The 224171-nt window shown below is 40.9% G+C and overlaps 8 protein-coding genes and 2 non-coding genes across 18 annotated transcripts; 2 read left to right on the top strand and 8 right to left on the bottom strand.

Moving 5' to 3' along the window:
* Nucleotides 1-4980: 4980 nt before the first annotated feature.
* On the bottom strand, nucleotides 4981-24884 carry LOC104015056 (solute carrier family 68 member 1). The gene is made up of 7 exons (XM_087733106.1): nucleotides 24817-24884; nucleotides 21018-21196; nucleotides 19539-20273; nucleotides 16420-16574; nucleotides 14855-14938; nucleotides 13718-13861; nucleotides 4981-6140 (listed from the first exon to the last, which is right to left on the bottom strand). Exons 2-7 carry the CDS (start codon nucleotides 21168-21170, stop codon nucleotides 6011-6013), a joined length of 1401 nt encoding a protein of 466 aa, XP_087589232.1. The 5' UTR covers nucleotides 21171-21196; nucleotides 24817-24884; the 3' UTR covers nucleotides 4981-6010.
* A 118-nt stretch (nucleotides 24885-25002) lies between these two features.
* CDR2 (cerebellar degeneration related protein 2) lies at nucleotides 25003-39751 on the top strand. The gene is made up of 5 exons (XM_087732158.1): nucleotides 25003-25331; nucleotides 30751-30863; nucleotides 35540-35688; nucleotides 35960-36124; nucleotides 37337-39751. The coding sequence occupies exons 1-5, from the start codon at nucleotides 25253-25255 to the stop codon at nucleotides 38202-38204; spliced, it is 1374 nt and encodes a 457-aa protein (XP_087588284.1). The 5' UTR covers nucleotides 25003-25252; the 3' UTR covers nucleotides 38205-39751.
* A 143-nt stretch (nucleotides 39752-39894) lies between these two features.
* POLR3E (RNA polymerase III subunit E) lies at nucleotides 39895-71834 on the bottom strand. 3 transcript variants are annotated; one of them, XM_087732155.1, is made up of 21 exons: nucleotides 71710-71834; nucleotides 67108-67188; nucleotides 65909-65959; nucleotides 64515-64592; nucleotides 62878-62993; nucleotides 62472-62554; nucleotides 61630-61737; nucleotides 61102-61151; nucleotides 60684-60803; nucleotides 60027-60112; nucleotides 58937-58981; nucleotides 58761-58852; nucleotides 57858-57978; nucleotides 56201-56282; nucleotides 53694-53753; nucleotides 52527-52684; nucleotides 52175-52239; nucleotides 50128-50624; nucleotides 45279-45356; nucleotides 44244-44369; nucleotides 39895-42105 (listed from the first exon to the last, which is right to left on the bottom strand). In XM_087732155.1, the coding sequence occupies exons 2-21, from the start codon at nucleotides 67141-67143 to the stop codon at nucleotides 42049-42051; spliced, it is 2109 nt and encodes a 702-aa protein (XP_087588281.1). In that variant the 5' UTR covers nucleotides 67144-67188; nucleotides 71710-71834; the 3' UTR covers nucleotides 39895-42048. The 3 variants fall into 3 exon arrangements, with proteins under 3 accessions (XP_087588281.1, XP_087588282.1, XP_087588283.1); XM_087732156.1 differs by lacking the exon at nucleotides 58937-58981; XM_087732157.1 differs by lacking the exon at nucleotides 39895-42105 and having other exon boundaries at nucleotides 45279-45370.
* An 89-nt stretch (nucleotides 71835-71923) lies between these two features.
* TRNAL-AAG (transfer RNA leucine (anticodon AAG)) lies at nucleotides 71924-72005 on the bottom strand. Its single transcript has one exon. It is a non-coding gene; the product is annotated as a tRNA-Leu (tRNA).
* Nucleotides 72006-75014: 3009 nt separating this feature from the next.
* Nucleotides 75015-110860, bottom strand: EEF2K (eukaryotic elongation factor 2 kinase). Of its 4 annotated transcripts, none has more exons than XM_087733407.1 (19): nucleotides 110764-110860; nucleotides 100497-100821; nucleotides 98674-98724; nucleotides 96796-96896; nucleotides 95166-95226; nucleotides 94265-94302; nucleotides 91226-91397; nucleotides 89241-89390; nucleotides 87598-87730; nucleotides 86751-86878; nucleotides 85945-86146; nucleotides 85600-85667; nucleotides 84749-84826; nucleotides 83846-83908; nucleotides 82414-82548; nucleotides 81002-81190; nucleotides 80444-80568; nucleotides 78823-79001; nucleotides 75015-78144 (listed from the first exon to the last, which is right to left on the bottom strand). In XM_087733407.1, the coding sequence occupies exons 2-19, from the start codon at nucleotides 100740-100742 to the stop codon at nucleotides 78035-78037; spliced, it is 2229 nt and encodes a 742-aa protein (XP_087589533.1). In that variant the 5' UTR covers nucleotides 100743-100821; nucleotides 110764-110860; the 3' UTR covers nucleotides 75015-78034. The 4 variants fall into 4 exon arrangements, with proteins under 4 accessions (XP_087589533.1, XP_087589532.1, XP_087589534.1 ...); XM_087733406.1 differs by lacking the exon at nucleotides 110764-110860 and adding an exon at nucleotides 107923-108060; XM_087733408.1 differs by lacking the exons at nucleotides 98674-98724; nucleotides 110764-110860 and adding an exon at nucleotides 107923-108060.
* Nucleotides 110861-111831: 971 nt separating this feature from the next.
* Nucleotides 111832-111913, top strand: TRNAL-UAG (transfer RNA leucine (anticodon UAG)). The gene has a single exon. It is a non-coding gene; the product is annotated as a tRNA-Leu (tRNA).
* Nucleotides 111914-113536: 1623 nt separating this feature from the next.
* LOC104015053 (putative short-chain dehydrogenase/reductase family 42E member 2) lies at nucleotides 113537-124172 on the bottom strand. Its single transcript, XM_009467748.2, is given in 12 exon segments — nucleotides 113537-113785; nucleotides 114401-114474; nucleotides 115585-115648; nucleotides 116327-116392; nucleotides 117409-117546; nucleotides 118786-118868; nucleotides 120331-120406; nucleotides 121382-121500; nucleotides 122160-122217; nucleotides 123218-123313; nucleotides 123833-124082; nucleotides 124084-124172. Coding segments are annotated over 12 exon segments (1362 nt in total).
* Nucleotides 124173-128703: 4531 nt separating this feature from the next.
* LOC104015052 (putative short-chain dehydrogenase/reductase family 42E member 2) lies at nucleotides 128704-142727 on the bottom strand. Its single transcript, XM_009467747.2, has 11 exons — nucleotides 142497-142727; nucleotides 139755-139850; nucleotides 138906-138966; nucleotides 136953-137071; nucleotides 135344-135419; nucleotides 134028-134110; nucleotides 133357-133494; nucleotides 132211-132276; nucleotides 131326-131389; nucleotides 130890-130963; nucleotides 128704-129671 (listed from the first exon to the last, which is right to left on the bottom strand). The coding sequence occupies exons 1-11, from the start codon at nucleotides 142725-142727 to the stop codon at nucleotides 129468-129470; spliced, it is 1212 nt and encodes a 403-aa protein (XP_009466022.1). The 3' UTR covers nucleotides 128704-129467.
* Nucleotides 142728-152207: 9480 nt separating this feature from the next.
* On the bottom strand, nucleotides 152208-187885 carry VWA3A (von Willebrand factor A domain containing 3A). Of its 2 annotated transcripts, XM_087734063.1 has the most exons (34): nucleotides 187807-187885; nucleotides 187147-187229; nucleotides 186788-186908; nucleotides 186034-186158; nucleotides 185881-185955; nucleotides 184567-184621; nucleotides 183711-183809; nucleotides 182539-182645; nucleotides 182125-182250; nucleotides 180718-180826; nucleotides 179474-179539; nucleotides 178877-178999; nucleotides 176949-177087; nucleotides 176756-176859; nucleotides 176449-176529; nucleotides 172117-172211; nucleotides 171380-171499; nucleotides 170422-170496; nucleotides 169546-169690; nucleotides 168383-168581; nucleotides 167868-167938; nucleotides 166689-166844; nucleotides 165117-165207; nucleotides 163897-164007; nucleotides 163229-163326; nucleotides 162947-163099; nucleotides 162121-162229; nucleotides 161217-161361; nucleotides 160520-160664; nucleotides 159315-159466; nucleotides 156825-156951; nucleotides 156116-156213; nucleotides 154493-154556; nucleotides 152208-153253 (listed from the first exon to the last, which is right to left on the bottom strand). In XM_087734063.1, exons 2-34 carry the CDS (start codon nucleotides 187209-187211, stop codon nucleotides 153248-153250), a joined length of 3555 nt encoding a protein of 1184 aa, XP_087590189.1. In that variant the 5' UTR covers nucleotides 187212-187229; nucleotides 187807-187885; the 3' UTR covers nucleotides 152208-153247. The 2 variants fall into 2 exon arrangements, with proteins under 2 accessions (XP_087590189.1, XP_087590190.1); XM_087734064.1 differs by lacking the exon at nucleotides 162947-163099.
* Nucleotides 187886-188266: 381 nt separating this feature from the next.
* MOSMO (modulator of smoothened) lies at nucleotides 188267-220999 on the bottom strand. 3 transcript variants are annotated; one of them, XM_087732032.1, is made up of 4 exons: nucleotides 220681-220999; nucleotides 200227-200439; nucleotides 192599-192697; nucleotides 188267-192218 (listed from the first exon to the last, which is right to left on the bottom strand). In XM_087732032.1, exons 1-4 carry the CDS (start codon nucleotides 220784-220786, stop codon nucleotides 192034-192036), a joined length of 603 nt encoding a protein of 200 aa, XP_087588158.1. In that variant the 5' UTR covers nucleotides 220787-220999; the 3' UTR covers nucleotides 188267-192033. The 3 variants fall into 3 exon arrangements, 2 of the variants coding, with proteins under 2 accessions (XP_087588158.1, XP_087588159.1); XR_015698812.1 differs by lacking the exon at nucleotides 192599-192697 and adding an exon at nucleotides 199244-199350 and having other exon boundaries at nucleotides 192088-192218; XM_087732033.1 differs by lacking the exon at nucleotides 192599-192697.
* Nucleotides 221000-224171: the final 3172 nt, after the last annotated feature.

Genomic DNA, 224171 nt, shown 5'->3' with positions numbered 1-224171 from the left:
TGAATGCTGAAAGTTTGACGTGGTGCTTCACGTACAGCTCTGTTCGGTTTCCATTACCTTCAGGTTTTACGCAGAAATTTGAGGTCAATAGATACAGAGGTGATGAGATCCGTAAAAAAAACAAAGCCACAAGCACGTAAAGATAAATTGGGTCATTACAGGGTTTGCTCTTCGAAAGGGTCTTCTGCCTGCAGATGAAAGGCTACAACTGTTTGAAATACAAAATTTGGCTTCAAGTCCTCAGACATTGCAATTTTTCTTGTAAGTAACTATTTTGCAATGGCTCAGAGTAAACCTTACCACTGGTGTGGAATTTCTGCAACGTTTTGTTTTATAAAGGCTTCTTTACAAAACTTACAGCCTCGGCTCTGCGGCAGGAGCACAGGCCACTGCACGGCAGGATCTAAGGTCCTCAATCCAGGATTTGTTCTGAAGCTTCAAGCACAGGAATAAGTCATTGTGTAGGCAGGAAAAGAAGAACTTCAGAGTCAGGCTCCTGCATCCTATTTCTGTGCACGGGGATGCAGTGGGGCGTAGGGGAGACCAGTGGATAAAAATGTATCCTTAACGCAACTAACACCCTACTGAGGAAGGCTAGCCTAGGACAGACAGTGCTTTTCGGAACATTTTAATCTGGGACAGGTCAAGCTGGACAAAAATCTTCTGGTTTTTCATACAGCAGTATGTGCTTTTGCTAGAACAAAAGCCATAGTTACTGTGGGTTTGGGTTAGGCACCACTGCTCTCACTTATGCTCTAATAAACCTAGGTTATTTGTGGCAATAGCATAGAAAGTGAGGAATACTGTATACAATTGAAATGGAAAGAAAATCTAGACAAAGCCTATCTCATTAATCAAATTCCAGCCGAGTATGGCATCAGGGCTATCATCTCTAATCTCAGAAAAATGTTTCTTAACAACCACAAGCAATCGGTATCTTTCCTTTTGATGAGATTTGAAAGGCTGGAGTCTAGCCCCTTAATTTCCTGGTAAGGATGACACTGGAAGTCAAACCACCGTGGGATCCTGGCTTCTACCTGGAAGATCCTCTGATCAAGCACTAATCACATCCAACCTTGCTTATCCTGGGAAATCAGCAAAACCAGAGCAACAACAAAATATTGCCAGAGGATTTTTCTGTTCAGTTCATTTTCACTGATGTTTAACCTCCTTGAGGAAAGTTTTTGACATGAGAGCTTTAGACAGTTTTCCACATGAAGATTTTTTTCCGTCCAATAGCTAGAAGGGCTAAGATGCCTTTTTGGTCTATTTCTTTTTATTTGGTTTGGGATTAGGACTCTCCTTTCTATCTGCGTTCTTGTTTGTAAGGACAGATTAGCTTATTTTTTCCCTCCAGGAATAAAATAATTTTATAATAAAAATCCAAAATGACAAAAGCTAAATTTGCTGCTTTTTAAACAGACATCTGCTCACAATGTGTAAACCAATAAATAAAATTGCTTCAGGTTAGTTACATGTTGTTCACAGAGAAACATATCTTAATTTCATCACATGTGAAATACCGATAACGAATTGCATACCAAATAAATTAAGAAATACGCTAGGTTTTGTCTTTGCATTGTTAGTATACAACCTGGGTATGTTTTAATGAGATTTTTCAAAGTTCCTACCCAGTGTTACATTTGTCATTAATATTCTGCTGCAGTAGTCGTATACTAAGCATATTTTTCTCTTGACAGGCTGTACAGAACACACTACTCATGCATATTTAGGTAATAATTTTGATGTATTGTCATTTGCAGATAGGCTGGTGGGATTGTAACCAATTGCTGGACAATCTCAGGAAACTATTTGTTGTGTGAGTGTATGCATACGTCGGTCAAAGCGACCAGTGTGCTGGGAGAGGACTTCCAGAAAAAATTGAATCTCCTCAACTATTTAGGCAGCGTTTCTTCTTTCTCTTAGTGGAAAATGTCTATAATCAATTGAATACCTAGGGTCCAAAAGGTCCAAGAGATACCCAAAGGGTTCGAACAGCTACCTAGGAAGGAGTATTTTTAACGCAGTCTGCATTTGCTTTGTGGTGATCGCAAGGAGCCTGGTCTTCTGGAGCAGCACTCGCAGTGACGGGGCTGGCTGCACAGCCTCACCTATTCTAGGATGTAAATCTGCAATTTTCCCAATCAAGTACAGCGATAAAACAACTTTCCCTTCTATTATTTAAACAATAGTGAGAAAGCGATTACCAGGAAGAGGTCTTTAAGATAAACAAGCACAGGTATCTATGGAAAATCCTCTCTCCCAAAGGTAACCCAGGAAGCCCACTTGTGGGTTTGTCCAGCTCTCTAAGACAACTCCCCCCACTCTCGGTTGTGTGTTCCTTTACAAAGCCAGCTAGAATTCTTTTGACTGCATGTATTACTGAGCTTTTTCCTGAGCTGGCTTAATTCTGTAAGAAAGAGCTCAGAAGTATTTGTGGAGATGGAGTTTATCTTAACTGTTCCTTCCCCTTCCTGCTTGTCTTTCCTGACAGCACCCATTAAGCTGCGCGACCGTATTCAAATGTAAACATCCTACTCGCCATGTCAACTCAGTATATTCATGAATTACTGAGCAGTTCCAAAATCAGCACAGCGGGAGACTGGGAAGGTCATTTAGTACAAGATGAGAACAGAGGCAGGCCTGTAAGCTCCACAAAACATAAATCTAACTTTTTCCTACTTAAAATTAAATAAGCTTTGTTGTAATTTATTCAATGTTTTCACTCTCTCGCTAACCATGTATTATACTACTACTATATTAGGCTAACATTCTTTCATGTCTATTAGATAACATCCTTTTAAATCTAGTAGACACTTTTACCCATTGATTTTCAATAAATAAAATTCATTCAGTGTATTAAGATCCAAATTCTCAGAATTTATAGAGACACTCTAAGAATGGGATTCAAGCATCAAACCTCTCATTCCCTGAAGTTATCACAGCATTTCATATTTTATATTATACACACTTAAATCCTCTTTATCAGTTATGAGACTATTTTAGAGACACTTACATTATCAAGATTGAATTGGGGCATTTTTCCAGCAGCAGGACTTCAAGCTCAGATACTGTAAGCTAATAAGGAGAGAAAGTAGACAAACCAGCTGTTACAAGACACTGAACTTTTGCCTTTGATCATCCTTTATTTGATTCAGGGCCAAAACCAATCATGTAGGTTTAGCAGAGGATAACAAAGTTTAGCGGGTGACAGAGAAATGGAGAATAAGCGATGTCAATCATAACATACCACCAACCTTCTCTCACTACCACCTGAATTTAAAGCGGTTTTCCAGTCCTCTTTTGGATTGACTATTGGTGTGATGGAAGACACTTTTTTCCTGCCCTTATAGCAAGAGAAAGAGGACAGACAAATGGGAGAATAATAAATTCTAGTAATTTGCAAAATCATTAATATCTTACATATTAAATCATTAGTATTGTACTTCTTGGATTTGTTTTCTAAACTAGTTTATTCTACACAGTTAATCTCTCATATCTTAAGGCTGTCTTGCTTAGAAATCTTTGACTATTTACTTTTCCTATCTTAATTCTAAAGATGCAGCAATTTATAGAGGCTGTTCAAACTGTGCCTTCAGTCCTATCATCTCTTACTCATAGAATCATAGAATCGTTAAGGTTGGAAAAGACCCTTAAAGTCATCGAGTCCAACCGTTAACCTAGCACTGCCAAGTCCATCACTATACCATGTCCTTCCTTACTTCGGCAAATAAAATGGTATCTTTACCAAACATTTTCCAGAAAAAAAAATTCTGATAATTTCAAAGAATTAAAATAATTTTGACTCTTAAAACCACTTATCAGTTTTCCTGCTGTATAGCACGGTACTCTCCCAGTTGTACACTATGTTCTAATAACTTCATATTAGAACTAGGTAATAAACACAGTCACCTAAGAAACCCTATTTGTGGAACAATAACATTTTCACTGACCAAAATATATATTCTATGAGGATAGGATGAACCTATGAAATTTAGGAAACATAGAAACAGTAAAGAAAAATAAAACTGTTTTAAGTTATTTATAACCATTTTAAAGGAGAAAACAGTTTCATATGATGAATCAAAGATTACATTAACTTAAATTCCTTCAGATTTTTGTCCTTTGGCTTTTTCCCCTTCTGCCTTTCAGGCAGAAAATTCATACATACAATGCAGTAAATCTTTTAAAATTCAGAATCTAAACACACAGTCCCTATCTGCTCTGGTATTTGTGTAAATATTCTTTGGATATGTAAATACAAGTGACACCAGTATGTGTACATAATGCTATTAGCATGTACAATGCAAATGAATAATGGTATCTCTGACAAGACAGAGATAAAAACCAGATAATGCAACTTAAAACTTCATCGCACTTCTGGCTTCTTACATTTTAACATAAATCTTCATATTCCTATCAAAGGGTTCATTTGGATTTCTAAATATTTAACAATGCCAACCCACTTTTTCACTCATCACTTTCAAAGCACTTTGCACTTCAAAAAAGGCAAGGAAAAAATGTTTCAACTCTGCAAATGTAAAAACTGGGGCACAAAAGACTATTTTTTTCACCGCTGGTATTTCAAATCAAAAACCTCTTCATTAAATTATGCTATTGTCCACCAAAACGCCGGGCAACTTCTTACACTCCTTTCTTTTCCAAGTTACCGAGCACGATAAATGTAGAGCCTTAGAAATGAGCTGGCTCAGCACTTTAAAATCGGGATACGTACAGTGCATCTTCTTGTACTTTCAAGTGACTGGCACTCCATAAGAAAGGTGCTTCTAAAATTACGTTTGCCCAGGCAAAACAAAGTGATTCTATTGTACTTAAGCTATCTATCATTACACAATTACACGCTGGATATAATGGAGGAAAAAGAGTATTTATTAAACAGGACTACTGTAAACATGCTAATGTATCTTATCATTATAACGTGTGAAATAAAGAGAGGATTCAATGTTTCTGAAATTTTGTTAAAAAAAACTTTATTTTATAAAAATCACAGGATCCATTTAAAAGATTAACTGAAAAGATTTGGTAAGAATTAATCAGAAATTAACTAACTTCAACTTGATGATTAATCAGAAATTAACTTTAACTGTCAGCACATCAGATGAGTTTGCCAGTGTAACACCACTAAGCAGGCAGAGTTTGATTCAATACGTGTGTGCTTCGATTTGTCCAACTAACTGGATACTGCTACGTCCATACGCTAATGTTTTCCTTAGCACAATGACATTTTGTATGAAGTACTAACACTATGGTACCTTCAAAATAATTTTCCCATTTAAAGCCAGAAAACTGCATCTACCTACCACCAACTACAGACATTCGGAAAGCCAGTGAGGAAGTATGGAGCTTTTTCCATATCCAGCAACACTTTACCAAACAGCATTTTAATCTTTTTCTTCTTTAGCCTTACACAGACTTTTACAGGGTAGTTAACTACTCTTGGCTCTTCCTGTGGTAGCTGTCAGATTTATCTTGATGTTGGTCAGCTGGACACCATCTAAATTTTTCTCTTCAGCTCCCTGCCATCCATGAGTGATGTCCACCAGGCTCTTCCAGATTAACTTCTGAGATCTGCCATTTTATTAGTACGGCAGAATTAATCCCCCATATTTCAGCAGGCTTAAGAAAATACAGTTCCCTTGAATTCCAGGTGCTGGGTTGGGATTCCTTTACCTGATCTGTCATATCCATTCTTCAAAGGAGTTAACAGTGACCAGTGCGTACCAGAAAGGGCTTTATTTAGTGATTAAGGATAAAGCCCATTAAAGGCAAACAACTGAACTAGAAAAAACTCTGTGTAGGCTCAGCATTAAGGCTGAATGTGATCTGTGTTATAGTCTATACAGACTGAAGAACATGACTTTATTGAAATGGCTCAAACTGTTTTTGGTCTAATAGTCCATTTAATGCAGTTTTGCTTTTTCACATTTAAAACACACTAACTCTTTTGGGGTACGGTCAGCCGAAGATTTACTGACCAAGTGTTACGTATTTAGCGTACAGCTGTCACATGACTATTCTGGATCGAAAAGGGAGTCCATGTCAGGATCTGTATGACTGCAATGCAAAGTGGAACCAGACCGATCAAATAGAACATGGCATCATGAAGACCTAAAAACAAACTGGTGAAGAAGATGAAAACACAGCTATCAAGATGAAGAAGATTACCTTTCACGATCAATTCACAACAAATTATCTTTAAAGCATTCACATTATATACACATATGCAGCATATACATGTTACTGTGTACAATCAATTCAAAATAAAAGAAATATAAATATCTCAGATATCAAATGTACTTCAATTATATTTCTAATCCTACATAAAAATATGTATTTTATGTTGTTTGCTCCTTTCATAATAGCTGGGAGGAAATCAGATAATTAGCACACAAAGAGTTGATTTTAATACACTGTAGGCAACCTAAGAAATCCTGTTCGCTACTTCAGTACGCACCTGGATTATGTAATATAGAAATCAATTTAAGCAATATAATCCAATTATAGAATAGAGCATCTGAAAAGGTTTAGTAAGACTGAAAAATCTAGAAGAGACAGAAAAGCAGAAAATGGAAGCAAACCTTTTAATATAAAATTATTTTACTTAAGTTAAAATCGGTGCTACTAGCTGTCCACAGAGTGTGTTGTTATAGTTGCTGAGCGCTAGATGGAAGTCATGATTAACGCACAAAATTCAGTTATGGTGTAAAGGGCTGTTTGAAATATCAAGCCTTATTTAATTTTGTTTTAAAATAAATTATTACAAGATAATATAAACCATAAAAAGAATACATGTGAAATTAACACTCATTCTCATTTATTCTCCTGGATTCATGGTATTTCCTCATCTAAATCTTCTCTGAGGAATAAGAGATAAAAGCACCAGCAAATATGAATCAAAAAAGAAAATATAGGAGTTAAATGAGTTCCTTTTTATGAACAGTATGGTTTCTGACAGCTCAAAGCATACAGTTAGGCATTCATCTAGTAGCCAGAATCATTATCTACTGGCATTCTCTTAATTATTGGATTCTAATTACTTAAATATCAGGAAAGTCAACTCAAGCTGAGAAACAGCCCCTAAATGAACTTTCTCTCCATGAGGCAGTTTACAGTATTGTCTATTTTTTTTCCTTAGCATTCAGGGATGAGATAGGAGACTCACAGAACAGCTATGGACATGACCCAAAAAACCTGAAATCTGTGAAAAACCCCTCTCATTAACTTGAGCGGGCTTTTGAATAAAACCTAAGAGTTTCTCCGAATCATAAAAGAATCAACTCACGTCTCACTGCATTTAACAGAAAAAATGCTTGCAACCTACAACATAGCCATATTATTCCTGAGTACATATACACACTCCTACAATGATCACCTTTTATCTCAAGTCATGTACATGCTAATGCTACATAAGAAACAAAACACCACAGGCTTACAAGTGGATTACTTAATCACTTGGACAATTGCATTTAAGACTGGAAGTGTTCACTAGCAGGTCACTGGTCCATAGCCAGTGTTTACAGGCAGTGAAAATAATTTACCATTTGGACACTGTTTACCTGCCTGTATTGAATTGCATTTTCAGTCCACCTACAAGTAAACGAGGGCCCCCATCGTGCACACCACCATCACAACTGCCAGTCGTTACTTGTATGAGCAGTGTCGGCAGGGAGGCCACAGAGAAATTACTTACCTATCTAAAGATGAAAACAGGACTAAGACACAGTTAACAGGGTGTCGGGGCTTGTACTTTGCCTGTTCTGCGCACTAAAGAGCAAAAATTATTCCATCTTTATACATGGACCTCAGGAAGGACAAAAAAAGAAAGAACATCTGCCAAATCACTCACACTGGTGCAATCCTGATTTGGTTTCACTGGAACAATATTGGTTTAAGAAAATAATATTACTTATTGTACTGTAAAACCGTAAGTTACTGCAGGAATTATGAAAAATATCTACAGTACACAGAAAAAGGAATGGGAAAATATTTCATTAAGGGACTGGGATAAATCAAGAGTAGAGCTCGGATTTCATCATAACAACAGCTGAACCAGTAAATTCAGAAATTTCCATGTCTACATTTTTTGCACACGCAGGAATAAAACATACAATCTTTCACTAAACAGCCCTAATATCACTCTGTGATAGAATGTGATGTAGTCCAGTAATTCAATATGAAAGCATCAACAGTTTAAAATGCCGCCAACAAATAATGAAGAGTTGCTGTCAAATAACTTCATTCTGAAGAACGAATTTGAAAAGCACACTTTTAAGAGAAGTTAGCTGTAGTTGCAGTGGCTCTCCAGAAGGGGGAGTTTTTAAACTAGGTATCTCTTCCATAGCAAAAAAAAACCCGAACTCAAAAAACCCAACCCAATCCAACCAAACTAAACCAAAAAAAAACAATCCATATGGGGCAGGTAATGCTTTGCTGTGATGATGGACCAAAGGGAAAAAAGAACCAAACCAGGACCACTCCATTCTGCAAGCGATTGCTCAAATTTTAAGTATTTTAAGAAATACTTCTTAAGCTATCTTCCACTACAAAATGCTTAACTGATGTGTAGTAACCACATTCCCTAAGAATGTGGTATAATGTGTATATTAATGTATACAGAATCATGTGTAACACATATGGAATGGTGTACAATATATAGGCCAACCTCATGTGTGAAATAGGTTACACAAAAAAGCAAGACGACTTCTGGAAGAGGGAAACACTCTTCATAGCAGAAGTCACACTTCAGAGTTATGATACCAGCGGCAAACCCAAGAGATACTGGATTACTCCTAAGGAAGAAGACATCACTGTGACTAAGCAGATACTACCACTGAGGCAGAAGTAAATTCTAGTACTGGTAAGTAAAAAGTCAGTGATGTTAATGGTCATTTCAAAGGCTTCAGTACAGAGGAAGAGAAAGACAGTCTAGGTCTTTGGAATGCCGGTCTAATACAGTACTGGCATCACTGTTCAGTGGTAAGCATGTTCTCATTTTTGAAGAATCTTATGATACCTCACAGATGAAAGAAAAAGGGACTGAATTTTCCTTTCTTCTAGACTTTTACTCTCTGTATAAAACCTCTTCACTGTCTTGCCAGCTTGGGTGCCCTGCAACAGTAACAGAAGCCATGAAGATGATGATGAACTATTGTCTCAAAAGGTCTTCTGGGATAAGAATTTCACTCGTAACATGCCAGCTGTCCTAATAAGCTGCTCAGGAATGTGGTCTTTACTAAAGGCAGGGAACATATGTGTGCATTGCTCAACAACATGACGGCAACAAAAGACAGGCAAAGCTTAAAAACCAGCAACTTATAGTTGGTTGGTACTCTTAACAGAGTTTTGGTACTCTAATGAAGCAACAATGAAACATCCTGGTCATGGAGGGTGTCAAGGAGTCATAATATCACATAGCTGAAGAACCACAATGTAATCACTGGAATGATGAGGAGGTGTAGGTGAGGTAGCATCACCTTACAGACTTTTTGCTGGAGGCATAAGAATCAGAAGATACATGATTTGTCCCAGCAGATAGCTTTTGATAGATGGATTTTTTTTGATGCAGTGTAAGATGAGCACCAAAGACAGAATATTTATGAAAGCCACCTCTGAAGGCAGTATGCTATTGTTAAAATGCTATCAAATGTATAAGATAAATGAAGTAGGGGAGAAAAAGACACACCCTTCCCCTGTAAGCTATGACCTTTTTTTTTTATATGCAAGTTGAAGTCATCCAGAAAGTTTGTGATCTCCAGCATTCCATGTGGTCTTGAGTAAGCAATATATCAAGAAATGAGGAATGAGGAAATGAAATGACAATATTACACAAAAATCAGTGTGAACAAGAAAAGCTTATGTCCATAATTTTCAACTGTAAACTCATTGCTGGAAAATGTGTTTTACTACAGCAAAAGCCTGGAAAATTGCTGAGAATACAAAAATCAATATTCAAACTTTTGATGCTGGAGGGAAAGATAAGGGAGACATCTGGACATTACTGAAGGAGACCACTGATGGTCTGCTAGTACTTTTCTCCATTCACTCCACAGAACATTAACATCCAAAACATACAAAAAAAAACCCCAAAACTAAACACAGATAATACAATATATCTTATTAAGATTCTTTTGCTTTGTTAGAGGATCTGTGAAATAACTATGGAAGAAAACTAATGCGACAGACAGTATCTGTACATAAGAAGCAACTGCCTGCCGATAACTGTAACATACCCATATTGTCACTATCATTAAATACTGGAACTTTTTCACAAAATCAGAATCACGGAATCGTTGAGGTTGGAAGGGACCTCTGGAGGTCATCTGCTCCAAACCCCCGCTCAAGCAGGGCCACATAAAGCCAGCTGCCCAGGGCTGTGTCTAGATGGCTTTTGAATATTTCTAAGGATGGAGAGTCCACAGCCTCCCTGAGCAACCTGTTCCACTGCTCATTCACCCTCACAGTAAAAAAGGGTTTCCTGATGTTCAGAGGGAACCTCCTGTGTTTCAGTTTATGCCCATTGCCTCTGGTCCTGTCACTGGGCACCACTGGAAAGAGCCTGAATCCATCGTCTTTGTACCCTTCCTTAAGGTATTTATACACATTAAGAAGATTCCCCCTGAGCCTTCTCTTCGCCAGGCTGAACAGTCCCAATTCTCTCAGCGTTTCCTCATAGGAGAGATGCTCCAGTCCCTTAATAACCTTTGTGGTCTTTTGCTGGGTTCTCTCCAGCATGCCCACGTTTCTCTTGTACTGAGGAGCCCAGAACTGGACACAGCACTCCAGGTGTGGCCTCACCAGTGGTGAGCAGAGGGGAAGGATCACCTCCTTTGACCTGCTGGCAATACTTTGTCTAATGCAGCCCTGGATACCATTTGCCTTCTTTGCCACAAGAGCACGTTACTGGCTCATGTTCAGTTAGGTGTCCACCAGGACCCCCAGGTCCTTTTCTGCCAAGCTGCTTTCCACCTGGGTGGCCCCCAGCATATACTGGTGCATGGGGCTGTTCCTTCCCAAGTGCAGGACTTTCCACTTCTCCTTGTTGAACGAGGTTCCTGTCAGCCGGTTTCTGCAGCCTGTCGAGATCCCTCTGGATGGCAGCATGACCCTCTGATGTACCAGCCACACCTCCCAGTTTTGTGTCATCACCAAACTTCCTGAGGGTACATCCTGCCCTATCATCCAGATCGTTAATGAAGATGTTAAACAGGACTGGACCCAGTATAGACCCCCAGGGTACACTACTAGTTACCGGCCTCCAACTAGACTTCATGCCACTGATCACCACCTTCTGGGCCTGGCCATTCAGCCAGTTTTCAACCCATCTTACTGAAGTCCACTGCTGTTCCCTTGTCTACCAGGTCAGTCATTTCATTGTAGCAGTTTATCAAGTTGGTCAAGCATGACTTCCCCTTGGTGAAGCCATGCTGACTACTACTGATGATTTTATTGTCCTTAATGTGCCTGGAAATGGCTTCCAGGATGAGCTGCTCCATCATTGTTGCTATGGTTTAACTTTCAGTTCAAGAAAAAAAAAAATAATTTAGAATTCAGCAAATAGTTTATGGTTTTGGACTGCATCTCCTCTCTTCCCCCAGTAAAGAACATTGCTGGAAACTCTTTAAGATGTATTTATTCAGGGCCCAAACATTTTATTAATGCAGAATAAGGATCCTCCGTGCTATCTTCACAATTCACTACCACTACACCTAATAAAGTAAATTCTTTCCAGAACACTTAATAGATATTGCCAGTTTTGGAGAAGGAGGAAGGACGCAGCTGAGATTGTACTGGCACGGGTCACAACACTTCATTATCTGTAATTCACAGTTGTGAAATTCTTTTTTTTTCCAAACAGTTTGAGCATATTTTAAGCCATCTCCTGTATTCAGTTTCTGTTTGTCCCCAAACAACTTTGTCCTGAGGCAAGTGTATTTTAGTTCTCTGCCTATGGCTGAAATCTGAGATCAGCTGATAGGGTTTTAATATGTATAAGTAATTTTAGCTCAGTCAATGGTCTGAGTACCTTGCCATGGGCAAACTGACTCCCTAGAAACAATCTTGAGTAGTCTGGTCTTTGTGGACTGTATGTCCACACTGTAGTCCTTTGGCAAAGTGAAGGACATGCGCGTTCACACAGGCAGACTACTTCATATTTAAAAAATTGTTTTTGAAGGGATGGGCAAGAGAAATATAGAGTATATTTCAGGTGCTCTTTGATTAACTGATCTCAGCTTTGTACCTTTATGCTGTTCCTTGCCCTAGTGAAATAAATCAAATTTCAGCATGACTCAAGTGTAAATATAGGTTTTAGAGACTGAGCATTCAAAGTATTTCAACTCTATATACAAGAAATTTATTGTTGCTGTAGTCCAGAGGCTACTTACTGGGGGGGAAAAAGATTTATAGCTACTGTGATTTAAAATCCATCCACAAAGGGATCATTTCTCTGATTGAAAGGGATCAGAACTGCAGCATGTATGTTTCAAATCTGAATTTCTCTGAATCATCAAGATGAATATATTCAGCCCTCTCATATCCACATCCAGTTCAACCTACTGCTCTTCTGCAAAAATCACTCATCTTATTTGACATTATAATGAGGTTCATGTCCTCTTCACATCATCTCAGTGGCTGGCTAGCTACAGAATGCATTAAAATAAAATTAACTGTTCTCACACATAGCCTCAAAATTAAGCTGCCTTTTCTTGCATCAGGATGTTTTTCTGAAGACCACCTGTTGTCCTTTTACATCATGCTTTTCCTCATAATTTTTTTAGAAAATTCCTGAAATACGAAACATTCTCCAAGCCTTGGGTGACACATAACCAGTCATTTCTCCTTCAAGAGCTATCTCCACAAAAAGTCATATACAATTGTCTTCTACGTATTTTTAAGGTTTCTACTCAAAATTTAGGAGAGCTATGTAGTTCTCAGGATGTTCATGTTCTCTCAAGCAAATCTTAATCAGGGCTGATTTTTGCGTTTTAGTCTTGACTTCAGTTATTCCTTATGTTGCCACTTCAGCTTGTTGGTCATAAATAAACAGCCTATGACCCTTTCAATGTACTGACTCCCTGGTAATTTGTTTTTATAAAAGCCCATGCATTTCCAGTGTGCTAACTAGCAACCACAGCTTTATGCTGGGTATTAAGGTCTCCAGGGACTGCAATGAAATCATTAGCATTAGAATGGTAAGTAGTATTGAAGCCAAAATTATACTCCTACTTGAGGCAAATTCCCTCCCTCCAGTGATTATACTGCTTTCTCTCAAACAAAAATGTATCTTAAATGCAACCCTATTATGATTACACATTTGAGGAAGTAGGTTTACAAGATAAACAAAACACAGAAGCCAGGACAACATGTATCTTAATAAGAGGTATTAGGTGATCTCAAAAAATTTTTTCTTCTTTTTTTGCAACAGAACAGGAGATGGTCAACTACTGAAATGTATCCTTTGTTTTTCAAAATTAGGTAGATATCCTCATGTATATTGTTTAATAAATGATGTATTCTTAAAAAAAAAAGAAAACATTTGTATTTCTATACAGATAAAAACCAACTGGAAAGTATTTTTAAAGAGCTTATACTTTTGAAGTGCAGTTGATGCAAACTAATTGCAGATTAATTTGCTTTTCACATAACAGCATTATTTCATGTTAATTTCTATGATTTAAAGTATCCCTTTTGAACTCACCTTGGATCAGGTTGAGCAACTCCATTATTCAGGTTCTCATATCCAAATTGATTTAGTATTGTAACCACAAGCATTGGAGCCAAAGACTGGGCAGGCTTGGTAAATAAAGCATTGGTACCAAAAACCATAGAGGAAAGCGGTGATCTAAAATATTTAGGGAAAAAAACAGATGAATGCACAACACAAACTTATTAGTATATTAATTACAATAGTGACTTTTAAAAATCCTGGTAATATGCAAATGCTAAGTATCATGATATTTAGCTTTATAGTTCACACATGATAGCAAACAGATCAGCTATCATAATGAAATTTAATTTTCTTTGGAAATGAAAGGTAATAAACCTCTGGACTATCTATACAGCTTGGCCCCAGTTCTGAAATGACTTGCAGTCAAGTTCAACTTTGTACACATTGAGTAGTTATTGAAGTTGTTAGACCAAGCACTGCATGTAGAATTAATTGCAACTTAAGACTTTACATGCATGAGGCCAGAAAAGAAGGCATTTTTCTTCTTCATGAAAGCAATAGCTCTCACATTTGAGGGGCGCAAGCCCTTTAACACAGTGACCAGGATTGAATCTGCAGTTATATAAACATTGATGGAACCAACGGGAAGTTATCTGCACTTTGATAAAAATCCAAAAGATCCATGAGTTGTAATATGCTACGTCACAGCAGGTTTCATCAATTTTTATTTCAGAGAGATAACAGCAACCAGTTAGACTTTGAAATTTGCACTTTAAGTAGCATAGGCAAAGCTTTCTAAACACTTTTGCCATGTTAGAAAGGCCTTATTCAGAAAATTTGTATGTGACAATAGATATATATGGTTACGAAATAATTCAATTGAAGCTAACAGAAATAAACACACAAAAAACTAGAGGACTTGGCTTTTACTATAGTATAATTAAAACTAGAAATAACATAATAATCTGTTTTAATTATTCTGCTGAAGTAACTGCAGGAAACTTTATTCAAGTTCTTATCTTTACTTATGCTAGGTTGCTCTTACAAAAAGTACTTCTGTGTCAAGGATCCAAGATCACTTACTGTCTTTGACATAATCTAACTTACGGAAGAGTAACATGGCAAATAGATAGTATATTTAAAGAAAAACAGTTACAACTGACATACCTCCGCTTGTGCTTTATTAAATCTGCATCAACAATATCTGCCAAAGGCAAATTGAACAAACTAAATGAAGCTTGTACAATTACCCTAAAGAAAGACAAAATATTTAAGATGTTCATAGTTCTTATATACACTTTCACAATGAAATTGTAACTGACATTCTAACATATACAGCCCAACACTGACATTTCCACAAACACACAAAGCTGAGACACTTTAAAACATGGGGATTTATCTGTTTAAACAGCAACTCTGAAAGCATTATTAGATCTGTTCTTAATTGAGAATTAGAAATCAATATGCAAAACTAAAAGGTGGCGTTTTTTTCTTTTTTTCCTAGACACTGGTGCAAAAGGTCGTAAATACTTGCTTGAGATTATCAGTAAACGTCATTTAAAATTACATGGAGAAAAGAAACACCTTAGAAGAAAGAGAAACTGAAAATGTCCTCTTGAAATCTGAAAATGACATGAGCATTACTGGAAAGACTACATGGAAGACAAACTTCAAAGTGGGAGAATTAGAATAGTAAAAAGATTTTATATGCGTTCCTAGATATGTATTTACATTTTATATATATGCATTTAAACACACACACACAAAGCCGACTCTTAACAAACTGCTAACTGAAACCATAAACTCACATATTAGGATTTCTATATCTTATTAAACTTTATGTGTGATTAGCTTTTAGTATGAGAGACCTTGAACAATTAGCACTTTAAACATACAGTCTTTAGGTACCTTAGAAGTTTTTCCTGAGGAAATCAAAATATATCTTCATCATTTAAAGTACGCAGATAATGAAATGCAATGTATTGTTCACATGATTCAGTGTTACAGCAGCCCATGACTTAAATACTGAAAATAAGAATGAAAACAGGGGACGAAAAAGAAGATGAAGCAAAGGAGGGTAGGAAAGAACATGTAGAAAGAAAGCAATGAAATAGAAAATGAAGAAATAAAACCTAACTGCTGTAACAATATTCTGATACAAACAGGTCTTTATTTTTAAATAAGGTTTTCCATGTATCGTAATATACTTCTGTGAAAATACTACTTCTTGGCATCATACTTACCCAGTACCACTGAAAATGTGACTCTATATTGGTTACCTAACAGATACCTGACATATTGATACTTGTTTTGCAGTGCAACACACAAGTGTTCATGCAGTACAAAATGAGGTCTCAGCTTTCCTAGCAAACAGTCTCTGAAGAGTTCCTCTACTGAGATCTTCTGTGTCTATGTGGATGAGAAGAGGTTCTGCTTCCCTTGAATCTCATGCTAAAGCAGATATGTGACTGGAGCCATGTGGCTGCAAACCTTAATTACCGTTCATTTTTCAAGCTTTTTTGGTTTTCTTAAGCGGAAATTAAAAGCTGAAGCAGAATAAAATGAAAGCTGAAAAAAGCTGTAACTGGAGTTTCAACTTTTCTGACAAGTGAAACAGAACAGAAAGAAAACAACAAAAGCAGTGCCAAAATCTGCATGCTATTAAAAGCAAGTGTCCATTCTGTTAGAATTAATTAAGCCGTATCTATGAATAGGGAAGTGTAGTTACTTACATGTTTGTTGTGAGATAAAATGCCAACAAATAATAGTGTTCTGGCCCTAGAACAAACATGACAGCAGCAGCTATTCCTTCAAAGTAAAAGGAAAACAAGATGATTCTGTAATAACCAAACTTCTTCAACGAAGCATGACTGAGAAGAACAAGGCACTGAAAAGATAATACATATGCATATATGATGAAAAGATATAGTACAATATCTCAGAATTGAGAGCTATAAAGTACAGACCAGACATAAAATATTACTACACATTAAAGGAAAAAAAAACCAAACAACCCTTTCTAAAAAGTTCAATCCAGATAAAAAAATAGGACTTGAACAGAGAACTATCTGCTGGCTCATTCTATGCTATCTCTACCAGATCAGAATGGTCTCCTTTCACTCAAAACTAGCCAGCTGAGAACTACTATATCCTGAGGAAAATACTGTTTCCCTAACTAGTATTTAATGCTCGTTATCTTTATGTTTGATATCCCTTAAAAAATTAACTTTGCAGTATGTTAACTGTAAACCAAGCATCTTGCCATTTGAATTTTAACTGTTGATGAAAAATATTTTCAATAATTTTTTCATTAATATTACTATTTTCACTGACATTTATAAAATTAAGCATGACTTTTAAGTTGATAAAGCAAGCTCACCAAGACAGCTGATCTAAGCAAGTTAGAGACTTTACTAGCACGTAGAGAAAGGCAAGTATTAGTGGACAACATGTATGGCTGCATTTTAATTCTGCCAATCTTAGCAAGCAGTAAACCATGTGAGAAGCTAGTGACAAGCAAACTCACAAAAATGATATTAAATGCTGATTATAGTATGAACAAAATGTAAGCTCTTCTCTATTGTTCCTCACTTCTCACTTTAAATAGGACATTTTGTAATGCATTATGTTCTTTTTATTTTATGAGCCTATGTGGAACCGCTATGTGGACCACACCTGCGTGTGGTCCTCATCACTGTCACAAAAAATACTCACAAACTCTATAAAGATACACATTTTCTCCTTCCTTCTGTGTTACAGAGATGAACAGTGTAATATTCAGGTGAAGAACAGGAAAGAATTCTCCTTGTATGTTTGTTCCCACATTTAAATGCTTTAACATAGTGAATAAACCCAGGATGCTACAGTCAGACAAGGATTACTGTGGCAAATGCTATTTTAAAGAAGCTCAAGTTTTCTACTTAAACCAATGATCAGGGAGGTAAAACAAATCTGGAAAGTTGGTATAAGAAAAAAATCTGGTTGTAAGAAACTTAAACATACTCCTCCCCCTGGCTGTTTACAGGCATTTTGCAGAAAAGTGCTTACATTAGAAATAGCAAGGCATTATGTCATGCATGTTATTGTAAAAACTGTGACCTTGTCTCCCTATAATTGAGACACAACCCTGTCTCAGGAAGTACTTATGATTTAGAAAATTCCTTATTACCTGCATGTTTCTAAGACTGCATATTTCTAAGAAAAAAACTAACTTAATGATGCAAATTTAAATTTGCTTGCCTATGTTTCAGCAACGAGGCTTCCCTTGTAGGCAGGTTTTATTCTTCACACCTAGTACTAAAGGAAACCTAAGACAGAAGCTGAATTCTAGTTTAGTACAGGCCACTGAAGCACAGTTCAGAAGAAGGAGCTTTATTTTACATGGGCTGCGTGCTTTTCCAGTAAGTGAAGTTCAGGACATTGCCACCAGAGAATTCTCTTATTATATCTTGAGCTCAAAGGGACAAAACCTGAGAAAAATAAGGTCACGGCAAACTCTCTATGGTTCAGTGACCTTCTAGACAAAGAGTCTCTGGGGAGCAGAGAGAGATGCATTTTCTGAAAGATTGTTCGTTTCACACTGTCACATGGATGTTAGCAACAGTAGTGATTGCTACATATTGAGTGTAAAATTATTTAAGCTTTCCTAACTTCTGCAGTTTCTGATTTATTTCCAAAGTTCATCAGCTAACTGTTTGAGTTACAGAAAAAAGCTATTAAACCTGTGGTAAGGATAAAAGTTGAAATTATAGATATTTAGGAGTTACGGAACAGAGAAGGTATGCTTAGGATTTGTATGTTATATATACAAAAGCCAAAATGGCAACTGAAATTGAGCTGTGAATTCCAGTTGCACTTTCACGTATCTTCTTGAAGATTTTACTTACTGAAAACATTACAACTTAATGAACATAACAGCCTGATTTTCAGAAATTCTGAACATCATCAGCATCTATGATGAAAGTCAGGATACTCGGTTTTTGAGCAATCCAACAAGTAAACACAATGAAAGTTTTAAAAGATCCAGTGAAAGAAGTTAGAAGGGAGTGAACAGGAGAGTGTTTTTATTCACTGTAGACGAGTATGTTTACATTCTGTGTGACATATTTTTGCTGCTTTTCTTGTTCTCACACATTACTTGTTTGGTTTCTCTTTCTCTTTTCTTTTCCAGTTAATTACTCCTCCGCCCATCCCTGATTGGGGTCTTGAAAGTACCTCTCTCTCTCCCCAGTAAACGTAGCTGACTAAGACAGCGAACGAGAAAATAAATGGGAACGTATTCTTCTCCAAAAGCAGCTATTTAGAGTTTTGTTTGGTTCCCATGACTGATACACCACATATTTCAACAATGCTTTTAATACCTAATAATTTTTCTGGTGTTTTGTGCAGTTTATCTCAGAAACTTCCTGAAGAAGAGATTATTCTTTCATCACGTATTACAAATCAAAACCAAAGAGAAAAGAATTCAGAATTCTATAGACTTTGCTTTTAGAAACTTTTTATCTTGCCCATGTTTTTCATTCCTTTATACTTAGGTATTATAAACCCTGTAGGATACAAAACATTTACTCCTTGCATACTCGTATCTCACATTCTTGTAAACAGATATTCTACCAGCCTGCCTGCTTGTCCTGCCTCCCTACCCTACTCTTACATTTGGTTAGCCTGTATATGGAGGTACTTTCTTCTTTCAGAGCACTGGTGACCTAGATTTGTTTCTCAGCACGGCCAATGGCTTATGCCGAATACAGCATTTTTTTCAACAAACAGTGTAAATGGATACCTTAAACTAATAAAAACTAGTAAAACACCATGTTTTCGTATTTTGAAATAAAAAAGTGTAACTGCCTACCTGAGGACAAATAAAGCCTGCTCCATACATGATACTTCTTATTGAGGAAGAAAGGACATCCTTAGGAATAAGATTATCCGCAAAGATCATCATAAAATTGTTGCAGAAGGCTAGGTGGAAGACTTGGAAGAAGTTCATCGTTACAAAAAATAAAAAGTTTTTCTCTGTCATAATCTGTTTGGTCAATGAAATTACAGAGGACCAGGAGAGAGCTCCATCACTGTTTTCCAGATTAGCGTTCTCCGTACAAACTTCTCTCTGCTCATATTGACTAGTACTGTATTTGCCTGTGTAACACATACAAGCTGTTGCTAATGCTGCGACTAAAACAGCGAAAGCCTGAAAATACGCAAAATTTTCCATATTATCTGATATGAGACCGCAAAAGAGAATGCTCGTGGATCCGATTAATGTTGCTACTTGGTTATATTTAATAAGCTGAAGCCTACTTTCATGTCTTGTTGAAATTTCTGCGAAGAGCGCACACTGCGCTAGAAGCACAAATGTAAGCAAACCATCAAAAGCACATAACGCAACAATGAGGTGAAGACCACTTAGCCAGTCACCTTCTTCATAATGTTTCCAAGGAAACCAAGGAAGCAAAAAGGCTAACGCATATAAAGGAGCTCCATATAAAATTGAAAACTGGCGTCTTGAGCAGCATGCGAATTTGGAGTTATCTTGAATATATCCAAAGAGAGGATCATTAATAGCATTCCATATCATAAATACAACCTGTGACAAGTAAGAAACACAACAGAATTTATCATTAGTGTGATTCTTCTGCAGAGGTTATACAAGCACCATATTTATTTAAAGTAAATCTTTATTCAAAGAATAAATAAAGATGAAAGCTTCTCAGGTCAAAACAGACTCCAGACCAAATTCTTAAAGGTATTTAGAGGTTTATAGTAATTTTGAAAAACAACATGAATAAGTAGGCAGGTGCCCAACTACATGTGAAATAAAGCCCTGTCTGTAAGACTTCACTCCTTCAAAAGCTTATATATCTGGGCTTTCATCTTGCAAAGCCCAGATATTACTCTCACAGCAACTAATTCAAAACATGAGCTGGCCCATTACTTTCAGGAGACTATTTATGACAAGAGTTGCTCATGTGGCTAATGACTTGCAGAATAAAGGCAGTATTTAAGGACTTAAACAGTGCATAGGAAAGCACTAATGTCAAACATATCTATGAAGCTGAGGTGCAAGATCAGTTCAGAACATTACTTCAAGCTATCAAAGGTAAAAATCTTTTCAGCAATTGAAGTCCGGAGATTTTTAGTCTAAAGATTGTAAACAATGTGCTTTATGTGTACCTTCAATCGCTTATGGACTAACTAAATTTAAAATATTTACTGTATAACTATCTGCAATGCATCCAAAATTAATTCATAAGTAAAAAAAAATTACTTTGTTGTGATAACACAGACACATAGAACAACACAATAATCAAAATATTCCATTGTACAATACCTGTGCTTGATGAAATGCTACTTCTGAAATTTTGTATCGGTTTAGGAAAAGCTTAACGTAGTAGAAATTAAAGATGCTGTTCATCATTCCAGCACCTAACGTAGTCATGGAATATGCCAGTGCATTAGGATGAATTCCCAAAACAAACTTCATCTTCCACAAGTATAACTCTCTTCTTCCTCAAGTTACAAAAAAGAATTACAACAGTTATTGGTAGAATAATTTTCCAAATTAAAATGACATGGGAGATTTCCTTGTTTCAGAGGTGTAGAAATGGATTCTTAGAGGAAAATTTCCCCATTCTCACTTCCTTTTTTTTAAATGAGAAACACATTTTACTGAGTTATAAGACACTGAGCCCAAAACTGAATAGATGCAAAATATTAAGAAGTCAATGACATTTCTAAGTATAATCAGTGCTTAAAAATCAATGGAACAAGTAGACAAAAACTTAAAAGAATCCCTGCCTGGTGCACAAACTCAATATAAAAATCTGCTATTGCAAACACTAATCTTGGTGTAAAGTTCAAAGTAATTGCATACGTTTTAGATCTTTCTTGCTTGCTACGTAGTTTTAAAATTATGGACTGTGTAGCAATGAAGTGACTCAATTCATATCCTTATTTATTCCATTGCTATGAATGTCAAATGCAGCATGCACTTAGATGAATATTTCTTTCAAAACAAATACCAAGTTTTGTCCTCGTATTTTTAAATGTTAATTGTTAACAAGCCATGGAAGCAATACTTTCACCTAATAAACTAATAAACCATAAAATAATCAAAACACCTTTAATAGTTTAAACATTTTCATCATATAAAAGACTGCATGTAAATAAAATCTAGCAAGTAACACATGTACAGCATTTTAAGTACATCCAAATAACAGACATTCAGCCCAATAATATAGAGTTCTTTAATATATCAAACAGATCTTCGGCCAACAATTTTTTAAGATGCTGACCTTTTCCATCTATCTAGCAATTAACTGAAGTATGCCTGGTATAAACTATGCCATGAAAATAGCTAGCTCCAGGGAACCTCTACCTTTTAAAGCAGAGTAATGACTACCTTTATGGTCCTTGACCAGATTTGATTCTATAAGCCCAATACTAAAATACTTCTCCCAGATATCTCTTTTTAACTGAGGCTTTATTTCTCTTTACATCTATTTGAAGGAAGCTGTCTACCATTAATTTGGAGGTACTTCAGGATCAAATTTCAGCCTTACTATGCACACTAACTCCAGAGCTTTACAACCTGCTTTTTGTCAACAGTCCACACTTCGTGCCTCTGCGTATTAACAATTTTATCCTAAATGCAATTTTAAAATATCCATCAGAACACTTAGCTTGAATATCTGCTTGTTCAGCTTGATAAGCAGATCTATAAGCAGCTCCCTGAACTCCTCATAAAAATGACCATGGAAGAAACAAAATGAAAACCAAGGCTGTTTCCAGCCTTCCTGTGGTTTACAAAGTGGCTGAAGACGGGCTGCTGCAAGGGAAGACGGTAACTTCCCAATCACCAGGTAACAGCCAGGCAAAAGCCACAGATCAGGTAGAGACTGGAGAAGTGTCTATTCTGGCTCAGGCAGAGGATGGAAGAGCAGTTTTTCCACCCCACAACACAGAAAATGAACTCCTGAAGAGCAAATAAAATGTGGATGCATTTTTGCGTATATATTTAAGATGCTCTAATATGAAACAAGATGCAAAGAGTAGATAACTTCACTTTACAGAGAAGAAAAAAAAAAAAATCAAGCTGACAAACAACCTGAACAATGTTTTTCTTTTTTTTTTTCTAGAGCCAATTAATTCGTGAGACTATGACTCAATTTTTAGATACTTGAGGATGATTGTGATGTATATTTTCAAGTTTATTTTTCACAGAGCTGTAGAGATACTTCCATTTTCAGGTGATGAAATTTTGCATTTTTGTAACAAGTTTGGTTTCACAAACTTTTACTGAGAAACTTAAAATGAAGAATAAGGTTATTGACAAGATGCCCATTTGAAATGTTTATTTTTAAAAATAAGTTTGACATTACTAACTGTGAAAGTAATTACAGTAAGTATGTTATTGACAAGTGTCACATTTTTTTGAAAGAAGTGCATGTTCAAGCCTTCACAAATAACTTAATGGAATGATTTATGTGGTAGATATTAGGACTTTTGGAAAACTAGACATTTCATCTCTATTTCTCCCTGTAGCCCCTTGCACGGGTCTTCAAATGGAGAACTCGGAGACTCTCCTTTCCCTCAAATTCCATGAACCCCAAGAATAAATGTGCTTTACACTAATATCACCAGCAGACTAACAGTCATTTCTCAAATCATATTTGATTTAAATTCTTCCTACACACAAACAAAAAAAGGTCTCCTTAGCTTCAGAAAATTTGAAAGTAAGACATTTGAAATTTCTTCAACAAAATCCTTCTAACAATGCACAAACAGGCCTCCAGTGCCATGACTAATTATAATACACAGGATCTGACACAACTCTTTAGACTAATTGGTACATCTGGTCCTGTACCTTGTTTATGAAATAGGTTCAATTAGAAGTTGAGGTACCACACTTCCTTTCCCAGAAGATGTGCTCTTTAATTGTACTACAATGAAATCATGCATGAGCATCCCCTCCCTCTTCTTAGTAGTCAGCCTTTACATTGAATAGGTTAAAGCACAGGTGTTGACATTTTGTGACTCACAGAAGGCAAATCAGTTTCAGAGATTTCTAGTGGTTACAACTGTGTTAATACAGATGAGCCAAAAGAACAGGCTGTTTAAGCCAGCAAGACGCAGTATGACATTACTTGCATTTCTCCCGGAGCTGGATGACAATCACTAGAAGAAACTAGAGCACGGGTCTAAAGAAGTGGATTCCCAAAGCAGTAATAAATTTTGACTGAAGCATGCTAGCTGACATCATGCTCTGCTGTACTGGGTCCCAAATGGCAGCGCAACGCTCACAGTCCTGACAAACTGGTTGGACACAAGTATCTTCCTCATCTTTCTTCCATGACCTGAACCGCATTAAGACAGAACTAACAATAAACGCTTTCCTAGTCCCGAGGGGTAATGCTAAGGGGAAATGCTGCTGAAGCAGAGGGGAGATGCAAACAGAAAGCACTTGGAGCAGGAGGGCAAGTAAAACTCGTTGAGTGCCGCCACTCTTTCAAGCCCGCGATGCTACGGCTGCCCAAGCGCTGTAAAGCTGTGACTCCGGGAAGGCGGGGGGCTCTGGAAACTTGCAGGACTGGAAGTCTGGAGGTGCTCGTCTGATACAACTGGGCGAACCAAGCTACTTTTTCCTCAGCGGCTGCCCAGACGCGGGACGCGGCTCCCGCGTCCTCGTAAGGGGAGGAGGCGAGCGCGAGCGGTGACCGCCCGGCCGGCGCGAGGGGACGGAGCCGGCCCTCGCCAGGCGCGACCGCAGCTGCCACGGCTGCACGCTCCAGCGGGGCCGCTCTCCCCTCCCCTTCCGCACGCCGGCGCCGAGGCTCCCCCGGGAGGCGGCGGGAACGCGGCCCGCACCTGGGCGCGACGCCGGTGAGAGGACGCGGCTCGGGGGCCGAGCTCCTCCTCACGGGCTCTTCCCCCAGCGAACCCTGGGGGCTCCCAACACGGGGCGACTAGGAGCCACGGCTTTCCCTACGCCTCGTCGCCGCTGCCCCACCCTGGGCTGTGCCAGCTCTGCTCCGCCGCAGACCCACCGGAATACCCCCAGCAGCCGCTCCCCGCCATTAACCCTTCCGCACCCCTGCAACCACCGCCCCCTTCCACCGGCACCAACCCACCTCCTCTGACTGGAGGCTGCGCAGCTGGCTGCTGGGGCGGGGTGTAATTAGCCCGGGCCAACCTTCTCTGCGTTCTCATTGGCGGCTTGACACGGATTTGCTTTGTGATTGGTGCAGACTCCTTTCGATCTGTCCGGCGGGCGGCTTCCCATTGGCTGCCCGCAGGGGAGGTGAGTGTGGTGCGTTTGAATCGCGGGGAGGCGGTGGGCGGGCGGCTGTAGCTTGCCACGTTGCCGCCGGCAGCTTCGCGCAGCCCGGCCAGAAGGGGGAGAGGTTCGGCAAAGTCCGGAAACGCTCGGCAATGGCCGGAGGCGGCTTTTAAGGAGAGGAGCGGCTGCCGGCTTGCCCTGCCCCGCCGTCGCTCGGCGCCGGGGGAGTCCTCGGTGTGAGCACTGCCGCCCCGTCCTCCCGCCGCGCCGTGAGGGGAAGGGGCGCGATGCTGGCCGACAGTCTGGTGGAGGAGTTCGAGATCCGGGAGGATGAGCCCTGGTACGACCAGCAGGACCTGCAGCAAGGTGAGCCGGGGCGGGGGAGAGGGAGCGGGAGCGGCGGCGGACGCTCCGCGGGGGGCGTGTGAGGGAAGGGGCCGTGGCGAGGAGGGCGTGGGAGGGCAGGGGCCGAGGGGAGCCGCCGCGGGGGGCGTGGGAGGGCAGGGGCTGCGGCGAGGAGGGCGTGTGGGGAAGGGGCCGCGGGGAGCGTGTGAGGGAAGCAGGCGGCGGGCGGGCGCGGGGCACCGCCACAACGGCGGTGCGGAGCCCGGAGAAGCACCGGGCGCTCGGGCGGGGCGGCGGGAAGGGCGTGAGGGGGCCGAAGCCGCCGGCGAGGGCGGCGGCGGCGGGAGCGGGGCTTGTGCCGCTCCCCGACCGTCGCAGCCGGGAGCCCGGGCTCCTCTCAGGGCCGCGCTTCCCGCCGCCTCGGGCGCGTAGGCAGAGGGATCGCTGTGATCGACGAAGATTGCCGCCGTCTTTGTTTGACGGAAGGGGCTGCTGCAGCCGAGCCGAATTGTGCCTGGGTCCCTCTCCGCCCGGCGCGGAGGGAGGGAGGGAGGGAGGGAGGCGGCTCTCCGAAAAGTTGCACCTTGACAGGACGTCAGGCAGCCATTCGGGGTGGGCGCTGCAAGCATCGGGGTGGGTCGCTGTATCGCGCCCTGCTGAGCCTTTTTGTAAGGGTGAAGTTGTAAACGTAGCTGTGCTCGATCCGTTGCAGGTCCATTATTAAAAACTTTATAAGTTTTCTTCTTAAAATATAAGAATAACTCCACTATGCATCAGAATTATACGTATCTAGCTCCTGTATGTCATTCTGTCAATAGGTCTTAAACGCTACATGCAAGGGGTAAATGTTATTCTCATTTCACAGATGAGGAAGGAGTCACAGGAATACACAAAGTATAATTGGACTAAAAAAATCTTCTACAGACATGATATGGAAAGAATGTGCCATTTCCTTAAGAGCTTAGTGGCATTTATGGCTGGTATTTACTTAGTTCTACTTTTTGTTATTAATCCTGAGTTCGTTTTAAAAGGCCAGCTCAAAGCTGTGAAGTGGCTTCCTGCAGACCTGCTCCAGCCTTATGCTTTTGGCTTTTACGTTGAAGTACGTTAATTCCTGGGATTGGTAGGTGCTGCTCTACTATAAACCATAAAGAAAGATACTTCGGAAGCTCTTCCTAGCTAAGCAGTTTTCATACTGAGATCAGGCATCTGACAGCAGAAACTTTTTTTGATACAGGAATAGGTCTCTCTAATTGTATGCTTTGACTATAAAATAGCTAACTGTGTAAAAACTGTACTTAGGTACTCTTTGCTCAAAATAGATGTTTTCATGGCTCTAGGATATAAACCAATCAATTTAAATAAGATCCTGAAACTGTAGTTTGCTGTCAAAGGGAAGGGAGTTGAAAAGTTGGAAGACGTGATTTAGACGTGATTTTTTACTATGTCAGTGTTTATGGGGTAGAAGACCTACAAAGAGACTTCAGAATGTATAGCAACTGACTTCTTGCCTTATGGATGTTTCTTTAATTTCATTTTTTTAATTCAAATGAATGAAATAATCACCATTTGGCTCAGTGCTGTGAGCTTTTAAGAAACAGTATTCCATTCTAGAGGTTCGTGCTTTTTGAGGGTTGGTTAATGCTCTCTCAACATTTGAACAATCTTTTTCTGGGGATTATCTCTTTACAAGCCTAAACGGAAGTGACTGATAGCCTTGCCAAAAGGGAAAGGAGGAAAATAAACTGATGGGCAAGTTGAAATGCAAAGGAGAAATTCCTTACAGGAATGTTTTTTTTAAATGTTCTGTTACACTTTATTCCTGGAGTCTGAAAGATACTCTTCCTTCTACTAAGACTAAGCAATACCAATGTATGTAAACAGAGTAGTAAGACTGCTTATCAAGATCTCTTGAAACTTTTCACTACCCAAACAATCAGTGCACATTTAAAGAGGAGTAGGTTTATGGGAAAGCCTAGGTTGTAAAACACTAGCAAGCACCCTGAAACAAGCTTGTAGTCCTTGTCAGCTGGTCTTTGAAACTTAGAATTAGGGTAGGGTTTTGGAAAAACTTTTGACAGTCTTTGTACCCACCAAAAGCTTTTGCCTTGACAGTGGAGGTGGGCTTTCCTGGCATGCTGCTCATGAAAACAGAATGCTCATGGAATTCTTTTCAGGATGGGAACCGGCATCCTTCTTGTGCAACATCCACGTTGTGCTGCACTATGTTGACCTTTGAAAAAGAATTTTTATATGACTGCTCTTTTTACATCTTGCTGTTACTCACTTTAACAGAACAGAGGGTAATCTTAACATGGAGTAGGAAAGATAAAGCTAAGTAAAAAAATTAAGGGTTTAATTTTACAGTTAAGTAAACTTCAACCAGGCTTCCTTATATATCTTGCACTACTAATGCCTTTTGCTGTTGAAAAGAACAGGCTGATTTTTAGATTGAAAATTCTCTGAATCATTTTGTTACATGGGTTATGAAAAACTAGAAAAGGATTTTGGTACTGTTTTTATCTTTTTTTCAATTCTAGTAATGCTGTCAGAAGAGACTGTGGAAAAGTGCTGGTAAATGAGGGCTGTTTAACATCACAGAAGACTTATCCTTGAAGTCCTGTGTTGGTTTAGAGATTTCTGATGGAGCTGTTAAACACTAGTACAACTGCTCAGATTTGCTAAAACGAAGATCTTAAGATCTGCGCGTATGCAGTTTGCATTATTAAAAACCTCTTTGCTTACATCTTCATGGTGAAAAGGAAAAATGCATGTCTGTGGCAGAACTTAGCTGTTACTTTACATAAATTTACAACAGAAAACGCAGTGTGCTTCTAGTATTGTACAGTAACTCTCTAAGAGAAATGTAAATTAACTTTTTATCTGGAGAACACATGCATACTGCACATCTCACTCTTAAAATTTGCTCTTTATAGTGCTTATAGATACTTAACAATGCAGAAAAATGGATCAAAGCAAATTCTTAATTTTAGAAGAGATGACATTGTTTCAGTTCTTGCTTTCTCTACAGGTAGGAGTTAGGGTTTTGTTGCATGTTCCTGAGCTCCTCCACTTGTCTTCTCCCCCTCAGAAGCAAATTGCCTTAATTACAAAATAGCATGCTTCTCCCATAGTAGCTCATTTGTGCTTCTGCCATTCTAATGAACAGAATGAGTGTGTAAGTTTAATGACATGAATTCTATTACTCACATTGTATTCAAAGTACTGTGTGGTATGTGTTACTTGATTTAGTAGATGAGGGGGCATTTAGGAATGAAACTATCAACTCCTAAATGTACTTAAACATCAAAACAAACTTTCACTTTGGGAAGGGAAATGGCAGCAAGTAATGCCATTATGCATTACGTCTTTAAGATAATCCTAAATCCTCTCTAAAGCTCTTATTCTACTCTATTAAAATAAAAGAATGGACTATTTAGTCTTTGCCTTGAGTGATGCCAGTATTGTTTACTGTAGCTTTAAAGATTGTGGCTCCTAGTAAAGATTAGTGTAGTATGAGAACTTGTGGATTGGGACTCCATTTTATATATGATGATAAATTCACTGGATTTGAAGATTACAGTATTCCATAATGTGATAGAACAAACAGCTTGATGTTTGACTGGGACTTATTCTGTCCATGGGTAAACAATGTACAGTCTCTGTTTAAAAATGGCAAAAACTTAAGCAGGACGCCTTAAGGTTTCCTTATCCAAATATTTTAAACCCCAGCTCTAGAATAGGCTGTATTTCTTAACAAGTGGTGTTACAATGAAAAAGCTATGTGAGGATAAACTCCTAAGTATAGATGAGTGTGTCATGTGGCTCCTAGTCATAGATCTTTTGAAACTGTGAAGAACTCCCATGCAGTGTGATTTGTTCTAATTTTTGTGGCATTTATTCTAAGAATCTGACCTTAAGGTAGGAAACAATGCACTGCAGCTGTAAAGAATGTGTAAAGAATACCACAGCTGTTGTTTTGCCAGAATTGGACATCCAGAACTTAATAGACAGATGCTCCTACTCACTTGTCCTTGTAAATCTGAATTTGGTCTTTGGCTTATGTATGTAGATGGAGTAAACATTTTGGACAGGCTGCCGAACTGAAGGTTAGCACAAAACAGTTTTGGAACAGTGTTCTATCTATTACAATGACTAGCTGATAAGATAATTGGGAAAGGGCAGGAAAGAGGTAAGATAACATGTTAAAACAAGGGCATCTTAATCAAATGAAAATGGAATGTGTTTTCTCCTCTAGCTACAGCTACTGATGATGCAATACACGTCTCTTGTATATTAAGTCCTCTTGAAGTGAATCTAAGTTTTTCTTGACTTTTCTTCTGTTGCTTTCCGATTAGTGATGCTAGTTTTATGTGAAACCTAACAAGATTGTATTGCATGCATGCAGGAGACAACCTGGTCATGGTCCAGGTGATGGGAAGGAGGAGGAGAATTAGAGATTTTTAGAAATCTGTCGGATTCTTAACATGTAATACCCCACACAGACTAATTACAATTTTAGCAATAACACAAAGATGTATTTCTTTGTCGCATTATGTTAGCTTTTAAATTACATGTGTCTTTAAACATAATAATATAGAATACCTAGCACTACTGATGCTGTTGAACAAATATCAAGCTTCCCTCTAGAAAGGAACTGAGTGTTCAGATGACTTATTTCTTAATTTGAAACAACTACAGTCACTGCACCCTGGAGGTGATTGAAGATGACTGAAGTGAAATTGAGATTAAGTGCCTGAGAACAAATGACATTTAACATGATGTTTTGGAGCACATAAACCAATTCTTGTCTCCTAGGTTTATGAACTCGAAAGGCAGAATAACTGCATTTCCTTATGAGTTTTTATGTCTTTTTGATATTATTGTTTCACCATAAAAAGCATCTGAAACTTTCATTTAGCACTTTGATCCTGTATGACCTGAGCTCCTCGGTGAAGGGGTAATACAGAAGAACAGCAAAGTAAATTAAGAGTGCAGTCAGCTTTGGCCTGGGTCTAGCCTGATGAACGTTTACAGGCTCTTTTATGCTTATTCTTCTAAAATATGAGTGCTGTAAACACGGTGAAGCGTAGCTAACGGACACCTTGGGTAGAGATGTTGGTGCAGTAGTAGGCAGATGGCGGGAAGTGAAGATGGCTGGATGCGTCTGACCTATGTCTGAACGACCAAAGAAGGAACTAAGGAAGCTTCATGAAATAAGAGTATCTTCTAGGTTTCAGGACTGACTTAGACCTGCATTATAGATAGTGTATGAATGTTCTACTTAAATATAAGCTAACTTTCTTTTTGGGTACTGGAAATAACTTAGAGCAGTTATAACAGCAATAAAAAACCACCTCAAGTATTTGATTAAAATGCTTTAATGTTAGATTATAGTATTGGCTCTAACTTATGTGCAAATATGATTTCTTTTGTTTAGATCTTCACCTTGCTGCTGAGCTTGGGAAGACACTGCTGGACCGTAACACTGAACTAGAAGAATCTTTACAGCAAATGTATGCAACAAATCAAGAGCAACTGCAGGAGATAGAGGTAAATATTTAAGAGATCTAAGTGTTAAAGCATCTAGACCTTCAACATAATAGCATGTAAGTTGAGATCTGAATTTCTTGTCATCTGATGGACGCTTTAAAGAAAAATACTGAACAATCTTTAACCACTTCTGCTACTTCGAGAATTTGAGAACCTGTATAGGCTTCATTGCAGTTAGAACTGTTTGATTACCAGAAGCTTTGTGCCATTAAACTTCATGTTGGATTTGGCTTGTTTAATGACAAATGACTGGTATTTTTCTTTTTGTAGAGAAAAGCTACTTCAGTTATTTTATCGCTAAACTTTGCTGATCTTGCCAGGTAAAATGACATGAAATTATATGATGAATTAATTAATAATTTAAATTATTATATGAAAATGTTAAATGCTGATAAGTGCAGGAGAGAGATTTAAGTAAAATCTGAAGGTATGTACTTCCACTAAACTGAGCTGTGGTAAAGGGAGCTAAAGTCTATTTCAATTTAAAAGAAAACAAACAAAAAAAAACCAAACCAGCAAAAACAAACACTTAAATAGTATCTAAATACAGGATGTAGTGGATGTATTGTTCTGTATTTTCTGGGGGCGGGGGGGGGAAATCATAACCACCCTTTCAAAACTGCTCATCTTTGTATCACTTGGTGGAAAAACCTGGCCATTTTGGCAATTTCTTCTTTTTTTTTTTTTTTAATATTGCTTGTGTTCTTGCAGACCTAGCATTTGTCAGCATAATGATTTTTTTTTCAGCTATTAGAGGGCAATGCATGGTCTCTAATAATGAAATTATTAAATATTCAGTACTTTGCTGACTGACAACACATTGGAAACATAGTCAGCATTTCAGTTTGGTTTTGGTACAAGTTACAGGGAACAGGCTGTGACTGTTATACACTACATTTTTACAAAATCTGAGTTCCTTTGTGCAAGCAGTACTTCTCAGTTAGGGACAGTCTGTGGATTTTGTACAGCTGCAACTTAAGACTTAAACCACTTATCATTGCAGTGGTAACAGGTAACTTAAAGAATCCTAAGCTTAATACATACAGATATGTAGGTGTCTTTAAAGTAGTCGTGTTAACACAAATGCAGCATTTTTATTAGGTGATGCACAATTTCTCCGTGCAGTTTTTTCTTTGTAAGATACTTCTGTTTTATACCTCATAGTTTGGCTCTTTCCTCCGTTATGTGCTAAACGTCATCTTTGTTATCCTATTCATTCTGTGATACAATGGTTGGAATGGCTGATATTTATATTAGTGCCACAGCATTACAAAAAATGTATTTACTTATGCAGAGACTTAAAATAACTCATTGCCATGAATAGTTTTTTATAAAAAGATTAATTCTTAAGATCTAGAGAGAACAAACACTTCAAGGTGCCTTACAAATACTGTTCTACTTAAGGTTCAACATCTGTGTGAACAACCACGTCGAAGGAAGTGTTTCACACAGTTACAACATACCTTTTGAAATAACACAGCATAACTGCAATAGATAACTAACCTGGCTTGTTGAGTGTAGCTACTTAATAAGCAGCTGAATTTTAATACTATCTTGAAATATGGAAAATATATCATTGCTAAGCTGCATTCATTTATAGAAATAGTCTAGTGCCATTAAGGATGGAATATCGTGTTGGTTTAAGCCAGTTTATTTGCTTAAGCTTTTCTGGTGGGTTAGTGTTTATTGACTACACAGGAGAGCTTCAGCACCGGGAGGTGGTCAGAAGTGTCCTTCCTGCAGGGACCTAGAGTTGGGGTGTTGCAGGGTCAAGTACCTGTACATTCAGACAACCTCAATCAGTGACAGACTAATTTATTCTCTCAATATCTTGCTTTGCTTAGCCAATCAAAAAACCAAACCAAGACTTGTGCAATACTGCTTTTTGAAGGCTTTATCTGATACCTCTTTCTTCTCTTTCTTCATCTCCCCCAGCATGGGTAGGAGTGTGTATTGGGTTGTCCTCTTAGTGCCCTCCAAGAGGAGGGGGATAGAGGTCAGAGAACAGTTTTTGTGATGCTTCCGACATAGAAGTTGTGCCTGTACCTTTTTTTGCCCGATTTACTGTGTTGAGTCAAAGACCCTGTAGACTGTATTCATATCTGCCGTAATAACATGCTGTCTTCTCCGTTCCACCACCTGTCTTACACTTTTAAACTGCACTGGGAAAAGACAGAAGATTATTAGCAACTCAAAACATTTTTTTTCTCCAAAGAAGTCTCTTTTGCGTCTGGATTTCTGGTAGAAGGGGGAAAATCAAATGAACCCCTTCTTCAAATACTCAGAGAGAACCTCAAGATGGAGGAACTGAATATATTAGCTTACTGGCACAAGGGATTGTTACAGGAATTCACTGAAACAGAGGGGAATAAAGTTAGCATATGCAAGGTGCAGTACTTCTTAGCTTGTAAAAGCAGTCAGTGTTGTTTTCATACCCATATTTCTGTCTTTTGTGGGAGTGCACGATACCCCACTGCACAGGATAAATGTGCAAGTGGCATATCCAGTCTCTATGCTTAATTTTTTTCCTAATTTTCAAGCGCTTGTCTCTGTAACCTAAAGGTGATCTTTCAGTGTTCCTGTAGCTACTCTGCTGCATTTCTGACTAGCTTTTCCAGTGCAGTGTATCAGTATAAATCTTTGGGGTTTTTTTCCTATTAATTCACATCTTATGGGTAGCAAAGTCTAGAACTAGCTAAGAAATCATTCTGAAATATGGTACTATCTTGTCTGCATGGAAAAGGAAGGGTCAAAGGCTTTGGGATGCTTAAGATTACATCTAACGTATTAAATGCTAACATATTAAGCGTTTTACAGCCTTGGATCATTATATCTGACCTCTGTGCTGACACGTGTGCCATTAACTAATCATTGTAAATGTAATAAATGCTGGATTGAAAGGGCAACTTTATTCCTATCTGAATCTGTTCTTAGCACTCAGGCTTCAGAAATACTACCACATAATAAAAGGAGAGAGGCAGAATGTAGGAAGTCTCAACTCCTGCTTCAGGTTAGGTGCTCAGTTGCAGGGGAGGTGGAATAAATGTGAACTTCTAAAGTATTTATTACCACATCTATACTTTGTTTTGGTGGCCTGGTTACACCAGGCCAACTTGACCCCAGCGCTGAAGATACTGGAGATGCAAGGTGGAGAAAATGATGCTTCACCTCTTCCATTCATCTAAAATTTCTGCAAAATCCCACTGTAGTAAGTGGTAACATCAAATTCTGGCACCAAAGCCTTGGTTTCTGTGCTTAGCCACGCTTGTATTGCTGAAGAAAATCTGAAGATCTCCAGCTCCTTCTGAGAATAACCAATAGGGAAAGTTAATCTGAAATGAGTCACGCTGCGATTCTGCTGCTAATCCATGTACTATTTTTGCGTAAATCCTCTGTCATGTGCGCACAGGCTACAAAAGGATCTAGCCAACTGCTATCACGTTGATCTTCTAGAAGTCTGTATGTAGCAGTTATTAGTCCTAGATTAACTTATTATCTGTGCTTAAATTGCCTAAAATGTAAACCCATCAATCTTTTAATGAGGTAAAAGGTCAAGTAGAATATCAGAAGTTTTGAGTATGTAATAGGCCTATGTAAAGAGAAGTAATTCTCCCTAGAAGTCTGCTGGATGTTCCTACTTGAAGCTTACTTTTCAGTAAGTAGCACATAGTAATACAGAATACATTGCAAGAAATAAATTCTATGTAAGAACAAAGTGTTTACAGTTTAAAGGGTTAGTTTTTTTTGTTCAAGTCTGCAAACTCTCGTGTGCATTTTTAGAATTGGATTGGTCCTGTCCTGGTTGGGACAATATAAGACACTTAGTATTAAGAGCCTTAGGTGATTGTTAACTGCTCTTAGACTGAGAATTCCAAGCTTTCTGACCTTATTCAAGAAACTTAACAGTCTATGTTGTTAATTGTAAAACTAAAGAGGATTAAAATGAGAATATTTCATGTGGAGTTTTGTTTTTTAAAAAAGGCAGGAGACCTTTCTTTGGGATTACAGTAACTGGAATAGCTCCCTGTGGGTAATTAAAGATTGAATTCAATAATTTGATTATACTTCCTGACACATAGTAGCCCACGTACCGTCTTAAGCGTGACCACAACCTAAATTCTGTTCCGCTGAACCTAATGCTGCTTCAGACTGGAAAAACTTAGGTCAGCTGAAAATAAATTTAATTATGGATGGTGCCACCCAGTGTTTCAGTTTTAATGGTAAGAAAATTGTTGGGTCAACGCTGCCAGCAAATTTCTGTTGGAGCCCACCGCAACTTTTAGAAGGACTCGATGGATAGTTAAGGGCTCTGTTGAAGTCTGGATTCATGGCTGTATTAGTGACGACTGCAGTACAGACAAACCCAGTCCACAAGGCTTGTGTACTGGCAAAAGCCTCACTGCAGCAAGGACAGATGAACACAGCTTGGACAACCAAACCCAGCTCCTCTGGGTAAAAGGCTGGTTGATCAGCCAGGGTTGACCTCCACGGCAAAGGCAAGCTGCCTAGCTGGGTTCCTGATACCGCCTTTTCAACTGAACGCTTACCCAAGCAACCACTGGAATCTACATTTCTGAAACTCTGTAGTTTCTCTATGAATGTGAATAAAAATGCAGAATAGTAGTCCTATCTTTGTGTTTCAAGTATAAACTAGTAACAGCAATACTGTCTTGCAGTACCTCACAAAGCAAGTGGAGCTCTTGCGTCAGATGAATGATCAGCATGCAAAAGTGTATGAACAGCTGGATGTGACAGCAAGAGAACTGGAAGACACTAACCAAAAACTAGTTGCGGAGAGTAGAGCTTCACAACAAAAGATATTAAGGTAACAAACTTATACGTCATCCCCTTTCCCCCCTACCTCAGTTGATAATATAAGAAAGAGCCGTCCAGGTGTTTTTGTGTAGTTATTGGGTGGCTGTCTCTGTCTAGTGTTGTTCTACAATACTGTTAAATTGAAAGGATAGTTTTATTTAAGGGTCTTTGGCAGCCAAAGAGCAGCCTTCAGAGAAGAAACTACAGTATGAGGGGATGGGAAATTCCCATGCCCTTGACTAAACACCCAAATGTTTTAACAGCAGTCCTTCACCTTTTAGCTTGACAGAGACTATTGAAAACCTACAGACACACATAGATGACCTGCAACGACAAGTAGAAGAACTGAAAAAGTCTGGACGAGGCCGGATGAACCACGAGAGATCTGACCAGCCAAGATCAATGCATAGTTTCTCATGTTTGAAGGAGCTGTATGACCTTCGCCAGTAAGACTCTTTACCTTGCATAGTAAAGAAAATACTGAAATTATTTTAAGCAAAACTTTAAAAACTAAGACCCAAGCACAGATGTCAAACAAGCCAGCAGAAAGTCATCCAGTGTTCACAACGAGCAAAATATCCTCACAGTCCTGCACTGTGTAGTGTTGCCACTGCTTCGGGCATACTTCTAGACTGCACTAGTCTTTGTGCAGGAGGAACTGCAGGTTCTACTTTCTGTCTTGAAAGGTTCTCTCCCAAAGTCTCCATCCATATCAAATTGCAGCCTAGAAAGCTTACAGTGATTTGCACCCCACTTTTTTCAGTCAAATAAAAGCACGCACACAGATAATCGGAAAAACAAACATGCTAAATGCAAAATATTTTCTGTAACTTACCCTTTCCGTGGATGTCTGTGGATATCTTCTTCTCAAGGAAGGCAGGATTCCTGCAATAGCCTTCCTGAACTTAAGCTGGTTAAAATGATGCTTAAGCTGGTAAAATGGTGCCTGGAGCTCTGGGCTGCTTTTTTAATTTAGAGTAGTGTTACCCAGCTGAACTGCATTAGTATGCCTGTCAGGACAATCACCTGGGGTAAAAGCTCAGTCCTAGAAGGGAATTTCATAAGTGAAGCACCTCCACAGACAGGCAGAGCAGGTTTTTGTGCCTGGGCTTCGGCACTACATGGAGGTAGGACTGCAGAACGAACCCATACATCCAAAAAGAAGTTATTTCTTGACAATTCAAAAGAGAAGTGGATTCCTTCAAACTGCCAAAGGCTTGTGGAAATACCAGCCTACAGAACCGCCTTGTCAATTTTGAAGCTTGTTTCCACAATCAGTAGTGACAAAAGTTACAGGAGTGGAATGCTGTGGAAAAAATCTGAGTGTCAGAAAGTATTGTGTGATACATGGAGGCAATGTTTATTTAAACTGAAATTGTAGGTCTAGTTATTGGATAAGCTGTTCTGTAACTTGAAACTGTTAATGAGCTGCTATTCTGCTTAAGCTGGGAGGCTTGATTTGAGGGCATGTAAGTATTTACAAACTCTGTTTGATTATTAAATGGACTGACAGGTTAGTAAAATGACCGCTATGTATACTTTGAGGTGCATTAGCGCACAGTTTACATCCATCATTAGTTACACAGGAGAGCAAAACTTTAGGGGGTGTGGTCAGCTGTACTTCCTACATTTGATAATACTTATTTTTGTTTCTGCAGGTATTTTGTTTATGATCATGTGTTTGCAGAAAAGATTACTTCAATGGATAGTCAGCTAAGTCCTCTAGAAGAAGAAAATGAGAACTTAAAAAAGGCAGTTACGGTTCTGCAAGCCCAACTTAACCTAGAGAAAGAGAAGAGGGTAACAATGGAAGAGGAATACAGTCTTATGGTAAAAGAAAACTGTGACCTTGAACAGAGGCTTGTCGATATAGACTTATATCGGGCTCGTGCAGAGGAGCTGGAAGTGGAAGTAGCTGAAATGCGACAAATACTGCAGTCTGAGAACGCATTCCATAATGCAGAGAAATTGGTGCCAGAATCCTTTTTCATTTCGTTCAAGGAATCTTTAGAAAGGGAGCTTGGTCAGAGCCCGGCAGATGATGGACTTCTGACTGTATCGGAGCTTGAGAAGAAGGCACTGAAACGGAGCAGCAGCGAAACTTTCCTAAGCAGTGCTGCAGGGGGAGACATTCTAAGGGGCCATGAAGAAACATGTATTAGGAGAGCTGAAGCTGTGAAGCAGCGAGGAATCTCTGTGCTGAATGAAGTTGATGCTCAGTATAACGCTCTGAAAGTGAAGTATGAGGAACTTCTGAAGAAGTGTCAGATGGATGAAGATTCTTTGAAACACAAGGCTGTCCAAACGCTGAAGCAGTATTCCAAAGACCTAAATGTGGGGAATACCCAGTATGATCTTTCAGCTAGCAATCAAGAATGTGCAAATGTGGAGCTAAGTGACTCTCCCACAAATGCTCTTCCTGAATATAAAGCACTCTTCAAGGAAATTTTTAGCTGTATCAGAAAAACAAAGGAAGAAATAGATGAACACAGAGCTAAGTACAAGTCCCTCTCCTCTCAGCCGTAACATTGGGCGTGCTGATGACCCACTTGCTGTTGGTGACTGTTAGTCAGGAAGGGGAAAAACTTCATGCAAATGCCCGAAGACCCCTTATACTGATGTATTTCTTGAGCACTCAAACTGAATGTTTTGAATTGGCTTGTAGACCTGTAGTTGACAAGCTAGTTAGTTAACAGCTAGTCTCCCTGTACCTGTGTAGCAATAGAGTTAATGTTGTTTAGCACTGTCACACAAACTAGTGGTTGTAAAGCAAACAAACATCATAGCTTAGTACTACACTACTACTTCATACTACACTGAATCTCTGGCCAGAGCAGTAACTGACACTCGTTTCCTTAGTCCACCTCAAAAATAAGAGAGCTAAGAAATCTGTACTGTATTTCTCACAAGGAACCAGACTAAGGCTTTCCTTTGGCTGGCAGGTGATGATGTAGCCCTGTAACTACGTCTGTGTAGAAAATTAACAAAACCAAAGCCCCTGAGCAGGATCACGGGCAGCCTCTCCTCGGCTCTTGAGGATGAAGTTAGCAGTCTAGCTGAGCTTGCTTTGGCAGGCAGGTGGAGAGCTGGCACGGCAGCCTGCACTGTGCTCGGTTTAAGCCAATACCAGGTTTTCACATGCGCTAAGCTCTCCCATAGATCAGTATAGATGTCCTCCTACCCAGAAAGGATTTGATGTAAAGTTTGCGTGGCTTTTTAGGTATGGTTTCTTACGTAGGGCACTTTGTCTTAAGGCAAGATACTGTGAATTGATGATGTATGTTATTTGGGACCTACTGTTCTTTGGTGGAATGACTGCAAAGTACATTTTTATGTGTATTTGGTAAGATAGAAAGTTGCAATTTAGCTATTTAACTTTAGTAGTAGCATTGACGTAGTGAGATAGCTTTTAATCTTGCATACCACAAACTCCAAGTGCTTGAAGGAGACGGGCCAGGTAAAACCTTATCATATTGTTTTGTCTATCGCTTCCAGTGCCAGCATCTGTAGACCTAGCCCATGCTGCCTGGGGGGTGGGAGGACGGACACCACGCTGCCAGAACATACCCTGCTGAGAACTGGGGCCACGCTCTTGTTCTTCCTCTCCTTCTCCGCTCCCTAATAATAATAATTCATACGTACTCAAATTCTGAAAAACAAAAACCACGGAGAAGTACGTTCTTTAAAACTGCTTCAAAGTGTGAAGAAAACAAAGGCTAAGAGATGAAGGGGGGGAAAGGCACAGTGAAAGGTGACATCCTTTTCCTTACAAAGGGTCTCATAGCTCAATTTGGTCAGCTGTTCTTGGGAATCGCCTTCCTGCCTGTCTGAGTTGCTGCGATAATACCCAAGAGTTGGCGGTTTCTCAGCTTTCGTTGACTGCTGCTGCAGCTCCGTCTGCCTTACGTTGTACCCTGTTAAGCTTGTCTATAGCTGTCTTTCAGTTGCAGTATTAAGACTTCGTATTGTGGGAGTTTCTCTAAAACATGTATTGCATTCTGAAAATTATTTAAAAATGGGAATCTGAAGCTTGTGAGTATTTTTCTAAGCGAATAAATAATCCAGTCAAGCTACATGTGTAACTAGTAATTATGCCCATCTGTGCCAATCGGGAAACAGTAACCTCGGCGCACATGGCACCTGCGTTATCTCGTCTTGCCATCTTTCCTATGCAGCTCAGATGGAGTTCCCATTAAATTTGTATTTTAAAAAGGTTACACTATGTGGAAAAGGATAGGCCTGTCTGGGAAAGAAATCCAGAAGGAACTAAGTAGTTTCTCCTTATTGTTGTGGTTTTTGTCAGTGCTGTTCAAAAAGGGGGGGGGGGGGAAGGCAGAAAAGCTGCTGTTCTGCCATCAGGTTAACTGCATTGTCACTGCTTCCCTAACACTGGGGTCCTCGTCACCCGGAGGCCTGCCCCAATTCAGACACTGGAAAGCGGAAACCTTAAATGAGAAAGGCACGACACTGTTAGTCACAAATGATGTACTACTAATACTCCTCACCCCTTTAGGAGAAGGGGGATCCACGCCTGCTGGACCAGAAGACATGTAAAAGCCGTTCAGACTTTTTGGGTAAATAGGTGCTCTTCAGTGGTTTATTACTGTTGGCTAATTTAGAGCACTTTCATATGTACAATTTTTATGCTTTAAAAATATCAAAAATGTTCTCAGATTTCCACAGAAATACTTGATTCTTCTGTAACGTAACTTCCCCGGGGCTCCCTGTGCCATTGCCAGGCTCTGGCTGTGCCGCCCTTCAAGGCGTAACCCTGCATCCCGTGCAGTAAGCAGCTCCCAGGCTGGGCTCTCCTTTCCTGACTCCTCGCAGGCTGCGGCTTTCCCAGCGAGAAGCCTTACAGAAGCCACCGCAGGTAACGCTGCGGCAACAGGGCTGCCCTAGGGCAGTGTCAGCCGTGGGTGCGTGCAACAGACGAAGGCAAAGGCTCCAAAAGCTGCCTGAACGTGAACCACCCCCCAGTACGTTGATGTAGGTAATAAACTACACTGGGGTATTAATTAAGGTAGAGTTTTAGCAGTTCAGAAATAGATCTCTTCCACAGAAATGTGAAACGCTGTAAGTATGGTAACAATATTCTTAGCCAATCTTATCTGGATTAACTACCATAATCTGCTTATTTTAGTCAACAACTCAACTCGGCCTTTTCTGAGTGTAAGTAGATGAAATTAATAGAATCTCCTTGAGCTTCTCATGTGATGGAAGTTACAGCAAAGGACACGAACAGCAGAGTAACCACGGCCTGCAGTGCCTACAGTAGGATATTCCGTATCTTGCTGCAGTTCGGCTTCAGGGATAAACCTGTAACAAAAAGATCGGTTCGTGTGCCTTGTGCAGCAGGCCCTCAGCCTGGCAGCCACCTCTCTGCCCCCCACGGAACGTGATGCGAGCAGAATGACATAAGCAGTTTCAGAGGCAGTTTACTATCCGCCCCTAACCTCTGCGAAAACATGCCTGACCTTTCCTTCCTCCGTAAGCCTTCGGGCTATGAAAGGAGCGGGTGCAGCTTCCGTTTCTTCTTGGACAAATACAAGGCGGGGTAGAACTGACCTTCGAGATAAAATTTTATTTTAAAAAATTACACAAAATAGAGGTTTTTACATTGTTGCTGTGTGATAACTACAGCCGGATGCCTTCCGAAGGGTGCACTCGGTTACCTGCCTCGCTGTATTTGCATCCAGTAATGCAAAAAATCCCTCGAACAAAGCCCACACCAATAAAAGAAATCCAGTAGCTGTCCACATCTGTCTCAAACGTAGGTACTTTTCCAAATAACTCATTCGCAGACCACAGGTGAGAACAATTGCTATGTAGTACAGAGTTCAAAGACAGTGATTTTGTTCCCCCCTCCCTGGCCTGACGTTTCCATGAACATGACTATCTTCTCTTTATAAAAAGAGGGCTGCAAGGGCTATTACAGTGCTCAGACTGAAGTATGAGCATGTGGGTATTTAACAAAACCTGGGATGTTTGTAAACAAATTTAATTTATTGGCATTACTTACAAAATAAAGTATTAGACCATGATTTTCCATCATGTCTGTGTCAGTATACGGTTTTATTTTTTATAACGAAACAGAACGAGAATCGAAATACATCAGAAATCCCAGATTAATCAAGCTGCAGACAGGGTCCCACGTTGTCCTCCTAGTTGCTCTTGCGCCTAGGCGGCCATGCAAGCACACGTGGGAGCGCGTTGGGATGTCGGTGTCTGTCTGTCTGCAATGCCCACGTCCCCCGGGGTAGGTCAGGCCCTGCCCCACACTCCCGAGGCCACGGCATTGCGCTCTGTGCCGCCTGCTGCAGGTTTCCTCTTTTGTCCCGGAGATCACTTGAAACCGCTACCACCGCTGTCAAGACTGCACCGTCCCCTTAAGATACCACATCCCGCCGTAGCTCACGCAGCAGTCCTGGGGAGAAGGGGAAAGTCCGTAAGGTCTTGGGGACCATTGTCTGGCTTTGGGACAATCAATGGGATCGGTAACAGAAGTCTCTCCGGAGCAGAAGAGAGCAGGAATCCGGAGCAGCAGGCTATCCCCAGCCTGAAGACCATATAGCTTAAATGAAGATGACAAACGCAAGAAGGGGAAAGTCGAGAGGCCCCAGGGAGGATAAACAACGCGATGGCAGCAAGAAACCGGGCTTTTTGGGGGAGAGGACGGGGATCGTGCGGAAGCCAGCTTAGGGCAGGTTGCGGGGAGGGGCGAGGACAAGGGGAACCGAGGGATAAACACAGGCTGAAGCTCAGGTGGAGGCTGAAGGGAGCGGTGGGAGCGGGCTGGAGTGCGAAAGCCGTCACCGGGTCTGAAGCCTTTTCAGAAACAACCCTGTGCGATAATGACCTGTCAAACCTCAGAGCCGCGCTTTGCTATTCTGACCACACGGCCGCTGCGCTTGCAGCGGGCAAGCACCACAGCAAAGCCGTTCTTCTCGTGGCTCCCTTTCTTACTGCTATTAGATGAGCACCAAGTCTCTCGAGTTCTGAGCTAATGGCTTCTCTTTCTTTCGCTCCCACCCTCCCGCGTAGGTAATTCAAGACGGGCTTAAGTACTGCTACAGAACTGACGCCGTGGAGCTTCAAGGGAAAAAAGTACCTTTTTTTTCTGAAGTCTTGGGACTCGCACATTGCAAAAGCAAGTAAGAAATTAAGCGTGGAGGCTAGAAAAAGGGTTTGCAGACTTGATCTGCGGATGCAAAAATACAAACCCTGTCAGTCTGTTCCTCTGCGTATAGAAAAGGAGCACAGGCAGATGGGGAAATAGGAGTCAACAAATCCAATTTCATTCAAAGAGGAATCCAATCTCTTGTGGCTTAAAGAAGCCAGAGAATCTTCCTATTTCATTAAATCATACTTCCAAATGTTATTTCAGAAACAAAGATAATTCACGTACTTCTGTGACAAATGTATTCCAGGCCAGGAAGCTTGAGACAACACAAGGCTGGTCACGCGATGACTTAGTGACTTACATAAAACCAGTACCCAGTTTTTTAGGGGAAGGTATTTTTCCTAGAAATAGGTTATCTGTTAAACAGCAACAGCATCATGAAAAACTAATGCCAGTAGATTGTCTAGATGTTCCAGGAGAGCTGACGCTTGAGCTCACCCAGTCGCCTGACAGACCTCCCAGCACAGGCGAGCCACATGAAATACTGTCTAGCAGGCAGAAACGTCTGAGCTCATTTTAATGCTAAGACGACCGGGTTCTTTCAAGCAAGACCAGTTTGCTTATTATCACAGCAACAGATCTGTCATTTTTCAAAAACGCTATTATTCCGTTTGCAGATCGCAATGTAATAAAGTACTTAAGCGCTTGTCTTACTGAAGTGGGTGACAGTGAGCAAAGGCCCAGCACCAACGATTACAGTACTACATTAGCTGGCAACTTGCTACTTAGCCATCCTGCATCGCTTTTAAAGCCTGTCAATCACGGCCTGTGTGGTCCGTACTTTATACCTTAAACGTCTTTAGCGAGTAAATGGTGCACCTTCAAAGACAGAGATGAAAGGATTCAAATAAACATTCACAATGAAATGCGGTAACTCCTACTTTGCCTGCTTGTTTTGGCGAGGGTTTTGCTCCGTACGCTGTTGCACGTCCTGCTACGAACGAAACGCGTTTCCTTCTGAACATGTGGCACTTGTGCTCTTCAGCATGAACCGACGGCAGCCCGCTGGTGAACTCAGCACGCTGCAGAACCCTCCCACCTCCTTCGTGTTTAACTCCGCATTATTTAAAAATAACTCTGAAGTATCACATTTACTACACTCTATTCTCTGCTGCTCCAAGATGACAAATAAAGATTTGTTGCAATAATACAAAATAACTGAGAGTCAAAATCACTGCTCCTTGGAGGGAAAGAAGGTAGAATGAGACAAGCGGATTTTTACAAAAACAAGCTGAAAAACAGGCTTTGTCCACATGCCAACAACAATTGTTCTAGCATCCTTATCATTTGTCAATTCAAGGTAAAATATGTTCCTTTACTCAAACCAAGCATTAAAACTCATGTATTAATTGGACCAAACCCACAACAGAACAGAAACTTACCTTTAACACTCTATCCACCTCCTGCTTGTTTAGATCTTCTCCACATTCTTGACTCAACTGATTCTGGATGACATTCCTGCGCACTCGATAATTTTTCGAAAAGAGTTCAAGCAAAACTTGGCGATGCTTTAAAAGAAAATGTATCATCAATACAAAGAGAAGAACAACTATTCCTATCTTACTTTATATCAAAACTGCATGTGCCTTAGCCTGTGCAACACTGAACTTCACTAGAGGATTCTTGCTTCATAATCCTGAAACCAGCCCACAAACATCTCTCTAGCAGTGCCCCAGCCTCTGAGGGCCCTGCAGGGATCTCTCCACACCCCGTGGCTACACCCGCACCTCTCCTGCGACCTGGGGCACCTCCAAGGTACAAGCACATGCTGAAGATGGGGCTGCAACACATTCCTCTCAAGTGCTTCCACAGGAGTTCGTGTGGTCCACTCCAGCCAGGAGGCTGGATACTGCTTGGGTCTTTCCTATAAAAATTTATTTATATCATGGACACAGGAGTTACATTGTCCATCCACGTTTTGTTAGGCAACTTCCCTTTCACTTCATTTACTCTGGTAGCCATTAAAATTCAGGGGATGCTCACATATGCTGTAATCATTTCCTATTCTAAGTGTAAACAGATACATCAGGTAACAACATCAGTTCACCTCTGGTTAATGGTGCACTACCATCAAAAGAGAAAAAAAATTGGACTGGATCCTGGTCTGAGGCCTGCATTGGAGAACTCTTTCCCCTCACAGGTTCCAAATTATTTGTATTCCGCCGAGCTAGTTACTGACATGTATTACTGACATATTACGTTGTTTCTGTGCACACTGCCTTGTCTTGCCACAGCAATGACCACCCGGTGCGCTAAGAGCTTCCTCTCAGCTGGAAATAGGTTGGTATTGAAAACCGGACACTTCAACAGGGAAAGAGGAAAACTACCTGCTGTACCACTTCCATAAACACAAATTCAAACAATGCCAAATGCTCAATAAAAATATATTTGGGAATGTCACTTATTTTTATCTTTACCTGATCGTAAGTGTCACCAGCTTCCCAAAGTGCATAGACCTTTAGTTCATCTGGTGAAGCAGCAGTCTGTGGAGGAAACTGAGAACAAGAGGCTGTTAAAAATAGCCATCTATTTAATGAGTTCTGCTTAATGATTCTATGATCCAGTATCCCTGGACACCTATTACTGAATCAAAAACGCCGTTGCCATGTCATGAGAACTGCTGCAACAACACAAGCTCCTCTCCCACTCCGCACTGGAAGGGGTAACTTTGGTCTGGCAGCCCCGTGCCTGCTCAGGCCCGTGCTGTCCCGCAGCCACGGGGCAGGCACCTTCTCGCAGGCCCGATGACTTCAACAGAAACACGATCTGTATCAAACCCGTCCTGCTGGGTGATCCTGTGCACACCGACCTCGAATTAACGAGGGGCTAACTACGGCCTAGGGAACGTGACGAGCACCATGGCACCCCGATGTGTGCCTTGATAGGCCCAAGCTATGTTTGACTGATGCTTCTGGCCACGGTGGGGTAATCCACACCAGTACCACGGGCCCTGTCTGGCACACCACCAACCATTTCAGAGCTTTAAAAGGGAACTGCTGGGCATACTGGAATCCTGTGAATTTTGCATGGGGACAGTTTCCCACCGGTGGAGGGTCAACCGCCATGTACCAGAACAATCCCAGGGCTTGGACCTTAGCCGGTATTTCACGGCAAGATGTCTAGATCTTTCCTGTCAGCAGCGTTGGCTTCCAGACCATCCAAAGCAGTATTCAGCTGAGCACCAAGTGCACTGCAGGGTCTTTCTGAAGGTTTTTACATTTACAGTGGCAGGTTTTAGAGATTCAGACTCTATCCTGTGTTTATCTGCTTCACTAAGCCCAAGTCAGCGTTACTGACAAGCACTGTGCTTCTGCTGTATTTGTCATCTTTGTTTTGGGGCAGACTACAGGACTCCAGAAGACTGAACGCTGATGGACAGTGAACCAGACACTTGCTCATCTCAGGCTCCAAAAATGAAGTTGTTTTGGTTTGTGGTTTTTTTTCCCCCCCCCCATGTGCCAAGCTAGATAAATAAATTTGTTTTTTCTGAGGCAGAGGCCTCACACCCCTGCACACAGGAAAGAACACAACGGCCTCCCCTCCATGCCCCAAACTCCTAAAAAAGTAAAATACCATCCATTTGCCTGAACATCTCGCCTTGGAGCAGTGGCTAACGAGCAATGCTGGAATATGCCTTCGCTCCTGACATGTCTCTTTCTGTCTGTCACTAACAATTTATTCCGTGCTAACCACCCAGACGCCTAAATCGATCATCTATGAAAAGCTAACAAGCCAGCCCTGATTGTTCCAGTATCCCTCAATCCTGGCTGCTGGTACAAACCAAACCTTTCTTCCCAGCCTCCCCCACACCATGCCAAAAGACTTGTGCATCTCAGAGCGAAAGATCAGGCTTTCCTTTCATGCTTTGCCTCTGATCTTATTGCAAAGAGGAAGAGTTTTGTCCAGCAGGGGCTGCCTGGTGGGATTAGCAGCTTTGGCCCTCGCGTTGGTCCAAGTGGCTGGAATATAACAAGGTTTTACACTTGGTTTAGAGCCAGGATTCAGGTTTATTAGGCTCGCAACACCTGACATAGTTCTCTTCTTGTAAGGACACTTGCTTTTGAGGAATAATATCTCTTGTATGCTTTCAGCGCAGATAAAATCAAATACTTCAGCTTCCCTCCAGAAAAAAGGGAGCAGGAAAGGCAAAAGGCAGGGCACCGGGAACACCCAGCCACAAGCTCCCTTGCTCTGAGAACATCACTCAACACAGACCTGGAGTGCAAACTGCTCTCGCCTCAGCCACGGGTCTGAAATGCAGCTGTGTTCATCTGCCCATTCCATGAGGAAACGGCTTCCAAACCAACACAATACTTATTTGGGAGGAAAAACCCACGGAATCCCCTCTCTCATCCAGCCTTACTCTGCAAACTGTTGCAAAGACTGCTGCCAACAGCACCCCGTTCTTACAGCCTGTCCACAGGAGCGGGAAATGCCATCAGCGACTTCAGAGACACATGCTGCTCTGTCCAAACAGCTTTTCTGTCTTGCCATCCGCTGTCTCTTTGCCATTTTACGTTCGTTATCTTAATCTCTCCAGCCTCACCTTGAAACAGCTCTCCACTACCTTAAAATCCTTCTTTAAAATACTTGCCCTCTGCCCCTTCCTGCCCTAAGCCCCCAGAGCTAGTGCAGGGCTTGTAGGGCGAAGAACTGCTGCCGCGGGTCCCCAGGGCTGCCACGTTAAAACGGAAGCTCTCGGGGAGGAGCCCTTGGCTTTGGGACGTGTCTCACTCAAGCAGTGAGCACGCCCTGAAAATAGCCCCTGCCAGGCAGGCTGGCGTTATAGCTAAACCAGGCTGAAAGGGGCCGAGTCTGCCAGAAAAAACTGATCAGCTGGAATAATCCTAGAGGTAAACTGTTAAGCTTACCTCTCCAGGAGCCTGGCGTCGACACTAGCCCAAAAGGCCCACCGTGAGCACAGGGCTGCATTCCTCTCCTGTTACCCTAGCCAGGCAGGATGCCGGCAACGGTTACATCGTTTCCTGATGTCTCAAAAATATCCTCAAGATTTGGGCAGAACCTTGCCACTCCACGGACCATGGGAAGGGAGGCGGCAGGAGCCAGCCACCCCCATGCACCCCCACCAGTCTGCAGGGCATGGGTGCAGACACTGGGGAGCCAGATTCCTGCGCAAACCTTTCCCGCGGGGCTGGATGCAGGCTCAGCCTGCGCTAGCTCCGGACACGCGCACAGCCCCAGCGTCTGCCCAGGATGCCTCTACTCGCCCTCTCTCCGATGGCAGCAGCAGCCCGCTGCGCTTGGGTGCATTTGCCCAGGATTCGCTATTTCTGTGCGTGTGCTTTTTCCCTCCAGCTTGAGGATGCTACAAAGCACAGGCAAGCACAGAACCCTGCAGGCACCCCCACGACCTCATTTGCAGCTGCACTGGCATCTCTTCTGGCTCCCCACAAACACTATTTATCTCATACCCTGGGTGCAGTCGGTCAGCTTTATAATAAATTGTGCATTCCCCTGGTAAGGTTTCAATTACCATTTTCAGTAACATGTTGTCTATAATAGGGCAGCATGCAAGCCAAGAGTGTCTTCACCCGCCACAGAACATCATTTTAATTACTTCAGATCATTGATTTTTATCACCAAAGTACTTTCAATTACAGAAAACTAATGAGCAACTATGAAATCCCACGCTAAACAACCCTCCAGGCTTTCCCTAAGCTCAGGCGCCCTCGTCAGATTCTGACAAAATTGTCCAGGGGAACAATCAAGAAATACCAAAGTGTATGAGCCCATGCAAAGAGTAAAACCAGCCCCGGCACCTGTGCCATCTGCACAGAAAAACAGGGGGAGGCTTGAGGGTAACGATTTACATTGCTGATAACAGTACAGGCTTATACAGGCTCCTGTACAAGATCTCAAGTTTTGCAGTAAATTCTGGGTCAGCGGAACTAAAACTTACAGCAGACCTCCCACAAGAGACGTTCCAGTGACCACTTCTACACCTCTGCAGGTCTCCTGTGACAGGGTTTTCCAGACAGAAGGAAGTTCCCAACCATGTCTCTTCAGGAAGATTTTATTTTGGTTGTTTTTTGGAAAAAGAAACTATCCCACTTTCACTCCTCACAGCCTTTAAGCACAGAGTGGATGGAATCATTTCCAAAAGCCTCAAATTTCCAAAGCAAGTAAGTCCAGTCCCAAGTAACAGAGCAGCAATGACCTCAGCTATTCACTATCAGCATGGCAAATGCGTACATTACACCGTGTAGAAAGGAGAGCCTAGCCAGCACTAAGAGGCAGTTCCAGGCAAACATTACCCCAGGACTTGGAAGCTGTCAAGAGAAAGCAGAAAGTACCGAAATTGGTGGTCTCCCTGGTGGCATTTCAAGTCTGTTACTCAATTCCCAGGTGCAACAACATGTACTTTGCACATGGCTGAACATGTTATTTCTGCCCCCCCGTAGCAACGCTTATTCCTTAGCTGGGTTTCAGCTCCCATGCTCCAGGCTCGCTCTCGTCAGCCTGCCTGCTTCCTCCTCCTTCCGCCTTGCCTGCTCTTTCGAGCAGTTCACACGTCTCTTTTCCTCTCTCCCCAAAGGCAGCCGACTCCCAAGCTCTTTCTGGTTGCAACCCAATCAGCACTGCCAGATGTCTTGTAAAATTAATTTCCTTTTAGGCTCTTTCCCATGATGCCAAATTCCTTTTCCTTTCCTAAGCAACCTACTGTCACACAAACCTGGCTCTGTCTCACGCAATCACACATGTCATTTCCATAAAGACAAAGAAACAAAGACACCTCTGCAGAGCCTAGGAGGAAAAGGACTGACCAAAGAAACCTGCTGCAGATATGGTTTGTCGCTTCCCAGAGGGCTCTGCTGGGTGTGCCCTGCCGCTCCCAGGCAGTCAAAGCCACCTTTCCTCCCCCAACTCTGTCCCTGAGAGAAGGAACTTGTGCAACTCCAGGAGAGCTGATGGGAATCTGGGACTGCCTTAGATCACGTTACCAGGAGCAAGGTGGGACCGTGAGTCACTGCAGCCCAACAGCTTGGACGTGGAAACAGAGCTCCAAAGACAACTAAGCTACACAGCATACCACTGAGCAAAGAAAGCAGAGTGCAGGGCCTGCCAGAAACAGGACGGCAGACAGACCTCCAGCAGCTTCAACATAGCCAATATTGGACAGCTACTCAGAGCACATCTGTTCTTCCAGTCCACCAGCACAGGACACAAACATTTCACAGCTCAGACGTTTAACTGCCCCCTCCAATCCCTCCTCCCCTAAGTACACCAAGGGAAAAACATACTTACAGGCACCAAAATCTGTTTGCAGCCAGTGTCCAGCACCATGTCCTGTAACATTTTGTCCGAAATGCCACTGAACAACGTATGTCCTGGAGGCAGACTGGCTAAGTGAAGGTTAAATAACCGTTTAAGCTCACTCAGGGTGAGTACAAATTGTTTCTTAAATGTTGACGACACAAATGCCTTCAGTTCTTGGGCTACCCGGTCAATGCAGCCTCCAGGCAAGTGTCCGTTTAAAGAGTCCGTGGAGTCCTCCTCCGCGTGGAGGCCATTGACAATGCCGTTGTTCATGCCCTCATAAGCCGAGGTATCCATCGGCTCCTCGTCACTCACAGGCTCCTCTTTAATGCGGATATTGGAAACATCCATCTTGGCTGAGGTGTCACTTGATTTCATCTCTGCCTTTTGCTTCTGGAACTCCTTCTCCAGCTGCCCATAGTTCTGCTTGACTTTTGCTTTAGCCATGTTGACCCTTTGCTCCCCAGAAACCAGCAACGGATGAGCTAGCAAAAAACAAAAGATACTATAAATCTCACCATAACCAGGGCTCCAGTCTTGCAGAATGCTTCTTGAAGGGCTCATAGTGAAATAAATCCAGGAAACATCACCTGTTTGTGAAATCTAAGGCATAAACCCAGTTTATTGATTAGATTTTACTTTGGGGTTTTTTTTTTGTGGTTTTTGGGGAGCATGTTTTTTGTTTTCTTTCAAGATAAACATGTTGACAATTGTAAGCCAGATGCTTGGGAAAGGGTGTTCTAGGCAAGGAACCTGAAGCAAAGACAAAGTGCACTTGTTCAATCACTAGGGCCTTTTATGCAAATCAGGAAACCAGGATACAGACTGCTTACACATCTTTACTGGTGCCCCAAATGCTTTGCCCAACAACTTTTTTTTTTTTTTTTTTTTTTTTTAAGAGTATCTAGTGGCTGGTGGGGTCTGCTGCAGCAACTGCCAGAGCCAGCACAAGGATGTCCTATAGGTACAGCGAGGAGATTGAAGGGGTTAACAGTGAACCTGCACACCCTTTCAGCATGAGGTGCACAGTATGACAGCCTGAGACCCTCTTCTTAGCATTATTACCCAGTGATGGAGAGAAAGGGAGCCCTTTCCCATGCGATCCTGCACCTCTTCCCATGTCCTCTCCACACCCAGCTATCTGAAGGTGCAAGGAAGGGGCAGCAGAGGAATCCAGTTTCAATGCCAAAGGAAGGAGTGCTGTGTTTAAGGCAAAAGCATGCACAGCACACAGGCTGTTATCTTCTCTGCTGTTAGGCTCGCTAATCCTCTCCAAATAACCCAACACCTAATCCTTCCAAGCAGATCAGACACAGGGTACTGAAATGGATTCATATGCTCGTTTGTCAGTTCTGCTTATACTCTTCATTGGCTTCAGTGTCTGGCAATGAGCCAAATGCCTCATTAAAACTCACTGGAATCTCAAGTTTTCACAATCTTTTAGGATTATGGAGCAGCTACTTTAATATTCTCACTGGCATCCATGGCAGAGAAGGATGTCAAAAAGAGACAGCTTCACACCTCCTTACAGTCCCCCGCTAAACACATTCTTCATTAATTGCTCAGCCCTCAACCACACCACAGAGAGCCCAGTGCAAATCAGGGGAAATAAAAAAATCACCCCATGCACATTAGCTTGCAAACTGAGAGGTGAGAATTACTTGTGCCCTGGCCCTGTCCTCTCTTCAGAAGCTGCTTACACCCTTACACCGGACAAGCTGCCTTAAATGAAGAAGTGGATAACAGAACCAGCTGATTTTACACTATCAAATAGTGAGTCCCCAGTGCCAAGGAATCCTTCCTGTTCTGCTACAAGGATGCTAGAGTAAGCTTGTGTCACCCCAACATCAGTGATGTTAGTAAAGACCAAGATCTGTCTCAAATAACCCAGAGGAAACCGCGAGAAAGGAAAACTATCAAACAAAACAAGACCAGTCCCCACCACGTTCAAAACCAGAGAGGAACTCCAAAATATCGCCCAGGAATATGGAGGGATGCATGTGCTTCAAGATGATCCAAGCGCAATTCCATTTACCTGATTGTGCCTCTTGTTTCTTTGGTGTCAAGTGCTCCTTTAAGAGATTATAGACCTTTTCTAATCTGAAAGACAAAGATAAAATATACCAGGACAGTTTCAGTTGTTATGCCTGCATGCAGCCATGCCAGCTTTAGCCATTAGCTAGAACACTCAGTTTCTCCAGGGAGCCAAGCAGCAGGAATGACTTGAACGATGCAGTGACGGCTCCCACCACACCACTGCCTGGTGACTGTGAGGGGGAAACCTTCAAGGCAATACAGACCAAATTACCTATCAACGTCTACAGAAACTTTGAACTAGATAGTTCTCTTTTTTTAGCTTATTCCCCAAAATAAAACAAGTCATTTACTTGGCCTGAATGCCCATCCACAGCATATGTTGCCTCTGAACTATATCTGGATGCTTCTTAACAAAGTCTTCATCATAAGGGAGCATGAACTCCCAACCTTTGTTTATTCTTGCCACAGACATGTGCTCTAGGAAGTCTTTCACATCTTCTGGGCAAAGCTAAAAGAAAAAGAAAAAGCATAACTAATATGGAAGTCAATTTACATAGGACATATGCAGCCATGCAGCAATGGGCATCGTTCCATGAGACAGGAAGAGCTGGGCTGATTTGGTATATACGGAGCACCGCCAGGAATACACACCCAGCTAAGTCAGAGATACTCATCCTTCTCTGCAGCACCAACACTTTCACACGATCTTAAAAGCACAGGACTTCAGAGAACAGTGGTGATTAATCATCCGAGAGTCAAATAGCTCATGGCATGTTTTGTGAAGAAAAGGGAGTTTCCAAACTGAGATGAAAAGACTGTATTGTGAAGAGAAGCATACTCTACAATGTTAATCTTATTTTAGAGCTGCAGGTCAGACATGCTGCACCTACACATGCACAGCTTTTAAGCAGCACTGGATCTTACATTCAAAAAATAGAGGGTCTGTGCATGAATTGACTCGTGTTTTATCATTTTACTGTATTTTAAGGAAATTATTTTTTGTTCTCTTTACTTAATGTTTCTCATTCATTTGCCAGTTTTAACAGAATATTCAGGTGCCTAAGTTCTTTTAAAGCTTTTATTCAATATTGACAACTGGCAAATGCCAACAGAAGAGTTGCTCTTCTGTAACACACCCAAAGTAGAGTAGCTAGTGTGGGCTGCACAAGCACTCATCTGCTTTGGTGCACAATCAGTCAGCTTAATTCAAACTGTGTCTGGCTTTCCAGTGAAACAGATGAGAGGACAAGATGCATTCCAGTGGCTCAGGTACAAGGACAGTCATATCCTGTGGAGTCGTGGTAACTGTGGGAGCTGCTCAAAACATTTCTAAAAAGAGTATCTATCTATACCTGTTCCAAAGTGAAGGCCGGCCTGGTGAGCAACACTGCAAGCCAGCAGTAACACAGACACCATGAACCTGAGAAAAGGCTTGCAGCAGCACCCACTGCCAACCTATAGACGATGCCCAACAGGTATCACCAACTTCTGATTTAGGAAGAAAAAAAATCACTCACTTTTGTAACTGCTGCCACTTCCTTTCTCACAACCCAGCGGTCCTGCGTGAACTTCCACATCTACGAAGGGAACAAAGGAGAAAAACCTAGTAACTGAATTTAGCAGTTGCTTTACTGAAGTTCTAGTAATGACCCTGTTCAATGATGTTACCAGAGAAATGGAAACCCCATTCCTTTCAAGAATGTGGAAGTAGCTGATTCTCGGCCAGGTAGTGAGAAAACACCTTCTGGCCACTTCTGTCCTCAAATGGCCATGAACACAGTATCAAAAACTTCGAGAGTGCATGGTTTGCCTTGGTGAACCTGTGACTACAAAAGCTCTGAAGAATCTCTTGAACTCAAACTCCATTTAGCTTCCAAAAAAAAAAAAGATCTACTGCAGTGATGCTGGGACTCCAGAAGTCACACCTGAGGCTCAGCTTCTCATATCCCTAATCATCAACCTAAAGAAACTCTTCATCCACTTCTGTTAATGTAGGGGCCCGTAGAGGCTGACAACTGTTGCCCTTCTGCAGCACACAGCCTCCAAGAAAGTGCCTGTTCCCTTCTTCAGTGCACATCACAGTCACTTATAGTTATGATGAGGTGCCCTGTCACTCTCGTACTTGTGCCCAGTTAACGGAAAAGCTAGGTGCTGTGCAGAGCAGCTCCTAAGGTCCAACATCCTGAGAGGCAGCTGCTGAGAGTGGGCTAACAGGATACATGAGGACGTGGGCAGAACACTGTCTGAACATGACCTTTGATTTCTTCCTGCCTCCATTTAAGTAGACTACAACCTCTTTTACTCTGTGTGTATTAATAATGTTGTGAGGAATTCAAAATCTCATTACCGCCAATTTCTTACTGCCCTACGACATCATCTATGCATCCTTCTCTCTGATTCAGCTTCTCTGCCCATAAACACACAAAACCACCACGCTCACTTTAGGGCACAGGGCATTTCTGTTTTAAAGCACAAGAAGCTGCTGCCCAAAGGAAGCATCTATCAGCTCTACTTGCACACAACTCTGAGGCAGCCATTTCTCATTAGGCACTTTACCCTTGACTAGAGCCAATGGTACTCACGTCCTCTGAATTTATTATGTGAGAATCTGGGGAAGAAACAGAAGCTTTCAGAAAAGATACAAATTACTTTTCCTCCTCCCCGAAGTACAGCATGGAACAGGAGGACACTAAAAGTCACTATTTGCCATAAATATTTTTTAACCTTATTAATTACTTTACACAAATATACACAGGGAAATAAAATTAACTTTTTAAGCTAGAACACATTTTCTCCACAGATGCAATACAGCATTACATACTATTTCTGAGCCTTATGACCAGACATTTCACTTTGAAAGCCAGAAATATGGATGCTTTCTATTTGCTAACATTTTAACTTTTCCCCTGTTGTAGAGCTAATCAGCAAATTACTTGCCTTTAAGATCAACACAGATCCATTTCTCATGCAAGGTATATTTGGCATAATTCAAATTAAAATAACTTATCTTTACATCTTACGCACTAAAACACTACCGCTTACTTAACTGAGCATAATAATTTCTGGTCCCTAGAACTTTACGCATGACATGCCACCTAATCTGCTGTGTCCTAAAGACTTATGTCACTGGGTCACACCCGAATCCAGGTCTCCATATGGCAGTGTCATGGGCAGCCATCAAGACACAATAAAAAGTCCGTTTCAATCACCATCAGCTTTATCTTACACTAGTACTGTAAGATCCTTAAAGTCTCTTGCACAGCATGCTCCTATGCAGAGCTAAATCTCATAAACAAACTTTGCAAACATGGCGAACAGGCAGGTCTAACTGAAAAAAATGAGAGCAATGCACTCGTCAGCTTCTCTTTGATGGGGCGGAAGCCATAAACTGAATATGAACTTAGGAACCATTTAGGAACTTAATTCTTTCCATGGTTAGCGAAAATAAACACAATGCAGAGGTTGTTCCTTTTTGCTGTGGTTATGTGTGTGTTTACAAGACCTGTATTCATTTCAATTTCCATGTGCAGCTACTGCTCACAAAAGGTGCCTGGGAACAAAGTCCTTTCACTGATTAGCAGCTCTGGAGAATAAAGTCCTTTTCAAAGATCAACAGTGCATGCTCAGGGAGCACAAGGCTTACCCACACTGCCCTCCTGAGACCTCACGGTCCTGAGCCCACGAAAATGTATCTGGAGAAACAAGCACTTTATTATCCAGTCCTGGCTTTTCTGTAAGCCCCGCATTGTGGGGGCTATGTGATAATGGCTCTACAGCATGTATTAGAAAGTGACGAATACTGTTAATGACAGATGATCTGAACCTGCCAGCCAGGCACAACGTCAATCTGCACCAACGCTCCCATGACAGACTTGTAACAACACCTTCAGGATTAAAGTACAAATAATTTCCTTGGAGGAAACACCTTATTGCAGTAGAGCAGCAGAGTTTTGCAATGCCGTGACATCTCAGGCAAACTTCACCTGCGTTTTCCTTTAAAAACAACAAACACTTTTATACTTACAACAAAGTCTCTCCCTCTACAGAGCACTTCTGCAGGGACTCCACTATGTGGACTAGAAGTATCTTTTGGGTAGAGGACATCGCTGTTAATTAAAAAGGAAGATGGATTAGTTACTAGGTACTCCAGAAAAATGGCATTGGTGAAGATTAACAGAACAAACATGTCCTCCCTGTTCTGCAGTTAAATTATACCTTTATCCAAAGCATGGTTTTCATTAAAAGAATTAATATTGGTGTAATTACACCACTGCAATTACACTAGTGCAAAAAGGCTTACACCAGCAAAGCATAGCCTTGTGGCTAGCAGATGCGTGCAACACAGGTGCAAGCTCTGCTTTGTTCTTGCAAAGCCTATCCTCCCTTGGATCGGTGTAAACAAGACCAGAACGATCCTAAGAAATGCTTAGGCTAACCTGGTACGCAGTCTTGAAGGCAGCATTTAGCCAAAATGCTGATGTATGGGCATAAGGGTTTTTTATTTCCCTCCCAGCAATCAAGGGCTTAAGAGAACAATGCTAGAAAATGTCATGCTCGAACCAAACAGCCCTGAGACCAACACCACCCTGTGTCCTTGCCTGCTTGCAAGATCAACTGGATGACATTTGTTAGCATGGTCTCCAAAACCTCAGTCAACCCAGGTTCATGATCTTGATCCTACCCAGACCACAGAAATGGGTCCCCTCTCCATTTAAAGCTCTGATGTGTGTATGTGCTGCTCTGCGCCCAAACATACCATAGGTACTAGAGATAGACACATCTGCCTCGGACTAGTACCAAAGAATCAGTTACAACATAAAAACAATCTGAATGCTAATAAACTGTCTTTTAACTTGCTTCCAGCTTCCTTCTGGAATGGCTAGAGGGACAGCATGGAATGCTGTAAAAACTGTTCACATTGCTAATACAGGCCTGTATCGCAGCAGCTGAAACGCATCCTGCTAACAGATTTGGACTGGTAGCTGGTGCCACTCCTCTTAACACAAAGAGCTGTTCCAGAGACTGTAATTCTCCGCATGCAGTGCTCCACCCAGGTGAAAAAAAAATCATACTGCACTTTAGACTTCAATTCCCAGTGGGATGCTTTATCCTAATAAACAGGAGGATGACACAGAATCCATTTCATGGGGTACACTCAGTACCACATGCTTGATTTATTAAGCGGGTAATGCCTTCCAGAGGGTAGCTTTCAGCTGACAAGAGCAGCATCCACTGATGAACAGCAAGGTTCAGCATGCACAAAGACCTTTCTTTGACTGAATTTAGCTAAGAAATAATACAACTGACATTGGTTTCGTTTTCTGTGTTTATATTTGACACTAATCTCTGAAGAATTCAGGATAGTCCTCTCACAAAAGAACATGAGTGAAGACAACATCAAAAACCGGACATAACTCAAATGCAAATACAGATTACATCACTGCTCAGCCATAATTTTAGCTGGGGTAGGTACTAAGGTATTATCCTTTAATATCAGCCCTTTGAATTTTGAATATCCGACTGCACTAAAAAGCGCGAAATAGTAAATCAAGATTTTACAGTACTGTGAGTTAAGAACATGGCTACTTTGGGACACAAGGAAGATGAGTATATAAAATCCATTGTTCTGATCGTCTCCTTAAAGCAGAAAACCATGTCCCAGTAACAAAGACGAGCCATACCTCTTCACCACCCAGTTTCCCTGGACCAGCATTGCCACCTGCTGTATACAGCGGAGAACTGCCGTAGAGTCCGTCCCAGAGCCCAGCAAACTCATCAGATTTGCAAACGGCATGACTTTCACTGAAAGGCAAAATGCACACCAGATTAAGGGTTTCTTCAGTGCACATGATACAGACATAGATTTATAAATCGAGGATACTATGATTTATGTTGAAGTTCATGGTCAAACCTATATCTTGGAAAAGACCCAAAACCTAAGTTCTACGAAGTCCCCCCCCTGCACTATACTCATCATCTGTTCTAAAAATATCTGCTAGCGTTGCATCAAAGTTGATTAGCTTAACTGGTCCTAGATTAATGCATTAATAAAATAAAAAAAAATCTATGCCTTTGGCAATATTTGGCAACAGAGATACCTGAAAAGACAGGAAGCTCCTGAGGCAAAGTCCTCAGGATTTGCTCCCATCAGACAGTAACTCTGAAGAGACAAAATAAAATTCCTAGATGACACTCATGAAGCACGTATTACTGAAAACTGCCCAGAAAATGCCAAAGTGCAGCTTGTTGCATTAACCTTCAACTTATGATCCACACTCAGACCCCACGTTCCAGGAGATACCTGCTGAAATAGATGTATCCAGAAAACTACCATCAGATTAGAAATCACTCTAAGGGTAAATTGACTACAAACATACAGATCAACAGTCAGATCTGCTGTTACTGCTCTTCTCTGCACAGCAGGTCTTCTTAAGGAAAGGCTCGGGATTTGGATTCTTCCCAGAATCAGAGAGCCAGACAGACTCTGTTCGGGTGACAGAACTGGTACTACTAGGAAAGGTACCTTATCTGAGGCAATTAGAAGTCACAAAGTAACATGCAAATGTATTACAAAAGCTACAAACCATTCTTCATCAGGATCTTAATCTGATCAGCAAGGGGTAGAGTTCTCAGCTGGGCCATCGAAAGCACATTGCTTGGAGCCATTGGTTTGTCACTGCAGATAAACAAGCAGATTTGCAGCCCATGAAAAACAGCATCCAGCCAATATGGACTTTGAACATTCTGTACAAACACTTACTTCTCTTCCTCTACACTTGGAGGCATCAGCATCATTAAATATTCACTAGAGAAAAGAAAACACATCCTTAAAATGCTTGTCTTGGGAATTCCGAGGTTTAAGTACAGTTATTTCTTGCTTAGAGCAATCCTACTTGTGTGAATCTACAAAACAAACATTAGCCTGAGAGAGCTCTCCCCTTTCCTCTCCCATCTTCCTCTGTAAATTCAGTACTAGTAAAAGCTATTGACATTCATCTGCCCAAAGAGCAGGTATGAATTAAATCAGAGTCAGAATCCCAGCTCTTCTATAGAGAAGAGGTGTCCAAACAGAGGAACTGTAAGAGTAAACACATTAAACACAGGTGCTCTGACACAGCAGTAAGAGGGGCCATGTGAAGTCCTGTAGGCAGAGAGAATCAGGCCAGCAACAAGCAAAAAGTCTTTTCCACCCATGTAATTACCAATGTCTGTGAGGAAAGAATCAGATCCAAAAGACGTCTCAGAACACCTAGCACTGTTCCATTGAGATGTTACATGTTAAGAAAAACACACCCACACCATTAAAGAGAGAGAAAGTCTGACACTTTCCTATTACTTGGGCCATGATTATATCAGATAACAGTGAAGCGTTAGTATTGACTGCATCATGGAAAGATTCCTGTATAGCTGCAGTCACCAAGAAACAAAGCTGAACAAGTTTCAAGTAGTTGCAGGTGTCTCTCACAAATCACAAAATAAAGTTTTATAAGATTTGCTAACAACAGAAGTTATTGGCTTCAGAGATTTAATTTATTTTAACCAGAAGGAGCTTTTGTTTTACTTTTCCTTTACAGTATTTGCAGTCCCAATAATGCAGAGTTGTGATAACGTACAAGAGGCTACAATCCCAAGTGAAAACAACTAGTTTTAATCTCAGAGTACAGGGAAACAAAGAAAGCAACCTGAGTAAGTTGAAGGCTAGTTTGTTTCTGTATTTTTTTTAAACGATTCCATTTTTATCGTGGATAGAATTATCAAATATCACACTTTTAAAGAATATATCTGCTAATTACCTGAAAACAATCCCAACAAATTACTGCAATTTCTGTAGGAAACCATCAAACCATTACCTGGGAGATTTAATTAATTCTGTGTTTTCAGCAAGGCCATGACCTTGACTAAATAAATACTGGCGCTCGTGTTCAGAACGGCTATCCTGGAGATATGGAAAAAAAACAAGAGTCACTACCACATACTGAAAACATACAAAATACCAGTGAGCTGGATTCCTCATTCCAAACTGTGACCACCTTGTCATTACTGCACCATTCAAGCATTCTGCCTCACTAACTGATGTTCTGCTTTCACTTTCTTGAACAATGTTCATGTCATGTAGAAACATTTCTGTTGCTATGACTTTGAAATCTCCTGACAGACATGCATGTGGGTCAGACTAAGAGGATTTCTGACACTCAACTGACTGGGTTCCCCAAGTCTTCCACAAAGTCCAGTTCATAATCCAAGACCTTAGTGATTCTTGTACTCAGACCCCCCTTTGTGTTTGTCCAACTCTCAGTTTTAAACCTTTTCCAGAGTGGAGACCCCAAAGCATTATCCAGCGGAGGAGGTACAGAGCACTGCAGGGTCTGTTCAAGCCTGCCGACCTACTTTTCTTCATTATCTTTTGATGATTCCTTGATTCCCATGGACCCAGATTTAAAAACAATTCTAGACTTGGCTGAGCCTTCAGGCCCAGGCAGTCTCCTCAGCAGCCAGCACACACCCACCTTCAAGCCATAATAATGTAGATGAACCCAGTGCTCTTCTGCTTGTCTCTTCTGCAGGAACTCATAGGACTGAACACGTCGTTGACGAGCTTGTTCGGTCTCTGGGCGGGAGAATCGTACCTAGAAGATTTGAGCATCATTAAATACAGCCCCAAAATCCTCGAAACAAACCACCTCCATTATTTATTTCGTACATAAGTAACAGAAGCTAGGGGCCCCAGCTCAAATGAATCAACCCTTGCTGTCAGTGCCATCTTTATGCTTGTGCAACAAGGGCAAGTCCATCTTGCTTCCTCCCTCCCAAGCCCAGCGTCACCAGGACTAGCTGAGGTTTCCTGTCCTTTTATTTGGGTGCGAATTGTCATGCTTTCTTGTGAATTGTTGACTGAGCTATCGTAAAAAGGAAATTTGGACATACAGTAATTTGCTTAACATCATCTTCAGCTTCATCCTGGGATGAATCACCACCTGCCAAAAAACACAAGAGAATAAACACACCACTGCAGTAAAAGAGCCAAAGCTAATTTGTAACTGTTTGAGGGCCCATGCAGGAAGAAAGCAGTACTAGGAACTACATAACCACGGGTTCAATCCCACCTTGGCAAACTATGCAATGTATGACAGCACCACACAGCTCCTATGATAGGAGATACTGCTCCTATGAGCTCTGCAGTCCAGCTTTTCAGTGGCGGTGGTGACACACTCCTACTGCTGCCTTTTGACACTACCCACCACCTCCCATCCCTCTGCCAGTCCCCAACACTGTGCCCACAAAAGCATTTATACAGCTACACTGAAAGTAAGATCAGCGAAACAATCTGAGAAATGGCCTTATAATCAGTACGTTGTTATAATAAACACCTTCAGAATGACTCTTATCAGTAAAATTATAGAGAGAACTTGTATCTCAGCTCCCAAAAGAAAACACAACTCATGAAGCATTTACCTTCATTAGCAGCTTCTCTTTCTCGGTGTTTTGCATCAGCCTTGTCCAAGTAGGTGAAGCTTGGCCTCAGCTGAAGAATTCCATGTAGTGGAGTCAGGTGAAGTTCACCTGAAAAAGAGAATTAATGTTGGTTAAAATTGGGTTTTTTCTACTGCACAAGGACAGCACTTTTCATTATCTTCCTATCTCTGTAAAAGCACAGCTTCAATTTAACATAAATATTTAATACAGTAAAATGTAAAAAGGGATTGAAGTGAAAAAATTCATCCAGTGCTCAGGATTTCAAAGGAGTATGGAAGACCAAGACCTATTTCTGTTGCTTTCCTTTTTATGTTGAAACCAGATCTTGTAGAGAGCCACATTCTGGCTCAGACCTGACCTATTATAGTCCAGGAGACTAACAGTAAAATAGTCATCACTGAAGACAATCTACGTATTTTCATCTCAAATGATCCTCATATCAAAACTCTGTGATGGCATTACGAGACAAGAGAGGGGCAAAAAGTGTTGAACAGGAAAATGAGACAGACACATTAAATGGAGATAGTAATGTAAATAACAATGACGAATTTATGCTACAAATGTGTATTATTTCAGGCCATCACGTACTGTTAAGATCCTGGAGGCATCTACAAAGCCACAGTGTTCTGACATAATATTTACAATTTTGCTAGACTTTCTCAAGGACTTTGGGGGCATTGATAAGGAAAAATTTTCCTTTCTTTAAAGACGCATCAGTCAATTAAAACCTAGGCTGGAAAGAAAAAAGACCAAACAGATCTTATTTTAACCCTGGAATGAGCATGTTTCACTGATGTGAGAGGTAAGCAAAAGAAACTTACCTTTTTTATAAACAGCAGCTGCATAGCGGGAAACATTACTCGCAGCTTGCGAAGAGCAGAAAGTTTGCTTGTCCATCAGCTTCCTGCAGACAGATGAATGCTGTGAGATTGTATGCTACAGGCAATGTGGCATACAGATGTTAAAGGTCTGAAATCACCAATTCTCAAAATGGAATATCAACAACTGCAGCAAATATATATACTCATCTTTCTGTTAGCAATTCAGAATGCATGAAGGATACCAAAAAACATAGGTTACTTCCAAGAATTCTTGCTATATAACAGTGTCCAAAGCACCCCCCGAGACTGTACAGCCACTTGTTCTCACCCTTCCCTGAAGCCCTGGTGGACATACATGTATCTATGCTCATCACAAAAAGGAAATGAAGGCAAAGAGGACACCTACGAGGAATAGGTACTTGTTTCATCGGTACACGTGCCATCTACATTGAGAGCAATCTGTTCTCCTTTGCTGCGACAGTAGTTAGGATTCAAAGTATCAATGGCCATTTCAAGTTCAACCTACATAATATGAAAGGAAAGACAGGTAATTACCACGGCAGAACCCCAAACATATCAATTAAAATTCAGTCCCACACTTGCTAACATTTCCACAGGTATACAGCAAATTTAAATACATTGGCAGCATCATTCAAATCCACAGGGCAAATCTCATGCATAAAGTTGACCATATATACGGGTTTTTGTAGGACGGGGACATTTTAGCAATAGGCTAGAGATATATTAACTCCAATGCAAATGAATGGGAGCAGAGAAATGAGAGTTCTTTAGGCAGCCCTGAAAAACACCTTCACTTTGTTGGATACCTTCCACTACATTATCAGTCTAGTTTACTTATCAGTACAGATGAAGCGCGCAAGCAATATCCTTCAGGCCTCCCCATCGCTGAGGATCCATTCAGAATCTCTCAAACTTAAAGTACGTTTCCTTCTAGTTTGGGTACCAAGCAGTATAAAGTAACTACATCCTCTTTAGAGGCAAAGGCCTTGATGCTGGTAAGTTGGAGACTACAGCACTTACCACTGACTTCATAGTTATTCCTGATTTACACTGGTCAAAGTACAGAAACAAGCTCCAAGCTTTTAGTTACAAGGAGAACTATTCCCCCCCTCAAACTTTAAACTTCAGACAAATGTTTAAAAATAAGCATTTTCCTGCATAGCATTTCTCTTTATATACTCTAACAATACGGTATACATTCTTCCTCAGGGTGTGCCAAAGCCCTTATAAATTCATACATCACAGCTATCACCTCATTTTTTCTTCCCCTTTATGTTACTCGTAAACTGAACTAGTTACAAGTCCCTGGATGAGATGCCAGATTTACAAGTCTGCACAGGGCTTACAAGGCAAATGTCTGCTAATTTTAATAGAAGACTTCCTCAACATAACATGCATCCTAACTCCAAAGTTCACACGAGCACTCTCCTTAACCACTTCCCAGAACAAAATCCAAATATCACAGACATCTATTTCTGTGGTTTTTACATAAGGTATTTTAAAATCATAGTCACAGTTTTGGGATACATTTGCAAGTAAGTGCAATCATTCTGGCCTTGGCTATAGTTTCACTACCTGTACAACCCCACTGATTTCAAAATGACTGCTGATGATTTGCAGCCAGGCAAGAGAGAAATCAAGACCCGCACTGACAATGAAAGACAGAGCATGCCTCCGAAGCTCAACCCTTTTCTGAATATTGTAAAGACCTTTTAAATCAAGCTGTATTAGCACAAGCACCTACAGACTGAATTGGCATTAGTAACTACGTTTCCCTGAGTGACTCTATTTTATATTAAAAGAATGGCTTTTCCATCATGACTTTAATTCCTCTCTTTATAAACTACCCTTATTCTAAACTCTACTTTACAGACACAATGAAAGACTCCCCCATACCTCCAAGCACAGGTCCTGCAGGTAGCTGCATAGTTATAACAGCTTAATAGCACAACGTGCTTTTCTTAAGTACATTCTGCACAACATAAAGCAACTTTTACAGACTGGACTCAAACAATGACCAACCTTTTGCTGCTTTGGTTTTATCTTCGCTGATAAATGTGTAACATCATCATACGTCATGGAAGCTGGACGAATAGGATACTGGAAAACAAATCCATTTCATAAGACTCTCTTCATTTAAAGATCAAAGAACTTCACAGAAATTAACTCAATCTTCCCTGTCCTCTCACATGTAGATCCATGTGCCAGATGGATACAAGACATCAAGAAAAGAAATTACCTGACTGATTTGTGAGTCATGAGGGGATTTGGGTGTATGACCTAGAAAGCCTGTCGCTTTCCCCCCAGTCCTCTGCTTTCATCACTACACAACCCCCTTCCTGCCCCTCACATGCCACAATAAGCTGTAACGCAGGGAAATGGTAGCACACATTAGTTCAGCGGAAAAAGAAAGTGTTAGAAGCAACTAAAAACCCATCCCTCAGCATTAACTCTCTAACAGTAAAATATGTGTGGGTTTACACAACTAGTGTTAGCTTACAGGACATGGGCCACATGTAGCTAGTCAGGACACCAGACCCAGGTTTAGCCACATGGGTCTCTCTTCTGAACCATTTGGGAATGCCGAGAGGACAGTGTGGTATCCAAATGAAATATTCCAGCCACAGCAGCATCCTGCCCAGAGCTGCCATTTCTCCAGAACACCCACAGGCCCCATCACTAACCAATGCTCACTCCTGACATGGAACAACTGTGGGTATCCCAGAGGCAAGGCTGCATGGCCTGGTCCAACATGTCTGGCTGTCTCCAGCCATGCTCTGCTGGCACATGCCGTGCAGAGGATTTGTACAGGAGACAGTGGGCTTGCCAGTGGGCATCACTGGTTTATAATGAACATTTCATCCAATGGCCTCAAAAGACTTGCCATTTTGCAGACGGGAAAAGTGAATCACAAGGATAAAATGATTGAGAGAAATTCAGTGGCAGAATGGAAAACAGACCTCTACCTTCCTAACATATTTCCACCTTCAATCACTAGTTAGTTTTATTTCCACAACATACGGGGGCTCTTCTGATGACTCGCACTAATTTATGAGCACTGATGACATTTTAAATAGGGCCAGTCCTAAAGAAATGTTTGTTTAGTAAAGATGGCAGAAATCAGCGATGACAGAAGATGGCTAAGAGATGCAGATTTATCCAAACCACAATAAAAAGACATCATCTACTAAAAGCACTCCCTTAGGGTGGTTAAATGGAGTGATTTAATGACAAGTCTGTGCCACAAATGACCATCCTCTCTTAACAATGATTTATTATTAAATATTTCAACTGACTGAGACCCAAACAGGCTTGCCTATATCCAAGATCTTGGCAGGCTGAAGCAGTAAGGAAAGTTACTGCTCTTAGAATTTATTTTAAACAAACTACCACTGCATAAAAGTTAACTGAAATACCTGAAACAGATACAGCTTCTCCAGTAGACTTCTGGCCAGGAACACATCAATCTAAAAAGCAAAACAAACAATTTTCATCAGATGCCAGCTGTAATTGATGGAGCCTCAGATAAAAGTACAATCCCTAGAGCTCAAATACTGACAGTTTTAGCTTTTCATTACAAACTCTAACATAAAACACATTCATGACTCTTTCTGTCAAAAGTCTCCTCTCTGCTGATTTTGACATGAAATTCTGCAGTTGGCCTTTAAAAAACAAACAAACAAACAAACAAACAAAAAAAACCCCACTATGATGAGGCAGCAGACAGTGGCTCTAGCTGTGTTTTTTCTCTCTAAGGAAACTTGGCAAACAAATCTGAAATGAAAGAGGAATTTTTTTTCCGAGGAGTCAAAGTGAATCTGTTATCACAATTATAGAAAGAGGAGGAAGTTCTCTCTTTGGCCGTATGACTGAAAGGTAACTTCATTACTAGTATTTTGTCATAAAATCTTTCTGAATTAGACAAGAGACACCCACATCCCAAATCTGATTCAATATTAGTATTTTCCCACCAGCACCAAAAATCCACAGATGTTTCATGAATATCACATATGGAAGCTGCCATTTTAGATATCTTTAGATATACTCCTGACAATTCCCACTCATTTTCTCATGGCTTTTCTCCTTGCCCTTCCTTGTACTTCTGGTGTGTAAATTCAGACATAAAGTGAACAGGACACTGTGGCTACTCTTTGGGACATAGCAGTCCTTTAAAGAAGTCCAGAATCAGAACACAACTGCTTATTTTTGCAGAAGGCATGAAACATTTTAGCTTCATATTCAACAGATATTAACTCATCAAAGTCATCCCAATTTTTTACAGCTCTCAGAGACATGCAACAGAGTCACTGGAAACACACAGTGGTAGAAGTTAAGTTCCCCACCTGTGTTCCTCTTCTGACATGGAAAGATTACAAAGGGTGAAAAACCTGAGCTGGATCTGCCAACACGGACACCGCTATTTTGGCAAAATAGATACCATGAGCCATATATTTGGCCCAAACAACATATTTCCTTGCACAGAGCAAACCATTGGTTATAAGACAACCACTGATGTTGATGACACATTTTTCAGCAATGTAAGAACACTGGGAACTATAAAAATAATAAAAAAAAAGCCTCATGTACAATCACTGCTGCCATAATACACTTTTACCTCTTGTATAATTGGATCATCTTCTTCATTTGCCATGCTAGGATACAAAAAGCTTTTTCTTGGCTTATTCCTTGGCACAACCTGAAACAAAACAGAAATGTCATATGAGTCATTACATCTGCGCCACGTACCACATGTAGCCTGAAGTATTTGTTCAAGTTAACTTGGTTCCTTTCAGTGGTAATCCGTTTAGTCTGTTTTTCAAAGGACTGTATGATTCCATGATCAGATCCTTAATACTCCACAATCTTGACCGACTGTCACCAAATTTAAGAGACAAGCAAATGTCTCAAAATAGGTAAGTTCTTCTAACTCTTCTGAAAGCCAGCAGTTATGTAAGAAAGAGAACACTAAATCAGTGCTCTACGGAGGGGAAGACAGGCCTTTTGTACTTGCATAAAGTCCATCTTTTGTACACCGCGTAACTATAATGCACAGGTAGCAGCTGGTTTTCCAGCCAGCACATCTACAGTGCACTGGCTGGTCAGTCAGCAGGTGTGAGCTCTGAAACTGCCACTGCAGTCGTCACTGTCACTAAGGACAGTGCCATATGGTTCACTAGCCTCCCTTCTCAGAAAAATTCCTTGAAAGCAGATAATGGAGAAAGCTCCCAGCTAAAGAGCAGGGAGAAGAAAGAAGCCTGTGTAAACCCTGCGCTTGGGACCAGACAATATTCCCATCTGTGAATGTGCTGAACTCGATTTCATCTGACATGTTGCAGCCTTGTCTCCTGACCTACCACTCTTCAGACTGTATTGCTAAATGAGAGCTCCAAAATACACTCCTCGGCCTCTCTCGGAGTCCTTTGAAATCATCAGAACAACGGATTTTACTTCATAACTACACCAAATCCAAAGAAAATAAGACTCTGATATTAACTGGTGCTCTAGAACAAAGAGTTACCATGTTAAATCAAATGCTGAAGTCAGTGTCATGCCTGGTTCAGACCTTTGAATAAAAAATGGTCCCTCAGCTAAAGCAACAATAGTTTTCCCCTGCTGAAATCAAACAAAAGGATTTACAAATTATTTGGGATGCCATTGCAACAATGTTTATTAGTCCAGATCACCGAAGACACCCTTCATCAGACAGTACTGGTCAAGATAGGCATAAAAAATAAGACCTCTCACAAACTGACCAAGGAAAGTTTTAACGACAAAGATGAACAGCAAAGAAATAAGATCTATGATCAGGAACTCTCCCTCACTGTCTTCTACTCCTCAGTGCCAGCTTGCTTCTTTGCTGGACCTCCTATGGAGGAAGAGAAAGAGAAAGAGGCAGCATCCAGGATCAGCTGGCAATAGAGAGGTTGTGAGAGAAGGAAGCCAGCATCCATGTTATATCCAAGACGGTGGCATTTTTTTTCAAATACACAAGCCTCCACACAATTTAAGCGGCTCAGTATATTTCAACAGATGTGCAGGCTTCTCAAAACATCACGTTAATAGACATGCACTTATCTAAGAAACCTTTCAGAGAGGCTGGATAGGCATTCTGGATACGAGCGTTATTAACATCACCACACGGGCAAGCTTCCATTCAGGCAATATCTCTGGTTTATTTACAGTGTTTCTGCCACTCCACCTCAAAATATGATTCCATATTTTTCACTTACAGGTTCTCCACTACCAAAAAAGTGCCCCTCCCGGTACTGAACTGGAATCTTCCGTTTATTTATGCACCAGGATATCCCCGGCTCTTCCCACCATACATCTGTATTTGAAAATTTACCACTTAATAATATTTCAGATTCATATTTGAAATAATTTTGTAGAAATGCAAAACCTTCACAGCAAAAAGCCAGTATCTTAACTACAGGCTGGGGCTGTTACTGCACAACCGTGAGTATGTGATATCTGATTGATCTCAGGGTATTTCCTGCCATCGGGCACTCAGTTCTTCCCAGAAATACATGCATTAATACATTGTTTTAAAGAAATGAGATTTGCCAGTTCCAGTTTTGCTTTCCCTGCTCATGTCCGCTGGGTGGCCCGATACAGCAGGCTCACGTAAAGCCAGCCTGATAGCTCTGCACAAAATGGAACAACTGCAGTTTTCATTCAGAACAGAGCTGATGACGGGAGGATGCCAAAGATGTGTGAGAACATATGATAACTCCCAGGAGGTGGGAGACTTGGGTCCAAACCCTCCTTCCTCACCCCCGTGACAGGACTGGGAACCACCCTGCCCTTCTTGACAGCCTGAGTACCAAGTATGTGCTAACTTGTTCTCTCTCTCCCGAGAAAGTTATTCCACTTTCCAGAAGAGAAATTAAGATTCCCTGGGCTAAGGAGAGAAAGAGAAACTTAGCCTGAAGGACCTGGTCTCTGGTCCCTCATCTAATGGTGCTTACACAATTATACATGAAATCTCTTTGTGAATCCAGCTGTCAGTACTCAAGGAAAATGTTGTGTTACAGAGATTACATTTTTTCTTATTCATTTAAGGATAAAGAATGACTACAGTTCCTTTTATTGGAGTAGGAGAATGACAGGTCTATAAATAGGAAGCAGTGTGTCCCAGCACAATTTATAATACTCATGCAACTTGAAGGAATCTTCTGAATCAGAATAAAGCTTTCGCTGAAGGCATGCAGACGCAATTCTATGTCTACAGTATATGTGTGTGTATATATTTATGGCGGTGTTCATTTCTATGTTTGTCATATATATATATATATATATGAGACACACAAGAGTTACAGAATGGAATTAAACAGTAGGAGATAGCAAACATGGTCAGCAGTTTCAAATTTCCTCTTGGCAGAACTGTTTTCTTTTAAAAGGGACTTTCCTTCAAGGTGCAAAGTAAAATATAATGCAAGTTATTAGTATGAATCATTAAACTTTAGAACAGCTTGCAGGAGGGCAAGAGATATAAATCTTCTAATTTCTCCTGCAATGTGACCAACACTAGGACCAATGAAACCATCATCAGTTGCCCGTAACATCATCAATTTAGAACCAATGAAGAAAAATATTGTTGTTAAAGAACTGTAAAAATCAGTGATGAAGTAACTGAATCCTACCTTTACGTTTGAGCTTAGAAGGGTATTTGGGTACTAGAGCTATCTTTTTCTATTTTTGTTACCAGACTTTAATATAAGTCTAAGAAGGAAAATTGCAAATCTGCATGTCATCTGACACACACAGACTTTTAGCCAGGCCTGTAAGAAATGCTCCAGTATTTCATTGATACCTAAATTTGTCAGTAATAATGGACCCCTGAAGTGCCAACACTGAAACTTGAAATATTCTCCATATGTAAGTATGCAGTGCAGGAAAGGCCAGGAACACCTGCCACATCAGTGCCTTAAAGTATAGATAACGAACCAGCGAAGTGGGAAGAGTGCCATCTCCTGAATCACTACCATAATTTCCTCTGGCACCTAGACCTTCTTCTGGAGGGGGTCTCTCAGTCCAGCCCTAGCAGCACATCCTCTAGCTCAGGGTGGCTCATGGCATACAGTAAAATGGAAGCTGCAAAAAAAGCTGAAGCACCTTCCAAACATTTACGATAATTACAATTTTGACCTAATTATTTGCCTAATTTTCTCCTTGCTGTGCTCGCCTGCAAGCAGCTTTGCACAGTCATCTTCTGGCAGCGAACCCAAAGAGGGCTCCTCTGCACCAGGACCTCTCTTTGGAGGTGGCGTCGCTGAAGCACATCTTCAGGATTTAAGAGATTATGCATTAAGCATGAACCTTTCTTTAACACCTTAACATTTATGTAGCGAAGTGCTAGGCCTGTTCTGCCAGGCGCAGGGATTACGCTGCTCGCTGCTGTGCGGTAACTCTCACAGGGGCAGCCCCGGACGGCGGCAGGTCGCGGTGCCAAGCCCCATCTTCCACGCAGGCAGCGCTCCACCTCGCAGAGGCTCGGCCGCGGGCCCTGCGCGCCCCAGCGCTCCCCGCTGACAACGGCTCCTTCATTTCTGGCAGCTTCCGAGCCTGCTTTCTCCTGACACAGCAGCCTGGCAGCAGAGGGGGAGCGCCGGGAAGGAGGACCTGAGGAGGGAGGCCAGGGCCAGCCGCCCAAACCCGCACGTACCGCGGGGATGAAGCAAACGCACCCCGGAGCAGGGGGGACCGGGCGCCTCGTCCCCCGGCGCGGCAGGGCTCTGCTACCGTCCCCTCGGGGCCGGTGCTCAGGCAGGGGCAGCCGGCTGCATTTTCTGGCGTGTGAGCTGCGCCCTTCCAGGGCGGGAGGCGCAGAGCTGCCAGCCCTGGGCGGAGGGATCCCGGGCCGGCCGGTGCCGCCGCTTTACAGCCCCGGGAGGACGGGCCGGCACCCCCCGGCCCGCCGGCGAGGGGAGCCGAGGGGCCGCGGCCTGTGACCGGACCCCCACCCCCTCCCCTCAAGGGCCCCGCCAGGGCGGCCCCGACCCGCGCCGGTTCCTGTCAGGGCGCCGGCCGGCCGGCTGCGGCCCCGGTACTCGCCGCGGTGTCAAGTCCTCAGAGAGTCTCGTCTCCATCGCCCTCCCCGGACAGGCAAAGCCCACCTCAACCCAGGCCGCGCTCCTCCCCTCCCCCCCACCGCCCGCGGGGTCCCCGCCGCCCAGGCGGCCCCGCGAGGAGCAAAAGCGGCGCAGCCACCGCCTACCTGGCGGAAAGCCGGCGCGGGCAGCGGGGCCGCCGGCTCCCCGGTGGCGGTGCGCGGCGCGGCGGGCGGCGCTCAGGCAGCGGCCATGTTGGTGTCACTCCGGCCGGCACGTGGGGACGCGGCCCTCCTCCTACCCACAATGCCCTCCCGGGCAGCGGGCGCCGCGGCCGCCAGGGGGCGCTGCAGCGGCAGCCCTCAGCAGAAAAAGAGCCGCTGGCAGCGGTGGGATTCGAACCCACGCCCCCGAAGAGACTGGAGCCTTAATCCAGCGCCTTAGACCGCTCGGCCACGCTACCGCCCTCTCCCCGCTCCCTTCCCGCCGGCTTTACTGCAGACCAGCCTTTTCCCAGCTTTACCCCTCAGCAGCGCCTCCGTCCCCAAGCCCCGTCCCCAGCAACCGCTCTCCCCGCACGCCCCTGCCACCTTAAAAACAAAATACTGCGGGGTTTTTTAATCCCCGTCTCCAAGCAGGTCGCAGTTGCAGCCGCGCGATGCAGCCAGGGACGGAACGGGGGGAAGCAGCGCCCCGCGCGTCCCCACGCCGCGGGGGACGCGGGGACACGGCGCGGCAGCGGGCAGGGCCGGGCTGCGAGGAGCCCTCCGCGCCGCCCCGCTGCCACGTGGGTGCCACGGCGCAGCCGAGGGCCTGGGCACCCCCTCGGAAAGCCTAAACCGAAGATCTAAACCCGATGCACTTCAATCTTCTGCTGCAAAGCTACGACTCACGGAATTTGCAAAGTGAAAAGCCAGCGGACGTTACGGCTGGGGGGCCGTTTTTTTGCTTGCAGCACAGGGACCAGTGTGGCAGTCTGTAGTAGCAGCAGTAATCAGTACAACACCTGTGAAAAGGGGTAGCAGCACACCTTGGCTGCCTGGTGCCCCGCGAAGGTGCCCTTGGGAGTCTCTGTCCACATTTTGCCTGAAATTCTGCTAAGTTTTCTTGGGGAATTAATGTTATTCTCACCCCTTAATTAGAGCTGAATGGTTGTGTTTGAGAAAAATTCCAGCTTCTCCAGGGTAAGGCCACAAAGTCTTAACACAGCTTGATTTAATTCTGTAGTTGTGGCAGTCCATTTAAGCAGGATGGAGAAAATAAAACCTGCTGGAGCCCTGCTGACAGCCTCGGTTCACCCACCTCCGCTGTCAGCTCCCACAGCCCGCCTGTCCCTGCAGCACCCCGCGGCGCCAGCTCTTTGCGGGGAGCTGCTGAGCGTGATTCTGCCAAGAGGCTGCAGCTTTGCACAGTCCTGCTAAAAATTTCATTCACTGCCTGCAAGTACTGAGGAATAACAGCACACACGGGTAAGCGTGAATGGGATCCTTCTCCTTCGTCACTGGCGCAGTGTCACACCCCCAGTTCAGTGCCTCCTCAGAAGGATGCGGGGTTTTTTGAGAACAGCAGGAGCTGACGTGCCACCCACAGCCCTGGCTTTGCAGAAAAGCAGGAGAGGTTCAGGGAGGAGAGAAGGTAGGCAGGCCTGAATTGGCTTCACACAGCAAATCACCCGTAATCTGTTGAGGCAGGAAAGTTTAGAGAAGGAGTCCGATTTAGCAGTCTCCAAGCACTTGTCCACGCAGCAGTGGACGCAGGGTACCGTCCACAGCACAGCACCTTCGGTCTGTGCAGGGGGGAAGATGTGGTGCGTGAGAGGCTGCACGGAGTGTATCTTACAAGTGGTTTTCTCATGGCAAGGGCTGCTCAGCCCCACAGGTCCTTTTACCCAGGCAGCGAGAGGTACCAACAGCCTCCCACAGACATGCTGTTTTGCCCTGCTGTGGGTGAGCTCAGCCTCTGTCCCCAAAACGTTTGTGTGCCTGGCCACAGAGACGCTTCTGAACACTGACGGAAGCCCGCGTACCCAAGATTATTCACGTAAGCCACGTGTGACACTTACAGGGGTAAGAGCACAGGTCACCCCTCAGGGCTGGCAGTTGGGTCACCAGATTACCTCACAGTGGTAAAATGAGAAAAGATGATGGTTATGGGACTTTTTCCAAATTAAAAAAAATGAACTTACAGGAGAACTCAAGATATAACACAAGCTACCAGCCTCATTATATTGCATTCCTGGCACAGGAGTTAGCCAGAGAAGAGCAAGGACCCAACCCTTGTATCAGTTCTGTCCAGACTAAGGACCAGGCCTGATGGTTACAAGCCCATGAGCTGTCCCCATGGAGTGTTCAGGTCCCCAGCAGCAGGAGGCACATGACAGATGCCCCTGAACTTAAACCTGAAAACACCCGGACACCACCAGAAGCACTGGCCCTGAATCCAACCTGAGGTTCAAGCGGAATCCTCCCTTTTAAAATTCAGATGAGAAGTCCTGATTTGGCCCACCTAAACTACACCTGTGTCCATCAGCAGTCATTCTACTCTCAGAAGTTAAATGATAACCTGTGGAGAAAAGAGTGAGATTCAAATCAGTCCCACAGACCAGTAACTAAGAAACAGGCAATATTCTTATTTACGCTTTGGAAGTGTTGGCTGTCTCCATGCTTTCTGATGGATGCTGTCCCCACCTCCTTTGTTACACTTGCCAAACACTCCAGCTCTTGGTGACAGCAGCTATAGCTAAAGACAAGACTTGCGGTGCCAAATTTCACCATTTTTCATCTTAGTGACACTACGGTGGAGTGAAGAGGCCCTGCTGGGGCTATTTTTTTTAGGAGATTCTGCTATTTCAAAGTGCCTTACCTAGAGAACAATTTCACATTGTTTAAACTATACAGGTATAATAAATTATACCTGTCTAACTAAAGCAATAACAAAGCAACAGTAAGAGCTCCGTTTTTAACAGTATAAAAGGGCTAGTATCAGACACTTTCATCTTGAACAGAATGGGGAATAAATCATACTGAAGATGACAGTGCATCATTAGATACTGTAGCCATTACAAAAAAACCTCTCCCACGTCAAATCATAGAGGCCAAGTATTTTCATTTTCTCAGGATTAAGCAAACACCGAAGGCGTGAGGATGCCTCTGTAGCAGTCCTGCAAATGAGCACTTCAGTCCTTACATCTTATCTCATCTTAGTTACAGACATTGCATGTGTAATTGAATGCAAATAAAACAGCACATCAGCCATTTAGTTTTCTTGAGGAAAACAAATTTTGTACACATCTAGTCATTATCTCCCAGTTAGTTACTTCTGACTGTTGAAAGTGAATGAAATCAGGGGTGGAAAAATAAAAAAAAAACCACACAGGATTTCTGGAAGCTTGCAATAGTAGGATTGAACTTTGGCAAATTATAAAGAAAAACCCAAAAGCAAACACCCATATGCAATGACTAAAACTGCTGAGAAAAGTGACAAAAAGAACAACTTTATTGACCAGCCAGAATGAAACCAAAGTGAATGAGAGGAGTAAGTGATGCAGGCAATCAGTATTTACATGTCTGACATACAAACAAAGGCTTCCATCTCACCGTCCTTACCCAAGCAATATTCCCACTGAGATCTGGAAACGCTGAAACTGGGTAAGCTCTGGCAGGCTGAGCCTCAGAGATATTTTCACATTTTTTAAAAATACAGATTTTTATTTATTCATTGTGAATAGATTAAAAATACAGCATATAGCAATATCATTCCAAAAGTCTGTCAAATATATAGTTTTTCTCTTCAAAAGAATGTCATAGAATAAGTTGTGCATATTTCTGTAAACAAATTCCATTTGCAAATTATTGACAGTCCTGTTCATTGTATAGCTAAATAATAGGATACCAACTCAGGAGAAAAGGTAGTCTACATCACTAAAAAAAGTAGTATTTGCAAACAAAGAATTAATCGTAATAATTTTTTCACTGAGCTGTGTGCACATTTACATACCAGATCTACAGAAAACTGTCAGCAACTTTAGCAACTACTGAATTTAGCACATTAAACTACACCAAAAAGTGTCAATAATTACACCCTACATCCTTTACATACACATTTTGGATGAGCACATTCAATCCCCTCTCCTCCCTACATGGTTGGTGGTGGTGTTACACATGCTTCCTTCTCAAAGAAAATCTCAGACTTGGCATCAACACTTTATGAGGAAAACAAATCCTTTTGACTGAATTTGTTACAGCGCCTACGCTGTATCAGTTCTGCACAAAACACCGACTATTCAATTCAGCTGTTTTCAGAGGTGAATGGCACATTTACCTCTCATTGAGAGCTGATATTTTAATGCTATGAACTGAAAGAGCAAAAAGGCCACATCCAAAAGAGGCTCTAGGCACCTAAAGCAGAACTTTGGATGGGCACTTAACACATCCATCTGGCTTGCAATCCTACAAACTCCGGTTCTATTTCAGCATATTGGGTCCAAAAAATATTAGGTCCAAAAATGTGGTTATTTTAGCACCTAGCTTAATACCTACCTAAGCCCAACTGAGATCTACAAATGAGACATTCCTCCATTAACAGGTGAAGAGCTTCACCTTCGCTCTCAAAACAAAAGAAGAAACGAAATAAAAAGGCCATGAGCACTACTTCCCCTCCCCCCCCGCATTATACAGCAAGAAGACGTGGCCATGTGTTGCAAGGCTACTCATGGCTACAATTGCCTGGCAGTTACAGCACCCACCCAGAAGTATGATATCCAAGGATAACTTTTCCTTCCCTCCTAGAAAGTATTCAAATCTTCCCATCTGACTTCCTTAACCACCAGGATATCACCTCTTTCAGACAGTGCCAGTTGTTACTAACATCATGCTTGGATACTGTTTAAACAGTAATTCAAGATCTACTTGCCAGAAAGGGAGCAAATGGGGAGCACAACTTTGGAGCCCAGTGATCGGTACTCACACAGGAAAGGAAGAACTGATTTCTGTTCTTTGAACGGTTTCTACGTTTTACGAGAAATTAATATTACTTGGCTATGCATGCAAGAAGTCCTAATGAAATCAACTGCATCATCTAGCAGCCTGCTTAGTTTTAAGCATTCTTTTAAAAGCCTGGCTAAAGTGAGGCTGGTGAACATTATAGGTCATTCAGTGCTTCACAGGGGCTGCCCCTTATTCATACCAGTTTACACCCTCAGGAGACTGTAAGGCCAAGAAAAAGCTTCCATCTCAGCCTCCCGCAAAATGACTGTTAACCATGACCAAGAAATAGGAATGGCTTCTGTACTATCCATATAGATGGCACAGCAGCTCTGGAATAAAGTAATGGATTTGGAAGAAACTTATCTCTATGCAATGATAATTCAACCACCACCATATATGCGTCCTCCCATTACTGCTTAGGATTATGCAACCAGGACACAGAAATACAAGTGTTTGGGGATAATATGGTTTTCTCTTTTTAACCAGCAATTTTCTCTAACTGGTGTTTGAAACCATTTGCAGATAAAACACTATTTTAAAAGCTATTTAAACCAGATAAATTATTTTCTATACATAGAAATAGGTGAATCAACATCCCCTAACCTTTTCAAAGGAAATGGTGGAAAGCATATTCTCATTTTAAGTGAGATGATCGAGCTTCACTGAAAATTGAGATGTCACCGTAAAAAAACCTTCAAATTACCCATACATTATAGATCTTGCTACTGTATATCATTGGACAAATATCATATAAGATCAGTAGAATTTTATACAACTAGGTTATTATATGGTGCAAAATGTGAAAATGAGAGAGGTAGCTTGATGCCTCACCTCATCGGGAACATCAGTGATTTTCTGATGGTAAAATATGCAGTGTTGGCAATGAATAAAACATGTTCCACCCTGAATATCCTCACTGCCAGTCTGAAGCATCTTCCCCACCCCTCCCCAAACTGCAAGGATTCTACCTGGAATTCATTTGAGAAAAATAACAGAAGTGCCCAACGACACCAGCGTAACAGAACAGGACTACTTATTAAAATGAGTAGCTGCATGCTTAAATTGAAAATTTACATTCACATGCAAATTTGGTGAGGTACAACGAAAATGATGAAGAAATGCTGAGAATTTAGAAAAATGTTTTTCTGTACGTGGGGAGGAGAAGAAAAATGTAAACACACTGATCATTTGCTGCATAAAAAAACAGGACAGGTGAAACCTACACAAACATTAGCTTCATTTTTGTCAAAAACCCCAGGCCTCTCAGTTCTAACAGTTAAAAAAATACAAAAGGTCAAGTGTGTCTGTATTACAGCTTTAAAACACTAGCAGAAGTACACTATGGCACCCTACATATCACTTACATTTGGATTTCTCCCCTCAAAAAAATTAGAAAACCAAAATACAAAAAAAGAAACTGGTAACGCCACATTAAAATATATCTTTTAGCTGCAAATGCAGCAAGTCTATAAAAAAATGTATATACAAGAACTGCTTAATTGTGGTGTCATTCTTCCATCATTGCCCAAGCCTCTTCTGCTTTCTGGTAGTACTGATTTGCCAGTCTGCCTTTCATGGCTTCCATTGCTGCTTCTGCTGCTTCTGTGTACAGCTCACCTAGAGGAGGAAATAGTATCAGTTATGTTGACAGGATAACGAAAAAACATCTCTTTATCTTGAAGCAATTAAAAGACAAAAAGAGAAATTGAGGTCAAACTACAGGGCTGGATGTATGTGTGTGTTTTAATAGTGTCAGCAGAGTTTCATCAGCTGGGAATCTGGCTTCTGCTCTTCAAAGTGGAAGTTATAGGACTGGCTGCTGGTGGCTCTTCCATGTATTTGCAAGGATTGGAAATATGACCAGCCCGTAGGAGCCCCCAAGACGACTGTAAGACTTAGACACCTGACATGTAGATTACACAACAACTAAGACAATGTTGTGTAGGGCCTGGGAGTCATGGGTGTAACTCAAAATACAAGCAGCAACCTGCAATTCAGAGGCCTCACAGGGAATGAAGGTTGCTTGCTAGTGACTCAGTGTGTCACAGGATTGGACCTGGCACCACCCACTACCCCTGTCATCAGCAAGATCTCACTGTTTCCAACAAGGAAGATTTCACTGTTTTCAGCCTTATATCACCCAGCATCATTACAGCTTCATCCACAAATCTGAATGTACTGACCCTCTGTATGTTTTTTAACAGCTGAAGCATGTGTTTTTGGAGTAGATAGATATTCGGGGAAAACGGAAGGAAAAGCAGGATTACTGATTACAGAAACAAAACGAAGCCTCACCTGATCTCTGTGGATCCTTATTCAGGTGGAACCCTCCTGTCATTAACATCTCTGCTTCCCTGGCCAGGAGCAGATACCGGGGCTCATCCTGAGTGCCATCATATTCACCTCCCTCATCATAGTCGGTCATGTTCAGTGCAGCATTGTACCAGTACAGTGCCTCCTTCCAATCCTGTACTCTGAAGTTAAAAATAATTTTTGAAGATGGTTACCTTAGGAAACAAATGTGCTTTGCATTGGAGATTCAGAATTCAATTTTGCACTAGCTTCTCAGAGCCTTGATGCTCTCCAAGAAAGCAAGTGTTCTCATGGAAGCTCACTAACTCTGCACTGCAGCATCAGGTCACTGTATCAAATGAAGCTGGGGTCACTTCATGCAGTAATTACAGAGGAGAAGGTATCAGACTGAAGTGTCTTGCTGAACTCCAGAGTCTGAGCTTTCATTACTAGTTGTATGGTTTTGGGCTAGCATTCATATTTGTGAAGACAACTGATTTAGAAACAATCGGAAGTTGCGAAGAGTCTTGTTTCATAAATACTTTAAAACCAGCCATTTTCATACTGAGAATGCTCAGTGCACTTCAATTAGAAGCTTAGTGTTATTTTAAATTTCACCATTGCCAAGTGTTTCACTGTTGGGCAAAACAGAAAACTCATGTAAATAACAAAAGACATGCTACAATGCAAAAGCAGAAAAATCACTATCACCACTTGTTATATTTGGTACTTAAGGATAATGTTTGTCCACTTTTAAGAACTCATCTAAAATGCTAAAAAAAAAAATCAAACCAATATACTGTGTAGCCTTTTGGCAAATCACAATCTATTTCTTAGTCACAATGCTGATCCTATCCCTCCTATCAAGATAGGAGTGCTGGCCAAATTAAGAGAGACATACTGAGGTAAAAGCATTTTTAAACTTCTTAAAAACCTTAAAATCATCCTTAATTAAAAGTAACATCCTCAGCATTAAGACTATGTTCCTGTGAAATTTCCATTCCTACTTTTATTATGAGAAGCAGTGAAAGACTACAACTGTGACAAATACTTTGTTCATCTGACTGCATCTTGTTTATACTCACTTTACAACTTCACCTATTTCTCCTGTTCTACAGCTTCTTTCACAGCTTAATTAGAAACCCCCCTCCACCTTTTTAAAAAACTGTGCTTTCAAAAAATGACTAAGGAGGAGACATGGCAGTTGTAAATACTTTTCACTTATTTTTAGGGTACTACAACTCTTGTGTTCATTTTCTCCCACTGATCCCACGATTTTCAAGTATGCAATTCCCAGTGACGTCAAGGGGAGTTTTACCACCAACTTCAGAGCAACAAAACTTGGCTATCATAGGGCAACCTCGGTACGAGGGCTAAACTCAAACATACAGGTGGGTCCAACACACATGCAGGTCTCCAACAGCAGAAATGATCTCTGATTTTCTTTCTGTGTTGATATATCATGGCCTAAACCCTGCTTTTATTCACACCTGGGTAAGTTTGAAGTAACTCCAAAACGCTACTTCATAGTAGCTCTTTATGTGAATGAAAGACATGCAGCAAGTGCTTCTCCACTCCCGCCCTGCCATGAAGTACCACCAAGTTACTCAGTCATGCACAGTACCTGTCTGAACCAAGATTTACACCTGTATCATACGCTCTTGCTACCAGAATCATGGAAGGCCGGTCTCCAGCTTCTGCTGCTCTCAGCAAGTAATCAAATCCTTTATTTCTGTTCTCCTTTGTGTCCTAGTAAAACAAACAAAACCTTTAAAATGGGTGTTTCTAAGTAAAACCATCCCTTCCTTCCTCTAACACTAAATGCAGTTTCTCCAAGTCAGTAATGGCTGCAAGTGTTTAGTATGCCTGAGAAACAGGCCCAGCCACAAGAAACTAAGAAGCTGAATAGTAAAGATCACTTCCCAAAGGTATGCAGTAATTTGCTGGCAAAACCAGGAACAGGTAGTATTTTTTGCTGCTTTGTCCAAGTCCTTAATTACAAAGTTATCTATTTTCTCTTAAGAGGCTACAGAACACCTAAAGTTATCTATTTTCTCTTAAGAGGCTACAGAACACCTAACTATGGTTATTGTTTTGTCTCCATTTCCTGCTATTCTTATGTTATTTTTAGAATGGACCACAATTCTGCATTTTGGCATTTTTTTTTGGTCTTTCTGTTTACCTCCAGAGTGACCTCAGAAAGAATGTGATGTGGCAGCTGAGAGCACATGAGCCCTAACCCAACGATGGCTTCCAGCTCTCCACAGTCTGCAGCATGCTCCAGGTGAAACAGGGCTGACTCCTGATCCCATTCCTTGTCTTTCTCACAGAAACGCCCAGCTTCATGATAGCGAACCATGGCCAAATGAACCTAGAACACAATTGTACAGGAAAGAGACACAAGTATTAAGTATAGATCTGCTTCTTCAAAAGCCTTGTGCCCATACTTTACTCAGGCACAAACCTCTCTGAGGTGACTACTTAATTAAAGCTAATTGTGTACCTCTGACCGAGCAGAGGACTAGTCTGATAACACACAGACTTGGAGCCTGACTTATGCCTGAACAGATTGAACAGGCAAAAAGCGATGATTATACGCAGCGCAGCTACCTCTCCAGTTCTGTAAGCTTAGACACATACCTTTATAAACTTGACTACTAGAGATAAGAGACCTACTTCAGCAAGACAGTAGCTACCACATGTTCCCACATTAGTGTGCCCTAAGCAGTACCCCAGCAGGTTGCCACACCAGAGCACCTGGTCTTAGGGGCATGTCCCAGCATATCTGCTAGAGCCTTGGAGACCTTTAGTAGTCCTAGTTACAGGCACCCAGCCTGCAACTGCCTAACGCACCAGCCAGCAGCACAAACAGCAGTGACCATGGGTCACAGACTTCTATGTACAGCAAGGGCCCTCACAGGAAATGAATTAACCTGAGACACAGAAAATCAAGAAAGTTATCCAGGATAAAATCCTCATACCACTGAAGCCTTTCTTGTCAGTGGGGGCAGGATTTCATCCCAAACATGTCATGGGATTTTGAGGGTTTTTTTTTTCCTCCCCTCCCCAAGGGAAAGGCAGGTTTCTTAAACCAAAAGGTTTGAGAACATCTGAGGCTCTCAGGATGTTCAGGAAGATCTACATCATGTGTTTTGAGTATGGGCTTAAGCCCATATATAAACCCAAACTTAATTCACATTTGCATTGTCTGGGATAGTCTGGAGTAAAAAGAGTTGGTCCATGCTACCATTTTTCAAGAGCCCAGCCTTGCCTATTCCAAGGTATATGGGTCAGGCACACCATATCTATCCCACTCTATCTTCTCCGAGTGATGCCTCTGGAAAGGCAGACAAACCAACAACAAGGTCCTTCCCAAAGGAGCCCAGATGTTGTAAGTCCAAAAGCAGATGGAATTCATGGGTTCCCAAGCTTAGGTGTCCCTTACAAAATATGATTAGGTGACAGAAAGCTATAGACTTGTTATTTATTTTCACCTGGACAAATAACTCATGCAGGGCAACACCTCTACGTAAGTAATAAATACAAGATGTTTCTTTCCAGTTGGAAAGAACAGGATTACTAGACCCATCCTACCTTCCCAAGGACCGACTTCCCAATTTTCTTTTCAAGTTCTAGTGCATTGAGCCTCTGAATTTCTTGAGCAACACAGGACGGTCTATGGATGTGGACTCTGGAAGAGTTGTAGAGATTCCATTTCTCCACACTGATCTGAAAGAGGGAATATACTATTATTTCTATCCAAAATTAAAATTTCCATACTATTTATATGGATTATCATCCAGAAATCAAAGCCTCCATTAATATTATTACTTATTAGTAAACACTGTAATTTAAGACATGGCTTTCAAAATTCATGTTAGTAGCTGAATAAATGGTTATTATTCTTCATTAAAGAAACAAAGTAAAGCCCTCTATTTCTAATCCCAACATCAAATATCTTCCATAAATGACAGCAGCAAAGCAAAGCATTATCTGAGTTCTGAATCAGAAAAAAGGTACTTATAAAAACAAGGACCTGAATAGTCACACTGCAAGCACTGAGGTTATCCATGCATGAAAAAATTAAACCCATACTTTTCTGGTCAGAATTTCAGTTCAAAACATTTTAAATGCTGCTTGCATTCTGCAAGTCTAGAAAAATGCAAAATAACAATGCAGAAGATGTCAGGCAGATACATGCATTGGTGTTTCTCAGGATGTCCAACACAAATAAGAACAAACAACTTTTCAACATAATGGGTGGATGGGAAACAGCCAAATCAATCCTATCAAAGTGAAAGCCTTTGGAGGTACACAGGGGAAACACAACAGGGAAGGTTACTGGCACAGAACTTCAGTCTGTTAAAGCTGTTTCAATTTCCTGAAACAGCAATATATAATCATTACAAGGAAATTCTGAAAAGTGTATCTAATTAAATTATTCATTGTTGTCAAAGCTCTGTTTTTTCTTTCCCTGCAGAATAGTTATTTGTTTAAGTTTATAGCCACAGCAATTAATTATCACAGAAGCTATATTTAATAAAAACATACAAGAAGGTCTGGTCTTCCCTAGCTCCGTTAGGTACACAGTAGAGAGAGTTACTGCCACGTATTACAAACACTGTATGTTTTTTAAAAAAAAAAAAATCAACCAACCACATATGGGACACAATTCCAAAAATGAAGTGAAGAAAGGAAATATAATCTAGTTAGGCAGAAAAACAATCCATAGAATTAGAATTTTTTTTAAGTGAGAAACCCATGCATAATCACTAATTTATGTCAGGCATAAGTTACAGAGGTGACAGTTTGTTTATAACAGTACTTCTTCAACTGGAACATAAAGACAAAACAAAAAAGGAAACAATGTAGAGTGGTAAGTTAATATTAATAAACATATTCTGTAGCTGAAAAGGAAGGAAAAGTGACATCTGATTTAGCAACGTGAAGTTAGAGGGCAGATGAGTGGAATAGAGGACAAGCAGAGTGGCAAACTGATGTCTATGAACATTTCTGCTTTATTTACCCTTGCGGAGCTTCCCAAACTGTCTTCATCAGATTCATGTCTTCGGTTGTTGTTTGAATGGCCCTACATTAATGTAAAGATTTGCATCATTCAATTTGCAGCAACTGATGTGTGCTAGTTATCCTTCTAGACTATTCCTATCCAGCAAAATTAATAGTGACAATGACCAAAATAGCTTCCACTGGACCCATTTTTCTCAGTGGTATCGCAATATAAAAAGAAACATACTGAAATGGTAAAGAATATGGCACACCCAGGCTTTAATCCTGTAAACTGGATATCCCATGACAAATACCTTGCCTCTTCACAGGTGACAAAAGGTGTGGTATTTTTGGAAGCAATATTCTCTTTCCAATCTTCTAATTAAATATCTAGTTAAGATCTCCAGGTCAAAAAGCATTTATTTAAAAGTTTGTATTTTAAAGGAGTAACCAACTAACTCATAGGAATACTATTATGCATGTTATTGCATAATTCTATTATGCATGTTATTAACTGACAACAACATTGAGTTCTGTGATATCTCAAGCCATATAAAGCCATAGAAAGTAGAGAGGGTAAAAGAGTCTGAAAGTAGATCATATTCATGGATTCCATGCAACACAAAGCTGGCTACATTTCTCAAATGCAATACAGAATACTTAAAAAACCCCACAACAATATGCAATCAAATGTAAATGTTTGAAATTAAGCTCCTCATTACAAATAGTCTTTTTGCTGTAAAAGTGTCTTCAACATTCCCAAGATGAATAAGTAATTTTGCAACATATGGGAATTTCTTTCTAACTGCTTCCTCTGTTTACAAAGTCTAGATCGAGAGGAATAAAAAAATAAGATTCTTCTATGGAAACAGTTCAAGTATCAATAGGCCCAACTCTGCTAAACCCAGAGTCAGGTTCTTACCCTCTCTCTATGATCCAGATCTTCTAGCTCACTTCTCTTTTCACTAGGATATCCACTGTCTCCACCATTTTCAAAATCCTACAAAAGATAAGAACAAAACATCACAGCATTAGCACTATCCTTTGTAAGGATCTCAACTTGACATTTCCCACAGAGAAAACCTTCTGCTGGTTCAATCAGATAAGCTGGATGGATATACTGGATGAAAATATTGTATGTTGTGCTACCTCTGACAGACAGAACAGGACTTAATGTCCTAGAAGGTACCGTCCAAGCTTGCGTTCTCCCTTAGATACATTAAAAAAAAAATCATCAAGGACTTATACTTTATCAAACCAAGAATCCACTTAATATAGTTTCAGTCTTCAGCGGTAGCCAGTCAAAAGATAAAACAGTAACTGACAGACCCTGGTACTAAGGCCCCCAGTGCTGGAAAATTCCCATTGCAAACTTATTGCAGTCTCCTCAGGTGAGGTTCCCTAACATCCCACAGTACCAGGATTTGCAGAGCCCTAATCAATGGGGATTGTTTAGCTTTCATACCACAGCAGTTGGCACAAGTGCCAAAGACACAACATGCAGGCAGGGGAACAGACACACACTTTAATTATCTGTTAAAATACACCACATGCAAATAAATTTCTGGAGGGGAAAAAATAATTAATACTATTTTAAAATAAAATGTTCTTTCTTTAGTAGAAACAGCAAATGCATGCAGGTAACCTGACCCGAAGCAATGAAAGCAGGCAGAGCACCTTTATGTGCTTTTACTGAACAAAGCCTTCAGGCAGTCCTTCAAACACATACTCACTAAGGAACTGCAATCTCATTTTCTGTGGAAAGACACTCACCCTTTGGTTATCAAGCTGATCATAGTCTTTGTGAACCAGGTTATCGACTTCATTGAACACAGGCCAATCTAGGAAGAAAAATATTTGCTTCTTATTGTACGGATAACACGCTTGAGGAGAAAGCTCTAGATACCATCATTTTATCGCAGTTTTTTCACACAAGCATCTGTGCATTAATTATCTACATAGAAGTACTTTTAGTGTTATTTCTGCTCCAAGAGGAATGCTGGAGACAAGTATTCTGGACTAAATACAACATGCTGTTGTTTAAAACCAACAAAATAAAACAAGTCGCTGCCAAATGTTCAGGAACCCCCAAGGAAGTTATGTATGAGGCTCACTCACTAAGCATGTCCATCTTTTGGCTGTGAGGTGTTGCTGAGGAAGGAGAGCAGGGTAGAGAGTCAAATGCTACATCGCTCATGCTTTCATCTCCAGAGTTTTCAGACAGGCGGAAGAGCAGAGGAGGCCGACTACCAGAGACTGTTCTCACTCGGCTGCTGCCACATTTTTCCTCTGTACCACGGAGAATTGTTTGAGCAGACTCCTTGGCAAATTAACAAGAAAGTCCCGTGAATAATGCTTCCCTGTATTCTAAGCATGCCACATAAGCCAACACAAATATTTATTAGGAGTCCTCTACAAAAGAGGGGGTATAAATACACACATGTATACATAACTATTTGCTTGGAAAAGTTCTACAACCCAACAAAATATCAAGTCCTGGCATTGTTACAGTCAGAGAGACTTCTGTTTAGGACTGAATTTCATTCAGTGTTTCATCAAGTCCCATTCCCACTAACATCGGTGGAAAGTGAGATCAGTTAAAGACAAGCAGTTCTATTCTTTTTTCTCCCCAAATTAGGTTTGTGAGATACAAAACTCACTAATGATTTCAGCATTCAAAGATATACTTGGTCCTACACATACATGTGTTACAAGGTTCCCTATTAATTAAAGCTACAGCATTAATTCAGAGACAAGTATGGATAAGTCAGCTTTAAACTGCTGTATTTTAGACTGCAACATTAGTGATTAAGGTGGTTTTATTTGCCATGTAAATAGCATATTTCAGTTTTATTTACAGGGCTTTTAAAGTTAGAATAAACCTGCTATACCGCTTAGTTACACTTTTTTCATCAAGCACTTACCAGCAATTTTTTATTACAATCCAAGGCATCTTTCTCTTTGGACGAAAGATCAAACGGTGTAAGCCCCATGCTTTTGCAAATCTTGTTGCAGAAATGAGAATGAAAGAACAAGGCCATACCTCGAACACCTGCAGCATTAAAAAAAAAAAAAAAAAGTGAAGGGTTTACTCAAAGTGTATATGACGGTTTACTTATTAAAAGCTAGAAGTCCCAAAGCATTTCCTAAAAAGTCAAAAAAGAAAGAAAAAGAGAAAGTGGTTTGTAGCACACACAGCTCAACCTGCTTCCATTTTATTTTGACACCTGTAAGGGCTTTTCACTCTCTCCTGCAGAGAGTGAAAGGAAGCCTGCAAAATCTTCAAAAGCAATGTATGCACAGAATATAACAAAAAATTAATTTGGCTGCATCATTCAGAAATGTGCCTAAATTTGATCCTGCTTACAAAACTTGCTGTGTCCTATGAACAACTTAATGTATGGACACTTGAAGCATTAAAAACACGCAAGGCTTATCTCTCCACATTCAGCTCTATCCATTCCTGCAATGTGGCAAGGAAATTGAAGGTCATGATTATTGCTCTCACATTGTAGGAAGCTACTTTATTTCATTACTTGTTTGGTTTAAGAGTAGGCCAGGTGACATGAGCCAAGATCAGCTTTCGTTTTAAATCTGCCCTTGCACGACAGCTGCCCTGTTCAGGGACTCCTTACAATAGAACTTCCCCAGCTGTTTGCAAGACCCTCAGAAACGTGCCTGCTCACTCAGCCGTGTCATGACTACTCAGCAGACAGCTGGGAAGAGAAAATAAGCATCTATTAGCATGTGAAACAGGATCATTGATTTTACCTAGGTTGCCATCTCCAAAATCTGTACCGTTCTCTGTATGGATCTGAGGGTCCGTGTAAAGATCTCCAACTCCCTGGATATCAACAATAATGAGTTGGTGTCCTGAGCGCTCAAAGGTGAAGTGACTAAAGGCCTGGGAAGAACCATAGAAGATGTCTGAGAAAACTCTCCCTTGATCTACTGAAAACAGCAACACATATTCACCACTTATAAACGGGCAAAGAAGTCTGATAACCCTATTGGTGAAGCATAACTGGTATAAACATCATGATGAATGCAATGAGAGACTAAAAGCATGTAGTGAGTTGCTTCTCCAACCTGCCCCCACTCAGAGATGGGCTAAAAGAGGTAGGGTGAAAAGCAGCAGTGGGAACATGCAGGGGAGATGAAATTGCTTTATTCCTCCTTCCTGTAGTGGAGATTCTGTTTTCCACTACAGTCTTCGCCTTAAGAAGTGGGGAGCTGCGTGGCAGAGGGAACAACAGTGGTGAAGCCAACGCAGAATAACTTCTGCATAAACATCTTGGCTGTGCCTGTGGATCTCCAAGCTCTGCAGCTCTGCCACGCTGCTTCCTTCTGCCAACAGGCAAAGCTCTGCCACATTTTGAACAATTAAAAAAAAAAACAAAGTGGGCATCCCCACAAATTCTCCTTCCGCTGCTATGCCCTCTGGGACGTCCTCCTGAACGGCTGATCTGGCTCTACATTCATGCATCAGATAATGAAATGTACATTTGTACTCTTTAAATGCAGCATCTCAAGAATCAAGTATAAAAAGCCCTTCTCTTTGGCATAAAGCTGAGACATTAGGAATCTTCTGGGAAGGCCTCCAAAAAAGCACTGCCAGGCCTGGGGGAGGTGACTAGTGGTGATAGACAAACATTTTAACTGCAGCAAATCTCATGGAACATTTTGTTCCCAACCTGTGAAAGCACAGCACTGATTCAGTGTAGAAAAGACAGCCCATAACATAAACCCTCTGCTTACATTAAGCATCATGACAAATACCTTAAAAATAGGGGGAAAAATGAAAAGAACAAAACCTTCAAGTGCCAGTAAAACACTCCTTTGCTACGCTGACCACTTTTTTGACAGTATTTTAAAGTTCTTTTACGAGATCCAAGAATCACTTGAAATCTGTACTTGTATTCTATACACAATCTCAGATTCACCTATTCAGAGGCTGTAGCTGAAAAAAACCATTGTTATATGCAAATGCACTAGATTTTTTCTTTACATGAGTTGGATATCTGCTACCTCCTTTTGTATATTACATGAGGCACCAGAAGACTATTTAGGACATAGTACATGAGAGGTCCCTTCCCGCCTTAATTTGAAGAGAATTTGAAATATGTCGATGCCTGCAGTAATAATTAGAGTCAAAGGGCTTAAGGTTTCCAAAGAGTACTGACCACGTTCAAATCAACTAAAATCAACAGACACTGAAATGCAAGGAAGAAGCACTCGGCACTTGAAAGAACAGGCCCCATATAAGGGGCAGACATACTGCAAGAAGAGAAATTAATTTGGCATTGTACTGGAAAACCTGCCGTTTCCTTTCTTGGCAGTAACGCAAGACCTCTGGATAGAGCCAAGAAACTCCCTGCAGCAGACTCTATGGAAAGCATTAAACAAAACCTCACTTGCGGAGTAAGACGGATGTTGTCGTCTCGCACAAATCCAGAGTTTGAGTTGTATTTGATGTATTTGCCCTCAATGTAATGTTCCAGATGAAAGAGAGGCTTTCCAGGTCTGTTCTTCATTTCGATAATACAGGTCTGTACTATATCCACCTGGGGAGGGAAAGAAGACAAACAGTGACTAATAGAATACTGTTTTCAGATCAAAATGTGTGTGAATCCTCCAGCTGTGAAAACTTTCCCAATGAAAGAAGCTGAACAATTGCAAAGAGCTGTCTGTTTAACAAGGGGGTGGGGGAAGAGTCATGTGCTGCTTAGGTTATTGGAGGAATTCCATAAATTAAAATCAGTCACTTCAAAACAGCTCCCTTCTGCAACAAATCCCTCTGAAAAATTCTAAGTGTTGGCTTTCTATTTTATTTTTGTGGGTACCTTAAGAGTACACTGCAAAGAGTCTATACCCGGAGAGCAAAACATCCAGTAACTACTGCACGACTTGAAGAAATGCCTTTTCAGAGAAGAACTGAAGACTTCTACCATTCAGGTATTTCTGTATCCTGCTTCACCTCCTCCCTCTGTCCCAGACACATTCCTAAAGGAGAAACCATCACAACTCTCACTTTGCTTACAACTTTTCTCTGACATGGCATTTAAAACTTCTAGATTTCTAGACTCCTCTCTGTGCACTTCACTCTACACCTGATCTTGCTGTTGTGAGACAGGTAGTGATTAACTAACCCTCGTATGGGAGGCAACGCACATAGTCCACATATTCAAAAGCACTCATTTGGGTTATGAAATTGTTAAGGCCCGCACACTGAGGCATGCTTCTTGACCCAAGCATCTTGTCACATGTCACACACAGTCTATGGTAGAGCCAAGAGCAGGAACCAAGATACCACAGTGCATGTACAGCACCCTTCCTACAAGCCGCCTCTTCCACTCATCTGAAGTCATCGTCACACTCAGGCATTCAATACTAGCTGCACATTAAAGGGACTTGACTGCTTCCTTGATACAGACCAAGGACATGCTCAACAAAGAGGAGCTATTGGCTGGGAGCGAACAACAGTTGCAGTCCCTCATCCCTGCACTTTAGTTTCTTGTCTTTTAACAAGCTGATTGCTGTTGGAGGTGTTTTTATCCAGGATGCAATGGCCAGCTTTGACCAGCAGCTATCTGACTTACCAGCACGGAAAAGCGCAAAGCTATGTTGGCTGTACAAAATGTTTAGCGTGGACCCCAGAACCAGAAATACAGCCAGCAAAGCAGTAGAACCACCTCTTCCTGAATCCTATGTCTTTGTGCGCATCCCTAGCGCAGAGGATGGGAACTTCTCTCAATATCTCCCAGTCTGATATTCCATCCACCTCGGAGTTTTGTACATCCTAACGCTTTGCACTTAACACAATGTGCTAGTATTGTTACTGAGACACCTAAAGGAAATGAAGCCACGGTATCTTAATTTTTTGGAAAATTCTTGACCACTCCTCAAAAATCTGTATTTGAATAGCTTCGTAAAGTTATTCAGGTTTTCAGCTCTTCTTAAAAATCAGTGCTAGTTAGGTGTTTAGATAGGTTTACAAGATTTAAGCATCTACCTTCCTGGAGCACTAACAGTTAAGCGCCTGCTGAGACTGCTGCTGGCAATAAATTCTGTGACATCTTTGGTTATCTCAAAAGCAGCTGGGCAAATATCAAAAAGAGCAATACAAACACCGTTTTATTTTGGTCTTCAGTCAACAGCTGAGAACAGTCGGACATTCACAAACACACAGCCCCTAATTCTGGGAATATAACGCAATTTCTGCATTTACTTCATTAAAAATCAGCTACCATTTAATGGAAAACACAGTAAGGCAAAAGAATCTATTTAAGCAATTAAATTTAATGGAAAGTGAACAAGTAATTCCCTCTAAATTATTTTGAAATCTAATCTAACAGGAGATCAAGACTGCATTTTTCTTTAGCAAGATCTTTGAATGTACCTGTTTTGGTGGCTTGTGCCGGTTGTACTCTTCTCCCCAGAGTTTTGCTTCCATCTGAAGTCGGACATCCTCAAAATACACATCCCTGCCCACACTCTCTATGTATTGCTTGGCAACGTAGTTATAGGCACCTTTCCAGTTCTGTGTGTGTAAGAAGTTGGACAGCTTTTTCCTGAAAGACAAATCAATCGTTGAAGAAGGGAAAACCAAGAATTTTAATGCAATCTTCCCCATTTCTTTGCCTGCACAGACAGAACCAGGCCCCGAGATCAGCATTACCCTCAGTCATTTACCAGATATTCTAGCTGAAAAGTGAAGCACATGTAGGGGGCAAGGGAAAAAGCAACAACCCATATGAATGGCTGGGACGTGCCAAAGTGCCTCTTTGGTTCGACTGCAGCTACTTCTACTCTGAACTTCCTCCCTTTCTTGTTTCCTTTCCCTCCCCACTCCCCTCAAACCCAGAGTATGAAGGGTTGGTGCCACCTCCACGCCCTGTTCTAATGTCAACAATTATTTTCTGCAGACATTAACAGGGAGTGGCCTTTCAATCATGAACTGAGAAAACCCTCTCCACTGATAAGAGCAAACTGCTGCCTTCTCACCACACAGGGGTGACTACTTAGTATTCCACATGACCCCAGAAGGAAAACTGCACGACAGTTCTTCTTATGATGTAGCTTTTAACTTTTGATGATGTGCAAATCCTTAATCCACAGATCTCTTAAGAGTGGGGGGGGGGGGGAAGGAAATAAAAAAAAAAAAAAAAGGACTTAGAATCATACAATCAATCCCAAAGCATTCTATGATTCATCATAAGAACTGTTATGTGCAGTTTTCCTTCTGGGGTCATGGGGGATACTAAGTAGTCACCCCTGTGTGATGACTTTAGTACTTTGACAACAGAGAACCTGCTGGCTGTCGACAAATGGATTAAGCAGGTACCCAGTGGCTGCAGAAGATGCCAACGCTCAAGTCAAAGGGGGAAAAAAAGCCCCATTGTTGTCAAGAATTTCAAAGCAGACACAGTCCTCTTTCCTGGAGCAACCTCATCCATTTATAGGGGACACAAGGGGGAAAGCAGTTCTCTCCCCCGCCCCCAAGAACTCAATTCAACAGAGGAGATGGCAAAAAGGTATAAAACCCCTCTACTGTGGCAGCAGTGGTACTGCTGGAGACCCCAGCAATGCCAAGCCAGTCTGAAGGGGGAGGAGGAGTATGAAGTGGAGTATCTAGAGTAAGGTACGGCTGGCTACTGAGCAGTTCCCATATTCTGCTCAGTAACAAACAATGGTTCTCTGAGCCTTTCTTAGTGCCATAGCAAATTGTACATTTTGAGAACCAAGTAGCAGCACTCAAAGCCTCAGCCCTCCCCCTCCTTCCTTTCCTCTCTCCCTCCCAAGACTGTGGTGCAGAGACAGAAGTACAGGGACACTCTAAAGGCAAAGCAACTCCAGATTGCCTGCCCTCCTGCAGGGATAGCCAGACAGGCACCAAAACATAGGCCTTGGAAAGAAGGAAGAAGCAAGTGAGATAAGAATTTCAGCCAGGATTTGAAACCTTTCCAGTTCTCTGAAGAAACAAATTTCTCTGCATAAAACAAGCCAGCTCATGTGCTCTTCCAAAGCCAACACTCTCCGAAGTTCATTGAGCCAAGTGCAGCTAATGCTGTCACTGTAATGAGTAAAGACTTGCAGAGTTGCAAAAATCTAGGAGAGCTCCAGCTGGGAAATATCAGTGCACCACTAAGAGTTATGGAAAATCCAGGAGTAGGAAGCTGATGCACGAGTTATGTTTTCTTTGTACAAGAGGTTAAGGCAAAGCTGCAAAGAGAAATTTCTGTTTATGGCACTACTCAAGATATTTTGTAAAGGGCAACTTGGTCATTCAGAAACAAGAGCTAAAAGCAATGTCAGCAGGCTAAGATTTGTTACTTCCTAGGCCTCACTCACCGCTGTCTCTATCCAGCTTTGCAAGAACAGAGCCACCAGCACGAACTGATACTGAAACAATGCCAAACTGGAGGACTGAGGGGTTACTTTCCCCTCTTTTTCCTCAAGTTCAAAACATCATGTTTTGTTATTCAGGAGTTTCTCTCTTTCCAGAAGTGAAACCAGACGTGAAATGCAATTTCTCTGGATTCTGCAGCTGGAAAGACAGGGGAGCGGCCCTAAACACACATATGCACATTTTCCAGGAAACATTCATTTCCAGAGCCTGGAAAGGGTGCGGTACTCTTGTAGCACAAACTGATTTATAGCTAGATGCTCATGCCTGCAACCATATTTGCTAACACTCTCTGAGGAAAGAAAAGTTCTTCCTCTGTCTTCCCCCACACTTTACCCTTCTGGAAAAAGTAACTGTTCGTATCCAAGCTCTGCCTTACTCAGAACAGGATTATTCTGGTACACGTGATCCCAAGTAAACTCTGGGAGGATAACCTTCTTTACTGAGGGAGGATTTCTGAGTTGAGATTGCACCATCCAACTATTCTTTCCCCTTTCCTCTGACTAACTATAGGCCTCAAGCTGGCCTTCAGGCTGCACACACCTACAGCCTCATATCAAATTCAAAGATATTTTAGTACACTAGGAATACAGGAACAAAGGAGCTGCTTCTGTACTTATGAGTATTTCGCCTCCCAAGAGATGGAGGAAACAGCATAAATTTATGAATTGCTAATTGATAGGCTGATTATACTTGCTGGAACCGGACATGATTGCACGTTATCCATCCCACTGCAGTTCCAGTACAGGCAATGGCTTGACTTTCCAAAGCAAGCTCACTGGATGCCTGCATCATGCTTGCTTGTGCTTCCCTTAAGAGAAGGTTCTGCTTTCTAAACCCCACTCCCTGTGCTGCGGCTGGAGTCACACAAACAGGAATAAACCCTCAGCTATGCCTTTTAGAAAGGCACAGCAGGGAGCTAATGGGGACCAGCACTTTACACAATTTTCACCACACCTAAGTGAAATTCTAGTCACCACAGAAGAAAATACTGCATGGAGGCCAACAAAGATAAAGCCAGCTGATACTTACGTTCTGAAACACTCTCGCATTGCTCCGCGGCCAAAAGGCTAGGGAAAAGAAAAAGAAAAAACAAAAACCCAGCATTGCCATTTCCACAAAGTTAATTTCTAATCCGTAAGAGACACAACCATGTCTTCCCCCTTTATATCCTGCACAAAGCAGCTCTCAAACAGGCTCTCTACAACATCTGCCTCCTCAGAGAAAAGTGAAAACCCACTGGCAGTGTAAGGAATCTGGTGAAAAGACATTGGGAATAAGCCCCCCCCTCAATATCCCATGGAGCAGACATGATATGTCTTTTAAAGAAGCTATTTAAACTCTCTCCAGTTTGGAGTCAGCTCTACTATGACTGCCCAGAGAAGCTGGCTTTGCAGACCTCATGCACACCACATTTAGGCTTCCATACAGGATGTGCCAAACAGAGCATCACCTCCCCAGACGCCAGATACAACATCAGTAGCACAGAGCAAGGCGACTCCAAAACATCACCAACTCCATGATTTAACTGGAAAGTGACAGTAGCTTCTACCCTCACATACTGAAAATTCAGTCTGTTTTCATCCTAAGAACAAAAATTATTTGGAAGCACACAAAATAATAGAGGACTATTGCCAGGCAGGGAGATGAGGCCAGCAGGAAATGGGAGGGAGATCATTGGGAAAGGAACAAATGCCTCATGTTGCTGATGGGGAAGGGCTGACTCCATGTTCTACTCTGCTCTGGGGAGAAAAGGCTGTTGGGACACCAAAACATAATGGATGAGCCGAGGAAAAAGAGAGGTAGGAGAAAAGAATAACATCGAGAATTCAAAACTTCTAAATGAGGAAAACATCTTGTTGCCACTATTCAGTAACAGGAAGGAAATGAAAAACTTGGCTGCTAATAAACATGAAGAATAGTGTGATCTTACTTGTGAAGCCATCTTGATGAGGACTTCATCTTCGACCCAGTCCCTAGTAACTGCATTGTACCTGCAAAAATCAGGAGATGTGCCTCTTAGAAAAATGCAGAGAGAACCCAAATCTTCCCATCCCCAGTGCCTATCCTCCCTTATCTCTAGCTGACTGCTAAAAAGTGCTGCTGCCACTCCAACACAAAAACTTCCAGTTTTCCCACCACACTCCTGCTCCCTTTACTTCGGGCGAGAAAGAAGAAATATGTATAGCTCTTTGAAGAGACACTGAATCCTATTGACAATGAACAGATTCCGCTACAGAAGCTAAACTTTTGCAACATTACAAACTAGGCTTTATCTGCTTTGAAATTAAATCTCCTCTGTGATGCCTAGGGGCCGAAAGAGCCTTACCAAGCCCTACACACTGGACAGCCCCAGGCCTGAGCTTGCATAAACCTGGTTCTGGCTGGGGATCTGCCGCAGGGCTGCAGATGATGTGAGCAGAACGCAGCACCAGCTGTGGCTGTGAAAAGCAGCCGGGCCAAGAACTGCCCAACACTGCACACCAAGGGAGGAGCAAGTCTCTGCACAACCCTATGATAATACAAGAAGTACAACTGTGGTTTCTCCCCACCCCCTTAACTCCCAACGCAGTAACAGCCAAATTGAGAACCACAGCGGTTGAGTCACCAACACATGATTGCTTCCAGCCTGATTCCCCCAACCTGGACTGAGTACTTCATGCATGCAAACACCCCATATACCCCCGTATATATTCTGTATCACCCTAGATTGTAGCAGACAAAAGAGGTGGAAACAGGAATATCAGAGCCATCTCTTTTTAATAGGGTATTGGAGTAGCCCTAAGCCAATATTATCACTTATTTGTATTTTAAAATATGCAAACCATTTCAGGACTATGTGGCTGACCAGGGACAGATGCAGTCTATGGGGAAGAAGAGCACTGCGTGACAGTGTTTGTGATTGGAAGGGAGGCCTCCCCAAACACTGATGCTAAGTGGTAATTAACTGGCCCCTAACTCCTACCCCTTCCACCCAGAAACCTGTGTCAGTAGGGTAAATGTTTTGGCAAAGCCTGTGCTAAAGCACTGAGAATACTTTAAGGGCCAAACTCAGTATCAGCACGTACACCATGCTGAGCTATTCTGGGCTTTATAAGGATTTAAATTCCAGCCACATGCAGCAATACTGCATGGACAGGCAACAGTGAAACTGCTATTTTGGGAAAGGCACAGAATGTTATGTTGCCTTTTTTTTTCTAAACTATTTAAACTAAGTAGCTGCCTCTTTACTGGGATTCATTTCCTCATTAAGTTTACAGCATTAATAAATCAACTAGAAAATACTTTTCAGCCTTGTTTCCTGTCTACATGATGAACCTCATAGATACTACTGAGGTGGGAGAGAAAGTGTGTGAAACCGGTTTGATGGAAGTTTTATTTTTTGATGATGTGCAGTATTTACATATTCTGGGGAGATTCAGTTAAGACACACTCGCTTGGGGCATTACTGAAAGTTCTTCAGCCACATAATTACACATATTCTGCACTACACAAACACAGCCCTTGCATAAACCAGCACACACTGTTTAACATCAGCATTAAAAGCAGAAAGACCCACAGACCTGTAACGAGTGGCTTGTTCCGTCTCAATGTCCTCAAGATGAAATTCTGCCCATGGATCAGGCATGTGCTTAGCTTTCTGAATAGCATGTTTCCAGGTTTCCTGAAGAAGTTACAAATGGCAGGTTATTTATAATCAGTAGCAACTCACAACAGCAGCATTTTCTAGAGCACGTCAGGATACCAATGCTACGAAGTTGTACAACTATACAACCCCCAAAGCACTCTTCATATTAGAGGCCAAGCAGTACACAAAACCACTCTGACATTTTATAGCTTCAAGTATAATGACACACAGTTCAGAAATATAAAGCATCAGGTTTCAGTGCAATTTGCACCACCGTAAAGTTACTGAGAACAGAATCTGGTCTAGTATATACCAAATTTAATTCTCAAAACCTGTTGTAATTTGCAAATATCTCTAACATAGACTGCAAATAGTGATAAAGTCACACCTGGACGATATTAATTCACTTTTACTGTTTTGATTTTTAACTTTGTATAACTAACAGCATATGCTGGCAGTGTAAGTGTAAAAAAGTCCACTAGTGATAGAGCAATATGGATGAAGAAAAAAAGTTCTGTAAACCCCAAGGCCCCCAAATTGTGCTCAGCATAAGAAATAAGAATGTTGTAAAAACTGATTATTATAACGATTCCAGACAAGTAGCTACTTCAATCTCCACCAAGTCAACAGTAAAAAATCAAAGGAGTTTTCTGGAATATAAACAGTCTTCCTCTACCAGCCAATTTGGATGCTTTTCATTTTGATCTCACTCTTTTTATATTTTACTGTTCCAAGAGAACTGGAGATATGATCCTGTGATGTGCCAAAGGCCTTCTGCAAGGTGAGCATGAGAAAAGGCCACTCTGCACCCCCACCAGAAAAACACCGAGCTCTGAGATTTTGTTACTGCCCCTCTGACTGAATTTCAAGTATGCAGAAACAGTAACTTTTAAAATATTGGTGGTTTATTTTTTTCTTTGGAATTTAGATCTCAGTCAAAACTTTAAAAAAAATACGGTATAAACTGGTGTCAGCAATGACATCAAGGAAGTTTTTGAAGCAGCTGAGCTTTTAAATAGTTCATGTTTATTTTTATTTCAGCTGTAAATCTGCATACCTTGCAAACAATTTGAATGCTCCCTTTTCTGACAATAAAACCACAAAATGAACACAATACTACAATAAATAAAACAAGTTTATAAGACATGCTGAGAAAGATTTCCTACATGTTTCATAAGAAAATGAAGTTGCCTCAGATCATGTGATGATACACATTTCATATGGACCTGGGAACTTCTGTACTTGAATATATATGAAAGAAATAGGGAGAGACAGAAACAAGCAGAATTGCTTGGTCAATTATCTATGTCAAATCATTCTTGAGTAGGGTCCCTCTCCAAAAGGTGATCTGTGTCCATGCTAGGTAATGACTTAAATTTAATTAATTACTTGTGCTTGATCTTGTGAGGTGCTTTGTACAAAAGCTGTATTCTCATCTGCAAACAAACAGAAGTTGGACTTCATGGCAATGGTGCTAACAGTGCAGTTTTTCTCCTGCTGTAGGCATACGGCTGCCATACAGAGTAAGTAGATGTCTTGCATCCATTCTATTCTTGTCCACAGTAGGAAATACTGTGAAGAAACAACTACAGATATGCGCTTTAAAAGAATCAATATTTCAGGGTAGAGAACAAAAGATGCATATTATTTCATGTAAGAGATCTTTTTTAGTTTTGACTTGATGACTTTTATGGACTGAGGCAAGCAGTTCTCCCAGACAATAAAATAATGAACAAAAAAGGCCATAAAAGGAAAAAAAGAAAGTCTTAATGCATCTATTAGATATGGTGTTCACATTTTCTTTTTAACCTACCCGACTATGGTCAACCACAGAGCCGTGCTTAGAACGATGCTGTGTGTCATTCTAAAGGATGCATGAGAAACATAAAAGTAGGAAAATACATGTGATAAGACAAATGATTGACAAAGAGTCTCTGTTCTCTTTGTTAATTAAAAAAAAAATATTTTTTTCCACTTAAAAGCCACTCTTCAATTTATATTCCTAATTTAAGTTCATTCTTAGAACATCTGTGAACAAACCTATTGAGGTAAGTTGGCAATTTTCGTAATTGGAAAACATGTGTTAAAAGGGTCTTGCCTATTAACCAGTTAATTAAACATTGCTGAGTCCTGTTTGAAGGCAGAGAGTTAATAGCAACACTTCTGTCTGTCTCTGCATTTCAGAGACTAATGGCCATTAGTCTCACTACCATCAGCTTTGGGGTCGAGAGGTGGACTCTGATCAGACCAGGCTGTGGTGGTTTAAGATGTTATCAGTCCTGGCTGGCTGCTTCACTCTGTGTTGGAAGTCACTATTTCTCCAGCTTAAGCAGCAGATGGAGACTTGTTGCTCCACATCTCAACCCAATGCATTTTATCTGTGATAGGATCTAAAATGCCAAACTAGACATTGTGGAGCCCAAAGCATGGGCACATATATTCTGCAGAAGCAACATGATAGCTTACGAGGAAGGAAATAATTGCAATTTCTTAAGTCCTTATCAGTTTTATCTCAGGCCACAGTGACTCAGAAGTCACACTGCAAACCCAGAGGCAAGTGTTTAGTACGTGCTAAAATGTACACACAAATGAAGACTAAGCTCCCTATGAGCTCTTACCTTGCTTAGCATAGCATACCCTTGTCTATACTAAACTTTTACTCTTCGCCTTCCTTAGGAATGCATACCTTTTAATGTTTCTATTAACTAGCCTTGGTAAAAATCTTCCTGCAGACAAGACAGTTTCATTTTTAATGTGTTACTTAATATGTTAGCTGACTGAAATAAACCATCTGGTATCTCTCCAGGAATAAAGCATGCATTAGGCATAACCAAAATTTAGAGTATCTATTAAATGAATAATATGTTAATATTTATAACAAGAAATGTGTTAATAAAACACATTAAATCCTATACAGTGAACGTCACTTCTGTTCTTGAGGCTCCGTTGCCTGTGGGTTCGCCTTCCCTTGCCTGGCCTGATCTGTGCAAAGGGAGCCGAGTGGAACAGGACACACTGCCAAGGAAGCACCAACTATGGCCCCTTTGACCTCTCTGCAATGCTGTGGTTGCTGTTCATTTTAAAAAGGTCAGATACTGCTCGAGTACACTGTCAGGAACTACTGCCAGCGTGACACTTCACGCCCAAGCACGGGAGTCAGCATGTTAAAAGCTCCGTAAGAAGGAACTAAAGCCTGAAAACCTAACATTACAATTTTATCATTTACAATTTTATTTGTCCAAATAAAAATACTATGGATTGTTAACTCTGCTTGGCAAAATCCATAATAAACTATCTTCTGCCGGGCCCCAATTTAGCTTACAAGTTATCATCTTTTAAATTTCCCAATCAAACAAAGTATTGCTTTTTTAATGGTTTGATCATAATGGCAGTGAATTGTTCGCCTGGAATCTGCTGCCTTTGTAGATGAAGACCTCCCACTGAACTAAAAGGGACAGTAAGCAATTCAATGGCAGTGTCAGTCTACTGGCTTAATGGAATTAACTGCAGGTCTGGAAAAAACAGGTGTATTTTTTTATTGAAAAGTCTTAGTTACAAGAGGTGAAGCAGTTAGAGAATCTCTCATGCCAACTAAGTAAAACCAAAACCTTATTGAAGGCTGGAGCCAATACTTACCTTAAAGCTAAAAGAGTTTCTAGGAGAAGAACTTGAACTGTACTGTTCAGTTTTTGCTAAGTTGCTATAATAATTGTCAACTTTGATACTAGCAGACTTGTTAGAAACTGGATCATCAGTTATTGGACAGATAAAATAATTGTCTTCATCATCACTATCAGCATCAAGATAATTTCCAGAGTTCGCTGTAGTTGATCCAGCATTATCAATCCCTTCCATACGAAAAATAAGGTCCTCGTCTGCCATGTTTGTGGGAGGTCGGTTTAACTCCTGCAATGATTAAAACTGCCACTATTCCAATGCACATGCAAATGGAGGGAAGAAGCTGGGTGGGAGAGAAAAAAAAAAATAAAAGGGTTGTTATTAAAAGAACAAATGATGCATGAAACTGATGTCAGTACACTGGCAGAAAAAAAAAATGCATATGGCTCTATAAAAACGATCCCCAAGTACCTACATGTGGTTTTGAACACCTCAGTGCTAGATCTGGGTTTCCAGAAGGCACTCAGTTTTTAAATTGCTACAAGATTGAGAAAAGGAGATAACCAAGTATAGAATAATACTATAAAATCTGAGGGACTGCAAACACTATCTGCTGCCTATGGCTGACATTTGTTAATGCTTCTATCTGCTCCTCTGACTGTTTTTATCCTTCCTTATCTGAAATTCTGAGTTTCACAACACTGGTCTTAGAAACTCGAGGGAGTTTTATCTCAAACACCGCAGTCGCGTTTTCAAATTTTTTCAGGACAAGTCTTCTCAAGGATATTTTATACAAAATTAATGGCCAAAGGAATTAGAGAGTATTATTGGGGCAACACAGAAAATTGTCCCGCCACTGCCAAGATTTAAGTTAGCTTTTAGCTCACATATAGCAAACTGTCCACAGTGCAAAGCGTGCTGCTGAAAGTGCAAAGCACGTTGCCCAGGCTACCCAGGATGTCCTCGGAAGGACAAAGTACAAAAGAGGCCAAGAAAGGAGGGCTGCCATTCCACTGCTGCTGCCCAAGTGCACTCACTAGTAGACTAGAGAGACAAGAGGAGGTATGTGTAAGGGGTGCCTCAACCCTTCTTTTACACTCTGTGAAGGGATTTCACTTTGGACCAGTCTTGTGTGATCTAAACAATCCTCTTCCAACTCCAAAGACAGCAGATACAGCAGTCTGCTCAACAGCATCAAGTCTCTGAGATGTGTTTGCTTTAAGCATAGAGCTTAAAGGAAAAAATATTCTCCCTGGTTAATAGTTCTTTTCCAAAGAGGTTAAAAAGCTTGATTTTGTCACTGGTTATTTTAAATTTTTGTAGCCTCCTGGATCCTAAGAGAACAGAATAGGTAGGTTTGGTCCTAGCTCCAAAGTAAACTAAGCAAATTGAAAGTAAAAGCAACAGTGCGAGGCAGACAGGTAATGGGTTTTTATTAACATCTGATCAACTACTTCTAAGCCCAGAAGGTGACATTCTAGGTAGATATTTCACTGAGGCCTTCTGTCACATTAAACAATGTTAGAGTAAACAATATGGGGAGTTCCATACGGGTATCAAAACTGCAGCTCTGCAAAGTCTCCCGTCCTACCGTAGCTTTTCCAAATTAATGACACCAGTTTCAGGGAGGCAGAGCACAGACTGCACAGCCTGACTACTGCAACAGACGTGCTATAAAAAAAAGATAGGTGAATCATGGAAGTATTTTTCCTGGAGCTCGGGTTCCATCCCTGGAGATCTTACAACAGGAATGTGCCCAGCAGCCTCCGCCCAAGAAACAGTTTGTGATGATTCAGCAGAACTCAAACAGAAATAAACTCCTACAGTCCCAAGCTACAGAAGATGAGTATTGTGTCTTTCACACCTTACCAGCCACACAGATGCAAACAGTTTCCATTCTTCCACATTTCACAGTCCAGAGCCACTGGCGGCAGGACACCAACGCCGACTTTCAGAGAGAAGAGTTTGCCAGTTTCTAGATCTATAAAGTCTCCCCCTCCCACCCCACAACACAGCTTCAGCAAGGAGGCCTCTGAAACACAGGGGGCAGGTGGCCGTGACATCCCTGGAGTGACACTGCACCTTCTGTGCAAGGGCTCATTTTAGTCCACCATATATAACATATGCTGCCAAGCAGAAAGCTAGGGATATATGCCTGAGTAGGAAACTGGTGTTACCTGCCAGCATTCCTGCCTCCCGTTCAGTGTGATGCCTTTGCTTCACAGTGTTTCTCTCTAGCCCAGGCTCCCTTTCCACACTGCCAGGATATTTCCTGGATACTCTTGCACTTAAAGCTCTTTTTTTTTTTTCCTCTGAACTCTTGTCCTTTTCCTGCTGAGCACACTTGCATAATCAAATACATGTCTATGGAGTTTTCTAGCTATCAAGGAAGGTAGGAACAGCCAGAGTGGAACAGGTCCATGATTCATCTAATACCAGCTGCTTCAAAGAGCAAATAAACCTTCACAGAACAATAATCCATCCCTATTCACATGTTTTTCTAATTGCTGATAGTTCACATTTTCTGAAACTCTGTTCTCATTAACTGCACTAAGTCTAGGTTTCAGTGTCATTTTGTGAAGTCTCTAACACCTGTCTATGCCAAATTTAATGACTTCCTGTAATGCCTTTAATACCCAATCACATCAAAAGCTCAGACCACGCTGAAGAGAACACACAGACTGAAGTGAAATGACCTTTCTGCCACACACTTTTGTTAATTATTTCTTCTATTGGGAGTACAACAACATACAACTGATTCCCCTATGACTGTATCCTGCTTGGAGCTTTCCAGGTCACTCCACTGTTTCCTGTTGCATTTTTATTCAATGCTGAGGTCAATCAGCAAATCTGATCACAACCAAGCTGACAGCAAAGAACAACCTGACTCATTAAAACTCACCAGGAGAATCTAATGCCTCCGCAAGAACCCAGCAGGCATCCACAGAGCACAGCTTCTTCCACACCACAAGTATGCGGTGAACTGGGGGCAGGTCTGTAGAGCAGCATGGTTGGTCTCAGGGAGCAGATACCACCAGTGGCTGTGCTCTGTTCTCCAGTTAAGTTTCATGCCCAAGGAGTTTAATTTGCAAGCTCCGAGACTGCTTTTCAACATGAATCAAAGTACAATTTACTGAGATGATCAGGAGAGTCACTTCAGAAGCGCTTTTCTGATCAGAACAAAAAGCCAGCGTAGGCTTACCCAGGGGAAGGCTGGAAAGGGACAGACACACAAGGGACTGGGCTACTGCTTGATTTTACTGTACGTTTTTCTCCTTAAAAATAATAAAGCAGATTTACAAACTACACCATGACTCTTAAACCACTATCAGCGCTTAAGGGTATTTTCTTTGAAGCAGTCAGAAACCAGTAGCACAAGCACAAACTTCCAGGCCCCCCCAAATTAACGGGAATATTTTTCTCCTCATTTTAGCTTTGATTATTCACATTGTTCTGCCGCATGAAAAACAGGAAGGGGTTAGATGAATGCAAAATAATCATCCAAATCTTCATACAGATTTAGCTGAGTTTAAACAAATATTTGCTGGCAAGTCTGCTGCAGTGCATTTTGCTGGCTCTTCAGATGGGTACTGTGAGTGTATTACAATCACGTCTGCCTGTTTTGTTCTTGATTAGAGGGCAGAAGCAGACTACGCAAAGCAGCCTATCTTGATTTGTTTCACACGACATATAGCTTAAAATCCTTTTGGTCCTGGAGCCCTGAAAACAACAATTTGAGCTTACAGAATATTGCACTTAATTTGTTCTCAATATTATATAAGTATGACCCTCCCTTCCCACATCCATCTAACGGAAGTATCATCTGTTTTACAAGCTAGAAAAATGAGATGTAGGAATGATCAAAGCCCTGGGAAGAGGTGGAAGTCTACCTAGGTACTTTGAAAATACCTGCACCTACAAAATAGAGGATTAGTTAGAATTTTCAAAATTTGGCCCAGACACTGGCTATGCAACAGCATCAAACTTAAAGCAGAGACTTCCAAGTGTCCCATCAATTGCTTAGTTCTAGAGCAACCTCACCCAACCAGCTAAATCAGGGATTTTCACACAGCCAGCCTAAAAAGACAGCTATAAACCAAGGTTTTCAGCTTTGCTTCACTGTACTTCTTCAGCTCTGTGCACATTCAACTTTCTTTCTCCATTAAATAGTACCAGATAATTACACTCCTACAGCAGTATTCATCGCTGCAGACCTTACACCACAGCTACTGAGAGGATGGTCACCACAGAAACAGTGCCGTAACGTATGGCAGGTTTCACCAGCAGCATGACGTTGTTGGTTACTGCCTTTCTGATGGAGGTAGCATTCCCACAGCTCAGCTAGCAGCACAGCTAACACCAGAACTCCACCTGCATCAGGCAGCATCAGCTACAGCTAACCACTGCTGAAGGAGGTCTGAGCCAACTCATCTGACTTTGCACTGAAGCAGCTTTGGAGCGTTCATATAATCTGCTCTTCTAGCAAAGACCACGCGAGAGCTGTCATTTCTGGGAAGAGGCAGTAGCGCAAAACTGGAAGGGGAAGGTATCCTCAGTTGCCACTACCATTTTTACTGCAATCGTCTTACTGGAGTCTAACGAGCATCTGAGAACGTTACTCTCTACAGCTTGTCAGCACACACAAATAGCAGACGTAAAATGATGCTTCAAGTACAGGACTATCTCCAGGATGTACTATAGCACTAGACTAGCCTCAATGCCCACAGCTGCTGTCCTGCACTCATTTCTACTACTGCAGTCAAAGACACATCAGCAGATCCATCAGGTCTGAGATGGTCCAAAAAGAAACAGCAACAGGAATGCAGGTTTATGCAGCAGTGACTGCCAACATTCATGATTTCTGTGACTTGCTGTGTAAATGGAACATTATCACACAAATCAGTTTGTATTTAAAGCTAATGGTGTTTATAAAACTCTGCCAGTTTTTCTTGGAACCATACTTCTTGTAAAGGACTTGTGGTGTTTACTTTGGAAGTGTATTTACTAAAAACCATCCTCACATAATATGCTCTTTAAAACAGAATTCAATGACCAAACTTTAAACTCTAGAAACACTGTTCTAAACCTTGCAGTTTATTTGACCAAAAGCCTTATAAAAAAGCCTGAGCTTCATCCCAAGGCTTATATTCTGTACTTCTGCATCATGGCATAAAGCCGTACTATCTAGGAGCCCCCGCTTCTATTGCTGCTACATTTTCATTACTTAGTCTTTAATATCCATTACAGCAGCTTTCCTAGGGCTAAGCAGCGAAGAGAGACAGACTGCATGGAACCTAGCCTGCAACCCTACATTATCACACACGACCTGTAATTTAAACACTACCCTCTCCAATCTACTTTGAAAATGCATTCCATTTTTTTAATCAACTTTGTACTATGTGATTCAAAATGAAGATAATCTAAAATACAGACAGTTATTACATCTGCTCAAGTCTCTATTATTTTTTGGGCTCTTCCAATGGCAGTCTGAAGTATTTTTCTTTCTCTTGCCTTTATATCCAAGAACCACACCACCAAGAAGGGCAGGTGGGTTGCAAGGACAATCCACTGTGCTGCCAAGCACAGTGCATATGCAAACACAGATAAACAGAGGGCAAAATTCACATCACAGTGCTGGTAAAACACGACTTGTTTCTTCTTTCTGTAGGGTGTCTGTCGTTAAGAAACACGCCTGGTTTGTCAGGACCCTTGAGCAAGACCCCACAGCTGCCTCAGCATTGAAACCTGCCTTAATTCATCCCAAAGAGCTGAATGATAGCAAAGCTCTACTCTAGTCAGCAAAAGCAGGGACGACTGGAGCACCTCCAGCTACTTCTTGGTGGCTGTTTCAGCTCAAACACAGCCCTCTGCACCACTTCAGCAGAGGACAGGGGAACAGGAACTGCCCTAGAACAGAGGAAGCAGAGAATGCTTCTTGTAGAGAACCATTAGAGCAAGAATGACCCCCACCTCCCTGGTATAATACTAAATCCCTTTTGGTTTAATACCACATCAGCCAAAGCCATCTAGCAGGATACCTGTAACAGTAACAAGCAGTTTTTTCTTTTAAGAGATAAATCGCTTTTTTCAGATTAACATTCTTTTAAAACACAGATTTGAAATTTAACCTAAGCAACTATACAGGCTGTGCACCTTAACATATTGTTATCATTTTTATGAAATACAGGCACAAAGCCACATAACATGGTCCAGAACAACCGCACTGCTACATTACCATCCTGTAGCACATTACAGAACTACTGTGCTTTCCAAACACCCAACCAATGCTTGTGAAGCAAACGTCTATTCTCATCTGCACCGTGCACCGGCAAGAAAACAGGTTTAGTGAGTCAAAGTAACAGCTCTGATAAAAAACGAGATTAAAAAACCCAGAAACGTCTCAACTCACTGGCTACCTTTGACAAACCTGTTCTTACCAAGTACAGATCTTCTAATGAGAAGCCTTTACTTCAGCTCCCTTCCAGTGCATCACTACTGCAAACGTCGTGGCAGAAATCACATCCAGTTTGTCTGCAAGCACAGCTGGGGTAATGCACTGCATTAGCCAGAGTGTTAGAGAACAGCGATGCAAAATTCGTGAAACGAATGGGAGAGCTTGTCTGCACTAGCACAGAGTATGAAGCGTTTGAGACTCAAAACCCCGTGCAAGGAAACACATTGTGGCTTTGAACATACAAATAGCTTTTCGAGTTGCAAGCAGTAAAGCACAGAAATGACCCTTCTGAGTCAAGTCCACCTTTCTGCCAAACACACAAATGACTACTACGTTAGCGGTACCCAAAACACGAGGGTATAAAACGACAGAAAAGGAACTTTCAAGATAACTTTAAAATGTCCTTCCGTTGCCATTAACAGCTCTGTTATTTCAACTGGCTTTAAATACACTGAACAATTGCCTATCATTGATTTTTTTGTAAGCATTTGGTCAGCACTCCATGCTGTTAATCAGCCCCATGCTTTATGCATACGGAGGCATTTGAAGAAGTACCCAAATATGAACAGCCCTAGAGGCCGTTGCGTACTCAGCCAGCCCTTCACCCCGCCGCCCGCGCCGCACACGCCAGCACCCTTCTCCTCTTGGGCTGTTCCAGTTAGAAACAGGATTTTGGGACTTTTAAACTGGGCGTGCCCTAAAATGAATTGCACTTGCCTGGAAACATATATGGATGAAACTATTATCTCCAGGCCTAAGAGCAGGAGTGTTGCCCAATACAAAAATATCAGGTTATTTTTAGGTCGCCGCAGAATCTCACGGCTTGGCCGCCGGCCTTTTACAGGCTGTAACCGCCAAGTTGTTCACCATTTTCTGTAATTAAAAACGCCCGTTCCGCCCTCCGCGCTTCACCCCGCCAGCAGCCTGGCGACAGCTTCCGCGGGCCCGACCTCCCGCCGGTGTCGGCCCCCGCGGCGGGAAGGCACCTACCGGGTTAGCGCAGCCCAGACCCGCCGCCCCGGCCGCTGCAGACCGCTGCCGATGCCGCCGATGCCGCCGCCCGGCCCAGGGCAGGCGGGCGCGCAGCCGCCCTGCTGCGGGGAGGCGGGCAGCGCAGCCGCCCCTCACCTCCCGCCGCCTTCCCGCCCACCGCGCGGGCGGGCGGCGCCTGACGCTCGCCTCAGCCGGCGCTTTGCCACCCGCTCGTAGCCTCACCCCAAGCGGCGGCGGGGAGCGTCCCGGGCACTTTATTCCTGTGAGAAAAACGTTGAAAATTAGAGGAGAAAGCCCCCGATTAGCGGCGTTAGAGACGGGGGAATCCCGGGCGAGAGGGAGTACGAGGGAATGCGGCTGTGCTGGAAACCTGCGCGAAGCCAAGTCTCCCGAGCGCTGCTCACATAGAGCGGTATCCCGAGTTTTCCTTTCATTTCTGCTTCCTGTGGGTTTGGAGCCGAAAGGTGGGCTTCCCGGGGCCATGGCAGCCCCCCCGAGGACCCCAGCCCTGGGGTAAGGCAGGGAGCAGACACAGGCAGCGACCGTGGGGCCCTTGGGGGCTCTGTGCACTTCAGGTTGGCCTTTTCAGTTACTAAATTGCAGAGTGCTCAATTTCCCCATGAGAAATGGCAGAACTATGCACCAGATTTCAAGTTCCAAAGGCTTCAGATTTCCTCAAATGACCCACATTTTTCCTAAAACATTCGCTTTCTGAGTTGAAAACACCCATGTTTAAGCTTTTCCTCAAGCTTAGAATTTGTGGAAAATTTAAACAAAACTCCTTACCCTTTTATGGGTTACATGGAAATTAAAGTAAATAGGTTCTGGTTTAATTGTATTATTTGGCAGCCTGCAAAGAGTCTGCCACTTTTACTGTTGTTGAATCTCTTATTCATGTAAATAATCCTCATTAGTGCTTTTCACCATGCGAAGGGGTTACCAAAGCGAGACTGGAAGATGTGAGTATGTCCTTCGTGACAGACGGACGGTCTCTTGCGGCATCACAGACAGAAGAATGCACAATCCCTGCGCTCTCCAAAGAGGGAGGGAACACAGAAATGCTGCTGCAACACTAGCGCTGAGATAGTCTTCAAGAGGAAGATTACTAATATTTAATTAAAAACACACAGAGCAAATGCTCTGACTCTCTGCCAGGAACACCGGCCTGCCACCACCACTACTTACATAAATTAAACTGTATCTTAGCTTGGGGACTGGAGAAAGCAGCATGTGCGTGCAGGAACACCGCCTGCGATTTCAGGGTACCTGTAATTTTGGCAGCAATTTCCAGCTCTATGCTGAGCGTGCAGCCCTCATTTGAGAGTGTAAAGCAGAGACTTGACTGAGCCCCCATTTAATGTTGCTTCCTGCAGCCACATTTCTGGGTAGCCTCAAATTCCTGCAGAGTTTAAGCTCAAATTAAACACATTTACAACGTTTGTGGATTGTGCAGAATACCTCTGAGGTCCTATTCATCTCCCAGCTGCAAATCACTGTTGTAAATATTAGCAACCATCGAAAACTGAGCACTTCTGCACCATCAGCACCACAGTTTGCATCTCCCCGTTGCTCATTCTGCAGGCAGCCCAGCTGAGCACCCTGTGGAGAGCAGCACCCGGCACGGCTGCCTCACAGCAGGGCCTGGGAAGAGGGCAGACTCATCAAATTAATTCTGAAGGCCTGGTGGAAGCCAGATGCCTGGTTCCCACTGAATGAAAATGTGTTGATAAAGGTTAAAAAAAAAAATCACCATCTGCAATCGTAGGGTACTGATAGCAGTGGAATACTGTTACCGGTGGGATATGTGAGCACAACTGAACAAGTCACAAGAGTAACTGGCTTTAAACTCATCTAAATACACAGCACTGTTTTGGACTAAAAGTGGCATACGGCTGTATTACACTATATATCCTCATGGAGAGCGTTCTGCTGTATTAGGAACATAGGTTATACCGTCTCAAGCTACGCATTTCTCATGCTTTTAAATAAGCCAGCTCCGGTACCCTGACGCAAGGGTGTACTTATTTTCGGGTTTCAGCCTGGGGCGTCTCTGTAACATTTTCTCAAAACGATCAGTGATGATGAAAAAGTGTTTGATGAAATACTAAAAATGCATATTGAAATTAGATATTAGCCCTGACATGCTGCATCTTCTAGTTTTAGTTTTCTATTTAGATGTTACCTACTATATCCTTAACTCTTAAGGAGTTTGATTCACATTTATTTTTTGTTTGAAAATATTAAAAATTAAATCTAAAATGGCGACCTAGGAAATTAGTGACCTGCAAGTGTAGTATGTTACTCTTTCATTTAGTATGCTCTGCAATGCATATATGTATTTTTCCTAGAGCACTGAAGCTTGTAAAGTTCCAGTATGCTCGTGTTAAATGAGGTTCTGTTTAGAAATTGCTCTTCTAGGGAACTGCGGTTTTTGAAAGGAAAAAGGAAAGCACACCCCAGATAATACTAACTTTCAGAGCAATTTTGCTCTGCATTCATTTGAAAATCCATATGGAAAACTGCCTGTAAATAAATGAATTCTCTCAACACTTTGTGCCTACATACCCCTACAACAGTCCCTTCTCATAAGGTCAGTCCAGTTGGTCATAAACCTCACTTCAGCCATATGGCAGGTGCGGATAATGCGCACGCATTAAACCTCCTGGCACACCAGTGCATGACTTCCTATAGGAAGACGCGCAAGGGTAGACATAATTTCTCTGTATTGTTTTAAACGCACAGCATTTAGTCCTGATGGTTTTAGCTCCGTCCACAAAGTAATGACACAAATTCCTCCTGCAGGCCTCCCAGAATAAGGGAATTCGTCTTTCTACTCACCAGTGACAGCTTGAATCTGGCTCCGGTTGCCAAACCCAGCTCCCTCATTGAGGTGGACAGGAAAATCGCCTGCTTACACCATGCCCGAGCTCAGCAGCAGCAGGTAAGCGAGGCACCAGCACGGCAGGACGCCGAGCTGCCTACGGACAGCCCTGGCCACCAGCTGCGCTTCGTACCAGCCTCTGCAGCTCCACGTTGAGCAGAGCAGAGATAAAGGCAGCCAGGGGCCTCCCATTTCGGGTGGGAACGGTTCAGCTGAAGACACACTGCCATGCCAAGGCAGCAGCTGGCTGGGAAGGTCACCAGCCCCGCAGCAGCGTGCGGGCAGCGCTGGGGTGGGCCGGGGGGCTGCTGTCTCCCCGGGAGAAGCTGGGAGAGAAGGGGGGGGGGGGGCAGACCGGACCCTCTTCTTGGCAGGGAGGTGCGTGCAGACGTGTGCTTGCGGCTGCGAAGGCACCAGCGAAGGGCTGCCCTCGTCCCTGCGCGGCCACGGCAAGGACACCCGCGCCGCCGGGCAGAGCCCTCCTGCGGGCAGGCCGGCGCTCCGCCGCCGCTGCTGCTCTGGGAACAGACCCCCCGGGCAGCGCCTCGCCGAGGTGCCGGCCTGTGCCTGCCGCGGACAAAGCGCCCCGAGGCGCAGCGGGGCCGGCGGCGGCCGAGGCCCGGGGGCGGGAGCGAGGGCCGCGCTTCGGCCTCCCCGGGCGGCGCCCGTGGGCCCGGCCTCAGCGCGGGCGGCACGCAGGCCACGTGTGCGGGCGGCGCCGGGCGCGTGGCAGCGGCGCCACCTGTCGGGCGCGCGCAGGGCGCGGGAAGGCCGCGGGGCCTGGGGCGGGGGGGTGGGTCCCGGCGGGGCCGCCGGCAGCCCGGGCCGTGGAGCCCTCCGCCGGCGAGACAGGGGGCTGTGTCTGCTGCAGCGGTTGCGTTTCCCGGGCAGGGAGGGCGCCGGCCGGCCGTGCCGGAGGGCCTTGTGGTAGCGCAGACACAGGTGGGCAACATGCGGGGGTGGGTGGGGAGAGCGGCGGCGCCGCCCCCCTGAAAGAGGCCTGACGGGCGGGTGAGCAGCCAGGTGGTAGCGTGGCCGAGTGGTCTAAGGCGCTGGATTTAGGCTCCAGTCATTTCGATGGCGTGGGTTCGAATCCCACCGCTGCCAAGCTGTTTTGTCCCCGCCGCGGCGGCGGCTCCTTTTCGCCGCCCGGCCACCGAGGCCGCGTTGGCGGCGAGCGGAGGGCGACCTGGAGGCGGTGCGGACCGGGCCGGGTACGGCGCCCCGCGGCCGCTCGGGGTGGGTGCGTGTTGGGGCTGCCGGTCACGCACGTTAAAATCGAATTACAGAAAGTCGCGGTACGTACTGGGGAACGTGGCTTCTCCCCCTTGCGCGCCTTTGGCTTAAAAATAAAATCAGAAATACCGATTTCGGCAGTTCTGCCGTCCCGTGCTGCGTTCGAGTTACTGCGCCCTCAGCGTGCAGGCCCTGCACCCGGCCTGTGCTGCCTGCCCTGGCCCGGGGCAACTGAGGTGAGGTCTAAGTGCTCTCACCTTCTCCAGAATTCTCAAATACACCTATCACTCCCCACCCCGACCTTGATTCCTTTAGATCTCCTGTCTCATCCCTGGTACTGTCTCCCAAGCTTTCTTTTTCTGCTCGTGTCGTGCTCCTGATTGTTCCCTCCCCGTGTTACACGCTGGAAAAGGTGCAGACGGGAGGGAGATCCCTGCGATAAATCGCCAGCACGAGTGGCGGATGGGAGGGAGCAGGGCCTTGCAGAGCTCTGGCCTTGCCCCTGTTGTTCAGGCCCGTTTTAGCTCAACAGTAATTCAAAAAGGACATTGTTCACTTCAGCTGCTGCAGGGATTTGCTCAGTACAACTGCTATACTTCAGAAATCAGGTGCAAAAACATAGTTGTACCTAAAGTTCAGCTGATAAGCAACTAAACTTTATTGTTGGTTGTTGTCCTCAATAACTACAGAAGATAAAGGAAGCAGTACAAAGATTAGTGCAACCCATAGTGGCAGATTCCTCTACTGTGATATAAATGCACTTAACTCATGTAACTTAGTTAATAACTCCCAATTTAACTAAAATACACAGTTTTGACTTGTGAAAAACCATACCAGCGTGTACCCTCTAGGCCTCCAAGCTGCCGCGCGGTGCCGTCGCGGATGGCTCTGCACCCCAAGGGTGGGGCGGGGAGCGGGTCTGGAACAGTGTGGACAGAGGCACAGGACTGACTTCAGCAAAATTTTGAGTACGCTTTTATTTTCTCTCATATGCAGTGATACAGCTAATTCACAAAAGAAATTCACACAGTGTGAACTCCCTCTGTACGGCTGGTATCTGTTATTTACAGTAACCTCTTCTGTCTGTCCCTTTGCTTGTTCCTCAGTTCCCCAAGGTAGTGAGCCATGGCAGCAGCTGTGGTCAATCTTTTTCCTTATTTTAGCCATTTTTCTCCACTGGTGAAGCACTGCGGGCTGGCTGTAGCTCTTGCTCTTTCTGCAGGTTCTCATTTACTTCAGCAATCACTTTGGAAAGTTGGGGTTTTTGGTGTGAAATAAACAGAGACAACAATCTTGACTCCAGTGTGTTTCAGTGATTTGGCCGTAATTGTTTACTGTATTTTAATTTCTCAAGTACAGCTACTGATACGTTACAATTTTGTTTTTAAATCTAAAAATAACTGCCTGTTTGTTGCACTGAGGCCAGTAACTATTGTGGAGATTAGAATGAGCCAGGTAGCAGTACTGTGACCAAGTAGGTGCAGTTTATGCAAGTCAGTGTTGCGTTTCTTTAAAAAAATGCAAAACTGCAAGGCCATCAAATCTTAAAGAAAGAAAGATGAAGCTTAAACTGACAATTAAAGAAAACAAAACTTTGAGGAAGATGTGATGATTCTGGGCTTCTGGTCTGGTTTTAATGTAATGGTCCACGGAATCAGCAAATGCAAACTTCTCTGGGCTGTACCCCAGCTGACTCCGTGCCTTGTCTATTCGAAATGTATGAGTTGTAGAAATGTTCTGTACCTATAGGGCAAAAGAGTCAACATACATACAAAGATATGAATACGTAGGAAATTGGAACAAAGTCTGTAAATGGTAGCAAAGACACAGTTAAAGGAAATGTAAAATAAAAGACCCCCACAACATTGTATCAATTGACATCACATTATTTTTTAAATTGTTCACTCAAAGGAGAATCTTGAAAGCCCAAAGAGGCAGTAAAAGCTGCAAAGCAGAATCTTCCAGTCTTGAAAACATCCATAAAAAATGTTCTGCACTCTTGTTTATGTACCGAAGGAGGCAGGTAAAAGCCATCTCTTAGGTGCCTAAATATCTTCAGTAATTAGGGCCCAACTGACCAGCCAAAGCCGTACAGGATACAGGGCCTTGGAAGGAAGGAGCTGAAGCAGCCTCTCACAGACTGCAAGCATAAGCTCTTACCTTTTCAAAGATTATGGTAATGAGCATAATATGTTGCCTAAAATGTATGACGCATACATCTGCCCTGGAAACTGGAGGCTGAAGTACTACTGGGTGGATTTTACTTTCTACTGACTTAATCTTAAATCATACCTCAGTATTAACATGTATGTAAGCATCCTGTGAGAATTAAGGGGAGTTTACAAACACAGACTTTACCTCATTTCTGGTCAGCAGTGGGGACAGTTCAACAAATGGCTTCAGCATCAGGTGAAGGTATTCCATTATCATGGCTGCATAACAAAAGATCTCTACTTGAGGTAAGAATAGTAAATTGCTATGCCATTATGACTTCGACATAGCTCGCACCGTATATGATCGTGAAGGATAATCACGTGCCTAAGAGCTCAGGGCACTATTACTAACATCAACAGGACTACTTGCTCGCAAGGGGTTGGATTTAATATTTCAGTCAGCCTGAGTTAGGGTGCTTGTGTGAAAAGGGTTTGGAAGGTTGTTGACAGGTCTAGTGAAAAGAGCACGAGACTTCATAAAAAATGTGATAACAAAATACTCAAAGTGGGATTCTGTCTTAGCTGCACATGGGGGTTGATTCTGGAGAGACCATGGGATACAGGAGAACAAGAAATTTACCCATGCAGCAAAGCAGATACTCTCCCGCGTATTTCATGAAGTCATGGATTTTGACATTTAACTTTTTATATTTTTACCATTAACTCCACAAAGTTATACATCTGTTAAGTCCTACATAAAACCTGTTTTTGTGGGACTTAAATTTAACAGATCATTCTGGTTTCAACACACTGCATAGAGCTGAACTTCACCCCTATCTGCTGCACACGAGGTGAGCCCACAGCATATTATTCTTACACATTAAACTGAAAATTGTGGGCAAATTAAAAAAACCCCAAACATCTTACGAGGAGCAGCTGAGGGAAGTGGGGTTGTTTAGTCTGGAGAAGAGGAGGCTGAGGGGAGACCTTCTTGCTCTCTACAGCTACCTGAAAGGAGGCTGTAGCGAGGTGGGGGTCGGTCTCTTCTCCCTAGTAACAAGCGATAGGACGAGGGGAAACGGCCTCAAGCTGCGCCAGGGGAGGTTTAGGTTGGATATTAGGAAAAACTTCTTCACCGAAAGGGTGGTCAGGCACTGGCACAGGCTGCCCAGGGAAGTGGTTGAGTCCCCGTCCCTGAAGGTATTTAAAAGAAGGGTAGACGTGGTGCCTGGGGACATGGTTTAGTGGCAGACTTGGCAGTGCTGGGTTAACGGTTGGACTCGATGATCTTAAAGGTCCATTCCAACCTAAACGATTCTATGATTCTATTACAGTTAGGAATGAGGGTAGTGTGGACAGGAAAGAGAAATGTTGATAAAATATTTTTACCTGATGCATAAACTAAGGAAGTAGGAATACGTATCCATGGTTTACTGCAACCTAATCTTTCAAACTGAAAGAAATTTAAAAAAACAGTGAAAAAACCAGAAACCTCAAACAAGTTTTAAAGTTTTGATACAGAAGATATTTGTGGAAATATTTACTGATAAAACAGAAAAATTCATCACTGCTGTTACTATTTGAGTTTTCATTTTTCAGGAGATTCCAGTTAAATGTCACATACAGACCCTATGTAATTGTCAAGTGTCAGTCTTAAAAAAAGGAAAAAAAAAAGTTTATACTAATCGATCGAAATGTCATGGTGTGCTGATACCTAATTTAACACTGTGACATATTTACGGTTTTCAGCCCATTGTTAACGATAAAATGATCTTTTGAAAAGAATGTATATTACAAATTAATAATTAGAATTTATGTTTTTGTCCATCCAAAATAGCCACTGTTAACAGATACATGCCCAAGAAATGAAGATAATGGCAACTCAAAAGAGGATACTGGTTTAGGTCGTCCTTTGGTCTCAGTGAAGACCATTGCTTTAATGTGATATTTTAGGTATGCTTTGTTACAGCGCTAATCACACTGAACTTCAAGCAGGAATTAAACTCACATATCACAACGGAACGCTTACACCCAAAGCAAACATACCAAATGTAACCTGCACACAAAAGCTGGACTTGTATACAGTTCAAGAAATTAATGTATTTGGAGATAAAGTATATATCGTACGTACAAGTGGAGTTAACCACTCAAAAAGGTTGAATTTTTCACCATCATTAATGAAATACACCTGGCCACTCTGTTAAAGAGGTAGAGAAGAGACAAGTTAGGAACAATAACACTGCATATATATTGACTTCTTTTTCTTTATCTCACTCCTTATGAATAGCTTAAGAATAATACAGCAATGTAAACTATGCAAGGATGTACATACAAACCAACAAACTATCTACATGTGTTTCAATCAGTTGCACTAATGTGTGCAATGAAATTGGTGGACAAGTGGTTTATGTGATTAACATGCCTTGGTATAGTTTATTAATTACAGATGTGCCTATACAGAATGGCTATACTGACTATACAGAGATTACCAAATGCACTGAAAGTGGTGCCATATCTAACTTGTGCTGCTAACACACATTGACCAAATGGTGGGACATGTGCTGCTCTCAGTCTAGTTAAGACTCATGGAAATCCATAACGCTCCATCTGTGTAACCAAGACGTAAGTTACCTTTTTCCTTTTTGCTTTTAGCGTTTTAGAAAAAGTCGTTTAATTTATTTTGAAAATCTTTCTAATATACTTTAAGGGTAGTGCTTCTAGGTCAAATAAAAAACTGTGTTTACAAGGAGGAAAACAGTCGCAACTATTTTTGAAATCAATGAACCCAAATAAAATGTGCTTTTATTTGCATGTGGTATGGGAAGAACTGATTATCACAGTTCAGAACATGAAGTCTGGGTCTATATACAGGGGCACAGGGGATAAATCTGCCTGAACTTCCAGCTGCATTTCCGACACAGCAAACATTCTTTGCTCATCTTCCAGAAATGGCAAATATTATATTACAAAAATGTAAAGATGGAGTTCTTACAGAACTGAATATTCCGACTCTTAACACACTGCACAGCCAATGCTGCCAGGTCCCACACTGTTCATAGCACATTTGTCAACTAAAAACAGAGACAGCAACATAAGCTACAGGACCATAACATGTACATTAATTACTGCTACTACAGTAGTTACTATCGTACAGGATACGGTGGCAGGATCCACTGTCAAATGACAACTGCGGTGCTTTTATTGTTTACTTACAGCTATGTAGTTCTTTTCAGGGGTGAGAGCTTCGGCAGCTAGAATTTGAGCTTGTACAAGATTCTCTGCATGCACCCAGTTCATTTTAGCAGAAGGATCCCCAAACTTGAAGCTAAGTAGCCCTCTCTCAATGTTCTTCTGTAGACAAAAACAAACATGAAACCAAAGCAGAATGGGTTTTAAAATGAGGGACAGTGCACTTTCTTGTCTAGCTAAATGTAGGTTTGTGCGTACTTAAAAAAAAGAATCAAGAGAAGTGCAGAGGGCTCTAAAAATATTGCTCATGAGGAAGGATCAAGGAACATATTGAACAGAATACATCCTGAATTTACAAAAAATACAAGTCTATTCTAAGGATAAGTAAAATATTGTATGGAAAGGTAAGATACGGTTCTGAATGGATCACAAGTATTCACAAAATTGGATCAAATTTAACAAATAGCTTTGGCTGGGAAAAAATGGAAAGTAATGCTAGGTGTCACATTTTTCATTTAACAGATACATTTTAGAAACTGCAAAATGTGACCGCTGTATAATGCCTTAAAATGGGCTCATAATAAATAAGCTTAAAATCTTAAACAGAAATTGAAAAATACTGTATTTTTTTGGGGGGCTAAAGAAAACATCGCAAGTTTAATTAAAATGACATTTGTCATTCTTAAAAATTACTTTATTTAGAAGATGATAAAGTATATTTTTGCTGACTTCAATATAATTCCCTACCTCAGCCAGAAAACGAAAGTATTTCTTATGTGGTGAGCTTGAATCTATTCTTTCCTCAAAGCTATGCGTAACTTTTTATTGTACTGATGCTTTTAAAATAACTGATTCATGTAATTCTACAGGGATCATATTCTAAACACTGTACTAGGCCTAGTCCTACAGTTTAAACTACAGCAAGTGCAAAAGAGTAAAAGATGAGCACCTCAGCTGTTTGCCCTTTAGTAACCTATTGTACCAGAAGGTGCTTCCGACTCCTTAACATGTTTCATTGGATAGTGAAAGCTGTTAATAGTTGAGACTGGAAATAAGATATTTTGCCGTATCTCTTTTCATTAATATTTTAAACCATTTGGTGTAAGTTGCATGCAAACAGACATTTGAAATATCATAGATGGCCTGAATCTTATAATTATACTAAGCATTAAATTATAAAGCTGGACCTACATGTGTTTGTATTTCAAAAAAAGGCTTTTTTAATGTACTATACGTTCTTTACAGATATAGTGCCTGTTTACAAAAGTTATAATATCCTTAACAGACAATTGAATTGTTGAATTGCTGCCCAATAAGAAGGTCAGTCAATTTATAAAACAAATAAGTGATGCTGTTGTATATCATAGAAAATTCTGCAGATTAAAAAATTAAAATACATACTGCTAGCCTTGGCAAGTGTCTTTGCTCTTCCGGTCCATAGATTCCTGGCGGGCGAAGGACACACGTATAGAGTATTCCACCTCCTAGAGGAATTGATAAGACCATTCTTAAGTGACTTTCACATGACTACGTTATATCTTTGTATGAACTGAAGACGGTGGCAGCAGAACTTGCTCTGAAATAAATTAATTTCATCTTAAAAAATAATACAGAGGAAAAGGTGTTGAATTAGTAGCTGGGTATTAAGTTGGCAGAATCAGAACATGCAGAATAGCAGGATAAGATTCAGAGAAGTCCTGCCAGCATAGTCAGAGTCTTAGAAATTACCAGATATTTCAAAACCTCTTTCTAACCAGTCCTTTGTCTCTGTGCCAAAGCAGTGAATGAACGTGCCAACTGTGGTGATGAACTGCTGAAGTGAGCAAGTTATGGGTAAGAAAGTGGAATGAAAGCCACTAATCTCATACAAAATTACTGATGGGAAAGAGTGACTCACTAGCACTACAAGGTAGAGCTGAAAGGTTCTCAACAGTAGGCACAGCCAGCTCCCACTAGAACTGCTGTGGCAGCTCCTGATAACTTCAGTGGGAGAAAGTAAGGACCATCACAAAAATCCAGTCACTTCCCAAGTGTATCAGTTGGCTGTCTCATCATCTGCTTATAACTGTTCTTAACAGTACTTGAAAACATGCAAAATACTCAATCCTGCTATGGCACGGGATCAAAATGGGATGTTTGGAACGATGACATTCTAGTTTCATTGAGAAATGCAGAACTGTGTATTGCTCCTAAAATGAAGAGGGTCTTTGATGTGAAGAGCTGCTGAGAAAAGAGGAAATAAGGAAAAAGCCCTTTATTTTTGAAACTAATTCTATTGGAATGGAATGCCCATCAATGACTTTATATCTCTTTATAGTCCCCTGCAAGTATCAGGTGAAGAGGTTCTTTTCTGTAGGTTGTCTACAGCTAAATTTAGCTCAGTATCACTTGGTCACATAGAATCATGTTGCACTTTACATTAATTTGTTTTGCACTGGCAGTTATAGTATCTCACAGGTGAGCTTAAGTATTCAAGCGTATAACTGGCTTCCTCAACGTGGAAAACTTTGGGAAGCACTAATAAATAATTCCAGGCTGTAGTATCAGGTGGCTTCTTCAGATTTTAATATATAACTTGGGGGGGGGGGGGGGGGCGGGTATGTGTAACAATTTAATCAGCATTCATGTTTTACTTATGTTGCATAATACAGTGACATTAAACACTTGTTTTTGTTTAATTTATAGCTGTCTTCATCTTTTCAATTAACATACTGAACTCATTGCTACCATGCTAAAACCTTTTGCGGACACTGTGGGAACTTAAAAACAAATAAAAGTGATTTTTAAGTGAAAACCTTTTAGTTTGTGAGAGGGGGTAGATAGCTCGATTTCGTAATTGCTGGACAATCTTCTCCCCTAAGGATTGATACAGGATATAGGATGTTAGTGAGGAACAAGAAGAGGAGGAGTAAATTCCACTATGAATTCATGCTAAGACAAAAGTACCTGCTAGTGGAGTTCCATTAGCTGCTAGTACCATTTGTTCTGCAATTGATTTGGTTCTGGAATAATGATCAACATGCTACAGAGAAAAAGCAAATATGTTTTTATCTGTTCTTGAAATGACAGGGCAGAGGGGCATCTCTTCTCCAGCAATTTTTACTGAACAGATGGCAACAAATACCTCAAAATACAGAAGCCACAGGGTATTAGTTTAGGATAAAACACATGCGTATTGCTAAGGTAAGCAAGCGTTTTTGTTTATGCAAATCCAGTTAATTAATTTCAGCACATTTGAGAAGCAATAAATAAATGTATGCTTTGAATGCTGCCAAGAATGTAATTGATCACTGCTTTGTAATCTGGATTTCTTTTCCGGGTAACGGAAAAGTCAAAAGCCAAGTTTTGAAGACATTACGACTGGTCTGAAATATCCTGTTCGCTTTCTTGTGGCACTGTACCAGAGAAAATATTGTTTGAAATATTATTCAAAATATTATTCAATATTTTGTCTATCCATCCTTACTTCTTGAAAGACTGTGAAGTACTTGATGGAGAGAGGAGGGACACAAAACCCAACTGTGTATGCAAAGCACCCAGAAGTACTTTCTCCTTTTTAATTAAATGCAATAAAACCATATAAAAATAGGCTGCTTTTCCATATCAGCTCTACATTGAATATACGTCATCTTAAATAAGGGAGAAACAGAAAAATCACATAAATAATAAATGGCTAAAGAGGCACCAAGCCATATAACACAATCCCTATGGCCAGGTGGAATTTCATTAATGTTAATGGGACACTGTACGAGTTATTTTCCAAAATCAAGGCCTTGATAGGAAACAAAGAAATATATACTGCAATGTACATAAAACTGATGTGTCAAGGTTGTGAATAGGTGAATAGCATCACGAATAGAGCGTAAAGAGTTTCTTTCTTCTTTCTTGTACCTGGATGCTGGCATCAGGCAAAATATGGTCATGAAAACTCCAGGCTTTTTCAGAAACAAGAAAGTAAACAAAGGGAAAACTTGAAAATATAATGCAACCAAAATACCTTTTCAATTGGAAAATATGGCACAGTTTCCTCATCACCATCTTCAATAGGAAGCCCTCCAAACACCACGTTTACTGTACTGGTGTATATCAATCGAGCGATGTTCCTTTGTTTGCAGGCTGCGGCAATGTATAAAGTAAATTAGTTTAGTGGAAACCGAAACAATATGGAAAAAAATTTTGTATGACCTTTTTCTGAGAAACTGTCAAATCTTAAAAGAGCAAATTCTTCGAGTTTATGATTGGGTGATTTAAGATGCAAAGCATATTTGAAGGGAAGACATCAGTATAGAACCAAGTGCTCTATAATCTGGCACATCCTAATTTGGATGTTGTAAGTGAAGGCTGTGCCCCTGGGAGGGCTGCTGCCAGCCGACGGAGATGGGCTTCAGCTCTAGCCAGGCAGGTGGCTGGACCTCCATCTGCTTCCAGGGCTGCCCACTACCTGTGCACAAGCTATTAGACAGCAACGAGGTTTACTGCTGCAAAATACGCATGGAAATAGTTAACTCCTTACATGCATACGGATTCTGACATCAGGTCAAACATGGTTATGAAAAGCTGAAGTAGTTGAACTACAGTGCTGGCTCTTGTATCACACCCCATAGCAGAATCAACCATAAAAAAACCCAATGACATGCTGCCTCATCTTCTGCCAAAAATGTAAAGTATTTGGTAAAAAACTGTGTGTGCCTAAAAAAAAGCCAACTGGCTTTTTCTAAGTGATATAATATTCTGATATGCTATACCAACACCCAATGGCAAGGTTGGATACATACCATCAATGATGAGTCTTGTTCCGTGAATGTTTACAGTTTCAATCTCTTCTCTGTGCAACTAGGAAAATAAAGAAATTGTGCATTTTTGAATAATAATACATTTTAAATTCAATAGGGGGATGTTATAAATGTCCCTACGTAAAGGTAATGAGTTTAGTGCTTTGATTAGAAAAAAGATCATTTAGATTGCTGTTTCAGACTTCAAGAAGTCAAATCATTATTTTTAAACTATGCCTGTGTTTTTCTTGTATTTTTACAGACTAGCCTGCTTGAAGCAAAGAGAATCACAGTGCTTCTGAACACACATTTCCAGCTATTATACATCTCGCAGCAATATGTTAAATATCCGTGTTTCAGTAGCACTTCAGTGACCAGCTGCCTCTACCCAAAGCAATTCCAAGTATACTTTGCTCAATTGCAAACATCTTTGAATGAGCTATTCTATCCAGCTAAGGTAATTACTGAAGTTCCTTTTATTAAACAAGGTAAGAAAGGCCGCGTGTGTGTTTGTAACTCTAATGATAAAAATTGTGTCTCAGAGTCCTACATCAGGTACATCCTTACAGCTTTTTACCCAATGGCAAACAATTAAGATTTGAAATACAGCCATTGTTATCATTTGGTTATATAAAATAATTTATAATTTAGTTCAGGTTTTATTCCTCCCAGTGACCTTACACCTAGCAGTTCCATGTGAAGGGTTTAGGGAAGGATCAGGGGTTTGGAGGGAACCTGCTTCCCTTGTCTTTCCTTTTGTCCTCACACTATTTCAGAACTCTTCAATGCCGTTTCCAACTCAAAAGCCCTCCCAGGGCGCTGGTGGAGCCTCTAATGGGGAGGAAAAAATTTCACAACTAGGAACACAGTACTGTAAGCAGACTGCTTGCACCTAGCACACCAGTTTGCACAGAGCAATTTACCGAAACGGCATGGACGTGGATCCAGGCTTTCAGGATCATTTGAAGAAATAAAAATCTAACATGCGGTGTTACAGCATCAAGTCTCTCATCCTCAGTGTGGGCAGTCACACAGAAAAAAACAAAACTATTCGGACTCACTTGCTCTCTTCCTGACATTCCATATGAAGCTACATGAAACACACAGTCAGCCCCTTCACAGGCTGCAAATATGGCATCATAATCCCTGACATCTGCCTGTAATACATAAGAAAAGATATTTGGACTTGAAATCAAAGCTGCAGGTTAGCATTTGTCATATAGCGAGTTAGCACAGAGGAAATGCATATATATATATATATATATCTCATTGTACTTACTGCACATCCTGGGACTGAAAACCAGGCCCATTTCAGTACTTGCTGATAATCATACTTCCATAGAACTCAAAGGACTTTAAGAACATTCATTACCCCTTATGTTCATTCTACAGGTGGTTACACTGAGGCACAGATGAGGGCAGTGACAGGGTCCTGAGGAGTGCTTCAGAGTCAGGAGTTGAAGCGGGTACACTGTGCTACGCATTACAGGTTTCATTCTTTTCCTTATTTCAGATATACTAAAATCCGTTGACAAAAATATTCACACAGTTAAAACGGTTATTGCAATTTGCGCTAATTTGCAATTAGGTATTTGGGTTCTGTGAAACCTGTGAGGACATTATGGAAAAGGCAAATGAACTAACTTTGAGAGTTGTGAAAATACAATTTATCATACCTGGATACACACTACTCCATTGGGAATTTCCCAGATAGGCTTGTGGATGTCATACAGAACAACAGAAGCTCCTGCGTTGGCAAGAGCACATCCCAGCTTGTATCCAAAATAGCCTCCGCCTCCTGTCACCACTGCTCGCATACTTTTTTCGCTCAGTGCTCCAGCATTTCCGTTCACTTTGGAGTTAGGGGTTTGGCGCCAGGGTGTTGCTACCCCACTCAGTATAAGTTTTTTGTCGGCGAAATAGTCTTCTGTTACCGAAGCCATGTAACAACTTCTCCTCCATGTTGAAAATTGCTCCATAGCGCTCCTGGATGCAGACGATTCCAGTGAGTTTCATGTTAACGAGCTCTATTCACAGCAGCAAAGTTTTACTTTAATGCAACCTGTTTAAGAGACATGAAGACAAAAGCAAAACACTAGCTACAAAATTGACAGCTTTCAAAGATTTCTTTTAAAAGACTCGTTTAAATTTTCTGCTTAGATTGTTTCAAAGTTTGTTTAATTGTAATTTTCACATTTTACAAATATTTAAAACGCCTGTATGCTGTATTAAAGACAGCAACCTGAAAACACCTAACAACGGTTGCATGTTTTGGACTAAATATTTATTTGCAAGTGGTATCCAGAATAATAAAAGAAGAACTAAAAAAAAAAAAAAATTCCCTAATGCAGAGAACGTGAATTCAGATGCTTTCCACAAGTGGGTCAGAATTAGAATAATAGTAAAGACCATAATTTTTTATTAGCAGAAGAGAAGTTGCTGCCTATGGGAAATACATCTCCTCGTCTTAGTTCAGTGCGTCCTGATCTGCGCCAGCAGCTCAGAGATGGCCTTTAGGGGTCCGGTGTGATACCGGGCCGTACCTGAATTTGAACTCTTGAACCGTCAGGAAAGCACTAAAGATGAACAAATTGCATTTAAGTTTCTGCGCTTAAAAAACAAGCAAACAGGGCCAAGCAGAACAGCAGCAGAACAAAATGTCCCTAGAGCAAAAGAAATCTTTAATGCCTCTTCCACTTGTCCCTGGTTTATCACAAAGACAGACGTCTCAGAAAAGTGATGTTTTCAACTCCTTTCTACGTAGCGGCAGCTGAATGTAAATTAAGAATGCGCTGTGTTTTTATCCTCGGCAGTGGCGGAGTTGAGATGTATGAGGATTTCACAAGGAGAGAGGAATGCCTGATACTTTAGAAGGTGTATCAGAGAACAAGGCTATCCAACCCTCACTTTCCAGGGGAACTAAAATAAAATAATTGCTACGTGACAGAAAGGGTCAATGAGTATATTAAAAAAAAAAAAATAATAGCGAATAATTTATTTCTTAAACGTGGAGGTTCTCTCCCATCCACAGAACAACGGTCAAGGGTTCATCCCTGACAGACGAGGCGCCGTAGAGGCTGTAGCCACGGTTTTCCTTAGGTACCCACGTCCCCGCAGTGCGCCGCAGGAGAGGCTGGAAGTCGCCCGGCTCCCGCCGGTGCTCTCTGCATCTCGCTTGCAAACCCGCCCGGCAGCGCGGGGCCGCCCGCCGAGGGGACCCCGGCTCGGCTCCGCTCGGCGCGGCCGGGCCCGGGCCCGCGGCCCCCAGCGGGGAGCGGCCGTTGCGGCCGTTGCCCCCCCGCCCACCCCCCGCCCCGCTGGGGCCGTCGGGCGCCGCTCGGCCGGTGCCTGCGGGCCGCGGCGGCGGGGTCCGGACGGGCCGAGGCGCGGGAGCGGCACCGGCAGATCCGGCACCGGCAGATCCCGCCCCGCGGGAGACGCGTCCCGGCCCGGCGCTCACCTCCGCCGGCCCCCGCCCGGCCCCGCACCGCCGCCGGCCCCCGTCCTGCTCCTTCCACAGCCCCCCCGAGGTCCCACAGCCCCCCCGAGGTCCCACAGCCCCCCCGGGGTCCCACAGCCCCCCTGGGGTCCCGCAGCACCCCTGGGGTCCTTCTCCTTCCACAGCCCCCTGGGGTCCCACAGCCCCCGAGGTCCCACAGCCCCCCCGGGGTCCCACAGCCCCCCTGGGGTCCCGCAGCACCCCTGGGGTCCTTCTCCTTCCACAGCCCCCCTGGGGTCCCACAGCCCCCCTGAGGTCCCACAGCCCCCCCGGGGTCCCACAGCCCCCCTGGGGTCCCGCAGCACCCCTGGGGTCCTTCTCCTTCCACAGCCCCCCTGGGGTCCCACAGCCCCCCCGAGGTCCCACAGCCCCCCCGGGGTCCCACAGCCCCCCTGGGGTCCCACAGCCCCCTGGGGTCCTGCTCCTTCCACAGTCCCCCTGGGGTCCCACAGGACCCCTGGGTCCCACTCATTTTGCAACAACTTTGGAATCCCACAACCTTCCTGGGATATTGCTCATCCCACAGCATCCTTGGGAGCCCACAGCATCCCTGGGAGCCCATAGCATCCCACAGCATTCCTGGGTTCCCACAGCATCCCACAGCATTCCTGGGTTCCCACAGCATCCCTGGGATCCCACAGCATCCCACAGCGTTCCTGGGTTCCCACAGCATCCCACAGCATTCCTGGGTTCCCACAGCATCCCTGGGATCCCACAGCATCCCACAGCGTTCCTGGGTTCCCACAGCATCCCACAGCATTCCTGGGTTCCCGCAGCATCCTGTGGTGGCTCTTACCTCCATGTGTCTTCATACAGCCACAGCCATTGCAGGAAAGCATCCTGTCCGTGGCTAGGGCTCCGTCCACGCCGAGATACCTGTTGAACAGGTTGTTCAGGAAAAACACACCGTCTCTTGATTACCGGTTGGATAGTCGGTGGTGGGACATGGCTCAGAGGGATGCAGAGCATGAGAAACAGCTGCAAAACAGCCGGGATCCCTGAAGAGGAAACACAAACGAACAGGCACCAAGGTCTCTGCCCTCCTGAGCCGGCAGTGGCCCTCTGGTCGGCTCCGTGGTCACTCGTGCCTGGGAGGATGTGAAAAGGGTCAGGAGCTGCAGAATTTCAGAGTTACCCATCCCAGGCAAAAATTAAACTTTGAACACGTTTACCTCTTCCGTTATAGCTGTGCCATGTCTGAGTGTTCATATTAAATTTTAATCATTTAAAGACACACTTGCCATTATGTTAGAGCATAAGTAACTTGAACAATAGCCAGCTTAAACTAAGACTCGGTGAAGACTGACAGAAATGAGACAGCTGGCTGTTCCAGGCTGGTACTAAAAGTTGTCTTAAAACTTCAAATACTGGATTTGTAATAATGATGAATCAATTGAATGAAGCCAGCTAGTATTAATCAGTACCGTTATAACAGTGATATAAAAAGCATCTTACCTGAAATAACAAACCAGAGGTTTGGCATTACAGGACTGGAATGGTGCGACTCCACGGCGACTGGCAGCCACAAAGCCAGCGAATTCCTCGGTTACGGAGGAGCATCCAAAAAAAGGCCGCGGCCTGCACTCCTCGCTGGGCTGCAGCCAACTGCCCCACGTCTCTTCTGAAAAGCGTTGGTGTAATCCGGGATGCAGCCCTGAGCTATTAGTCTAATAAAAGCAATATATGAAAGATTCATAAATAGCTAATTTAAAGCAAGTTAAATGTTTGCACAGCTAAAATGCTGGGAAGTAACTTTGTACTTGAGGTTTTCTATTCTTCATTTCTAGGGAAACACGGTTTAGGCAGTACCTCCTGCAGTGCTTGCTTGTCTGTCAGTCAGCTGCACCTTTGTATTGATAAACTGTGAGCTTAACCGGTTTTAATCAGACTCAGCTAAGTGGATAAAGGTCTCGTATATACTGAGTTTCTTTAAGTTTCCTGACAATAGGTAGTCAGGAATAGGAGAGAGGGCAGAGCAGTGCCCCTGCTAAGGGAAGATGCAGAGTGTGCGCTCAGTTTGTGCGGACAAGGACAATCTCCAAACGCAAATCTGTAAGGGAGCAGGCTTTACTGCTTTCACTCCACACAGAACTGTTTGTTTAAAGAAGAAAAAATAGAAAAAAAATAGAGGGAGTGAAACAAATCTTTGCTCACGTAAGCTGCAGCGGTAATTGTGGTTGCTCATACATTTTCCTGGCACTGTGTATTGTCTTTTACCTATAAGGTTTTTTTGCTGTTAGCTCTCCATGTACCCTGTAAACTTAAAGATACAATGAGAGAGTCTTCATAAACTTACTATTCTTGAAAATCCTGTAAAACGCTAACACAAAGGCAAGATAAATGCAGAGTGGAGATAATCGGATGGCAGAGCTTTTCTGTCACTCTCTTCTGTGACCCACCCTGGCAAGTCCAGCGCTCCTGATCCACGTGGGGTGCAAGAGAGGGAGCAGCTGCTCCCTGGTGAGAGCAAAGCTGCTCCCTGAGAAAATCCCTGCGACAGGTAACCTTGTGAAAATTTGTCTGGGTTACACATGGTGTGTGTACATGTAGTACACATGTAGCTCGTGTAGCTACAAACCACCCAAGAAGCAACTAACGTAAGTCTTAAGAAGCAGGAGAAGAGAGAGGTTGGATCCTCACTCGTGTCTTAGTGCTCGGCTTGCCTGCTCACCCTGAAATGGCAGCTTGCTGAACGAACAGAGCGTGCCAGCGCTGGTACAGGATTACCGATAGCGTGACTTGGCTTCGTTTACACGGAAAGGTAGCAGTAACAGCTGCAGTAACGGGGCTTATGTGCCCCCTTCCCACAGACTCCTTAAAAACAGTATTTGGTTCAGTTATTATTTATTATTGCATTGAAAGGATATTATTTGATTTACAAACACACATACTGTTATTTATTACATTTTTACAAAGCTTTTGAACAATGAAACTATTTTACATAAATAGGACTTTCAGTCCTCTCACCACCTGTTATTTACAAATATTGACTTCTCATATTTTTTCTACTGTTTCCCAGGTCTTCATAATTCCTCATACTGACATACAGTAGCTGTAGCAGCGGCTTCATCAGAGGAGTTTAGTCAACCTTTTCTTCATCGGAGCTACTGGACTTGTTACAGCAGTGCGGTCCTACAATGGTTCCTCTTCTTCCACTTTCTTACCCTCCTGAATTACCATTTTTAGAAAATCATTCTCAGCATGAAGCAATCCATTAATGAAGATCCATTAAAACCATTCCTGCAACCGTTAGTGGTGAACTCCTTTGATTTTGTGACACTGCATTGTCCTTTGGGAACATTTCATAGAATCATCGAATCGTCAAGGTTGGAAAAGACCCTTAAGACCATCGAGTCCAACCGTTAACCCAGCACTGCCAAGTCCATCTATACCATGTCTTCAAGCATCGTATCTATCCGTTCTTTAAATACCTCCAGGGATGGAGACTCAACCACTTCCCTGGGCAGCCTGTTCCAGTGCCTGACCGCCCTCTTGGTGAAGAAGTTTTTCCTAATATCCAACCTAAACCTCCCCTGGCGCAGCTTGAGGACGTTTCCTCTCATCCTATCACTCGTTACTAGGGAGAAGAGGCCGACCCCCACCTCACTACAAACAGAATCATAGAATAATTTCCTGATGTGTCCTGTGTTTTCACTTTTGTGGTTTTTTTTGTTTTAAATGAAATCAGAGAGATGTCTTCACCATAATAAGAAGAATAAAGTCCATAGTGACTGAGGAATGTACTATGACCAGATCATTAATACTCAGAAACAAAAGTGGGTTTTCTGGAACAGGTGGGCAGTTATTTGATTTTAGAAGAAAGAAAGAATGATCAAACTTAACAGAACGCCAAAAGCAAACACCATTTTAAGGAACGTGTGATCTTCTTGGCAAGTAGGTCTTGTTTTAAGATAATGATCCACAGAATCAGCGAATGAGAATTTCTTGGGTTTGTAACCAAGCTGATTTCGTGCCTTGTCTATTCGGAAAGTGTGAGTTACAGTAACGTTCCACACCTAAAATTCAAAAGGACAGTTATGGAAGTGACATTAATATCTGATTTTCTATAACTTGATGAAAATATGTCAACAATTATATGACAATGGAATTAAAAACATGAATAAAGATAGACACACAAAAACGTATACATTTTGGAGTTGGATTCTGCTCAGAGCTAACAGAATGAGTTGATGCAGCTGATAGGTAAAGAGCCAAAGCTCTGTGGACTGGGTGCAGAAGGAGTTTATGACACTGAGTTCTCACTTGTGGATGTGAGAGAAAGAACTAAGGCAATCCATGCAGCAGATCAGCACGCCTCCCTCAAACTGGCTTTTCTGTACAGAGAAACGCGCAGTGGAACTGGGTGAATGTATTGGAGGAGAGTGGTGTGGCTTCTCAGCTTTGCAGAAATGCCTATCTAAGGAGTGGAAAACATGCACTTTTGGAGAGTTACATCCTCCATCTCTGAATGCATGGTACCTGTGGAAGTGCTTAGGTTGCACAGTCTCAATGATTTCTGCTTCAGATGTAGAAGTAAGTATAAAAACAGAAGGATAAATTGTGGAATAACTGAAAAGCTACAGCAGAAGTGAGTGAGGTCCATTCAGTCCCTTCAGCGTCCTATTATGTTACATGCTACAATACAGTAAGAGACTAGATGATAGATTAGTTAAAGCATTTTGGCTTATATTGTACAAAAACATATGTTAGATCAAAATGAATTTGTCCAGAAGGGGTTTTTTTTTGGCAGAAAATTGACTTTTCATTCCAATTTAGAATTATTTTTAGTGGACTTTCTAATTATTGGCTAGCCTGGTATTATGATAACTGCTACCACTTTGACCCGAGACTCTTGCTCTGTACTCTGGGACCACCTTCCTTTAACAAGTAGCTCCACAGCACAGGACAGCTCACTGGAGATGATGATGTAGTGCCTGTTCTCCTCTTTGTGCCAGCTTCATGTCGGTCGCTCTGTCTTGCACCTCTAGGATGTTTCTCTAGATCATCTAATCTTCAAGTAGGGGCTAATTTCTGACAGTTTTATAAGGGGTGGCCAGGATGGCGTGGAAAAATCAGGCTACAAAATGACTGTGTAAGCCCTGAATAGACTACGCCCTGAGCAGAAAAACAGAGCTCTAATGCAGACAATCCTGCCTGCATCCAAAGGGCGTATCACGTACTTCATGAGAATTTTGGTCAGAAATATATAAACATTCCCTCTTTTATATAGTTACCTCATTCCTCGTCAAGAAAGGTGTAAAGCTGAAAACTGGCTTTAGTATCAGGTGCAGATATTCCATCACAGTGGCTGGGAAAGAGAAAGTTACTTAATGAGACAGCTGGATAACAATGAACAGAGAATACCGATGTTGCACATCCTATAATTCCTACTGATATCAGGGGATGCAATTAAGGTGGTAGAAGGCGGTGTTTAATTTACAAAATACATGATGGACTCAGTTTACGAATAGCCTTTAAAGTTTATCTGGTATAATTAATGCCAAATGGCATAAATAATTATGTTAATTAGAATAATGTTCAGTTATATAATTCCTACAATTTGGGTCCCTGAATTTTATAAAACCATTACATAGCTTTACAGGAATAAAAAAAAAAAAAAGAAAAAAATTAAATAGCACAATAATTAAGTATGTATTTTATTATTTTTACCTGCTATATGAACCAGAAGAACAGGAATATGTATCCAGGGTTTCCTGTAGCCTAATTTTTCAAACTAGAAGGGGTATAAAAGGAAAGAATAACAGAGAATTTGTAGCAAATTGAGGGTGTCGATGAAGTATGAAAACGGAAAACTGAATATTGATAAAACATGTATCTAAACTTTTTTCCAGTTAATCTTCCTACCAATACCGGTAGTAAGAAATGCAATTGAAACCAACTACTCATCCTTCCACGTCCACCTCCCACCCTTCAAGTGCAAGTGGATGGTAAAGGGGAAAGAATGGTATTTCCAAGGGATAAGTGACCGAGACTGGAATACTTAATTACATTTCAATACAGGCCCATCATTCTACTGCAGTCAGTTTCCTGGAAGTCTTTTCTGTGTTGGCATTGCAGGATCAAAACTTTAGCATGTTCCTAAAATCCCAGCCTGGCATTTATGAAAATATAATGTTGCCTCTTTTTAGCGTTTAAGATCTGATTCTAAAGGGCCTTCCCTTTTGTGCTGCAGTTGACGGCAGAACAAAGAAATAAACAGTGGTTATAAAAGGCCTGCCAGATGCTAATAGTAGAACTTTTTGTGTGCTGCGAGCTTGCTTTACAGAAACGCTACTGTTCTGTAGCAGGTTCTATACCTCTCAGCTAAATTCTCTCCAAACAATAAGGGCCAAACTCCACAGTTATGCATATCCAAAACTCCCCTTAAAGCCAGTGCAATTTTGGGATATGCAGGGAGAACAGGACTGACTTTAACGGCAAATAATTCAGTAGTTAATGTGCACTGAACTTCATTTAGTTAGTATGGTCTTTTAGTTAATGACATGAATAGGGCCCATACGGTGCATTAGAGCTAAATGTGCGTGCGATACGTACTAAAGGGACTATCCATTCAGAAAATATGACGTTTTCACCATCGTGTATGTAATACGCCTGACCACTCTGTTAGAGAAGCAGAGAAAAACAGTTAGAAAAACACTATACATAGGAATGGCATTTTCTTTCTCTCTCATACCTACCTTTCTTTCTTGATTTTGTGAATAACACGCCAGCACGCATACAGTGAATGCACGCAAATCAGCTCAACAAACTACCTGCACTGGACTTCACTGTGATCTCAAACATGTCTCATACTTTTGGGTAACCCCATGGTGGTAGTAGAGATAATCATGATTAACCGTGGTGTAATGTAGATCAGAGCTTGATTTCACTACGTAGTGACCCAACTGTTCGAGCATTAAGTTCTTCGTGATGTGCAGGAGACAGAATTATCTTCATGAGTCCAACAGAGGTGGCGACACTGACAGCATTTAATAAACACAGCTTTTTGAGGTCAAGTTCCAACTCTGGCTAATTTTCTGATTAAAACGAGTTCAGTATATATGTCCTGTGGGACACATCACAGTGCCTGAATCCACTCTTGGCTTCCAGCCTTCTAAACTTAACTAGTTGACAGCACATGGAGAGATGTTCAGACATATCTGTACCTGTTGTCTGTATGTTCCTACCAATATAAATGAAGCTGGAGCCTTCAGGAGCTGTGAATGTAGCAGCTGCTGCAACACTGTCAGTCCTGTAATGCTTCACAGTCCTCAGATTGTTGTTGCAATTATGTCCAGTAAAAGAAAAAGAAAAACCTTTTAAAATTGTCCATTAATTTTGTACTCATTTTGGAATTTTCAACCCTGAAAATGAAACTGGAATGCCTCAGAATGGTTGCACTAAATTTTATGCATCTAGGATCAGAACCTATTTTCAAAAGAATAACAGAATATATAAATTTGTATGATGGTGAATATATTAACCTGGTTAAAAACAGTATTTCAAAACAGAAAAAAACAGCATCAAAATATTAGCAGAATGTATTTGCATTTGCATTCTCCATGCGCTTGTGGAGCCACACACCATTTTTGAGAATTTAGCACATGACGTTTTGGAGAACCTTTGATCTCAAAACATCAAAAATTAAACCTATTTGAGAGCTAAAGCTAGTAGGACACCGTGTTTATATTGTTTACTTACAGCTACATAACCCTTCTCAGAGGTGAGAGCCTCAGCAGCTAGTAAGTGAGCTTGTACTAGATTTCCTATATGAACCCAGTTCATCTGAACTTTGTGATTCCCAAACTTGAAGTTAAATAGCCTCCGCTGAATATTTACCTGTAGAAATAGAAAACATGAAATAACTACATTAGTCCTTTATTATGCAGTATAACGTATTCATTTTGGCTCAGCCTGAATACTTGGAATTTGCTCTATTTGTGTACAATTACAGCACAAGAAATGTGTCACAAGAAAAAAACCAACTAGTTGGTGGTTTTATAAATCAAGGACTGCTGCACTGATACACAGTGGTAAAATGTGGTGACATGATAGTGTTTGGCTGAAATTAAAGTGCGTATTTAAAAGACAATATTTCCATTAAACAATTAGGGATGCAAACCTAGCTCTTCGACCGTGGCATTTCAGCCTTGCATTTTTTTCTTTTCACTGAAAACTATAGCTTGATCCTTGCCATTTCTGCGATGCTCGTATCGTGCTATTTGTTATTTTGCATCACATGACTTGTCACCAAGCTTTCACAACAGTTTTCCTGGAGGAATTGTTAAGAACTGCAATCAAGACACTTCCACTGGTGTTATGCCCTTACAACTACTTGTAGTGTCCTCCAGAGCTGAGTACATAACACATACGGCTACTCGTGGCAGGTGGCGCTGCTCTTCTGGTCCATATATGCCTGGGGGACGAAGCACACAAGTATGGAGCCTATCACCTCCTTGGAGAGAGAACAAAATGTGATTTTCAGACAGCTTGGATATCAACATATGGCTGACATATATTGTCTGAATTTTACATTGTGAAAGTAAAGGTTCAGTCTGACCATTCTGTGTGATTCGGCTTCCTAGTAACTTGTTTTCATTTCTGTATAAAATTGAATTCAATAGTAGCGGAAGACCCTAGCTTAGCAGCCTGAAAAACGGAATCCCTCTGACCACGGAGGAGTTTGAATAGGGACAGGATAAATCAAACTTTCCTACAGATATGCCGCCTGCTTGATTGACTTTGGCTATTTATTATAGATATAAGTTTATAAGATACATATTTGTCCATCATTGTAGACACATGCAATACTGGAAGAAGGTCATTCAATTTGCTGTATTTAGACACCTTGCTTGCTTGCAGCTCAATGGCATCACAAAGGAATGGAAGAGGTCTCTTAAACAGAGGCTTTCAAATTAGTTAGAATATTTTAAATCAAAATGAATACTTTGAGCTCTACCTCTGAATCAGTAAGTAGACTCCTCTGACTCCTGAGAACAGGCCCAATTACACCTTTTATGTAAGCAAGTGTAAGAGGTTGTAGGCATTTGCTCAGTAGTTAATCAAGGATGCCAAAATTGAATCCCCACCTAATTTATGGTTGCCAGCTTTTCAGTTGAGAGAAATCGGTAGGAATAGCAAAATATGCATGTAGAAGCAAAGATAAGTATTTCCTTTGCCATGTACAGATGGATTTTTAGCCACAGCTATTCATGCATGTGTGACTTTAGAAGTCAACATGACCCTGATATCGCTAATCTGTTTAAGAAACTGCAATTATTCTTGCAATACACCTGCAAGCCTTTGGGGATTATGAGAACGACCTATTGGATAGTGCTTAGAGATTGGTATTACCAGAGAAGCTCAAAGTGATAGACTGAATGGGGAATAAAAGCAGAAATCCTGTATCTGTTGTAAAGTTGGTAAAATTTTAAGATGATTTGAAGAAGTAAGGTTAAATTTTCTGGATTCTCCCATCTATTGTTTGCATAGAATCTCCTATCTGTCTGGGTATACACATAAAATGTAATCATCCACTGAAGGGAGAAGTAGAAACAAACAAACAAACAAAAAAATCCTTATTTCAGTTAATGTAAAGTATACTATTTATTGATAAAGGAGTAACCAGAGAACAGAATACGCATTAGCACTACTGATGATAGGAAACCCCCAAATGTTTTATATGTACCTTTGAGTAAAGTTCCATTAGCAGCAAGAACCATTTGGTCTGCAATTGCCTTTGTTCTAGAATAATGATTAAATTGCTATAAAGAAAGGCAGAATATGATCAACATTTTAGTCACATTATTGCATTTGTAAAGGCAAATGTACTGTTTATGTCTGATAACATTTAAATCTAGCCAGCTTGTAGACATCAGCTGAGTAAAAACAAACTAGACATAACAAGAAGATATAGCAAATATATACTTTGCTTATGACAAAGAAACTTATCAGACTTACATTTTAGCTGCACAAGTTTAGCTTCAGAGTGAATTTAAGTCCACTAGTATTTATTTAACTTACTTTTTGTGCTGGGTGTACTGAAAAAAATAATATCAAGCCAAATGTTCTGGTGGGTCAGATAATTTTATTTTGAAAAAATAACCATTTTGAATTGGAAAAGGTTTTTTAAAACAGTAAGTTAAATATGAAATTTAAAATTCAGACTTTCCTAAAACTGTTTCCGTTTCTTACTGAAACTATTTGCGAAGTTATAAATAATTCTCTCCCAACTGTATCTTTCACTATTGACTTTAAAAATCGCACCCAAGTATAAACAATAGGATTCTGGACACAACGCATGCTGGTTTAGTGATTACTTATCCACACGAGGTTATTTATGTATATATCTGTTGAATTTTGTATTGCCATACTTTATACTGAAAAATATACCTACAAATCCCACCACGGAAAATTTTTCCACTCTCAGGTGGCTTAATCTGCCTGCTCCACCTCCCTCCGTGCCCCACCTACCTCTGCTGCCTGCTATTACGTGATCACCATTAGAGAAAACACATGATTAGGGCTCAGACACATGCAACTAATTGCAAATTCCTGAAATGCCTTCTCAGAAGTCCGAGGTGCTGTGCAGGCCATGCACAAACTGACACATCCAACTAAGTCTCTCAGGAGGCACCAACAGAGTAGTAGTCAGTCCTGGTTTGGATTCCCCGACACAGGATGCACATTCTAAAATTATAGGTTTTAACTGCAGGCAGTGTGCTGGGAGCAGGGAAGGACAAATGGGAAGAGTGGGCAGAATGCATTGAGCTTCAGGTTTCAGCTGGAAAATATTTCCTAAATGATCACAGCAAAGAAGGAAATGGTATTTCAGAGCAGCCCTGAGGTGACTGTAACTACCACCTGGCCTGCAGCAAGAAAGCAAGGTTTGGGAACTTCAAAGAAGCAAAAATGGGTGTGAATAAAGATGCAGAATTTGGTATTTAACAATATTCTTCAATGCAAAGGCTCGCGGGGGCCGTAGTAGTCAGTATTTGCATAGCGGATGGCCCCCTGAAAGCCCCTCCTCTTAAAATATTCTTGTCCAATGTCACATTCCACTTTTCTTAGTCATTTGTAGGTATTTTGTCATCTCAAATCTGTCTAGTTGTAGCGGATTAAAGCCACTATGATTTGAGTATTTCTTCACTGATCATGGGTCAATTTTTAGTAATGAAAAATAATTTCATAGAATTTGATGTGATCTATAGTAAAACAGCTTCTGCTCTCAGAACAGCCTTCACATGATCTATCTTTTAGAGCACAGTAAAAGCCATGCCATCACATGAACAAAGTACCTTTTCCAGTGGAAAATACGGCACAGTTTCTTCATCTCCTTCTTCAATAGGATTCCCTCCAAATACCACATTCACTGTGCTGGTATATATCAGTCTAGGGATATTTCTTTGTTTGCAGACTACAATGGTATACAAAAGAAATGATTTTAAAACAAAAATAAAGAGTGAGAAACGACACATGAACTGGCAGCTTCTCTTTTTGAAAACAAATGTTACGTTTATAGAAAAAGTAATCTTTTAATTTTAATATTAACTTATCATTTAACATAATATTATCTTTCATTCAGCTAGAATTTTTCATCCCAAGTATCTGCTACGTAAATATTACATATTGTGGTCACCAAACGCTTTGTGATTCAGTACCTGCAACGGGCGTATCACCACTGGACTGCAGTCATCAGCTGGATAGAGGAATTATCTTGGCAGGGGGAAAAAATCCCTCCTTTACTTCAGAAACATTTCTTAAAACATGTTCGTTTCACAAAATGATTAAAAAGGAGATGAGTAGGAACGTTTCTTGTGATCAAATAGCACTGAAAACTCCCTGCTTCTCCCTGCAGGGGTAGTACTGTAGAGAACCGCCTGCCTGCGGACCATTATTTTTGCCCCTATCTCAGCAGTGAGCAGCAAGCAGTACTGCTCCTTGCACCACAGCTTCATGGATGCCTGAGCAGGTAAGTGAAGTCATAGAAGAAAACGTGCGAGCCCTCTCTGGTGTGTGACAAAACTGCATTTGTGTCAATCTGTTCGTAAGTGACAACTGACGTGTTAGCAGGAAACGTACGCTGTTGGTGTATAAGCAGTAGTACCTTAAATACGAATGAAATTGATATTATTTACAAAACAAAGTCTTAGTTATGGATTCCAGTCGGGTGTCAAGATATTGTGTCCAGATTCTGCTGCATATATGTCATTGCAAACTTGAATAACATAAATTTCCCTTTGATTTAACAATGTTTCTAAAGTTTAAGTGAATTAATATTCAAAGTCAGGAATTTTTAGAATCTACAGAGCAGTCAGTCCAGTTGGCTCATTTTGAAAATAGCAAATGTAATTACTGTGCTGTAAATATTTAGAACAAAATACAGTAATAAAATCTATTATTAAAATGTAGATTAACAGGTTCATGCTCCTCCCAGGCTCTTGCTTTGTCGGGAGCCTATGGAAATTTGACATGACATGTTTCTGTGGGTTCAGAGGTTGGGGTAAGGAGGGAATATGTGGCAACCTCTTCCCTCTAACTCATTTACAGTTTTACTCGCCTACCATTTCTCTCTATTCATGCCACCCACAGGCAGCATGAGAATGGGTCTAAATTAAAACTGCTTTTGCCATTTTGCTTTTTGATTTTTTTGCCATTTGGTTTTTGAAGGAAACGCAAAGAGAAAGTAGCTTTGGTATTTACAATACGCTTTGAAATGTTCTTTCTGGAATTGAATATACAGAAAGAAAACTACTAATGTTCTCCACATACAGTAGTTAAAAATTAGTATATGATAAAAAGGGATCACATTTACACAGATGAACAGAAAGGATAGAAGATTTTCTATATTAATGTGATAAAATAATAGCTAAATATACTTTGCACATCTGTGGCTCCTGTCACCGAATGTTTAAAACCCCACAAACAATACAGTCTCGCTCATGTCATTTCTGTGAGGAAAGAGGATAACACTTCTCCATCACATAGAGTAAAGGGAAAACATAACCAGTACATGGAGGAGCGTTTAAGCTGGTCTGCCAAGGAATGAAGTCCAGGTTGAAAACCTGTCCCCAGTTCAAACCAGTGGCAAATCTACCAGTTTTAATGGGAACCGCCCACCTGGCTTTACATCATGCTCTGAAAGGAGGGAGAGAAAAACCTCATTTTACTGCCACAGGAGACATGCAATTAGAAGGTTTTTTAATTAATGGTTTGGATCAGACACAAAGAAAGAAAATCTAGGTACCTACCATCAATTATAATTTTTGTGCCTCCGACATTTATGGATTCAATCTGGTCTTTCTTTTGAAGCTAGAAATAGAGTTTGCACAATATCTGATTAATTGAGTAAGTTACATTCACAATACAATTGTTACAATTGCCAGATCTAGAACAGCTGTGGCCTTTTTGTGTGCGTTACAGTTCTCTGTCCTTCTGACAGACAGCGATTCCTAGCAGTTCTCATTTTTATTGTTTTGTTCAGTGTATGAATAAATAAAGTTGAAAAATTAAAGATAAAAATGCATCTGAAAGGAAATCAAAATGCTTTGATTTTTTGTGGCACCCCAGAGAAGCTGTGATATAGAAAGAGGAATTACAGGCAGGGGTCATGCTCCCTGAAAGCTTTCACAAATTCTTGTTCCAGTGGCAATCTGTCCCGTTCCTAGAAATAGATTAGTATTTTAATGTGGTTTTTGAGAACACCCTCTGTCAACATCACTGTTATTTAGCACAACCATACTGAGCTGCCGGTCTGTTTCCTCGTGACTATGAGTTCACCCAAAGAAAACGCATCAACCTTAGTTCTAGAGCAATATTGTCACACTTCTTCAGATTACAGAAGAAGGATATGCCTTCTTATCCAAGTTCTTAAATCTATGATCTCATTTTTCTGGAGTCTTTTGTGTAGTGCATTAGTTTCATGCTTTGACATTTATTATTTAAGGAATACCTCCCTTGTTGCCTGTGTGGATGACTTGAGCTTTATAATTAACTTCTGTCTGACATATATATCATATAATTACATTCTTTGCTACACGCAGACAAATTTTTGCTTTCACAAGAATAAAGAAAGAAAACGTTAGGAAGATTGTACTTGCTTGTTCTAATCCTGACATTCCACATGCGGCCACATGAAAGACACAGTCAACCCCTTCACATGCTTTGAACACCGCATCATAATCCCTCACATCGCCCTGTAAAATGAGAAAAGGATGGGGTTTTGACTGGCAGAGCTCATTACATTCTGTATGGAATTAGTATTAACTATGGCTATTAACGAAAATATAAAGTCATTCTGATCTATTTTTCACAACACTTAACTAGCATTAAACAAAACATTATAAACGTGGAGAAAAATCCATGACTAAGAATTTTGTCAGTATTGTGTTGCAAAACAAACATGACTCTTGTTGGCTTCAATTATAATGCGTATTTTCACACTTAATCCTGCAGCCTGCAGGCTGGCAGAACTCGTTTGACTTGAATGGGAGCAGCATATGCTTGAGGGCTGGAGAATCAAGCCCCAAGGACAATAAATCACAGCAGGAAGGGCTCAGCTCTTTGCCATGGAATCGCCAAAGAAGAGAACCCCTTTTCTCTTAGCACCTTAAGATCTGACTATTGCAATCTGGACAAATGTCTCTTTGCCCAGCTAAGCTTTATTTTAGGTGCACGGCATGATAAATTTAATTACAGTTTTGTACAAGATTAAAACAAAAGAGTACACGCTATATGCATTTAATATTGTATTAGTACACATTAGTGTATTATAATCACATTATATGAAATGCTGTATAGTACTGAACACTGAACTGTATTAAATACACACATACTATATCTCGTATCAAATGCTATGCTGTGCTTAGAATATTATATCGCGTTTTTGTATACCCGGTAATCCTATATGAATAATACTCCACATACATGTCAATAAAAATAGAATACCTTTCTTTTCAGAATTATAATATTTTGAAATATTAGATATTATTTAATTTACTGTAATGAAATTGATAGCATAATAACAAAAAAAAAAGGCTGGTGGTAATATTAAGAGGTGAGGTATCCTCATCAGTCTTTAACCTCAACTTTTTTCTACTGAGGCTGCCGAAGTATTTCACAAATACGGCTGACTGACTTACACTTCCTACCTTCAATCAGATGCTAAAATAGCCGACGAGTATAACCAACATTAGCAATCTCCAAATCACTGATCAGGGCTCAGATCTCTGAAGTGACTGATTATGTTATTTACTAGGACTCCATAGTTCCATTTTCTAGGTAATTCACACCTATACTTTGTAATATTTATTCTTTTTAAATTGAATTATAAAAAAACCGTTCTCAGAACATCATTTGTCAGATCTCGAGTCTCCTTTAAGAGATGTAAATTGTCATCAAGCCACCAACTTAAATCAAATTATGTGGATTTATATCCTTAACGAATCAAGCTCGTGGTTTTTGAATGGTCCCTCCATAATACTTTCTTCCATATTCTGTAAAAGCTGTTTATGAAATTGAACATAAGAACAACCATCCTGGGACAGCCTAAAGGTCTGCTTGGCTCGGTGTTCCGCCCGCTGCCCAGCCATGCAGAGCAGTATCGCGCATCCCCTTTGCCTCCCTCGCTGCCTGTCCCACGTGGTGACGTAGCTAGAAAGAGAAGATCTGGCATCACCTCGATCGCGCCTGGGACAAGGATCCCGTGATCGCTTTCAGCTTCGCCATCAACTTTCTAGTTCTGGTGGTGGTGTCAAAGAGCTCCTACACTAAATGCTCAGACGAGATCAGCTGAACGAGACCCTGTGCCTGGCTCGAACTTGTGCGCGACGACAGGAGCGTGCAGAAAGCGCTAGTGTCACCCGCGTGCCCAGACCCCCAACCTGAGCGGGTGAAGCGGCTGTGAGGGGTCGGTGCTCCCCACATCAGGGAGCAGTGGGGATGCTCCCCTCCACAGATGGCTGGGAGCCGTTAAATATTTGAGGCCTCTTTCGTTCCCTCTCTTTTGCGGACATAATAAATTCCTTGAATTGTTCAGAATCTAAAGGAATCGGTGCTCATAAATGGGTGCCCTGGGAAAAGCAGGAACAGGGCAAGCATATGTGACACTTTCCCCTAGAATTCTCTTCCAGTCTCCAGGTATTTTCATTCAGAAGATTTCTTGAGCCTGATTTAGCTTACCTATTTATTAATCTCCAATGGAAGTAAATTTTTGGTGAGGCTTTGCACACACCTTTTACCCACTGCATCAAAAAAACAACCTCTTTGTGTTTGTATTGAACTGATGACTCCTCATTTCACCCGATGGCCCTTCCTTCTTGTACTGCACAGGACAGTGAACAGTCAACCCCCATCCGTCTCCACGCCACTCAGTTTGCAGATCTGTCCCACTCCCAAGTCATCTCTTTCCCAGGCTGGAAAGTCCTAGTTTCCGCAGTCAGTCTCTGCACGGCAGTCGTTCTACAGTCGCGATCACCTTTACTGCCCTGTCTTGCTCTCACCTTTTTACTCCAGATAATTTCCCCGAGCAGTAAACTTTGTCACTTCATTGTTCACTCCCTCACCGAGGCGAGCTACGAGCGCGTTGAATGGCGCTCCCAACACGGGACTCTTCAGGACTCCACTGGTGACACGGAGAGCACTGACCACTGGGACTCCTGCTGGCTATCTATCTCTTCATCAGTTACTTATGCACGTGAGGACATTTTACCATGACTTCTTATTGTCCTTAAAGGCTTTTCAGTAAATGCTTTTATCAAAAAATCCTTAAGAGGAAGTTGCTAATGTGTATAAAAGTAGTACAACTTTATTTCACTGCTGTTAAATATGTAATTTCAACATACCTTGAAAAAATCTGCTCCATTTGGAATTTCCCATTTGGGTTTCCGTACATCAAACAGAACAACAGCAGTTCCTGACCTAACAAGAGCGCATCCCAGATTGTATCCCAGGTAGCCCCCGCCTCCTGTCACCATCGCCTTTCTGCTTCTGTTAACCAGCGGTCCAGCACGCTCGTTTAGTGTGCTCTCACATGCTTGGCTGCTGTGGAGCTCTTCCGTAGATCCTTCTTGCATCACGACTGCAAGATAGAAGACCTCTTGAAAATTCCTGCGTAATACTCTGAGATCTGGGTAATTTCAGTAAATTTCATGTTACAATGCTCCTTTTGTGACTATACTATTTTTATTTCTATATTTTTATCACCTTAACACGTTTAAAATGTATAAATTCATAATTTTGGTGATGGTACAATGAGTACAATAAGTAATGAGTCTGAATACCTTTATATTCCAAGATTTAGTTTCTCCTCATACCCACAAGTTTCATGTTATATAGAAATGAAGAGAAATTACAGGATTTTAGAGACATTATAATTACTTAACCTTAACAGGTATGATCACATTTTTGAATGCTTGGTATATCAAACATTTTATCCTTGAAAACCCACTGACTTCTGATATATCAGTGCCAAATAGATGTTAGCCTACTAGTCAGGGGAAAAAAATAGATAAGGAATATAAGAAAGGATTGATTCTGCTTTTAAAATCCACGTCATTTCACATTTGGGTCACAGTTCATCAGTAATGATAGGAAGTTGTTACCATTTTAAACTTTTCTGGTTACACGCTAAATACATTTAGTTTTCTGTCCAGTGCTTACTAACTTTTGTCCATATCGTTCTCATTAGGGAATCGAAGGGATAAGCCATCTGCCCTGTGGGTTCATCTGCTTGGGAAAACTGATTAGAATATCCTTCTGTGATAAGCTATTCCACTGGAGTTACCCATCTGTATGCTTTGTTCGGTATGAAAACTGAGTTTCTTCTACAATAATCACTTCTCTTTAGAAATTTACTCATATTCTGCAATTAAAATGACTGGTATTCCAGATCACAGTATACTCTGAGAAATTAGTCTGGTTAATACTCCCACATAGACAGCCCCTATTGTCCTGATTCCTTGCGTGGTGTTGGCACATTAGGATCTAGGCTCTTACGTCCCCAAATAGAAATCCAGAATAAATACATCTGAATGAAGTCACGGCAAAGTGGGAGCCAAACCGGGTGCCTGCCAGTCTCATATAGGAATATAGATCCAATTCCTGCAGATTATTATGGTTTTCTCATAGTTGGAGTGGGTCCTCATAGCAACATCCCCACGCAGGAGCGTACATCATCTTCCACCACCTGGGCGTGGATAGTTAAGCACAGTTTACTCTCAGGTGTTTACCCCAGGGTTCAGCAGAGATTATGCGGACTCTGGGCATGACTGGTAACCGGCAGCTGCATCACTTCCAGGGTGACAAAAAGGTGCTAGAAAAGCAACAGAAAATGCAGCCCACACTACACAAAGTTACAGACTACTTTTGCCATTGCCTAGTTAAGAAAAATATCACAAATTATTAAAAAAAAATATAAAAAAGTATAAATATAATTATAAAAATATATTATAAATATAATTATAAAAATATTTTATGCATTGTAAAAATATTTTATGCATATGTAAATATAATTATAAAAATATTTTATGCATTGTTTTTTAGATTTCAGACACAGGGAAGTAAGTACCAGATTCTCCATGCTGTTATACTGTTTTAACACCAGTGTGAGCTCACTAAACTCAATGAACTGAGTGGCGTAACAGAGTGGAAAATACGAGCTCTTTATGTTGAAAAATATCCTGACATTTCAAAAATGAAAAATAATCCACATTTCCAAACAAAATTTAAGTTAGAACTAATATAATAAAAAACTAAAACAAGTATGCCTCTCCTGTTCAATCAAGGAAATTTAAATTTGCACCTCTAGATTATGCTACACAGCAGTTTTAAGCCATATAAAATTCCTTTCCCTTGTCTTCTGTGAAAAAGCACCTTTCTATACACTGCTAGGAGAACTACGCTCAGGCTTGTCACACATGCCATAAAAAGACATATTTGAAAAATGGCATATATTTGAACACTTGTCATTAATATTTCCTTATATTCTAAGTAAGCTGGAGGTTGTATCAGAAAGTTTGAAGACTTTGCTAGAAATCTCTTTCTTAAAATGCACTAATAGCATTAATATATTAATCTGCTTCATGGAATTAGAAAATTATGATGAAATTTTGAATGTAAACAATTGCCTGTAAGAAACTACTTATTTCCAGAATCAGTAGCTTCCTTGTTTCTCTAAATTTATAGGAGCTATTCTGATTTATTAATGTATTCCGCACGATGAGCATAGTTGCATCTTACGCAGTGCATGCGGTGCGAGTTGCTCTTAGCTCCCCTACTGTCACTTCAAATATTAGAAATGCAGAAATCACTTCCCACAAACAGTTAGAGTCAAACATTTCAGGTTTTTAAAAACAGCTAAAGAGGTAGTAAGTACCCTTGGTAGAATCCTGGATGTCAGCGTTCTCCCAGTCCGTCCTGTCCAGGTAAGATGGGGAGACGTCTCTTTGCTGGACGCTTAGTAACACAGGGGCATCAGGTACTCTCAGCCAGCCAGAGACGTTCACGTGTGCTCCGGCCCTTTTGCTGTTCCTGCTCCTTTGTAGCTGCTGGCTGGGCTAGGAGCCAAAAAAGGGCAGGGCTTAATTTGTACATAATCTACGTTCCTTTTCAGGAAAAAAATAAGTATTTTCTCCACATCAGACCCTTCTAAATAGGATGGTATCTCTTACTGTTACCTGGTAAAAGTATTGCTAAGGCACTAGACAACACAAATATACCATTGGTACCAGCATTCTGTAGATAAATTGTACTAGATTACAAAAACATCTCACACTTTTTAAAAAGTACAGAGAAAAGGGTTCTTTACTAAAGAAAAACAGGAAAGAAATTCTTAACACTAAAGTTTAAAAGCGAACCTCTCTCACAGTTGTGTGGAACTTGGGTGGGATACATCTCAGCTGGCAACAGAGTGAATGGAAATACTTTCTCCTTCTACCTACGGTTTTCAATCTAAATTTGGATAAAGAGAAGAAACAAAAATCTTGTTTGGCCGTGGTACTTAGCACTTTCATCCCGACTTTTCCATCTTCATCCCCCACCCAATTATGTATTTGCAAAGAGGCTTAACTGTAGGCACAAGGGCTGTCCGCCGGCTTCCAAGATGAATGAAGTACAGGCAGCAAACTAACTGGTACACAACAGAGGAGGAAAAGGTGATTTACTATTAAATAATGCGTTTAAAATGAATAATGAATTACATGATTAATAATTATAGAAGTTCTCTGATCCTAAGATTTTAAAGCACTTTTAAAACACACATCCTTTTGCAAATTAAACAATGAGAAATCAAAGCCAACATTTTTAAATGGGTGTGTCTAAAATTAGGTCTCAAAGCAGTAGTTAAGATGCTAAAGAAACACTCCCAAATCTAAATATAAGTGACTACAATTTTAAATGTTGGCATGTTAGAAATATCTCAAGTTCATAGGTGACTTTGCAATTTAAATGTAATTTAATGTTCATGTGCTGACAAGAACTCAAACCGACACCTGGGCAAACAGATTTTAGCATAACATATATGTATTTAAGTCCCTGTAGCCTGCATTAGAAGAGGAATCTTTGAACCTGTCAAGCTAATCTGTCAGATTGCCGGATGAGTGACAAAGCCAGCTCAGAGTGAAAACCCCAAGAATAGCAAATTCTCGCCTTTGAGCTGCCCACAGCACCCATAGCTCTCACCATTTAATCCAAGAAAGAAAGTGGCCATTCGGTCCCTGGACTGCTGCAGAACATCTCCACAAGTCAAGGCAGCCGGTCAGCTTATTCATAGCGTATCAGTCCCTCATTGCTCAGTGAAAATCAGTGAAGAGTATTTTAACTTGGCTTTGGGTTCCACCTTAGCCAGAAGGAGATACCTCAGAGGAGCTTTCAGAACCGGTGTTTTGTACCTCTCCTGTTAAGCTTATGCTCATACCTTTAATGAAGAAGAGGGGTGGCCATATTTTGTTCAGAGCATCCTGCTAAGTCTTTTTGAAAGAAACAGAAGCTAAAGTTACAATGAGAAAAGCTGCTGCATTAAGATTTAAGCTTGTTTTTGGTCTTGAGTCACAACTCTATGCTGCGCTTTCCTACTTTTTCTCCTGTAACCACTCGCAGTTCATGTAGGCACACAGAAATAAACAAAACATCCAGCACTTCCAGGAGACGATTGCATGAAATACAACAGGAAGGCGTCAGGGAGTTTGTCTGTTTATTTACACAGAGAAGGTCCATGTTTCTGAAATGTTGGCTTATCAAAACATTACTCCCATCCAGACAGTAAGGCAATGTTGAAATGTAATCGCACTGTTTCACAGAGGAATCTAGTACGGTTACGCAAGCTGATTTCAGATCACACGGTGATAGATCCACTGATAAATCTGAATTGAGTAAGAGCGAGTAGGAGTCAGGGCGCAATAAAGAGAAGACGCTACGTGTCTCCAGCGTACAAAGGAACGCTCTTGTCCCCGTGCCGGCGCTGTGGGCAGCAGTGCTGGGTACTGGACCACAGAGAGGTGTTGGATCATGGCCTAGGAGACCGATGTATGGAGACTGGGGCTTCGTCCCTTTCATTCAGCAGGTCCCACTAATTTCACAGGTCTGCATTTTCGGGCCACAGAACAGGAGCAATGCTCCAGCTGTGAGGTAAGAGGAACCTGAGCGAGGGTTTTTAATTGTGTGGAAGACACTATGAGGAAAGGAGCCTTTAACAGAGACGTAAGCAGCGCATGCAGAGCTAGACAGAGGTCTGAGCTAAAATGGCAGCCGGATGTTCGGCCTGAGTCACGGCAGGATGGGATGTTCTGCAGTGCCCGAGGGCAGAACAGCAGAAAAGCTTAAGAGACCGAGCTCTCTCTTAAAGCTATCTCAAGGATAGGATTTTGCTGAAATAACTGCAGCATAAAAATATCCTCTCTTCATGCGACTTATTAAAAATTCTATATCTAAGCCCTAAATTAGTAGAGTTGTCCAGGCTCATCGTGTGTTTGAACACCTCCCTGTGCGCTTGCTCGCATCCAGATGCCCAGTCATATGTACTGACACACTCATATGAACTCCGAGTGGTGAGACTCATTTGGACAGCGTGCCAAATCGCTGATCCGCTCTGCACCCCAAAGAAGTCTGGACAGATCTGTTGCAGGGTGTAGGTACTTTTGACTAAAGGTACTTATCTCTTTGTGACTACAAAACCAATCATCCTCATAACAAGGATTGAGTCTAAAACAACAGAGGGGTGAGAGAAGTGAAATGACAATGGTGCAGTATTAACATTTTAAGTGAGAGATGGCAGAAAGTGTTAAAAAGCATTTAAATCAAAAAGTCTTGCAATATTAATGGAAAAGAGGAAAAGAACGGAACTCTCCTCTAAACCTCATACCTTGTGCTTAGAATTTTTGCTTCAAAAAGAGAAATCATGGGATCTGAATTTGGGAAAGGAAACTTAAGAATGTTTATTTTTCATATAATCAAATGCTAAACATTGGAACATATCAAATATTTCTAAGGAATAAAGTAAAAAAAGTTTCCCAACACAACATTAATGTAACAACAGATGTAATTTAGTACCCAAAGTATGCATCATTTGAATGCAACATTAAATACTTTATGATAACACAATGTTCTTCACATGCCTTGTGAAGTTAGAAAAGTAAGACACAGAGGCAAAGAAACTTACCCATGTCACGCCGTAAGTCCATGTCAGATGGGAAAAGAAGATGCAGATCCTTATTCCCGTTGTTTGACAAAAGCATATTTTCGATGCCTAATACAGCAAAAGAACAACTGTATGCTAGGACTAAGTCAAGATCCTTTGGGCAGTAAGCTCCCTCTGATGTTTCGTTAGGCGAAGATATTAAGCATTCATCCCTATGCATTTCAATAGCTTGTCTTTTGTAAAGACATTTTTTCTGTATAGCAATATAATTATACATTTCTGTATAATATAACAGAAGAAAGTTACAAATATACATTTAGTAGAGATGATACTATGCTTTTTCTGTTTTTCTCATGTCCTGTCATCTGTCACTGGCTTTTTCTTTTTAATACTATCAGATACAGTGTTTCTAAACCCAACGATATCTAGAACTTGAATCATGTTTTTCCTCCTAAAAAAAAGTCTGAAAAATCAAGGTTTTCTACTATATTCTTCAGACAGCTAGCTGCAAAGCTGAGAGATGAGATTCTTCCTAAATCCCTCAGTTTTTCATTAACATACATAAACATTCTCACTCTATTCCTTCCTTTTTCCTGTGACTTTGTGTATTTATTTGTGTTACGATTCCGTATATTTCACTGTTTCCTCGTGGAAGGAATACAGCACACCTAAATACTTTGAAGCACAGCCTTGGAACGTGTCGTATGAAATACTTTTCAAGTCACGATGTTCTCGTTTACTTTGCATTCGCGGTTGCTTTGCATGCTACGCAGACTGATGTACAGGTCAAATGAAACGGTAACCGTGAGACTGCATTGCCAAGTTGGGGTGGAATCGCAGGAAGAAACAACTTCTAACAGCAACAACGACCAGGCCCCTTACCAGCTCTCAGGTCTTGTTAGAAAAGGAGACAACTGTTTATGCAACAGTTGAAGGGAAGGAATACAAACGCATCATAAATAAAAATACTGCATCAACGTACTGAATAAAGGCATGTTTCTATATAATAAGCAGGGATGACAGCTTGCCTTCTTACATACAGGAATCACAGAGAAAACAAAAAAACCCACAGAAGCTATATACAGGCAGGTTTAAAAAAAGATTATTGAAGACCAATCCTTATAGGTTTCCTTTTCATTCAAACGTTTCCTAATGGTCATTGCACTGGAAGAGAGAAGTACAGATCATCGTTACTGCGACATGGCTTTGTTTTCATACCCAAAAACCACTGGAGGAGTTACGAGGGCACGGGAGGTGGCTTAGGATGGATGGAAGAGGAGGATCTGTTTTGCACTGTGCCAGTCAGATATCATTTAAAATCTTGTCATAACTTCTACCAAGTTTCATTTACAAAGTTCCATTCACCTCTACTGTTGTTACTAACCCAGAAATCGTAACATAAACTTCAGGACTTTCCAAGCAGGAAAGGAAAAACCCTCTAAGAGAGATCAAGTTTGTTATTTGCTAGTTATTTCTCTACGAAGGGCGAGCCTTGGTACCACGTGAAACGTGGCCACGATGACAGAGGCAGCCCCTGTCACTGAAAGCACGTGAACTGGTGGCTGACAAGGTCGGCCTAATCTACCTATCAAACTCTGGGCAGAATTTAGGATTCTGACTGATGAAGTCTCACACGATGCAAGTCAGGGATTATCAGCCTCCTCATACGGTAGTTCCACCAGTGCGTTCAAGAGAGTTACCCGAAACCTAGATTCTCTTTATTGTAACAGAGACAGGGAAGGAATAGGGTGTTTTCTGATGGCGACAGGTTTCTGGAATTGGATTTTTCCCCTCTTCCTCTCTTTTTTTTTTTTTTTTTTAAACTATTCAGAAAGCAAACATCTAATAAGCATGTTTGAGATGGTTTCACAGAGGACTAAAGTTCAATGGAATGAAAAGTATCCTATATACATCTAATTGGTTGAGATGCATTAAAATGATTCAATGAAAATTCTTGTGACTTCATTGTCTTAACAAGTTTGGGTGCCTAAAGTCTTGGAACTTTGTAGTTACAAATCTAGACACACACTAAGAGTAGATAACATGCTTATAAAGCACACAGAAATTCTTGCTGGGCAGAATTCTGGAGAACACGGCACAACACACGCATATGGCTGTTAACTTCCTCGGAAGCAGCATGAACTTCCTGGGGCTGACTCAAATTCAGGCGTATTTAGATGGAGTAATCTGTTACTATCCCAAGCTGTCCCACCCTGCGGCTGCAGGCTGTTGTCCCCTGAAGCAGCTATGGCTGAACCATGCGCAAAAGGCGTTCCTGAAGTGCCAGTCCATACTAAGCTTTTAGGAACATCTGCACCAGTTACCGGTAGCACAGCAGCCGGGAGGTGGCTCTACGTTATGGCAGTATGTGAGCTGTGCCACGGGGAAGGTACCCACTCTTGCTGCAAAACCAGCACTCTTCTGATTGATAGGGGCAGAACACTTCAAGGTAGCAACTGGTTTGGCCGTTTGTCTTTAAATTCATTGCATGCAAATCAACATATTCTGTGAGTCACAGCAATGACACGACTTACAAACAAGCTGGCAGAAAATTATACATCTTTGTCAATTATAAAACTCCTCTTTAGTATGTCTTGAATGCAGTGAACTCCATTCCAGGAAACATAAACCAGGAAAGCAAATGGCATGTACATGACAGATCAACATAGAAAAGTCATTAACAGAGCACTTGATTAATCAGGTCATCACCACTGAACCATCTCCTTAAAATGTTTTCCTGACTAAGTAGCCCTCAGACTGATGGGAGCAGGTAGGACGAGAGTTTCCAGGTGGGTAACAGGCAGGAGACAGAAACTATATTTTACAGGAAGGAGCTGCTCTGAGCAGATAGCAGGACTGACCAGCCGGCCAGACAACAAGGCTTCAGCAGCATGGAGAGAGGCTGCACAGCCTGAAAGCACTTACAAAAGAAGTGAAGCTGCATGGGATGCAATGGCTAAATACTGTAACACCTGACTATTATATAGCTTCTGTGGTGACACGAATTCTAGCGTCAACATTTGTTCCTTACTTTCCAGTTGCATTTTTCTTGAGCAGGAGACTTAGAAACCCTTAGTTCACACCACCAGCAAAGAGAAGACTCCTGAAATCCTAACACCTATTTTAAGGCTGGGAGAGAACCAGAGAAACTTCCTATGCTCTGCCCACAGAAACAAATGACCCGTCTAAACCAAAACAAACAACGGAGTGATGAGACGAGTATTAGTGTAGGTTGCTGTGAACTTAGGATTGCATAGATCCGTTGATGATCAGTCTAGAGAGACACTGTGTAAGCAGAATTGTTTTGAATGAGTAAAATTTCTGAACACCAAATACTATACAGGAAAAAAAAGGCTGTAAATGAGAGGTGTGACAGGTTGCAATCTAACACAACACACTGAAATATTCTGATGCTTATCCACATTTGCAAAATCTGACGTGCATTACTATCTTATTTCACAAAAAGCCTCTGATATCATTTAACGTACCTGCGCTAGTGTATTTCCTTTTAAGGTTCTTTTAAAGGACCTTTATAAAAATATCAGAATCTATGCTACACTATTGTGACATCTCTTAAATCCTCCAAGGAATAAATAAGAATTTCTTTTTGGCAATACAGAAACCTCATCCTTTCTACCTGGATTTACTGTTTTAACATTTCCATTAGTACAAATCCACACGTTTTATCAGTGATCATCATCTATTATTTATATACCCCAAATAAAAATGTAACCAATCCTATTAATTTACAATTAACATTTTCATATCAAAGCATCTCAGCCGTTACACACGTACCAACGCATATACTAATAAAATCACAGAAAGTGATGCATAGCACAAAGCACCATTTTAACTGCAGCATTCCACAGTAGGCTGGTACTAACATGGAATGCAGGAGTCAGCTGGTGCAGAGCATAAAACACTAAAAAGAGACTTTTATGATAGAAATTATCTTTAAATCTTTATGAAGACAAAACAGATGGAGGGACAGAAAAGATAGTATCTCCCATATCAAAGTATATCCAATCATTCCCATTGGCTGGCACTCAGGAGAGGCAGCTGACATTGCAGAGTTCCTCACTAAGAAAAAATGTGTATTTCATAAATCAACTGGAAAAATATATGCCTCATTACTGCAGTTAGCTTAAACTGGGTTTTCTTATATGGTACTGCCAAACCATATATTTTTAATCTTTCTAGGACAGGAAACACGTAAGAACTTAACAGAATTGCTTAGAAGACTGGCAGTGTCTGGTTATACAAATATAACCAGGCTTTATCAGCAACAAGATATTACTTGTTTGCATGTCTGATGATTTCTCAGTCATCAGCTCTAAATCCTTCTCTGCTGCCAACATAAAAAGCAAAGAGTCAAAATAATTATTAGCAAACTTCTTTTAGCAAAAACATTCATTCCAAGCTTTGTTTTCTGCACTAAGGTTATTTCTTGGACTTCCAATGCAAACCTGGCGTAAAGAATTCTCTTTCTAGTATCACAGCCATCTGTCCCATCTGTTAGGGATAACGAGCACCAGCAAAGAAGTCTCAAACCACTGCCAAAAAAGACATCTTGAACATACCACCAACGGATTGAAGCAATTATTAGTATGATGCAGTAAAATAGAAGAGAAACAAAAGTTGTGATCCTGCATAACTACTAATTATATTAGAAATACATTACACTTTTAGAATTTGTATTAGCTATATTGAAAAATATCCTCTACTTAGGTTTAAACTTTGGAGAGTTCAGGGCTTGATTTACTCCGAGTCCTGCAAAGTCTGCAAGTGGAATAAGTCAGCAGCACTTATCATCTGTGACTGCTCTTGCCAGCAGTTCAGAGGCAACAAAGAATACATCTTCCCTCTTTCTGCTTGAAGCTGGAAGCTTTAAGCACACTCTGAAAAGAAGCAGACTAGTGGTACCGCTCCAAACCTCTTCAGCGTCTTTTCTTCATCTAAAATTTAATCCTACAAGTCAAGCACATGAATAGTTTTTTAAATACAATTCAAAAGATACAAACTGCATAGGCTCACCATCACCCTTGACAAAACGGTAATAGAAAACCAATATAAATTAACTTAATTAACTTTTCATTTTCCTTACTTACGTGTTTAATTGTGCTACAATGCTATGTACTTTCTGAAGTAGGGCATTAACAGGAATGTCTTCCTATATACTTTACAAGCAATACAGTTTACCTTGGAAGGTTGAAAGACAGGAGGTGGTTGTAGAACACCAGCCTCTGCCTATACGTGCCTGTAAAAACCTCCTTGCTACTACAGGATGGTTATATATGTTTCCTCTCCAAGCATCTCTCGTTAGTGATCAGCCCTTATACATTAAATTCTGCACATACTTGACCAAGTTCCAGGTTCCATTCTCCATGAAGCAAGCACTCTTAACCAGCAGGTCTAACTGGATTTTTCCCCCCCCCCCCCCTTCTCTTTGAATGACTGGGCAATGTTTGTAAACCAAAATACAAAACTACAGCTATAGAAACAAGGATTTAGAAAACAGTCTCACTATATATCTGCCTTACCCAATTCCTTGATGAATATCTTGGCAGGCCTAAGTTCTCTAGTGCCTCTCTCTCTGTAGTTGTCTCCATGTCCACTTTTTCCCTCAAACAGCTCTGTTACAAATGATTCTGTCTTGTTTAACCCTGAGAAAGCAATTTCTCTTTTCCTGTAATTTTTACTTTGCCAATTTAAAAGCAGCATGTTAGCTCTGCAAGAGGTTTAATTTGTCCAGCTGCCTCTCCCACAACTTTGTAACAATAGTGCAGTGTTTGCTGAGGCCGTCTTTACTATTAGTGGCATCTTTTTTCAGTCAGCCTTGTTCGTTTAACTGATAAATCATGCAGCCCATGTAGCAATTGTTATTACAGCCATTACATCTGGTCCTAACCCTCTAATGTGCGTAGCTGTTTGCTCTTAGAAAGAGCTAAACCATTAATAACTACAAACACATATCTGCCTTGCCCTTTTCACCCCAAACATAGTTCTCTCTGAACTGTTCTTTGTGTATATTACGTTATACTGTGGACTAGCTCAGCTAAGAACTAAAATCATTACAAATGTTTTCAACTTTGGAAAAAGTCACGGCTGGAAATGAATACATTATACATTAGGCTTATGAAACATTATCCTGCTACTGAAATATATGAACTATATATCAACTATGATCTATTTGTGCTGACTATTTACCTGAGCACTTTTTTTAAAGCCTGAATTGTCCTTTTGGTTTATATTCCATTTTTGTAGTAACAACCTGTTTGAAAGAAAAACAAAACCCAAAGAATTACAGCAGCTTTTCAGACAGACATATAGTAGCCTTGTATCTCTGTTTAGCTATGTCCGACGGAAAATCTTTTCATTGAGGAGGTATAATGCATTTTAAAGCTCTTTGCAAGTACTTTTGCCTCCTATTACTACTGAAATGGCAAATTCTGGTTCTGGATCGGCAGTTAGGAAGCATAACAAACAAAGAAGAAACACAAGGATCAATACAATTTAACTGTCCTTCACTCCAGTTCTAGGCAGGTATCAAAGCTAGCTCTGAATGATACCAGAAGCAGCAGGGAATGGTGTGCCACCTGAGCCAATTCAGTCTACTGAGATACAGATGGCATGCAGTGCCAACAGGCCTATGCTGCTTCCAGGAACTGACTTAGCTCATTTGGAGTCCGCTGGGATACCTCTGCCTGGCATCACATTGTACTGTTATCTGTTACAGAACTGTTAACAGAAAAGGGAAAAAGAAACTCCGTATTGAGGGAGGATGCTGAAGAGAAGACGAGAAAGAGAAAAGAAAGGGTGACAAACCTGAAGAGTGTTGAAAGAACATTCTTATTCTTTGGAGAGAAAAGGAAGCTGAAAATTACAGTAAAGAAGGAAAGAGGGGAAGACAGGACAAACTCTGGTGGGCCCAAGACTTAATAGGAAAAGGAAAAAGATTAAGAGTCAAATTATTGAGGAAAACAGAAAAAGACTGAGATTGAGAGGACAATGATTTCGAGATCTTTGAGAGGAGAATGATTTTGTCAGATCCTTATATTTCCTGATTCACTGAAGAAGAGTGAAGAGGAAGGCTTAGGGCATCTTCCCAGAAAAAGGCCAGTAGAAACTTTACAGGTCTTCAGAAGCAAAAAGAAAGGGAGATTGATGGTAACTTGAAAAGTAAATGGGTTGAGATGGGATTGTTTGAGAACAGAAGGAAGACCTGACATTATTCCATGCAGAGAACATAATTCTAGCAGACAGAGAATGGATGACCATGCAGTTAAGAGAAGTCAGGGTGAGGCAGGATAGAAGGAGCCCATACAGATTTTGGAAATAAAAGTAATTTGCGTTTCTGAGTAAGCAGTCATACTAAAGGAAGAGGTACTAAAAAGAACATTGCATCACATTAACAAGAGTCAATTTTCTCCTTTAATAATATATACGAAGAGAAATACATTGATTTGGCAGATGACAGAACTTGGCAAGGAGAGGAACAATTTAATCTAAAATTTCTCTTTGACATAAGAAATGGAGGGACAACAACTGAGAGAAAACAACAGCCCTGAAGTTTAACACGTTGTTAGAATCCGCTCAGATCCTTTACTATGACGGTAGCTAATTGCGTTAAGATCTTAAAACTAAATCCCTCTGAAGCAGACCGCTTGCTTGCATGTCATCTTCCAAGCCTCAAAAAAACACTAAAATTGACAGTACAAGGAAAGAAACAGCAATTCTTTTTTAAATATCAGACACTGGAAATCAGATATTCTTGTCTTCCTTTCATGAAATAAAAAAACAATTACTGAAAGATTCTTGATAAATACTCACCTCAAAGATTTTGCCTGCTTTAAGAAACTTCTAGCTTTTGCTACTTCTTGAGTAAGTTTCTTTAAATCATCTCCTTCAAAGCAAGGGAAAACTGGATCCTGAAAACAGAATTAAAATACTCTGCTTTAACTTGCACCTATTTATTATTTTCAATTTCTATCAATTTAATTAACTGAGCCTAAGCTTTAAATCTCCCTACTCCTATCTACTTGCAGAGAATGTCTTAGTCTTACAAGGGGAGAGCAGAGTAACTCTGGGTTGAATATGGTTCTCTTCACCAACATATTTTCTGCTGTGGCAATCCCTGAGGTCTCCTGCTGGAGCATTAATGTGCTAAACACTGTATAAGGATTTTACAATTACATAAAAGAAATACAAGATGGTAAGGATAAGGCGGCACAGTAAAAGCTAAAGTTAGCTTAAAAACCACAGTGTCCAGATATAAGATTTTTTTTTTTTCTTCTCTTTCAAAAACTATATTGCACTGTATACTCCTCTCATGGGTTTGGTCACCTGACCAAGGCAGCTAGCAGAGAGGCAAAGCCAGATATTAAGATTTCTCCTTTCAGCTTCAATGTGAAGTATCTTAGGAGTCTTGTATTAATTTTTCTCATGATTTTTCTTTTTTAAATGTAGTTTGACTACTGATGAAGAACTAAGTTTAAATGAAACAAAACCAAACTCAACAAAACCAATCTATTTAACATACATCTTCATCATCAAGGCCCTCTGTCAACATTCTGTGAGCTGCTAATTGTCCATCCACATCTCCAAAACTGCAATGGTAGCGCCCTCCTGTTTGGGAAGCAAGCTTCTTCAGAAATTCATTAGCTCCTCTGTTAACAACAGAGTAGTAAGTTACTTATGAAAATTATTTCTCTGAAAGCAACAATAATAGACAAAGAATTTCTAAGAATTCCTTAAAAAAATATTACATCAAAACAAATAGTTTGGAGGACATGATTATAAAATTCCCTATCATTTCTAATTGTCAATTGCTAGTGAAGAATATACACTGCTTAGCTGTCATAACCTCCAAAACCAGGCTATTTTTGGACAAGAGGTTCAGTGTAGCAATAGAACCCAAAAAAGAAACTAAACCAAGAAATCCAGAAGCCAGGCTGGCAGGTAAAGGGCAGTAATACTTTACACAGGGGAAAAAGCCCAAAAGCTCCATAAAGAGAAAGAACATTTTGTGCGTGCCCCATATTTCATTCTCTTGCCTAAGCCTCTATTACTTGCCATTGTCCAATAAGAACCATTGGGATTACTGGTACAGTTGTTACTGTATTCTTATTGCAAGTATGCTAAATCACACACTTTTACTGCCATTTGTACATCGTTTCAGAGTCCTGTCTCCCAAGCACTAGCATTGCAAAGTCAAAAACAGTCATACATCCATTAATCTCAAGTAAGCTGCAAGGATTGATTCCATTCCCTGGAATTCTGGACACTAAAATCTCCACAACTAGGAGAAAGGAAGCAGCAGATTTTGTTTCCGAGTAACTCATAGTCAGAAGTGACATCTTCTTCCCTTATTAGCAGATTTCCTTAACAGACAGTTATTGGCTACTGACCAGTTAACCAAATGATATACAAATAAATTAACTAAAAATATTAATAATGAAAAAGACTTTTCATAAATACCTAAAGTTGGCTTTTTCAACTTAAGACCAACAATTCAAAGTTTTTACCAGAAAGGAAGATATATAAAAGCTTACAAAATAGCACTCTCTTCCTGTCAAACCTCGCTTCCGAAATCACAAAGACCACAGACTATGTATCAAGAGGTCTACTGCTTCTCCCCTTACTGGCTTGACAAATGACATCCAAACTAACTGTCATCTTTTGAGGGATTTAGCTTTAAGGTCTATTAGCTATCGTAGCAGTATAGGATCTGGCCAACTTAATTTGGAGCAGTAATGGAGTTTGGAAGCAAATCCCCCAATTATTTTTGTCTGCCACATGTTGGTTTGGCTCTCACAGTAGCTCTGTCGTATGCAAACTATACTCCTTTAGTAGGAGACTAATCAACATTTTATCAGGTATTAGTGTGGTTGTACTACCAAACATTCTCCAGTGTACACCTAGCAGACATGCCTACAGATAATTCCTGAAACATCCAGAACTCTAAAAACACCCTGAAACTCTACAGAATGGGCCAAGCATCGTGTGCGCCCTATTTTTTCATGACTATCATCTCAGACATTCTTGAGATTCTGCTGGTCTTTCCTCATCCATCCTCAGTCCTGCTTTGAAATCTTTTGTCTTTTCTATGACGATATTTTCTGTTGCATGTTCACTTTCCTGAACTTTTTCTTTTACTTTTTAATCCCTTTTTATAGCTCTATTCCATTGCTGTGGCAACATCCATCTCACAGTTCAGCAGGAAGCAACCTACGACCTAACTGAACCAACACTGCTTGTCAGTTTGTGCTATGAGAGGGTCAAAAATTTCTAATGGCAGCTGGATAACCCAAGGGCATTATCCAGAAGTTGTGAACCTCCTGACTGCCACTGAGACAAGAGGGTTGGCAGGCAGTGCTGCATTCAATACAAAGGCTGAGTTCTTGAAGACCTGAGACGACAACTGCATTTTGAGGTGGCAGAGTGGACACGCAGCTATTCTAGAAAGCTTGAAGAACTGGTGGCCTGTTTGGCTATCTGCTCCCTGCATCACACAGGCACAGCCATGAGTAAGAATCTAGAGGAGCGCATACTTTTTGGTATTTTCCCATGGTCCCCAATTCTGGACCATGCAAAGATCCCTGAAAAGGAAAATCCAGAGATGTATCTTTAAGCCGCGCCCCACCATGGCTGGCATTGGCACTTTCCTAGTGCTCCTGATTCCGGTCCAGGTCAGTGTATTAACTTTTTATGCCTCCATAGGGATATGTATATGATAGACTAATGATAGAACTACAGGAATGACCTCAGTGCTGCAGACTAGTAATGAATATCACTTCTCTGTGTGCCTGAAGACAACTCTCTCAAGGACATAAGCAGTGGGAGATGAAGGCCACATAGCAATTACCTGTGTCAGAACAGTCTTCCCAGTTCCCACATGCATGAATGTCTAGCTCAATCCTGGTGTTCAGTGAACTGAGCACATGGACCATTTTGATAACACAGCCTTTTGACAATAAATAAACTAGTAATTTTAAAGATTTTTTTGTTGTTCTTGCAAAGTATCATGTACCTGTCTGTACAGCTACAAGAAATGGTGTGGATTTTAATATCTTGTTTCTTTCTCAATTTTTCAGTTTCTTTCAAAACCAGACTGCAACTGGTGTCTGGTTTTCCATCAGTCAATACATACAGTGCCTCTATGCCTTGGAAACTGAGAGCCTTCTGAAAAGCAGAAAATAAGCTTAAATAGTACATTTATACGAAAAGTTATACTTAAGAATGAAAACACTATTCCAATGATTTAAGATGATTTTATATTTACCACATCATTAATCAAGTTAGTATTGTCTTTTCCTTCTCACTAAGTATGAGAGAGATCAAGGATATAATTTGAAAAATAAACAAGTGGATAATTTGTAGCATAAGGCAATATATTCATAAGCAGGGCATTTCAATGAGTCAGTTTTTGACGATAAGCAAATTAACTGGTTTTGGAGAACTGCTGACAGAAGATTTTTACATCACATTTTGTGGGAGTTAAAGATGCTTAATGTCTGAGAATCAGGCTCACTAGAACTTCGCCGCCTTTTTATATTATGAAAACTTGCTACGGTAATTGACTCAGTGGACATTTTTGTAATGCAGACATGCCTTACAGTTCTACTGGACTTGATTCAAGATGAATTCTATAACATTTATAAGCAGATTCTGCAAGGGTGTCTGGAAGTAGAATCATTCTCTTAAGGCAACATTTCTTTTTTGATTAAAATTTTAAATCTTATGAAAGTACAAGTTCTTTTAGTCTCTGTTTTAGATTATTATTACGAGTTAATTTCTACACTGAGAATTTTTATAGGAGAAAAGTTTCTTCACCTGTTACTGAAGTTCAAGAATTGTACTCAATGCCCATGTGATTCCAACAAGCACTGCTTCTTTAAAATCCCTGTTTGGCCCATAGCAAATATATCACACCCACAGTTGTACATAACCATCACTGGCTATTTTCTCTCTCCAGTATTCTTTGAACACAAATATTAATGCAACTATTGATATTTCACATTTTTCTTAAACTCAGTATGAGCAATGAATTCTAGTATCTATGAGCCCTGGGGGCAGGAACAATGGCTTGATTCCAGATCTGTTCAGTGTTTTGCATATAAAAATGTTGTATGCTTTGACCACATAGTTTTCCTAAAATACTACCAGTCAGATGGAAGTGTTTTAGCACCACAAGACACGATGTCTTCTCCAAAATGTGGTACACAATTTACTAACCTGTAAAGCCATAAGGATGCATGTATTACCATGAGCGTGGAATTTGGACACCCACTGCACAGCATCATGACATGTTTCATCAGTTGCCTCTACAAGACACTCCTTCCAACTCTCTGTATTTTCTGCAAATCTCAGCAGGTTAAACCTGAGGAGAAAGATAGCCTGCAACATTTAACCCTAACCAATACTATCAGTCACTTTGGATAAGCCAGTTTTGAAATAAATAATAATAATAAAAAACAACAACAAAAACACAAACACAAAACCAAACCCAATTAAAAAAAAAACCAACCAAAAAACCAAACCCCAAACCAAACCCAATTAAAAAAACCAAAAAACAAAAAACAACCCAAACAACCAAAACCAAGAGCCTAGTATTGGATTAAGGTCTTCAGCTTTGGAAGAGTCAGAAAGCGTATCTCACTCTGCATGAACAGTAAATCTATGGGAATGCTGAGCCCAAAAGGATAAACAGCATCAGCCTATGGCAAATGAGGGTCAAATCTTAGAGAGCTCAGAATTAAAAGTTGGTTAAAAAGCAGAACTAAAAAAGCAGTTCATGTCACATGCATATTATGCACTAACATATAATAATTACTTGTATTGTGTTTCAGTACTGTATTATTTGTAATTATTAAGTAATCTTGTTAAATAATAAGTAGTGCAGATTTCAGTCTTTATCAGTAGTTCATCATACCTGACTTCATTTTTTCTCAGCTGTTCCCAGATAAGAGAGGTAAGTTCTTTTGTGATATGTTGCAAATATGGGTCCATGGAACCAGATGTATCAATCAAAACACAGACATTTGCTTCTAAAATGGTACCAAATGACTTTCGGCTTCCTGGGCCGGAACATTAAAACTCATTAAGTGTCATTACATAGGCTTATTTTATTGAACATATTATTTTATTGAGCATACTGTAAAATCTTCAGTCTTTAGGGGTTATTCTTGGCACATTTCTACATAATAAATTCTAATCTGTGTGGAAACAAGGTAGTTCAAAGGTTAATAATACAAAAGTCTTCTGCCATTTCAAATCTAGCACTGTCACGCATTAATTACTAGCCAATTGTAGCAACTTGCATTAAAAACTTTGTAGCTCCTACTTTACAATCCAGCAAAAAATTAAAGATCTCTGTTGGGAAATAGTTTATGAGCAACAGCGGGATCAAAATACTTTTCACCAGCAGTAATGCTGAACTTCTAAATAGGGCACATTCTTAGCAAAAGAAACAGAAAAACTAATTTTGTTTGTATATGTTGTTGTGTATATTCTGTTGATAGCTTCTGACACCAGGAACCTTGTATTCATGAACACAACATAGACAAACAAAAAACTTAACTCACAGCCCTAATTATTTCACAGCAAGCTAGATGTTTATCAGCTACACAGATGCTGAATTCTCTTGTATTCTTAGTTTATTGTTGTAAAAATACTTTTTAAAATTTCAAAGAAATGCAAAACAGATTTTATTTTTTTTTTAATTCCTATTTGAGAGCCAGATTTACGGTCAGATTTATTCTATTAGAAATAGTAGATAAGAAGATTTTATGTTCGTTTAAGTTGTGCTTTATAGAAAAACAGATGCACACTAATACCTGACAGAAGCCACTGTATTCTCTGTATATAGCGCTGCAACACTTTCTCCAGTTGTTCAGTGTAGATTTCCAGTTCTTTAGATTGAAACTGCAGATGTTTCACAACCCCCTGGAAAAATTCAGTTTGTACAACAGCATCTTACTTCAGGAGATTTGAGCTCAGCTGCTATATATGCAATATCTGCATTAGAAATCGGGGAGATTAGGTTTTTTGTCTTTACGTCTATGAAATAGTGTTAAGAAAATTTTTGTGACTCTGTTGCTACTAAATAACTGGTTTACCCAAATTAGGAAAGCCTAGTTCTCATCTCAGTCAGTTGTGCTGGGCAACAAAATTATATAATTTGACTGGACAGGTACATCTACTACATTCTTTCTGACAGTTTTCTAGATATAATAGAGCAATAATATCCTGGACTTAACTTTCTATGCTTCTCTCCAGTTATTACACAAACCGAAACAATCAAGATAGATACAACATTTTCCCAGTTTTGACTCACGCATGATTTTTGAAAGCTTCACTTAAAATTTCAAAATTATTTTTCACACTGTATGAGCAGTGGAGATGCCTCTGATACATTCTATATGATGCCTTTAGATAACTTCTAAAGATCCCATGCAGTTTGCACTTCAAACATACTAAATATTTCTTGTGGTGAATAAAAGACCTTCTCTAGCTTTCTAACAGAAGGGTGATTTAGAAAGAACAGGGAATAGTGGAGGGGACATCACACTACCAAGCCACAAACACTGAGCAACATGCATTGTCTTAAACAAATACAAAGGCTTTCAATGCTGTAGGTATACGACATCTGCAAAAGCTTACATTGATTTCTACACTAGGGAAGATAGTACAGTATTTTGCCGACACTTTCTTGCGCAGAGACTCCACAGTTTTCTTTTGGTGAGTACAGCCTGGACCAAACATCAGTCTGGGCAATTCCAGTTTAAGCTTTTTAATACTGTACTTGGTCAGCCACTTGTAAGACAAACAAATGGAGCAATTGGTTGTTAGTAAATATTAGAACAGTTTAAGTGGTAATACATTGTACAGAATCACAATTAACATAATTCTAAACCGGCAATTTATTAGTAAGGAGCAAAATACCTCTTTGCTTGAACAAATTTCCTCTTTTTTTGGCAACGTAACAGAGGGAACAGACTTCCTTATGCACATTATCTTTGGATACTTTCGGTATACTGTACCTAGTTAAGAAAACGAACAAAGTAATATTGGGAGCCCTAGGTTTAAATCATTGCCCTTTTGAATCACATATGACTGTTGATTAAAAAAAAAAAACAAAAAACAAACACCAAAAAACCCCCCACAACCCACAGACTAGCATTTCATACACAATTCCACATTTGAAAAAAATGCAAAGTTTTGATATATCAAAGTACTTAAAAAATCACTTATTTTTAAAAATTGTCACCTTCAAAATATTCCAAACCAAATCTTCTATAATCATCTAAACCACAACGACAGCATTTTTCCTCAGAGCATCTTTGACCAAAAGATCCCAAAGGACTTTAAAAAAAAAAAAAAAAAAAATCAAAGCACCCAACAAAACACGCAAAAAACCCAAAAGACCTAAAAAGAGCCGCCCCCCCCAACCAAACATCAAAGCAAAAAACCCCACCAGTATTTGATAAGTGAAATTCACTTCCACTCTATTTAAAGCACACTGATTATCAGTGACTTAATATCCTAACAGTTTTATAATAAAAACGCTGACAATAACAATGCTTCACCCATCATATCCTGATAACACATACCCACATTTCTTCCTTTATCAGTATAAAATACTGACACAGAAAACTCTGGCTGCTGCTTTGGTTTATGTTTTCTTTTATTCTTACTCTGAGGCCATTCTTTTATTGTTTGTGCTACAAATAAAAACAAACAAACAAACAAAAAAGGATGTTGACTTACTTCAGCTAGATAAAAAACTCTTACATGCAACCCTGTTCTTCAGTTCATAATTTCCTATTACCACAATTATAATTACTTAATTTTCTTAGATATTGGTTAAGAAAAATCCATATTATAGAACTACTTATGCTACTTTCATAGAAATGGAACCAAAACCTTTACAAATTTATAAATTACCATCAGGAGAATGTCACGGCATAATTTGAAAAGATTAGGGGTTTACCTTAAGCATAATATTTGTTGGAAAAGCCAATTAACATTGTACAAAGCACCTCATATGCAAATATAAATCCAGATTTGTAAACTCTGCTATATATCAACCATCTCATTTCAATAAATCAGTAGATTTCAAGACTCAAATTTAATGCAAAAAAAAATCTGCAGAGGTTAGCAAAGATGCAAAGAAAAAACACAGGGAAGTTACAAAAATGTAGGAGAAAGGAATTGGACTTTAAGGGACCAACAGCGACTGGAATCAATTTAAGAGCTGTTTCATATACCAGCAGCAGTTGCAAGAGTCAGCATTTCAGATAACCTGAAATTTGTGGTTTTTTTTCTTTCATTACTGGATCATAAATAAACCAAGTGGAACAGCATATTAATTACAATGGGATCTAACAGTATTTGCAGAAATATACATATTGAACTAATAATAAATCTCTGAATTGTTGAGCCTTTGAAAAAAAATGGAGTATGAATTGAAAACCAAGAGAAGTGAGGTTCTAATTATGGCTTCAGGCATGGGACAAAGCAGGGCTCTACTTTCCATCCCACACATTTGACATTTCCTGATACAGGATGGATATTCAATCATATGACCTGGAAACAGTTATACAGCTGTGCAGCGTTCCTTCCGCTCGCAACCTTAAGGAAAGCTAGATATGTTACCAAAACTAAGCTAAAACTCATACCAAAGTAATTTTAAAACAACCACAATGTTTCCTATCAGTCTGATTAAAGATTAAAATTGCAAGTGTTTTGAAAACTTAAATTAAAGCTCTAATTTAGTATTTTCTTTTAACCCAAAGAAACTGAAGACAAAAAGCCCCTTATCCATACAGACCTGGTGGAATTTCTGCTTTGGCACTAGTAGGACGCCAAGCCAGTACTCTCATGGAAGCATTTCTCTCTGTACCATGGCTGTCTTTAATATGCTATGAGGTCATATAATAATAAAAAAAAAAATTTAAAACTATTTCAGTTGGATAACAACTGTGTTATTCAAAACTGGAACTATCTGTCATTATTCTTTAATTCCTGTTTTACTCTTGCTCTTCTAACAAGTCAGCAGATTGCCATGATGACTTGTTAATTTGTGATTTCTTGCTAGGTTAAGTAACTCTTAATTGCTCTGTTTTAATTATCTTACCAATTCCATCTGCTGCCATAAAACTAATGGCTAACATCTACAGGCAGACGAGTTTGGACCATTTTTGCCACTTGAAGGAGCAGTCTAGTATGGTAATGGCACTGTTTTATAGAATATAGTATATAGTATTTTCCTCAGAGTTTTATTGAATATTGGAAACCTAGTGCTGACAGCAGTAATTTTTCCTTTTTCCTTTTCTAGGGGCTAAGAAGTCTGCTAAACAACATGAACACTTGTTTAACCCTATTGTAGGATCAGACTTCTGCTGTGACACAGTCTTCAAGTAACTGACATCTAATTTAACATACAGCTCTACTACAAATATCACCAAACATCTACAGACAAACTTGTATCAGTTTTCTACAAGTGTTAATCCCTATAAAACTATGCTATGTAGTCATATCCGAGTGATTACTTTTTTTGTGCATTTGTGAAGAGGTGTTGAGAATATATTGGTTTTGATAAAATAGCATGGAAGACCTATTTGGGCTTACCGACAAGGGTCTTTGCAACATGAACACACCTACACTTAAGAGCGCCATTCCCATTTCAAAGATGAGACCTGAAAATTCCAGGTCAAAACTTAATTAGATCCTGCAGTAGGCAGTTCTGTATCTAGTTATTTATACACCAAAGTGGTAAGCACTGGCACTGGCCATTTATGTATACGACAGATTTGCACACCCACTCAAAACAGATGTATACGCAGTCAAAATTAACAAGGAAAACATTAACAAAATCCCAAAGGACTCAGTAGTGTAACTCCATGGAAATAAGCACAGTGGGCAGGAAAAAAAATCCTGAATCCTGTTTCTTGTTTTATGCTGTCTCTCTGTGTGGCCAAAGACATGCTACTCAGCTGCAGCTGTCTCATCTGTAAATGAGCAGAATACCATAAAATTCAGTACTTGCTAGAAGGACTTGTAAAATAGACATAACTCGGTAAAGCACATTTCTGCTTTGCCTTTGCTTTCATTAAACACTAAATTTTTAAGGTCAGAGGAGGGATTATTTATACAATTTTAAACACTACAATGTGGTTCTATTATAATTAATTACTTAGCAGGAGTTAGTAACATGTATGTTTTTGTTTATGTAGCATTTTGAATGCAAATTAAAATGTAAATTCAGAGTACTATCACAGTGCTGTTTTACTTCCTTCAAATTTTCAGCCTGAGCACTTCTCTCACAAAGAGCAGCATCTGATAGTTGGGTAGGATCTCTAACCAAAACACACGGCATCTTAAAAGTGGGACCATTTCAAACCATTCTAGCCAGGCTCAGAGCTGTGGGTTTAGGAGATGGCAACTTCTGTGGCCTTTTGTCTTTCTTCGTAAGCACGTTTGAGCCTCCTTCTGATATAAATGGATTAACAGACTGATTTACTGAACGTTGCTTCAAGGATTCCACTAGGAATGCACACTGAAATGGAAGTTCACATCGTTTAGTAATTCATATACGTGAAATTTAAGTAAATGACATTTCAAAGACAGGCATTCTGTATTTATTACTTCAATAATAAATAAAATTCATACCAGATTTATTAATCTGGTAATGCTTAACACCTCTAACTGAATAGAAACCCCTTTGTGCTGTGCTTGCTCAAACACATAGGAGGGAAATCCCCCTTGCTCTGAGCAAAGATTTTAAAAGAAAAGGCAACAGTACGCACACCAAGACCAGAACAAATTGGAAGACGATGAACCAAGTATATGCAACTGTTAAACGATAACAAAATATTTTAAGATCCCATTGAATAACCATCAACTCTTCTTTTTAAAAATACTTCTGTGACTCAGACTTGCATGCAACAAGGTGCTCAGACCTCTGGACATATATCTCACTACATACATCTTTCTAAGCACACTTTTGTAAGAAGCAGCAAGTGTACTGCCAGGCTGGATATATAGCCTCAGTCACTTTGTTAGATATCTTTGCAAAAAGTCGTGTGCGGGGAATACGGAGAGATATATATGAGTTCTACATTAGTACACGTCAAAACCCAATTTTTTTAGAATTGAACAAATGTATTGTGCCAACGACAACCCCTCCCTCCACTGTGACTTATAGGAACATAATATTATATATTTGTTATATAATATATATATACCTTTTTAATATATTCATTTATATAATTATAATGAACAATTAATTCTACTGGAGAAGAATTCATCATAGGATTTGCAATAAAAAGGAGAATCACTTCAATTGTAAACTCCTAGTATTTCATAAGGAATCATGGCCACTCCAACAGCAATCACTGCAGTGGTACTGTACAACTGCTTTGTAGTCCATATTTACTCTAGAGTGACTATTCTCATACTCTAGAGCCCATCTTATAAGGATTTGCATTTTATTTAATCTTCTGCGCTGTCACCTAAACAAACACTGTTGAATTTTTTTCTGAAGAAAAACATAACTTAAAAAGATACATATAATTCATACCTTTTCAGAGTAGCTGTTTGCTTTTTCCATTTCAGACACAATTGCAGTGATATCATCACTTTCAAAAATACCTGATAATCAAATATACACTAATCAGTGTGGGGTTTCTAAGTGTACAAAATACATCTTTTTTAAAGTGTACAACAATTTGTAGGGCATGCCAAATTTCAATGAAAAGAATCAAAAAGCCTTTGTTTCCTGTATGCCAGGCAGTCTGGACATACCACATTATTAACTATATTTTAAATGTGCATCTTTAAAATATCTAGCAGAAAACAGCGAATTCAAATAGAAAAAAAAAAAAAAAGAACAAATTCCTGCATCAAGGCTGCGTTATAATATTCTGCAATACAACTGAAAGCCTTAATCAAACTAGGACCTCTGTTTTTATCGCAGTGCTAGTATAGCATTATCACATCCTAAAAAGTAAACTACTTGATTTAGGGGAAAAAAAATTAATAAATATTATTTAATTAATGAAAAAGAAGTATGCACTGACTTTCCTTTCCACATACCTGCATCTCCAAACCAATGAAATCTCCCATTGGCTGCCTGTACTATTTCTTTAAAAGCAATGGCAGTTTCAGTTGGGTTAGCATAGCGGGCTGGAATAACCCCATTGGAGTCAACATCCTCCATTACACTAAACAGACAGACATGAAGCTGCAAATCAAAACCTCTGCAAACCTCAGCCACATAAGCATTGATTGTGTGCTGCAAGACAGAGAAGAAACAAGGAAAAAAGTCAGTAGTGACCCTCTACCTCAGACGAGCTTTCATCTACTCCACTGGTTCCTGAACTGATGTACAAACACTCCCAACCTGAGCAATTCAGCACAGGAACATACCCTGAGTGGCTGAACGCCTCCTCGAATCATGCATATACACAAAAACTGTCACTAGTAATAGTGACAACAGCAACAGCATTGCTGCAGCCATGAAGTGAGACAGGGTAACTACGGGAATAAAGACTTCAAGGATAGCCACGCACTGAAGCAAAGTAGGGATGGAACTATTCATTTGCCTTTTTGTACTTATCCTTTGTTTTCTTGTTATCCACATGGGCTTTTAATGATTTCTTAGGTTTGCCCAGAATTTCCAGAAGTTTGGTAACAAAAGCAAGAGATGCCCTGCTGTGCACGCATGGTTATTCCAGTTGGATTACCATATGTTCAGAAACTCTAGGCTGCCCACGTGGCTTAACAGTCACAGAGCACATGCACTATGAACATATATCCAAGCAATGCATAATTGTTATTAAAAATAGGAGCTGTCTCTACATAATGTACTATGGAGTTCCACCATAAAATTATTTGTGGCTTTGTTCCCAGTAGTTATAAGGAAATGATATCATACGAAAAATCGGAGTTGGTTTATTTAAACTCAGAAATTTGCAGTGAAATGATGGCCAGAGCTGGAGTGGGAAAGGAATCCTAAAAACACCTCTTGAACTTTCTATGATTCACACATTATTAATAATTGCTGCCTCCAACACACAAATAGCAATTGCAGAAATGGCAGTTTGAGATCCTGACAGCTGTGCTGGCTTAGATACATAAAGGAGAAGTATTCTGCCAACAAGCTATGGTGACTAGCCAAAAGGGGCGGGGGGGGGGAAGTTGAGATTAATTCTGACAGGAACTTACAGAAGAGTTGCAAAAGCTGGGATGATACTTACTGTTTCCTGATCAGGTATTCCAGTAGTCAGCAGGTAAAGTCCTTGTGATTTGTGTTTATCTTTTTCTCTGAAGTCTATTTCCACAGCTCTCCTGAGTGCACTCATGAGGTTTCTACTCCCTTTGCACTGCAAGCTCAACACCCACCTAAAAGAAAATGTTTATAGTTCAAAGAATGAAGCAACAAAAGCTTTTGTTTCTGCTTAAAGGAATAAAGAGAACTAAGAATCTTAAATAATACTGCACTGGAGTCTAAAATTTTTGACAATGACAGACAGCAAAAACAGATTATATAATGACCCAAATTATTTGTTCTCGTTTCTGTACTGCCACCATGGCACACTAGTTTTTAAGATAAGATTCAGAGCATAGAGATGAAAGAATTCTCTCTTAATTTTATGTAGAAAAAATTTAATATAGTAGAACTTACAGGAATAAAAATGAAAACACAGAGGCATAATGAAACCGCTGAGGGTGTGACTCCACAAACAGAAACCTGGGATTTGTTTCCAGTGTATGTGGGGAAAAAACACAGTTTAGCTTTCACATCCCAGTTGAATTTAAAGCAATTTTCAGTTCTTCATGTAACCTGTGCATTTCTTACACAGACACTTCTGTATCTGTGCACATATATAATTTGTGTATATATGAAATACAAAGTGACTAGGACATATTAAATTTATAATGCTGTTTTCACAACAAGCCATCCCGAACAATCAGTGTAGAACAGTTAATGGAAAAATATTTTTGTAATATGATAAATATATCTATTTTGTAAATTGTTCACAATGCTGCTTAAATCTGTTTCTCTGTTTTATCAGTTTCACGACACCTACAATTGCTTAATTCAGACGTATGGGAAAGTTATTTGATCCTACCTCCAAGCATTTTGTAAGTTTTCTGGTTGGGAAGGAACCAGTTCCAGCTGCCAAGGCACAACATCACTCCCAAATCTTTCACGGGAAGATAACAGCAATTAATTTTCAGATTATGCTTTAGAACAAAAAAATTACAGAGCAAATTCACTGAAAAATAAAAATCTGATTTGGGGTATTACAGACGTAAAATTGCCTGATGCTAACTATTTTCTATTTCAAACAATTTAATTATTCACATTTATCCATCACTCAGGGGTTGTCAGATTTTCAAAGTAGTGGGCCAGACTACATTTTTCTTTCCTGAACAGGATACTAAATGAGCTGGTAAAAGCTCAGCAGAAGTATTGCAACAAAACCACTCCAACCCTCAGATGCTGCTTGTATCTCTCTTGTGAGGTAACAGATCTGCTCTGCCACCAGGTTTGGAACTCCATGAGCTGCTGTCTGTTGCTTTTACCTGCCGTTCAGAAACCTGCCCAGCTGCTCTTGAGCAGCTGGGCCACACATTTCTGACTACTAGTGTTGAGTACAAAATTTTAGTACTATTACATATTAAAAAAAGTATTGGAGTTACTGTAAAATTTAAAGGGCGTTCTCAGTTATGGTACCTGAGACACCTCCAGAATCCTCTTCCAGTAAAAGTTTCTGACATGTGACCTGATACTGTTACGAACAATATAGCAGGAAGAGAATTTGTTGCAGGTATGATGCAATCAGTTTCAGTGAGCCTCACCCAAAACAGTGATTTTTAATTACTAATCTGGTCTCTGTAGATCTGATCCATACACCTATGCAAAAATGATAAATCAGTGCTACTCTTGCAATTACTTCATCATAAAATGTTATATACAATTAAAAAAACCCTAAAATATGCCCATTAGTAACTACAATCTCTCAGCATACTTCTTCATTGCAATGCGTTAAAATTATTTTAAAAGAATCTTAAATAGTTGCTTACGCAATAATATTGAAGTAATCCTTATTTGACATTTGTTCCTCAAGTAAAAGCCGCAAAGAATGTTGGATATGGGAGATGTACATGGAGTTTGTCACTGATATATCAACAAGTATAACCACCCTATATAAGAAACACGGTACTCATTAAAAAAAAAAAAAAAAAAATCTTCTTCAATTACATATTCTTGTCTTCACTGTACTCTAACTGTATAGTGTTTGATATGTATCAAAATGGATAAACACTGAATCTATATTAAAAAAACCTGCAAAACATAAGGTGAGATTTTAAAAAAAGTCGTAAGAATAATGGAAAAGTCTGTCTTTCTTAAGCTATGCACTAATCAGGGTACTGGCACATGTAGTGCCATAATGGCTGTTGAACCCTAAACAGGTCCTTTTCCTTCTCTGTACTTGCATATCCAAAACATGTCTGAAACGTGTGGCTTACTTGCTAGATAACTCTAATTTAAGAGTCTCATTCTGTCTCATGGAAATTGCAGTTTTGTGTTGACTGATGATGACTGGATTCGGTAAATTCACTGGATTATTAAAGAAGCTGAATATCAATATCCGTTTTCAAAAGTGGATTGCTTAAACTGGTCGTATCTGCAACTGTTGTCTCTACATCTGACTGTTTTCTGCCCTGTACTACTTGGTGCTGACTCACACACAAAGCGAAGGCTGGCAAATAAGAACCATCACCAATACACAAAAAAAAGGACTACCAAAGTACAATACCTGCTTTCACAAACACTTCCCCATATTCTTCTGCTAGCAACAGATAGCCAATCAATTCGTTTCTCATAGATTCTTACCATTTTAGAAAGCAGTTTCTGTGGATGAAATACAGAAAATTTAAGCTAAAAATAAAAAGTTCAAGTAAGTCTTTTATTGCCAAATGCTTAATCCAGAAGTAACATGACAGCATAATATTGAAAAAATTAATGACTTTCATTCATTTTCACAGTAGCATTTCATTCTTAGTAAAGGTAAGAGAACACAGTCCATGAGAAAAACATACAGTGATAAAAGCGCCCCAAGGGGTCTAAAGGTCTGAAGGCTCTTCACATTTTCCTTTGCTAGCATGTCCCAAAATAGTGGTCAAACACATTAAAAAAAAGTTTCAAAACACAGTTTTTGCAAACTTACCATTTCTTCAATAGCAATTTTAGGCAGTGTTCGTAACAAAACACATCATTTAAAATAAACACAATATTTTCAAACACATGTCATTCTTTTACACAGTATCGATTCGAAGACATTAAGGCAATTTGTCCAAGCTCTATAGAACATGACCTTTGCAAGCATATGTATCCATTATACATACGAGGGCAAATGAAGCTAGAAAAGGACACTGAACTCGGAGAAAAAGCTATAAGGTAGCATGCTTTTGGAGCACAAACACAAGCATCTACCGGTGATCAAGGAGACAGCAGCTGCTTTCACATCAGCCAGTTAAACTTTACACTCTGTCTGACTACAGAGTTCTACAGATTTCTCATCCCTCCTCCATTTTAAAGAAATATTTGCCCTGCCTGGAAACACTCCCATAGCCCTTTGTCAGGACTGCTAGTGGAATGGTACAGAAGAGAGAAAAGAAAAAGAATGGAAGAGACCACTATATTACATACTCTGGCTGCAAATATCCCTAAGCAGCTTCTATTTCATTAAACTTGTCCCACTCTCTGATGAGCCGTATTCTGACCAAGGAGGCAATCCTCAAAAATCACTACTGCCTGTAAGAATTCCAGCAGCCTTCATTACGTTACCGGTATATGTATGTATCTCCACTTCTTCCACACTTAAAAGAGCTAATGTAGTCCTCAAAGATCCTCAAAATCCCATACAGTGTAAATATTCTCCTAGTGTGCCAGCAGTTTTAAGGTTATCTATACAGTAATATCATCATGGCAAATATCCAAAAATCCCAACATCCCAGACCTAGTAGTGTTCTTAGTTAATCTGCAAGCTTGAGGAGAAAACTCTAGTAGCAGCCTTGCTATCCTCTTGAAGAAAGTCTGGCAACTATCAGGCTGAAGGCAAATGCAAAGCAGGATAATAAGTTTGTGCAGCCAGTTCAAAAACTTAAGGTGAACGTAAGAGATGGCAGAGAGCAGTGTGCAATGTAGCTCGAGGGAGATAGAGAGAAAGGTAAGAAGACATATAGAGCATTGTCTTAGACACCGATCTTTTCTTCAAAGTGAATGGCCATCCTGTTGTGCTTGACACAAATGAAGAGGTCTTGGAATAAAAAGCTGCTCTGACTTGAGACAATGCAATCAAAACTTAACATAAAGTTATTATCTAGAAGGAATTCTATTGTTCTTATTGAATTCACCAGTGACACCATCTAGAACATTGTTTGTAAGCTCTCTTTTAAAGCTTCCCTTTAGGCAGACACCAAAGTCAATGCCACCTGAATATTTTAAAAATCATTTACTTGCTAAAAAGTTGCCCGATGAAGAATTCACTTATATTACCAGTGACTCAGCCACTGAGATATTACCTTGTTCTGCCACTCGATTACAATTTAGAGAGCATCACACATGCCACATAAAAGAAACAGTTACCTGGCCTCCTTTCTGTCTGCCGTATTTATCACCAACATCCCCCTCTCTTTCTCAAGGGTGGGCCAGAGTACATAGCTGGATGGTTTTAATACTTTTAGTCTTATTAAATCATTTTCACCGACCCCTTCAATCTTCCAAGGCAAACTCCACACTGCTTGCTATGGAAACAACTGGCATTCCTAAAGGCCTGAACGACTATTGAGAAACAGCCTTTATACACACGGTTACAGACTGGAAGGCACAGAGTAGGCATTTTTTAAGTATTACATGGATTTCTCAAACTAAATGGGGCAGTCGGTATCATTGGAGAATCTTCTGTGTTTCCTGAACTCTAGCCAGCTTTCTGAGCCTATATAACAGGGTGTGCTCAACCTTCTTGAACCCCTTCATAAAAATAGTTTCCTGCTAATTTCCTGCTAACTAACAGCAAACAACACTTAAAGGCTTCCATTTTGTGATTGCTACTTTTTGCCCCAGGATGAGGACAGTTCTTGTCTTGCCTCTAGTGCAGCACGTGGAGCTCTAGATCTGAAAGCATTGGGTGCCTCTGCTCGTCATACCATGCTGCACAATGACACAATCCTCTTGTTTTTCCCAGGACTCAAATCCCTCCACAGTATTTCACCTTGCACATAAAGCTGCAAAACCAAAGCTGCGGCATCCACTGCCCACACATGCCCAGCTAAGCCTGAAGAGTGTAGTTTCCTCATACCACACTCACTTTGCAAGAAGAGAGGAAAAAAAAACAAACAAAAAACAACCTCCATGCAAGCTGTAGATGAAGGGGATAAACTAGAATAATTTAGGAGAATGTGGTTTGCAGCGCTATGCTGGCACAATCTTCAGAATTCACATGAAGTATAAAGAACAGTTGACCATATCCTAAAACATGAAATACAAATACCAGCTTCTACTGACACTTTAGAGTAAAGCAGAAGTATGACAACCTTCTATAGAGTAAGCAGAAATAATTTTGTCTTTCTGATTCTTAAAAAATGTTGGTTATGCTGAAAACACATCAAAATCATTTGTCCTTGACATTCATATCAGCAAAAATATATTCTGTCTAAATGCATGGCAAGAGTGTTGCAGGAACACTATCAAGGTTAAAATGCTACTCTTGGTAAGAGAGGAACTTCAGAGTGAATTACTTCTGATGTGACCATCTGCAGAATATTACCATTTAGCAATCATGTAGAACTTACTAGCTTTGGATCTCCTAATTTTGCAGTGGAGACTACTAGCTACTTCTGATGGGGAAAGAGTGAAGGATTCACAATGAAAAAGCTAATGTGATGTCTCTGAAAGTACAGATCAGATGCTGAATTCGGAATATAAACTGTATCTCCAAATCCTACTGGACTCTCCATATGGACTGTACTACATTACTGGTCTTAAGGTATTACAGCAGGATTTCAAACAGAAGGAGAGCGGGTGCTGGATGCTGTAGGATCCACCCCAAACTACACAGGAGAAACTCACTCGTGTATGTACAAACATATTCTATGTTCGTTATCCAAACATAGAATACAGACTAATGCAAGATGCTGATCAAGGCAACCTAATTTTATTCCTGTGGCTTTCTTCATAATGCAAACTTTCATATGCTTCTGCCATCTTCCCCACATGCAGAAATCAACATCACTGATCTGGAATACTGTGTCTTTTTTCATCATTCCTCTTAATTCACCATTCTCCCCAACTCTATCCATCCATCCATGGAGCGGAGAGAAGCTCACCTACCAAACTCATGTCACAGTATATTTTTTTAGTTCCTTATTCAACCAGTCTTCTGGATTATTTGATAGTTTAAGATCAAACTTTTATTTCAAAATTACCCCTTGCCTTGACTCTCTTTCCTACACATCTGAGGGACTAGGTTGCTACTACAGGAAGAGGCTCTGGTTTGCTGCTATGTTATGTGCCTTTGCACATACTCTCATATCACACAACATCTTTCAAGTCATGCAATAATCATCCAAGCTTGCTCCTACACTACTTCCTAGAGTGTTCCTGCTATGCCTTGAGTCTTTCTTGGTCTAGCCAGTAACAGTTAGACATTCTTCTTCATAAAGCTTGTTTGACTTTCAAAGAGATAAAACAAGATATAAAACCTTTTTTTAATGCTTAAACCAAGATGAAATGGGACAGTTCTGTTAAAGCAAGCAGGAGTACTCTATTATGCTGTATCCTTTCAATGTACAGGCTAAAGGATTCATACATACGTGGGTAAAATAACGTAAATACATTCTTACACATAGATCGCAAAATGCACACTGCTGTATTTATGAGCAGCACTGATGGACTCTTTCTCTTACTTAGCCTCCCCTCCTCACTACTGTAAGAATCTGGGTCCCAAGCCTGACCAGATCACTGCAGACTTACATGGACAGCTGTCTGCGCATGAATCCCCACAGTATTTATGTAACAGGATAATTAATGTGGAATAATTAGATGGTAATCTAGCCCTGACAAGGCCACATCACTATAGACAACTCACCTGATAGTTGTATAATACTGGCAGGTCAACATGGATATTTTTCACAGTTCCATCATACCACTCAAACTGCATCATCGCTTTCTAGAAGGACAAATAATAGTTATGTGTTTTCAGAAGCCTATATAAGTTACACTAACATGGAATTACTTCCTGAATCATTCTTAAGAATGGCGTAAGTATTTGATTCGAACCTACAACTCAAGTTTCAGTTAAAGCCTGTAGAATTTCACTAACTTATAAAGTACTGGTTTTAATTAGAAAAATGAAAGAAAAAAAAACAAACAAAGAAAGGGTCCCCATCACTTACCTCATGTAGAGTCGATGATACTGTTTTTTTAAGAATAGGTACGAATTCTTCCACAGGAGAGAAAGCACTGGGAGCCAAAACTTGATAAAGGTTTAACTTTTTAGCTATATCAAGGAACAAAGAAATTAAATAACCCACGTGCTCTGTCTTTAATTCATGTTTCATATCTGTTAAGCTTTTCTTTCTGTGCTACCTTTCAATCCATTTGTCTTTAACCAGTCTGTTGAGGTTTTGTCCAGAATGCATGGTGTTTGAATAACTAACGGTCCTTCATGCTTTGGAGGCTTTGATAAGAAGTTGGAATGTGCTGTATTTGCAAATTCTGTGGAAACCTAGAATGGATTTTAAGAAAAACTCTTGCAAGTTTCAGCATAATTTTCGTTACCCTCAATCCAAAATATCCAGCATGGAATATTAGTTTTACCGAAGTGCTGGGATTTCAACAAGCAAAATACTTTGAAAATAGCTATCATTGGTCCTCCTAAAAATAGGTTTTGGGGGACAATGTTCCATTAACTTCACTTTGCTTGCCACAATGCAAAAACCCACAGAGAAATTAAAACATCATGGTTATACATACTGGCATGAAAACAGCCAATCATTTCTCTAGGAAAAGCAAGTAGGAAAAAGATCTTTGTTACACACAGATCAAATCTCGACTGCTCCATTTTCTGCCTGCACTGACCACAGAGTCAAATGAACCACATTCTACCTTCATTCACAGAAATGGAAACAGGTCAACAAAAACTCCTATGGGGCACTAGAATTCTTTTCTTTCCAAAAGGGGTAAGAGACCTTTGTTTTATGAATGGACAGAAGTTTGTGGAGATGGCTTTTTGTACAGAAGGTTTGACTAGTAAGTTTCTGAAATGACATGTTTTTATTTGGGGATATAGGACCTTCTAAGTCATTTCAGGGTGACTTCTGCTCCATATGTAGTGTACATGGTCCTTAGTAATTATGAGGTTGGAAGAAAGATGAAAGAATTCTGTATATACGGACTAGGGAGGATGAAGGGAAACAGAATTAGAAATATTATTCACAAATGACCAGTTTGCCTCCTGTCCAGAACGTCTCAGGTCAGATGACCACATACTCAAGGATACCCAATGGAAGGTTTCAGTCCCTCTTTCAGATCAGACTTGTCCACCTCACACAACTGCCTACAGTAGTTGTGACAGAGAACAGACTATTTTGTTAAGAAAAAAATTTCTCACAGATTTGTAAAACAGCGCTGCCAAATTTTTAGCATTAAAGTTTAACAAGCATAGGTGAGTTCAGCCACTTTCTAAACTTCCAGACCCCTAGAAAGTACAGAGATGAGAATAAGGCAAGAGATGCGTATTTCCACTTAAGACTATCTTTCTTATCTGAAAGAAAGACATGAGTAAGTAATTTCTCTACCAGATCAAAGCAGAACTAGAAATTATCCAAACACTCCATAGAAAAAAGAAAAATCACAGGAGATTCTTTTTTTTTCCCCTCATCTGTATTTCATCAAGAGCACTTAGAAGTTACTTTATTGGAGAAAAGACAAACAGGGTAAGAACGCCTGGTATGTTGGTGAAATAAGGCATAAAAATAGAAACATTACCAAGACAATTGTTACAGAACAAATGGTGCCAAATCCTCACGATAAGATAGGACCAACACACAGACAGATGTGTAACAGCCAGACTGTAGCTTCCTAACTTCAACACTAGTAATGGATCTAGACAAGCCCTTATGATTTTGCAACTGATTTAAGCGTCCACCTTAATCAGGGTGGAGCAAGTATCTTTTTACCAATTTAAAGGACTGTTGGAACTTAATTTAAATGATCATGCATACAGTTAGGCTAGTGATTCTCTTAGATTTCCATTATGATCATGGTACAATGTTCTTTTCATCGCATTTTGGTTGGTTTATAAAACTTGCTGCACTTTGGAGAATATCTAGCAAAATGTCTCCTTTCCTGGTTTTGGCCTTAATTTCCTCTTACAATGGATGGCCAATACATAATATTCAAACTTCACTTATCAAAATACCGGATTAATCATATAATTTTTTTTTACATCGTCAACACTAAAAACTTGTACCCCTGATACTTCAAAGCACATATGAAAATAAAAAGATACATACATTTGCTATTCTACTAAGTGAGCCACCAATTCTTCTTTGAAAAGTCTGTTTGATGCTCTTGAGTAGGTCCTTAGCCTTTTGGGATTCCTGAAGTAGCAGATGAACATCACTGCTATCAAAATTCTGTACATACAAAAACAAAGGGGGAAAAGTAAGTTAACTACTATTCAAATACCAACCAAACACAGCTTTCTTACTTTGATGTGCATACATCCATACCAGACTGCCTGGCACAGTAGAATTGAGTGTAAATGTATCTAATGCACTGCATATAAGTTATTCATCATTTTATAAACAAGATATTATTTTATTATTTTGAATCAGTCTGCAATAAGCCACTGCTTTCATCCTGTTCATTAGCTTTAAGTCAGTGAACAATATCTGCAAAATTTATTGCACTTTCAGGAAAGCATTTTCAGTTGCAGAAAGAATTAACCACAGATTTATTGATCACATCCTCAGCACTTCTATGACAGAGACTTTCAGCACCAAGTCTTGCTATAAACTTCTACTCAGATGACAATTAGTTTACCTCCTCAAAGTGAAGAATCATCAAAAAGAAAAAAAAAATGCTTTACCTCTCTAGCTGTCACCTACCTCTCCCTTTGAAGAGTAGCAATGATAACGGCCTCTTACAGCTTCTGCAAGGTTCTTTAGAACTGCCTATATGTACAAAAAGGAAGAAAAATAGTTACTTTGATTTAGCAGTCTCTTTTGATAACATGGGTTGTTGGTATTCAATTCTCAATTAGAGATAGAAAAAGAATCTTTGAGGTACAATTACTTTGGCTTTCTCACTACATGTATTTCCATTGTTTTCTTACCAGTCTTATTTTAATATGGCTGAAAAACTAACTCAGTAAAGAAATTTACAAAATAGGAAATAAGGGTCAAGTTCATTCACCTTGTGTTAAAATGCCAGTCGCTTTCTCTTCCTTTGAAGGCAGGCCTGTGCTAGTCAGATCAAAGGCATATCACCGAAGTCTACAAGTATAAATATTAGGCTATCTTTCCCCTGCCCACAATTACCTCTTAAATCCTTTGCTGCTTTTTTTCACCTCTCCCATCTCCTTCTCTCCTACCATCTACCACTGCGATCCTTTTCCCCACGACTGCAATACCCTTACTACATTCAATCTTCTCTCCAAACTACGATTTCAACTGAGTCCTCCCTGCCACTTAAGTCACTACATGCCTCAGGGAAAAGCTTAAACAAGCAATCAACACCTAAAAACAAGTTTCTACGGCGAAGCTAATCAAAAGTAACTGCTTATCCTTCTGTCCTCCTTTTCCTTCAGGCAGTCACTGCTAACATCCAAACCACTACTCGTGATCAACACTATAATTTGAGCAGGGCTGCTAGGTCTTGCACTGATGCTGTTCCATACAAAAATATTCCTATCCCAGAGACTGCCATACTTGTATGATCTCAATCCCAAGTCCTTGCCTTTCTCCTACGATCCCTCTCCCTACCCATTTGTCCTTACTGCAATATTGCCTACCTGAAGTCGCCTATTTTTCTGCTTTCACCTGCAAAAGAGCTCTTAGCCCCAAAGTCTTCTCTGTAAACACACAGGATGATTATCTGGAAATAACTGCTTCCCTTCAGCTGCCAAGCCTGTCAACACCACTTGGTTGCCACTTCTGGCTTTGGTATGAACCAAGATGAATGCTCCAAACAAGTTTTTTCAAATCTGCTCTAAAGAAAATACAACTCTAGATCAAGAACTCTTTAATGAGCAGGTTAGCTGCCCCACAAGTTTATGAGAGAAGATATTGCAGCTGAATAGGAAACAAATGTCAGGACACTTACGGAAGTAAGCATTAACATAATTACTTACAAGAGAAGCAGGATTGCTGCAATCATATGTAACAGCATGAGTCTGCAGTTTTCTCCCCAGCATACACTGCTGAGCATAGTCAGACAATACTTCCAAAGACTGATCAGGGCTGATATAAAAAAATAACGAAAAAAAGATATTAACAATAGCAGTAATCAAATGGGGAAAAAAAGCCATACTGAAGAAGACAGGGAAGAAAATTAAGTGGGAAATAAATAAGAAATCATGGGAGTGTAATTCAGTCATTTAGCATAACTTGACCTCCTCTCCCTCTTTCAACAATTACTGAGGTACCACTACTGGGGTTTGGTTCTGAAAACCTGAATGATAATAAAAGCACTAAGATTCTATTCCAGTTCATAACAGCTTGTGGATGAAATGTTCCAAATTATTCCTTGCTAGCCCTGGCAGCTAAAAATCAGGAACTGTGGTTTTGCCCCTTGTGACAAACTGCAATAGAAAAGTTTTCAACTCAGATCTTCAACTATATGTAAGGATGTCCATTGTCTTCCAAAGGCACCAAAGAAAGTAAAACTTTGTGTTTAGAACTTACACACAGTTTTCATTCCCTGAGTTTTCATGGTTCTTCTTGGCTAGTAAAAACCTTTTCTTCCCACCACACTTCTGCCAGGGACAGAAATTAAGGATGTTTTCACTTGCACATACTAAAAAACTTCTGCTCTCTGTTCAAAGAAGACCTAAGCAAAACTTGGAACCTTTTAACTGAACACTGTGTGTTCAGTAAGTTAGCTGAAATCTAATCTCAATCACCCTAAAGATCAAGCTTGTCAAGCTTACACCATCCCTTTTTTGCACATTTAAAATAAATACAATGAATAAATTAGGAGTACCATAAGACTCCCAGCATCCTTACTGTAGTCTTTTTCTTGTAATCCTGACTACAGTACTGCAAGTTTTCAAATGATGACAGTAGAACTGCAGAATTTAAGTCCATAAGTTATATGATCTCAGCCTGGTTTCATTTATTTAATCAGATATTTTAAGTTTTCCATCAGCACCAAGATGACAGAGAGAAGACTATCTTTGAATGCTTAATGCTATTTTACAGAAAAATCTAGTTCATCATCTAATCTTCCCAGAGGTGCAGACCCTTTCAGTAACATCCTTAATAATGCTGAAGGATTTTTATTGATGTAACGTTAGAGCTAGCAGACTCTCAATAGATTACTGCGATAACTGATCGGCAAAGGAAAAACGTAGCTTCGTATCAGAAGAGAAGATTTATAAACAGTAAAAAAGGGAAGAAATAAAGGAATTCAGTGGCATGAACTAAAAACACAAAACCTGGATCTTAAATTTTCCATTCATTTTTGTATCAAGTTCAGATTCTTGTACCAATTCTGTATCCAAGTTAAAGCTAGTTGTTAGGACAGATAACGAATTTACCAGCTTCCTACAATAAGAACCAGAGAATTCAGTTCTTTCATCGTAAGGACATGTTTTAAGGCTTTCAGCAAATTGCAGCCTCGACCAGGCTCCAGCTGTTTTATCCACTGTCTTGCTTCATGTAGCCTAGGGGGAAAAAAAAATGGAATATGTACACGTACCATGCAAGTGCTAAGTAAGATAGATCATGGAGATTAACAGAAACCACAGGAACTGCTAAGATATTTTATGCATGAACAAATGCAGCTTGAAATCACTGACTGCACTTAAAATTCGTTGGGTTTTTTTCCCCTTTTACAAATCACTGCAGGCACAAGATGAAAAACACTACTTATTATCTACAAGAGATTACTCTAATTGAATGGAGACCTTCTTTGAAACACCTTTATTTTTCAGAGAAGCAAACTTACTTACACATGAACATTGATGGTTTTTGGACTTTCCCACAGAGGTGAAATTTCTGTACTGAATGAGAGGCAGTACAATTGCTTCTTATAAGATAGCTGTTCATCTATTAAGCACTAATAAGTAAAAAAATTGTTAATGCATTACTATCCATGCTGCTTCTAGTAGGGTTATTATGTAAAAGAATAAAAATAGTCATTTCCTAAAAATAGTTGACAGCAATATTTTCAACTACCACAGAGAAAAGCTTCCAAAAAAAGTCACACAGATTCAAATATTTGGTAAGGAGTGCAGAGACAAAACCTGCAAACCTGCGGTAATCCAGCCAATTTATTATGGGGCAGGAGGCAGGGAATATTTGTTGTACTGGTATCAGTTTTCCTCTTCAGTTGATGAGCACATGAAACAACATATTGATCTAGAATGGGCATATTCACCCACCAAGCAGTTACTAAAAATGTTTAATATATAGTCATGATAGGGCTAAACAATAGTTCAGGTATTAAGGTTAAGCAAACCAGACTATGTGGAAATTGAGTTTTCTTGAAGGAGTTTTATTTAAAATGCACAAAAATGAAAACTGCAGATAATATAAATTGATTTTAAATAATTTCTGAATGCAGGAAATGAAATTGTACAAAGTTTCAAAGTTAAATAGTAAACCAGCTACATTACGTCTTCCTTCCTTACTAAAAAAGTTTTATAAAATTAAGGAGCACAATAAAGGATGAGTTTCTTTTGGAACTTCAGGAAGTGATTAACTCACCAAGGTTCTGACCGAAATTGTGAAGTGTGACTTGTTGTGACAAAACATAAAGCATAAGGAAACTATATTTACTATAAATAGCTCTAGGTACAACTTGGTTCTAGCTCTTACAGCTGTTTCTGTTAGGCAAGTTTATTCCATAGAGAATGCTGGTACAAGAATTGAGAAACTTCCAAATATTAATAAGGAAAGTATTATTATTATCGTACATACTGGAGTTTGTTTGGATCTAGACATTAACAAAGACTACACTTTCAAGGACATTTAAAAGATACTTTTCTACAACAGAAAACTTCTAATGTATTGTATATTATGAATTTAAGCAGATTTTTTTCTACTTAGTTCCTGGCTTGTAGTTATACAAAAGCTTGATTAGTATGTTATAATTGCCAAAGTCTGCTTTATTATCACTTACCAAAAGGTCCTCCTGAAAATCCAGTAGTCTAGGTCCATAACTCATATGAGACACATCAACCACAAGTCCAACTTTGGTTCCTTTTATAACGCCAAATACCTTAAAAGAGAAAAGTCATTGTAAATACTAAGCTTATCCAACGTTTTAAAATGTTACTGTTTATTCAGTACAACACCATTTTAAAATCAAATATTAAGTATTTATTTTCACTTTAAGGTTTTTAGCATAAAGATGACACAGTGACCAAGCCAAGGGGGGGGGAAGAAAAAAAAAAAAAAAAAAAAGACTACTGGCTCCCCATTTATTCCCTCCTTCCCAAGACAACCTATTTATTACCTGAGAGGTTAAAAAATAACATTGTCTACAGCATCTCCTCCAGGTGAAATCAAGCAACTTTGTGGAAGGTAGATGTTGGAATGCTCCTTCTTTCTTTATCCCCTTTGAGAGGGAATTACTTTCCTTTCCCGTTCCTAAGCATTAGCACTGCTAGGCACAGTAAATGATTAACCAGCTGTGCAAGAGAGGGCACAACAGACTACAAGACAGCTCTGCTCCAGTCAGAGGTTAAGCTCAGCATTGTCTGCTCCCATCTAAATTGTTCTGAGAGGCCCTGATGATTAAGATTGCTAAGAGAAAGACTAGATCTAGAAAGTAGAAAACTGCATACCAAAGAAAGATCAAGAAAAATAATCAATTGTCAAGATAAGTATCACTGCACGTGATGTGTAACTCACAGTAAATAATGAAAATACATAAGCTTTCTGGAAGCCACTTTTCACTAGTATTCAAAAGTTAATTTATTCTTCAATGCCATATACAGTTCCATTCTAAAAATATACTGCAAAGTCAAAGTTACCTTTCTGCTGTCCTGCAACAGCCACTGAACTCGGTGCTCATACAGCTCAATCACTCTGACAAAAGGCATAGCACACATTTAGCTAAGGCATTCTCTTGCATTGTGTATCAATGTAACATTCAACCATTTGTCTTCATTGCATCCTTTTTCTCACAGATGTAAAATCACCTTTTAAAAATACCGTTTTCAGTGTTCTCATATAACTGGTGGTCTTCCCCTAAAGCTGTTTGACTGATTAGATATGTAGCTGTCTGAAAAACTGGATCACTGAAATGTTTCCTAAGCAGTTGCTGGCTTATTCTGTTCAGAGACAGGTAAGGAGTATTCACCATGTATATGTGTGAACAACACAAGCACAGGCAAAACTGAGTTTAGTTCATCACACATAGGTTATTTTCAAGAGATGTATTTAATACAAACTACACTATTGCTTAAGACACTCATGAAATAAACCTTGTGACTGAAAGGCAGCACACTCACTGAAGTGCCAGACTAACTGCAGCACAACTTTAAACAATTTCATTTCAAAATAGGTATAACCTGAGGTAAAACAAAGTGCTTGCTGTCCTCTAAAATTGTTTTACTTCAACCAAGTTATTTTTAATACCATGTGCATAGTTTTTACAATTTAGCAAACAGAAAGTTTAAATCAACATTTCAAAAGGGGAAAAACTTTTTGCTTTTTCAAAACACAAAAGCTACATCTTTTTTAAACCAGATTTGCAGTTTGCCTAGATGGCCCAGGGACCACGTACTGAAGGTGGACCTTCTGAGGACTCTGAGTCTTCATGATTGCCGAAGTAGTGGCACTCCTAGGAAGAGTCTAACAAGTATTGTGAAGACCAGCAAAAACATTGTAATTACTCTACAGCTTTTTGAACCTATCCATTAAATGTTTTCCTCAATTTAAGTTTCCTTGATTTTATAAATTCACTTAGAAAACTTTTAACTTCCACATATCATAACTAGATCCAGGACTTGAAACTAATCCAGGTTACAGTAAACATTCCCACAAATACATAGCATTACCTGTGAAAACCCAGCTATTCACTAGCCGCTTTTCTAAAATGAACTGACTGCTTCAATTCAAAACCTGGTTCATAGGTATCTTCATTAAAAAAAAAAAAAAAACCTTAGCTGTATTGACATATAATTATCACCTACCCTAAATCTCAGCAGAAGAGGTTTAATGCTGAGATAACTCTGAAGTTCCCAGCAATAACAAATTAAGATTTAAGGCAGTAACTGTAATCATGGGGGATGGGGATATAGAATCAGTTACACATCAAAATCATAAATGAGATGGATACTTACTCAGAAAGTCTGGACTCAAAATCAATAAGTGTCTCCTCTGTAAATTCTATCTCTTCACCACCATTGCTTGAATTCCTGGAACACCATGCATAATTAGCATCAGAGATGCACACAAATTAGGACTGACTAAAGAAAGGGCAGTGTTGTACTTACAAAATAATGCTGCCTTCATTTATCAGATGCTCTAACGTTAATTGCAAAGATTCTAAACTGTAGTTTCTTAGCCATTCTTCTGTGGTTTGCACCTTTTTAGACTGTATTTTCTTTATTTGTACTCTCTATAGATCAAATAAGAAAAAAATTAAATGCAGTATGAGAAATTAAATGTACTGTTCAAATGTGACAAAAATGTAAGTCCTAAGGACAGCTGCTGGTAGGCAGCGCATATCCAAGAACAGCATAATTTTAGGTACTGGCATATTCTTTTGGATGTGGGATACGAAGGAAAAAAAGGCTTCAGAATACCCTCAGATTGTGAGCTAAAGGAAGGGGAAGGAGAGCTTAGTTTGAAGGAGACAGGAAGGAAGACAAGAAATCAGATAATTTAGTAAAAGAAATAAAAGAAATACCCCAGTAATTTACCAGAGGGGAAGAAAAATTAAGCATCTCCAAAACCTGCCTCACAAAGTTTGAAGGGGTATACATTATCTTCTGCTTTTCTAAAGAAAAATGCAGTATCAACAATTGATCTACCTTTATTGTTTTGCCCGATTTGTTCACAGACAGATGCATCTCTGCAGAGAAACTATATGTACTTTCATGACTTTAGTGATTATATCTATCAAATTGTCTGTGTGTATATGCAAATATATGTAAGGAAACATATCAGTTGTCTATTCCCCACCCTGTATTTATAGTGGGTATGTTACTTTTCTAGATGCTCCATTTAGCAGGAAAACTTGCCTACCAACAGATCTTGTGTCTTGTTGATATGTGTTACCAGCAATCTGTTATCTGGTTCTAGATGAGACATAGTAAAATCTTGACATGGTAGATCATCACGCTGTAGACTGGATTTTGTGGTCACCCTACAAGACAATTAATTTTATGGATGACTTCATTACCCATAATATTCCTGTATTGTCATAAAGTCTTTACAAGTTGTGTCTGTAGGAACTGGTTTATATTTTGGCATTTGTTTATATGTTCCATTCGATATATGACAAATCTTTTGAAGGGACATAGTACATAGTTTATACAAGCTACAGTTATTTACTCTATATCTACTTATAAAGTCCCAACCAAATTTTCTAACAGTAGCCTTACCCAACTTTTTCCAAAAACTTATCATTGTCCAACAACTGTGCCCTTTTCCTGATGTGTGTATCCATTATACGAACAGACCCAGCCTTGTTAAAAAAGCAAAAGACACAATATTAGAGTAAAAAGCTTAAATCCTCAGGAATATACACTATTAAAAAAGGTACTAATATTGTCAGCAATTTATACGATAATTACATTGCATGTGGGACAACAGCAAATCAAAAAACAGCTGCAAGAAGTTACAATTATCCATCTATAGAAAAGGCATTTAGGAACTATTCTGCAAGAGCTGTTTGTTAAGGGATTTTATGCAGTTAATTGTATGTATGCACAGCTGCTGGGAGACTAGCTACACAGCTCAACCAGAAAAAAAGATTAACCGAAGTAAAACCCAGAGCTCTCCGGGCGAGTGTGAGCCGCGGCGGGAGCGCGGGGCCAGGCAGCTGCGGACAGCCGGGCTGTGAGACGCGGGATGGAGGCGTGTAGGTGAGCTGCTTCTCCGATTTAGGCAACAAAACCAGAGCAAAACCGATCATAAAATCCTGCTTTTCACGTCGCTCCCCCGCCTCCCTCCGTCCCCAGCCACCCGTGCCCTCCCGCTCAGCAGCGGGTGCCGGAGCAGCCCTCTCCCCGCGCCCTCCTGTCCCCCGGGACGCTCCTCACCTCACGGGGGAAAGGCCCCTCAGCTCCCCCGACGCCGCGCCGCCCCGTCCCCAGAGACTCACCGCACCGTGGGAAAGGCTCCCCCGTTCCCCGTCCTCCCTCCCCTCCCAGCCTGGGCACGTCCCGAAAGCCTGGGCTGCCACCGCGCCGGTGGCAGGGATCCCCCAAACCCCCTCAGCATCGTCAGGCCAAAACACTCGCCCGACCCTTCCCCCGTGCGGGCCGGGTGCCGGCGGCGCGGAGAGGCCCGGTCGCAGCCCAGCCCCACGGTCGCTCGGAGCGGCGGCACCGCCGTGTTACGGCGTTGCCGGTGGAGACGGGCCGGCCCCCGCCGCCGCGCCCGGGAGGAGCCGGCGCCGCTTCCCGCCGCCTGAGGGCAGGGGTGGGCGGGAGGGATGCGGGGCCGGACCGGAGGGCGAAGGGAGGGGCCGGTTCCAGTGAGCGCAGCCGGAGCCAGTCGCTTTAGTAGACAATTTATTTTGATAAACTTGCTCAATAACAAAAATACAAGTGAAGAAAATTATGTTCATTTTATACAGTTTGTATTAACATTTGTTCGGAAATCATTAATTGAAAAATCTTCTAACCAATTAGAAAACAATCCTCAGTAAAGGCCGGGGCGGGGGACGCAGACGGTCAGGCCTGGAGCGGGGAGCGACGCGACGCCCAGGCAGGACGACCCGCCTGCAGACACCATTTCCTTCATTATTTTCATCCTTCACAAAGGTTTTAAAGGACAGCTTTCTCTTTTTTTTATTTTTTTTTTGTGTGTGTGTTGGGGCAAACGGTAATCTACAGTTGTGTTCTGAAGTGGTTAAACAACGGCTCTGAAACACAGGTATGACAGGAGGGCCCTAACCTGGCGGCTTTACTTCAGCCACAGGACGGGGCTCAGGTGGTGTTGCACGCTACCAGCGTCTTCGGGAAACTGGTATCACTCGCCAGCAAGATTAACAGCGGAAAACGATGTTAAACGGTTAAGACTGGTGAGTTCAGGCAAGCACAACCTCCCCAGGTCTGAGACAAACCGCTTCCAGGCGATTATTTCAGCTGAGCTCAACAATAAGATTTATACGGACAAATTCACTAGTTTTCCTTCTGAAGGTATTTTAAATTTCCAATCTTACATTTTGTTAGCCAAATAAATGACAAAGTGTGCACAAATTACATGATGATGGGACATCAAACCTTTTGGGGAATTTTGAAGCAAAAGACTAAGAGTCTCTAGTGATGCATGAAACGAGCTGTCCTTCAAAAAGTTAAAAATAATGGCTGGCAGAATCAGAAAGGTTTATGTAAACACTCAACACAAATATGGGATTACCTTTGGAGAAGATTCATACGGAAACATTTGCTTTTCATGAACTGAAAAGTCTACAGATGTTCAGGCATGTTCAATACGAACTTCCTGTAGTTCAAAACAAAACCTTGTGCAAATAAAACCTATAAATAGTCTTCAGCAGATTTTACAGTGATGCTCTTAGGTATGAAAAGAATGCACACAACTTTAAAACAAAAGTAACAGACATAAGTTTGACAAATGATTGCACCATAAAACAGTGTTTTATATACAGTTTACAAGATATGATTTTCTGCTATAAATTAATACTGTACTATATAGTACTTAGTGACCTTATTAAAAGCAACTGTTGACAGCTGTCTCTTCAATTACTGGGTGGTTTTTTTTTTTAAATGCAGAAGGCTGCATCTATTTCTGGACTTAAAATGCTCAAATATTTAATCAAACAACCTGCTAGTTAAATCTCTGCTCTAATTCAATAATTCATAGCAATAGCATTGGCAGATCAGAAGAATTTCCAGCCAGCCAGCCACAGTCTGGGTATGCTCCAAGATAAGTGTTTATATTTTTTTTATTAAATGATGATCCATTTAATCTAAGCCTAAATACACTGTATACATGATGTTACTATAATAGAAATAAGTAAGCTGGGGGGGGAGAAATCTTAGCAGCGGAGAAACTCTCCCCCCCAACCTGTGTTCCAGTTACAAAAATCTCCTAGAACTATTTACAAGAGTGAAATTTCTGAAAAAAAGGGTTTTTTTTCAACATAATTTATGATCTAAATTTTAGTGAATACTTCAGCTTAGGATACAGCAGTGATAACACCAAAAATTTAGACACACATCCAGCAGCTGAACCCTGCATTTTATTTCCACCAACATCACTGGGGACGTCAGACTACCCATGCAGATGATGGCTTAAATTAGGAACCAAATCATATTTAAACCATTACTTCCAAGTAGGTGCCTGGCTGTATTTACAGATTAATATACTTTAGAAACATTTAGTGTTCCATAAACACTCCCTTCTACCTGTGAGTGAGCTGACTGGAAAAAAGTCACTTATAGACCATTCCAGTGACAAGTTTGTTCAAAAACGTCAAAAGAGAAGAAATACTTAATTCAGCAAATAACTTTTTGTATTAAAATACCTTGGGAGGAGGAGGACAGGGACCCACTAGGGTCTGAATGGCACACAGTTTAAGAGAGTTGTGCAAATTGTCTTATTTTCAAACACTTAAGCTTATCTGATAAGTGATTATTTTGGAAACTGCGGATTATATTTTAACAACCACCTCATTCTAAAATATGCTTTCACTAACATTTTAGAAAAATGTCTTTTAGCAATGCCATTCTTCTAATAAGCTCAATGAAACAGCGCTTGAAACATACAATTTTTTTGTTTTCATAATGAATCTCAGGTAAACCACATATTAACTGGAAAATAAATACTGATAGTGCAGGCAGCCTTCCTGGGACACTAAACTGTACTTTCTGCAAGGTTAGATTGAGTAGTGAATTATGATGTCTATGGATTCAAAAGTTTATCCTTGTGTTGAAAAATAAAACTACCTTTAGTGAGGAATATTTACTCCAAATTTGGGTGGCCCGTAAATCCACATTTAAAATAACAACTTTAGTAAACAAGGCATATATTATTTAAACAATTATATTGCTTATTTTTTTTTTGTAAAAGGAATTAATACTCAAATGAAAATAAGTTCATCCATCTTTACAGTGGAATAGTGTTTGCATTACTTTAAACACTGCATTTTACATGTGCTAGAGAAATACTTATTTATGGTAAAATGCTGTGCTTGAACATGTATGAATGGTAACGTAACAATGCAGTAGAAAAAAGAGACTTTCTGTACAACAGTTGCTAATAATTTAAATAGTGTCAGTTTCCCAAAATTAGGATTTCAACTTTAAGGTATGACATGATCTCACCTTCTACCCTCATATACAAATAAATTACCATAAAAAGAATTTTAGCTTAACTTAAAATTGCACCTAGAAAGGCATGGGATCGTTTGTACCTATTACAAAAACTGTTAAAATCAAGGGCTGCTACAAAGAATGAGGTAAACTGAAGACTCTCAGCTATGTGGCCTTCAGAGAAATGGCTTTTTTCTATTGAGTTCTAGTTTTGCACACCACAGTGTTTTGCTAGCAAAGCGTTCTGAGTTCTTTTCCAGGAACCATTTGTGTGTATATACATATATATACATATGTGTATACACACACACACACACACACACACACACACACTGTATACTGCATCAGCAAAATATATATATATTTATATATATATTTATATAAATATAAGGAAGAAATCCCCCTCTAAAATGTTCCTTAGTGTTTTTCTAGAGCTTATGGGGGAGGAGGGGATGTATGTCTTCTTGGTGTTACATACATTTAGAGAACATGTTTTGATCTATTGGCTTCTTGGTGCAGTAATGCAAGATTGATCCACATTGGTGCCAAAGGCTTTGCTCATCAGAAAGAAGATGTAAAACACTAATCTCCTAAACAGCGAGGCCAGCCTCACTTGAATTCCTCTGCAACCCTCTGGTCTACCACAAAGTTCATAAATACTTTGACTTCCAAATCGTTCGACGTTAAAAACAGGAACAGTACAGTAACATGGGGCATTATGCTTCTCAGTGTAAAGCATTCTTCACTAGTTCCTATCACAGTGCAGACCTGACTGCATTAAAATATGCTCAGGAGATTAGTCAACGTTGTCTGTATTTGGTTATGGGAAAGGCTCTCCTTTTTTTCATCCAAAGTGCATAGTGAGAACAAGTCAAAGCATTCCTCTTTTCAGTAAGTGTTTGATAGTCTGATCTAGGCATCCTCCTGAGAATGCAATTCCGATATCTTGCTCTTTTCCAAAATAAAGTCCTGCAGGTCAGACATTCATCAGCCAGGTAAACAAACTTTGCCAGCAAACAGAAGTCCCACTATTGTAAAGAAAATGGATAAGACAAACAGTACATATGAAGACCCAACCACTGTGTTATTGGGTAGTTTATATGGTTGACCTCCAACTTCATTGATGTAAAATCCTATTGGAAATATTAGGGCTGCCATACAGAATAGAATCACTGCAAAGAAAAGAGAAAAGAAAAAATGGTCACTGCTGTGTTAAAGTCAAAATATTTACCCGTTCATAGAGCAGTCCAGAAAAGCAAGCAAAATATTCTGAACCAAACTGCAGAGCTGAGATATTCCAGTACCTAACTTGCTTGAAATGACTGAGTAGGCTTTATCTTGCTTTATAACATCCCTCATCTGCTCCCAAGCAAGACTAAAAGACCCCAATTTTGACTGTAATTTCAGTCCTGCTCACTAGATCATGAACTGTCTTTACAGAATAAAAATTTGGTGGATGTACTACTACCACCACCCACAAGTTTAGTCACAGAGTTCATTACTTCTTCAGTTATTTTAGAGTCATTTTTCCCCAAAGTCAAGATAAACTAACACGCAACATTGAAGAAACTCCTATTATCAGTTGTCTTTTTCCAACTGTAGTTGCCCTCTCCCATTCTTCCACACAAATTTCTTTTCTGTAAAAGTTTTGCTAAAAATAGAAAGCACACAGATTGTCATTACAGTTTCTTTTAGATTAAAAGATACCAGTTTCCTGAAGTTATAGGAATGTTTCCTTAAATAATGAAATACCCTTAAGATTTCCCATTGGAATACAAATAAAGTTTTCTGATTCAGTTTAAGCTTCTTAGTGAAAAACTTCAAATTCAGACTCCATGAACAACGAGAACCAAGCAATGAGGCGCTTTATTTCACCCGACCAGTTAGACGTATGTACATGGTTTGTGCTTACAACTGACTCCGTGTGGATGGATGTACAAAAAGGAAACCAGAACCCCTATTAAAGCCATTCATTAGAATTACATTATGGATTTCACAGGCCTTCAGGAATCAACAGTGGCCAACATTCCTCACAGCACATTTCAGTACTCTGATCAAATCCAGGAGAGAACATCCAGTGTTGTAATCTTTGGCAGATGACAACTTCAGTGTTCCTGTAACATACACCTTTGATAAGTAACCCTGTTTAGTTTGAACATAGCAATAGGCAGGGCTCTACTGTCCTGACCAAGGGAATGACTTCCAAAAGTCATTTTGGAGAAGTCATTCACAATAAAAAGGATTAGCTTTTGAATTGGTTTGATTGCATATGCTAGTACATACAATCGGGTTTTTTTATCAGTATTAGACTAACACAGAATTTCATCTGATTCTACCAGTTCAGTCAACTCTTAGTGCTTTACTTTTACTTCACTTCTATGTATTTCAGCTTTGTTTCAAACATTATTTATTGTGAGTGGAACACGGCATCCCAATACCCTTTCTTCAACCAAAACTAAATTATATCTGGGGGGAGAGAGGGGCTGAGCCCCTCTGTTCTCCCACCAACCCTGCAAATCCTAACATGATGCACAGCTAACACTGAAGCCTCTCCTAGTCCTCAAAGTCTTCCTATAAACCTAGCCACATGAAAAAGAAAATTCAACCCAAGTTACAATGCTCCTGTCTGAATAAAGTGCATTCCATGCTAATTTTTTCAGTCTTCTCTCAATTAACACAGACTGCTGCTTTTTGTTTGCTAGTAGGGGACACAGGTGCTGTCCTTCTCTCCCCTTTCTCTTCTCCACCACTAAGAGACAGAACAAAGTCTGGGGACGCTGTTCCCTACTTGTCAAATGAGCAACAGTAAAAACCACTGGCAACAGTAATAGCCATCACCTTAATCACTGGTTCCTGTACAAGTCAGCAGTGCTGCAGCTGCTTTTGTTTCCAAAGGTAGGTAAAACAAATTCGGGAGCCCGCCTGTCCTCTTTGGCCTTACCAGGACAAAGCCTCCAGTCTTTCCAAATGAGGAAACGATGGGCTGGAGCAGCCTCAGTATTTTTTTAACGTAACTTCACTACTGCTCTTTCTGACTAAATACACATGCTCCCGTTTATCCAGCTACAGTGTTACGTGCCCATACTAAAAACGTTTTTTAACGGACTCCATGTTTATCCAAGACGAATAGTTTATCACATATTTTATATCTTAATGCTCAAAGCTTATGACTTGCATAGTACAGGTCTCAGCTTTGAGGAAAAAAACACTCATGTTCTATAGAAGAGACTAGTTACAGGCATGATGAATCTGAATTCCAAACGTGTCCAAGTAGGACTTGGGCATAAACAAAAAAGGACAGTTTCATAAACCATGATCCACATCAGAACATCAGCTGCTCCTTGCTTGCCGAAACGCATGAAGCGGCTTTCACACCTTGAGTCAAGAGCAGCTACCACCAGGATCAGCCTTTCTTTCAGCGGACAATACCATGCAGCAAAAAAATCAAATGTTCCACTGGAGGGAGCTCGCATCTCACTTGTAATGGAACAGCACCGGCAGATTATTTTTTAAAGGGGAAGAAAAAGCACGAACAAAAAACATCTGGCAACTGCATAGTTACTACAATTCTTGCTCAGTGCTACCTCGTTAGGCCATCTATTAAAACAAAACCAAAAAAACCAGCAACCAGATGTTAAACATTAAATAAGCTAGAAAGTTTTAATCTGCATGATTATTGGTCCATGTAATTCCACACTACACCATCTAATCCTTAAAGAATGTTTCCCTTTTTTTAACTGTATCTTAACCAACAGCTGGCCCATCTGAGGAGAGAAAGCTTGGGTATGTGTTTCTTGAGCAGATCTGTCTAAGTATAGAAGAGCTCTGTACTTGAGTGGTCCAGAAAACAGCGGTTGATGTGCGATTAGTAACGCAACATACAATTAGTAACAGTTTGAACAACGTTCTGAGGCCGAGTCACATTATCGTAACTCGGCACGCTTCCTATTACATCCAGTTTGTCCCTGATGAGCATTCCAGTTATTTACAAAACTTCTGTTGTATTTTAACAATAACACACTTATAGGAAATAGCTTTAGGATTCTGAAAACAGCCTGCACTTTCAAGATTACATCTCCCTTATTACATTCAAGAACTACACAGCTGGAAAAGTTCTGATGGCCTCATGGGTATGGTTGAAGAATAGATCTTTATCTCTCTCCACTAAACCACTGTTCTTTGAGGTGTGCTGTACATACATGCACCAGTGCTCCCAGGTCTGAGACCTGCTAGCGGCACTGTACCGCCGAGTGGAGCGTGTGCCCGGTGTCTCCTTGTGTTGCTGCCCGAGGACAGAAGGGTGCAGGTACCTCAACCCTCCGTCAGCTCACAGCAGGAGAAAAAATAAATTCTGCACGTGCAGGCAGGAGAAAAAATAAATTCTGCACGTGCAGGCAGCGTGGAGAGCGCTGATGTGCATACACATTTCAAGCATTTACTATAGAAGTAACCAGCCACCTTTTCTCTTCCGCTGTGCATACACACAGCGCACGTGTTCTGCTGTCAGGGTGTCCAAGCAATTTTCTTAGTGTGGTCTGGATTTTTAGTCTACTGAAATTGCAAATAAAAAACGGATTCATCAAAGTTTCTGTCAGATTAGGAAGCCTGGCAAAGGAATTATGGCAAAGTTTTGAGAAGTCATTAAGAAAAGACTGCATGATAAATTTATTTTTAAAAAAAGAAGAAACTAAGGAGAAAATCCAATATATGAAGAGCTCAGCTAAGTTAGTGTGTATTCTTTTAGAAGGAGATTTGTAAGCTAGAGGATAGGAATTTCTTATACAAGCTGTAGCCCAAATGTAACTCTCCATATCTGGTAGGAACAGCTCTGCGAATTTCCAGAAACATGTCCAGCAACCCATAAAGAACTTCTCCCTCACGAGTACTTGGTTTTGATTTCAAATTCTTCCTTGGGTAGGAAAATTTGCAGAAAAGACACTTAATGACTAACATTTCTATTAAAAAAAATATTTAGGTAACAAAACACAATAATTTCTAGTCTGCTTCTGAATGGTGGCTGTCAAAAAAAGATGTAGTTCCTGTAATTCTTTAGCTTGAAATTCTTACGAGCATCCAATGACAACTTCAAAAAATCCAGGATACAGCATATTAAAAGATGGAAAAAGCCATGGTCTAGTCTTTCGAGGGCTCACTGTAGTACCTGCTTGTCTCTCTAGAGATGCATAACATAGAAAGCAGCACCTGGTGCAAATCTTTAATAACTCAAGAAGCACTTTATTCACGGGGGAACGCCAGGGACAGATGTTTGCAGGATAGCTACTGTTAGTTAAGATTATCCTGCCCCACTTTTACTTGCATTCCAAAAAGCAAGTCCATTATACTCATGAACATTTAAATCCTCGGGCAAAAAGAATAACAGACTCTCTGGTAACTGCTGGAAAAAAGGTAGAAATATGATTTTTCTGTCCAGCGTCTCCTCCCTTGATACATCTCAGAGAAGCACCCCATTCAGTGGTAGCAGACACAGAATTAATTCCCTTTCTAGTTGTAGCTGATGGTAAGACACCTGAATCCGTGCAAGATGTAAACAGATCTTGTGGGAGCTCTGTGAATTCCTGCAATAGCCAAAATTGTTATAATATACATAAGAACACCTAGGTGGCCTCCGCAGAGAATAAGCTCTGGACATTGTTTCTAATTATGGAACCTAACAGTATCTGTCCCAAGGACCATGGAAATTACAACGTTTGAGATTTACCATAGGTTCACCACATCCTATCTTCTAAACCAGAAGATGGCATAACGAGCACCCTGAAAAGGCAAGGGTTTTACATAAATTTGAAGTAGGGCAAGCAACAAAGGAGCAGTTTCAGAGATACATAGAACAATACCAAAGCCAGGTTACTTTTTTGCTACCAACTTAGGCCACTATGTCACAGGGCATAATTAGTGATGAAGTGGTATAGAAGCTGGGGTGGCAATAGGCAGTTAGCTCACACTTGAGCAACTGGTAAGTAATACCATGCACAGGAATAGCTGATCAGATCTTTGGCTGCTATCAACACACGAGGCACAGCTGTGAGTTTGCAATACCTCGGTCACTGAAGAAGCACACAAAGACCTGGGCAGTGCACAAACACACACCAAGGAGGCTTCCACTCTCCATTACATTGTATGAATTTGGTACTACAGTTAACATCAGTGACAGTTTTCATAGTATCTATGCCCAAGGTGACAATACCTATCACATCAGTAGGAATACTGTGATTCTTGAAAGACTCTTCTCTACAGAAAGCAAAGGAAAACTTTCACATTTGCCTTTAGAAGACTTTTGTCACTCATGCGGTATGACCTGAAGGAGGGAAATCTCTCTCCTCTCCACGAAGCTGTTCTGCAGAGAAGCCAGAAAGACAAGTTTCTGTGCAGTAAAACCACCAATAGCTGGGGAAGGATGCAAACGCTGCACTAGTAAATACTCTCTTGGGTGTATCCCTTTAGAAGTGTATACAGGAAAGAGAATTGGCAGGTCAAACTTTTGTCCTTTGTATGTCCCATAGCTAAACAAGGTAAGACCACTCTCAGCAATAATTCATAGGTACATGGTTGAAAAAATCTGAGGTCATCCAAGATGACAAGATTACCAGCAAAAATTCCATGAAAAATATAAGCTATATAGTTATATATAAATTCCAGCATGAACTGGGCAAGAGTGACCTCTTACCAGGTTCTCCTTGCTGCTGTTGGAGTTGGAAGGAAAGGGCTGAGCAAGAGGATTCTTTTGCCTTTAGATGATTTACGCTAGACCCCCTTGCATTTAAAGAGAAGGGAGCTGCCACTCCCAGAGCTGCCCTTGGCAGTCCCAGCTGACTTCCCTGCCTGCCCAGGATAGCATGCCCTATGTTCTGTGCAGAACGTTCTGTGAGAAGAATATCTGCTAGCAGCCTGTACTAGGCTGTTGAGTCTTCAAATTGCTTGCCGAAGAGATTTAATACAACTATGAAGTTTTTCCTACCCCCTTCTAATGAGTTACACATGTTTTCATCTTACAGCACTGGCACTTCACACGAAGGACCTGTTCATGGTATTCCAAGTTGATTCCACATGGTTACATGTTTCCTAATACTAATCTACAAACAGGTTACTAACTTGCGTTGCCATCCAACGAACCACAGAAGTCACTCTCACCAACTTTTTGAAAAATACAGAACTCTTCCTCCCATTCACTTATTTTTTTCCAAAATGATTTTTCTTACAAGCGAGTTAAGCAATAAAATTTCCCATCATCATTGTTAACAGGAATGCAAAGGTCGCCGAGTCGTATGTATTGGAGATTAATACCAAAGACGTTGAATTTTAGAATTTCGGCAATGCAGCGATCATATCTTAATAGAATTATGAATAATTCGGACTTGCAAAAGAACAAATTAGTATGTTTCATTATTAAACATCTCATAACAAAAAGGCAAGTGCTGAAATAAAAGAATGTCCTTCTATATTTAGACTTCTAATAATGGACCTGTTGCGAGCCTAAGGAAATCTACAGCAAAAAAAACAGATTGAGGGTATCAGATTTTTTGGCTGAACTACCCATCACAGTTGTAAAAAACTAAAGACGCAGGGATGTGACAACCGGAGACACTTAAAAAACCCATTAAAATATGTAAAGCCCAAAATACAGGCTCTGAATTAAGAAAAAACCCTCAGTAAATAAATTGTGGTATCAACTATTAATATATAGTACTCCAAAAGCCCTCTTTACCCTAGAGCTTTGACTTCAGCTTATTGTAAGCATCTTAATTTTATATCACATTTTGAGTTTAAACCCCTCCTGCATACATTAGATATACATGAAATATGTATAGATAAACAAGGGCAGTGGAAAAGTTGGGATGGAATATTCAGTAATACTCATATCCGCTATTTTAATCATTCACCAGAGAAGAAATAAAAGTCAATCACAACAGATACAGCATTTCAATAGCTCCATTGTCTGCAAGAGCTGCACTATTAATTTAATATGCTGTGTAGCAAAGTTGTCAGGATGGCTTTAATTGTACAAGTGCCTCAGTGAAGTACCTTTGTTGAAGCTGAGCACTTTTTTATATTATTCCCTTCACCAAAACAAGGTTAAATTTCATGCACATTAGATATCACTAGATGTCACAGAGTTCCATTAAACCTTATTTATGCCTGTGTAAACCACAAACTTGCGTTTTCTAGTTAGTGTTCACACTACCTTTAGTGGTATGTCATAATTCAAGTCAATTTAAAAGCCCTCAGGTTTTGAGTTTTTTCATGCTGTCATCCCCACCATTAAGGCACCATTTCACAGTTGGGCTAAGCCTGTAACACACACCAAGAAAAGGAAGTTTGAAAGTTATTCCCCTTACTCATTATAACTGTTTTTCTTTTGCACCAAAGTAGCCATAGGATATGTTTCCCTGTGCAGAAACACAGGGCTGCTAGAGAAGGCTCAGCTGTGATGAGTTATGTTAGTGCTCATACAGAGCAGAATCGAGGGAGGCAGAAAAACCCTGGTACTCCTCCCTCCAGCTAAAGCACTGCTGCGGGTCACTTATGGAAGCAAAACTCTCAATGCTGTGAAGCACAGCAGATGCTCTGCAGTGGGCAATCCTCCTGCATAGCCAATTAGGATGCAGATATTTTGAATAAAACACCCGCTGCGAGCATGAAGCAGGACTGAACCAGCATCAACCCTGAATGAGGTATTCATGACACCTGAAGTAGGGATGGATTTCAGACTGTAGTAAGTCTCAGATGTATCAACTGCCTCCTCTTCCTCGGGGAGGGAATTTTCAGTCATTCCATTCTGCTAGGAATAAGTCCTGGATATATGTGATGGGGAAGCATGAAAGACTATCAATCAGACACACAATTCAGGACTGACCTCTTCTATCCCTGCTCATTTTCTTAGGTCAATTAATGGCACTACCCAAGGAAAGGTAAAGGGGTCAGGCCTTCCCTTCTCTCACCTTGGGCCCACAGACTATGATTCCCTCTCAATTATAGTCACTTAAGATACCAACCCCTTGATTTTTGAAGAATTTTATTTTTTCCCTCAGACGTGGTATTTAAAGAGAAGGAATGTTTTGTATAGTAAGAGCCCTAAGCGCTGCTCCTTGAAAACACTATAGTGTTATTTTAGACTCTACCAGTTTATCCTGCATACAGGTCAACTGTGTAGTTGAGGTCACTTACTTCCAGTGAAAGCTATCCAGCGGGCATATTTAGTAGCTTCTCTTCGCCAGTGGGAAGCCACCAGCAAACCACATGTGACAGTTAGTGAAATGATTCCCATAATGATGAAAAATAACGTAGTGACCCACTCAGGAGGCAGCCGTGGAGGAATACAGGTCCTGTCACGTCCATGGATGGTTTGACACTGTCGCACAAGGCCAACTGTGAGAGCACCTGAAAATACATAGCAGAGAGGCAAGTAAACTTTCAAAATCCTCTCTGAGGGGCGCTCAGTTGCAAACCAAAGCTCAGAATTGTCCAAAAATAAGGGATTCTTTCTTTGATGAACCTTAATAAGCCCTTCAAACACAGAGGATAGGGGGGGCATGCTTTAAACATCTGTCTTCATGTTCTTTCATCATATGCTTGCACAAGTTGAAGTGAGATGGCTGCAAGCTGTATCTGGTTCTTGAGTGGCAATCAAGGTCTAATCAAAGGGATAAAGCACTCCTATAAAGCCTGCCAGTATCAGCTAAAGTGGTAGCTGAGTTGTATAGACGATCACTCCCTCATCTGTGCAAGATGAAATACTTTCATAATCTAACAAAATGAGCTGCAGCCCCCTAAAATGCCTTTATTTGTCTAAGGCCTTTTTCCCTCATCTGTAAATACAGCTTTAATCCTCAAAGTCTTGCAGCAGAAACTGCATTTGATTCACCAAGATTTTAAGAACATTTAAAAAAAAAAAAAACAACCACCCACACTTATTGACAATAACTCTTTAAGAGTCCCTCTATGCAAGAGGCTGGTCAATCCTTTTGACAGCTAACACCACACACACAAACTGGGCTATCTACACAAAAGATCTATCAAAAAGATTCTAGAAAAGGACAAGACTGGTACAGGAACCATGAAGTTTTACACAAAATGAGGTATTTTCTGTTAAACAAAAAAAAATCCGATTTAAAATGCAATTCAGTGCTTTTGAGACTCATAAAGAAGCTTTTAGTAAGCTTTAATAGTGAAGTTCTCTTTATTTGGAAAATTTTAACCCAAAATTAACATGCAAAATTAAAATCCATTTCTTTCAGTGTCTCTTAAACATTAAGTCCTATATTTCTCAATTTTGTCCCTTCCTCTGAACTGTTTTCCTAAATAATCACAATTGTCCTTTACCTAAATTAGGAGCAAAAACCAACAGTGGATAATATTAGAGTCAACAGCTTCCTCCACAAATTATTGTCTGTATTGTTATAGTTGACCTGTTTAAAATAAAAAGAGGGCAACTTAGAAACAATTTCAGTAAGACTTAGAAGCTTAAGTTTTGCATGTGTTTTGGAGGAAGAAACAACTGTCATACTTTTTAGCCTTTTTTTAAAAAAAAAAAAAAAAAGGCATGAAACAAAGAAGTAAGCCAATAATCAAAAGGGTAACCAGTCCTAGCATGCACCTCCTAGCACCCTGGAGCCGATTTCTACAAGTGTTCTGATCCTGCCAGCTTACACCTCAGCAATGAGCACCAGCAGAATCAGCTTCTGAGCTTAGAATCATTGGGTTAGGAGGCAGAATATCATGTTTTATTAGATGTAGCACTTTTGATACACTCCTAGAGGATGAGAAGAACCAAGAGCAAAAACATTACTCAATCTGTTCTGTTGAAGCATTCCTGTAACATTTATTTAGACTACAAGTTTTTAGCCCTATTCAAATACATCCTTTTAATTACATATTCATCAGCTGAAAGATTCAGAGATTAATTTTCAGCTAAAAGTTGAAGTAAAATCCTTTAAAAAAGTGTCAGTCACAAACCAACAAAATTGGCATTTTCTTCCCCAGATATACAGCAATCACACCATTGTCGTGCATCCGGATTACACAAAACTGAACCAGAACGACACAAGCAATCTTGCACAGCTCACATACTTGTACAGTACAGTTTTACATGAACTGCTTCTCAGTTGCTTTTTCATAGCCCGCAGTGTTTTCATTTTACATCAGCTGCTGGGGCAGAGGGGAGATGTGCATGTGTTCTTAAAAGTCAAGCTCCCTGAAACGCACACACGTTGCAGAACCTCATACAAAACACTAAGTAGTTTCCTGTAGTTTTTTTGCTGTCAACATCTACTTCTCCAAAGGCTGATTTTCTCAAAAAAAAAAAACCCCGCAACAAACCCACAACTGAAAATGAAAAGAAAGGAGAACAAAAATCTCCGAATTGCGAGTACGAGGGTAGCATTGCTTTTGAAGACACAAGGATAGTTGCAAGAAACTACTCAGAGCAGGGTTTCCTAAACATCACTTCTGGTGCCCAAGTGTGGGGTTCCACTATTTTTTTTTTTTTTAATCAGTTTTAAAGCATCAGCAATTACATTTCAGGATCTGCCATTTTGGAACAAAAATACTGAACTTTATGGTTAAGCTTTTGCTACCACATACTTAATATTTTCTCTTAACTCTGCTTCATGGATTACAAATTCGAAGTAGATATACTCCATATTCAAGGTTTTGAACCTTGAGCCTGCAGACTCTAGGGAGGCAAATGAAGGGTAAGAAAAGGTCTGTGAACTATTTCAAAAGGTTTCACGATGGTAACTGGGAGAAACAACCTCGTTATGTGCTCATAAATTTAGTTAAAGTTCAAGTTTAAGTTCACTATACAGGAATACCTCATTTGTGTACATAAACTGGGCAGAAGGAAATTAAACTTCATAGCTTGCTCCCATAATGACAAATCTGTTGAATGCAGACTTCAAAAGATGTCTCTGGTGTGGAAAAAGAGTATTTATTTCCCACAAAATTCAAAAGAGTGGGTTTACATGGTATTTTATTGTCTTGGTCCCATTCTAAAGCAATCAAGCAAACAGTTGCCAGGCAGCTGCCAACAAACTAACTTGTTACATAAAATCTTGTTTAACCTTATCTAGTCTATCACTGAAAGGAGGGACAGAGATACTAAATCGAACAGTCCCCTTCTGCCTGTAGTTAGAGAATAGCCCAACAGTCCATCTCAAGCCAGTCACCAAGTTCCACTCTGATCCCTAGGTAAAAGAGGCTTTTAGTCGTTCCCTCAGAACAATTCCACCATAATTGCTGTAAATCTAAGCACCTAAGACAGGTATAATACAAACGGCACAGCTAATGCTAGTAGGCTAGGCAGCTTAAAGATGGATACAGCCCTAAGACATGTGCAGCGGAGTAACCACGCCTGCCCATCCTCCTCCTCCCAATGCCTGCACTGCACAGCCATCAGGAGCTATGCTGACAACCTGGAGACGCAGGGGGCTGCTCCCTTTCTCTCGTATGCCTCTCCCTCTGTAGCTTCTGAGACTGCCATTATGCAGGTCAGTATAGCTAGTGCGAGAGGTGATTGAGATATATATTCTAATTGCTAAAAATGAGATTCAGCCTTCATCAAAACAGAGAATGCTGCACTGAGCAAATGCCAGTGAAGTGGTCCTTAGTCTTTTCCAGTAGATCTATTCCCTAAAGTGCCAGTGCATTTCAAACACACTAAACAACCTTCCAGTAGTGACAGTCTGACTATAACCAGGACTCCAGTTTATACCAGTGAAAGATTTCATGATCATATTCCTACGCTACCTCACCCAACTCCTCCAGACCACCAGTAATGCTCATTTTCTGACACTGCATATTTTTACTGGAATCACTAATAACAAGACTTTAATAAATACATCAACATTTAGGAGCATCACCCGTTTAACAATTAAGTTTCCCTTCTTTCCCTCAATGGTTTTGTGAAAAGGCACCAGACCAAAGAAAGACGAGCCCTAGTTTTTTCCCCTTTGTGCAGATGTGTGACTGCCACGGAGCCGACCCACAAGTCCGAGTCCAGCCCCACGGGTGCTGTGCCATCCCTCTCCCGTTTCCGTGGTAACTACAGAGCCACCAAGGAGGAACTGCATGCTATGGAGAGAAACAAAGATTGCTGCAGCCCTTTCACTCCCCCACCTCTCCATCACTTCTGAATTATTAAAAGTGGCACAGCGATACCATGGCTGGAAAGCAGCAGCACAATAACAGCTATTCGGATGTTCGCTGTTCATCTATTATTTGATTGCCAGAACATGCGGGATCAAGCATGCCAGATGGACACAGGAGAGGTGCCACTGCCGTGAAGAGCTTACCATAGCATAAGTAGTAACTAATACGGTAAAAGCATGATGCGGTGAATGAGGTGGGGCTCAAATGTTAGAAGGTCACAGAGCTCAGCAGCTACGCTGCCATATGAACATACAAAGCACGAATCCTCAGAACTGCTCTTGCTCATACAGCTTGGGGTACCTGCTCCTCCTCTGCCCTCCCCTACGGTCCCCACTTGAAAATGCGCTTACTCCTTCTCATTTTAGAGAAAATGCTATTCCTTGGGTTTAAATGCATCTGTAATCCTTTATATTCCTTGACAACAGCTTCCTCATTTTTACCTTCCATATATCAACCACATCCTTAGCAAAATGCTTGTTACTAACATTAAATAATTATGGGCCAATATGCCTGGAGAGGAGGTTAAAACATCCAACCGCTTCCAGGCAGGCCGCCCACCCACCCGCCCTCCCTCCCTTGCTGTCCCAATGAGACGGCGTGCTTCTGCTAGAAACCCCAGTTGTGACTGCCAGACAATTTCTGCTCAAACAAGATACTTTTCTTTAGTGTACTGTGGACTTCTTAAACCATCTTTGCTAAGCAAAGAGCACAGTTTACAGGGCTCCTAATGAGGTGTTGGTGACGTAAATCTCAAAAGCTCCGCCAATGTGGCAAGGACACTGATAAGTTTTATGTTTTAGTAATGAGCACAGTACATGGAGCTATGTTATTTGGGCACGCTAAAACATTCATTGCTGCTGGTTAGGTAACAGTCGCATGCCAGAGAATGACATATGTAAAATAAGGGCAGCTCAGTTAAGCCATTCCCTGCAACTCTTATTGGGCCGCAGACAAGGACAGGAGGAAATTATGTTTTTCTTGGAAAGTTTCTAAGTTCTATTCAATTAATAAACTTGAATGGAAAAAGGTCTAGGTCCACCTAAGAGGAGGAACAGGCTGCAGCTGTCTAGTGTGTAGCTGGTACCTTGCTACCCAATCCAAGTGGAAGCTTTAAAGGTCTAAAGAGAATGCAGTGATTTAGTCATGGCAGACTAATTCCCTGTACCAATGTTAAGGATAACCACCAAGTTGACTTCGGCCACCTTGCCTTTAACATGTCTGCTGCTCCTTGCCTGCAACCAAGCCTCTCTGACAGAAGACCGCTTTCAAAGTGAGCGAAGCATAGCCGAGGAATTCCTGAGAGGAATAAACAACAGAGCACGGTAAGAATAGTTCCAATGCAACTGCCCGTAACAGCAAACAAGGAGGAGGTATTTCCAAGAAGAAAATTTTTCAAAGTCATCCAAGGAATTTGGCAGTTTAAATGGGATGCTTCCCAGTCTTACATATGGAATTTATTTTCATGCAATGGGCAGTTTAAGTGATGTTACTATACAGAGGGGGAAGAGAGAATGACTAACTTACATTTATTTATATGTATTTTGTTTTGGGTAAAATGTCTATTAATTCTATATTCCAGGTATTAGTTCCTTGGAAACACAGTACTCTCCCTTCTGCCTTTCCCAAAATCCAGGGAACTGACACTGCTGATCCTTCCCTACCGTAGCCTGGGAGGTCACTCCAGGGTGCATATAGTTAGTTCTACTTATTCCAGTGTAAAAATCCATCAGAAATCAGGCCCTGTACCCTCTCTTACGAGGAGATTAGTCATGCTTAGAACAAGCAATGCAGAAGGTTAGGGAAAAAACTATGCTTTTGCAGGATACGCACCACCTCTGGTGTGAACAGGAAAAAGATACAGTACTCTGCTGGCTTGCACAGCACTTCATAACTGGGGAGGAAAAAAGGATTAACAATGCTGGGGAAGACCTCTTAATTCTAAAAGGCATGGTCCATGTTGTAATAGTTAAACAGAAGTGCAGGGTCTCTGTGCATAAGGTCCTACCAAATGACACCAACAAGCATTGCTCATAGAATTTCTTTTTGTATCTACAACTGCTCAGAATTACAGCCCTCTAAAAAGAAACACAGTTAGTCCTCATCTAAATTTGCAGTCATTGACCCATTAAAGCAATTTAAAAATGTTTACAGCCTCAAATAATGTCATATCAGAGCATTTTGTAAAATAGCACATACACATAATTAACTACAGCTAAATAACTATGAGCAAGTCAAACACCATTTCCTCCACTTTTTTGCTTAGGTCATTGTTGTAGGACAACACAATAACTGGATTATACCTAAATAACTATAAAGGGTACATAAAAGGATCAAAATGTAAGATAGGATCAACTGCCAGCTTCCAATCAAGTATGAGAATACTGTATCTGTTACTGTTCTTACATAAATAATTACTTCTTTTATGAGGGATGGGGGGTAGTTTGAATAGATGCTCTTTAGCACTTAGGCCACTAAAGTAAGTTCGAGGTTACCATGCAAGTACAGTATTCAGGATGTGGCATGACAGATTGATTCTTTTACTGCGGATGTTCCAGTATGTTGTTCAGTTAGTAGATTAAGAGGCAACCAAGTTCACACTTACTAAAATAAGATTTATGAACGTTAAAGGATGATCTAGAGAAAGGCTTAAAAGAGTAACAGAGGATTAACTGCAAAGGCACAGAACATAGAGGAGTCCAAAACAAAGGGATTAGGAATTATCTTTCCTGTCCTTTGTATGCCAGATCTTATGTTTTTGGCATTCGCTCTGCTTTGTCTCTTAAATCATCTAATAGGTATTGTAACCCTGGAAGAAAAGCTTCAGAGTTTCTCACTTTGAAGCAGACCAGATGCAAGGTCAATTCATATGCCCACTGGATATTTATTGGTACGAAACAAACACCTGGAAAGTATTTATACAATGTTAAAAGATCAGTTTTAATAAAGACCTAGATTTACTTGGAAAGTCCTTGCTATATCTAGAGCGCATCTTTTAAGGGCAATTCAAATCAATATTGCAAGACAGAGCATATTATTACGTAAGCTGCTATTTATCTTCTACTCCATTTATCCCCTTCTCTGAAATCAGAATGTTTTCTCCCTTTCAAACCAACTTTGAAATGCACCATCCTTCTTGCTCTAGAGATCTAATGGGTGTTTCGTCGTTTCAGGAGCTAAGAGATTTTCTTAAAAATAACTCATTTTAGCAACAACAGGTGAGGTAACGTCCCTAGCTTCAAGCCCCACTTATGCTAGCTATGAGGAACCTACCAACTGAATTCTATTTAACAATCTAATGTCCAGAGAATTTAATTTATTAGGTACCATTTTTGGCACTCTTTAGAACTCCAAAGTTTTCTCACTTTTAAACAGAAGAATTCTGATTTTTAAAGTCTGAACTCAATGTTAAAAGAGTTGTGGTATATTAGCAGAAAAGCCTGCCTTGCTGCTGAAGACCATCTGGTGCCTGACTTGTCTCAAAAGTTTTCAATTCAGTGTTTGTATCATGCCTAATTCAAACCAAATCCCCTCTCCACAAAAACCACAGTCTTTTCCCTCACTCCTCCCACCCCCAAAGAGAAAAAAAAATCAGGGGCCATCTATTGGGAAAGATCCTTATGACTTACACGTATTAGAAAAGTTTATTACTACAGATGACAATCATTATAATATACAAGTTGTAAGTTATGTTTAAATTGCAGACATTTGGACCAATAAAAAGCAAGTTTATTTCTGAATTCCAACACAGAAGTTTCAGTGCCATGCTGCTTGTGTATTGGGGTAGATTGTTTTAATGTTTGGGTTTTGTTTTGGCTTTTTTTTTTTTTTTTCTTCCCTCTCTCAGAAGAGATGGACCACCACACACTGAAAGAGCTATCCTCAGGCAACAACGCAGGAACAACTCTCCTGAGGACATAAGAAAGGCTCTGTCTGTTCTCACGTATCAGAGCCAAGAAATCTGCCCACACTGAAGGTGTTCTTTCCTACTTCAGAAGATGGCATTAATTAAATGTTGGTAAACAGGATCTCTAATAAGTTGCATCCTTCTGGTTGTTTATTTTCTGACACTATAAGCATTTTCACAATAGGATAGTGTTGCCAGTGACTAGAATCTTTACAATTTCTGAAGTGGCAAGGGCCTGGAAAAAAAGAGAGAACTTAAAAAAAAAAGAAAACTTAATGTTTTATTTAGCTTTAAAAAACAAACAAAAAAATCCATAGTTATTTCCATTTTTCCCCCCACCAAAATAGAGCTATTCAAAGTTGACAAAATCCACTGCCTAAAAAAAGAAAGATCAAAAGCAGTGTCAATATTTAAAAGTGATTTTTCTCGTCAGCTACACCAGTTTTATGCCATATGTTCAGTTGAAAGCCAGAAGCTATGACACCTGCAGCTGTTCTGCCATTTAACATCTGATGAGCTTGTGTTCTTTTCAAGAGTTATATTTGGCTTCAGACAGAGCTGTAAAATGATACCTCTCCATCCAACACATCACACAACCCTACCCCAACATTCTCGAAAATGGTCTGCTCATCACTTCACAATCCAATGGTTCATGTGCAGGCTCTTCAAGGCTGGCCATCATCTAGAGGAGTCAGTGACGTGAGGTGGGTCAGTAACGGCAGCACCAGAGTTTGCTGTGTGATACAAACACAACACAAACAGCAAGAACGCAGAAATTCTGGATCTTCGCAGTTCAGTGGATCACCTTCCACATAGGTGTCTTATAAGGTGATCTGTTCACGGGCTGGCAACATCTGGACTGCAGAGCTCTCCATTTTTAACTCCTGCATATCTAAAAGCACCATTTCACCAAGTCAGTTGAGTTTCAAACTTAATAGATGTCCAAGCAGATCAGGACAGATATACCAAAACCCCCAAATCACACCAAGTAAAGTAACTAATCTATTATTCTCTCTCTCTTTATTCATGAAGACGACATATCTGTCAACCTTCCTGTTTACAATCTAAAGCAATTTCTCTGGCCTGGTGACAAGGGCATTCAACAATAGGGAGAAATCTCAGGTTCTGGCCCTGCCCTCAAGACTGCTTGTGCATTTTGTCAAATGAAATTCAGGAGGAATAAGGATCATCTTCCTCTGTCAGCTCTAACTGTTGTGCTTTGCGCTGAACTCAGTTTGCATCAGACATGCTCCAAGGACACCCACTGATCTGGCTCTTCCATGGCCTTATGAATCACCCAGCAGTGTAAGGTGAAAAGAGAAGCGTTGAAATGCCTTTTGGCATTTATATGGTTAGAAACGTAGTTGCAAATTTTAGGTGTCTGCTCTGCAAACACTCAGCCTAAATACACCTTATATGCTTGAATGGTTTTTTACAGCTGAGCCTAACTTTCTCCTGGTCCACTGCTGAGAGCAAATTTTAGGCCCAGGTTGCCAGAAAGTACAACACACCTTGCTAAATAAGGAACAAAATACTCAAAAAGCAAATAAAATGTACTAACAATTCGGTGGCAATTTCTTTAAATCACATAACCGACGGCAGGATTGTATTTATAGCAACGAGGACGTGAGAAGGGAAGTTTGCAGGCAGAAGTAATACCTTTTATTAGAACAACTAGAATAATTGGAAAGATTAAGCACATTTCTGGTCTTGCAAGGCCTTCCTTGGACACACAAGTTTCCCCCACTCTACCAACTGGGGATGTAAAAGATACTACCTCTGTCTACTAGACTTGCTTTATTCCATAAGGCACCTTTGCCAACTGAAGAATGGCACCTAAATGTCCCAAGATGTATTTCATTGCAACTAGAGTAATCTTTCAAGTAGAATAAAACCTAACCTCAGTTTTTATTCCTAAAGGCACTTTTCAACTGTTGCCAAATCTGTGTATGATGTGCTTGTAACAACTGGCAATACAGGTTAAACTGCACTTTAAATAGGGATTAGGTACAGGGCCAACAAACAATTTATTCTCTACAAGTAATGCTTCACGTGCTGAAAGACAGACTGATATATAGCTTAACTACATACAATCTGTCCTCAAGGACAGCCAGGACACAGTTTCCTGGCTGATTAACGTTTTAAGCCGCCCCCCAGTATAAAAGGTAGCTTTAACTTTTCAGGCAAATTGGAAAAAAAACCCAACCTTCTTCTGCAGTAACAATTCTCAAATTTAGGCATTTACTTGTTGTTCCCATCACAACAAACACATTAAAACCAAAGAAGAATAGGAAGGCAGGGAGCATGTTCAGGATTTATCCTGAAGTTATATTTTCTTATCCCTTTTGCTAGGGCAAGTCCTTGTTTTAGAAGCCTGCATAATTTAAGCCTGAATTATTTAGGCAATTAACAGGTGCTGTCTGTGTGGTGATAACGCTTTCTCCCTTATCACAAATTGGCATCTACAAAAATAGACCGTAAGAGTCTGGAGACTTTTTTTTGGCTAGAATAAGAGAAGACAGACCACTCCTGAACAGTAAAATTCACACTTTACTGAAATAAAATACGACTTTATCTTAACAGCAGGGCTCAGTCCTTTCTGAACAAGTGGCACTATTCTTAAAAAGCAATCAGATGTTATATAGTGCTCCAAAGAGCATATCTGTTAACATACGTTTATACAGTTGTTATACTGACATTCTGAAACAGAACCCTCTCTAATTTTAGATTCAATATAAACAGGCAAGAAATGCTCTGTCTTTATCGCCAACTTCATCTTACTGAACATATACTTACAGAGAGCATTTACTTCAGATTACATTGGGCATAAGTCAACAGACTTCTGTTTGTAAAACAGCAACCACTACTAGCCTTTACTCTCTTTATTTCACCATTTTTCATGTATTAAGCTTCAGGGTGCTTCTTGTAATTGCCGAGTGACCCAATAGTATTTCACTGAAAGAATTTATGAGACCACATTAGAAATTCCTGGCCATTCAATCTTTTCAGGTTTCCTGTACAATCTTGTTGCAGAGTTTTTAAATTGAAGTGTGGGTTTAAAAAACAAAGTGAAACATGCTTCTTCCCACACAAGTTTCTACAATGGAGAACAACATCATTAACACATGAATTTAGGTGCATGATTAGTTTCAGAACGGAATTCAACCTAAGGAAAAAAAAAGTTCTTTCTTCACCCTTGTGACTTCTCTTCCCCCACAGCATGCAACGCCTACAACGCTCCTCGCATCAACAGGCACAGAAGCTGCAGTGCATTTTCTCCTCTACAAGAAAGGAGATCAGAACCTTCCACTGTGGCAGTTCTGGAGCTGACACTTCCACTGACTGTGGGAATACCGTTGGTTGCTGTCTATGCTTAAGAAAAGATCTCTCTTAATACTGCAATTTATAATATCTCTATTTTGTACAGATAAGACTGAACATTAAAGCAAATTTTCAAGTCAAACAAGTCACCTTCTACACAAAAGCCAGCCTTCAGGAAACTTGATGACCATTACAACCTCTTATCAGTTTTCTCCACTTCGCTATGGTATAAAGACATTACAATTAAAGGTTTTGTATGTTTGATGCATTAAGCTCATACTGATGAAGTTACAGATAAAACCATTCCCCCTTACTTGTACATTTGCCCTGCCTATCATGGAAGTCAGGATCCATCTCATTTCAGATGTATACAAAGATTTTATTGCAGAAAGCAAGCAGTTTCACTGAGACATCCTAATAACATTAGTATATATGCCAGCAATTTGAGAAGTACAGAAAGAATCTAGATTCAAAGCAGCTCTTTTGAAGTATTCGCAGCAAAGCAGTTCTGAGGCACGCTGAACAATCAGTTTATTCCATTCCCTCTTATTCTGACCCCATACCTATTCCTTAAAATACAACTAAATTACATTGCTGCCAATAGCTGGAAGCATTCAGAGCAGGAGAAGTGGAAACAAGGCAAGAAGAACCTGGGCAATGACTGGGGAGCAAGAGAACGGGAAACCCAGGAGTAAGAACTGCAACACTATAAACTGAGAAGCTGGCTCACTACAAAAGTAAACTACTTGACTTTACTGCCCATGAACACTGTCGTTTGATTATTCTTGGACGTACCAAGCTCAGACATAGCTCAGCCCTACTAATGCAGCGTCCAAATAACTGCACAAAGAATTGCTCATGGTCAAGTTCAAGGCCTAATGTGAACTGTCTTCAACTGGACAAATATTTAAACATCTAAGTGGGTTATTAATCATAACACCTTGAGAGACTGTCATCCTTAATAATCCCAAAGTGCTTTGTAATTTATGGCACAGAACTGCAGCTACCATGAGGCTCTTGGGTAGCAGCCAATTGTTGCTTATCGCACTACGTTGCATGGATAGGAAATGCTGGCTTCTGATACTGCAGTAAATCCCTGGGAGGCTTTTGATGCCTTCACAAGGGAGCATTTTAGTTCATCCCAAGGACCCAAACATAATAGACTGAGTATGTTTTGCTCAAAGAGAGGAACTAGACTGTACATACTCTGTGGAATTTTGAATCTCTAACTCTTAGCAGCTAGTGTTTCACACTTGATTAGCTCATCCCTCAGACAAACCATCACAATCAGACTACATTTCCTAAGGCACCCAAGAGAGATCAAACTCTTGTAATCAACTCAATTTACAGAATTTAAAAAACATATACAGGATAATACATCAAATTGGAAATCAAATATGATATAATAGGAAGATATCAAGAGCTTTACCCTGAGAAAGGATGTAACCTATGACTGCTAATTCTCTATAGATTCCTATGGAATTAGGCCAATGTCAGTGCTTTGCCAGTCCAACGCTCTAGCTTGTTTCCCCTCTCCTTAGAACAGGCACCTACCCTGCACAGATCCTCTTCTTGGCCATAGCTCCAGTTTTTCAGATCTGTGTATATCTCCATCAGTCAGAGGCTTGGGGAAGAAAAGCGAGATTGAGAAGAGCAGCTGGAGCACACATAAGGGGATTGCCGCAAAATTACCACAGAACTTTTTTCCTGCATATAGCCCTCAAAAAAAGACTCTGTCCATTACTAAATTTGTAGGCACTGTGAATTACAATAAAACTTTATAATTACGTAATAATAAATCGATTTTAAATTTTAAATTTTTATAGACTATAAATTTATAATAATTCACAATTTTCCCAAATTAATTTGTACAAGAAAAAAAACCTGCCTCCATATTCTATTTGTTCCACCATACTATATAAGTAATTTTGTATTTGATTTTAAAATAGATAGCAGCATTTAACATCTTCAGAGGTCAACATTCCTCCTCATCCATGAGTCACTCTAGTTACCCCCTTCTAATATATATCTCTGAATATTGCCGGAAAAAGATCCCTGGACTAGGTGGAGAACTCCTGCGTAAGATGAAAATCCTACATACTATACTGCAGCAGGCAAGAAAAGTTAGTTCTCCCCACTTCTTTTCTTGCTAGTCTTGAAACAAAGTAGGAAAGAGTTGAGCTATTGTGAGGTACCTATAAAAAAAGTAGGTCAAGCTTAAAAGTTTGACCTACTGATCTTCTTTGCTTTGGCAAAATTACAAAGGGAGTTTACATAATGTGGCTCACGTGTAAGCCCTGGCTCGAAACTAAATGATACAAATGTTTTTAATAAGCCTCAGCCATTAACAGAATCCCATTTCTTGGATTTCAGTTAGTTTTAAATCCTTGCTTTGTGGTTCACACTACTGAATCCTTACTTTTAAGATTCATATATTTAAGTCACTCTTGTGTTAATCTCAGTGTCATATTGTGTCAACAAATGTCATATACACGCCTAAAATCAGCTCTAAGTTGATTTAAAAAATCATCACTATTAGTGAAACACAGATAGTTCCTGAAGCCACAAAGCTGCAGTCTCAATAAGGCACCTTTCCCACAATTTGTACTGTCTATAAAGCAGACTTACAACTATGTATTTCTTGAGTAAACCATAGGATAGACAGAAAACAAGATCTGTATCTGCACATACCGAATATAATTTAGTTCTATAGTAACTGTACATACTGCTGTGAAGTAAATACTTTAAAGAAAAAAAGTTATTCCAAATACCTGAAACTCAAGTACCTTAGGAAAAGCACCTACTATCAGAAAAGACAAATGAAATACCTGTTATTCTTAGATTTTTTTTCCTCTGTTTAATAAAGTAAAACTATGATAGGAAACAAAAGTTAAAAAAAAAATCAAATTATGCTTTGCTGCTAATGCTCAAAGAGGTTTTGGTGATAAAGCTACCACCTCTCTTTTACAGAAAAAGCAGCTGAGGCATTACCACAGTAACTTTCCAACGCCCGAAGTTAGTCATGCCAGATGCTAGATTTGAAAAGAAAATATAAGTTACTAGCTCCTAGACCTGTACACTATAAATCAGGTATTTCTTACCTAATTCTTTAACACTAATTAGAGAATGAGGAATTCAACAGGATTCGATGGGAGGTAAACTAATAGTTTTGTACCTTCACACACTAAAGAGAAAACAAAACGTTCACCTAACAGAAGCAGTATTAATTTTTATTTGTTAAAAAGCAGATGTAAAACATCAGTTCCTCTATGGACAAAAACAATCAGCTCTCCCATCCCTGCTCTGGCCGGCTCAAATAACCAGGCTGACACAGCTCTCTCTCTCATGAGATTCTTCCTACACATAAAATGGTTCCATATGTTTAAATGTGGAGTGGTTGAGCAAGCACAAAATTAATTCATTACAACAATGCCTCACTATTAATTTTTCTTGCGCCTTAAGGCCTGGTCAATTACAGAACCCAAGCACAATTCAAGCACTCTGCTTTGTCAGATTTTTTACATCCACTTGAAAGACATCTACGGTCACGAAGTGGAATGGAAATGTTAATTCTAAAGATGGCACTGACACTCCCAGTCCAGGCACACCTATTAACAGACTGTTCTTGTTATAGTATTCAGATTATTTGGGGTTTAGATTCTTTGCCAGTCCTTTCTAGTTCTTATTTGGGTTTTTTTTTGTTGTTGTTTTGTATTGTTGTTTTTAAGGCACTGGCAACATCTCTAAAACGCAAGTACTGTTAGCAGTGCCTGCATCTTACAGCAGGTCCTAACCCCCTGACGGTCCGGATCAGCAAGGTATCACAGAGCACCACCTTTCCCTCCTTGCTCACGCACCTGGGGGCATCCACCAAAAGGGAAGTGTTTTCCTAGACATTATGTTCCAGAACCTAATTTTAACACTCTGATGTTCAGATAGCTTTGGAGATTGCTTTTCAGCAGTCACTTCTTTCTAGGGCATGATGGTACATAATTCTTCATTCTCTGTATTATCACCTTTTTTTTTTTTTGTATTCTCAGCGTGCAATCCAAACAGGTTCACGAAAGGGCCAATAAATTCTCCTGTCACAGTCACTACATGATACAGTACAAAACACATTAGGAAAAAGTAATTTTGTAGAATTGCTTCCTATCATGTCCCATCATTCTCTACTGAGAAGAACTGGGAGAAGCATGCTGTGTTTTGAGTATATTGCAAATGATCACCAGAACCCTTTTACAGACAGTTTTTGAAAAGCCAACTACCCATACATCAAACAAACAAACCAAATAAGTATCTACTTCAGTGGACAGCACAATGATCGCTCTACACCATGATTCCTCCACAGAGGAGCACTGTACATGGACAGTCTATCAGCACAGGCCCTAAAGGGCAGAAGTGGCAATAAGCCATACTGATTTTTACCTATCACTACTTTTTGAGCAGACAACTGCACTTAGAACAATAGTGCTAGCTGGAACTCAAGTTTACACCCTCTTTTAAGTTGTCAATGCTTTATTTATTCAATTCTATCTATTCTATTTAGAAATACCGGTTCATTTGAGTACCTTCATGTGGTCTTGGGTTTATTCCATGTATAGCCAGTGCTCCAATTAGAGAAATATATTTCAGTGGCAACACGATCTCAAGCTCAGCAGGAGCTGGGAATCACTGCTTGGTCTTATCACCTGTGATAGTTTGTTAAGCTGATCCCAACAAAGCCACAGCTCCTGTTGGAACTGTGGAGCAAAATTCCTCAGGAAGAGCTATCACATGCAGAGGAATAACACTGAACAGCAGTAATTTGCCACTTAGTACGAGACAACTTATTTCACAGGAGCAGGGAGTTAACTGCCTCAGGAGAAATGGCCTGCTGCATATAGCTTGCCCTTCTGTAAGACCATAGATACCACTGAATCATACTTCACAAATAAAAAAGCAACTGAGTTTGCAAAACCAAGAACTACACATAATACTTTGGAAGATACATGGAAAGGCAGCATTTGTAAACAAAACAGACAATTTTAAATAAGTGGCACGTTGCAGATTCACCGTTGACTGTGTTACTGCACAATATGGTACAGAAGGCAGTTTAAATGAAAAGTGTAATTCCTAACATAAGTGACCTTGGTGCTTATGTCACAGATGCAAGATGAAATTGTAAGCTCTGCTGAGCACTAATATCACCCAAGTCAGCACTGCTGTGCACACGTTGAGTGGCCTGGCCAGAACACTCTACTGTGTGTCCCGTTGTGATATATGCGTCAACATAAGAGGATGTGATAAATACTTGCTTTAGAAGTTACCCATCAAAGTTTAGCAGCCTTGAATTCTGACATCTATATTAACTTAATGACTGCTATAAAAAAGGTACACGTTGCTCTGTAAATTGGAATCAAATGAACAATCATGCTACATAGGAAGGGATGACTAAGTCACATAAACAAACTGAGCGCTTAGCTTTCTGAGGGGGGATTTTATTTGATTAAGTTCTCCTCTTGAATTATTTGACCTATCCTAAAAGCATTTCAAATTGTCAACCCCCCCACACGTACAGCTTTTAACACGTCTAATTTCAACTGTGCATACTATTCATACCCTCTTCCCTACAAAAGGGTTGAGAGCTGAAGCTAGAGCAACTTCTAGTCCCCCTCCTCCCCTACTGAAGACAAAATATCAAAATCATTAAAGACCCTCCCACACAAAAAAGAAACATATGGAGACAAAACTACCAGCTTTTAAAGTTCATCGCAAAAGAAGTGTAGAGATACAGGAGCAAAATTCATTACTACTGAAATCAGTGGGAGCTTAGGCATTGGCTTAAATTAAAGCCAGCTCTGTCCTTATTTGTCACATAGAATATCGGTTTGATAAGAAAAGGATGTCAGTGCAAGGATACTGAGAAGCCACTGGTTTCCAGACTGGAGTTATCAGTGTTCTGCACTTGCGTACCATGAATAACTAAACCTCACTGAAAACTCTCTGAGAGAAAAATCCATTTAATTTTCATCTTTCCTTTATAATCTTAAAGATGTATGAAATACCTGGAACTAAGTTAATGAACCAAGTTAAGGAACAATTCTTATAAAACCAGATAAAAAAAGCACCCAATGGAGACTTGGACCCACGTCCACAAAGGTGTAGCTCCTCTGGCCTGAAGACAGGTAAGCAGCTGAAGCCTTCAATGATCTCAGTTGCAATCCTTTGCTCATAATTACAATGCTGGAGAGGAATTTTTATAGCCAACATTTTTCAAATGACTGTAAAACTTATTTTTAAGAGTAAGATTTAGGAGACTAATCAGCCCTTCCCCTCTATCGATTTCCCCAGAACACAAGCTCCTTTAAAAAAAAAATATTAAAAACCATCTAGATTTTTCAGAAAAGCATTAAAGCCACTGGTTTATTTTGCTATCCAATTTAGCAGAAAATCATCATTATCTCTGGAGTAAGATCGCACATATTATTTAGCATTCAAATCAGAATAGATTTTTTTTTTCCCCCCTGAAACGTAAGCCCAGTTTCCCAACCTCAGTGGCTGTAAACAGCTCTGAATGAGCCAATGCAGTGCTGCCTTCCCAGGTTTGCCAAGACCTCTGCTCTATGCAATTCTCAAACAGCTGCAGTATTGAGAAGACCAGGCTGTTCCACGCTGCCTTTCAGAACCCTGAGGACAGCAGCCAAGCAGAGCAGCAGTATTACTCCCCTTTCTCCTTGGTACTAGGCTGACTTGTAGAAGCAGAATCTAGAATAATTCCCACAGGAGATTAACCTAAGAACACAGAGGTAAAGCAAAGAAATATTTTCTTTCACCAAATAGTTTCTTTCACCAGCTAAGAGCAGGATGCTTCAAAACAACCTACTTCTTAGTGGCACATATGGAAGTTGGATGGCTTGAATGCGGTCCAAGTACGGTAGTCTGCTGAGAGTGCCTGAATCTCGCTAGCAGCTGGGACAGGGTTTACCATCAGGGCTGTGTCCTCCCATGCCATACTTCTCCACAGCAGTCTCTGGGTAATGAATGGCACTCATAAAAGCATTTATCTCCTAATTCAATACTACAGTGTTTGCTAGAGGAAGTCCTTGATTCAATGGGCATCCTCACACTTCCTTTCATTACAGTTTGGGCAAAAGGCTCATTTTAGAAGGTCTAAGTAGTAGAAATATACATTTATATTGCTTCTAACCAGAAGTCTTATGATTGAGTGCATCGAATCCCATGTCAATAAAAATCTACAAGAGAGTCATTAAGGAAGGATGACAGCTAGCTCTCTTTTACGATTTTATCAAGTCAACAATTTGTTTGGCTTCAAAATATAGCAAAAAAAAAAAGGCTTAGGTCTGTCAAAACATTTGACTAGTGAAGTCCTTCAGAAAAATCCACGCAGATTGCATGTTTGCCAACCTAATTAAAAGTAAAACTGTTATTTGCACCTCTAAAAGGAGTATGGGACAGAAATGTCAGATGATTCTTAAGTAATCATCCATCAGGTAACTAAGAATTAATGATTTCTGGGTATAATATTTCAGAAAACAATTTCTGCATTATAAAGAGATATTAAACATTTTTCTTTAACAAAGAATGTAATGGGCTGTGCTTAATTCCCAAAAGATCTTTCTTTCCATCAGCAATTTCTTCAGAATAGTTTTCTTTTAATCTCATTTCTATACAGGCAGAGAGAATCCAACATCTTACACATTGCATAGGATCTGTTAACATGAGGCAGGACTTAAGACATACTTAAATATTTAAAATGATTATTTTATTTGACTGTAAGCCCCTTTAGTTGACTTTAAGCTCATTACTGCAGCACTGCTGCTAGGTAGAATTGTAAAAGGAAAGAACCAACTATTTTATGTAGCCATAGGCAGGAAGATCATCACAATTAGTTATAGGAGGAACGGTGAAGTCATCTAGGGAGTTCCTGAATGCTGCACTTTGGGAAGGGAAGTGACTCGTTCTTCTCCTCTGGACCATGTAGGAAAGGCCACGTTCTAGACTAGGTAACTAGAAGCAATTCAAACAAACCATAAGGATAGTCTGGTCAGAGGGAATGGCCAGTCATCAATCCCTAATAGCCAACATTCTTAATACTCTACTTCATCAGAATAAAGGAAATACGACTCCATTTGAACCAGTTCAGTCCTCTTACATGCATGAAATATTAGGTATGGAAGATGCAAGACAGACAAAGAAAATTTTTTAAACCCTTTGCAAGAATTTATGACAAAGCCTTTACCCCAAGACCCCTTTTCTCTATTCTATACCTGTGGTTTGCTTATAAGTCTAGGAAAAGGTGGTTAAGATAGTGTCATCTGTTTGTCGTAAGGATGGCTTCCTTTCCTGACAAGGAGATTTGGGTTTCTCTGGGACACGAGATCAAAGAGCAGCCCTCCTCCTATTATCTCTCCCTGCTCCGCTCATGAGAACGTGTGGGTCCTTATCAACAGGCTGAAATAAATTGTTCATACAATTACATCATTAGTAAAAAGCCAGATGCACAAATCCTTGTTCTTTTAAAGAAAACAATGCCAGAGTCTAAAATAAAAAACACACGGGATCTAGGCTTAAAAGCTGATAAAAATCAGCATGCAGGAAATATTCTGGGGAAAAAAAAAAAAAAAAAGAGATGAAGGAAAGCAAGATCTTCCCTGCAACAAAGGAAACGTCAGTATAGCACGAAAGATTTGAAACCCGCCACGAACTGTGCAGCGAGACTGATCTGAATTCCCTGTCCAAGGTGACTGAACGGCGGAGAGGGGCGGGGATGCCGCCCTGCTCCTCCGGTCTCCGGAGTGCGGCGGGGGCGCCCGGGCTTCCGCAGGACCCCTCGGGAGACGGGGCTCCGCGGAGCGCGTCCCCCCCGCGCCCGGGGCCAGCAGCCGGGGCGCACCGCGGGCCAGCCGCGGCTCCGCCCGGGGAGGAGGGTCCCGCCGGCTCCCACCGGGCGCCTCGCCCCTCTCCGCAGCGGGGACCCGGCCCCGGGAGCCCCCCGCAGCCCCCGGGGGCCCGGCCCGGCCGCCCCTCCCGCCCTGCCGGCCCCCCCCGGCGCCTCACCCCGGCCCCACCGCGACAGCGCCAGGCGCCGCGGCCCCCGCCTGAGGAGCGGCCCCTCGGGGGGAGCCTCCCAGGCCCCCGCCGCCGCCTCGGGCCGCCCACCCCCGAACCCCCCGGCGCGGGCGGAGCCCCCGCCCGGCCACCTGCCGCCCCCCCACCCCCGGCGGGCCCCCGCCGCCGGCCCCCCTCACCCGCGGACTCGCCGGTGTTGATCCAGTCCGGGTTGGCCAGGCTGGCGATGGCGAAGATGTCGGCGGCCAGGAAGAGGCATCCTGAGATGATGGTCAGTTTGTCCATCTCCTCCGGCTCCGGCGGCTCCCGGCTCCGGCCTCCGCCCGGCTCCCGCAGCGGGCCCGGGCCGGGGGCGCCTCACAGCCGCGGCTCCATGGGCCCCGCGCTCCCCTCGGCAGCGGCGCTAGGAACGGGCCCCCCCGGACGGAGCCGGAAGCGAACCCGGCGGGCGGGGGGGTGGCGGTTACTCCGGAAGGGAAACCCACTCTCCCCGGCCAGCTCCCCCGGGCGGGGCGGGGCTTCCCGCGGGGGGCGGGGCCGCCGCCGCAAGGGGGCGGGGCAACCCCGAGGCCGCGGCGGGCTTTCTCTAGGGAGCGGCGCGCGGCGGGGCGGGGCTCACCGCCGGTGGGCGGGGCGCAGGGCGGGGCTGGCCCTAAAGGGGCGGGGAGATGGGCGTAGCGCGAGGCGGGGCGAGGGGCGGGGCGGAGCGCCGCCGGTGGGTGGGGCCTAGGGGAGGGGGCGGGGCCTGTGGGGGGCGCTGCTGCCGGCCGCTGCGCGCGGCGCCGCGGGGCGGCGGGGGAGGGTGGCCGTCGCCTCAGGGCGGGCCCGCCGTGAGGGGCGGCTGTGCGGGGGGCCCTCGCTGCTCCTCGTCCCCGCTCCGCTTCGCCCTGGGTCGGCCCCAACACCCGCCCCGGGGCCTGGTGCTTCGCAGCCCTCGCGCCTCCGCATCCCCAAAGGTGTTTCTCACCCGAAGCGCACGGGGATCCCTCTCCTCCCCCTGCGCCGGCCCGGAGCCCTCAGGCGGGGTGCAGCCGGGGCTGCCCGCTCCTCCCCGCCCTCTGGCAGGGCCTGCCGTCCCCCGAGAGAAACGCGGGCCGAGAGACCAGAAGGAGCAGCTTGGTCCGCACTGTGTAAAGAGGGCTGAGGAACGATCACAGATCTGTCTTCACCACAAAAAAAAAAAAATCTCCTGTTTTACTAGTCTCTGTCACTCTTTATCTCTTCGAAATATTGGGCATTAGCTTAAATTTCAGAGTTGCTTCTGTAGCAATGGTAGAAGCAGGGGAAGCAGAAGGACTGGTTCATGGAGGTCCCTGCGGGCGTTACGCGGCTGTGGAGCGCCGCAAGAGCCCGACGCCGTGCTGCTGCCTGTGCTGGTGCTTGGAAGAAAACCTAATTAATCTTGACTAGAAACCTCACCCAAATACAGCGATTTCTGATGACATGCCTTTCCATGGATGCAGCTATATTGAAGCATGGGGGAATCTGTAGCCAATAAATGAACAATGCACCAATGTGGGAAACCGGCCTGGTTTTGGCCACAATAACTCCGTGCCTTCGATATTGTCACTCTGCCATGGGAATGCTGAACTAATTAGTTTAGCAGCCCCCACATCTACAGGTACTTGAAAATTTTTTTTTGCTTACATATTTTTTCCTTCTAACGGTGAACACCCACCTGTTTTTTCCAGAGCAGCATAACTGCTCTATACAGAATATGTCAGGAAGCCAAGCGGGCAATTGTCTGTGCTGTTTATTTTTATGTAAGTCTTTTATGTAGATGGGAGACTACACAAGCAAAATGGAGATATTAGTAAAGTAATCTGAAAGCGTTCAACAGCAATCAGTAGGACTTATTACTTGGAGGACAAGAGCTGTACATAGGTTCTATTGAAATCGCCTGTTCTTGACAGATTTTCTTAAGGGTGGAGAAAATAGTAAGACTTCTGATGAAAAACAGCTGAAATTATTGCCTTTAAACCGGGAACAATTGGTGCATGGAAGAAATGGGATAATTGATTTTTTATTTAAAAGATTTAAAAATTATATTGCACTAACAATGGGAATCCAGCAGCCTTGAAAAGAAGTTATTTCCAAGAATCATCTGCAACCATCCTATAAACTGGCTTTAAGTGGTATTTAAATAGCTTTTAATACAAGCATTATGTAGAAGTCTGCCTCAAAACGAGTTTGTCTCCACGTAACAGCTTCATGGCAAAAGGAGTAAGGGAAGGAGGGGTGGAGAGGGTACACAAAGGGAAGATATGGTTTTCATTGGCTTTTGATATGCAGGCAAATACGAAGTCAGAAATAGTGATAGAATCCAGTCTTCATACCCTGCAGGCTGCGTGGTCAGTTCTTTAATCTTTCTTGGGTTTATTAGGAGATGAGTACATGCCTAAGGGTGCCATGTGGGAGGGATATCGCCGGCTATAGGTTCTCCAGGAAGCTTTGGAGCCTTAGACAGAGCTGCGGTAGTGATGGACGGGCAGCCTAAATCAAATTACTCCTCTAGACTGAAACAATGCACTGCATACAGGCAGATCCTCTGCCCACCGCCAGGCTGCCCTGTGCCTGTGTTACTGGTGTGGCACTGGGGGGAGCTCAGGACCCGCCTGCCCCGGCATTCTGAGCAGCTGCTGGGGGTTGTTGCCTCCTCACCTGCTGGTAGAGTCTTCCTCCACAGGCCATCATGGAGCAGTAGCACATTTCCAAGAGGCTCACCTAGGACACGCCTGCCCAAGGGTTTTGGCTCCATAGAAAAAACTCTTCCTCTGAACTCGATGGAAGTACACAGTCTTTGCCAGTGGCTGGAGATGAAAATAAGAGTGAGTTTCCATCTCTCTTGGTCATTTCTTCCTCTGTTCATTTCCATCTCCTCACTGCTGCCCCAGCACTACTGTTCCAGTCCTTTATTTCAATATCTCAAACTTTTAAAGTCCTTGTGCTACTAGACAATTTACCTTCTTCACAGAGCCCTCAGTGCCCCAAATTTTCTTAGTTTGAAGAGGCATTCCTGCTTTTGAGGTTGAGTATTTGGAACGGAATCATAGGCAGATGTCAAGAGGAAAAGGATGTTTCTTCATCAGAAGATGATTGGTTGAGATCCTATGCCACTGCCTGCAGAAACTGCAGAATTTAAGGCTGACCTTGGAGAAAATCCACCTTTCTTGGACACTATATAGGCTGATATCAGGTATAGTAAAAAGACAAGAGTCTCATCTAAAAGTGTGAATTTTAGCATTCCTCCTAAATGTTTTGTAGGCTTTGGATTAGTCACAGCTTTCATGGTTTTAAATCTCTCATGTCCAGCAAGAAGCAGCTTAAAATCAGGATTTTGGCTTCTAATTATAGTGAGCTAGATTTGTTATTAGCATTTTTTGTTTGTTGTTTCACTGCTGATCACTTGCTGACCTACAACTGCTCATGAATTTTAATGGAATTTGCTGAATAATTTTGGCTAGAAAATAATATAAACTAGCCTTACTTCATATAATCTGTTTACATTTATTGGCCTAGGAGTTAAGTACTCATTCTGGAAGGAGGAAACTAGGATTCAGTTCCCTCTTCTGGCTGAAAAAGATTGAAACACACATTTCTTGAAAAGTGACCAAGAACACCATAGGAAAGGTTTCAATCCCTTCTACCGATCCTGTTCCACTTTGCATAA

This window comes from Nipponia nippon, unplaced genomic scaffold, assembly GCF_047370975.1.
Source record: "Nipponia nippon isolate SJK-2023a ecotype South Korea unplaced genomic scaffold, ASM4737097v1 scaffold_5, whole genome shotgun sequence".
NCBI lineage: Eukaryota > Metazoa > Chordata > Aves > Pelecaniformes > Threskiornithidae > Nipponia > Nipponia nippon.
This window is presented reverse-complemented; position numbering and strand designations above follow the sequence as displayed.

Excerpts from the sequence above, each read along its gene's own strand:
- MOSMO (XM_087732032.1), bottom strand. The coding sequence starts at position 220,786 with ATGGACAAACTGACCATCATCTCAGGATGCCTCTTCCTGGCCGCCGAC. Across the intron at positions 192,698-200,226 it reads CTGGATAGCTTTCACTGGAA|CAAAACTTTTACAGAAAAGA; the intron begins GTAAGTGACCTC and ends TTCTATTTTTAG. Across the intron at positions 192,219-192,598 it reads GAGTTTCTTCAATGTTGCGT|TGATTCTATTCTGTATGGCA; the intron begins GTTAGTTTATCT and ends TTTTCTTTGCAG.
- EEF2K (XM_087733407.1), bottom strand. The coding sequence starts at position 100,742 with ATGGCAGACGAGGACCTTATTTTTCGTATGGAAGGGATTGATAATGCT. Across the intron at positions 96,897-98,673 it reads CTGTGGTTGACCATAGTCGG|GAAACCTGGAAACATGCTAT; the intron begins GTAGGTTAAAAA and ends TAACTTCTTCAG. Across the intron at positions 78,145-78,822 it reads TAAGGATCCACAGAGATCAG|GTGAGCTGTACACAGAAGCA; the intron begins GTGAGGCTTCGT and ends TTCCTCCTCTAG.
- VWA3A (XM_087734063.1), bottom strand. The coding sequence starts at position 187,211 with ATGGATACACACATCAGGAAAAGGGCACAGTTGTTGGACAATGATAAG. Across the intron at positions 162,230-162,946 it reads TCCCTAGTGTAGAAATCAAT|GGGGTTGTGAAACATCTGCA; the intron begins GTAAGCTTTTGC and ends GAATTTTTCCAG. Across the intron at positions 161,362-162,120 it reads AATACAGTGGCTTCTGTCAG|GAAGCCGAAAGTCATTTGGT; the intron begins GTATTAGTGTGC and ends GTTCCGGCCCAG.
- CDR2 (XM_087732158.1), top strand. The coding sequence starts at position 25,253 with ATGCTGGCCGACAGTCTGGTGGAGGAGTTCGAGATCCGGGAGGATGAG. Across the intron at positions 25,332-30,750 it reads CCAGCAGGACCTGCAGCAAG|ATCTTCACCTTGCTGCTGAG; the intron begins GTGAGCCGGGGC and ends TCTTTTGTTTAG. Across the intron at positions 35,689-35,959 it reads TCACAACAAAAGATATTAAG|CTTGACAGAGACTATTGAAA; the intron begins GTAACAAACTTA and ends TTCACCTTTTAG.
- POLR3E (XM_087732155.1), bottom strand. The coding sequence starts at position 67,143 with ATGGCAAATGAAGAAGATGATCCAATTATACAAGAG. Across the intron at positions 65,960-67,107 it reads ATGATCCAATTATACAAGAG|ATTGATGTGTTCCTGGCCAG; the intron begins GTAAAAGTGTAT and ends TTTGCTTTTTAG. Across the intron at positions 62,994-64,514 it reads TAAAACCAAAGCAGCAAAAG|GTTGAACTTGAAATGGCCAT; the intron begins GTTGGTCATTGT and ends CATATTATGTAG.
- LOC104015056 (XM_087733106.1), bottom strand. The coding sequence starts at position 21,170 with ATGAAGTTTGTTTTGGGAATTCATCCTAATGCACTGGCATATTCCATG. Across the intron at positions 14,939-16,419 it reads TTTTATCTCACAACAAACAT|GGTAATTGTACAAGCTTCAT; the intron begins GTAAGTAACTAC and ends GTCTTTCTTTAG. Across the intron at positions 6,141-13,717 it reads GTTGCTCAACCTGATCCAAG|TTTGTTTTTAGGTCTTCATG; the intron begins GTGAGTTCAAAA and ends CTTCTTCACCAG.
- LOC104015052 (XM_009467747.2), bottom strand. The coding sequence starts at position 142,727 with ATGCAAGAAGGATCTACGGAAGAGCTCCACAGCAGCCAAGCATGTGAG. Across the intron at positions 137,072-138,905 it reads CACAAAAATTATAATTGATG|TCTGCAAACAAAGAAATATC; the intron begins GTAGGTACCTAG and ends ATACCATTGTAG. Across the intron at positions 130,964-131,325 it reads TCTTCTGGTTCATATAGCAG|CCACTGTGATGGAATATCTG; the intron begins GTAAAAATAATA and ends TCTCTTTCCCAG.